The sequence below is a fragment of the Eublepharis macularius genome, chromosome 2 (genome assembly GCF_028583425.1).
Source record: "Eublepharis macularius isolate TG4126 chromosome 2, MPM_Emac_v1.0, whole genome shotgun sequence".
In the NCBI taxonomy this organism is placed as follows: domain Eukaryota; kingdom Metazoa; phylum Chordata; class Lepidosauria; order Squamata; family Eublepharidae; genus Eublepharis; species Eublepharis macularius.
Genome location: NC_072791.1, coordinates 82,138,849 through 82,427,206, shown reverse-complemented (window position 1 = coordinate 82,427,206; position 288,358 = coordinate 82,138,849). Strand labels below are relative to the sequence as shown.

At 43.7% G+C, this 288,358-nt stretch overlaps 2 protein-coding genes across 6 annotated transcripts; one reads left to right on the top strand and one right to left on the bottom strand.

Annotated features, from left to right (window-relative positions):
* The first annotated feature begins 93,675 nt into the window (after positions 1 to 93,675).
* Positions 93,676 to 177,967, top strand: PRDM11 (PR/SET domain 11). 3 transcript variants are annotated; one of them, XM_054970793.1, is made up of 8 exons: positions 93,676 to 93,881; positions 124,918 to 125,033; positions 135,098 to 135,201; positions 136,545 to 136,807; positions 138,744 to 138,811; positions 160,493 to 160,680; positions 166,378 to 167,025; positions 167,781 to 177,967. In XM_054970793.1, exons 2-8 carry the CDS (start codon positions 124,921 to 124,923, stop codon positions 169,934 to 169,936), a joined length of 3,540 nt encoding a protein of 1,179 aa, XP_054826768.1. In that variant the 5' UTR covers positions 93,676 to 93,881; positions 124,918 to 124,920; the 3' UTR covers positions 169,937 to 177,967. The 3 variants fall into 3 exon arrangements, with proteins under 3 accessions (XP_054826768.1, XP_054826769.1, XP_054826770.1); XM_054970794.1 differs by having other exon boundaries at positions 124,899 to 125,033; XM_054970795.1 differs by lacking the exon at positions 166,378 to 167,025.
* A 24,324-nt stretch (positions 177,968 to 202,291) lies between these two features.
* Positions 202,292 to 250,736, bottom strand: SYT13 (synaptotagmin 13). 3 transcript variants are annotated; one of them, XM_054972756.1, is made up of 6 exons: positions 250,549 to 250,736; positions 222,394 to 222,608; positions 218,441 to 218,575; positions 216,189 to 216,502; positions 206,208 to 206,337; positions 202,292 to 202,596 (listed from the first exon to the last, which is right to left on the bottom strand). In XM_054972756.1, the coding sequence occupies exons 1-6, from the start codon at positions 250,734 to 250,736 to the stop codon at positions 202,292 to 202,294; spliced, it is 1,287 nt and encodes a 428-aa protein (XP_054828731.1). The 3 variants fall into 3 exon arrangements, with proteins under 3 accessions (XP_054828731.1, XP_054828732.1, XP_054828733.1); XM_054972757.1 differs by having other exon boundaries at positions 222,394 to 222,613; positions 250,554 to 250,736; XM_054972758.1 differs by having other exon boundaries at positions 216,189 to 216,484; positions 222,394 to 222,613; positions 250,554 to 250,736.
* Between the last annotated feature and the right edge of the window lie 37,622 nt (positions 250,737 to 288,358).

The following is a 288,358-nucleotide window of genomic DNA, read 5'->3' as shown; positions in this document are numbered from 1 at the left end:
TTTGCCTCTTTTCTCCCTGAAGAACTCGAGCCCATCTAGAGATCATAGTAGACATGACAGGATACCTGGGTGGCTACTTGACATTGACAGAGAGGTTGTGGAGAGGCACCTGGCTGCACTGGATGAATACAAATCCCCTGGGCTGGATAGTGTGCACCCAAGAGTGCTCAAAGAACTTTCTAGAGAACTTGCAGAACCTCTGTCCATCATCTTCAAGGCCTCCTGGAGGACTGGGGATGTACCACAAGATTGGAGAAGAGCTAATGTTATCCCAATCTTTAAGAAAGGGGAGAAGGATGACCCAGGAAACTACAGGCCAGTCAGTCTGACTTCTGTTGCTGGGGATATTAGAGCAGATTTTAAAGGGATCGATCTGTAAGCATCTGAAGGACCGCTTAGTGATCCAGGGAAGTCAACATGGTTTTGTCCTTAACAGATCTTGCCGCCAAACCAACCTGGTTTCCTTCTTTGATCGACTGACAAGCTTACTGGATTGGGGGAACTCTATCGACGTGATTTACCTGGATTTCAGTAAAGCTTTTGATAAGGTTCCCCATGACATTCTAATGGGTAAACTGGAAGACTGCAAACTGGACTATAGGACATTTCGGTGGATAGGGAACTGGTTAGAGGACTGCACCCAAAGAGTGGTGGTCAATGACATTTCATCAGATTGGAGAGAGGTGTCCAGTGGGGCACTGCAGGGCTCGGTTTTAGACCTGGTACTTTTCAATATTTTTACTCTTCAATATTTTTATCTGGATGAAGGGGTAAATGTGCTACTCATTAAATTTGCTGATGATACCAAATTGGGAGGAGTGGCAAACATCCAAGAAGACAGAGTTAAAATTCAACAAGACCTGAATACTCTGGAGAAGTGGGCAGTTATGAATAGGATACAATTCAACATAGATAAGTGCACAGTATTACATCTGGGCCACAAAAATGTGAAGCACAAATACAGAATGGGGGATACACTTCTGGGTAGTAGTGTATGCAAAAGAGATCTTGGAGTAAGAGTGGACTGTAAACTGAGCAGTCATTGTGATGCGGTGGCAAAAAAGGCAAACTCAGACTTGGGTTGTATCAAAAAGGACATTGCATTGAAATTGCAGGAGGTCATAGTCCCTCTCTATACTGCCTTGATCAGGTCGCATCTGGAGTACTGTGTGCAGTTCTGGAGGCCTCACTTCAAAAAGGATGTGGACAAAATTGAGAGAGTACAGAAGAGAGCGACGAGAAAGAGCAAGATTTAAGTCCAGTAACACCTTAAATACTCTTGAACACTTATGCCCTGAAACTTTGTTGGTCTTTCTTTTCCTTTCCTGCCTCTGACCTCAGGGTACGGGAGGGTTCACCTCTTGAATCCACCTCCACCTGCTGCATCATCATTCTGGTTTGGAGTTCTCTTGTTTGAAGGATCTTACTCTAGACAGATAACTCAACACAAAATTTACATTTCCCCCTGCCGATACTGAATGTCTATTCTGCATTTCCAACCCTCTATTTCTAAAAATACACCTCAAACAGATTAGATTAACCAGCCGAACTATGGACCATGGGATTTTTCTCATTGATGAAGGGTTGTCCCTCACTGCCCCAGTTGCACATAACCCCCTTTGGGTTCCTGCCCTGAAACTATTTTTTCACAGGTTTGTAAACCTAGGAAAGTCCACTTCAGCTCCCTCACCACCACCACCCAGTCCCTTTTAGCCCCTGGACTTTCCTTAACAGCATGAACTACCATTTCCAATGTAGTAGTGTTTGAACATTGAAATCTTTTACATGTGCAAAAGCTTTAATCAGTTTAAATACTGATTAAAATGAGGGCCAGAGCCCCTCCGCCGGTGTCTGACTGTTATTATTGAAGTTGGACCATGAGAGAATACCTGGAGGTGAAACTGCCCTGACATGGGAGAGTTTACAGTTCCTTTTGGAGAACAGTTCTCTGCTATAGGCTTGGCATTTTTTAGTATTTGCTCTATTAAAAATATTTATGCCCCTCCCTTCAGATGTGAGGCAGGTGAAACAGGGTTTTTTTTAATGCCCAGAATAAATGCAAGAACAAATGGAACAGGATTTGCAACAATTAGTCTTCACTTCAGACATTCAAAGGCGTCTTGTAAGCCAGCACTATGCTTTTAGACAGCATTGTTTCAGGTAGGTAGCTGGACTGGTCTGCAATGGAAGAGCAAGATTCAAATTCAGTAGCACCTTAAAGACCAAGGATTTCCAGGGCATGAGCCACCTGTCACAATTCTCAACACCGGCAAAACATGTAGAAGAATCACATTTTCTTTAGGTTGAAAACACAGTTTTATGTAATGCTAAGAAAATGCAGTCTCTCCCTGATAACAAGCTCTAGTTCAAGCCTGGGAGTCTGGATAGCATCAAAATTGGAAATGGCACATTTATTGTGTAAGAATCTGATTATGCGGAAAGGTCATTAATAGTTCATTTATGAACAGTTAGAATGTGCCTACCCAGTTCGCCCATATCTTGTATTATTTTATTTTACTTGCCATAATTTGTTCCCATTTGTCCTTGCTGAGTCTCATTATATTGTATTCAATTTTTATTGCTACTATTATTTTCAGTCAATTTTCCAGAATTCTGTCACCTTCCTTAATTAAGAAAGATCTCTTCTGGTTCATGTTTAGGCTGTTAGGCAACTGAGCAAATCATAATGATGTGCTGCTATGTATGATCTTGTCTTGTTTAATCTTGCCTTGTTGTTCAAGTGGGACAGATGCTGGAGAGGCTGTTTTTTGCCAAACAAAAAGGTGAGCCAGCCACATTCTGGTACAGATAGCTATACACAAAGAGGATGAAGTAAATGAAGATCAGTATGTTATTATGGGTTTACAATGTAATCCTATGCAGAATTACTACTATCCAAAATAGAATAATTCTATAGAAGATTGTTCTTTTGAAGCAAAAAGAAGACTTTTCTAGGCCTTTGGGGATAAAACAATATGAATTCTCGCTATCCCAGCTTACTGTCTACTTTCTGTTATAATATAAAAAGCTTGGATTTTACTAGTAAGTGATGACTGGCCCTCATGAATGGATATCAGGAATGTAAAATCTGGAATAATAATATCTAAACAGATCATTTTTGCCTGCAACTACATTTGTTTTTTCTAAGTTTCTGCATATTTTCCTCTTGACCTTGCCCACTGCTAACCTTTTCTGTTAATAGTTTTAGGTGGGTAGCCATGTTGCAGAACAGCAGGATTTGAGTCCAGTGGCACCTTAGAGACCAACATGATTTTCAGAGTGTAAGCATTTGAGAGTCAGAGGTTCCTTTCTTCAGACACAAGTAGGAATGGAGATCCCTGAGCCTTTATATCCCAGTTAAGGTTGGGTGGAGTGTTACAAGGAAGGGCATCAGAATGTAAAGATACAACACAGTTTGATTAGATGGGAATAGTGTAGCAAAAAGAAGATGCCAGGATGTACTAGTTCTCTGCAACTTGATTAGAGCATAAATTAGTGACTGTAGTAAGATAAGAATCCTAAATTCAGACCCCCTCTGGGTGGGGAGGTCCATTGTTCTGAATTTGAGAATGAACTCAGTTTCAGCAATCTCACACTGTAATCTCCCCTTTAAGTTTCTCTGTCTGAGGACAGCCACTTTTTGGTCAGCAATGGAATATCCTGGAAGATTACAATGCTCTGCTACTAATTTTTCAGTATTGTGATTTCCATTGTCAGATTTATGTCCATTCTTTTGGACAGTAACTGAATTGTTTGTTTAATGTAGAGAGTAGATGGGCATTGCTGACACTTGATAGCATATATGACATTGGAAGATGAACAAGTAAATGAGCCTGAGATGGTATAACTGGTGTTGTTAGGTCCAGTGAGCATGGTGTCGGAAGAAATATGTGGACAGAGTTAGTACCTTGGTCTATTGCAGGCTCTGGTCCCAGAGTCTGTGTCAGACAAGAAACTGTCTAACCTCATGCTGAAGGCCATAAGTACAACTCCTCCAGCAATATTGTAAACAATGTATAGCACATTCTTAACCCATAGAGGAATCTGTTCTTTCACTCATTTTTCTGTCCCCTGGAACCTACGTTACCTAACTAACCTTATTAAAAAGATAAATCACCAAACCACTCAAAGCACCTAGCCAAAACTGAGACTTTCTTTTGAAACCTCCCAACCAACCAACTCTGAAAGCCTTTTTTTCATGGGTCTAAACCTTGAGGTGGACACACAAATCTCTTTTTAAAAGGCCCTGTTTAGGTATGTGGTGGTACTACACTAGCAAGCAGCAGAATTCCTCTTCAGGAATCAAGCTACCTCTGGCCTGAACTTCAATCTACAGGTAAGCCTATAACAAAAAATGTACTTCTAATGTACCTGCCCTGGCTCCATGGGAGCCAGAGGTGGACAGGGAAAACCTAGTTAAATGTTACAAATCGATGACCTATTTATCTATAGAATTTAACTAGAACCTGAACTCTTCTTAATTCCTACACACACTTATCAAGGAGGGGGGCTCTCTTTGATCCCTAAAAGCTACCATTTAAATTTTGCTTTACAAGACCTACAACTAGTCTATCTTTACTTTAATTCTACTGTTAAAAGCCACATGGACTAAAACAGAAAAAAATACACTCTATATAGGGTTGCAAAAAGCTTCATCATACAGAAGGTACCTTTACAATCAGAATTTGAAAGAAGCCAACTAATCTTAGATTCAGTACTAGACTCAGGGATTAGAGAAAAATAAAGGCAAATGAAACTTCTTCTTAGCTTCAGCTCTCAGTGTGTAGTCAAATACAGTATGTTCTATCGTCTCAGTTCTTCTCAGGGCATACGCAAGTCCTTTCATAATAGGGAATCCTTGAATAACATCCAGTTAGCACCGTTGATGGTAAAGTGTCCATTCAGTCTATCATAAAGACTTGTCATCACTTAGGGACCATCAATGTGTATAAAATGTTGGTATATGTGCTGAAAAGGTAGTCCTAGTGCAATAGGAGAACAAACCCATCAGGCATGAAAACATGTACTATTATAGTCCAGTTTTAAAATATAGTCCTTGATTATTTTACAAAGCCCATTAGTGGATAAATTGGCATTGCCATTGGCAAATTTAAGGTAGATAATTTAGAATCCATAAGATTTTCCCACAATGATGTAAATGGATCTTTACAAATAAATGGCAACAACTAAACATAGTCATCAACCAAAAACATGGAAACATATTAGGAAACAGAATAAAATAATCAACAACACTTGTCCTTGAGAATTTATGAAGTTGTAATTGCCCTTCCTATTGAAAAGGACTAAGGAGGCATCCGTTAGCAATACCTAACCTCCATTTCAAGACAAAGTTCTTCAGATAATGACCAGCTTTGTTTATTACCACATCTAGAGAGTTTCACACCATATAAGGATTATCCAAGCTTCCAAAGGGATTCCCATCTTTTACAGATAGTCTAAAATAGTCTTTGCTGGAGCTCTCAATCCGAGCATTATAATTGCCCGCAATCATAATTGATGCTTTAGGATATGGGTAAACTAGTTGTTGTATTAATCAGTTCTTGCCAATTCCTGTTTAAATTATCCCCAATTTCAGGACGGAGATAAAGATTATCTAAAACAAATTTCTGTACAGCAAACTCCAAAAGAAGGACCATAAATAAATAATATTTAGAAGGTATTTCAGTAACTCTGACTTGTAGTAATGAAGAAATTAGAGTGGCCAAACCTGTGGATGGATGACCTATCTTATTAATTCTAACCACCTGTTTGAAGTAGGCACTAAAGCCTGGAAGAAAAAAAATCCAGAGGTCCACCAGGTCTCTTGTAATAATATTATATCAAAACTCCTGAAGTAGTCTATTATATTTGCCTCTTCAATCTTGTTAATCCATCCTGCCATATTCCATGATAATATTTTAACATAATTTCCTTTTTAGATGTAGTATCGAGTCATTTTGGCTGTGAGAGTAAGTCAGAAATATTGTCTGGGGGATATTGTTGTGGCACCCGTTCCTCAAACTCCATCCTAATTGGTTCCCTAACCTCATCTCCCCTCTCCTGTCAATCAGTTGGGGATATAATCTCTGGGGTGGCACATCTTAATCTAAAAGATCTACTGATATCACAGTCACAGGCTTGATATTTAATCCTTTGACTGGTGTTGTCCATGGTGGAACTTTAATATCAGAAGCCCTCCTGGCTGGTAACTCTGTTTCTCATTGGAAAAGATGGATCAGTGTTACATTCAAGGGTGTCACACAGTCCCCGTAGCCATGTAACAAGATGCTCTTGCTCAAACTGCAGAAGATATCTAAATAGTTCATTCTCTGCTTTTTCTACTTGCTGATGAATTTCAAGAAAACCCTTTATTTTATCTTCTCATATAGAGAGTAACTGATCTGTTTCTCTGTTCTTGTAGTCCACTTTACATTTTCACTCTTTTACCCCCTCTGGATAATTTCCTTAGTGTATATCTGATATTTGAGGTGCTTGAATGCTGAGCAGACTTCTTCAGATGCAAGCGAGGCAAAATCATGGTTTGCTTGTAGGATCTAGCAGGGAATATTGCAAAATTATTCAAATAGGATGCGTGTGACATAATCCATTGAGGAATTTTTAGTGAATAAAATTGAAGCAAATGACAATCATTACCATGAGGATTTGGAAATTTATCAATAAATTTCAAATCAACTGAGTTATAATGTAAATTGAGTAAAAAAGTCAAATGATTTTTTGCCAATGACATCGGAAATTAGCGAATCCTCCTAGAATTGAAAGGAGAGATTGTTACTACAACTCTATATGGATTCCAGGAATATTGATGTTTGTCACATATGTCTACCAGCTCATTGCCCTCAGTTAATAGATTCGTCTTTGTGTGACCCTTGTGAATCCCATCCTCTCTGTTAAGGATCAAAATTTGATTTGGGAATTAAGTTCATCCAATTTACAGTGCATCTTATTTATTATGCCAGCAATTAATACAGTCTGACTGGCCAATAAAGTTAACTCTCCTGATCATTCTCTTATGCATTTTAGATTTTCTACATTTCAACTAATAATCTTTTCTAGTTTTACAATATCAGTATTGGTGTCAATATCAATATCAATATCAAATACAAAATTTGAGGAATTTAAGGGCAAATCATCTTGTTTTACTTCAGTATCAGGTGCTGATATGCCCCTTTTCAGTTCGGCAACCCTATTCATTATTAATGAGGAAACATGAACAAAATAGTCATCTAATTTCCTCATCTAATTTCTTCTGCAATTAAAAGTTGTTACAATTAATCAAACCTATCTCTTAAAAGGATAAAAAAAAGGTCACAGCAACATGAGGAATAACTTCCTCATCACAATTCCCCATTCTCAATTTCCCAAGTCACACAGCTCAGCAGCAAGCTTATTTAGCATTCTTACTAATTTATATAAAATATAAACGATAGAAACCAGGAAGTAGAACAATTTCAGCAAGTCCAAATAAACCCTACATTCTGCTACCAAAATCAATTAGTTATTCAGTTACTAACTATTCCTTCAGACATAATGCTGAACAGATGTAGCAATTAACCAAAAGATCAGCTTTAGCTTTATCTATGTAACAAGATAAAGGAGTGTAAATACCAATGGTATAAACACTAACTGCCTCTTATGACTCTCATGCTCCAGGAACTAATGGGAACTGATAGATAAATACTAAATAGTTACATAAAATAGCAGAAACACTCTGCAAGGCACAGACAAAGCACAATCCAAGAAATCCCTTCATTTTCCCCTCCCTTCCATGTCTAAATAAAAATCTAGTTAAAATAAAAAATTAGAAAGATAAGCTGCCAGCATAGAGAGCCAGAAAAGAGAGAAAAAAATTAAGATAATGAAATAAATAAAACTCTGTAACAGAATACAGCAATGTCTTACTTCCCAATTAGCCTATCTTAATAACACTTTTAAAAAGGTTCATGCAACCCTCTCTGAATACCCAAAGTACAATCAAACACTACTATGTAAAAGTGAATCAAGAAGTACCCCTACAAACCCCCCACAGAAGAAGAACAACCAATCAACACTACCCCGATTAAGAAAAATGGCATTCTGGGCAGGCACTGAGTATGTGTGAAAGAGTGAGATATGGCATTGCCACCTCAGTCGGAATGAAATGCAGACACAGTATTTGGGATTTAAAATGGGCTGCTTTATTAAATGATAACATACAAACATCAACTACGGCAAGGGCCTAACTAGCAGTACAGGTTAGGCCCTGGGGTCACTCCTAGACCCCGTCCCAACCTGTCTGGGCGAGTCACCTGCTGCCCCAGGTGCATGCCATCCATCAAATGGCTGGGACCTGGCCTGGCCAGGTGAAGTGGTTCACACCTGTAAAGCTCCCCCACCCAGCCATACAGCACCGGGGGGAGACTGGCTTGTCCAGGGGTTCCCCACCCAGGGTGTCTGTCCTCACAGCTGGGCTGTACAGCAGCCAGCTGCTCCGGGCTGCTGTACTCCAATTCGTCACCAATGGGGAGGTGCCAAGGGTGCTCACCAGCCTGCTCAAATGTTCCCCTAACTTAAATCCTGCCACTGCAGAGGCCAAGCCTCTGCTTAGACCTCTGTGCCCCACAAATGGCTTAAGGTTAACCTAAGCCCTTGCCGCAGGTCATTCAGAAATATGCTATTACCTCTTGTAGAGAGGTGCACACCATCCCCTCGGTAGAGGTCAGTAAACTGGGCCCGAATTTGTGGATGGGGCAGATAAATCTCCAACCCCCTGTCATAGACTTGAATAGGACTCTGTTGTCCTTTTGCCTAGCCTATTCTAAAGCATTGTGGTCCAGTTCATCCCACCACACCGGCACGGAAGCATTGCAGACCAAAAAATCAGAACTCTGGGCCATCGCTTGCTAATCTCCCACAAGTCATCCCAGGCCTGCTATGACAGGGCCATGCCCTTCAACATACCAAGGTCATTATCACCCAGGTGCACAACCAAAATGTGCAGCAGAGAAGCACTCCTCTCAAACAACAGCGGCAGCAGCCCAGACCAGCGCAGGCCTCTTCTGCTCTGCCATTCGACAATGGCCCACTGGCTGAGTCGAGGCTGGGACCCGATCAGCATCCTCTTTGCTTGGTGCACTGCCCAAAAGACCATGTCTTGTCCACAGATGAGGATCCGCCGCCTCTCCTGTCGAACCACAGCACATAAAAAGAAACAATGTCAAAACGATTGACCGCTGTCCAAAGGCCGCACATATGTCTTATAAGCTGAAGAACCCCATCAGCCCAACCTCTGAATCTCAGGCCCAGAGAAGCCCATCGCTGCTGCCATAGATGCAGCGCCTATCCTAAAAGAATGGGTCCCAAATTTGACACACGCCCCAGGCCAAGCTTCATGAGCGCCCTACCCGTGACCATCCAAAACTGGTATTTAGTCAACAGGGCACCATCAACATGACAGAACAGAACACCTGGTACATCTCCCTGGGCCTTGAAATATCCCTTAAGGGCCGCCACGGGGCACAAATCGGTGAGGACACATGGGCCAAGCACCACCTCTGCCCCCTTATGCTGCTGGTCCGTTTTGGAGTGCTGTATTCTTAGAACCAACTGTTTCCTTTTAAACTTAACATCAGCCACCCGAAGGGCTTGGCCCACGTTGTCCTTAAAGGACTGAGGAACAAGCTCGCTGACTCTGAGAGCACCGAAAAATGCAATCAGCGAAGCAGCGCGGAACACCAACTCCTCAAAATGGGAACTACAAACCTTGGACCAAGTTGCTTTCAGACCCTAAAGGATGCCTGAAGAAATGGGCTGTCTCAAATCCCTGAGGGTGGACACCTCACAAGACCAACCCTCCAGCATTTTCCGAATGCAGAAGTCCCCAGTGGTGTCCCCCAAGCCACGAACTTTGGAGGCGAAAGGTAATGCAGCCGCTGGCTCCGGATGTACTTTACCGCATGCCCCTTACCTTTCTGGGCCACACAGAAATGCATCAAGTGTTCCACAGGGATGGGCCATGACCGGTGGAGACCTACCTCCAGCCTGAAACCAATAAACTACTGGATAGCCCAATCATATGCCCTCCTGGTATTAGGGGCAAGGGCTAACTGGATTGCCCTAAAGGCCTCGGATTCCCAATCCTCCACAGCTCCTGGGGCACCTGTGCTGGCACCAAATCAGCCTCGGGAGCAAGCTGCCGAAACCGGTCCATCTGCAGATGAGATAGGGCATCTGCAACCTCATTGCTCACCCCAGGAATGTGCCTGGCCGAAAACAATATATTAAGGTGCAAGCACCTCAAGGTAAAGGCTCGGACCAACCTCATGACCCTGGGTGATTTAGAAGAGAGGGAGTTCACTATCTGAACCACCACCATATTATCGCACCAAAAGTGCACTGAGTGGTTAGCTAGCTCATTCCCCCACAAGTGAACCGCCACTAAGATTGGGAAAAATTCAAGGAAAGTCAAGTCTGTACTCAGACCCCCCTCCACCCAATCAGCAGGCCAGCGTGCAGCACACCAGTGCCCCCTGAAATAAACCCCGAATCCACTGGAACTGGATGCATCAGAGCCAACTTGTAAGTCCCCCTCCAACAACAGCTCCTGTCTCCAAAAGGAGACACCATTAAAGGCCTCCAAAAACTGGAACCAAACAGCCAGATCTTCCCTCATACCCGGAGAGATATGCAACAGATGATGTGGGAGCCTAAAGGTCCCCATTGCATCACAGAGACGCCTCAAAAATGCTCTGCCAGGCAACACCATCCTGCAGGCAAAATTAAGGTGGCCAACCACCTGTTGCAGCTCCAGAAGGGATACTTTATGGCTCCCCATCAGGGCCAGCAGGCATGCCCTCAAGTCTTGGAGCTTGTCAGCAGGCAGTCTGGAGGTTTGCTGCATTGTGTCCAGCTCAATACCCAAGAAGGTCAGGACTGTTGCTGAGCCCTCCATTTTTTCATGTGCAAGGGGGACCCCAAGCTCGTCCGCAAGGCGGATAAAGTCACCCAAAAGGTGAGCACATTGTCCAGACTGTGGGGGCCCAACCAGGAGAAAATCATCTAAATAGTCAGCGGTGTCATGGCAGAGCTGCCTCCGACGCAATGCCCAGTACTAAAATGTTCAAAAACTGCACATGAGATGGAACACCACATTGGGAGGGCCCTGTCCATATAAAATTGAACCTCAAAGGCAAACCCCAGGAGCTCAAAGTCCTCCAGGTGAACTGGGAGGAGAAGAAACGCTGACTTAATGTCACGTTTTGCCATCTCTGCTCCCCGGCCAAAATGCCTCACTACATTGACCGCTTGGTCAAAGGATGTATAACACACAGAACACAAGTGCTCAGGTATTGCGTCATTAACTGAACCGCCCCGAGGGTAAGACAAATGGTGAATAAGCCTAAATTCACCAGGTGCCTTCATAGGCACTACCCCCAAAGGGGAAACCCTCAAGCGAGGAATGGGAGGGGAGGAGAAAGGGCCCAAAACCCTACCCTCAGCACATTCCTTAGCTACCTTGGCCCTAACAACTTCCTCCATACCAACCACTGAATATAAGTTGGGTGACATGAAGGCATTTCTGGGACCTGAAATGGGATCCGAAAACCCAACAGAAAACCTTGTAACAAAAACTGGGCATCTGTCTGCCTAGGGTAATCAGCCAACATGGCTTCAAGTACCCTCACTTTTACTGGGCTGGGGCCCCTTTCCAGGACCCTGCTGCCCACCTGGGCCACCCCCTTTCTTTCCAAATGACTTTTGTCACAGGCATCTAGGGGGTGCGGACCCCTGCAGATTGGGCACTCATGGCCAAATCTGCAGTTCTTCCGGCTGCAAACACCTCGTGAGGTAAACTCAAAACAAAGCAGCTGGGGCTGAGCCAACTGCCCCGCAAAGGCGTGGGAGCCAGAAGCACCTGAGAAGGATCCCGAAGTACCTGACAAGGATTGCTGCACGATCCCCAGTGCTGGATTTTGCCGGGGTCATCAGCTTTAACCATAAGTGCTGATGCACTTGGTCCCACAGCAATGATGGATTAAGGGCAGCCCACATCTTGAATTCTTCATCGTATTGCAGCCAAGCTGCCCCAGCGAAGTCAGTATGGCCCCTGTATATGATGTCCATATACTGAAAGGGGGGGGCCGCCCTCCAAGGTTGTGCACGCACAATAACACCAGCATAGATTAGGAAACCTGGCAGCCAGTTGACCCAGGTCCTGTCTATCTTACCACGCTTAAGATGCTCCTTATCCCTATCCTCTAGGTCATCTTTATCTTTCTTCTCCAGCTCCCTGAAGAGAAGGGTAAAGACATCAACGTACTCACCCCACAAAACCTTTCCCCTTGTCACTGGGGTAAGGTGATGGTCAAGAGGCATGGCCGTATCACCAAATGTGAGAGCCCTAAAAGGCATCGCCCCATAATTAGACCACAGAACTCCGTAATAAGTTCCCCAAGGTGGAACAAGCCCCATCCCTACTTGAGACTGAGCAGATGAGGGATGCCAACTTGGAGACCCAGGCATCTGCCATGCCAATGGGGGTTGACCCCATTGAGACCAGTCTGCAACCACTCCAGTGCCTGTAGTCCCTTCAGAAGAGCCCACCTGCATGTAAGTAGGGTGTTGCGTAGATGAGGGTGTAGGGCCCGCAACCTGACTCGCTTGCACCCAAGGCCAGGCACCCCCTTGCTGGGACCAAGAGGACTTACCATCGGTCTCAGGTGGTTGGACTACTACAGCAACTTGACCCGCATCAGCTGTCCAGTTCCCTTCCATCACAGATGATCCTGCTTCTTCAGCCTCCTCTTCGGTGGTGTGACCACCGACCAAAGCCGACGGAGCCAAAGCTCCACCGATGGAAGTCCCCTCAAAAGCAGCCAAACGAGAAAGAATAACATTAATTGAAGCAGACTTGGAAGCAGCCCGCACAGGCCTTTTATTTGCAGCCCCCGCCACAGGGGCAGATGTCACCCGAGTTTGCTCTAAAGCGGCAATCCTGGCCAAAATATTCTGCCTTGTGGAGCTCCCTTCCTCATCATCAGAAGACAAAACTACTGCAGGCTGCTTGGGAGGACATGTAGCAGGCTGCTTGCCCTTAGAAGTGCCAACACCCTTCTTAGGACCCATCATGCACCAACTATGGCTAATGAGGCATAAGCTTAAGTAACTTGGGGGAAGAACTTCCCCTCAAATAAGCCCCAATCAAAATTACTGCCCAAATGCCCAGTGATGGTACAAAATGGCTGCCACTATCTAACCACACAAGATGGCCGTCAATGCTTTAAAATTGCAGAATATTACAAATGGCTGCCCAGTCAAATGAAAGAGGGCAATAAAACCCCAGTAAAAGGTCACCCCCACAGGCCCCTAGAAACCCCACCACAGACTAGATGGGGGGGGTTATGGGGGGAATCAAGGCCAAAAGTGGGGCAGCAGGCTGCCATGGAAACAGCCTAACAGGCGCGGCACAGGGAATCAGCCTGAAAGCCTTCCTAAGCCACGTCCCCGGGCAAGCTGCAGATGGGCCCCGCAACAGGCGCCACTGCAGATAACTCAGCAACTGATGCCACACCTGAAAGCACCGCACCACAACAGCGCCATGCACCACCAAGTACCGCCGCCCTCCCTGCCGAGCAGCGCACAAGAACATGGCCCTGTGCCACACCCACAGACAGGGCACGGCAAAAACGGAGAAGAACCCCAGCCTGGCTAATAAGCCCGGGGCGCCTCAGTAAGCTGCCTGTGCAGCTACATGTCACCCCAGCAAAGAATGGTGTGGCAAAGTCTGCGTCAGGATGCCCTGCACCGTGCCCGCAAACATGGTGCAGCAAAACCGGAGGAGAACACCGTCCCGGCTAATAAGCCCACGACGCCTCAGTAAGCTGCAATGCGCAGCTACACACCATCCAGCAAAGAACAGCGCAGCAAAGGCTGCGTCAGGATGTGCTGCCACACCGCCTCTCGACCCCACACGCACACTGGCCCTACAAACCAGCCTCACTCTCTCTCAGGCCGAACTGGCTCCAAAAGCCTCGCCCATTGGGTCCTCCTGTCCCTCGTGCCAGGGAAGCAAGCAAAAACGTCTTTCTTCAACCGAGCACAAGGAGCAACTGAGAACAACGGGGGCGGAGAAGCCTAGTAAGGCTACAAACTCTGCCCCCAGTGCCAGCCCCGTATGTAGGGTGCCCCTTCCTGCCTTCCTCCTTCCGAGGAGGCAAAGAACATCCACCATCCTAAGTGGCTATCACCACTGGATAGTATGGCCACATTGCAGCTATGGTTGGAGAACAGTTAACCCATAATAGTCACTTTTGTCAAGAGGATAAGCTTTGTAAATTAAAAGAGAATTGTTGAGTACAATAATACCTACTGTGCCACAGCAGATACATTCCTGGAAAGAGTGCTGTGTGAAACAGCTATATAGCAGCCATTTATAACACTGTTCTATAGAGATGTGTTCACAGTATCACCATTTCTTACATATGAGTTACATACAAGGATCTTATTGCAGTATCAGCAACAGCGCTATACATTAGTGAAGAGTTATTTGTTAATGATAACATGTTTATTTTTAAAAATATGCAGTAGTAAGCACACACCAGTGCATTAGGTTGGAGCCTGCTGCCAGCTGACTACTGCTGCCTTCACTCCACCTACATAGCAATGGTGGAAAATGATGGGAGAAGTTACTTCGAAGGGATGAGACAAGCAACATAGGACAGCACTGACTGACTGGCCCTGCATTAGCCAGGATATGCAATTCTCATAGACTGAAAGCAATGAAACAGCTGTACTCTACCATGCAGAACTCTTAGTATTACTTGTTTTATAGTAACAGTTTCACCCAGGATGAAGTGCAGTTAACAAAACAGCTTTATAAGATGCAGTGCTATACTCTTTTTTACCATAGTAAAAATTAATCCAAGAACATGATGAAATTCAATGGAGCAGATGTGGCCAGGGTTGGTCTAGAAGAGCTTTGTGTTATAAATTGTATTGTAAGTCCTGAAAAACCATTTTTTTTCTCTCAAGCTGCAGTGCATGAGAGGGCAAGACAGCCTATTTTTTTAAAAAAATTAGAAGCAGTACTTCCCCCCCCTTTTTTTTAAAAAAGAGGTACCAATACTCACGATGCTCAGCACCTTGGGGCCCAAGCCTACTGGCCGAAAGAGTTACTGGTACTGTAGAAAGAGGTGCTCCTAGGGGAAAAAAAACCCCTGATTTGAAGTATATCTTCTGCCTTGATTCCTGCCCTTTCCTTTTACTTTTTCCATGGTTAAGGGGAGAGGGATACTAGAGAATCTGTGTTTTCTGATTGGCTCAATTATAACTGCCCATTAAGAACAACTCCTTATTTTTTATTTGGATTCAACTTCAATTTATTGGTCAGCCCATTTCCACCATCAAACAGTGATTCAGGGCCAGAACCATTGATGCCTTTGTGAAACTGAATTATATGTTGAGAATTATGCTACACTTGAACCATGGAATTACCTTTGGCACCATAATACCAAAGGTATCCCACTCTGCTTTTTAAAAAACAAAAAAAACCCCAGCACATTCCTTTCCCAAGGGAAATTTTAAGTCAGTAAATGGTTCTCATTAATCCTTCAAAGACTGGCTCTGCATGAGAGAAGATGATATCCTAAAGGAATATTTCAGTTGTGAAAGAGATAAGAGCATTGCATAAGAAAAACTTCCACTAAATTGGAAGTTTTAACCATGTGGGAAGTGAGTGCCTCAGCAGATTTCCTCCCACAATAATGAACGCACGAAGCTGCTTTATACTGAGTCAGACCATTGGTCGATCAGCGTCAGCATTGGTGTCTCTTAAGCCCATGCTTTGGGCTTGTTCGGTTATCCAGTTTTGGGGGCAGAAAATTATCGCCCATATTAATTTTGTATTAGAATACTCATTAATTTTTGAGGATGTTTATGTACTTTTAAACTATTTGCCTGTCTCCTGGAGCCTCACTAATTGTCCATGAAAACTGACCCTCTGTGCTCTTACTGTAGCTAAAAGACTCCTATTACAGTACTGGAGAGACAAATGCTCACCTCCCATAAATCAATGAATTGAGGATGAGGACCTTGCAATATTATCAGTATTTGAACTTATGGCATATAGACAATTGCACATGAAGTGTACCTAAAGAAGTGGTCATGTTTAGCTTGCTGTTGCCAGGTTGCTCTCTTTACAAGGAATAACAAAGGTGGAGGGATCAAAATGAAGTAATCACCAGAAGATAAGGACTGTGCTAAGCTGTTGGAAACCCTTTGTGGAACATAATTCTACACGCAAGCAAGTCTAGAGAGCTACTCTACTTAGGCACCAGGATCCTTATTTCTTTAAAGGAAATTTTCAGAATGTTTTCCTAAAACAGTCCACACAGTAGTAAATGTACATAATCAGTTTTATCTCTAAATCAATGGGGCAACTGATGCTGTAACTTAACATCAAAAATACTTACTAAGAAACCAATAAATCATACAGCCCAGTCTCTCTGCATGGAGGAATCATTCCCATAGTGATTTTAGAATGCATTATAATAAACATGAAGTATGCCTAAGGAAGTTTTGTGTAGCATGTACTAGGGCCCGAAATGTAAAGGAAGATGTTTATGATGGTTCTGTCTAAAAACATGCCTTGTTTTCTTGATACCAAAAACAGCATCCATAGAATCTTACTGGGTGACATGTTTTTGATCCACTGGAAATAACTAACTCCCATTGCCTTTAGGGTTACTAATTGTTCTTCTGGATAAGGCAGGCAGTCACATCAGACATTCCAATTGACAGTCCTTAAAAAAACAAAACCTTCATAAAATGCAATGGCACTGAATCACTGGCAAAAACCCAGGATGTAGAATGCACATGCATCATGAAACAGGATCAGGTTTCATAATCACTTCTCTCTCCCACCATATGCACACAACATCTCATCTGAACTCAAGTTTACACACGAACTCCTATTGGAATAGGTTCCAGTTCCACAGCCCATCTGACTTGAAAAAGTATTGGATAGATATGTGAATGAGGCCTACTCATATATGCATTGGCGTTCACAGACACCAGTTCCAGTAAAGGTGCCAGTATAGAAGGGGCAGCTGCATATGAGCCAAGGCTTTTTCCTGTGTCCATCCTCTAGTTTGATTGATGTATCTGAATGAGCCGCAGTTATGTGCCCCTGGTTACAATATACCCAAATGCATCACTTCAGAATGCTAACCATTATAGGCCACGTATTTGCTCAAATACTAAATCCTATCTTGAAAGATTCTTGCAAATTCAGCTCTTCCTGAATGATTTGGATTATGACCAAGACCATGTGGTTTAGTGAGTGAAGGCAGCATACAGACAGGAAATTCCTAAAGCAAAATTATGGCAAGCAGTTAAGGAGCATTCAGCAGCCTGCAATATGTTCACATGAAAAATGATCAAATATTCCCTAAACAATGGACATGTGTTGATAAATCTGTTTATGGATAATTCCAAAATAGAAGAAAAGAGAATATCTAGTATACGAGCTTAGCTGCAATAACTTGAGCAAGGCTGATGAATTTTTACACAGTCCAGAACCTGTTCAATGCACTAAAGGTGTATATATTTAACTTTCCGCAGATTGTGCCCTTTTTCTCCATCCCTGAATAGTCAACGTGAATGGAACCATACAGTGGGCCAGCATCTGAAATCTATGACCGCTTAAAATTTTCAAATTGGTACCCAAAAATGAAAGCAATCAAAACATGATTCTCTGGAGTACAATGTTTACCTGTTCATCTTTCTTCTCCACTTTCCTGTTATGATCCCTGACTATGTTCAGTGACCAGACAAAAGTAGAACTATGGTTGTAGTGGGTTTTCCGGGCTGTATTGCCGTGGTCTTGGCATTGTAGTTCCTGACATTTCGCCAGCAGCTGTGGCTGGCATCTTCAGAGGTGTAGCACCAAAAGACCAAAATGTTCCATGTAGAAGTTGGTTCACCGACATATGTAGAAGCCATTGGTTCACCGACATATGAATTAGCTAGACATCTGGCAGATCTCCTGCAGGACCACATCGGGAAAACCTCGTCTTACATCAAAGATTCAGCAGATTTCATCAACAAAATCAGTTCTCTGAAACTCAATCCACAAGACATACTTGTCAGTTTTGATGTTGTATCCCTGTTTACCAAGGTTCCAGTAAAAGACACTATTGCACTTATTAATCAGATTTTCCCAGAGGATGTAACAGCCTTATTCCACCATTGTCTGACAACCAGTTACTTCCAATGGGACAACGAATTCTATGAACAGATGGATGGGGTGGCCATGGGGAGCCCACTCAGCCCAGTTATAACTTCTACATGGAACATTTTGAAAAAACAGCTCTAGAATCAGCACCCCACAAACCTAGTGTATGGTTCCGGTTTGTGGATGATACATTTATCATTTGGAGCCATGGGGAGGAAGAATTGATGGGGTTTTTGAATCATCTCAACAACATCCACCTGAACATACAATTCACAATGGAGAAAGAAATGGAGGGAAAACTCCCATTCCTGGATACCTTGGTCATCCGCAAAGCAAACTTTCAGTTAGGTCACAAGGTCTACAGGAAACCAACTCACACTGATCGGTACTTACACAAAAACTCCAATCACCACCCCCGACAGAAAAGAGGCATAATGAAAACATTAGTGGATCTTGCAAGACGGATATGTGAGCCGCACTTTCTCAGTGAGGAAATTAACCATCTAAACCACGCACTTCAGGCAAATGGCTACTCCAGAAATGAAATCCGAAGAGCAATCAAACCCAGGATGAATCAAACAACCAAGGAAAAACAGTCTCCTACAGGAAAAGTGTTTTTGCCATATATCAAAGGAATTACTGATCAGATGGGAAAGCTTATGAAAAAGCATAACCTTCAAGCAGTATTCAGACCCACCCGAAAAATACAACAGATGCTACGATCAGCAAAAGACAGTAGAGACCCCCTCACCTCTGCAGGAGTATACCGTATACCCTGCAGCTGTGGACAAGTTTACATCGGGACCACAAAGCGTAGCATCCAGACAAGAATAAAAGAACATGAAAGACACTGCAGACTTGGACAACCTGAAAAATCAGCAGTGGCTGAACATAGCCTAACTCAAACAGGGCACAGTATCTTATTCCAGGACACCAAAATACTGGACAACACTTCCAACTACTTTGTCAGACTGCACAGGGAAGCCATTGAAATTCACAAGCATAAGCAAAACTTCAACAGGAAAGAAGAAACCTTAAGAATGAACAGAGCATGGTTTCCAGTTCTGAAAAACACCAGGCCAACAAAACATTCTATCCCCGACAATAGCCCTGCAGAGAAGATTAGCACATCAAGTACCAATCCATATGCAAAAGAACCTCCTCAGGATACAGTGAAGCCTCCCGCCATTAGCGTTCCACACCCTGGGAAACTCTCACAGGATGACTCAGCTCAACCCCACCCCTCCTGAGTAGATACAAATGACCTACATCTTTTCCACACTGTGACACTGAGAGATCTCTGTCTTTTGGTGCTACACCTCTGAAGATGCCAGCCACAGCTGCTGGCGAAACGTCAGGAACTACAATGCCAAGACCACGGCAATACAGCCCGGAAAACCCACAACAACCATCGTTCTCCGGCCGTGAAAGCCTTCGACAATACAAAAGTAGAACTTCTCCACTTGCACCCATCCAATTTTGCAAAATGAATTATAGCCTTCTCTACTAGTAAACTGGAGTAATCTTATATAATAGGAGCTCAGAATTGATTAGTGGAAAGGCTATACTTCCATTAAAATGCTCAAGATATTTTCCCCTCCTCTCTCAGGGCAAAGCTACAAGTGACGAATAACACTTGAACGGCAAGTGTATTTCTCCCTGTTCACTTGCAGGGCCAGCACGCCCATGGAGGCCAGGTAGGCGGTGGCCTCGGGCGCACAGACTTTGGAGGGGCGCCGGAGGGGGTGTTGGGGGTGGAGGCACACGCAGCGAAACTGGCATGACTGGGATGCAGCTACTGCTGCAGCCAGCCAGCCAGCTCCGTGCTGCTGCCACCGCCGCCGCCACCACACACCCCAGCTGGGCGCAGCCTCCGGGCGCCACCCCAGCAGCGGCTCGCGGCTTGTGCGCCCAGCTGGGGTGCATGGCAGTGGCAGCACGGAGCTGGCTGGCTGGCTGCAGCAGCAGCTGCAGCCAGCCACACCAGCTCCGCTGCGTGCTCCTCCATCCCAGCTGGTCGCAGAAGCTGTGAGCTGTTGCTGGGGTGGCGCACGGAGCAGCCTCCGTGCGCCACCCCAGCAGTGGCTCGCAGCTTCTGTGCTCGGCTGGGGCATGTGGCGGCGGCGGCACGGGGCTGGCTGGCTGGCTGCAGCTGCTGCTGCAGCCAGCCACGCCCGCTCTGCTGCATGCTCCTCCACCCCAGCCAGGCGCAGAAGCCGTGAGCTGTTGCTGGGGTGGCGCACGGAGCAGCCTCCGTGCGCCGCCCCAGCAGCAGCTTGAAGCTTCTGTGCTCGGGGCTCCGCGAGTTGCCCAGCCCCCCTGCGGTGCGTGATGACATCTGCGATGATGTCATCACGCAGTCCGTGGCGCGCACATGCCACCTCGGGCGCCAGAACCTCTGGCACCGGCCCTGTTCACTTGCGCTCCACTCAATTCACTTGCCGTTCAAGTGTCATTCCTCACTTGTAGCTTGGCCTTCAGTCAATTTTCAAGTCATTTGCCATTAGCAGTATTGGCAAACAACACCAACATTCAGTTGAGTATAAAGTATAAAGAAGAAGTAATGCTACTGTGGACTTCAGTTTGCACATAGGATTTCCATGAGGCCATATGGGAAAATAAATGCTGTTCAGCTTTATTCATATTAAAATTCAAGATAACATTTCTAGGTGTTCAGCTATTCAGTGGTATGCTGTTACCATGAATATCCAACCTTAGGTGAATGTCAGCATTCACACATGTGTATGTGTGTGCTGACAATTTGTTTGTGAATGGCAAAAGAGGTTATATATTTCACCATTTTTCAAAGATTCACATAATACATCCTGATTTGTCAACTTTACATATGAAGACTGACGTTCACAACATTCTGGTCACCTGCGAGTGTCCATTGGCACTTCTGTTGGCAGAGGGGTGGGGTGATTTTTGCCAGTGTCCAACTGCATATCCCCACTTTGCCCCTTGTTTCTAAGAGGCTCTTAGAAGCAGGACTTCAATGAGGCTGCATGAGCTACAAGGGGAAGAAAAGGAGAGAAATTCTAAGAGCCCCATTCTAAGAACTTCATTCCACTCATAGTACTTGGGATCCAATTTTATGAAATTGTGCTAAAGTGGAGACATTTTATAGGGCACAAACTCTTTTAAAAATATTTAAGGTTTATTTTTTAAAACCAGTGGTCTTTGGACATTATCCAAAGGAATATGAAAGCTCAGCATGTGCTGATCATGGCTGCATCTTTAGCTAAGCAATAGTTAAATTACTAAAAGCTAAAGGAAGGCAAGAGGGTAACTCTGTGCCCTGCCCTTTCTTTTGTAGGTAATTGGCATCTAGCTCATTCCAGGGAAATGTGCATCTTCCAATTATCCTTCCTTCTTGCTCTGTTTCTCATTCTGTAATGGAAAACCCCATAACTAACAACTTTACCTTTCTGTTTTGAAGGCTCTAAAAAGGAAAAGCTAATGCATTCCAGCTCCCTTTGGGCATATGATTAAGAGATATTTAAATTCTGGAAGATATTTGCACTTTACTAGTGAGATTATTTTTAAAGCTTGTTGTTGCAATACTCCCTGTACAGCATTAAGGATGGCAAAATGTCTTCTCTCCATCACAAGTTTACCTGATTATTGTCAGGATCTGTTTGTATAGTGCCTGAAAGGAAGCAACCTGAGTAACGCCATGTTTAATTCTGTAGTTGTTTAGTCTTCTTTTCCCTCTAGGCCCCACCACCTGCGAAGAGCCGATTCCATGGGAGAGGATACTGTCTTATCTTTTCTTCGAGCTGATTCGACCTTGGCTAGTGTTCCCACAGAGAACTTTCCTGCTATGTGAACTCTGGGGGGAGGCTGAGCTCTGTGAGCGTGAAATGTAACAACTTTAGTTCTGTGCCTCATTCCTAACAGTGCCTTGTTCAGCCAGGATCTCAAATCCTGGAATATGGACGTCTGGGCCTGAATGCTGTCTTTCAAAATAAAACCTTTTGAAATCAAAAGACCTTGTCTTCTTGCAGAAGGGAGTAAGACAGACGCTCGTGTCTGGAATGCCATAGTCTGACAATTATCAGCTGTATTCTCCCTTGCCTTTCAAGGAAAGAAAGGGAGGTAAGATGGTTGTTGTGGGTTTTCCGGGCTGTATTGCCGTGGTCTTGGCATTGTAGTTCCTGACGTTTCGCCAGCAGCTGTGGCTGGCATCTTCAGAGGTGTAGCACCAAAAGACAGAGATCTCTCAGTGTCACAGTGTGGAAAGATGTAGGTCAATGATCTACATCTTTCCACACTGTGACACTGAGAGATCTCTGTCTTTTGGTGCTACACCTCTGAAGATGCCAGCCACAGCTGCTGGCGAAACGTCAGGAACTACAATGCCAAGACCACGGCAATACAGCCCGGAAAACCCACAACAACCATCGTTCTCCGGCCGTGAAAGCCTTCGACAATACAAAGGGAGGTAAGGATTGATTGATTGATTGATTGATTTCTCTTCTGCCCTCCCTATGAGCGGGCTCAGAGCAGATCACAGCCCATTAAAATACAATGAAATTCCACTTCCATAAAGCATTTAAAAGCATCACTAAAATAAAACATATTTCCAATTATATAGTCAGCCTTACAAACTAAAACAGGATGGTGGACAGCCTTTGCAGGGAGGTTTAGATTTTATACACCACTTGCTGTTTCAGGCTGGTGGAGGCCCAGACCTCAGCCATGTGCCTGGTGGAACAGCTCTGTCTTACAGACCCAGCGAAAAGATAGTAGGTCTTGCAGGGCCCTGGTCTCAGTAGACAGAGCGTTCCACCAGGTGGGAGCCAGGACCAAGAAGGCCCTGGCTCTGGTCGAGGCTAAGTGGGCCTCCATGGAGCCAGGGACCACCAACAGCTGTTTGTCCCCTGATCGGAGCATCCTCTGGGGAATTTATGGGGAGAGACGGTCCCACAGATATGCTGGTCCCAGTCCACATAGGGCCTTATAGGCCAGTACCAAAACCTTGAATCTGATCTGGTGCTGCACAGGCAACCAATGCAGCACGTAATATCGGTGTTATATGTGCCCCATTTGGCACTCTCATAATCATGCATGCCACTGCATTTTGTATCAGCTGTCATCTCCAGGTCAGGCTCAAGGGCAGCCCTGTGTAGAGCAAGTTGCAGTAATCTAGTCTAGAGATGACCGTTGCCTGGATCATTGTAGTTAAGTCACGGGTTGACAGGTATGGGACAAGTTGACTGGTCTGGTGCAGATGGAAAAAAGAGGACCTGACAACCACTGTGACCTGTGCCTCCATTTTCAGGGAGGCATCCAAAATCACCCCTAGACTCCTAACCATCAGAATTGGCACCAGCTTTGCTCCATCGAGGGCTAGGAGCCAGAGTCCCGAACCTAACTGCCTGTGGCTCAAGTACAGGACCTCCGTCTTTGTCGGGTTCAGTTTCAGCCGACTGTCTTTCAGCCAGGCTGTCACGGCTGCAAAAGCACATTCCAGGATATCTGGGGCCGAGTCAGGCCAGCTGTCCATCATCAGATATCTCTATACTTTTCCTATTCAGAATGAAAATATTACTTCTCTTTCACAGTTGTGCATTTTTTAAAGCCAATTTGAGGTCAAGGATCCAGTTGATTCTAAGAAACAGTGAATATATTATGCACAATATACTGTCTGGTAGATGTTGTCAAGACATGGATTTGTGCAATTAATCATAACAGAGCCTGTTCCATTTTAAATTTTGCTTTGCTTTGTTTTTCCCCTCTGAATAATGATAGAATAAGCAACTGTGGTGCTAGTTGCAGCCCAGCACTGATGGCAGAGTTGGGGAGGAGGTCACAGCGACAAAAACACGCTCACACCAATGATTGGAATAAAATTGGCCACAACTTTTATTAAATTACAGCTCATAGGAGCATTGGCAATGCACGGGGGTCAGCCGATGATCCCCCGCCCCTGCCAGCCAATGATCCCCTGCCCCTTCAGACTGCTGCTGAGGGGGGGGGGAATCCAGGAGTGACAGCAAAAGGGAGATCAGGTGGGTGTTCTCCCCCACCACCTGGGAGTGAGTATGCCCTGGCAGCCCCTGAGCTGGGCATGCACCATCCTCCCTCCCAAGATTCCTTATGGGAATCTCCTTAATGAGGAGACTGGGCACACAGACCCTGCCTCCCCCAAAGGGATCTGATCCCAATGACAAACGTCCAGACAAAGTTGTGACAAATGAAAGATTACAGAAAAGCCACAAAAATAACCCACATGCAGAGCCAATCCAAATCCCAAGTTTAGGGAGGACCAGGTGGACTTCGCCAGCAGAAAGCAAAGTGCAGGGAAGCGGGGTCAGCAGCAACTTAAATACCCAGCAGCCATACCGGAGGGAAAACTGTGCCATTCCAGTCTGACACCAGGCCCCAGCCCAGCTGCAACTCACCTGCAATTACTGACTGTGGGTCCGCCCCAGGAAGCTGGGCAAGCCCGCTAACATGGCAGCCACCATGCCTTATTTCCCTCCACTGCCCACCAGCCAGAACCCAGGCCCCCAGGTGAATCTGGGGGAATGTAGTTTGTTTAAAGAGTTCTTTCAAGAGAACCATATAAGTTGTAAGAAGCCACTTTAACCATCTGGTTCAAAAGAGCACTAGAGTCTGTGCAGAGACATTCTGACTTTGAAATTATTGTATAGTGTATCTATGATGTAGAGATCACATGGACATGATAGCTTATGGATTTTGTCAGATAAAGTACCATGCAAAATTACAAGAGTACTCAGTGATTTTTCTACCTAGGGCCAGCTTCCAATTATCACAATAGCCATCGCAGATGTCGGCCAACTCCAAAGTAACTTTAGTTTTCTGTAACTATATTATATAATAGTGTATATAATATGTATCTATTTGTTTAGAGTATTTATAACATAACTTGTGAAGATAGCTGCCCAGGTCAGAGCATTCTTCATAACATCTCCTGTTTGGGGAACGGCCTGCTAGAGATGGTTAAAAAGGCCCACACTCTATTAGGCTTTAATAAACAATGTAAAGTCAAACTGCTTAGTTGCACCTTATCTGAAAGGATGAGGCATTTGATGTCTAATACTAATGCTGTGTACAGAGTAATCTCTATATCTTGTTATGAGGTTACTTGTGTTTCACCATTTAAATTAGCAAAACTTTGAATGTCTATGGTCTTTTAATGACTTGTAATCTATCTTTAGTTCCCAGATGGGAAGAAACATAGAATATTAATGCAATCAATTAGTCAAGCAACGGCATACAATCTTTAAAGCTGTATGAGGAAAAATAAAGATATGAGGGAAAAATAAAAACAATAAAAGAGCAATTAAAACATCTAATCTACAATAAAGCCAGCAACAATAGGATTAAATCATAATAAAATACAGCAGTGAAACCATATAAGATGCCCTTAAATACTGTTAAATGCATAAAGAGGATGGACTTCACTTAGTACCTAAATGTTAAGAGTTGATGCCAGCATACCTGATGATGCCAGGTAAATTTGCCTAGGGAGAGAGTTCCAAAGTCTCGGTGCTGCCACAGAAAAGACCTTCTCTCCAGTAATTAATTACCTGCCTAACTTTGAAAGGTACAGCAATATAGAGAAGGACCTCTTATGAATACTTTAATTTAGAGTGTATATTTACTGTGAGATTATGAAAAGCTACCTTCCCATCTCTTATGGAATGCCATAGTAACAATACTGTTTGTGTATTTCTTCTAGGAATTTTCAAGCAGTCTTCACTTCTGAGCTTCCTTTTATATTTGGGTACCAATTTTCTTTCTCTTTTTACTACTACAGTCTAATTATATGCTGCCATCATAAATATAACATACATAAATGTGTTAGAAATAACAATGTCTGGTGTACTGCAGCAGCAAGAAGTAAGAAGAGCCTACCACGCAGGGGGCAGCAAGGATCACTTAGTTAGGACAGTGAGAGTAGCACCTCTCTTGTTTCCTGGGGGTCATTTCCTTGTCTTGTCTCCTATTGGGCTAAACAGGGCAATATCCTGCTTCTTCTCTCTCCTGCCACACTTTCTTCTCCGTCTCTGCAAGATGTAGTCAGATAGCTAGGATCTATCTCTCCCCCTTTCCCTCAAGTATGTAACTTCCTCAAATAAAGCTTTTGCCTCTCTGACCAGCTCGGCGTTTAATTCCGCAGCGTAGTTTAACACTCGCTCTAACAGGGTAATGGGCCACAGAGGCAATTAACGCAAGCTGAAGTTAAGAGAGAGCAATAAAAGTTCTGCCGTAGCCGCAGGCTAAAGCACAGAGGGCAGACAATAGAGGAAAGATGGTGGACTCCTGGGGAGCACAGCAGGGGTTCCAGATCGACCGACTAGGCGACGGGAGGAACTATGATCTTTGGGCAGAAAGAATAAAAGCCCATCTTATTCAACTGGACGTCTGGTCTGCAATAACAGATGAAAAACCGACTGGAGATCCTCAGAAGGAAGTCAAATGGGTCAAGCACGACAATAAGGCAAGATCTATTATCATTAATGCTTTAAGTGATAAACAATTGATAAGAGTTATTCATGAGCCCACTTCTAGACAAATGTGGACGTCTCTTCTAGAAATAAACCGTCAAGAATCAATTAAAACTAAAATTTTGCTAATGAGGCAATTGTATCGGATTGAGATGAAGCCTCAGGAAAAATTGAAAGATCATATTGCAAATTTCATGGAATTAACACAGAAATTAAGATCCCTTGGAAAGGAGATCCAGGATGAGGATCTAGCTATAATTTTGCTGTCTAGTCTTCCTCAATCTTATACAAACATAGTACATGTTTTGGAAATGAGAGAAAATTTAAGCTTAAACTATGTACTTGCAAGACTGCAAGAGGAAAGTTTTAGCAAAATGGATCATATAAGTGAGCCAAGAGAGCTAGTTTTAAGAGTCAGTTCAAGAAGGGATTTCTCCTGCAGCGTCTGCAGAAAGAAAGGACATTTAAAGGAAGACTGTTGGTTTCGTGATTCACAGAGAGTTAGCAAGCAACCGCCACGATGGATGGGAACAAAGGGCTTTAGGAATGCTAATGCAGCCATTAAGTCACCTAATGCCGATGGTCAAAAGAAAAGCAGATCTGATAAGAATTGTTTAAATGTTGGTAAAAATGATCAAAGCATATGCAAATGGGCAATTGACAGTGCATGTACTAACCATCTTTGCAATCAAGAGAAGTTTTTTAATGAGATGAATGAAAGCCACGACAAATTGTATACAGCAAATGGAGAGGCTTTAACGGCTCAGGGACAAGGGACCGTATCTGCATGTTGTGCACTACCCAGTGGCCAAACTAGAGAAGTGCAGATCACTGATTGTCTATACGTACCTGAACTTAAATCTAATTTAATATCGGTTTCTGCTATGGCCAAGAAAGGAATCGAGACTGTATTCAAAGGAGAGAAATGTTTTATTAGCAATGAAGGTGAATTAATTGCACAAGGCACATTAGAGGATGGCCTGTATATGCTGGATTGCTCTGAAGGCGCAGTGAATTTAATTGAAAAGTGCACTCACAAGAATTGTACTAGTCTTATCCATAGAAGGCTTGGACATGCTAATATGGATTATATATATCAGCTTGAAAGGCAGAATCTGACTAATGATTTGCAAATGAAAAAATGTCCTGATGCAGAGAAATGTGTTTGCTGTATTCAAGCCAAAGGCACAAGACCTTCTTTCACCAAACAGAGTGAGAAGCAGACGACAAGACCACTGGAGCTGATTCACAGTGATGTCTGTGGACCCATGGGAACAGAAACACCCAGTGGAAGTAAGTACTTTCTGACTTTTACTGATGATTTTTCAAGATTTACTGTGATTTACCTGCTCAAGGAAAAGAGCCAAGTACTGGAAAAATTCAAGATGTACCTAGCAATGGTGCAGAACAGATTCCAGAGAAAACCAATGGCTATCCGCACAGACAATGGAGGCGAGTACGCGGGGAAGGAGATGACAAGCTTCCTAGCAGCTGAAGGAATAGAGCATCACCTGACCGTGCCATACACCCCCGAACTCAACGGGATAGCAGAGAGGAAAAATCGTTCTCTCACAGAAATGTGCAGGAGCATGCTGCAAGAAGCACAGCTACCTCAAAAATATTGGGGAGAAGCTATCAACACTGCTGCCTATCTGCAGAACATGCTACCTACAAAGGGTGCAAGCAGCACACCATTTGAACTGTGGTACAACCGCAAGCCCAATGTAAGGCATCTGAGAGTGTTTGGATCAAAAGCCTACACTTATGTTCCGAAGGAAAAGAGGTCTAAGATGGATCTCAGAACAGAAGCAGGCATATTTGTTGGATATGCACTGGGATGCAAGGGATATCGAATCCTCAACCCAGAGACAGACACGGTGAAGATCCGCCATGTGGTGTACATTGATGAAGAAGAGAAGGCAAGCAAGCCTGACACCAGAGAGTCTACACCAAAGGAAGCTGATGCAGCACAGCAGCCAGAAATTGTGCAACTCTGGGACCTGACTGAGACGCAAGAGACACCTGCAGAGCCCACAGAAAGAGAAGGGGAAGCAGAGCCAAGTGTCAGACGCTCAGACAGGACAAACAAAGGAGTTCCACCACTGAAATTCTCTTACCTGGCAAAAACAGAAGCTGTACCAGAACCTTCTAGCTGGGAAGACATAGAAGGAATGCCAGCAAGAGAAGCAGAGAAATGGAGAAAAGCTGCAAAAGAAGAAATTGATTCTCTGATCCAGAACAAGACATGGATTCTCACAGAACTACCACCTGGAAAAAGGACAGTAGGATGCAAATGGATTTTCAAAACCAAACTTGATGCAGATGGAGAAGTACAAAAGTACAAAGCAAGACTAGTTGCAAAGGGATATTCCCAGAAGTATGGAGAAGACTATGATGAAACCTTTGCACCAGTAGTGAAACACACTTCAGTAAGAACACTACTGAGCATAGCAGCCGCAAGGAAGATGCATGTGGAGCATCTGGATGTGAAAACTGCTTTTCTTCATGGAGAGCTGGAAGAAGACGTGTATATGACACAGCCTCCTGGATTTGAACAGTCCAAAGACAGAGGACTTGTATGCAAACTGCAGAAGAGCATTTATGGACTAAAACAGGCTGCAAGAGCCTGGAATCAGAAACTGAACCAAATGCTCATCAAAGAAGGATTCAAGCAAGGCGGGGCAGAACGCTGCCTGTACTCAAGAAAGAAAGACAACAAATGGACTTTTATCCTGATTTATGTAGATGATATTCTTCTTTGTTATGAGGATCAACAAGATTGTGATGAAATAATTCAGCACCTGAACCAAGAGGTTGAAGTAAAGCGTCTTGGAAATGTCAGCTTTTACCTTGGAGTTCAAATAGAGCGAGAGGAAGATGGAAGCTATCTTCTCAATCAAAAGCAAAAGATCATGGATTTCCTAGACTACATGGATATGAAAGATGGAAAACCAACATGTACTCCAATGGAAACAGATTTCCTGAAACAAAGTGGAAACAATGAACCTCTGAGAAACATCAAAGTGTACAGAGAAGCAATTGGAAAACTGCTCTACATAAGTACAGTGACCAGACCTGACATAGCAGCAGCAGTTGGAATACTGTGCAGGAAAAGTGCATCACCAAGTGTGAATGACTGGCAAGCAGTCAAAAGACTGGCAAGATACCTGAGAGGTACTGCACAACTGAAGCTCAAGCTACCAGCAAGCGACAATCCCAGACTAGTGGGATTCATGGATGCTGACTGGGCAGAAGACATCACAGACAGAAAGTCTACCAGTGGACGAGTATTCTTTTATGGTGGAGGAGCAATCAGTTGGACAAGCAGAAAGCAAGACCTAGTAGCAGCATCAACTACAGAAGCTGAATACATATCAGCAGCAGAAGCATGCCAAGAACTCAAGTGGATTCTACAACTATTAAAAGACTTTGGGATAAATGAACCCAAACCTATACAACTCTTTGAAGATAATCAATCTTGCATAAAGCTTGCAAATACAGAAAGAATTGGATCAAGAACCAAGCACATTGACATAAAGAATCACATTGTGAGAAATATGCAAGAAGAAGGGCTTGTTGAGCTACAGTACTGCCCTACAGAAGAAATGACAGCAGACATCCTCACCAAGCCACTTGCCAAAGAGAAATTTCAAAGTCTACGAGAAAGACTGAACTTTGTGGACTTTGTACACTAGACATTGAGAAGGGGTGTTAGAAATAACAATGTCTGGTGTACTGCAGCAGCAAGAAGTAAGAAGAGCCTACCACGCAGGGGGCAGCAAGGATCACTTAGTTAGGACAGTGAGAGTAGCACCTCTCTTGTTTCCTGGGGGTCATTTCCTTGTCTTGTCTCCTATTGGGCTAAACAGGGCAATATCCTGCTTCTTCTCTCTCCTGCCACACTTTCTTCTCCGTCTCTGCAAGATGTAGTCAGATAGCTAGGATCTATCTCTCCCCCTTTCCCTCAAGTATGTAACTTCCTCAAATAAAGCTTTTGCCTCTCTGACCAGCTCGGCGTTTAATTCCGCAGCGTAGTTTAACACTCGCTCTAACAAAATGTTAGCCTACATAGCTGGTTAAGATAGCTGGTTATTTAATGAATAATCTTTAGCAGCTCTTATTCTCACAGTAAATTATTCCTTCGATAAAAGTCCATGGTGCTGAATGAACAGCTCCAATACATTGAAATAAATTTTATTGAAATGAGAAAGGGATCCTTGATCTTCATCTCTACTGGATCTTTTTCTTTTTTTTTTTTAGTAAGGGGTTAAAAACTATTGAGTAGCAAAAGAATCTTGGATCATAGATAGGGGCTTCTTGGTATTACTGGCCAGTTGTTCATGTCACTATTTTGCCATTGATAGCCTCTTCCTAGGTCATCCTGCCATCATATCTGCTTGATTAGTTCATGCCTATGTGAGATTAAAACAAAGCTGCAATGCTTGAGTAGAGGAAACTGAAGAAACCACTTCAGAACCAGACTTCCCACTGTTTATTAAAAATGAATTTTAGCATAAGAAAACTGATGGATCGTGTTGCAACGTTGCCTGTGACGATCAGAGACCTTGAGGGCAGCAGATTGTCTGGCACAAAGTAGGCACAGAATTAGTGCAGAGATTAAAAATTGCTTGGCACTGGAAAAAAGAAACATGGACAGATGGGGTTCGGAGCGAGATGTTTCATCAAGGGAGAACATAGCTCTCATCTAAAGGGAAACTAGTGATGAGGGGCCCAGCAAGGAAAGCAGCATGGCTTCTCAAGTTGAAAATTTGCTACATTTCTTTTGACGGGAAGCTTCTATAAGATAAAAACATTTCAGATTACTCCATAGCCAATTTATAGCAGCCCAGGAAAGGTGCATCTTAAGGCTTGGTGAAATTTCCTTCCTTACCAACATGCTCATTTTATCAAGCTTGCTCCAACTGCAGAGCATCCAGTTCTGTTTTGGCTGCTTGCCTGATGCAAAAGAGCCACAAATTAAGTATGACGATTCCTCTTCCTCACCAAGCAAGTCACTTTTTAGGGCAAAATCTTAAGCCAACACTGTCTGTACAATCATGTAGTCTTACAGAACAATTCTAAACAGAGTTACACCCTCCAAAATCCATTGTCATCAAAGTTAACCAAGCAATAGCATATCATACTCATGTAATCTAATATGACAACCAACAAAGAATTGCATACTGTTGTGATAAGCCAAAAAGCAATTGGCTATGAACAAATGATAGGATGTCATATTTGGATAAATATTTGTCATGCGTCCAGACACTCAATATCTGACTTCTTGTGCCTTATCCTAATGGAAAATGTATGCAACAACTTCAAAGGGTAAAAAACTTCAAATGTGAATCTTCAGAGGAAATACAAAAGATTATTAGTTGCTGAGGGGTCTGGTCATCACAAAAGCCCATGGGCTATTAAAGATTATTGCCACATACATGTCTGATGGTATATCAGAAAATGTGCTGTAACAGCCTTTCATAAAAGCACTCACATGCCTCCAGCAAAGATGTTTTTCATCTAACCCAGAATGGTCTACTTTGACTGGAAGTGGATTACAGATCATTCAGATTCCCAAAATCCATTTACCAAAAGATATCACAGTGAAGATCTTTTGCAAACAAAACATGGTCTGCCATTAAGCTTGAAGATCTTTTGCAAACAAAACATGGTCTGCCATTAAGCTATCTCCTACTCCGTCCTGATCTGTAGAAAACGTACCTGAAAAGATTTATGAACACATGCACCAAAATTGTTTTAGTCTTTAAAGTGCTACAGAACTTGTCAGTCCTCTTCTATTTTATAATAAATTCTTAAGGACTTAAGGACTTAAACTAAGCATCATACTGGCCCTTTTAACACAAGATGTATAATGTTCTTAACAAGCTCAAACACTATGCAGCATGTATATTTTGTACAAATTAAGTCTAATTTCTTCACATTTTGTGAAAAAAGTTCTTCCTGAAAAAATGTGTATGCTATATTATATTTAAGCTTGTTGTGGACATTGTGTATTTTCTGAGGGAATAAACAGAATTAAAATTGGAAAAGCCAGAATTTTCAAAAAAAAGTTTCACAATTAAACACAGCTTTAAAGTAACAAGTATTTCATATGTTTGGCTGTTGTGGGTGTTCCGGGCTGTATTGCCGTGGTCTTGGCACTGTAGTTCCTGACGTTTCGCCAGCAGCTGTGGCTGGCATCTTCAGAGGTGTAGCACCAAAAGACAGAGATCTCTCAGAGAGAGATCTCCAGCCATGAAAGCCTTTGACAATACATTTCATATGTTTACTTAATAAGATTGAAAACAGTGAGCACAGAAGATAGCAAACAGTGCAAAATTTCAAAACAGAGCACTATAACTTCTTTTTCATACACATGCCCCTCCAAAAAAATAGCTGAGGAAAGAAATGTTGCAAATTTATCTAGCTCTATAAATAGATGATTATGACTTCACTTGAGCTTAAATATGTGTGGCACAACCTCTTCTAGAAGTAATACTTCTAGGGGTGTTTCTTAAGCAAGCTAACATTGCTTAAGAACTCATAGCTAGCCTAGAGCTGTTTTCATGTGAAGGTTTTTCTCTGTCTTAGTTTCCAAACTGGAGCTTCCACACAATTTAATATGGGAATTGTACCCTTTCAAGGTTTCTCCTGTCCTCACTACCCTTTTTCCCAAACTCGTTTTGCTTCATGTTTGTTGGAATGAATGAAACCTAAACATGTTATTGTGCTATCAGGAAAGAAAAGTGCACATTTTCCTGCCATGCAAAGGTCCTCCCACATCAGCACCATTTTCCCACTATCAATCCATAGGAGCCATTTCCCCACAGTTTTTTCTTCCTGTACCCACTCTGGATTTTTTTTTGCAGGCTTTTTAAAAAGAAACGGTAAAGGCTATTGAGCTGTAATACAATAGTATTATAGTGATCTATTGTCATTTTTCTATTTCCATGTCAAATTTCAGTTGCTCTAAATTCAAAGTTTTTAATTTTTAAAAAGGAAAGGAAGCTAAAAAACAACAGGAACAGGGTATGAAGTCACTGATCAACCAATTGTTTCAAACTCTATTGCACAGCAATTTCTGTACCAAGTTAAGGAAATGAAGGTGTGTGAAGGAAATGCAAAAAAGGGAGTGATGACTTGGCCACAGTGGCTATTATAATCACACCAGAAACAGCCAATTCATAGTTGCTGTGGACCACATACGGAAAGGAAAAGTAAAGAACAAGACTGAGGAAAGTGTATGGAGCTTCCATTGCCAACACAAATTTGCAGTGATGATGAAAGCAAAGCAGAGAATCTTCACTGCATGGAAACAGGTGAGATGCCTTTCAGTGTTCGACGTATTGCTTCAAGTCCAGAATGCAAAATGTGATGCGTGTTTCATGTGTTTAGATTTGTAACAATACACCAAAACTTTGCCATGTTGGACCATTCAAACATGAAAGACTCAAGTATCACTGTAAATCACTTAGCCACAGAAAATGCAGTGGTGCTATTAAGGCCCGATCAAGTCCTATGTATTCTCTTATTCGAATAGAACATAAAGAGAATGGATCAAAAAATGTTCAGACTATAGGAAACTCTCTTCAGTGCATCCAACTGTATTGCTAAAATAACATACTACTTACAGAGCTGAAGGAACTAATTGTAAGGCTGAACTGATCTGAAAAAGAATTAAGAATTAATACGCAGGGGAATGTATCAACCACATAGCAACTATATTGAGAAAGTCTAGCTCCCAGCATTAAGGTGAAGCACCCTTTGTGCCTGGGGGGAGAGGTGGGGAAGCAGGATGATTCCGAGCATTTGGGCCCAAGACTGAGCTGTCCTATCAACCAGGTGGCCCTCAAGGGGCTTCCTGCAGCCCTGCCCCCATGGGCAGATGCATTACTAGGAGGGTGGGGTCACCAAACCTAAGGGCTGCATGTTTTCAATCTGGTCTATGACATGTTGAAAAGGAAGGGGCTGCATATACAGTGGGCATTCAAGAGCTCTCTTCCAGTAAACACCTACCCTCCCACCTCATGTTGGGAATTTTATTTCTGTTGTGGCTACCCATCCTTTGCTATATCCCCCAGGGTTTACTGGTTAACAGGGCCAGGAAAGAATTTTACTGAAGACTCTGAATAGCTAATAGGACCTCAGGTTTTCACTTTCCACATAGCAAAGAGTATATATATTGTGTGTGTGACTGTATTGTTAATAAGAGCTTAACCATCATAACTGGCTGCTGGTATCTAGGGTACCCCGTACAGGGTACATCATACAGGTTGTACAGGATGGGTTCCCTGCATCGCCATAAAGGTGTGGTCCTGCATGCAGCTAACCTTGGGGATGACACATTGACCACACCCCCAGTAGAATAGTGATGGATAGGAATAGCAATTTCTGACACTTCCAGCCCTAATAACAGTCTTCTTCACTCAGTTACACAAACAGGCAGGTTGGGAAAGGTGCTGACAACTGCACCCTTTGCTGTATCAAGCGCTAAGAACCTACAGTCAATACAGGTATTACCTGATTTTCCCTAGCACAGTGTGTTTGCATTGTCCTGTACTTCTCCCCTGCCCTTGGGCTGGTCCCCACTCCAGGCACAGTGAGCTGCTCTTGGAAATCAAAGAACGTAGTCATACAAGCATCCTCTCAAATGGTTCCACAGGCAAGGCGATAAGTGGAACTTATTATTTATATAAGATATATAAAGGTGAGGAAAGTAAAGAAATCTATATACAAGATTTTGCGAAAATTGTACAAGTTGCTCACCTAAAAGTTTCAAAGAATCAGGGACATGAAGCATTTGAACTGAGAAATTTCAGTATTTGTATCAGACTAGGCACTAGAATGGTTACAGTGAACTAGGAAACTGTTGCTTTACAGGCAACCCAGATGCAGATGTTACAGGTATAGACAAAACTTCTGAAGTACATCCTTTAAATTTTAAAAACAAGTTCTTTAATTTTTCACAAGTCAAATCCAATGCCGGGTCAAATTGAAGTACACAGTTCAGGTGCTTTACAATTATTGTAAGGTCTGAGGTCAGCTTCATATTCAATGGAAAAAGCCTTACTGGACAAGCTAATTATCTACCAAATCTTAAAACTGACAGATAAAGGATGATTAGCAATGGAATATAATTTTTTCATGTAAGATTTATGGACAATCTCTTTAGTACTGCTTTGTCAGTGTCTTAACACCTTTTCTTTGCCCAAGAGAGAAGCTCTTCATAAATATGGAAACGAACACTAACACTGTAGTCCTGAGCAGAGTTGCACACTTCTAAATCCATTGAATTCAATGGGTTTAAAAGGCTGTAGTTGTCTTAAAATTGCATTTTTAGAAATCTTAATTACATGCTTTCAGAAGCACATTCCAGAAAACCTTTCAAATATGTGAACTTTTATTGACAATAGAAATTGTGGTATGAATCTGAAGTTTTAGACTAAAGAAAACATTTATAGGATTTGCTTGTAAAGGTTCCACAATGAAAATTACCCTTTTTTGAGTAAGCTGCTTTCTATAGTGACTGTCAGGCCTGTTCCAAGAGTGATACGGGATTAGATAGAATGCAACAGTTTGAAAGACTTAATGATGATTTTTCTAAATGCTGTTAGTAAGTCTTTGGGCAATGAAAGTCAATCCAGTAAGACAAACTGTTTACATATTTTGGTCTTCTCACTCAGGGCTGGATCTAGGGTTGCCAGCGCCCAGGGCAACCCAAGTCTGGCCTCTCGCACATGTGCATAGCGTGCACTCCCGGTGCTGCATGATGATGTCACTTCCATGATGTCATCATGCAGGGCAGAGTGTGCCGCCCCACGTGGCAAGCTGGGTGCCCTGGCGTGCCGTGAGTTGGTGGAGGCAGCATGGGGCTGTGCTTGGAAGCCGCCTGTGCCATTCACCTGCCCTGCAGGACAGGGGGTGGCCAGCCGCCCCCTGTCTTGTGGGGCTGGCAAATGGCATGGGTGGCCTCCCAGCCCCCCGCACTGCCTTTTGCCTGCCCCGCAGGATAGGGGGTGCATGGCAAGCCGGCTGCCCCCTGTCCTGCAGGGCAGGCGAAAGGCAGCGTGGGGGGCTTGGAGGCCGCCTGTGCGCTCCTGGCAGCTGGCAGCTGTGCCTGGTGCCCCCTCCTTGGCAGTGCTGGGGGCAGACAACCCCCCTACCCCCTCGATCCGGCCCTGTTCTCTGGTTGTTCACAGAAAGGTTGTCTTGCTGAGATACTGTATATTAAAGCATAGTTGGAGACTATGGGAGTACATGCCTAAAGGGACTTCCATGGTTCTTTTACAGAAAATTATACTTGCAGGCTGAGGTGACAATGTTTCTAATGGACACCATATGGACCTTTGACAGGAAAAGGTAGTTTCTGCTCAAACCTATATTCCTGCAGCTGGGTGAAGTCTGAAAGCATCTGCCTAAGGGATACATCCTAATCCCTAGGTGGAAGGATGTCATGTTCCTTCAGCACACAGCAAAGAAACAGACATTGCAGGAGCTGTGTTTCTATAGATGAGAAAGTGGTAGAAGGAAAATATCAGGTACATATATTCCACACAGCCAACACATTGTATTCCCCAGAGTGACTGATTCATAGGCCACATGGTTTATAAATAAATCCCCTTGGGAGCTTATATTTAATTGTTCAGTGTTCTGAAACACTTGCCGGCTTCTGCATTATCCACTTGCACAGCTCTGAAGCTGACACCATCCCTGAGCAATCATTTCATTAACTGAGTTTCCTTTATTTGATGATGTGTCTTTATGCATTTACTATTTTCCCAGAAAACTAGACATACTACCGCCATCTTAATGTGCAATTGATAAGCCCACCTAGCAACTGTTGCAGGGTGAATTTTCTTTGCTAATTGCAGTAGATCGTGAAAGGAACTGGAAAGGAGCATTATGGTTTGGGCTTCAAAACTTCATACAAATCTCAGATTAGGGGACATATGGTATAAATATCTTCCAGTTTTCCTTTTCTTCCAAATGCTCATCTTCTAAGCACCAGGCCAAGCTACATGTAGTCGTAAATGCTCACTCCAAGATGACATCCTGTTCCCCCCTCCCAAATACTCATGACTACCATATTTACCAGAACTAGAAGCACCTCTATCATAGGGTTGCCAGGTCCCCTTATCCTCCTAATGGAGGAGGGACTGGCGCTTACCTTTTTCTTGCTCTCACTTCCAGGAAGTGATATCATTGTAGGTTTGTGGGGTGCTGATTTGAAAGCTGTTTTTCCAAAATATTCAATGTAGAAGTTTGCTATAACCGGGCTGAGAGGGCTTCCCTTGGCCACCCCATCCATCTGTTCGTAGAATTCGTTATCCCATTGGAAGTAACTGGTTGTTAGACAATGGCGGAATACGGCTGTTACATCCTCTGGAAAAATCTGATTAATAAGTGCAATTGTGTCTTTTACCGGAACCTTAGTAAAAAGGGATACAGCATCAAAACTGACGAGTATGTCCTGTGGACTGAGTTTCAGAGAGCTGATTTTGTTGATGAAATGTGCTGAATCTTTGATGTAAGACATGGTTTTTCCGATGTGGTCCTGTAGAAGATTGGCCAGATGTTTAGCTAATTCATATGTTGGTGAACCAATGGCACTCACAATGGGTCAGAGTGGGACTGAATACTTATGAATTTTAGGGATTCCTTATAGTCATGGTGGCTGTGCTTCTGTCTTGCATAGTTTTCTGTGCATGTCGGGATGAAGTGAGGAATTCCTGATCAGCGTGGTTGTTAGCCTGGTGATTTTGCGGATTGGATGTCATTTTCGTTTTTTGTATGTGGAAGGGTCCAGAAGTTCCTTAATATTCCTTTTATTTTATTTTGTTTATATTATATTTGTTATATTAACATTTGCCTTTATGTGTGCTTTCTCTGTGGAGGCCCTCACTTTATGGAATGGTCTACCTGAAGAGGTTAGGAAAACTCCCACTTTCCTGACTTTCTGCAAAGTACGCAAAACTGAATTATTCAAGAGTAGGCTTTTTTACTCAGCTAGGAGAGCTGTAGTATAAGGAAGTAATCTCAAAGAGATCCATCAGTAAAGGGGCAAGGAAGGACCATAAACTTTACTACTATTGCTGTAGGTATGATCGACCATAGACTCTACTACTATTACTATAAGTATGATCCTACTGTGTAGTGCTTATTTTGTTTTAATATGATGGTCTTCAAATTGATTCTGCTCTGTTTCAGTATTTCTTCAGCTCCATATTGGATTTCTGCTAGTTTTAAATCTTTGCAAATTTTCATGTCTATACCTCATTACATTTTTATTGAAATGTCTTTGAATAGACCGTATTGACTCACACTATGTAATCTGTCTTGACTCTCATTGAGAAAGGCAGACTATAAATAATGTAAATAAATAAGTTTCTATAAGTGTGTGTGTATTTTACATTGCTTATAATCTGCCTTTCTCATTGGGATTCAAGGTGGATTACACAGAATAAATCAATACAATCAACAGGATGGGACATCCAATAAACTGGGTAATAAGATTTGACTTGAAGAAATCTGGAACCAACGATAAATCTGAAACAGAGGTGAAGCAAAGCATCAGTAAACATGAAACATTAAACATTGCAAAATTATATAGAAGAAACCTACTTACAGCAACAGATAGTACATACTATATACAGTGGTATACCATCCCTAACCCTTTACTCCAATTTTCTTTCTGCACCGTTTTGTTACAATACAGCCCTGTTTCCTATGTAAAAAGCTCCTTTGAATAATTAAGTTTTGTAATGAAAAGTGCTGGAAATATCAGAACACATCTGTACTTGCAAACAAACAAGAAAATACGGGCTAAAGATGCATGAAGGCATGCAAAATATATTAAAAGTTAAGTTTGCAATGGATTAAAAAAACATGTTATTAAATACCTTACCAAGCAATATTACAGTGAATTATTTAAGTATATCGTGACGGCAACAAAAGTAATATTCACAGCAATTTGGAAGGCAGTGAAATGTCCAGATATCTATGTTTGTAATGAATTTTTTTTAAAAGAATAATTAAGTTTTGTAAAGTTTGCAGAAAGCCAGGAGAGCAGGAGCCCTGGGTTCTGCTTGGCTTCTGTGTTTTGACATTGATTCTGTTGGGCTTGCAGCAGTGTCCCTTGCTTTATTTGCCTCTTCTGGAGTACTCTAGTTTGACATTGGATGTATTGGCCTTTGGAGTCCTGTTTGAATTCAGTGGTTGCTCTTGTGGGTTTGGCTATTGGCTTCTTTGCCCTGGAGAAAGCATACACAGGAAAACCCTGGAAACAAGTGGGATAGCTCGGGGCACCTTGTTCATGCTGGCTGAGTGCCAAAAATACAGTGGTAGCTATGCAGTACTAGTTTTAAAGCATAAAAAAGAGCTTATTTAGGAACTACATTATTGATAGTAAAAAGGAGAGATATAGTATCAAGTTATCTGGCTGTCTAGGAGAGTGTGTTCTCAGAAAGTGGAGAGAAAAGGAGGATATTGCCCTTGTTAAGCCCAATTGGAGACAAGACAAGGAAGTGACACTTCACAGAATAGAGAGATGCTGTCCTCACATTCCTATCTGACTAATCCTTGCTGCCACCTGTAGGGTCTTTCTCTTCATCTTTGTACACCAGACCTTGCTATTTCCAACAATTCAGGGGCCTGTAGAATTGGACACTTTGATCCAATTTGCTTGAAATCTTTAGTGGACAGGCAGGACAAATGTGATTTGCTTGAAAAATAGCAGTTCCAGGCCCCTGGAAACAATCCCTCAAAGAAAATAACAAACCCCAAAATTTCAGATTTCTGGAAAAATGAACCCGAATCCAGATTCTGAAAAGGTATTGGGTACATGAATAATTTGTAATAGTGGTATAAATACCCTTTCCAAAATCCAAATCTATAAACTTCCAACTTTTTTCAAGTGCACATCTGGACCCATTACTGTGCAGGCTGGACTGGTGTTGGTTGTTGGTGCTGTGGCTGATGCTGTCACTGCTGCAAGCCCAGCCAGGCACTCTGAGACTACATTTCTCAGAATGCACACCATGGTATATTGGAGTGGACATGTCAAAAAGAGTATCCAAGGCATCATGGGAGATGATGGGGTGGAAAGATTTTCAGCTGACACTGATCCACTCTGGCCTTACCTGGCTCTAGCCTGTGTGGCAGTTCTAGCCCTGGCTCCAGCATCAACTCCATCCAGGCTTATTCAATAAGAAAGTGAGGAGGAGGAGGGAAAGTAAAAGAAGAAATAATGACAAATAGCTTTAATAACAAAAAAAGAATTAAAATGAAAACAAAGTGCATACATTGTTCTACTTTTTTTTAAAAAAGTTGCATTATATTATCTCCTTTCCTCCCTAGAAAACAGTGCTTATAAAATTAAGAAAGCGGTTTAGCATGATCTCATGACTTGTGCTTTGGAGGGTTCTCCGGAAAAAGCTGGGCTATCTGGGGATGCAACAAGAGCTGCTTTTTAAAAGCTTTAGTCTGTCTCTCAACTCCCTGCTCAACTGATCTAGCTGTGTTCAGAGATGTTGCATTGATTTAAAGCCCCACTGAGGTCTCACTCTCAATCGATACGTTGTTTGCTGAATGCAGCATGATGCCTCACCAGCCCAACGTAATCCTGAGCACTATATCAGAATGCAGACTTTTTTGCTTTCCTAAATTACTTGAAAGAACAGCCTCCCCCCTTAGGGTACATTAAAAGATATCACCTCACAGTTTTGATGCCAGGTTGCCTGCAGGAGCTGCTAAAGAAGTAAGCTGTGATTGATGGCCTCTAAAACATCCAGGCAATGCTAAAGAGTGACAGTTGGTTCCTACACTTCATGGAGAGAAGTGAGGCAAGAAAATACATGCCCTGAAACACTGTTGAGAGCAAATTTGTTCTGTGGCTGAAGGGCCAATCATAGCTTGGTAATCGAATCATGTGAGAGATGAGCAAAACAACAACATATACATGGAGCTATAGAATTTTGCTCATTATGAAAAATACAGAGGATCAACAGGCTCTCTCAATAGAGAAACAAGGTTTTGAATATTTGTTGACATGGCTGAACAAGAGGTTTGGGGGTTTCTTTGCAGCAGGGGAAGGATACGATAAAAGACAGTGACTGTGGCTTAGTGACACAGCATTTAGTGAGAGTACACTTTGTGTACAGAAAGCCCCAGGTTCATTGCCTAGCATCTCCAGCTGAAATCTCAGGTAGCTGGTGTCAACATAAACATATTACTTGGTTCTTTGGAAAGTTGCAGTTGCAGTGAACAGTACTAGGCTTGGTATAGACCAGACTTGGTATATGGCAGATTCATGTGTTCATTAAATAACTGGAAATCCCCTGTTTGTATTTACAGAATATGGAAAGCACTGAAGTTTCACAATGACTTCCAAACACAGGCTGATGCCAGTGTCTCCAAGGATCCTCCAGCCTCTTGAAGAAACCATTCTTCCCTTTCCATAAATGAGTTTTTACAGGGAAGGTGGGCAATTTCTTTCTCACCATTCCTGTCAACTGTATAACAAGTGCAAAGCATAAGCATGAAACTGGTGTAAAGGGTGTGAATGCTGGTCTTGAATGAAGAAGTACACTTCACTCAAAAGGGGAATCTCCTAATACAATTGATAGAAAAAAGCAAAGCACTAAGGCTCGAGGAGATCAAAAAGAAAGGGTTACAATGAAACCCTATGCAACATATAGAATGTTAATTTCAATTTTCTATTTTTCACGTCTTCATTAATCAATTTTATACATACATTTAGTCACACCATCCCATTTCCAATAAATATATTTTGTGCATAAGTCCAAAGTGAGTCCTGTTATTTGTCTTTATTTCTTTCTTATTCCTTAAGTCTCTTTCCAAGAACGCTCAACAAGGCTGACACTCAACAAGGCTGACGCGAAGTCTATGCAAGCCGCTTGTGCTCCCTGCTGGGTGGAATGGAAAATAGCATTGCGGTGCTGCAAGATGCTGGCTATGTTGGCTACGAGCTCTGCCAGCTTATTTCTTACAAGCTCGTTTCAAGTTCATCCTCTTCTGGCCAATCATTCTATAAAACCAATAATAATATTTTTTACTCAAACGTTCTTTAAACCAGAGAACTAGGGGTGTGCAGTTCGGGGATCCGAATCCTGAAAAAATCCCGAATCAGCATGCCCCGAATCAATTCGGGGCGATTCGGGAAAGCTTTTTCAATGGGAAAAAGCCTCCCCCAGGCTTCTCTGAAGCCTGGGGGAGGCATTTTCCCACCGAATCAAGCCAAAATGGGTGCGGGCCTTCCTCTAACTCCCCTCTAACGACCCCCCAAGTTTCAGACCGATTGGACACTTGGGGGCCATATTATGGCCCCCCAAACCAGGTCCCCCTATCCTCGCCTATGAAAGGCCATAGCTTTAGGTTGCTGCTGCTAATCTCCTATTTTGTGCTTGCTGCTGCTGATCTCCATTATTTCCTATGGGGAAAAAATGAAGAGGCAGGCTTCCTTTGCCAGGGGTGGCATTTTGCATGCAAAATGGCCCCCAACCCTCAGGGGCCCTTCTCCCACCTTTCCTCCCACCCCCCACCAAGGCTCAGCCTGCTCCCACCTGGGGGGGCATTTCATGGCCTCCCTAAGTAGGTGCTCTTTTCTCTACTACTTACAGCTGGGGGAGGCTTGTCTTGCCAGGGGTGGCATTTTGCATGCAAAATGCCCCCCAACCCTCAGGGGCCCTTCTCCCACCTTTCCTCCCACCCCCACCAAGGCTCAGCCAGCTCCCACTTGGGGGGGGCATTTCATGGCCTCCCCAAGTAGGTGCTCTCAGCCCCCAAAGTCCACCCCCTACAGCCCCACACAAACCCAATTCCCCCCCAGCTGCCACACACAGACCCAAATCCCCACATTAGCCCCTCACAGACCTAAATCCACCCCCAGCAGCCCTACACCCATAACCCCAGGAACAGGCTGGCCAGCCCTCTCCCTTTGTTCCCTATGCTGGGAACTTCTAAACTCTCTTTCCCAGGGCAATTCCGCACAGCCCAGGGGTGCCACAATGGTGGGCAAACTTCTGAGTGCCAACTTGTCCCTGGGAAAGAGCACCTGACCTGACACACAGACAACCACCCCCTGACACCCCCACCACTTACAGAGATGGCTGGCCAGCCAGCCCCATTGTTCCCTATGATGGGAACCAACTGCACAACAAAGAATAAAACACGAACAACACAAAATACAGTTTTAAAAAATTATTTTCTCCCTTTCAAGGTACAAGTAGGCAAAGCATTATGACACATTACACCAGCAGTCCCCCACACAGAAAAATAACACAACTCTCACTTAACATCAGAGAATCACAAAAACACAATTCCTGTCCAAAACACTTTATTTCTTTAACTGCTTTAGGTTACACAGTAGGAGGGCATAACAGGGCATGATAGCAGTGTACTACACAAAATAATACAACCCACTTCACCGTTTTTGACAGCAATTGTGTTTGAGTGATTCTCTGATGTGAAGTGAGTTGTTATTTTTGTGTAGTACACTGCTTTCATGCCCTGTTGTGCCTTCCTACTGTGTAACCTAAAGCAGTTAAAGAAATAAAGTGCTTTTGACAGCAATTTTTGGGGTGACTCTTTAATGTGAAGTGAGTTGTGTTATTTTTGTGTAAGATACTGCTGCCATGCCCTTTGGTGTACCCCCCTGCTGTGTAACCTAAAGCTGTTCAATAAATAAAGTGTTTTTGACAGGAATTGTGTTTTTGTGATTCTCTGATGTTAAGTGAGTTGTGTTAATTTTTCTGTGTGGGGGACTGCTGGTGTAATGTGTCATAATGCTTTGCCTACTTGTACTTTGAAAGGGAGAAAATAATTTTTTAAAAAACTTTATTCTGTGTTGTTCGTGTTTTATTCTTTGTTGTGCAGTTGGTTCCCATCATAGGGAACAATGGGGCTGGCTGGCCAGCCATCTCTGTAGGTGGTTGGGGAATTTGAGGGAGGATGTCTGTGGTTCAGGTGCTCTTTCCCAGGGACAAGCTGACACTCAGAAGTGTGCCCACCATTGTGGCACCCCTGGGCTGTGCAGAATTGCCCTGGGAAAGAGAGTTTAGAAGTTCCCAGCATAGGGAACAAAGGGAGAGGGCTGGCCAGCCTGTTCCTGGGGTTATGGGTGTAGGGCTAATGGGGGTGGATTTGGGTCTGTGAGGAGCTAATGTGGGAATTTGGGTCTGTGTGGCAGCTGGGGGGTATTGGGTATGTGTGGGGCTGTAGGGGGTGGACTTTGGGGGATGAGAGCACCTACTTGGGGAGGCTCCCAAGTGGGAGCTGGCTGCGCCTTGGTGGGGTGTGGGAGGAAAGGTGGGAGAAGGGCCCCCGAGGGTTGGGGGCATTTTGCATGCAAAATGCCACCCCTGGCAAGACAAGCCTCCCCCAGCTGTAGGTTGTAGAGAAAAGGTCACCTACTTGGGGAGGCCATGAAATGCCCCCCCCAAGTGGGAGCAGGCTGAGCCTTGGTGGGGGTGGGAGGAAAGGTGGGAGAATGGCCCCTTAGGGTTGGGGGGCATTTTGCATGCAAAATGCCACCCCTGGCAAGACAAGCCTCCCCCAGCTGTAGGTTGTAGAGAAAAGGTCACCTACTTGGGGAGGCAACAAAATGCCCTCCCAAGTGGAAGCAGGCTGAGCCTTGGTGGAGGGTGGGAGGAAAGGTGGGAGAAGGGCCCCTGAGGGTTGGGGGCCATTTTGCATGCAGGTATACCCGAATCGGCTTCTCGATTCAGGTATACCTGAATCGGGAAAGCTGAACCTAGGTGCCTTTGCACACCCCTACAGAGAACCAATACAACGGAAAATTATGGACTTACAATTTCTCTTGACAGTTATTTCTCCAATCAAAGTTACCGGATAGTCATTTCGGATTGGGTGGGGTCCCTAATTCATTCTACAGTATTTAAACAGCTGCTCATTTGACCTGTATTCGTCTCTTAAAGTAACCCCAACTCTTAGTGGTACATCCCTATAAATTCATTAACTACACAATGTTAGGTTACAAGGAGTAACATAATCATGATTATTACAATCAGAATTATTATAATCGGATATTTCAATTTAACACCATAAATTCCTTCTATATTACAATCAATTACTATTATAAATACCAAATTCAATAAATAATTAAATATTCATTTCATATAGAAAAATATTTTCACATACAAAAATATTACTTAAAAATATTTCTTATCATTTACTTATAAGTATCAATTTCATAGAAAAGGTAAAAAGTCAATTTCATTGTTTAGCCCATTTGGAGTAAGAGTGTTCATTCTAAAAATCCATCTAGCCTCAGATTGTAATAAAACCCGGTGTACGTCCTGATCTTTTGTAGGTTGGATAACTTCCAACACAGAAAATTGTAATTCTCTTTCATGATTATGTGCTGACTCAAAATGCTGTGATAATGGCGCCTCCTTATTCCTAGTTCTTATTTTGGATAGGTGTTCCTGTATCCGTACGTGAATAGAGTGTGTCGTACTCCCAATATACACGAGATTACATGTACATACAATAATGTAAACTACGCAAGACGTAGTTTATGAAGAAGACCCAAATTCTTCTGCCTGTTTGTCTACAAACAGGAATGATTGAACTTATACCTAACCTACCTTAAAAGGTAGTTGTGATGATGAGATGGTCCCATGTGTGCTACACTGAGCTGTTGGGAACAAGGCCAGCATATAAATGTGATAACCTATTAGGAGAGGAAGTGTCTTGTATTTTGTCCTTCAGTGGGTTGCCAACCTCCAGCAGGAGCCTGGCATTCTCCTGGAATAACAGCTATCTCCAAATCATTTCCTCTGGATGAAATGGCAGCTTTGGAGGACAGGTTCTATGGTATACCATAGAAATTACATCCCTCCATTTCCCAAACTCTGCCCTATCCAGGGACCACACCCATATATCCAGGATTTTCCAAAGCTACATTTGGTAACCCTAGTCCTGCAGGAGCTATTGTAACTGATTGCCTCTTGCTGAAGAGGTAAGATTGATTTTAATTCAGTCTAATTGTGCTGAAATTACTATAAGAATAGTCTGCACTACAGATGGACACAAACCGGAAAAAACGAACTGTGCAGTTCGTGGTTCATCGCCTTTCATGAACCACAAACTTTCACGAACTTGCCGTGGTTCGTGAACCGGTTTGTTTGGTTCATGAAAACATCACATCCAGGTCAGCAAATTACCACTTCTGGGTCAACAGAAGGCCACTTCCGGGCCAGTAGAAGATCTGCAGGAAGTCCACCCCCTGTTGCCTAGGAAACTGATTGATCAGCGCCAGGCTGTCTGCAGTGATGAACCAAAAAACAAACCAAAGAACCAGCCTAAAGATTGTGGCGGTTTGTCAGAAATGGGCTCTGATGAACCACCAGTTCGCAAACCACGAAGTGGCCCAGTTCGTCACAAACTTTGGTTCATATTTCAGTTCATGCCCATCTCTAATCTGCACTGGAGAAGTGCCTCCCTATTCCAAACATTCTCATTTTGCCACTACAATACATTGCTTGCCTTCTATAATTCTCACAGAGTCATTGATGCAGATGAGGTAGTACTATGCTTGTTGATGAATACAGAGTGGAGAGGGAACAATGAGCAAGGAATCCTTAGATGTTGAGGTAGCCATCAAATTTTGCTCAAATGGATATGTAATCTCAGGCCCAGCAGGGCTTGTCTTACATTGATTAGCAGTCTGATATTTGCTTTTTTCAAATTCTTCCTAAAATTGTTCATTATTCTTCTTTTGAAACAGCAATCTGACTGACACTCACATGTACACGTATATGTACACACGCACACACAAAGAATGAATGGCTTTAAAATATGAAACTGCCTGCTTACTAATAGTTTTCATTGACATTTGCAAACAAAGCCTTTGTTTTGTAATTAGGTGGAGTATTTTATGTGGTGGAGGCATACAACTCTCAAGTTATTTTTACAACCAACACAACTTTAGAGGGAAATGCTTGTCCTATGAAAATAAAAATATCAAAAATCATCTTGATGCTCTTTTAGGGATTTCATCCATTCAACACTCAAGAGGGGAAAGGAGGCAATTTTCGGTTTTGTTGTTGTAGTAGTTTCAGTCTATGTCAAAGGCAGAATTGTGGTTTTCATTGATTAAAATAAGATCAGGTCACAATGGGTGATGTAATGAGTCACTAATTCAAACTGACCCATACTAGACTTACATTATAATTTGCTCAAAAGTAAAGACATGTAATGCCTTGTTATTTTAAGTGTTTTTATTCATGATTACTATAATACAATTTTAAGATTGACAATTCCATCCAATCAAATATTATACCTATAATACAATACAAATACCAAAACTGCCTATAATTCTGTTTCACATAAACTCCTAGAATTTATATATTTTGAACCAAAGCAACTACCCGAACCTGTTTCTATTGTGTTATTATCATTTTCCAAGATCTTAAACAGATGAAAGGAACTGAGAAAGTTGCAAGTGGGAGACCTCAAAAGAGTTTGCAGGGGATACCTCACTTTCCCCTGTATCCCTTCTCCACTCTATTTCTTCTTTACACTTCTCTTGGCATCCCCCATCTCCTCACCTTTCCCTGCTTCCTTCTCTTCTTCCCAATGACCAACCTATCATATATCACACCTGTCTTCAGCTGTATTTATTATTTTCATTTTTACTCTCTCTTTCTCCACAATGGGACACAAAGCAGCTTACATAATTCTCCTCCAATTTATCTTCGCAGCAGTCCTATGAAGTAGGTTAGGCCAAAAGTGTGTTATTGGCCCAAGATCACCTAGTGAGTTTCTATGGCAAAGGAGAGATTTGAACCTGAGTTTCCCAGATCCTAGTCCAAAGCTCTAACCACTATACACCCTGCCTTTTGTGGCATGTCTGCTGTTGAACAGTAGCAAACAGCTGGGCCTGAGTGAGTTATGCAAATCAGATGGTTGCAAGTTGCTGGTGGTTGCTGCCAGGCCTGACCTAATGAGTTCTCCTTCAAAAGCCCAAACAGCCCTGGAAAGGGCCCTGCCCCTTTTCCTGACAGAAATCAAAGCCTGAATGCTGGAGCTACTGTTATAGTTGCCTAGCAATGGCCATTGAGGGCATCCATTTCCTAAAACTCTAGATGCTCCTTTTATCATTTGGAGGGGCATTTCACTCCCTAATTTTTTATTTTCTTTTGATTTCAGATTTTTCTGCAAATCTGAGACTTTTCTCAGGTTTATAGAAATATCTATTTTGTCTGTCTTTGGCTCCAATCTCTGGATTTAAGTATCCACAAATGAGGTCATGTTGAGAATTAAATATATTGATGTACACGGAAAAAAAATTCATGTAAATATATATCACATCTTATTTCATTTCCTCATATTTAATTAAAGGAAACCCTTCAACATCTCTTTTTACTTTGTCTACCTTTGCTTGTATTCAAGTTACCTTTATGATTTCAGTGATATTTTAGCATTAAATACAATCCTTCATATACATTTATATTTTGGCAGCTGATAAAAGATTAGGTCATTGTTAATCATTGTGCCAGTTAAAAAAGACCAACTAATACCTTGAAGGCATCCAGTGAAATAAAGTTTTTAATTACTGATTACATTTTTCATAGATTTCTCCAGAAGGATTATTTTAAAAAGTTGAATTTTTAAGATTTTCTGTTCAATGAAAGGTGATTTTTAATATGAAGATGAGGGGAATGTTATTGTTATTTTGTATATCCCTATGACACACCTTTTCTTCCAATTAAGGGAACCCATACAACCTCCTATAATTTTGGGGAACTAAGGTTTTTTTGTAATGTAAGTTGCTAGATGTTCTTATGGTAATAAATATAAAGGCTTAGGGTTCGCTGTTGTGAGGTAATTTTTTGTATTGTGCCTGAAGAGTACAGAGATCACTGAAGCAGGAGGTTCAACAAAACAACAAAGAAGATTTATTTATGTACAAGTGGTTTTGAAAGAATACAACAGCAGCTCAGGTCTCCAGACAGTCACAGGAGGCATGACAGCCTCCTGTCTGTCACAATCCCATATGTATTCTCTTCCAGTTATTTCCCTAATTGGCTGGGAAGGGCAAGAAGTTTAGCAAGAGTTTGAAGGATGTTTCTTCCTTGATCTAATAAACAGCACAAAAGGGTTACAGCATCAGCCTCACATTCAAATAATTAAATGCAGTTGTCTTTCTGTTCACAAACCCTAGGTCTTTCCTTATCAGCCTTTCTTCAATGTTCAGAGTTGCTGAGCAGAGAATCACACTTTGATTCATTTCTGGAGGATAATACATATAGTTTTAGATTGCAAATGATTCTTTAACTGTGTGTTGATGAAGCTCATAAACTTTTCTAATTATCCCATTTCTCCCATTATCATGGTCCTACTTAGTCATCATTTAGATACATTCATTCTTGTTCACCTCCTTCATAGAAGTTGTGACTTGCACTACACTTGCCAACATTTTTCAGTAATAAGGAACCCTAATGTAAACAATATAACAACAAACTGCTTTTTAAAATGTCATTATTTTTATTCCATTGACATTAATGCTGTTATTCCTACCAGTAAAAGCAGATTTGCAAGTGATTTAATTTAACAACTCTATCAGATATTTTGCAGTTGAATAACCATTCTCACATTGGTAGAAAAATGTTACTGGCCTGCTGTCAGTTGTTTGGTTGATAGTACAGAAAGCCTTCTTTGTTTAAAAGATTAGAATAAGCAGGGCTCATTTTGAGGGGGAACGCGCAGGAACGCAGTTCCGGTAGTTCCCCAAAGAGGTCATATGTCAGGTGGCCCCGCCCACCCGACTCGGCCATTTAGGCCTGTTTTGGCCTGGATTGGGGTTGAAACGGCCCATATTTGGCCTCTGATGGGTGGTGGATCACTCTCCTGCTCAACAGTGTTCTGATCCTGACCATTTTTTGCCCCTTTTCGGCCATTTTCAGCCCTTTTTTGCCATTTTGGGTCCAATTTTGGTCCTGAATGGCCAGGATTGGGTCCAAAACAGCCAGGATAGGTGATGTCAGGGGGTGTGGCATATGCAAAATCAGTTATGCTAATGACACACTTCTGGTGATGTCAAGGGGTGTGGCATATGCTAATGAGTTATGCTAATGAGTCCCTCCAGCTCTTTTTCTATGAAATGACCCCTGAGAATAAGAATAAGAGAAAGCCATTGTTTCTATTTCAGATGCACATTTGGGGCTTATGCAGGGCTCATTTCGAGGGGGAACGTGCAGGAACGCAATTCCGGCAGTTTCCCAAAGAGGTTGCATGTCAGGTGTAGACATGGACACGATCTGAATTACGATTTCAAAAAGTCCCCGATTTTGGCGTTTGCTCCATCGTGACTCAGCTAATCGGTTCTGTCCACGGCAACCGATCCAGCAGTCGGGAGTTTGCTTGTTCGGGACTTGATCGGATATATCGGTTTCTGTTCGGAATTGCAGACACTCAGGCACCAGTAATTAATTCCCGGGGCAATGGAGTCAGGGGGGGAATGAGCTGTTTTTGCCCTCCTTCTGTCACCTTCAAAATACGAATGGAAGCCCAGCTTTCCTTGATTAGCAGGCTTCCTTCCAACCATGAAGCAGCAACCCAGGGGAGGGAGGGGGAAGGGGGTGGGCACAAAGGAAAGGCAAAAGGCAGCGCAGGAGGCTGGGAGGCTGCCTACGCCATTCGCCTTTCCCCAGGACAAGGGGTGTGTGGGCAAGCCAGCCACCCCTTGTCCGGGGGAAAGGCAAAAGGCAGCGTGGGAGGCCACCCGCGCCATTCGTCTTTCCCCAGGACAAGGGGGGGATGTACTAAAACGAATGACAGGATTGCCCATTGAAAATAATGGGAGAGGCTTGAATGCCCATTGGAAATAATGGGAACCTGGAATGCCTATTGACTTGCATGGGCTCCATTGAAACACATTAGAGCAAAAAAAAGGTGCAAAGAAAATGTGGAATGGATTTTGAAGGAAACTCTCTGGGCCCAGATAGACTGTTTTGGGACTGGATTGACAGGCCCCTGAGTGCAATGACAGCCCCTGGGTGTGACAGAAGGGGTCTGGGACTGGAATGACAGGCCCCATGCTGGAATGACGGCCCCTGGGTCTGTCAGAAGGGCTCTGAGACTGGAATGATGGTCCCTGGGTGACAGTCAGGGGCCTGTCATTCCAGTCCCAGAGCCCTTCTGGCAGACCCAGGGGCCGTCATTCCAGGTAGGGGCCAGTCATTCCAGTCCCAGACCCCTTCTGTCACACTTAGGGGTCGTCATTCCTGTCAGGGCCTGTCATTCCAGTCCCAGACCCTTTCTGTCACTCTTAGGGGTCGTCATTCTAGTCAGCGGCCTGTCATTCCAGTCCCAGAGCCCTTCTGAGACACCCAAGGGCCCTCATTCCAGGTAGGGGCCTGTCATTCCAGTCCCAGAGCACTTCTGAGATTGGGGCCAAAATGGCCCGGATCAGGCCTCTGACGGGTGGTGGATCACTCTCCTGTTCAGCAGTGGCCTGATCCTGACCATTTGGGGCCCCCTTTCAGCCATTTTCAGTCCCTTTTGCCATTTGGGGCCCAATTTTGGTCCTGAATGGCCAGGATTGGGTCCAAAACAGCCAGGATAGGTGATGTCAGGGGGTGCGACATATGCAAATCAGTTATACTAATGACACATTTCTGGTGATGTTAAGGTTCGTGGCATATGCTAATGAGTTATGCTAATGAGTTCCACCAGCTCTTTTTCTACGAAATGACCCCTGGGCTTATGTAAGTTCACTAACAGAAGCTAGGCAGTGGTAGTAATCTATAGCAATTGTGCATTGTTCCCCATAAGTGTACTGTCATTGTAACATGAATGTGTGGAACCCATGGGATAAATGTGATTTCCAGACACTAGATTTCCAAACATATTATCCCTGGCAATTCAAAAACTAATTGAATTCCATGTGCAGTTGCATCATTCATTGTTTTACAATGTTTCAATTTCTTCTATGCTTTTGAAGTTATGTGTTTGCATTTATAATTTTACTTTGTCAAGGCTAAAGCTGCATAAATAATACTACTCACATATAAATTCATGTTGAAATCACTAACACACTGGGCTGTATCCAATGAACCATGAATGGAGAGTCTCTCTCCCTCAGTACTGCCCACAGCATTCATGTGAACCACAGGAACAGCACTGGGCATGGGTCTTCAGTGGGAAGGGAGAATCAGTTAAAATTTTCTCCACTTCCCTGAATTTTCACTAGTGAAAAACATGCCGGATACAACTTGCTAAAAATAACCTGAATTAGATACAATGTGTTCAGCAAAAAATTTGCTGATTTTGATAATGGCTTCCTAAATTTTCAAAACTATATTCCAAGTTAGCAAAGTTGCAGAATTTAACCCATTTTTTCCCTAGTCACAAATTTCAGTGGTAACTATATCACATGGTGAGAGACATCCAGAAATTCAGGCACACTTCATATAGCATATGATTCCAGGGGATTATGTCTCAAATCAATGCCTGCAGCAAGCAGCCAGACTCCACCCCTGTCCATGAATGAGTATAATTAGCTGCCTCCAGGAACCAATCACTGTCCACTGGGCCCTCTACACCCTCTTCCTCAGAGCTTACTGGAAAAGATTTTGTCCAGCTATGCTTTCTGCCTGCAATGCCTTTTGGCGCTTGAAATCCTTCCTGCCATGATTCCATTACATGTTCAGTTTCTTCTAAGTTTTGGTTGCTGCCTGTAGGGTCTGACCTTCTATCTGTCCATGGCCCTTTTGATCCTCAGTTGAGACTTTTGAAACTTGACCCTTCTCAATGCTACTTTCCTCAGGACCTATCAGGCTGACAGCTAGTTCCCTGTGTCCCCTGCCTGCTTGGGGTCTTAAAAACATAACTATACTTGCGACTTTGGACAAAAAGAGATAAATGCCTTGGAGGTAAATGGCTTCCTTATTGCATCAATAAGGTGCACTGTAGATTACTTCTTACAGGATGCTGCTCATTAGCTACTTTTGTGTATTGTTGGTTAAGTCCCACAGATATGTGTATTCAAGAAGCTGATCAGCATTCTAGAATGCAATGGCAAACTTTCTGCTAACAAACTCTATGAAGTTAATTTTGCTAGGGGGGAAATGTATTTCCATCAGAAAGGGTTAGAATGAAATAGCAACACAAATGACTCAGGAAAATTATGACCAGAACAAAGCAATCATGTGTGAATTACTCCAATTTAATCACATTCATTTCAATGAGCTTAGACTGGAATAATTCTGCATCAGATTGTGCTGTTAGTTTATCAGAATGGTTAGAAACACAGCACAGGAAAATTCCCGAAAGAAGGAGAAACCAATAAGTGAGAGAAGTTGAAGTAAAAGGGTCAAGAAAAGGGTTTCAGAGCATCCACAAAATGGATTTAGAGGAATTACAGGTAAGTGGGAAGTGTTTCAAAGGAAGCCAATGGTGAAAGACTGGAGTCTTGATGTGAAGTTCTATGGACCAACTGTTGATACTATCAATATCTTCCCACTCACATTTACTTACACAGAGAGAGCCAGTGCTCGATACCAACACAGGAAACCCTCACAGGGATTTACAGAGCAATCCTAAACAGAGTTACACCCTTCTAAGTCAAGTGAAGTCAATGGGCTTAGAAAAGTATAATTCTGTTTAAGCCTGTACTGTCAGTCACGATATAGTGTGCTTTTTACAGATGAGGCTAATCTGTGGCTTGGGTTTGTCCATGCATAAATGCTGACTGGTTGTTTCAACCTTGTTCCTACCTCACATATTATTTATGAAAGTAAAATACTAGTGGGAACTCCCATGAGCTGGTGGGGGTAGGGGGTAAGACTGGGGGCCTTTCTTCTCAGTGAGCTGTACATCACAGACAGCCTCTCTTACCATTAGCATCTCAGAGTGACATACATGGCTATTCTGATTAACATGGAAAATAAGTACATCCCCAGTGTTGCCATCTGGATTCATTTCCATTTCAACAGGAACGGGCTCCTCCAACCTGCCACTCTTCTCTGAGATGAGGCCCAGGCTCACAAGGACATGTCGCCAGCTGCCTGTCTAACAAAAGACAACGATGCTGCCATTTTCATGTGTATATGATTTCTTATGCCAGCTGTCAACTCACAGACAGTACTTGTCTCTAGTTAATAATGATGGCTAATAATGCCTGCTAGTTATAGAAATGTCATAATGGCCTTGGCAACATAACAGAGCAGGCCTGATATTATCCTTGGACAGGTGACACTCCCCAGAAATTAGATGGAGTAGAAAAAGGGTTTGTGATTATGTAAGTAGCCTTTTCTTTCTACTGAACTAATCCTCTGCAGGGTGCTCTGCCATGTGATATTTCATCTTAGAGATGAACTGTAAAAAAATAAACGCTGTAGATTATAATGATCCATTTGCAATAGGTTTAAAGGGAAGATGCATGGTGAAATCTCCCAATATTGCTGAGAAAAATCTATTGAAATACTTTTATTATTCTGTCATCAAAGAATAGCTACATCTTTTTCTTATTTTTTCCAATCTGCACACAAGAATTCTGTCTGAAATTCAAATCATGGAATTGCAATACATTATTCAGTTTTTGGATTTATGAAACTTTTTTTGTTGTTGCATGCCACGAAATGTTGGATACATATGGTGAGTGCTCAGTACAGCCACAAGGAAGTTTGCTTTGATTAAAATGCCGCCCGGTTCTTTTCATCTTTACTTGAAAATAAGTTCCACTGAATTAAATATAGTGTACACTAATGTAATTATGCACAGAACAGAAGCTTTTGTAGATCTACTAAAAGGTCTGGTTTATTTAAGAAGGTTGCATTACTCAGGAGATGTACTTTAATAGTGTGTTTGGGTCATATGCGTGTGGGGTATCTTCATTTAATTAGCAAGAATAGAGCACAGTGAAGAATATTTGATTGGAAAAGGTCTACTTCTTTTTTAAAAGTTACTTTTAAGTTGATTTAATTATAGAAGACATAGGTGCAACAACTGGAAATGGCTGGAATATCCAGACTGCGGAATAAATTCCTTTCAGTGGGCAGGGCCAATGGTACAAGCCAAAGAGTGGAAAGAATATAATGATGTAAGCAGCCCTAAGTTTTAGCATTCTAGCATGGTGTTGCCAGAATCTGTATTACCATAGAGTATTTTAAATCCTATTGCCACAAAAAAATTCATGATAATCATGGTTTGGACATCTCTTTATAGAAGACTGGTGTGGCACAGTATTCCCCCTTGAAATATGATGCAGAAATGGTCACAATGCCAAGTTATTAAAGTTGTTTCACTTTGGTCTACTCAGTGAATTAGATTTATTTATTTATTTTATTCAATTTGTATTCCACCCTCCCTGCCTTCAAAAGAAGGGACATACATGAAGGATATAGCCACACAAAATCCACTGAGGGATAATCTGTGTACAGATACAGGATTCTACATGCAAAATATTCCTCATTATTATTCTCAATACTCTGTCCATATGAATATTGTTGTGGAAGGGGAGGAATGTGAGAACTTTGGGCTGAGTGTTGCCTGCCACAACCCAAATATTCACAAACATAGCAATCTGTTTGGCTCCTCCCCTGTTCCCAGAAAATTCAAACCACACACATCTCCACTGATTCATTTAGAAGCAAGTGCGTCTCTGGGTCAAAACAGACACCTTAATGTTTTTGCTCCTGTGGTTATTTTTTCCTTATTAGCATGATACATGTCATTCAGTGCCATTCTTGCATTTAGCACCATGGACAGCATAAATTACCATTCTCAGGGTTGTATAAATGCCATGATGAAAACTTAACCATGCAGGATTCCCAGGACTCATTGTACCAAGTCCAACTCAATTAAGGTGGCTTCCCACTACAGTAATAAGTATGTTCCATGCATGTTAATAACTTGTGCCCATCATGTAATCCTACAAAATGTCAGCACAATGTCTAAACCTAGGTTAGGACAGGACTAGAGAACAATAATCCACATTAGGAGGGAGATGAACATCAATGAAATAGCTCACACACCTATCTAAAATCATGTTAGAGTAACTGAAAAAATTTAATTACCTCCTTTCTGTTACAAAGTATACTAAATGCATATTAAAATCATTAGAGATGGTTAAAAGTAGTAATAGGAGCATTACTTTCAAATGTAATGTTCAGTTCTATTTGGTCTAAGCTATGGTTATACTTCCGGGTTAGGTCTCTCAGGATCAAAATAAATGTGTTAATCCTATACAAACCAGAATTTAGATCTTGCCAACTCCCAACATTTTCTTCATAAATAAATACATTTCCACACTTTTAAAGGTCTTTCGCATAGACCAAATAGAACTGAACATTACATTTGAAAGTAATGCTCCTATTACTACTTTTAACCATCTCTAATGATTTTAATATGCATTTAGTATACTTTGTAACAGAAAGGAGGTAATTAAATTTTTTCAGTTACTCTAACATGATTTTAGATAGGTGTGTGAGCTATTTCATTGATGTTAATCTCCCTCCAAATGTGGATTATTGTTCTCTAGTCCTGTCCTAGCCTAGGTTTTATCATTCTAACCACACTCCAGCTATACACAAACAACTCTTGAAGACTAATCAAGTGTATTAGATTCTTTCCCCAAAACTCAGATTATAAAAAACACAATGTATGACTGCAATAAATTGTGTAAACCAGGTTAAGTAATAGATCCAGAGGAGTTAGCCATGTTAGTCTACGGTAATTTAATTTAATTTAATTTAATTTATTATATTTATATTCCGCCCTCCCCGCTTTCGCAGGCTCAGGGCGGGGTAGCAAAATAGCAAAGAGTCCAATAACACCTTTAAGACTAATCAACTTTATTGTAGCATAAGCTTTTGAAAACCACAGCTCTTGTCGTCAGATGCAGGTTAAGTAATGTGATCAGTTTAACTTATAGTAGTAAAGGTACGGTAAAGGGAGGGAGAAAGCAAGTTAGATTGTACATAACATTAACTAGTAGACCTGCCTTCTAATTTATTGAGCTATGAGAAAGGGTACTGAGCTATGCTTAATGATGATTATGGTAGACAGACAGACAAACAGACAGACAGGTCTTTCCAATTAGTGAGTCAGGTTTAAAATGCTTATAGAATGTCAGACACTCTGTGCCTTTTCTCTAGACCCTTTGACTTCTAATCTCTGCCTCTCTTTTACTTACCATTTCTCTTTCCTTTAATGTTTCTTCCCCTTTCCTAGAGATCTTGAGAACTACAAACCTAATACATTAAATATATATTAGTGCAAAACATTCAGGATTCTATAAGAGAGTTCAGGATCTGCTGATCTCATCCTCAGGGTCAAACCACACGAGAAAAAATACACTTGAATTACACTCAAATTACACTCAAATACACTCGAATTACAAAATACACTCAAATTACCTCTGTAATTCGAGTGTATTTTGTTTCATGTGGTGAGACCCTCAGTTTATTTCCTGATCTCATTTTTTTAAAAAAATCACTTTGCACTCTTCACTTCCAATTCTAAACATGCTTACTAGAGATTAAGCTCTGTTGACCTCAATGGGACTTTCTTCTATTTGCTTGGGACTGCCTTGTTAAATGTAATAGACTGGCTTACATAGGAGAAGACTGTCCTTCAGGTACCTGGTTCTAGACCACTTGGGAGATTAAAGGTAAAAAAAAATGAATAGTTTAACAAACAGAAATATAGCTGGATACCATCACCATATAAATGACACCTCATTCAAAACTTCTGGATGATCTCTTTTAGTGATTTAATTTAGATGTTAAGCAACATAGGGGACAGAATATGGCACAAATTCCCAAAAGTCCTGCAGCTATCCTACACCACCACTTTCTGAAACTGGTTGGCCAGATAGGATTTGAGCCCCTCCTCAACAAATCAGTCAAGAATGATGCTGTGGTCATTGGAATCTAAACATGCTGAGTCATCCTGATCATCCTGAGTCATAGGGTCACAGTACCCTCGTTTTTCTCCTTGTGAAGGTCATCCATCAGATCTACTAAGGTTTTTGATTTCCAAACTATTTAGAAATGGGATTGAAATGGGTCCAGATACTCCATTTTATCCTAGAAAGCCTTAAGTTTCACAGTAATGACCTGCTCAGGCAAATATCCCCCAAATGGGAATATTTACTACCAGGTAAGAGTTAGTTTTCATGTTTAGGGATGACTTCATCAGGATGAGTTTTACAATCTCCTTTTGAAGGAAATTGACACAATTCCTTTATAAGCTTTCCCTGTTTCCTGGACCCAACCAGGCAATACACTTTGGCAAGATAACTCCAGCCAAGATGTGCAAAGGTGAAGCAGAAATGTGGTTAGCTGTGTACTTCGAAGCAATTTGTCCACATGTTCAGACCTCTGTAACTGAAATTCATCTAACTATCTGTGACAACAAATGTGCTCTGATAACAGTCAGAAATTGAACCAGCAACTCATATTCTATTCATGATGAATTCAAGTGTTTTTTTAATCTGCAAAATTTTTTGCAAACAAATTACAGTGAGCGTCAAGATTTTCCAGTTGTACATAATCTGTGGCCTGATGTAAAAGCCTCCTCACTGCTTGAAGCATTCAGTTGGATGGTATTGTGAAGATATAATGGCAGCAAAGATCCAGGTGCACTTTACTGCCATCATTACCATGTGGGAGGCATAAAAAAGTACTTTAACTTGAATGTGAGGCAGAGGTTTAGTGGGGGATCCCTCCTGTGTTTGACGGTGCCCTCCAGCACCGTAATATGCAAAATTCAGGGACCTCTATTTGGAAGGGGAAGCGGATTTTGTGCAGCCATTATCTGTTCCCCTGCCTCTTCTCAGACAGCAGAAGAAGAGCCAACCTTTATAATGCTATTGTCGAAGTGGCACAGGCCCAGTGGGATCATTCAACTCTTTCTGAGAAAATCCCCTTGCTCAAGAGCCAGGGGAGGGCAGAACCAGGTCACCATTGACAGCCAGTCCACTACTGAGGCCGTGCCCCTGAGGCATGCCTACCCATCCTTCAGTGGTGAAGCAAAGCCCTGCTGGAAGTCAGGGAAGTGTGGGGCTCTGGGCACAGGTACAGCCCATCATGTCCTGGTCTGACAAGACAGAAGCTGTGTTTCCCCCTGAGATTTGTCTTGCTCTCTGTGGGTCCCACCCCAAAGGGCAAGGCAGTAAGAAGGGATGGGAACAGGTGGCAACATCCACCACACTCCCCAGATCCTCCACCTTAGTAAGTCCATGAGTGAGGCAGCTGGTCTGAGAATATGCTTCAAGTTCTCTCCCTCAGAACTACATACTTATTTCAATACCTTAAGCTCTTTGGTAAACCAGGAACAGGTTCTGTGGAGAGAAGCTACCAAATACCATATATGCTGACTCTGTCATCACAGCATTCCATAGATTGACTAGGGTTGCGATGAGAGATGCTTGAACACTCTCCAGTTTGATTCAGATCAAACTGCTCACAACTGTTCACAACTAGTGAACAGAAAGATAATTTTTCCACAGGCTGTTTATCTGTTTGTTAATCCGTTTACGGCTGTTTGGCAGGTCGCTTCACTAAATGTCATTCTCACAGTACAATACAGCACAATCAGCTTTTCAAGCAAGCACGTTTTCAAACAGCCAGACTGAGTTTTTCTCTTCTGCCCCTTGCTGCACTGGTGCTCTGGTCAACAGGCAGTTGTTGAAACAGACCGTTAAATCAGTTACAAATCATATAAATCAACCATAAACAAATGCTGTGCTTTAAAAAATCCTACCATTTAGCATTGGTCCAAATTGTCCTTAATGACTTGTTTGGTGCCAAACTGATGAGAAGGACTGAATGGCTCACATCTGAAGTTAAGTTTAATTGCTGAACACATTCGATGTAAAGTTCAGTTGTGCAAATGTCAGCCATATCAGCAGGCAACTCCTTTAGGACCTGCAAGTACACCCTTCACCCATCATCTTTGGATCAAATCATCCTAAATGCTTCTTTCCCTTAGAAAGAAATGGTGGATTTTTTAAAAATCCCTTCCAATGCTAACAATAGGTGGTAGAATGGCATAATGTATTTCCTGATCTTGTCAGATCTCAGAAGCAAAGCAGCATTGGCCCTTGAATGGGAGATCACCATGGAAGACTGGGGCTGCTCTTCAGAGGAAGGCAATGGCAAACCACCTCTGGACATCTTTTGCCTTGAAAGATCTTTGCTGGTGTCAAGTTGATAACGCACATACACACAACACAATGCTAACATCAGCTGGTGAAGCAGTAATTGGCAAAACAATGACTATGATCTGAACTGAAGCCCTGAATGGTCCTATTTCCATATTTATCATTCTATTCAGATCCAGCAACTAGTCTTGATCTTCAATTTCCCCTCTAAACCTTCATTTTCTGTCCACCTTGTCGCTTGCCCCTTTCTACTTTTCTTCAGTTTTTCTTATTTTACTTTATTTGCCATCATTTTCAGTCATCCAGGTTCCATTGACCATAAAAAGAACATTATCTTCAGCTGAAAGACCAAGATATTGCTGAAACAAAGTATTAACTTCCATCTGGTCTGCTTTCTAAAGGTAAGAATCCAAGTATATTTAGAAATAGAGCTAGAACTGAATAATTGTGTATGATAGGACAAGACCCCTCACAAGTCTTTCACACCAGCCATCTAGGCAGGTAAAGGCCAGGAGTCCCGTTCCATCCCCCACCCCCTGACACATGCCTCCTGTCTAGCCTCCACTACAGCAGGCAGAGAGCCCTGACCCAAATCCTCACAGGACCCTCTCTCTCCTCTTCCAGAGGCTCCACCAGACAGGCAGCCAGTTCCCTGTGTTTGCCTCCCCTCACCCAGCTGCAGCCCAGGGCTACTGGGGAAAAGGGAGCTCAGAAGTTACTTTCCCTCAATATATGCTGCCAATGTTTAATGCACTAGGCCCTTTCCACATGACCAGAGCATCTCTCTGTGTGTGTGTCTTATTTCCCCCTCAGCTAACAACTTCAGGCCATCCAGGGTTAAACCCCCCCCCAAGCCCCTTTATTTATAAGAAGGAATATAGGCATGAATGGATTTTAAACTAAAACACATATAAGAAAATAGATAAGAAAAGTTTCAAAATAAAAGAACAAATTAACAGCTAGCTAACTTTCTGCTGCCTCTCTGAGCAGCATGTTAAACCCTTCTTCCTCTCAGTCCCCCCCCCCCAAGCCTCCCTTTCCCTGTCAATAGACTCTGACTCTCATTTCACCTGCTTCCATTGGCTGTCCCTCAGGAGAGGTAGAGTTGGAGCCAGTTCTGTCCGTCACATTATGTAATTTCAGAAACTGTGAATAGCTAAACATCATAGGGCAATTAAACAATTATTAATACCATTTCATTCTTCTAACAACTGAATTCATGTTAGGAATAAGTATAAAATTGGCTTTTTAAGGGTTTGTTTCCATATGCAGAGCAATCAGAGATTACAGCAAAAGGTTTGTACTGTGTAGCACATGAGCACAGACCCTGGGCAAAGAATGGAATAGTGAACAAACAGGACCCACTTCTGCTGACACAGAATCAAGACAGCCCTCTACAAAACAGTGAAGACTGTGAAAAGATTGGTCGGGGAAAGTGAAACTGCTGTCTATGAAAATGTCTATCAAGATGATTCTTTTCGATGGTAACATCTGCTAACTTTTCTAGTTGGAGATGCCCCTGTCCAATGATCTGCCAAGTCACTTTCTCCCCTTGTTGCTCCTCTCACTGCCCTCAGCTCATGCAGTTGTGATGAGCAACCACTAGGCACCAGCATCACAGTCATTTCCAAAACCTTCTGGAGATTATCAACTGTCATTATTTTTAGCAGGCAGAACAGACACACAAAGTATAGAGGAGAATCAATTTTGATTTTAATTAATTAGTTCTATTCATATTTATCTTGAACTTCCTAACTGAAAGACCTTTGGCCAACTATCACCACCCAGCCAAACTTAAGTGTCGCTGTGAGAATAGAATGGGAAAGAAGGAAATCAGTAATGCTGCTCTGAGCATTTGGGAGAAAAGATAGGATTAAACATGTGATAGTTTCCATCATGATAGCACTAGAAACAGCTATGTTGATTTTTATTCATTGCTATCCATGATGGAATCTGTGATACATGATTCTGTTCACTAAAAGGCAGTTATTTACAGTTTTGCAGCATATCAGAAAACGTAGTAAGAGCATTTCATCAAGACTCAAAAGTATCAACTGTCACTCTTTTCCTTCAAAACCTACATAAATTTGAGAGATGGAAAACAAAAGAACACAACACTCTGCTGTCAGACAACTAGGTGCTACCATTTAATCTGACTTCAGCAGGGCCATCTGCTGTGCTTACCAACTTAAACGTTGGCCGCTCTGAGGATAGCAACTATTTTTCTTTAGTTTGTCTGCCTCCCAAAGGGACTGGAACTCTCTTATTTTGGAGTGTTGTATTCCCAATGGTAACAAGTTTTTCCAGCTTTTGAAGAGTTCAGATCGCATGAATCCTCCCACCCCACTTTATAAGACCAGCTTGTACATTTATTAACTTTGTTACAAAATCCAGAGGAAGGGCAGAGTTGGTTTGTTAATGCAATAGCATACATTTTTATTAAAAATCTTGTGGAACTTTAAAGACTTAGAGCATTATTGTGGCATAAGCGTTCAAGGATGATGACTGGAGCCAACTTTATCACATCTATCTAGATCTCTAGATCTAGATCTAGATCTGTGTGTGTACACAAACACACACACACAGAGGGAGAAAAGATATTATAAACTGTCAGTAAATGCAAAAGAATGGTACTTTGTTGTTAATCTGATATTTGTCATTATATGATGCGAGGGACAGTCCAATTGAAATTACTAATAACTGAATTTATCAGGAAATTTTATTGTATTCATCCATATTTTAATCTAGAGGTTCATCAATCCCTGGGGGTCTTAGATTAAAAATAGAAATATTTTGTTATCACAAATTAGTGTTGTAAACAATGGACACTGTATATATTTTCCTACATTTTATTTTTGCTTTTAAATACCCCAGGTTATAGCCTTTCACTCTGCTTTTCTTCTCTACACCTTTTTGTGTATGTATATCTGCCAGTTGTGAACACACTTCATGAAAGTTTATGTTATACTAACACATTCATGGGAGTTAACCCCATTGAACTGATCTGAGTAGGAATGCTCTCTGCATCTGTAATCCTAAGGACACTTTACTGAGAGGAAATCTCATTTAATACAATGGGACTTACTTCTGAGTAGACTTGCATAATAGTCCTCTCTCAATCTATTAATTTTTAAGAAACTACAAGACTTTTTTTTCAATTAAGTTTCTTCTTAGTTCTTATTATTTAATTGTAGAAACCAGAAAACATCATTCGGGCCGTGGACAATTCATTTATATATCTGCTAGCCTTGAGCAGCCTTCTGTGTAACCAGAAACGTTGTTTCCTTATGTTAAATCTTATGTTAAATATGAATTTGTCTAATTAAAATAATAGTTCTACTTGCGCTGTGTTTGTGAGCCCAGTGCCCTACTTTGACCAAGTTAACAGCTGCATGCCTTTTTTCCTGCTGAATAATAAGTATAACTATTCTTCTGGAACATGGAACTGATACTGTTTTAATATTTCTATCAATGCAATCCTATGAAAAATTATTCCAGACTAAGTTCAGTGAAATCAATAGGATTAGACTAGATTAACTCTGCGTAAGATTTACACTGACAGTGTAATTTCAAGAACACTTTCATGGTACTAAGACCCACTGAACAGACCTGAGCAGGATTCTGAGAAGACCTGCTTGGGATTGCTGGCTCAAACATGCAAGTCAGAAGCAGCCATCTAGACATATAGAACATCTACCTTCCATCTAAACTTGTATAACTTCACTGCCCCTGTCTGGGCATTTTTAGCAACTACAGCAAACTAAAAAGAGTCTAGCCGCACCTTAATTGCTTCAATCAATTATTTATTGTAAACTGATGTAAAAATCAGGAAGTATATATTTTAAATAAAATAACCAACTGAAGAAAGTAAACTGAAATCTTGTTACCTAATCTTGTTACTAATAAAATGTTATTCCAGCATAAGCAAGAAAGTAGCACTATAGCTAAAATATCTGCCATGTGATGCGTGTTGACAGTGCAAAGCTGCTGATCACCTGTGACTGTATGCCGGAGAAAAAGCCAAGCAAGACAAACGAGATAACCTGAGCATACCTTCTGTAAATCCTCCAGTCCATGCAGCTGGTACAGCCGCCCACATGGTTGAAGGCTTACAGAGAATGTAAAGTTAATGTGTAAAGCAGGCATGAAGGAGAATACATCTGTGCTCATTCACAACTGAAGAAGGAATGAGGGTGCTTGATTGTTTGCTTTCTACAAAAGATGGAATGTACAGGCGAGGGCACATAAAACCTGCCCCTCATCCTCCTTACTTCTCTGCTCTTCCTTTTTGAAGCATTTCTTCATCACTTCTGTATTAGTCCACATGCCTCTCCATATTAGCAACAATCTCTATTGGCAATTCCCTCCTACTACTGAGCCAAATATTTGATAGTGAGAAACGACGTATTTTCAGTGATTGCACTTGCTTAATGGAATCTGCTTCCCTTAGAGATTAAGGAAGCAATTTCACTATCTAGTAGTTCATAAAGATAAGGTCTTTCTTTTTAAGTGACTTTTTAACCTATGAATGGGTTGGTAATATTATGTCAGGTCCTTTTGAACTGTGGATGTTTAGTTTTGTAAACATGAATGTATTTTTTCTGCTTAATTCATCTGACGAAGAGAACTTGATTCTCGAAGGCTTATGCTACAATAAAATTGGTTAGTCTTAAAGGTGCTACTGGACTCTTTTTGAGTTTATATTAAAGTGTTTCTCTTTTTATGATATGATGATAAAAGCTTCCTTGACTATAACAAAAGTAGGATATAAATTCTCAAATCGATAAATAAACCCTGGTTCCAATACTAGAAGTATATTGGACTGGAATAAAAATGTTTTTAAGCAATGAAATGAAGTCAGGTAAGGATGGAGCAGGGAGAGCATTTAGCAGGGGCAGGGCTCATTTCGAGGGGGAACGTGCAGGAATGCAGTTCCCCAAAGAGGTCACGTGTCAGGTGGCCCTGCCCACCTGACTTGGCCATTTGGGGCCCATTTCGTCCTGAATTGGGCCTCTGACGGGTGGTGAATCACTCTCTTGTTCAGCAGCAGCCTGATCCTGACCATTTTGGGCCTATTTTGGGCCCCTTTTCAGCCATTTTCAGCCCCTTTTTGCCCTTTTGGGCCCAATTTCGGCCCTGAATGGCCAGGATTGGGTTCAAAACAGCCAGGATAGGTGATGGCAGGGGGTGTGGCATATGCAAATCAGTTACGCTAATAACACATTTCTGGTGATGTCAAGGGGCGTGGCATATGCTAATGAGTTTTTCCAGCTCTTTTTCTATGAAATGATCCCTGAGCAGGGGTATGTATAACTGAAAAAATGAACCAAAATTAAACATGAAATGGTTCAGCCCATTAAAGCAGCTTCTGGAAAGCTGAACTGAATCAAGGAATGAGTCCCTCCCACCAAAAAATTATATTTCATTTTGGTTGATATCTTACAGCAGCAGGCAGGCACTGGGCTCACCTCACAGGGCAGCAACTTGTTTTCCTGAACAGTGCCAATCAGATCCCAAGGGGAGAGAGACCTTACGTTATCAATTAACTGTGGGGAAGGAAGGGAGAATGAGACCAATGTGTATGAGTGCATCCCTCTACCCTATAGTTACCTGTAAAGTGGCATTCTCTCCCTCCCTGCCAATCAGGTCATCACAAGGAGAGGCCACCTCCCCTCAGCTTTGGAAACGTTTGGAAGGGAGCCTTCAGTTGTTTGGAAAGGAGCCCAATTCCCTGCGAGGGACTTAAATCTGAGTAGACCTGTTTAGGATTGCTTCTATAGTCTTCTACAGCTCTTTTTGTGAGTCAAATAGCAAACATGTACCTACATGCCTGTTTCAAAAACAATCCTGCTTGCTCCCACAGCAAAAGGAAAATGTATGGGGAAAACATATGTCTATGGGGGGGGGGGCGGAATTCAGCTAATCATCCTGCTTGCCTGCACTTGGGCGATGGAGAAGATTGACAGAGAGAATGCCTCGTTTTGCAGCAGAGTGCTGAGCATCAAAAGGAAGGATTTGGATTTGTCCTTCATTGTGGGAACAAAACTTCAAAGCACAAGTAAACAGCAACAATAAGCAACAGCAGAATGTGAAGCTAATGTTATTGGCACTACAGAAAAAGAAAAAAAAAGAACACAAAGCAAGATTGTTTTTAATGTTGCTGCTCTGCATTGGTTGGAGCACTCTCCTGTTTGAGAAGATCCTGCTGCTGCTGCTGCTGCTTCATTCGTAACACTTACCTTCTATGGGTCCATTGCTGCTGTTGTTGTGTGTGTGTTATTGTGCTTGAGGAAAAACTCAGTGGATCAATGGTTTAGGCTAGAAGGGAGAATGATGGTTAATGCCCCAATTGGTTAACCACCCAAACAGCTGCCCCAGAGCCTCATTTCCCCACCCCCTCCCCTTGAAAAGAACAGCATGTATTTGTGCATGTGCAGCCATTGTGTGGGCAATAGATTGAAATTCATGAAAATGAAAAAACCCAAATGAATCAGTTCCAAGCTGACGCCAGCTGCCCCTAAACTAATAATGAAACAGAATTATTCCAGAATCCCTCAGAACTGAAATGGAAATTCCTTGGTCACATTCCCAGAATTTAGTGCTTTTCATCTGCATGCTGAGCTTTCTGTAAAATACAGACGTGCACACACACACACACACAGCTTTACATGTGATGGACAAAAACATTAATAAATTTTTATTCTTCCTCCCCAGCCCATTTCATGTCTAGTTTGGTTCTATGTCTAAACTTTAGTGTATGTGAGTCTCTCTACAGGAGATGCTTCAGCGCATGTTCATCAATTGTAGGGAGCCGCAAGGTTAACTGGAAAGCGTAGTTTTAAAAGATGGAGCTGGTGAAGATCGCTGCTCAGAGAGTATGTTAATTTCATATTTGCCTCCCGAAGTCTCTGTCAATTTCACCTCTCCAGTCTAAAACAGATCTCAATGAGAAGGCATCAAGGAATGGAAATGGGCTGGAGCTGCCTTCCAGAGCTAGGCTTGGACCTGAAGAGGTTACAAAATAAAATGAAAACATTAACATTTTGATACAAAAGAGCTCTCAAAAATTTGGCTCAGCTCTAAACCTTAACCTCACCATCAGTATCATCAAAGGTAAGACGGGTGTGTGTGTGAGGGGTGTTGCCAAGTAGGCCCCCTCCCCTGCTTTAAAGCCTGCTATGAACTGTGTCAAAGTTTCCTGCATTACTGTTTCACTGCTGCACCAAAGACTGCTTTGCACGTGTGTGTTCTGATACACGTGTCAGTTTCCTGCCTGCGTGTCGATTACCCTTGCTGCTGCTATAGACTGTGTAGTTTACTGACTCCATGTTTGGTTAACTGCACAAAGGACTCTCTTTCTGGGCAGCCCGGCCCTGACCTGTATCTGGAATTCCCAGTGTGTGTTTGGACTCTGTTACAAGTGTGCCCCGTGCCTGCATTGCCATCTGCCACGGACCGTGCCTGTTCCCTGTTCTGGACTGTGTTTTAAGGTGTTGTTCCCCTGCCTCCATGGAAGCCTGCCTCATATGGGCCCAAGCCGCTGCTAGCAGCCGGGCGCCTGCCGGGGAAACCTCCAGCGAGCCTGGCTAGGCGCTCCCTGGTCAGTTCCCGCCTGGAGCCTCCCGCGGGTAGGTCGCCGAGCTTGCCCTCGCTACCGGGCAGCCTGCTATCCAGCCCCAGCTATGCCCAGCCGGCATCCATGTTCTCAGGCCGCCAGAAGACCCTGGGAAGAAGACTGCTTTGAGAAGCCATTTCGGCGAAGCGGGCACACCACGTCCGCAGCGAGAGCCCCTCGCCCCGCTCTGCATATCTTAGGAGCCGCCCCGGAGAAGGAACTAAGTGCCGACCATCCCAAGCACTTAAAGAATGCATCTCAAAGAAACCTCCGCATTCCAAAGCTGATGACATCAGGACAAGCCCTGTCCGCTGGAACATCCTTTCAGCCCACTTGGATTTCCCCCTCCCTCTTTTGTCCCCTCTTCCTGAGGTGTCACTTATCACAATCTGATTACCAAAGTGGCCCATCCAAGCCATTCAGTAGCCCATTAGACCCTTTGTTTTAAACTGTGAGAACCACCAAGTACAGCACCAGCCCCAGGGTACATTTTGGGGTATTTAAGCTGGTCTCCCAGACCACTCGGTGCTCAGGCCATTCCCTATCCAGACCTCCTTGCTGTCCGTCTGTGGTCCCAGTGCTGGCATTGGGCCACCCTCGCTGCTGCGTCTCTGCTTCGCTCCAGGATAAGTGAGTATTCCCCCTATCATCGTTGGGAACCAGCTAATGCGAACGTCTCTGTATTTCCTACTCTGTATTTCTTAGACCTTGTATGTTCCTTGTATGATTGTGCAAGCTAGGCTTACGCTACACTCAATACACGTGTTTGGACCTTACTCCTTGTCTGCCTCTTTTTCACTAGGGTGTCTGGGATCGGGACCTCCGTAAACATAGGTTATGATCCTCGCTTAATATTAAAGTTACAGACTGCTATAGCTGATTCCCCATTATAATAAAGAGCGGTTCTGGTAACAGTTTACTGGTGGAGGATGCGGGCATAACCCAGTTCGTGTGAATACACGTGAGTCGACACGCGTGTCTTCGGCGAACTGACTTAGAGGAAAATTTTCCAGACCTCAGTGTAAAGAGCGCAATTTAGCTCAGGGAATTAAAAGTGTGAGTGTGTGTGGCTCTAGCGAGCATTTCTATCTTGTGGGTTGGCTTTTCCCCATTTCCTCCTTCAGCCAGCTTTGGACTACTTGCCTTTTGTGGTGCACCGCGAGGCCCTCCAGCCGTTATAACCGGTGTACTGTGGGTAAGGACCTCTGAACTGGTGAAGTTCCTGGCCACCTTCCGGGCCGCCTAAACGCGTCTATGTGGGTGGGATCCCAGAAGTAGGCTCTATAGATATATATACATCCTGAAGCAGCACATATAAAATTCTCTTCCGCCCTCCCCCGTCTCTCCTAAGCCCGTCCAAACCCCGTTCCTGCCAGCACTTAGGCTTCAATCCCCGCTCCGGAGGAAACGTGAAGGGATCGATAGTCCATTTGGTTAGTTAGCTTTGGGAATCTAAAGCCAGGTTCCTGAAGCCCCGCGGCAGCCGGCCGCACCGTGCTTAAGAGTTTTAAGGTAGACTCTTGGGCGCCTTTCCGCTTGCGAGTTTTAAGTCAGACTCGTGGGCACCCCCTTGCTTGGGAGTCAGTGGGACTCTTGGGCACACTTTTGCTTGGGAGTTGTTAGAACTCTTGAGCGCACCTCGCTTGGGAGTACAGTAAGCTTTACTCCTGAGCACTTTTGCTTGGGGACTTGCAGAGGCAGTCCTTGAGCGCTTTTAGTCTTTTGGTCTTGGCTTGGAGACAGTTTAACCGTTTGTCTCTGAGCACGAGGCCTGGGGACACTTTGAGTTTAGTTCTTGGGCAGAGAGCTTGAGAGCATTTGTAGCTTCCGAGCAGAGGCTTGGGAGCATTTCTGGTTGCTTGAGCAGAGGCTTGGGAGACCCCTTAGTTGCAGTTTCCGAGCAGAGGCTTGGGAACACTTTTTGGTTTTCTGAGCACATAGGCTTGGGAGACCCCTGAGCTTTGGCTTCTGAGCAGAGGCTTGGAAGCACCGAGCGTTTTTGGTTCTTGGGCTTAGAGAGCTTGAGAGCACCGTCTGAGCCAGTAAACTTTTCCTGGTCCCGTGGCTTGTAGGCAAGCTTGAAACGGGAATAGGAATTTTCCTTCTCCCCCGGTGGAGAAGAACAGAGTGTAGGACCCTTAAAAATCCCCTTGTGAACCTAAAAGTAGAACCTTAAAACCCCCTGGTAAAAACCCTTGAGGACCTGAGGGAAGGATAAACCTCCCAAAAGGAACATAGAGAGGAAGAAGTTGTTAAAACCCTTGAGCAGCTTTAATCGCCCCACCCCTGGTGTCGCTGATCCACTCTTTAACCTCCCCCGTGATCAGCCTTAAACGAAAGCAAGATGTACCGGGCAAACCCCACCGTGCCCCGCCTGGAGAAGTGGCTAGTTAAGAAGGGAGATTGCCCTTGGGAAGCCGGTTCCTTCAAGGGACCCGACCCACTCCAGATAGTTAGAAGCGCCTTCCAGGACTTCTGTGACAAGGAGAAACCTAGGTCTAGCAAGAAGGACAGATATGGAGCCTGGGCACTTTTCACTGCCCTGCAGGACAGCGTGTCCCTAATTAGTAAGTTACAAACTACGCAGGAGGAGCTAGAGGAGAGGTCCAAACGAGAGCAGGACGCCTTGCGCCTAGAAATCCAGACTCTCAGGACCAAGCTAACCGAACAGGAGAAAGAACATGAGGAAAAGGCAGTTGAGTGGCGCGCCGAACGCGTCAATTTCATACTAGAAAAGCAAGGATTAACTACCGCCCTCCAGGACGCCCAGCACAAGGCTGAAGCGGCCACCGCTCGTGCCGATATGGCTGAGCACGCATTAACTGAGGGACAAGAGGAGATTACTAAGCTCACCCATGCCGCCCGGTTCATGGCGGACCACAACCAGTCTAAAACCGCAGCCGCGGACCATTCCGCTTGTAAGAGGGAGCTAGAGGCCCTGAAGCGACACTTGGGGATGCAACAGGCCGTAATTTCCGCCGTGCACCCCTCAGCCCTCTTGGCCCTCCCCGAAGGTAGTACCGACAGTTGGTCACCCCAGTCGTCCCAACCCGAGGAAGCTCCACAGCCCCTCCATCCGATAGCTACCAAAGAAATTGTCTCCACAGACGAGGATGGCAGGAAAACAGACCGAATAGTTAAGGAGACCCGCAATTGGAGGCCCGATGAGCTCCAAACCATAGCGGACCGCATGGGACCCTTGAACCGAGACTCAGCTATACAATGGTTTGCACACGTGACCATGTCCCAGCCCTCCGCCAGTGGCTCCGATGTAGCTCAGCTGGCCCGCCATTGTGCCAGCCCCGAAATAGTCACCTCTCTTAACGCATATATTTCTAACCGGAGACTAGCCACTCGCAGTCAGTACGGTGCCATGAAAGAGTTGTGCGCCTTCCTGTGGCCCACCAAGAGTTTAAAAGCCCTGTATATTGCAGAGTCTCAAAAACCCGGAGAGGATCCAGAGGCATATTTAGCCAGGAAACAGCTCCTAGCCGAACTAGCAGACGAGGTGGATTTAGACTTGAGCGACATGCCGGACTTCGACGACTTAGAATTTAGGAGGGCAGTCATAGATGGACTCAACAGCACCACCCGCCTGGCCCTAGCAGGAGTAGAGCCCGGGAGCATTACATGGGGAGAGCTGGAGTCTCGCATCAGGAGCATTGCTGGCCTGTTGCGAGAGACCGGCGCCATCCGCCATGTGAAGTCCCCGGCCTCTCGTAGAAAGGAGAGCGAGCTGATAAGTGCAGTCACCTATGCCAATCATGGCCCCCACTCTCAATACCGACCGCAGGGACGCAGCCCGTACCCGGAGGCAAGGGGAGGGATCCTGAGGGGAAGGAGCAGTAGCTTTAACCGGGGAAGAGGACCAAGGGACTACCGCCCGGGAGTTTCCTTTGCGCCCACCCCGAGTTACGGCTCTTCCTCCCAGCAGGGACCCCACGAGCCCCGATTACAGGAGGCGCCCCTAGCCCCTTCTCACTCGCGAGCATCACACCCGTACAATCATCAGGTCTACCCGCCTCCAGATCAGTCTAACGCTTGGGGAGCATCGCAGGGCGACCACGAGGGCTACCGGGACCGCGGCAGCACGCCCCAGTCCAGGGACTCCCTCCGTTGGGAACTGTGGATGCGCCTCAAAAACATTGGAGCGAACATGGAGCTATTCGATGGGAAGCCCACGTCCGTTCTAATGAAGGCGATCATGGAGTGGGAAGACCAGCAACAGCCCCCAGTACCTCCGTCAGCGCCCCCTTTACCGCCAGACCCTCCCTTCTCGAGTCCCCCGATAGCTGCGGTCCGGGAACGACCGAGCCCCAACAACCCCTTTAGAGGAAGCGCCGCTTCCACCGACCAGTGTGCAGGATCAGAATAGGGTTGCCCCGAGTCCCAGTCTCCTTCCGTGGGCATAGTTGCCAAACTAAAGCCGGACACATGGGGGAGACCGACAGTAAAGGCAGGGATCGGGACTCCCGGGGAAAAGAAGAAGCCTGCCACTCTCCTCATAGATACCGGAGCTTCACTTAATATACTCCGGCCCACCTTAGTCACTAAGGGAACTCAGACCCCCACCACCATGCAGCTCGCCGGTTTTGGAGGCGGCATGCAGGAATCCCAGGTCTGGCAGGATATCCCCCTCTCCGTTGGGAACCTGGCCACCCGGATTTCAGCATGCGCAAACCGGGGAGAAGATGATGGACTTTTGGGCATGCCATTTTTCCGTGCCGAGGGACTGACCATTGACCTAGCAAATGGGCTCCTGTGGCGCATCCCAGGAGGCCCAGACTTCGTCAATGCAATCCATCGGTGCGCAGCCCTTAAGGCCCCCCTTCCTCTCGCCCCCATCACAGGAGACCCCTGGGTTCAGGACTTTCCCGAAGTGTGGGTGACAGACAAGGCCGAGTGTGGGATAGTGAAGGGCGCCTGCGTCCTGATTGAAGGAAAGGACCCCCCTCCCCAACGACAGTACAAGTACCCAGCGGAAGCTGAGGCAGGGATAGCCAAAACTATAGAAGGACTCCTTGAGTGGGACGTCATACTCCCGATGCAGTCCATCTGCAACGCCCCATTGTGGCCAGTTCTAAAAGCAGATGGAGTGACCTGGAGAATGACGGTCGACTTCCGTGCCCTGAATGCCACCACCCCTCCAGTTGCCCCGGTTGTGGCCAAGTACAATGAGATCCTAACGGCCATTGCCGCTGGGTCCCGGTTCTACTCAGTCATAGACCTGGCCAACGCTTTCCACTCCATCCGGTTGCATGAGTCTTGCTGGTACAAGTTCGCGTTCACTTTCCGCGGCCAGCAATACGCATTCAAACGGACACCCCAGGGATTCCACTCCAGCCCCAGTATTTGTCATGCCCATGTGGTTCAGATGTGGGAACACCTCCAACCCTCCTCGAGGCCCCACGTACTGAGCTACGTGGATGACATTTTGGTCCACGCCCCCACGGAAGAATTAGCCCGCCAAATCACCAGGGAAGTCCTGGAACTCCTCCGCGAAACTGGGTTCAAGGCAAGCAGGGAAAAGGCCCAATTGGTTCAGACCAGCGTCAAGTACCTGGGTCTGACCCTGGGACCCGAGGGTCGCACCCCGGACGCCCAGCGAATGGAGGTCATTTCCAAGCTGCCTGCACCCACCGATGTCCCCTCCCTCAGAGCCCTTCTAGGAACTTTTAACTTTTCCCGAGACTTCATCGAGTCCTTTGCAGACAAGGCTCGCCCCCTTTATGCTCTCCTCAAGAAGAACACCCCCTGGGAGTGGGGACCGGAGCAACAGACAGCCTTAGCCGAGCTAAAGCGCAGTCTGGCCGCAGCCCCGGCCCTAGCCCATCCAGATGTCACCCAGCCATTCTTTATTCAGTTAGCAGTATCAGACAAGAGCATAGGAGCCACGCTCACCCAGCAGCAAGCGGGAACCGCTAGAGTAGTAGCCTATGCCTCTCGCAATCTAACTTCAGTAGAGACCAAGTTTAGCCCATGCGAAAAGACTTGCCTCGCTCTAGTTTGGAGTCTGACCCATTGGGAATTTATCATAGGAGGGTCACGCACAATAGTTCAAACCACTCACACGCCTCTCAAATATATCCTGTCGGGAAAAATACAAGATGGACAAGTCTCAAACGCCCGCATAGCGCAGTGGACCCTGGCCCTAGTCAACCGCGGAGTGGAATTTAAAAAGGAAGCCACCGAGCCACCAGCCCCCTATGGCCTGTTAGTAACTGGAACCGAGCACGAGTGCCCCCTGGACCCGCCACCGCAGGTTGTTTGGCCAGTCACTTGGGGAGTCCCGCTAGAGGAAGCCCGACAGAACGGCTTCACATGCTGGTTCTGTGACGGCTCCTCCTTCCACGTTGGAGGCTCCCCCCGGACAGGCTACGGCGCCGTGCGAGTGAGCGACGCCCATACTCTCAAAGGTCCAGCCCGCCCCCATTCCAGCCAAGCGGCTGAGGTGCAAGCGCTTCTGGCAGTGCTTGAGTTTGAGCCCCCAGAAAGCCCACTTGCCATTTACACAGACTCGGATTGGACGGCCAAAGCCGCCACGGTCTGGCTCCCGGTATGGCAGAATCAGGGGTGGAGAGCTAGTGATGGGAAACCCGTAGCCCACCTACAGCTATGGCAACAAGTAGCAGCACTCCTTCAGTCCCGCTCAGGCCCAACGCAGGTTACCCATGTCAAGGGACACCAGAAGACAAACTCAGAGACCGCTTATTGGAATGACCAGGCAGACCTCGCAGCCAAGGCAGCCGCCACTGAAAATGCTCCCCTACCGGAACCAGCTACCGATTGCCCCTTACACCCTGTCACCACTCGAGCACAAGCCCGCAGCCAGGCTCAGGGAAATACGGGAACACTAGACCTAGCGCAACTACAGCTATCTGACCCAGAAATAACTGACCTCCTAACCGCAGGAAGAGATCAGACAGGAAGACTAATGATCCGAGAAGAGGAAGGCATAGTTTGGGCAGTAGATGCAACCGGCGAACGCCACTGGGTAGTGCCACTGGAAGTCAGGGCCGACCTGATTCAGTTTGTCCACGAGCAGGAACACCGAGGCAAGGACCTGACTCTGGAAAGGGTAAAAGAGGTTGGATGGTGGCCTGGCATGCGCACCGAAGTAGCGCAATGGGTAGACAACTGTCTGTCCTGCGCTATGGTCAATGCAGACCCCACCGGACCTAGAGCTCCCCTCCAGCATCAGAGAATTGACGGACCATGGGCTCGCATACAAATTGACTTTATCGGCCCCCTTCCCCCCACTCCTCGCGGCAATCGCTACTGTCTCACTGTCATAGACCCCTTTAGCAAATGGGTCGAAGCGTTTCCGTGCAAGCGCAACAATGCAGCCACCACAGCCAAACTATTGTTCAACAATGTCTTTTCGCGATGGGGCATTGTGAGGGTCATGGCCTCCGATTTAGGCTCACACTTCATCGGAGAAGTCACCCAGGAGCTTTGCAAGGCGCTAGGCATCCAGCAGCGCTTCCACATAGCCGGCCACCCTCAAGCCTCGGGCGCCATAGAAAGAACCAACCGGACCCTCAAGGAGGCTCTCCGCAAAATGGTTCGCTCCTCCGGGAGAGACTGGGATGAAAAACTCCCCATAATCCTAATGGCCATCAGAGGCACCACCGCAGTTCACGGGCTCACACCCCATATGGTAATGACAGGGCGAAGAATGCAGCTCCCGGAAGCCTTCTGGCTAGATACGCAGCTCCCTTCTGATATGCAGCCCGTAGTGATTAATGACGCTTGGGTCCAGGATCTGCTCTCATCCATACACGCTGTCCACATGCAAGTGGCCCAGAAGTTGGGCACCGCTCAGAAAGATATGGACCGCAAATTAGGATGGGTCAGGAACCCCAGGCAGTGGGAGGAAGGACAGCTCGTTCTGTACAGAAAGTTTTCGCAAAAGGCGCATTCACTAGCAGCCAAATGGCAAGGCCCAGTCCCCATCACGAAAAGAGTCTCTCCAGCCGTCTACCAGGTAGCTATCCAGAGAAAGACAGGAGGCACTTGGTTAAAATACTTTCACGCCTCTCAGTTAAAAGAATGGAAAGGGAAGCCGCTGCAAACTGCCCCTCCTGTGTATGACCCTGGGGGAGCCGCCGCCAGCCTAGCCCCCCTCTGCCCAGTGATTCGCCAGATATCCCTTCACCCTGGGCCAGAGATACCCTGCATCCCCTTAGACCAGACCTTTGTAGCCTTAGTATAAAAGAAACAGTAGAATATGTAGATGTAAGTGTGAGTGTCAAAAGTTTTTCCAGTTCTATTCTTTAACTTCATTAGGCGGGCCCCACAGTTGGGACCCTTGGGGAAGACACGGCAACCAAAGCCAAATAGGACCACCACCGAGAGTGATTCGTAATTGGATTGTAAGCCGCATGTTCGGAAAAAATTGCACAGGCAAAAGAGATTTGCTGTGTGTGAAAGTGTTTGGAGAGGCTTTAGCCCAAGAGTGAATGCATTTCCAATATTGGAGACACACCAATGAAGGTGATCTCTGTATTTGAAAACATTTCACCCGCCGTGCTGGTGAAGATCCCGCATCTACGTAGATTCGGGGTCTCACCTGCCAGACCCACGCTTTCGCATGATGGTCGGCTTTGGCTTTGAGGGCCGTGCCTCCCCTGGAAAAGGACCCCCAGATAGCCCAACACCTCTCTTTTACTAATGTTCATATCCGTCATGGTGAGTTGCTATACGGCGCCACCATCTAGTACGCTTTAGTGCAAAGGTAAAAGACCCGCCAGTATTTTGTAAATATGTGACCCCTGGAATATGTTATTGGGGTGCGTTCGCCACGCACAAGGGGCAACGTGCCTCATTTACATAGCCAGGATCCCCTGCGCCAAGATGACCCCCGAACAACCCAGACCCAGTGGCGCCGGCAGATCTCGGCCGTCTCCGCCGCTTTTCGATAAACGCCGCCGAGCGCCCTCGGCTCCACTTCGGCCCTTTCCGCCAGCAGCCGCCCGCCCCACGTAATCTTTTCCCTTGCCCGTACCGTATAAGGGAAAAGAAGGGGGGGAGGCATATTGAAGTTTTAGTGAAGCCCTGCCAGGCCTTCCAAGTGAGGGCAACCTGAAAATAACCCACACCCGTATGCTTCTTGCTCCGTGTGTTTTTCTTTTTTTGCTTTTTTTTGCTCAGTGCATTTTTCTTTTGCTCAGTGTATTTTTCTTTTTGCCCGGTGTACCTTTTTTTTAAACCAGAAAACAGGGCCTCCCGAGGGAGTCCCTCCAAAAATTGGTTGTCCTGCAAACATATGACGAAAGCCCATTTTTGAAAATTAAAGCGAGGGCCCCCGTCTGCAGCAACCCTTATAGTTAATGGAAGCCGCTCTTTAGTTTTTTCGTTTTGAAGCGGCAAGGCCAGGCCGAGCCGGACCGATAGCTCTCAGCCCGCAAAATAAAAGTAGCCCGCCGCCAAGCAAGGGGCACCTGAAGGCCACATAGTCTAGGCACCCAGGGACCCCTGGGGCGAGTTTGCATAATCCCGCCTAACGCACAGCCGACCCTCTCGACGCAAAGACGTTACCCTCAAATATACATGCTTTAGGAAGAAGCCCCCGTACAGGAGTTCCCCAGAGCAACAAGCTGGAAGGCTCGCTTAGTGCTCCGGGACTTCTCGTTCGAACCCCGCCTAATAAACAGTGCTGGCAGAAAAACGCCCTCCCTTTTTCCCCACTTCACTTCATTCGTTTATTATGCTGCAACAAATTCAGGGAACCTGTACTTATATCCGCAGGTCTCCCCAGGATATTTTCACTACAAAAGGAAAAAGGAAGGCCAGGAGATGAGGCACCTGGCTACTCTGTGTTTGCTCGTGCTGGCAGGCACCCTAATAGAGGGACGCCCGTCCAAATTAATGCCCTACCCCCACTGGAGATGCATCAATACATTGGCAGGAAACGAAATGATGGTCTGCAAGGTTGTGCAGAAGGTTAATATGACCACCCCCACGGATCGCACAAACTTCCGCAGTTGCGAAGAGCAGTGGATCCGACCCCCAGAGCTTGTTATTTTATGTGTGGGAGTGAAAACCATGTCCCAAGAATTAGTATGCTATTCAACTACTGATACGGTTTCACCACTTGCTCCGATTCCATGTATGTTTCTTCCCCGTATCAGGCCAGCCCCCACCGCAGTCCCGGTGGTAGACAAATATACCACCCCTGCCAATTTCGAAACCTCGCCATTTGTCACTGAGGCTTTCGGACCATACTGTGAAGTTATTTTAGTGTCGGCCGCAGTATGGAAGGCAGGAGACCCCTTTAGAATGACCATCCTACTAGGCACTACTACCATTGAACCTGCATCAGTCACTATCACGCCCCCTTCAGGCGCAGTTCTCTCCTTTGCTATAGAACGCTGGGAGAACTTGACCTGGATTGTAAAAGAGGAAGACCTAGCCAAACATGGCCCACCCGATTGGATACTGGTTCAACAGACGCCCGAATGCCAAACCAAGCCCCTAGTAGAGAAATTTCACCGGCTTGGGCTGCTCTTTGTAAATTTGACTCACGAACCAGGCAATTATTCCCTGCTGATCCGGACCCAGGAGACCCACACCATCCAAATTGACCCTTTGATTGTTAGCAATAAGCAATTAAGCCAAGGCGGCACGCATATAGTGGGCTCCCATGTTTTGAAGACTGACATTCGAGAGAGAGTTCTAGTCCGCCCGCAAATGTCTTTAAAAGAGATCCGCATAGACTTAGCTGAGCTAAATATAACCCAGAGGCTGCCGCAGTGCGCTCCCTATCTGGAGGCCGGTAGCAAGGGTTGGAATGCATGGCTACAACTGTGGATCGATCCCTCCCCCTCTCTCTCGCGTGCCAGACGAAGCATTGCCGACTGGACTGCTCCTGCAGCCGGAGGCTTAGCAATCATGGATTCGGTCAATATTGAGACTCTCGCTAATAAGTTTGCCCATGTTACGACTAGCATCTCTGACTTAGGTAAACCGGTGGTGCAGTCCCTAAATTCCATTTCGAATGGGCAACACGAGATCAGCTCCATTTTAGTTAACTGGGAGAGTCAAATTGAAAGAGATTTTTCTCTGCTGCTCAAAGGAACACAGTCTTTGGAACGCAACATGTCAATAGCCATGGCATGTATGCAAGCCCAACAATTAAATCAGGCTGTGGCCATGGGGCTAATTCGGCAAGCCACGGACGGGCGTTTGCCCCTGGAAATTAAAAGATTGATTACGCCCAAATTGTCACCCATAGAACTGGAGCTTGAATCCTGGTGGTCTCTTGTAAATTCCTCATTCTCACCGACCACCCAGGAGCTTAAATTATTTTTACTAACGGCCAGTGCGCACGAGTCATTCCACGTGTATCCAGTCGTGCCTCTGGGACTCCAAGTCAGCGACACCGAAGTCCTCTACGCCCGCCACCCCGACCATTGGGCCCGCTTCACCCCGACCGGATGGCAGCTCGTCAGCCTCCAAGGGTGCCAGCATCGAGACCAGACCGGCTTCATTTGCCAGGACCAAGCCTTTGCACCTCATCACCCCTGTGTAGCCCCGCAAGTCGACGCCCTCAATGAGTGCTCCTTCGAGGTCGTCCGGGAGAACAGCTCCGCTGTGGTCTACCTTGGGAAAGGATGTGCCTGCGTGCGAACGGCCTGCGACTTTGTGGTCCTGAATGCGTTCCAGCTTAAGCCCGTGATCCCGGGAGTCAATCGCTGCTTTTGCAACCTGTCTTCGATGGCAGCCTGCGACTTCACCTACACGGTACCGGTCTGGACCCAAGAAGAGATCCTGGTGGCACCCTCCATCTATCGACATGTGAAGCCCATCTCCCTCGGCATCGGTCTGGAGCTAATCCACGAGCTCCTGGCCCACCCGCAGCTCCACCGCACCCTCCAGAGCATCCAGAGGGACGGGGATACCACTGCTTTGGTTGTGTCCCACAACGGAAAGGAGATTTTGGATCTTGTCCAGCGGATTAAGACCACCGGCGAGCATTCCTGGTGGGAGACCCTCTTTGGTTGGAGCCCCACTGCCACTGGAATTTACAATTTGGCTCTGCACCCAATCATCGTTATTTTGGCCTTTCAAGTTTTGTTGTGTGCCTCACTGCTTTATTTGGGCTGCTGGAGCCGCCGACAGCTCCAGCAACTCCAGCTGTCCTACCGCTTGGATCATTACAATCCCGACCTCCTCTTGCCTTAATGGTTGTTCTTGGCGCCCCGTTTTTAGCCCTTGTTTATTTTGTTGCTTGTGTGATTATGAACTATGCTTGTGCCTTTATATGTATGGATCCTGAACCAGCCCCATGGACGCTTTGCTGCCGGACACCGCTCCGAGGCCCTCTTGTGGACTAGGGGGGGACATATTACTCTGCCTCCCGGCCCACAGCCCGTCTCCAAACGACCGCCAGCAGCGCCACCTCCATGAGGACTAGAACTGTGTGTCTGAAGCCCTTCTCGCCGCCTGCCGACCCTGCCCTGCGGATTGACGCAGACAGCAAGGGGGGGTGGAAGTGTGTTTTGGAGCACATGAACTAAGCTTGCTTGTTCCTGTATATATGCAACCCAGTCCAGCAGCTGTACTGCGGACTGAGCCGTCTGTGATCTTTGTAGCTCTATTGTTTTATGAATTTCTTTGCATTGCTTTCATGAATTTCACTCCCATGAATTTAGCCCCGAACTAGTCCCTCCCTCTATCTACCGCAAGTGCGCCCATGAACTCTATCCCGATGAATTTGATTTTAACCTTATGAATTGCCTTTTAACCTGACTCCCTCCGCCGAGGTAATTCTAGCATATCTATTATTTTATGAATTTGGTTTTAACCGGGACCCCTACTGAACGGTCTCTTTTAAAGGTTATTTTATTTCTGATTTTAAGCTCGATGAATTTGGTTTTAATCTGACTATATGAGTTGGTCTTTTAATTGCGAAGTTTATTTTTCTGCCCCCATGAGCCCCTCCGCCGCTTACCCTCATGAATTATTTCCTCGCACTTGCTTTTATCATTGCTGCTTTTATCTATGAGTTGGTTTTAACTTCCTGGTTTATTGCTTTTAATCATATATATATCTATGTATTTATGATTTTAACCATCTATGAATTGTTCCACCCTCTATGAATTGATCTATGCCTGACTTGCACCTTCTTATATGAATTATTCCCTCACCTATGAGCTTTGTTTTAACTTCCTATGAAATAGCCTGCTTTTATTCTTACATTCATGAATTGTATCCATGAATTGCCTTTGCTTTTAATCCTATGCCTATGAATTAATCCATGTATATGAATTGCTCCTGGTTTTTAGTGCTTTTAACCCATCATGAATTACGTATGAATTACCTCCATCCATGAATTGATCAATGTACAAGAATATGAATTATTGCTATTTATATGCATGAATTGCTCATTGCTGCCTATATCACTATGAATTGCTATTACCTATGAATTATTACTATTTATTCTGACAATTGCACTTAGCACACCCCCTGGTGTGAACCCAGAGACCTGCAGCCCATTGGCTGATCTAAATTGCACTTATTCGGTCAGGTGGTTCTCCAAACTAAATTTTTGAGTGACGCCTCCTCCCCCTTCCCTTCCCACTCCTTCTTCGCTCGAAGCTCGACCACCGGACATTGCCGACCACCTCGCCTTTGAAGTCAAGTTCGGAGACCCGCGCGCCTGACGCCACGGGGTCTCCGAGGGGGGGAATTGTTGCCAAGTAGGCCCCCTCCCCTGCTTTAAAGCCTGCTATGAACTGTGTCAAAGTTTCCTGCATTACTGTTTCACTGCTGCACCAAAGACTGCTTTGCACGTGTGTGTTCTGATACACGTGTCAGTTTCCTGCCTGCGTGTCGATTACCCTTGCTGCTGCTATAGACTGTGTAGTTTACTGACTCCATGTTTGGTTAACTGCACAAAGGACTCTCTTTCTGGGCAGCCCGGCCCTGACCTGTATCTGGAATTCCCAGTGTGTGTTTGGACTCTGTTACAAGTGTGCCCCGTGCCTGCATTGCCATCTGCCACGGACCGTGCCTGTTCCCTGTTCTGGACTGTGTTTTAAGGTGTTGTTCCCCTGCCTCCATGGAAGCCTGCCTCATATGGGCCCAAGCCGCTGCTAGCAGCCGGGCGCCTGCCGGGGAAACCTCCAGCGAGCCTGGCTAGGCGCTCCCTGGTCAGTTCCCGCCTGGAGCCTCCCGCGGGTAGGTCGCCGAGCTTGCCCTCGCTACCGGGCAGCCTGCTATCCAGCCCCAGCTATGCCCAGCCGGCATCCATGTTCTCAGGCCGCCAGAAGACCCTGGGAAGAAGACTGCTTTGAGAAGCCATTTCGGCGAAGCGGGCACACCACGTCCGCAGCGAGAGCCCCTCGCCCCGCTCTGCATATCTTAGGAGCCGCCCCGGAGAAGGAACTAAGTGCCGACCATCCCAAGCACTTAAAGAATGCATCTCAAAGAAACCTCCGCATTCCAAAGCTGATGACATCAGGACAAGCCCTGTCCGCTGGAACATCCTTTCAGCCCACTTGGATTTCCCCCTCCCTCTTTTGTCCCCTCTTCCTGAGGTGTCACTTATCACAATCTGATTACCAAAGTGGCCCATCCAAGCCATTCAGTAGCCCATTAGACCCTTTGTTTTAAACTGTGAGAACCACCAAGTACAGCACCAGCCCCAGGGTACATTTTGGGGTATTTAAGCTGGTCTCCCAGACCACTCGGTGCTCAGGCCATTCCCTATCCAGACCTCCTTGCTGTCCGTCTGTGGTCCCAGTGCTGGCATTGGGCCACCCTCGCTGCTGCGTCTCTGCTTCGCTCCAGGATAAGTGAGTATTCCCCCTATCATCGTTGGGAACCAGCTAATGCGAACGTCTCTGTATTTCCTACTCTGTATTTCTTAGACCTTGTATGTTCCTTGTATGATTGTGCAAGCTAGGCTTACGCTACACTCAATACACGTGTTTGGACCTTACTCCTTGTCTGCCTCTTTTTCACTAGGGTGTCTGGGATCGGGACCTCCGTAAACATAGGTTATGATCCTCGCTTAATATTAAAGTTACAGACTGCTATAGCTGATTCCCCATTATAATAAAGAGCGGTTCTGGTAACAGGGGAAGGCCATACCATCAGTTTGTGCATGAAAAAGAGTAATTTAGCAAGAAATGTAATTGAAAGACAGTACATAAACTCATTTAACTAATTTGATGTTTGTGATACAGTTACTAGACTGCTGAAGCGATTTTAAAATGGATTCATGTAATTTGTGGAGTGCAAGGGACATTTTAAGAAAGAGCATTGAGGGTTTTGTGCTTTAATGTTATATTGTAAAATACAGACTATTGCAGATTCATCTATAAATTATTCCCAGGGCCATTTCCCTGACATCTGAATGTTCCCTACATCAAAATCTCCCTGTCTATGGAAAATTAGCATTTCATGAAGAATGATACATCCCACCCCTCCTAACATGCCAGTTTTCTGTGTACTGAGAATCCTGTAATAACTCATATATATAAGTGGTTCTTGTCTGGAAGCAGTTTTGGAACATGAAATTAAACCAGGGTATCCTTATATGGAGACCTGTTCACTCTATTTCCATTTCTGGCACTACTGTTCCTGAAACATGATTTTAGAATTATTGTTAGACAAATGTTCACTGTGAGGGCCATTTCAAATATTATGTGACAGCAAACTTGATGTTGCCACAGAGTGTATACTTAAGAGGAAGCCACAAACCTAGTCCCCTGATAAGTGCATCTGTATGACACATCTGCCATGGAAGCTTGATGTATTACCTTGGGCCAGTCACGAACTCTGAACCTAACATGCTCACAGATTTGTTGTAAGGGTAAAATGGTAAAGAGGAGAATGATGCAAACTGCTTTGGGTCCCCATTGGGGAGAAAGGTGGAGTATAAATGAAATTTTTAAAAAATACGCTTCCAAATATATTTGTTGCATTCATGTTTTTCCATTGTAGGTGTATACCTTTACAAATGTAATGTCCAGAGTCTGCCCTTGATACTGGCTTTGCACTGGATTGAATCACTTCAAGTGATTCCAGTGTCCTTAAGAGCATAAAAGGGACTAAAGATCTCAAAGAAAGGGGGAAAGTTTCCAGCTATGCTTCTTCTGTGCCCCCAGTGGAAAATATTAAAATAACACTTTCAGCATAACCTATCTCACAGGGTTATTGAGAGGATAAAATGGAGGAGTGGAGAACAATGTAAGCGGCTTTGAGTCCCCATTGGGGGTGAGACATACATACATAAATGCATGTTTGCACTCACTACTGAAGTCCCCCCATATCCCACTACCTTATCCTTCCTTCATGGGCTGTCTTATATTCCTGAGTTCCATCAGTGGATACCTTAAGTCAAACCCCCTCCAGTGAGGCCAGTTCTGTCATTTCTGGTAGGTAAAGACTACAAGAACGAAGAAAGGCTTAAAACAACTTTAATAGCAAGAGAGACTAAAACATCTTCTGCAGCAATCTTCAAGCCTTGTTCTAGATCTAAGGTCATATGATCTTAAAGCAAGTCCTCCAACTATCAGTTACCTTATACTATTAAATATATGGGAATGCCTCTAAATTACTGAAACCATCTTAAGTATTAGTCAAAGTAGTAAACAAGTGCCACCAGGAGAACCCCAAATTACAACAGCACTACCACATTCACTGGAAATCCTGGGAATCAAACAAATGAATCTGTATTTTATTAGAGCCTATAAAATGGTGCACAATTATTTAAGCAGGTTATGTTGGTTGTGTCTGTATGTGGGTGGTACAAGTTCTGCCCCATTAGCACCTCTTAATATATCCAAGTTGTAATTATGTTATGATAAATCCTTAAGATCAGTTCACTTCAGATAGCAATTAACAGGAACGCCATACCACTAATAAAAATGGAACATGAATTTGGGCACTTGCAGCTCATTAGCCAGAGCTCAGAGCACACTCCAAGGGGGGAAATTCCTCTGATTGCCATCTTGCTCTCCCCTTGTGAGAACGGTTTGGATTTTTTCAAAGCTCCAAGAGTCTGCTGGAGGTACCAGGTTTGCTCCCTGCCTTCTCTTACCATTAAAGCGGAGGCGGGGGAAAATGTGGTATTTTTGCCTGTGCAGTTGTTAGGTAGAGGATCCTGGAGATCAGTAGTGAAGGTAAGTGCAAAGTTTGATACATGGGGCGGGGGTACTACTGACTACATAGCTGCTTCCCATTTTAAATTTTAAGCCTTTGTTGTGCTTTGAAGTACTCTAGTTGTATGAAAGCTGTTTTTCCATGAACAGCTCCTATCTGGCTAGGGAAAAGAGTAAATGACCTGGGAGCTGATCATGGAGTGGCACTTCACTCATGGAAAAGAAGCTCCAAGACACTTAGGGCAATGCTTAAAGGGATATTTAAACTGGAGGCAGGGTGAGGGGGGAGAAGATTGAGTTACACAGAAGGGGAGCTTTTGATGTGAGTGAGATGCGAGAAAAATATATATATATATTTGCTCAGTGGCAGGCAGACGTATTTCCCTGCCCAGGAGTTAAGATTACTGGGAGAGGTCCTCCTGACTGTTTCATAAGCTAAAGAAGCTTGGTTGGTGGGTACATGAGAGAGGGCTTTTCGATGGTAGTCCCACAATTATGGTACAGCATCCCCTGGGAGGTGTGCCTGGCCCCCTCACTGCTAATCTTCAGGAGGCAGCTGAAGACTTTATTTAGGATTGCTTTTATTTAACTTTGTTTTTATATTTGTGTCCTAAGCTGTACTTTTATACTTGGTTATAGTGATTTTATTATTGTTAGTTTATTTATATTGTAAGCCTCTTTGAGTTCCTGCAAGGTAGCTAATAAATGTTTTAAATATTTGAAATGAATTCAGTGAAGGAAAAACTACCTGGAGGGTTTGGATGAGAAATTAGTGGTTGGGAGTTAAAACGAAAGGATTTAATGTTTAGTACTCAGACATCTCTTCTCTCCTCTGCCGTGTTTGTGGGCTTGGGTCAGCCATGTGTCTCTCAGTCTTTTTAGTTTGCTGCCTTTAAAATGGATGCTGCAAAAGCAAATGTGGGAATCAAAGAAGTGGCTTCATGCTGAGAACATTGTTTTGCGGTCATGGAAAAGTTGCTAATGTGCTCTAGAAAACATATAAGTAGGACAGGAGGATTTAAGCATCCCTCTTATATCTCTCCACAGCATCTGGTATTTACAGACATACTGCACCTGATTATGCAAAAAGGTCCACTTTCTTAACCAATCCTTTGCCCAAAAAAGTGGCATTACTGTCCTAAAATTTATTGGACCTTGTAGATTTAGAATTGTGACCCGCTTTTCAGTAGGTGCACACAGTATGACACAAGCAATGGGCATTGGGCAACAAAATTTAAGCACTAAGGATTTATAAAACAAAGGATTATTTTTATTTACATTATTTATTTACACTATTTATAGTCTACCTTTCTCATCAAGACTCAAGGCAGATTACATAGTATAAGTCAGTACAAACACTGAATGGGACATTCAATAAACAATACAATAGGGTAGGATCGAAATTTGAAAAAACAAAACAAAATTCCAATACAAAACTGAAGAACAACAACAAAAAAGCTAAAACAAAACAGAAAACAGAATGGAGCATATTTACAGCAACAGACAGTACACAGTAGCATAGTCTATGGTCAACAACACATCTTGCCTTGAAAACCCTAGCAGTAGTCACCATAAATTGGCGGTGACTTGACGGCACTTTCCACTACCACTCTAGTGATTACTTACCAGGAAAACATACAAACCCACCAAATCCTCTAGGCAGAAACATATATTTGCACTTAACTAGTATTCTACTTTGTCCCACTCTCTCCTCAGCTGGGCCTTAAAAATAGCCCATTCATCAAAAGAATCCACTCTTGCAACATTACTACAAGTATATCTCCTTGTCAAAAGATGCCTAGTTCACTGGGGCTGTTCCACTAAAGAAGATTGAGCAGACCATCCCAAAGCTTTAGGGTTGCCAGCTGCCAGGAGCAAAAAACGTCCCGACCCATTAATACAGATTTAATGGGATGTTATTTACCAGGTACCTTCCTGCCATGAAGACCTTAAGTTGCTTATTTCTACACATTAAGCCTCTGTTAAAGGGGCAGGACATTTTTTCCAGGCCTGTTTGCAACCCTTATATCCTCTTATTCAAGTATTCACATGAAGAGGCATTTAACTTTTCATGTGTCAACAATGTATAGGTAGGCAACATAATTCATCAAATACTTGGTCTGCTTTTAAATTAGCTAGAAAAATGTGTTAAGAAAATACTGTGCCAAGTTCTTTTAGGGAAGAATGTGATACAAAATCTAATTAAATAGATGCAATATCTACACTATTGGTATGAAAAGTGTTTGTTTAGCAAGTCTTTCATATTTGTAAATGTGCTTCTTTTAGATCTGTCTCAGAGTATACAGAAATGAAATTTGACTTCTAATCATTTGTTTTGAGTGCTGAACCATAATCACTAATACTTTGAACTTGTGGCATAGAATTGTGCAGAGGGAATTGTTAGCGAAATTCAGCTAACACTACATCTGTTTTTTAAAAATCTTTTAAAGTTAAATCTTCAATAAGACTTGCATAATTATTTGAAGATTTTTTAAATCATATATTTATTGTATGGTAGGGTTATTAAAGAGACACTCTTACTTAGATAATCATGCAGCAACTGGGTCAAGTTCAGAGTCCATGTTAATGCCAAAAACTAATTGGTGTCATAGTTATATACAGTGAAGAACCTCCCAAGGACTTGAGGGGGACATTTCATTTTTCCCTCCCCTTTTGCTCTCTCTATAACCTCTCCCCTTTTCCTGCCTCCTTCTCTCCTTCCCACCCACCAGCCAACCTACCCTTATCTCCCCCCAATGAGGGGTCATCATTTTTGCCTTCTTCCCTCCCCTCCCTCACAGCCTCTACCTGGTAAAAAATTTGAGCAAGTTATGCAGTGACAGCTACCAGACCAGGTTCAGTTGCACAGAGGGGAACCTGCAAGGACTTTTGAGGGGCACTTCAGTTTTCGCTGGATCCCTTTCCCCACTTTATTTCCTCTTTTCCTCCTTCTGGCAGCCTCCATACGATCACCTTTCCCAGCTTGTCACCCACCAACCATCTACATTTCATCTGCCCCCCACCCCCATCTTCAGCTGTATGTATTATTTATCAGATTTATATCCCACATTTCTCCACGTGGAACCAAAATGGTTTACATCCTTCTCTTCTAGTTTATCTTCACAACAACCCTTTGAGATAGGTTAGGCTGAGAGTATGTGACTGGCATAAAGTCACCGAGCAAGCTTCATGGCAAATTGAGGATCCAAACTGGATCTGAATCTGAAATTCTAACCACTGCACCACACTGACTTTCAGTGTGGAGGCCACTATTGAACAGTAGTGAGCAGCTGGGCCTGGTGGTTATTGGCTGCCCTGGCCGAGTCCTCCTTTAAAAACCCTAACAGACCTGGAAAGGGCCCTGCCCCCTGCTTTCGTACTGACAGAAATCCAAGCCTCAACTGGCCATGCTGTTTAGAAGGTTGCCAGATCTATACTTTCCCGAGCAGGATGGGGGGGGGCACTTACCAGGTGTTCTTTTCCCATGCACACACAAAGCATTCACATGCTCCTGGCGCCAACATGATGACATCACTTCTGGGAAGTGACACCATCATGCTGGCAACAGGAGTGCTCCTGCACTTTGTGTGGGGCCAATTTAGCCCGTTGGAGGCCACTGTTGGCCCATCGCCGGGCACAATGACACTACTTATGGAAGTAATATTGTCGCACCTGCTGGGAGTGCGCCTGTTGCATGCTTGCCCATAGAGGTTCCTTGCCTCCTGGGCCCATTCCCTGTGCCTTTCCCCCTCACCAGTCAGGTAAGCAGTGGCAGGAGGCAGAGACTGGGAATAAGGGACTGGCAGCCTTATGCTGCGGTTGCCTAGTAATAGACACAGAAGGCAGTTGTTTCCTAAAGCTACAGACACTGCTTCTATTATGGGGAAGGGGGTTCCTAATCCCCTAGTTGTCCTCTTTAGATTTGTGGGAGGGGGGGTTGTTTGTTTTTTTGCAAAGCTGGAGCTTTTATTGGGTTTATAGAAAGATCTGCCTTGTATGTTTATGGCTCCAATTTCTGGATTTGAGTATCCAGAAACTTGACCACATTCAGAATTAGATATATTGGTAAGTGGGGACCCACAAAGAACTTGTGGTGATGAAGCATCCTATCCCCCCTGCCTTTGCTTCCTCCCCTCTCCCCTACCTTTTCTCAGTCACCCTTCCCATCTTTCTTCCTCCCACCCTCTCTCGAATGGTGGGTTCTGCACTTCATCCCCTGCCTCTTATTTCACCACCTCACTGGATGATGGGGCAGAGCTGTGACTTCTGCTCCCCCCCCCCCTCCTCTTTGCATGCCCTCTGCCTCTGAAGAACAGTTGTGTGCACTAGCACAAATGGCTCCGTTTTTTTTTTTTTTTTGTAATCCTCTTTTTTCTCTTTCAGGATTTTTCTGCAAACCTGCGTGTCCCCCCAGGCTTGTTGAAAAATCTCTCTCCCCATAGCCCCGATCAGCAATTTTAAGAAGCCACAGATGGGGCCATGTTGAGATTCTGCAAACATATCATGAAAACTTTCAACATGATGAGAAAATTGTAGATGCATAAAATCTGATCTAAAAGACTCTTTCTGCATTTACTCAAAAAAGGTCCCCTAAAATTTTATACAGAAAATGTTTTACATACAGAAAGTACATAAATGTAACTTGTATGCAAACTTAAGCCCCCCCCTTTTTTTTTCTTGATGGCAGAAATGGAAAACAGAGCAGTCTTCCTTTTAGGTAAACCCAGTATTTATTTTGGTGAGTGAAAAAAAAGCAAAATTGAAGGGCACTGGGAGGGGGCCTTCACTAAGATAAGCTTAAAAGTTTAATGGATTAAAAGGCTATTGCAGAGTTTATGAAATATGGTTTAACACCATGTTTCCTCTGAGGAAAGACTAAACCCCATAAATATTAGAAGTTGCTATCCCTCACTCCACGCTTTAAGCCACAAGGCCGGTCAGCCATCGTTATTTAAATCCTGCAAGGACTTGCTTTCAGTTGGATTGTATGCGGTCTGGCTACAGAAGTGAGGCGAGTCTACATCTGCAGAAGAGTAAACTGGGGTGAGATAGTACAGTCCCAAGGTTGGAGATGGACTGAACCACTCCAATAGCCTCAGGACATGGCCACCTGATTCTGCTGCATGCAGCCCAGTTCCAGAAGATAGTGTATGGGTGGTGTCCAAATCTCTGCATGACCTTATCAAGCAGCCTTATATGCTGGCAAGATGAGAGCACAATGAAGCACACAGAAGTCCAACAGAGGCAGACAGAAATCATTTATCCATCCCCTCACGACCTGTCTGTGAGGGATGTACTGAAATATAGTCCCATGAACCTGTTCCTATATGCAGCAAGCTTTATACGCAGAAAGTCTAGTAAAAAACATGGCCCCAACACACAACATAAGGTGGTATAGTCCAAAATTCTTCTAGCTCAGCCTGCATAATATTTAGGAAAGCTTACTTCCAAGGAAACAATATTTTGGATGCTGCTGCACATTGACTGTCAATAGGATCATCATAGGAAATATTTTACACATTGCAATTCAATAAGATATGAGGATATTCATTTATTCAGATGGTCTGTAAAAGGTCAGATCATGCTGCATAGGCAAAAATAGCATCTGAGTCCTAGATATTGGGGCTACTAGAAAGAGATTTACATTTTCAACAAGTCTTACTTAGAAAGGGATAAATCCATTTCAAATTCAGGTCTCTGTTTTATTTTCAATCCAAGAAATATCTATGTGGCTGTGCCTTTCTCCATACCACCACAAATCCACTGAACTCATGATAGTTGGTCAGTAGTACTACCTATTCCTAATTTATCCTGTTAGTAGATCGACAATTAGCAAGAAAATGTCTTTCTCCCAAGTCATTTGCAATGCAATGGTATAGTCTCCATTTAACAATTATTAAGAAATACATGATGCTGCCTTATACTGAGTCAGATCATTGGTCTATCATGGTCAGCATGGTCTGCTCTGACTGGCAATAGCTCTCCAAGATCTTAGGCAGAGATCTTTATTTATTTAATAAACTTATTTATTAAATTTATAGTCCACTCTCCCTGCAAGCAGGCTCAGAACAGATCACATCAGTTTAAAAACATCAAATAAAACAGATAGCATAAAAGAACCCAGATACAATTTACAGATTCACCCTCAGCAGTGCATATTTCACAGTCCCGTATATGCCATTCTGGGTCCGCAGGGTCCACTAATAATCATATGAAAATAACAACTGGGGAGGGGGACATGCTTATCCTCTGGTAGGAGGCCAAGTTGTAGGCCTGCTTACATCAACCACCAAAGGCCTGGTGGAACATCTCCATCTTGCCGGCCCGGCAGAATGATAGTAAATCCCACTGGGCCTGAGTTGTTGCAGACAGTGAGTTTTACCAGGCTGGGACCAGGGCCAAAAAGGCCCGGGCCCTGGTCGAAGCAAGGCTGAGCTCCTTGGGGCCAGGGACCAACCAGTAGATATTTGTTTGTTGAATGGAGCAGCCGCCAGGCAATACAGGGTGAAAGATGGTTCTGTAGGTATGCTGGTCCTAGTCTGCTAAGGGCTTTAAAGGTCAAAACCAAAACTTTGAACTTGATCCGGAATTCCATTGGGAATTCATATCACCTACTACCTTGTTGTTGCTTTATAAACAAAAGATGCCAGGGATTAAACCTGGGACCTTCTGATGGCAAAGATGATGATATACCATAGAATCATGGCCCCATGATGAGAACCAGTGAAAAATCACCAAAGATGAGTAAGTAGCTGAGAATTCTCACCCAATAGCATGAGTTTGCTATACTCTGGAACAGATTAGTAGCTTCCTGCTCCCCTAATCTTGGAACTGCAGTGATCTAGTGCTATAGCGCTAACTGCTAAGGTTTGGGGTCCGGCCCCGAACCTGAGAGATACAGCTTAATAGTATTTTTACTTCCCCTTCCTATGCTGCATGGTCTGTGTAACACACATCATACTACTATAATCATACAGGGGTTTTAAAAGGCCACTTTCCCCATCTCAAGATTCCCCCCCCCCCCACTTCCTTTGACTTTCAGCATTCTGTATCTCCTGGAACATGCTCAATCCTCCATCGGTTAATATACAGTCATATTTTTTATGCATGCTTGAAGTGTTTCCCAAATATGTTCCAGATGCGTAACAGCCTTACTTCCATTTTAATAGTGCAGCCACCTTTCAAGTCACTTGAAGTCAATGAGTTTACAACTGTCTAGGTTTATACTTGTAAGTCCTGCAGACTTCAGTGAGATTTACTTGTGAGGAAACATGTTTAGAATCAAGCTACTATCACTATTTTGAGCACATCACAGCGCACTTATAAAGGCTATAGCTGATCTTCCACAGGGTGCCAGACACACAGCAGAAAATTCACCACCAAGGAATTAAAAGAAACATGGGACAGGTGGATACCTAGGGCTGTAAAAAGGAAAACAGGAAAAATAGCCAAGCAGCGGCTGACATGGGGCAGCCCCCTTATACTCAATGGGAGTTAGCTCTGCCTAAACAAGTATGTCTAGGATCAGGCTGCAATTCTATGCAGCCATCCGTTGAACTGAACTGACTTCCATGTAAATGTGCCTTGGATCAGCAATCCTAGACACACTTCAGTGGAAGTAAGTCCCAATGAACTGAACAGCATTTCCCCCAGCACACACACCTAGGGTAGAGGCGTGCCACGCGCCTCCGGAGAGTGGATTTGGCACAAATGAGGCAGTCCACTTTGCTCGGGGCAAAGGACGCAGCAAAGCCGGGGAGGGGAGAAATTAAAGAGGTCCGAGCGCGGACTGCGTCCGCGGGACAGTCTAACTCTGCAGCGGCAGGAATCGCCGGGGAGAGAAGCAGGGGCGCTTGGCCGCCAAGGGTGGCTGGCTGGCGAGCGAAGGGAGGGTGAGCCACGGGACCGAGCCGGGCGTCCGAGGGGGAAACGCTCCCCCAGCGGCGAGGCCAGCCTGGCAGCCCGCGTCGCTTCCCTCCTCCTCCTCCCGGTTCGGGGGGTCCCCGGGCTCGGCCCCCGAACGCCCCTCTCTTCCGTTCGCCATGTCATTTCCTGTGCTAATAAGATGGTGGTCACGGCCGGGAGGGAGGGAGCCGCCGCAGCTGCCGCCGCCGCTTCCACCCAGCCCAGCCCGGCCCCGGGACTCGTCCTCGCCTGGGACTAGCCCGCCAGGCTGGGCTGGCCGGGCCGGCGCTCGAGAAGGAGAGGGGCGACAGCGGCGGCGAAGCGGGCAGCCGCGGGAAAAGCTGGGCTGCCCCCAGACGCCGAGCCAGGGCCCCGCAGCGCCGAGGTGAGTCAGCCCTTCGGTAGCCAAGGTGGCCACAAAAATGGCCGCGCGACGCGGGAGGACGGACGGACAGACGGGGAGCAAGCCAGCGCGGGCCGGGAGGAGGCAGCTGCACGGGGGGGGGGGACGGCTCTCGGGCGGGGGGGGGGCGGAGGAGGGGACTCCCCCTGCAGCGCTCGGCGAGCAGCGGCGGCGGGAGAGGGCGCGGCCAGGCAGGTAAGTGGCCGCCTGGCGCTCCCGCCTTCTCCTCCCCCGCTGGGGCGAGCGCTGGGCTGGGCTGGGCCCGGCCTCTTCCTCCTACCCTCCCTTCTCCCGCTCCGCTGCTGCGTTTTTTCCTTTCCTCCCCGCCTCTCCGCTTATGACACTATATCCGGAGAGTGACGCGGCCGCGGCCCAATAGGCGGCCGAGGAGGGCGGGAAGCGTTCGGGGACAACGCGAAACAACCGAGTGACTTTGGGAAGTGCAGCCGCGGGGGCTGGGCTGGGCTTGTGGCAGGGCTTGAAGTAGTCGGAGAATTTAGTCGGCCTTGCTGGGGAGGCGCTGGTGGGTCTTGCTTACGAGTAAATGTGGTTATTATGGTTGAGCTACAGCGGTGATCTAGAGGGTGGAACTAAAGAATGCTTTGGACAAGGTTATATGTGGGGCCCTTGGGTTCTTTGTAGGTGAGGACTACATCTCTCCGGAGGCGTGTCGCTAGAGTGTGGAGGTAAAGTTTTTAAAAATAACGCATCTGCTCGGGTAGCCTGTATGCCCTACAAGGATCCTCATGACTTTTGCGGATTACCCAACCAATAAAAAAGCGCATCTTGTATTCGTTTAGCTTCTGTTGCTTTATTAGAAGAAACTACATATCTGACTGAGGCAGACCTTCCCGGCCTGTCAAAGAGCTTCTCTTTTTAAGTGGCAGTCATATGAAGGCATAGCAGCAATTGCTGTGACCTGCAGTTTAAACAACTAAACTGGTTAATGGACTAGCCAGGAACAAGCTTCTTCGAAATCAATGGGAGGGACTCCTGTATGTATTCTGGATTGCAGCCTGAAAGAATTAGATTTCATTCCAAACTGAGAATCAGTGGGGTGTAGTGAGAGTGCCGTTCTATGAACAGGGAGACCTGTGCTCAAATCCCCCCCCCCCGGAAAGTTCCTGGGAGATCCTGGGCCAGTTTCCCTCCCTCAGCCCAACCAAAGCTTGGTTTATTCATAATAGAGAATCAGCTGATAGCTGAATGGGTTTGCACCACCTTGGGCTGCAGGTGGTGGATTTCAGCTTCAGATGCCTCTTCACATAGAAAACGAATGCAAGAGCAGAAAGCCCCCCCCCCCCCATTTGCTACACTGTTTTTCTATTTGTTTTGAACTTTTTTACAATGGAGAACATTCCAAAATATGAAAATGATTTTCCACCTGCAATCTGAGTTAATACAGTCTATTCTACCAGCTCACCAATCTACCATCTTTTCCCACCTCATGCTCCTGTGAGTGTAAATCAGACCCAACTTACAGAGTTGTGGAGTATGAAATAGAAAAGAGGAGAACCCTGTATACTTTGAGCTCCTTGGAGAAAGTATGGGATTAAAGTGAAGTAACTAATACAGCAAAAAAAATTATTGCGGACTTCCTACTTGCATTTTAGGTAAACTTAGTTTTAAGCAGAATCAGAACAGAATTGTAGACACTGAGTCTATATAGTAATTCTAGGGCCCTGGGTAATAGTCAAGGATGTGGCCCCCACTCCCTCTATTCTCCTCTAGCCCACAGAACTAGAATAGAGGAAATAATTTACCCAGGGCCATACCAACCCATGCTGGGGGAAGGGGGCAGCTGGCCAGGACAGCACAGCTTGCCTTACCAGCTCTTTTGGTCCACTGTCCTTCACCTGAAGAGACAAGAGTAGGATATGCATCAGTGCCCCTTCACTCCGGCTTGGTGCATGGATTTGTAGACATCAGCCAGCCATTTTTAAAATTTACTTATGTTTTTTTATAGTCCACCTTTCTCACTGAGACTGAAGATGGATTGTACAGTGTACATCAATACAATCCATTGCTGAGACTTTCAGTAAACAATACAATAGTGTATGACTTGCAGAAATTTGAAAATAAGCATAAATTCAAGTACAGGACTACAGAAATGAAACTTTGCTGAAACATAGCATATGTAATTTGACCAAACACATTAAACAATGGGGAACAACACATCTACATCAACAGACGGTATCTAGTGGTATAGTCTGTAATTCCTGTCCTTTTACCAGAGGTTCTCACTGAGCCATTTCCTTATACTATAGCCATATTGCCTGAGTAGAAAGCCCTCCTGAATAATTCAGTTTTGCATAGTTTATAGACCATCAAGAGAGAGGAAGCTTTCCTGATCTCTTCAGGCAGGCTTTTCAATAAAGTGGAGGCTACTACAGAGGAAACACATGTACGGGCAGCTGTTGCTTTTGCCTATTTGCAGGGTAGTATCTCAGAAGGCCCTGTTCAGGTGAGCGAAGCTCCCATGATGGAGCATAGGGAGAGAGGCAGACCTGCAGATTGAGAGGCCAAGGTCATAAAGGGCTTTCCATGTGGTAGCCAAAACCTTGAATTGAGTCTGGTTGCTGATGGGTAGCCAACAGAGTGACTGCAGAATGGGATTAATATGCATGCTTTGCCTAGATCCTGATAATAATTGAGTTGCAGCATTCTGTACCAGCTGGAGTCTCTGAAATGACTTAGAAAGGAAACCTATGTAGAGTGCATTATAGTAGTCTAGCATTGATGCTACCATGGCATAAATCCAGGTGGCCAGATTGGCTGTCAAGGTAGGGCACCATCTTTCAGGCTTCTCTAGCAGTATAACTCCTAGTATAACTCCTAGGCTCTTAATTGAGTTCGCAAGGGTCACCTGAACCTCATTAAAAGTGGGGAGTACAATGTCCTTCAAGATCTCCACCTTCCCAACCAGCATCACTTCCATCTTGTCTGGGTTCAGTTTCAATTTGTTTACTTTCAGCCACTTGACCACAGCTGTCAGGCAGCAACTTAGTATCTCTACTGCATCACCCGGGGTTTTGGAAAGAGAGACATAGAGCTGGGTATCATCTGCATATTGATGACATTCAATTCCATAGCTATGAATGCCTTTTCCTAAAGGCTTTACATGAAGGTTGAATAACATGAGGAATAAGATTGTGCCTTGTGGAACCCAGCAAGATAATTCCCACATTGAAAATAGCTATTCATCAATAACAATCCTTTGATTCTGTTCCATGAGGAACACTGTTCGCAGCACATCTCCTGAAACCTACTTCTGCCTCTTAAGTGCCTCAACAAGATGGAATGGGCTCTTGTATCAAACGCTGCCAGTAGACCCAGGCGCAGCAACAAAAATGCATATTAATAACAACAACATTCGATTTATATACCGCCCTTCAGGATGACTTAACACTCAGAGCGGTTTACAAAATATGTTATCTCCACAACAACAATCACCCTGTGAGGTGGGTGGGTCTGAGAGAGCTAGAAGCTGTGACTGACCCAAGGCCACCCAGCTGGCTTCAAGTGAAGGAGTGGGGAATCAAACTTGGTTCTCCAGAGTCCTGCGCTTTTAACCACTACACCAAACTGGCTGTCCAGATATTCAGATAGAGGTCATCAACTAAAGCCACTACAGCTGTCTCCATCCCATAGCCTAGGTGAAACTAGAATGAAAAGGGTTTAGAGCACAATTATCTAAGAAGACCTGGAGTTAGTCAGTTCCTGCTCTCTCAATCACTTTGCCCAGAAACAGCAAATTAGAGCTTGAGAATTAATTGGTCACATCATTTTTGTCCAGGGATAGTTTAAGTAGCAGGCGGATGACTACCTTGTTGAGTGGCCGAGGGATGGTGCCTTTATAGACATCAAACAATGAGAAGATAACAGCAGCCATGCAATGTGGCTCTTGTTCAACTACTTGAGTTGGAACTAGTTGAGTGAGGCAAGCTGGCAAGTGAATTGGCAGGTGCTTTATCCTTCTGTCACTCCTGCTCTCTTTCCTGCATGGTAATTGCCAGCCATGAGAGTGGGTGGCTGTGCAGCACAGTCTAGTTATTTTGCCACCCTTCTCTACTGTTGCTCCCCATTGCCTCTGTCCCTCACAGTCAACTCTTGAGTTGCTGCAGCAGCAACATTAGGCAGGGCAGTTGCACAGTGCTCCCCCCTCCCCACAGGACGTGGGGCAGCGTCCTCAGTTGCCCCATAGCTAAGATCACCAGTGCGTTGTACACATACGTTGCTATTGCTCTGACTTGCACAGACTCTATGGAAGCTTTGCAGATAAACACAAATCTATATCAGGCTGTGTGCCCAGATAGTATAGCCTTGCAAACTGTTTGCCTTTGGGAATGGTTCGACCCAAACCAATCGTAAACTGAATTGTAGCCTTAACCTATAAAACAGAAATTCAACAGAATTCAGTCTCAAGTTAGTATAGGATTGAAGTGTCTTCATCACAACAGTTTACTATATTAGTATATAAACATTCATACAAAAATACCATGTAAATACAGAGCCCAAACATAATTACTTGTAACTTAGAGCTACATGTGTGACATGTTTGAATTAGTCATTAGCTTTGCTTCGTCTAAGCCATAACTGGGAAGGGAACATAATTTTTATGGTGGAAGAATTAATTATATGTTGGTATTTCCAGGATCTTGAAAGTGATTTAATTTATCTAAGGTTGCAGAGAATATGATTGGAGTATCTAGATTCAGAATTTTGTAGGATATCCTGTTCTTGTTTTGAATGCATTTTTCCTTTAACCTCATAATTTTTAGAATACAATTATACAATAAAAATAAACCATCCAAACTCTAAAGAAGTGTTTAATATCTTTGAATATTGTTCAAACTGAATTCTATAATTAAGATGGTTATTTTCTGGTCAGGCAAATGGTTTTGCTCTATTTAATTATATGCTATTCCAAACAACTGTATCTCAGACTTATGGGCAATTTCAGTGTCCACCTTGAGTCTCAACAAGAAAGGTGGACCATTAATGAAGTAAATATCACTAAATTACTTTTTCTTGCAAATGCTACTTATTTTTAAGATCATTTTTTACATATTTGCAGGTGAGGTTTCTCCCATCTCTAAGAATTCTGTTATTAAGAATGTTTATAATGGAACACTGGAAAAATAACAAGATCTTTATATTTCTCCATGACTTGGTAAATAATCAATTACAGATGGGCTTTTATTCACTGTTATTCATTGTGATCCAATACACACAAGAGAGCCCTGTTGAACACAATGGAATTAACTTCCAAGTAAATACATATGGTCACCCTCTATAGCTTCAAAAATCAATGGCTTTGGTCTATTTTGAACATACAAACCACCCCTTTCAAATTAATTGTTACTACTTTTTGGCTGTATGTGTTACAACTGTTTTTGTTCTAGTTGTATACTTACTTTATGTTGTGTATGTGTGGAAACAGAAATAAATTACTTAAAACCAAGAGTGTTAAAATCATTATTGACTTCCTTTTGAATAACCTAAAGAAAAGACACCTTCTCAAGGGAAACAGGTATGTTTAGTTGCCAGGGTGTTCTTGACAAGGAAGTAAAACAATTCTGGCAATTTTGAGATAAACCAAAATGATTCAGGTAATGGTTTTCAACCTGTCTGGCCTTGGAACCTGCCTTTAATCGCTATGTAAAGAATTTAGGAGAACTCATTCAGCAATGGAATTGAATGCCATCAATTTGCAGATGACATCCAGCTCTATATCTCATTATCCAAATACCCTGGTGATGCAGTAGAAGTACTGAGTCGCTGCTTGACAACTGTTGTCAACTGGTGGAATGCAAACAAATTGAAATGGAAATGATGCTGGTTGGACAAGCAGAGATCTTGAAGGACATACTTTGATGAGGTTCAGTTGATACTGGCTGACTCAGTTAAGAGCCTAGAGGTTATACTCGATCCAGCACTGCTGCTAGAGAAGTAAGTAAATGAAGCTGCAAATAAGGCCTTCTCACAACTTAGACTAACCTGGAATACCCCCTTACCTTGACATGGCCGATTTGGCCATTTGGCCACTTGGATTGCAGTCACTCCATTGGCTTCCCATCAGTTACTGAGCTCAATTCAATGTCCTGACTATTACATTCAAAGCCCTTCATGGCCTCAGCCTCTCCCTCTATGTTCCACCATAGCAGCTTCGCTCCCATGAGCAGGGCCTTCTGCAGATACCACCCTGCTGTTGGGCAAAATCAACAGCTGTCTACAAACATGCTTTCTCGGTGGCAGCTCCCATCTTATGGAATGGCCTGTCTGTGCAGGTCAGGAAGGCTCCCACTCACCTGGCTTTCCACAAATGATGCAAAACAATTGTTCAGGAGGGCTTTCTACCCAGATTATAGGATTCTGTCACAAGAAGTAGCTCAAAGTGATGCATTGGGGCAGCGACTATACACTACTCTGTTGGGTACTGTCTGCTGATGTAGACATGTGCCTACTGGGAAGTTTCCACATTGCTAAACATACCATGTAAATTAGTTATGCCTTATTTCAGAAAGAGTTCATCTCTGCTCAGTTTTATGCTTGTTTTAAACTTTTCTGCTATCATACCCTATTGTATCTCTTTTCACTGAATGTCCTAACTATTGGTTATGTTGTATTTTCACTTGCATTATGTAATCTGCCTTGGATCTCTGTGAGAAAGGTGGACTATAAATAATAATGATAGTAATAATAGGACTTGCTAATCTGCAACCATGTGGTGGCATCACAGATATATGGCATGAAAAAAGGTAGGCAGAGTTATGACTGTCTTTGGGTCAAGGGCAGGACAGTGGAAAGAAGACTACCATTGCAATCAGAATGGTATAACTCTGTTTAGGATTGCACTATAAAAACATTAGAGTCTGGAAACACAGTGTCCTCCAAGGTTTAACATGGGTAGGAAAAATTCAAAGGTTAGAGATATGGAAGAATTACGTTGCCGTCCTGTTGTTCTTGGCTTATTTTTAATTTAATTTTATGTTACTTTTATATGTCATCTTTGTCTCCACTTAGGGACTCAAAGTGGCTTATAACCGTCTGTTCTCTTCCATTTTATCCTCACAACAAGCCTCAGATATAGGTTAGGCTGAGAGTGTGTGACTGGCCCAAGGTCTCCCAGTTAAGTTCCGTAGCAGAGCAGAGAACTGAATCTTTAGCTATTACACTACACTGGCTCTTGCATGCAAAGAAGAGCTGGAGGTGTGGCACCCTTGCTGTCTATGCAGGCACACTAGCTGTCGGTACACTAGCTACACGACCACCCCAAATGTCTCTAAAGGCGTCCCGGAAGACTTAACCTAGAGGGAAAAAATTTAAGAAAAAGATACTGAAGTTTTATTGGCTCTTTTGTTGTTTCCTCAATGGGGATCTCAAGCCTGGGATGTGACCAGGTTCTGTTTCACAGTGAGCAAGCTGTGACCTACATTAGGTCTACAAATACCAATTGATTGGAACTGCAGGATTTGAGTGGTGTTACTGGACTCAAATCCTGCTGTTCTTCTGCAAACCAACACAGCTGCCTACTTCCAACTAATTGGAACTCTCTCCTGTTCCTTTCTTGTTACCATCGGGATAGATTCTATGTGGAACCTAGTGGATGTCATCACTATGATTCCAGATACTATACATTCTGATGCCATTGTGTCGTACATTTTATTTATTTATTTCAGCCATTTCTTATCCTACTTTTCTCCCCAGAAAGGACCCAAATCTGATTACAAAAAATACCAATATAATTTAAATAAAATACAGTATAAATAGGACTCCCCCTCCCCAACGTACATAAATCATCCTGGGCAGGACTGGTGTCCACTGAGTTGTCCATCAAAGCCACAGGGTACAAGTCATGTGCTGAAGGTCCTTTGGCTGTTGTTCTGGCGACACTGAAGTTTCAAACACTTGCAATGAGAGAGAAATGAAAGCTCAGCCAAGCTCGTGAACAGCTTGCAGCCATTTTCTTGCAATCTTTCTTCTCTTGCTGAAGGAGGCTCTGGCCTTGCCCAAGTTCTAAGAACCTGTAACATACATTTATGAACTGTGGTTTTTGTACACTGTATACATGGGAGTTTTTAACTATTTATTTGTAGCCCACCTTTCTCACTGAGATTTCAGAGTAAATGTCGTAGTCAAAGTTTGGGTCCTAGCACCCCTGGAAATGGCAAATGTATGGGGCAAGTCTTGACCTTTGGGTGACAATGGCAGGCCTACACAACAGTTTGAATAATGCTGTGAAATGACATTGGATCATTATAGTTATTTCATTAAATAATGATCACTTCTGCTAACTGTAGTTCCACACAGACCCCCTCCAAACATTGCAGCAAGTTTAGATCCTATGCTTAAAAGGGAGAATTTGTTGGAGATTTGATTCAGTTTCTTTAGTATGAATTAAAAGCTATGTTTTAATCAGGTTTTGGTAGTCCACTTGACAAATAAATGATGTTTATTTGTACTTGAACTCAAACACTTTTAAAACAAAATAAAAACTATTGTTTTGTTTGCTTTGTGTTTCTTGATTTCTGGGATTTAACATGGCTTGACTTCAAATTAATTACCTTACTCAGATCTTCAGAGAGCATAATTTTGAAAAGAATATGCTGTGGCACCTCTGAAGATTTTTTTCTGCTGCAGTTATATGTATCAAAAGTAAAGCACCAAAGCTTTTAGGAGCAGTGAATGGAAAGGGATGCCAGGTGGTAGCTGTGTCCCCAAGAGCTTTGGGACAGGGCAAATGGTAGAAATGATGTTGGGCTATGTACTGACATCACATCCGGGCAAAGGCCGAGACATGACATCAATGCATTGACCAACTGAGTGTAGGCAGATGTCCAGCAAAAACCCTGATGTGTTGATGGCATGTAGCCCAATGTCATTTCTGCCCCCAGTTTCTCCCACCGGCCCAAGAAGGAAAGGTGGGTGGAAAGGCCTCCTGGTGGGAGACTGCCTTCCTAAAGTGGGCCCTTATCATTATTATGAGTGGAACATTTCCACTTACAACACTTGGGAATCTAACAGTACAGTCCTATGCAGAGTTATTCCAGTCTAAGCCAGTTGAAACCAATCAGCTTAAACTGGAATATTTGTTTCTTTGTTTAGGGAATTTTTATGCCGCCTCTTCTGGGAAACCTGCCCAAGACAGCTTCCAAAATAATATAAATTAAAGCCCAGCATTAAAAAAGCACAGCCAGAGAATGAAAAAACAGCTGGGCAGCTTAAAATAAATTTAACAATTTGCAGACTAACTACACAACAAAACCATCTCAAATAACTTGTTTAGTAAAAGCCTGGGTAAACAAAAATGTTTTGGTCTAGAGCCTAAACCAACGTAATGTGCTCTAGGTGAACAACAAGGGGAAAGGCATTCCACAGATGAGGTGCCACTATTGAAAAAGCCCTGTCAGTGGTTGCTACCTGCCTTATCACTGATGTCAAAGGCACAGAAAGCAGAACTTGGCTGGGCAATGTGGAGGAAGGTGTTTCTTCAAGTACCCTTGTCCTAACTCATTTAGGGATTTAAAGGTAAGAACCCACACTTTAAATTGTCCCTGGAAACAAATGGAAGCTCGTGCAAATCTTTCAACACTAAAGTGATATGATCACTGTGTCCTGCCCATGACAGTAGCCTGGCTGCCACATTTTGGATCAGCTGAAGTTTCAGGACCATTTTCAAAGGCAGCCCCTCGTGGAGCACATTACAGTAATCTAACCTGAAATAACTGTGCCTAGGATTGCACTGTAAGATAGTTTTTGCCCCTTGGTGTATTTGGTCTTGGTCAATATGGAGGATGTGTGTAGGGTTTTAATTAGCAGAGTAGATTATTGCACATTAGAATATAATGAGAATAGACTCCAGAGTTTAGCTCTAGAAAAATACTTCACTCCATATTAGGGTAAAAGGTTACATCAGTGAGAAAACAAAGAATAGCTAACTGGCTAATTCATCTTGATGGTCAGAAAAAACGACACTTCACAACTGAACAAAGAGCAATTAACCCTCAGTGTAAGTTGCTAATTAATTGCCCCCCCCCCCCATAAACTGGTTACCCAATAGTGAATCCCAGATATTCTTCGTTAAGCATAAAGACTCCCCTTTCTATGGAGGGAAGCTTAACTGGACAGCTAAGTGGTCCTATGTAAACTAGTTGACTGACTAAATAGCAGAACAACAATTTAGCTCTTTCATGACTGAATGTGAGACACTTGCTAAAATCCCAACAGTTTGGCTATATGAATTGAATTGTTTTCATGTTGCTCATGCCCTTCCTAATGTGTACAGTCTGTTTCTAACAATCCTGATCCTTTGCTGGCTGAGATTGTTAATTCTTTGTTTGTGGAGGAGAGAATGTTAGGTAGTCTTAAATCTACAGCTGTTTGGCACCTAGGAGAAAAAAAATCCAGTCTACCTATGGTTTATCCTGGCAGGTACTGCCTACCTCCAATGTTGCTTTCGGTAAAAAGGTGGTTGTGTGAGTGGTTTAGGGCATTGTTGTCTGCCTTCAGTTTTCACTACCAGCATTTTATTTGTTTGTTTGTTTGTTTGTTTGTTTGTTTGTTTGTTTGTTTGTTTGTTTATAGTCCACTTTTCTCACTGAGACTCAAGGCGAATTACACAGTATGAGATCAGTACAATCAGTATTGAGTACATTTCAATACAGTATCAAGGACATTCCCATAAACAATGTCATAGGGTAAGTAGATACAACTTTTAAAGACATAGTATTAACAAGAATCCAATAAAGAGTAGAAAAAATACTGAAGAAGAACATAATCAGTTTCAGGACTAATATTAGACAATGTGGAGCACAGGTGGTACATAGGAGTAAATATTTAAAGCAACGGATAATATGTAAGGCAATATAGTGATGAAGTCTATGGTCCCTAACTCATTAGCGAAGCATCTTGAGATCCCATCCCTACAATACAGCCCTCCCATTTGAGTAAAAAAGCCATTTCAAATAGTTTGGTTTTGCATTGTTTATGAAAACCCAGGAGAGTGGGGGCTCTTCTGACTTCCTCGAGCAGGTCATTCCTCAGGATAGGGACAACCACAGAGAAAGCTCGTGTATGGGCTGCTGCTGACTGCACCTGTGTGCAGTCTGGCACCTGCAGGAGACTCTGTTCAGATTAATGAAGCTACCGTGGAGGAACATAGGGAGGGAGGCAGTCCCGTAATTATGCTGGGACAAAGCCATGAAGACCTTTGTATGTGAAAACGAATACCTTGAACTGAGCATGGTAACTGATGGGTAGCCAATGAAGCAACTGTAGGATGGGAGTGGTGTTCATGTTCCTGCTCTCTTTTGATAACAGTCGAGCTGCAGCATTTTGCACTAATTGGAGCCTCCTAGTTAACTTAGATGGGAGACCTACATATAGAGCATTACAATAGTCAAGCCTTGATGTTACCATAGCATGGATCCAAATGGCCAGGTCAGCCGTGTCAAGATAAGAAGCCATCTTCCAGGCTAGAGTGAAGTTGTAGAAAGCATTTTTTGCCACTGCCTTAACTTTTTTTTCTAGTAATAATGCTGGATCCAGTATAACCCTTAAGTTCTTAACTGAGTCTGCAAGGGTCAGACAAACTCCATTGAAAATGGAGAGTACAATGTCCTTCAAGATCTCTGGCTTCCCAACAAGCATCACTTCAGTCTGTTGTTTTTCAACTATTTCACCACAGCTGTCAGGCAGAGATCGAAGATTTCTACTACATTCTGTGGGGACCTGGATAGCGAGATACAGAGTTGAGTGTCATCTGCATATTGATGACATCCAACTCCATAGTTGCAAATGAAGGCCTTACTTAGAGTTGAATAACATGGGAGATATGATTGTGCCCTGTGGAACCCCGCAAGATAGTTCCCATTCTGGAGATAGCTGATCTCCAAAGGCAACACTTTGAGTCTGCTCCAAGAGAAACAATTTAAACCAGTCCAGAGCACATCCTTTGATGCCCACTTCTGTTTCTAAACACCTCAACAGAATGGCATAGTCTACTGTATCAAAGGCCGCAGATAGCTCTAATAGAAGCAATAAGGAGAAATAGCCTTTGTCTTTATTCAGAGGGAGATCATCCACTAATGCTACTAGTGCTGTCTCTGTCCCATGCCCTGGTCTGAAACCCGACTGGAAAGGGTCCAGAGTGCTTCAGTTATCCAAGAAGGTCTGGATAACTTTGTCCAGAAAGGGCAGGTTAGAGGCTGGGTGATAATTGGCCACCTTATTTTGTCTAGGGATGATTTTTTAAGTAGCGGACTGATAATTGCCTGTTTGAGCTGCCAGGAAAAGCTGCCCTGAGTTAGTGATTGTTGACCTTTCAAGCAGAACACCTCACTGAAGCTGACCTGGTAGTTTTGGTCAGAAATTTTGACTGGAAATGGCACCCTACTGATTCTATTAATCTTTCAGTAATCCTTGATAACATTGATAATGAGGTTCTTGGTGCTCTGACTCAGATATCGTATGTGTTCAAGAAATGGTAAGAGCCTTGATGTATGCTGTATAAGTTAAAAGACCACATCTGACCAACTCATGGAGGTTACGTTTTGTTGAAGAATGGTGCCTGAAATAGGAAAAATTGCCTGTGACTCAATAAATTGATGTGTCCAGCTTCCAAGAAGCTGAATGGGAGAATACAGTGTCTCTGGTGAGACTTTGTTGGGTTGGCTAATCGTATACAGGGCTATGCTCTTGTGCATTTTAGAATTGTACAGATGTTGACTTTACTTAAATGTTAAGCTTTGTTGTCATTCTAGCTTATGAAGAGTGACTTTATTCAGCAGTTTTCAAGTAACATCTGCAGCTGTGTTCTGTTTGAATAGGTTTTTTCCCTATATCAACCATTCTGATCCATGCTGCAAAATGAATTTGAAGAGGAAATGTAGGGGACCTGTTGATGATAGCCTACAGGTCTAAGCTGGAAAGCAGAGCATGAAGTGGGAAAACAGAGTAGAGCAGCTTTTAAAAACATGCAGAGCAGGTCTGAGCTTGAAATCACAGGCATGTTTTAATGTACAACTCTCGGGGTGAGGAATAGAAAAAGCATGCAGTATTTGTCTATAATATGCACCTGGCCAATTTTAAACTAGTCTGGCTGCTTTCTTTGCCATTTTAACACTAATGCATATTTAAGAGAAAGCATACATTCAAAGTGGAGGGTTTTTTAAAATATATGTAAAATCCTATATTTTCCCTAAACTCTGAGAATGAGACTTGGGCAAAATCTGATGCACAATTTACCAGGAATGTGTACAAAAATCTTACTTGGTTTATAAAGTTGTTACTTTATTTATTATAATTATAGCATCTGCTCAAATTCTTTATATTCTTTTTTCTGTGGCTTTCAATGGAAAACATGTTTTCTCCCTTCCGTCCAGTTGGGATGAAATGACAAAGGATTGTGCTCCTGTCTGACAATTTTTTGGCAGATAGGAGAAAGGGTCTCTACTTCATAGGCAATTAAAACTCCCACTTGCAAGGTAGGCACAGGGAGATACGACATTGGATGATGAGTGAGCTTTACATTTCTTAGAATCCTTGTGGATTCTGCATGGCCTACTTTTAAACAAAAATAAATGTGTCCAGTCAGGGGTAGAGATGGGTATGAACCAAAATATGAACCAAAATCCATGACGAACTAGGCCGGTTCATGGTTCATGAACCAGCGGTTCATCAGATCTCATTTCTGACGAACCACCACAAACTTTAGGCTGGTTTATTTGGTCCTTTTTTCAGTTCATCACTGCAGACAGCCTGGTGTCGATCAATCAGTTTCCTAGGCAACAGGGGATGGATATCCTGCAGACCTTCTGCTGACCCGGAAATGATCTTCTGCTGACCCAGAAGTGGTGATTTGCTGGCCTGGAAGTGACATTTTCACGAACCAAAATGACCCGATTCGTGAACCGGGGCAGATTCATGAAAGTTAATGGTTCATGGTTTGTGAAACATCACGAACCACTTGGTTCATTTTTTTTCTCGTTCATGCCCATCTCTAGTCAGGGGTTACCCTGTTGGTTTAATTCAAGCATTTTTCTTCTATCTCAATTCTAGTACCTGAGCCAGGCTGATAGAAAAATATTTCAAGCACTGCAGAAAGGACTGTGTGTTTGTGTGTGTGTGTGGGGGGGGGGGTAAATTCTCCTTGCTTTCATGATCAAGGTCCCCCACATACACACATTGCGGTTAACAGAACCCAGGGAGGAGAAAATTAAATCCAGGAAATACGAAGCTGAAGACACTGAGAGACCCTCACATCTCATTCTTACTGATCTCTCAGAGTTCACAGATCTCATATCTCAATTAGTTTTATCCTTTGTTTGATACATGTGTGGGAGGAATATTTGTCCCCTCCCTCCGGTGTATTCTGCTTCGGCCATCTCACCTGCCTTCTAGGGAATACAGGCAGCACATTTGCTTTTCCCTGAAGGAGGAGTGTAGTCTCTATTTCTTGTTCCTCCTCACTAGTCTTCAGGGCCTGCATTCAGATGTGTCCAGCAAAAAACTTGTCCCACAAGCAGGCATGGCACAGATCAGAAAATGGAATAGCAGGCAAACAGGACCCATGCTTATCAATTACAGAATCATGAATGCCCTCAGTGCAAAACCTGGTAGAAGGTGGAAATGCCATATTTAAAACCAGCTGTGGTATGATTCTGTTTAGTGAGAATGACCCAGTAAACAGAAGACCTCAAAAGGGGGTGGGATATTAATATCTCTGTATATAAAGACAAGTTTCCTGACTGACTTATCAATGCCCAGCCAAAACTCCTGGACCTAGTAACATGAAATTTGGGGAGAACATTCCTTTCATGAGGTAAACACCCACTAAGAAGGGATTTCAAGAAATTCACCCCCTAAGAGGTTAAAAAGGGGTCAAATGTGTTTTCCCAAAGGGATACAGCTTCCCAGCTTTCCCAAAGGGATATAGCTGCCTGCTTGCGCCCCCACCCACTGGCAGCTCGACCACTCTTCCCTGATTGGGCCAGCCTTTCAAGGTCATTTGCGTATAAGGCTTGATTGATCCTCACCCCCAACATTCTATACGATATGCAGTTGCTATTGGGAGTCATTGAATGTGTCCTGAGGTAAAATTTACCTCCCAGTCTTCCCCTAAAAGTTCACTCTGGTTGCCAATCTCCCTGTGGGGCCTGGCTTTCTTGTGTGGCTGGCAGGCTTCTGCCAGCTTGCACTCCCCTCTCTCTGATTGGCCAGCTGTGGAGCTCTGTGTTCTGAGGTAAAAATCAGGTCAAGGAAACTGCAGACAGTTAAAGAAAGGCAGTAACTGAATTTAAAGTAGTAAAATACCACAGTGAAGCACAAGTATCAAGCTAGGTTAAAATATTTATATCCCACCTTTCCACAATGCCCAAGTTGTCTGAGGTGCTCCCTTTCTACTGACTTCATCTCACACTGCTGTGAAAACAAGACAGCAAGGCTCTGCAATAATGAGTTTACAAGGAAAGATGGTTTCCTGAGATTTTTGACCATTTTTGGTTAACATAATTAGCTTAGTCGTATCATATATCATATATCATATATCATATATCATATATCATATATCATATATCATATATCATATCATATAGTTGTATTAAAGAACAAAAGGGGGTGGGATTAATTTCTGAATGCATATTGCTGCACTTTCAATGCTATTTCAAAGCATTTAATAGTGCAATTAAGGATTGAGAGGATCTATGGACAAAATAGATAATATCATCATGAGGTTTTACCTGCACAATCATTCTCTGACCATAGTTGTTATGCTGGTGGCAGGCCATTTATTTATAACAGTAAATGTACCATCCAATATTACGATAGCATTTAAAAGTAGTAAAGGAGTTGCTGGCAGTAAAGGAATAAATAGCACCATATACACCTTGTATGCCAGTGCTGATGTACAGTTTCTGGTATAAAGTTCTCCAGCATTTATTATTTCCAGTTAGTGCATAGGAATCTTGCTACTGTGGATCAGTAGAATGCATAGCAGCTAGAATTCCTTCCAGTCCTCTAGAAGTTCAGATGTAACCCATACAACATCAACATCCACTGTATACTCCCCCACCCCCATACCTCTAGTGATTTTCTCCCCACACCTCTAGTGATTTTCTCCCCGCTTTAGAACTTGTAGAAGCCATCTGCTGAAATCTTAAAAAAATACGGGAAAAATATTTTTACCCATTGGAATTTTAAAAAAACTTCAAATAAGATCATTTTCAAGGCAACGCTATTTCACATAATACTTTTTAAATTACTAGAGATGATATGTGAAAAGAGATTCCCAACTTCTGGTCTTAAAGAGCCCCTATGTGGGAAAGTATAGGTGAGGTAAGATAATTTTACAAGTTGTTAATTTTGGGTGGAGTTAATGTAGGGAGGCATAATTGTTGTCTTTTTACCCTACTGCAGACGTTATTGATGGAACTGAACACCGGGAGTTTTCTCCTAGTGACTCTTAGTTTTGTGAATATTCTTTATAACAAATCTTATAAGAATGTAAGAAAAGCTCTGCTAGATCAGACCAGTGATCCATCCAGTCAAGCATCCTGTCTCACAGAGAGGGCAACCAATCACACTGGAGGGTCAACAACGGGACACAGAGACTGAGGCCTTACTCTCATTTTGCCTCCTGGCACTGGTATTCAGAGGTTACTGCCTCTTAATGTGAGGTTCCCTGTAGTCACCGTGACTAGTAGCCACTGATAAACCTGTCCAACTTGAATCTGTCTTACCTCCTTTCAAAGTTGTCCATGCATGATATGATATGATATGATATGATATGATATGATATGATATGATATGATATGATATGATACAACTAAAAATTGAAGCTGTTCTATGGCTACTTTGTTAACAAGCTATAGTGGGTTTTGTGATCTGGTGATATTTCTTTATACAGAATGAACAATAGTTGCCTGGGCATTTTTGCATAATGTAGCTGCAAGAGAATTTCATTGTGTATAAATGATAAAACTAAAAAGCTTTGTGTGTGAATTTATAAACAGCATATGCAAACATACTCTTAAGCTGGCATAATGTTTACTTTCCAGAATTGGATATTGCATGAGGCAATGTAAAAATCTTGATTAAAAGCTGTGTAATAAGACTTGGAGGTCCACATGAAGATACTCATGCAAATCAAGATGTGAAAGAATTAACATATCACTGAGACTTTTAAGAATACCCTCTGTCCTGCCAACTCTATAGTCCCAGAAGTCAAATAAGATGTGGCTTTGCATATTCACAAAATCAGTATTTTAAATTACATCTAGAAATTTACGCACAGCAGTGACTCCCTGATGAGTGCATGGCAGAACTCCAGGCAAGATGCTTAGTTAAGCCAGTGAGCTCAGGTGGGAATTGCCAAATGGATTAGCACGAGTAGCTGCAAAATCTGTATACCTGGGTCAAATCTACTATGATCCAGGTGTGGGCTGCTGCTTAGTCAGGTTTGAACACTGGCAAAAATTTTAAGGATGTAGACTGATATTAATCAGTCTTTGCACATGTTAGCTGTTGACATCATACAAAGAAATGGCCAAGAGTGCCTTCTATTTGGTTCGTTTATTCTCTCCTTTCTTAAGAGTCTGCCAGTCTGGCCATGCTTATCCATGCTTCTGCAACCTTGCTGCTGAATTATTGCAACTCATTACGTATTGGGCTGCCCTTGAAAATAACCTGGAAACTGCATTTGCCTTAGTATGTGCCAACCCAATTATTGTCAGGGGCTAGCCTATGGGAACATATCTCACCTATCTTAAAACAGCTACATCAGCTGGTTTGTTTGTTTCAGAGTCCAATTAAAGGTGCCGGTTATGATTTTCAAAGCCTCCCCTCCCCCATGGCTTAGGAGGACCCACATCTGTGAAGGACCATCTCTTCCTAAACGTCTCCATAACCACTTGTGGATCTCAGGCTGTATGTTTCTCAATAGTGGTTTTTAAGCTTCCTTGATGGAAAGTGTGATGTATAAATATTTCAATAAATAAAAGCATCATGCATCAAAGTCACCATTTGGTTTAACACTTCATTTGCTTTCTGTGATCTATAGAAGCAGAAATATAGATAACTAGTAATTTCCCTGCAAATGTCAACAAAGTTACTAGCCTATGAGACATTAAAAATTAGCCAGATAATTTGAATTTAGCTATCGAATTGAGCACAAGCAGTGGTGGCTAAAGGCGTTTTGCTGCCTGAGGCTGCTTCTCCACAAAGCCTCTCAAAAATCATTGTGGCCAAACTCTCATGAGATAATGGAATCTGTAATAAGTGAAACAGCCCTATGAGTTAGATCAGAAATACTATTCTCATATTGCATATTTCCAACATTCCATAATGTTTGGATAATAAAACTAAAAATCAGCCCCTTCTACACTGGTATCAAATATTTTAAAATGCTGAAATGAAGAAGGATCTTATGAGTCTCACCTTTACGAGAGTTATTTCTTCATTTGTGGGTGTGGACCTTTTTACTAAAAGCTGTTGTGATGTTAGCATGGTTACTAGACTGTGGCTTAGATAGTACAGTTTTCTTTGTTTGTGTTATGGATGTTTTTAGTTAGTTCACATCCTAACTTCATCTGCTGTTGGACATGCTTTTGTTGTACAAAAATGAATTTTATCCCTTAAGCCAGAAATACGTAACTGGGAGTGGACATTCTAAAAAGCAAACACTTACAGCTGTTAGAAGTGTGGCATCATGGATGCAGATATTTTCCATGTCTGGTGGAGTTGTCCAAAAATACTTAGGTTCTCAAGTATGGTTATAAAGGTGACATAAAGGGTCTATAGATATTTTGTTGGGTGATACTGAAGAATTTAAGAAATATACCTCTTCTAATGGATCTGTTAGTGGCCATTAAAATCGTTGATGCTAAATTGAGTTGGTCTTGAGTTATCACATAATAGTTGCATACTTTTAAAGGACTGATTTGTTTTAAATCAACAAAGATACATTAATCACCAACAGGTTTGGTAAGATATGCTTCCATTTATTTTTTTTAACAGGTAAAAATCTATACATGTAATTGGTTCACTGAACAGTTCTTCCCTTTGATTTTTATCCTGGAATATCAGAGTAAGCCAACAATTGCCCACTGCTTACTGGAAAAAAAAGAGGACACAAAAATAGAAATGAACAGCAGCTATTAAAAAAGAGTCTGTTAGAAAATGTCTGCAGTCACAGTAAATGGCAAGTAGGAGAAGTTTTGACACGCTACTACATATGCCCTGATTGCTGTGATATTCAACAAGCTTGTTAGAAAAGGAAACAGTTGTTTTGAAATGCTTTTTTGAACAGTGGATACATTTTCTGAGAAATTGGATGAAGGTGCGTGCCATCTATACTGTACAAAAGCAGACCTTTGGAATTTTTGGAACACTATTTACTTTTGCTTCAGCTTAGTGAAGATTTGTTTTGAATATCTTTTGCACAATTTCTACTTTAAAAAGCATCAGCAGATTTGAAATAGATGAGAATGGAGTTAATGGAGAATGGAGTTAGCAAGAGAGGTGGGGTGGGTAAAATGGTTTTAGCTGGTCTGTAGATTTTTGTGGGAGGGGTGGTAGTATGGAAATCTTGTGTGTGAAAATCTCATATATTCTGAATATTTCAAAATTCCCATTTTGGAAGAAGTGTAGCCTGTCCTACCTTGGACAAGCTTGTGCCAGTATTTATATCTTGCTTCTTGGAGAAGAAAAGCCCAAAGAAGCCATACATTACAGGGGTGGGGGTTTTTTTTTGGTCTAATAGAAATAAATTTAAGCATGAATTCCATAGATTTTTGTCTTCATGTTGAGGTAAAAAAATTTTTTTCAGATAACAAGTGAAGACATTTTTGTGTTTAATTACCTTGGAGCCTTACTGTACATATCTATTTATTCACAGGGCTTAGTACTTCTGGAGGATAAGAATTTGTCCCCATCCAACTCTTACCACCTTAAGCTGCCCATTTATATATGATGGCATTGATGCAGGAAGGGCAGCATTGATGAACTTTCAGTCCTTTATAGGCAAAGGTACTACATTATGACAAAAAGGCTGCTTGACCAAATAATGCACGTGCATTATACATGCAAAGATGCATATGCCTGATTGTTTTTATAAACCTCCCCATGGTTGATTCAAATGTTTGAAGGTGCAAGGAAAATCCCATAAGCTCACATTTCAACCCTTGTATAGCTAGATTTGTTCTGTATAAGAGTTCTACCCAAGTGATCTGTTATTAGAGTAAATGTTTATGTTCTGTCTTTTGCATGTTTAAAATGTTTTTTTACAAACTTTTCCAGTACTCTGGAAATTTTAGCCTCTGTGTACCAAATTTCAGCTTTAAAGCTGGTATGGAAGAACTGTAAGCATTTTGGGGAGTTCTGGAGTAGAGTGTTCTGAGATAGATGTACAAATGCCTCCTTTTCAGACTTTTGTAATAATCAGTTCTGTATGCAGAATTCAGGTTTATGGTGAGTAAGACTTTAAACATCTTGACACTTGAATAAATTGGTTAGTTTCAAATGTCTTTTTATATATTATATGGCATACTTTATTACTGTATATTGTTCCCAGTGGGACATAGAACTATCACGAGGTAAATCTCATGCTGCTATCTGCTAGCCAGATTTATTTGCTAGGGTCTGTTTTTTTAGATAGAATGTGTCTATACCAGTTGTTTTTCACAAGATATGTCCTGAACGTATTGCAAATGATTTGGTTCATTCTTTAATCTCAAGTGCTATCTCTAATTAGTGTTCTACTTTGTGCAAGTGTTACATGCCATAAAGTTGCTTCAGACTGATGGTGACCCTGTGAATTAAAGACCTCCAAAATGTCCTATCATTAAGTGCCTTGATCAGGTCTTGCAAACTGAGCGCTATGGTTTCCCTTATTGAATCAATCTATCTTATATTGGGTCTTCCTCTTTTTCTACTGCGTTTAGTTTTTCCTAGCATTATTGCCTTTTCTAGTGAATCTTGTCTTCTCGTGATGAGATCCAAGTAGGATTGCCTCAGTTTAATCATTTTAGCTTCTAGGGAGAATTCAAGTCTGATTGACTGTGTTCCACTTTGGGCTTCTTTATGTTTAAGTCAAGACCTCAGAGCCAAGCTACAAGTGACGCCTGACACAGGTTGGACACTTGTCAGCTTCCTTCAAGTTTTGATGGGAAATGTAGGCATCCTGGTCTTGCAGCTGTAATGGGAGAGCCAAGCTGTAAAACCGGGACACCTACATTTCCCATCAAAACTTGAGGTAAATTGACAAGTGTCCAACCTGTATAAGGTGTCACTTGTAGCTTGGCTCTCAGTCAGTTGTGCTTATAGGCTTGGATGGCTACTTATCCACATCTGGTCTAAGAAATTTCCCCATTTTTAACAGCTTTGGTAGGGTTCACATTTGTCCGTGAACGTTCTGTTCAGCCCACAATTTGAACAGGAGAAAGTATGTATGTAAAGGAAATGTAAAGATAGCATGCACCGGTATATATCTTATATAGTAATAGCAAAGAGGCCCTGATCTGTGGATACTTAAATCTGGAGGCTGGAGCCATGAATGTACAAGACAGATCTTCCTACACACCTGAAAAATGCCCCAGGTTTCCATAAAAATCTGAAATCTTAAAAAAAAAAAACAACCCAAAAAACATTGTGGGTTCTCTGACAGGAAAAGGCAGGGAGGAAGGGGCAGGGCCCTTCCTGCCAGGGTTGTTTTGGCTTTTGAGGGAGGACTCATTGGGGCCAGGCTCAGAAACAACTATCACATGACTCGCATGACTCACCCAGGCCTGGCTGCTTGCTGCTGTTCAACAGCAGCTTCCCCCAACAAAAGCCAATGTAGTAGTAGTAGTAGTAGTAGTAATAACAACATTCGATTTATATACCGCCCTTCAGGACAACTTAATGCCCACTCAGCGGTTTACAAAGTATGCTATTATTATCCCCACGACAAAACACCCTGTGAGGTGGGTGGGGCTGAGAGAGCTCCAGAGAACTATGACTAGCCCAAGGTCACCCAGCTGGCTTCAAGTGGAGGAGTGGGGAATCAAACCCGGCTCTCCAGATTAGAGTCCCATGCTCTTAACCACTATACCAAACTGGTGGTTAGAGTTTACAGTAGGATCTGGGAGACCCAGGTTTGAATCACCTTGCCTACCTCTCAGGGTTGTTTTGGGTCCACATTACAGAGAAAGGCAGTATATAAGTAAAGTAAATTAATAAATGTAGATGAAGATGGGGGGCAGATAAAAAGTTAGTTGTTTAGTGGATTTGAAGGAGAAAATGATGAAGGGAAAGATAAGCATATGGAGGCTGCCAGGAGGAGAAAAAGAAGAACTAGTGTGGAGAAAGGGATATAGGGAAAAATGAAGTACCTCACAGAAGTCCTTGCAAGTTCCTCACCATGCATCTGGGCCCAACTCAGCCAGCACCACACAATTGGGCCATAGGGGGAGAGGCTGCCTGGGACGGAAAGTGAAAGGTGAAGATGGGGGCAGACAAAGGAGATGGGAAGGAAGCAGGAAAAGGGGAAGAGACTATGAGGGGGCAGGTAAGGGAAAAGAGGACATGGTGAGGAAGGGGAAAATGAGATGCTCCCTATTTGTCAATATTTCCCTCTCAAGCTGATTTGTTACTCATTAATATGTTTCTTTTTACAGTATCTGTCAGTTTCTTTGCATGGGCTGTATGCAATGCATCCTTTTGTGAAGGAATTGCTGATTTTCTTGCTTAGGCTATTTTTTGGTGAGAATAAATAGAATTTTCAAAACCACCTTATCTTTTAATAGTATGTGTGTGTACTTCAAATGTATTCTTAGAGAACGAGGGACATCTGGTCCGAGGGACACCCGTCTGGTCTCCCCCAGGGCCAGGGATTTTTCTGCCCTGGCCCCAGCCTGGTGGAATGCTCTCCCGCTGGAGATCCAGGCCTATTACAGTTCTGCAGGGCCTGTAAAACGGAGATGTTCCGCCAGGCCTTAGGTTGAGGACCAGCAAGTGTCCCCCCCTTATCCCATCTAAGATCACCACCTCTTCTATGACTTCCCTCGGCCATGCGTTCTGCCCACATGCTATGACCTATGCAGGTTTTTGATCAGTATCTAAAATAGTCTATGTATAATGGCACTTGAAGTATTTTAGTGACAGTTTTAAGTGTGTTTTTAAAGTTGATTATTAACTTATTGTATTTTATTGATGATGTGAGCTACCCTGAGCCCATCCATGGGGAGGGCGGGATATCAAATAAATAAATAAATAAATAAATAAATAAATAACTTATGCCAATACTTCCCTTCCTGTGTATGGAAGGGAATGAGCACCAAGAACTGGCTTTAGAAAATCCAAACTATGTATATGATTTCTTCGTTGAATTGATGCTGGAAGTTTTTAGACTAAGAAAGAAGAATCTACATTTTTGCTGAAGCAAAAATATAGGCAAATTTACAAGCCTTGAATAATTTTTTTAACTTTTGTTTTTTTTATAGAAATGAGATACTTTGCTTCTGTTGTGATTTTAAAATGGGCATGTTCTTGAATTGAGTTAATTTTTTAGAAGTCTGCCATCCTTGTTTATAAAGTGCCCAAGGGCCCTACTTAAAATTACATATAGGAGTTGGGGAACCTTTGCAGCATAGTTCCTTCCCATGATAACATATCCCCTTCCAGAAACAGGCACTACACTGCAATGATAGCAAAAATTCATAGTGGTACATATCCCAAATACAGATGAGTGAATTTCTCTGCTGAACTATAGACACTTTCCTCATTGAAACTGAAAGCTGGTTTTCTGAGCTACTGTGCTGCACTGCATATTATAGAAACAAAGAAATACTGTTAAATTTGAATGTATGATCCTTGGTCAAACGCGCTAATTTAAGTATTTAATGTCTGACACAAAGCTTTATAAATATGATGTAATGGATATTTTTATGACAAGTATTTATGACTGTTCTCAGCCAAACAGAGTGGACATGTGCATTACCACTCATGTGGAAACACTACTAGACTTCAGTCAAACATACCTAACTCAACTCTATTGGATTGTGAGCCTAGTAAGTGCTCTGGCTCAGTATGCTTGCATATGTATAAGTATCAAACATAAATCCATTTATTTCACAGTCTCTCCCAAACTACCCTTATCTCCAAGCAGATATAATTATATACAGCAAAAGATTTGAGAGCTGTATGATCAGAGGTTTGGAATAAAGCTTCTAAATAAAGGTTTTATTTAGTAACAGACAAATATTGTTATAGTAACCAAATAGTATGAACTATTTGTCAGGAAAGAGGGAAGGCAGCATGGTATAGTTCGATCTCGTCAGATCTTGGAAGCTAAGCAGGGTTTGTACTTGGATGGGAGACCACCAAGGAAGACTCTGCAGAGGAAGGCAATGACAAACAACCTCTGCTTCTCATTTGCCTTGAAAGCCCCTTGCTGGGGTCGTTATAAGTCAATTGTGACTTGACAGCACTTTACACACATTTGTCAGGAAACAAATTATTTACTAAATGAGAAACTTAATTTGAGGGGTTTTTAAATTTCCTTAAAATCATTCCACTCTGATCTGAAAGAACAGTATTGTTATGCTTCTGATAGCACCTTAAAGAATCTTGTTGAATGCCTTTCTCAGAGTCAATATGAAATACATGTTCCTTCTCATAACATTCTGGAGTTCATCAAACCTGGTTCTTCCAGGATTGCAAAATACTTCCCTTGCTTACCTCAGTTTTGGGTGAGTCTGTTATGTAGAGGGTTTGTTTGTTTGGTGGGGCCACTATGAAAATTAAAATAGCAAAAAGTCCAGTAGCACCTTTAAGAGCTGCTACTGGACTCTTTACTATTTTGCTACTACAGACTAACCTGGCTAACTTCTCTGGACCTATGAAAATTAAACATATGATGTTAGGAAAAACATTTTCAAGAGTTTTGCTTCAATCCATGCAATCTAAATCCTCTGTTGATAAAATATATTTTAAAGTGTCACCTGTTTTGGATGGGATTGCACTACCCTTGAAGGAGAAGGTCCATAGTATGGGGGTGCTCTTGGACCCAGGTCTACTGATGGATAAGGTGGCAGCTGTGACCAGGGGTGCCTTTTGCCAGCTTTGACTGGTTAGCCAGCAGTAGCCTTTCCTGGGCAGAAAAGATCTGGCCACTGTGGTGCCTGCTGTGGTTACAGCTAGATTAGATTACTGCCATACACTCTATGTGAGGCTGTCCTCGAAAAGTGTTAGGAAACTTCAATTCGTGCAGAATGCAACAGTCAGGATGTTGATTGGAATGGTTCCTAGGGAACATATCACTGTAGTCCTGGGCCTGGCTCATGTACATTGGTTTGCAGTTTGTTTTCGGGCACAGTTCAAGGCATTAGTGCTGACATTTAAATCCGTGTATGGTTTTGGATCAACATACCTGAAGGACCACTTAACTCTATTACGAACCTACCCGCCCACGGTGGTGACTACATTGAAGCTCTGCTCCAGGGCCCCACTTTCTGAGATTAGGCACGTGGCAGCCCAGGAGAGGGCCTCTTTGGTTGTGGCACCAAAACTCTGGAACTCTCCCCAGGGAGATTCCCCTGTCCCCTTCTGTTGCCATCTTGCACCAGCCAATGAAGACACTTTGGCTGTGCTTGGCATTCCATCAATGATATTTCTTCCCTCCCTGATGTTTTACCTGTTGTTTTTATCTTTTGTATTTATTTTAAGCTCTGGTTATGCATTGTTTGTTTTTTTAAAAAAATTTTTATTGGTGAGTACATACAATGTTATTCAATACACAAATTCCCCATCTTATCTAAATTATATCAGCCCCCATCCTTCCCCCCTCCTTACTGACTTCCAACAGCTTTCCAACCCCAAACCCCTCTTATTACTCAAATTACTCTTAACCATAATTTTTCTAAATCCTATATATATTATACCACTTATTCTAAGCATGTTCAAATTCTTCTATGTCTCCAATTTTCTAATATATCAATCTACATTTCACTGTTTAAACTATCTATTTTTAATACAATCTCCTTATTACTAATATTGGCTTAGATTAATTAATAACTAAGTTTCCCCATTAATGGTAAAGTAACTTCTCTCTCCCCTTTATAAAGTCACATATTAATAGTTCTCAAACTGCCACAATCCTCCTTTCACATCCCATTTTTTTTTCTAGATACTGTTTCAATTTCTCCCAGTCTGCAATATATTCTCCTGGATCAAGATCTTTGAGTTTTCTTGTCATTTTGTCCATCTCAGCCATGTACAGCAATTTGAAAATCCAATCTTCTATAGTTGGTATTTCTTGCACTTTCCATTTCTGCGCATACAAAAGTCTTGCTGCTGTAGTCATGTAAAATAGCAATGTTCTATACTGCCTTGGAACTTCTTCCATTCCCAAGTTCAGTAGCAGCAACTCTGGGTTCTTATTTATTTGGGTTTGCAAAACCTCATTAATTATTTCTATTATATCTCCCCAGTATTGCTTAGCTACCTCACAAGTCCACCACATGTGATAAAATGATCCTTCATTCTTTTTACATTTCCAGCATTTATCTGACATATTTGCATTTCCATGCGCAATCTTCTTGGGCGTTAAATACCACCTATACATCATTTTGTACACATTCTCTTTAATGTTGGTACAAATTGAAATCTTCAAAGTATTTTTCCACAAGTATTCCCATGATTCCATTGTTATTTCTTTATGAAGGTTTATTGCCCATTTCACCATCTGGACTTTGACTGTCTCGTCTTCCATATACCATTTTAAAAGTATTTTGTATATTTTCGAAATATCTTTTTTGCTTTCTTGTAGAATCACTTCTTCTAACTCCGAGTTTTTTAGTCTTATTCCTCCCTTTAGACAGTCCGAGTTGTAAAGATCCCTAATTTGCTTATATTGAAACCATTCATAGTGAGGAGATAACTCTTCTTGTGTCTTTATTTTTGGTATTCTGTGTTCTATCGACATTATCTCCTTATAAGTTAAACATTGTTGTTCATTATAAACAGTTCTCGGATCTATTACTTCATATGGTACCACCCATGAAGGGATACCACTTTCCATGTAATTCTTATATTTCTTCCAGATTGTGAAAAGGCTTCTTCTGATATAGTGATGCAAAAACATAGAGTCCGCTTTAACTTTATCATACCACAAATAGGCATGCCATCCAAACAACTTTTTGTATCCCTCCAAAGTCAGCAGTTTACGGTCTTTTAACGTTATCCAATCTTTTAACCATGTCAGACAAATTGCTTCGTAATATAATCTTATGTTTGGCAGTTGCAGCCCCCCTCTTTCTTTCGAGTCTTGTAATACCTTCATTTTCACTCGGGGTTTCCTGCCTGCCCATACAAAGTCTGAAATTTTTCTTTGCCATTTGTCAAATTGTTTGAAGTCTCGGATAATTGGAATAGTTTGCAGCAAAAACATCACACGTGGTAGCACATTCATCTTCACTGCTGCTATTCTTCCCAACCATGACAAATTTAATTTATTCCATTTTATCAAATCTCTTTCTATTTGTTGCCACAGTTTCTCATAATTATTTTTAAATACATCTATATTTGCAGTCAACTCAATTCCTAAATATTTCACTTTATTAGCTACCTCACAGTCCGTTATATCCATTAATTCTTGCTGTTTTTGCTTCGTCATGTTGTTACACAATATCTTCGACTTCTTTTTGTTCACATAAAATCCCGCCAAATCACCAAATTCCTTTATTTTATCCATTATTTTTGGCATATTGTCTATTGGATCTTCCACTATCAACATTACATCATCCGCAAATGCCCTGACTTTGTAGGAAAATTCCTTTATTTTTATGCCACGGATTGTATCGTCCTCTCGAATTTGAAGCAGCAAAAATTTCCAAAATCAAAATGAACAACAATGGAGATAATGGGCAACCTTGTCTTGTGCCTTTACCTATTTTCAATTTTTTAGTCAAATCATCATTAACTACAATTGCTGCACACTGGTCTTTGTAAATTCCTTTAACTGCCTGTGTGAACTTTTCTCCCATTTGCAGCTTTTCCATAGTGGCAAACATAAAATCCCAGTTCAAATTGTCAAATGCTTTTTCCGTGTCTACAAAAAAGAAACCAACTTCCCTATCACAGTGCTCATCATAATATTCAATAGCGTTTGTTGCTGTCCTTAAATTGTCCTTAATTTGTCTATTGGGTAGGAATCCAGCTTGTTCTTCTGCAATAAATTCCGACATCCATCCCTTTAATCTTTCCGCCATAATTTTCGCAAATATTTTATAGTCATTATTCAGCAGCAAAATTGGCCGATAGTTCATAACGTTGATCTTTCGGGATCAATGATATATTAGCTTCATTCCATGAATCAGGAATCTTTTGGCCTTGTAATATTCCATTAATTACCTCACTTAGAAACAGTGTCAGCTCATTGGCCATCATTCTATAGAACTTTGCTGTTATTCCATCTGGTCCCGGTGCTTTCCCTAATTTTGTTGATTGTATAGCTTCTTTTATTTCTTCCTCTGTCACTTCCCTATTTAACTTCTCTTTCCATTCCTCTGAAATTACTGGAAGCTTCACTTTCTCCAAATATTCCGCTATTGAATCTTTGTTCACCTCTTTCTTTTGGTACAGCTTTGCACAAAATTTAAAAAAGGCTCTACTAATGGCTGATTGATCTGTCAATGTTTTATCTTCCTCTCGAATCTTAGTTATGGTTTTCTTCACCCCTTTTTTTTTAATTGCCACGCTAAATATTTCCCAGGCTTATTTGCATCTTCAAACGACTTCTGTTTCATTTTTTTAAAATTCCACTCCAATTCTCTATTGTTCATTGCCGTCAGTTGTTCCTGCAAGATTTTCATATCCTGAAATATTTTCTTTTTTCCTGGTCTTTTTTTAAGTTGTATCTCTTTGGCTTTAATTTTTTCCATAATTTCAAGTCTCTTTTCTTCCCTACTCCTCCTAGCTCTTGCATTCAAATCCATTAGCGTTCCTCTAATAACAGCTTTATATGTGTCCCATACCTTGTTAGTTGGTACATCCTTATTCAAATTGCACTGTATAAAAATTTTGGTCTCTCTTCGTAACAACGCCATATTTTCTTCCATTTGCAGCAAGTCTTCATTTATCCTCCATCCTCCAACCTCTTTTCTTTTTATTTTTTCCAAATCTTCACATAACTGGATTGTGATCTGAGCCTACCTTGGGCATTATCTCCACTGGTTATGCATTGTTTTAATGATGTATTTGTGTGCTGGTTTAAATGGTTTTTAAAATGAGATTTTAATCTGTATGTTTTAATTTGTTAGTCACCTTGGTGACCCTGTTGGAGCAGAAAGGCGGGGTAAAAATCTTGTTAATAAATAAATAAAATACATTAGAAATAATTCATTGTAAAAGGATAACCAGCAAGAGGAGGGAGTGAAGTTCTGACAAGATTTTTTGGTGTCACTCATTCATGTAGGCCAATAAAGTGTGATGGAAAAAGCTTTATTTGCTTTATTTCTCCATCTTTAGTTAAGGCAGCCCCTATGCCAGGCTTTAGTTACTTGCATTGGCTGCCTCTGCAGGTGTTGACATACCAACATTATAAAGCTTGTCTCCAAGTGAGTTGTGCTTCATGGTCCATTGCCAATCTGCTGAAAATTTCATTGCATTATTTAAAACTGGACCTCTTGATAATGTAATAATATCTTGCATGTTGTACTCCAGTAGTTCATCTTTTTGATACTGTGTACCACACAGTCTCTTATCTTTCTCGTAGTTGGATTAATTGTGTTGCTAGTAAAATACAACTTTTGATTCCAAAGAAACCAAGTTCTGTTTACTAGATCTTTGGAGAGGGGGAACCTTGGCCTGGTGTCTGGACTAGATTTATTTTCTACAATTTCCAAGCTTCAGTAATCACTACAAATTCAAATGTAAATAGTAGTGTCCTGCTTAGTGAGAACAGAGTGGCCTTATCAGTTTGGTGAGAGCAGAAAGAAATCTGTGAATTTCCAAGAAGTGCAAGAGGAAAAGACTCATTAGAGTTCCAATTGCCCACTTATGGAGAGAGGAAAATCAAAAAGAGTCCAGTAGCACCTTTTAGACTAACCAATTTTATTGTAGCATAAGCTTTCGAGAATCAAGTTCTCTTCGTCAGATGTCTGATACAGAGACTGGTCAAATACAGAAGAGGAGGAGAGAGAAGAGGCAATTTGGGGGAGGAAGGGGGAGGGAGCAATCAAAACATTCATTTGCTAGTATGGAGAGAGGGCATCCACTGGTGAGCCTAGCCTCCTGTCCTTGCTTACCAGACCAATGAGAGAAGGGTTTGGGGCTGGAAATAACATCGTGCAATGTGTGACGTCATGTCCAGCCAAAAACCTGGATGTGATGCAAGTTTATCAAGCAGCATTCTGAGCATCCCCTCAAACTCCCAAGTTTTTGTGGACAGCCAGAACATCACCCAACATGCTTAAATCTCCTCCAGGATTTCAGCTGAGGATGATGTCATTTCTACCCATGGCTCCATACCTAAAGCTCCCTGGGATGCAACCAATGGTTGGCATCCCTACCTATCATGGTTCAGCATCATGCTAGCAAGTCCTCTTAATCCATTGCTGAATTTAGTAGCCAGAGGAGTTATAAGTTACCCTCCAATGTCTTGCCTTTTGAGCCTTGGAGCAGGGAGTGATGCTGAATCTGGGCATCAAAAAGTATGTGCATTTTAAATACCAGATAACATTGTGTTTTCTTGCTTCTCTCATCAGGTGGAGAATCAAGGAGTTTTTCTAAATGGCTCTTTGGGGAACTGTTTTGAAGTGACAGTTAATGGGGTGGATCCCATGAAGTATTTCTTTCTCACCTGTCCCCTGAAATTCTGCTTGGGAATGGGGACCCCCAGCATTGGGGGGGGGTCATTGGAGGACTACCACTGAAGGAGGGAATCAGCAAAAATGTCTTCCCCTCTGCTTGTAGAAATCCTCCATGGGATCTAAGCCAGTGTTCCCCAAACTATTTATTTTTCAGTTGCTTTGGTTCCTTGCAGAACATGAGTGAAAAACTGAATGACTGCTTGATCCAGAACCAAGCTTCCTTGGGGGAGATGGTTACCATCAAGACTGAGCCCTGCTCTCCAGGCCAGGAAGAATATGGGCAACTTTGGTAAGAAGACACACTAAGCTAGCAGATTTAAACCTTCTTTCCTGTTTCACAGTGAGTTGTCTGTCAAGGAACTTCTAGCATGTTGCCAGAGTATCCTTGGTCATATTCTAGGCTATGCTTTTGATTTATGCAAAGTACCAGATAATGCTGATGAGCCTGTCTGTCACTTTTCTGTACTAGTGTGTAGAGGTGTGCATTAAAAAGAAATCTAGGAAATCCAGATCCAGATTTCAGGGATCCCCAAAAAATCCAGGATTCCTGAAATCTGGAAAGCTTCTCTAATCTGTTTAAGACAGATCAAAGAATCCCAGATTTATTTGGCCATTATTGTGTATGAGGAAGACTATCTGGGGGCTACCTGTGGGGCTGGTTGATATTTTTTCAAGCAAACCATATTTGCAGGAAATCTACTCCCGATTGTCCTCAAAAGACCACCCAAGTTTCAGGAAGATTGGACCCCTGAAGAAGATGTCCCCAGGCACCATTGTTTCCTATGGGGGAATCATTTCCAAGCAGCTTCACAGGCAGAAACACACAGAGGCAAGGCTGCTAGTGGCCAAAGGTACATTCCCAAATGCAGGGCTTTTTTTTCTGGGAAAAGAGGTGGTGGAACTCAGTGGGTTGACCTTGGAGAAAATGGTCACATGGCTGGTGGCTCCACCCCCTGATCTCCAGACAGAGGGGAGTTTAGATTGCCCTCTGCGCCGCTTGGGGGCATGGAGGGCAATCTAAACTCCCCTCTGTCTGGAGATAGAATCATAGAATCATAGAGTTGGAAGGGGCCATACAGACCATCTAGTCCAACCCCCTGCCCAGTGCAGGATCAGCCTAAAGCATCTCTGACAAGTATTCATCCAGTCTCTTCTTGAAAACTGCCAGTGAAGGGGAGCTCACCACCTCCCTAGGCAGCTGATTCCACTTTTGAACTACTCTGACCGTGAAAAAGTTTTTCCTAATATCCAGCCGGTACCTTTGTGCATGTAATTTAAGCCCATTGCTTCGGGTCCTACCCTCTGCTGCCAACTAGAACAGCTCCTTGCCCTCCTCCAAATGACAGCCTTTCAAATATTTAAAGAGAGCAATCATGTCCCCCCTCAACCTCCTCTTCTCCAAACTAAACATTCCCAAGGCCCTCAGCCTTTCCTCGTAGGGCTCAGTCTCCAGACCCCTGATCATTCTTGTCGCTCTCCTCTGCACCCTCTCGATTTTGTCCACATCCTTTTTGAAGTGAGGCCTCCAGAACTGCACACAATACTCCAGGTGTGGCCTGACCAAGGCAGTATAGAGAGGGGCTATGACCTCCTACGATTTCGATACTATGGCCCCTTTGATACAACCCAGGATTGAATTAGCCTTTTTTGCCACTACGTCACACTGACTGCTCATATTCAGTTTACAGTCCACTCTTACCCCAAGATCCCTTTCACATATACTAATGCCCAGAAGTGTATCCCCCATCCAGTATTTGTGCTTCCCATTTTTGTGGCCCAGATGTACTACTGTGCACTTGTCTTTGTTGAATTGCATCCTATTCACAGCTGCCCACTTCTCCAGAGTATTCAGGTCTTGTTGAATTTTAATTCTATCTTCTTGGGTGTTTGCTACCCCTCCCAATTTGGTATCATCAGCAAATTTAATGAGCAGCACTTCCACTCCTTCATCCAGATCATTGATAAAAATATTGAAAAGTACCGGGCCCAAGACCGAGCCCTGCGGCACCCCACTGGACACCTCCCTCCAATCTGATGAAACGCCGTTGACCACCACTCTTTGAGTGCGGTCCTCCAACCAGTTCCCTATCCACCGAACTGTCCTATAGTCTACTCCACAGTCTTCCAGTTTGCCCATCAGAATGACATGGGGGACCTTATCAAAAGCTTTACTGAAATCCATATAAATCACGTCAACAGAGTTCCCCCGATCCAGTAAGCTGGTCACTCGATCAAAGAAGGAAACCAGGTTGGTCTGGCAAGATCTGTTAGGAACAAAACCATGCTGACTTCCCCGGATCACTGAGTGGTCCTTCAGATGCTTACCGATTGATCCCTTTAAAATCTGTTCTAATATCTTCCCAGCAACAAAAGTCAGACTGACCGGCCTGTAGTTTCCCGGGTCATCCTTCCTCCCTTTCTTAAAGATTGGGATAACATTCGCTCTTCTCCAATCTTGTGGCACATCCCCAGTCCTCCAGGAGGCCTTGAAGATGATGGACAGGGGTTCTGCAAGTTCTCTGGAAAGTTCTTTCAGCACTCTTGGGTGCACCCCATCCAGTCCAGGGGATTTGTATTCATCCAGTGCAGCCAGATGCCTCTCCACTACCTCTCTGTCAATGTCAATTAGCCACTCAGGTGTCCTGCCACATTTTCTACTATCTCTAGATGTGCCTGAGTTCTTCAGGGAGAAAACAGAGGCAAAAAAGTCATTAAGCCTGTCTGCTTTTTCTCTGTCCTGCATCAGAGTTTCTCCATCTATTCCCAACAGTGGTCCAATTGCCTCTTTTACCTTGCGTTTGCTTCTCACATATCTGTAGAAGTTTTTCTTATTGTAGCGAGCCCTCCTGGCCAGACTGAGCTCGTACTGAGCTTTGGCCTCTCTGATGGCTGATCTGCAGTGCCTAGTAACCCTCATATACTCCTCTTTAGAGGTCTGTCCTTTGCTCCATTTCCTGAACCTTTCCTTTTTCTCCCTTAGCTTATTCTGGAGCTCTCTGTACATCCACATCGGTTTCTTGGAGCCCTTACCATGTTTCCGTCTTGCTGGGATAGTGAGGGCTTGAGCTTGCAAAAGCTCGTGTTTGAGAATGGCCCACCCTTCACTCGCTCCTTTCCCTTCCAGCACACTCCCCCATGGAATGACTCTCATCAAGCCTCTGAGTTCATCGAAGTTGGCCCTACAAATATCTAACCTACGAGTCTGGCTATGAACTTCCTTGGCTCCCCACAGCAACTGGAATTCAAGAAGGACATGGTCACTTCCCCCTAAGGTCCCCACCACCTTCATCTCATCTACCAATTCTTCCCTGTTGGTTAATATCAAGTCTAGTATGGCCGAACCCCTTGTAGCTTCCTCCACCTTTTGAAAAAGGAAGTTATCGGCCAGGCAGGTCAGGAAATTGCGTGATTCATGATGCTTGGCTGAGCTTTTCTCCCAGCACACATCGGGGAAGTTGAAGTCACCCATAATTACAAGGTTCTGATGTCTGGATACTCTGCCAATCTGTTCAAAGAGGGCAGCATCCATTTCTTCTCGCTGGTCAGGTGGTCTGTAGCAGACTCCAACAATAATACCCTTTGTCCTTCCTCCTCTTATTTCTACCCATATACTTTCCACCGGGCTGTCCGCCCCATTCTTCATAACTTCTTGACAATCAAGCCCTCTCCTCACATACAACGCCACTCCACCTCCTCTTCTACACTTTCGGTTTTTCTTGAACAACTCATACCCATCCACTAGCACATTCTAGTCATGGGAATCATCCCACCAAGTCTCAGTAATTCCTACTATATCATAGCCCTCTGTTTGCAATAGAAGCTCAAGCTCTTCTTTCTTATTGCCCATACTTTGGGCATTGTTATATAGACACTTGTAGCCTTGTACCTTTGTTTGACCTTTCCTACCCAGGTGGGGGCAGATCAGATCAGATCAGGGGGCAGGGCCACCAGCCATGTGATCATTTTCAAGAGGTTCCAGAACTCCGTTTCACTGCATTTCAGCTGAAAAATTGCCCTGCCCAAATGTAAGAGGAAACCCAACAAAGCCAAACTGAAGCAAGGGACTGAATGGAATCTCACAGAACCAAAGGGGACCAACTACAGAATCATATCAAAACAAAATTCCACTCAGACCAAAATGAAGCAAGGAGAAGCAAAATGAATCAATGGAACCAACATCAAGATACATAATCATGTCAAAATAGAGAATTCCACTCAAACCAAATGGACACAAGGGACACTGTTGCAACTTAGCCCAACTGTACCAGTGTCACTTACTGAAACCAGGCAAGACAAGGAGAGCTCCTGCACAGATTGGTCACTTACTCCCCCCTCTCCTCCCCCTCCTCTCTTGGAAAAAAAGCAGGAGAAGCTCAAGATGAAGCCAGCCAGTGACTGAATTGTGTTCCCGTATTCATCTAGATTTACCCGGGGGTCTGGATCTGCGTTCCTGGATCAGATCTGGGAATCTCTGATTTGATTTGGGAAAACTAGATTTAGCCAGATTAGCAAAAATCCAGCTTTTCATCCGAATCCCAGATCCACATTGCACACCTCTACTTAAGTGTTTCTGGAGAATAATAATAACAGTAGATTGATCCATTACTGATCTCACCACAGATTATCTAATATGCTAATGGATTCCAGGTTTATTAGGAACACAGTTTGAAAACCCATTTAAAGTAAGTGCCTAGTGCTCCCCATAAAGGTTATAAGCTTTCACATAGGTTTGTACTATGGCATAACTGAGATCACAGGTGGACTTTGGGCTGTGTAACTGTTGGATTGCAGATGATGGCTGGATTCCAGATCCCATCTAAGGAATACTAGTACATCTTTACAACTTGGGTTAAGACTATAAGAGTAAAAGAACTATTATGATCTTGTTTAGTCATACAAGAATTTTAGAAAGCATGTACTTACAACTAGACATGGGCACGAACAGCATTACAAACAAAAAAACAACAAACAGGCTGCTCGGCTGCTTGCAAACGGGCCGTTCGTGAGGTGCCACTCCAGCCGAACAGGTGGTCGTAGCAAGCCTCGTTCGTTGCACTCGGCTGCTGTTCGGGAAACCAGACACTCAGGCGCCTTCAATCAGTTGCCTCGGCAACGGAGGGAGGGACTGCCTGAACTCTCTCTGCACTCCCTCTGTCACCCCGGACGCCCCAATCAAAGCCCAACTTAGCTGGATGGGCAGGTCTTCCTTCCAAGTGTAGAGCTGCAAATTGGTTACAATCGGTAACGTGGGAGCAGACACCGGAGGGAGGGAAGGGTGTGTGTTTTGTGGCCATGGGAACTTGAATCTCATCCCTGCAAACCCTGTTAGGCAGTTCTGACTGCCAACCACAGACCTCTTGCGTTTCTCAATGAGACCTCTGCTTATAAAAGGGCACTGTGCTCCCGGTTCTGGCTTTCACTCTCAGCAAGTAGTGGAGTGGAAGAGAGCTGGTGCTAGCCTTTTGGGAGAGAGACAGGGAGAGTCCATTGGAGCTGGGCTTTTTTCTGTGTGCGGTGGGTGGGATAGGGAGCTATCCCCTCTGGTTCCAGGGCTGTTGCCAGGCCCTGGGGCCAAGCTCAGTGGGCACCTCGGCTGAGGGTTCACCCTGATTATTACTGCCTGATCTGATCAGGTATCTGGGAGTGCTGGGCTAGGGCTCTAGCCTCAGCCTCTGGTTCCAGGGCTGCTGCCAGGCTCTGGGGCCAAGTTCAGTGGGCACCTCGGCTGAGGGCTCACCCTGACTATTACTATTATTAGTATCAGTGCCTGATCTGGTGGTCAGGCTTCTGGGTGTGCCAGGCTAGGACTCTAGCCCCCTCCTCCGGTTCAAGGGCTGCTGCCAGGCTCTGGGGCAAACTCTGTGGGCACCTCGGCTGAGGGCTAACATTATTACCAGTGCCTGATCCGGTCAGGCTTCTGGGAGTGCTGGGCTAGGGCTCTAGCCTCAGCCTCTGGTTCCAGGGCTGCTGCCAGGCCCTAGGGCCAAGCTAAGTGGGCACCTCGGCTTAGGGCTCACCCTGACTAGTATTATTACCAGTATCAGTGCCTTATCTGGTCAGGCTTCTGGGTGTGGTGGGCTAGGGCTCTAGCCCCAGCCTATGTTTCCAGGGCTGTTGCCAGGCTCTGGGGCCAAGCTCTGTGGGCACCTCGGCTGAGGGCTCACAGTGTTCTCTCCTTTTCATTTCTCCTTAATTCTAGTTTGGTGGCACAATGAGTCTTCATGTTGTGGTGGCCACCATGGGTGGTCGTGGGGTGAAGTGCAAAGGCAGTCCTGCTGGTTTACTTGTGGAAAGCAGTACTGGGTGTGGCTTGGGAACAGCAGAGAGTACTCCCGCTCCCCCAGATTCAACTGTGGGGGCTGTGGAGGTGACCAAAGAGGTATTTCTGCTGGGGGGAGAGGATCTCTCTCAACATTTTGAGGAGGAGGCGGGTGACGGATCCCTGGAGGAATGTTTTGTGTTTTATGAAACATCCCTCCTGCCCCCATCCCAAACTCTCGGTGGTGTCCCTTCCTGCAGTCCACCCCTCACTCTGTTGTTTGTGGCCAGTTCTGCAGCGCAGCCTGTAACTGTTCGTCCTCCTTCCCCTGAGACAGTTGGTGGTTCACGTTTCAACACCTCCGTATGGAGGCACTTTCGGGCCCTTCTTAATGACCCCCGTGTGGTGCGGTGCCATGCCTGTGATGTCCTGGCGCACAGGGACAAAACCCCGAAGCACCTGTCGTCGATGGCCGTGACTAGGCACCTGAAGATGCACCATCTGAGCCTGTGGTCTCCGTCCGCACCCAGCAAAACATTCATTGAGGGGAGAAAGGGGGCAACCAGCTCTTTTGAGCAGGGATCAGTGGGAGAGTCACCGGAATCCACCTCAAGCAAGAATCCTTGCCCTGAGGGTGACGCTGGTGGGAGCGGAGTGCTCAGGCAGGCCGCGCTCGTGGAGATTGTTCCCTCGGGGTCTGGGACAGCGCAGCTTAGAACGGTGAGGTTGAGGGCTCAAGAGGCGGGCCTTCTCATCTTGGCAGAGACAATTGCCCTACATGGCTTGCCCCTATCCATCATGGAGTGTATGGGCTTCCGCAAACTACTAAAACATCTTGCCTCTTGGTTCTCCATGCCGTCGCTGCACACCCTTGCCCGTTGAGTCCGGTGGGTATCTTGAATGAGGGCTGGCATGTTTGGGTTAGGTTTAGGCAGGCCTACTCCCACTGCTAACAGGCTTCTGAGGCCTTGCTAGGCCTTCCTGGCACATCCAGAGCATCATGACACCTCCTTTCTGCGAAGGCAGGAAAGTGGGTGATGCTGGCGGCAGCCTCCTTTGGGCACTTGTGCAACATCTCAGGAGCTGTTGCACATGTATTTGAGCTGCACGGTGGCCCGATCCATTGCAACCGCTGTGCCCTCTGAGCAGAGGGGAATGGGTCCCTCAACTTCTGTCCTTTCCCCCTTGACAGTTTCATGGTCCCTGTTTCTCCCTCTCCCTCTGTGGAACCACACTGACCCTCAGGGGACTTCTCTTATCTGTCCTGTCCATCCCGTCCTTTCTGCGAATGCAGGAACCTGTTTGGTTTGTGCCGGTGCTGCCTGAGCAACAAGGCCAGCTCAGCTGCTGTTGTGCATATGGTAGTGCAACACAGTGCCCCCTGTCCATGGCACTGGGTCTCTCCTCTGACCAGGGGGAATTGGTCTCGCCATGGCCCACGACTCACATCCTTTCCGTGAAGGCAGGATGGTGGGTCATCTTGGAGGCAGCCTCTGCTTCGACACTGGAGGGGTGTCCAGTGCTCCATGCATGTCCACCTGGTGTGCTTTGCCCGGACTGTACACCATGCGAGGTGCGGACAACACTATTGGCCCCGATGCCATTAAGTACCCCATCTGGTGAATGTGCATTGGTGTCCGACCCTCCAGGTAGTGTGTTCGTGTGTACGCGGCCTCCACAGGTGCCAACTTGTCTTGCTGGAGGATTTTCTTAGCAGACTGTGACTGGGTCATTTTGGTCTTCGGTGGCCAACAACATCACCTTTCCGCAAATTCAGGAACATGTTTGGTTTGTGCTGGTGCTGCCTGAGCAACAGGGCCAGCTCAGCTGCTGTTGTGCATATGGTTTTCTTAGCAGACTGTGGCTGGGTCATTTTGGTCTTCGGTGGCCAACGACATCACCCACCTTCTATACCTTCCGGAAGGTACCCTCTGGGAGGCCTGGTGAGCAGGCACATGGGGGGTGCTGCCAGCAAGCAGCTAGACCCCCTGCCCCCGAGAGGGGAAGTGGCCTGCTATCGCCTTCCTGGGTCCGCCAGGCCCGGCAGCCGCAGTCCTCAACCACCTTGCTGCATAAGCAGATAATTTGTTGGCTTCTGACCTGGAGGCCTGGCGAGCGGGCACATGGGGGGTGCTGCCGGTGAGCGGCCAGACCCCCCACCCCTGAGAGGGGAAGCAGCCCACCACCGCCTCTCCAAGCCTGCAAGGCTCAGTGGCCACAGTCATCAACCACCTTGCTGCATGAACAGATAACTTGTCAGCCTCCAATCCGGAGGCCTGGTGGGCGGGCACATGGGGGGTGCCACCAGCAAGTGGCCAGACCCCCCGCCTCCCCCAGCCTGCTAGGCCTGGCGGCCACAGGCATCACCCCCCTTGCTGCATGAGCGGATAAGTGTCAACCCACCTGGAGGCCTGGCGGGCAGGCACATGGGAGGTGCCGCCGGCCAGCAGCCAAACCCCCCACCCCTAAGATGGGAGGTGGCCCACTACTGCCTCCCCGAGCCTGCCAGGCCCGGCGACCACAGGCCTCTCCCACTTTTCTGCATGAGCAGATAAGTGTCTGTCCACCTGGAGGCCTGGCGTGCGGGCACATGGGAGATGCCACCGGCAAGCAGCCAGACCCCCCCATCCCCGAGAGGGGAGGCAGCCCACCACTACCTCCCCGAGCCCGCGAGGCCCGGCGGCCGCAGTCATCAACCACCTTGCTGCATGAGTGGATAAGTGTCCTCCAGCCTGGAGGCCTGGCGAGCGGGCACATGGGGGGTGCCACTGGCCTGCAACCAGACCCCCTGCCTATGAGAGGGGAGGCGGCCCGCTTTCACTTCCACCGCACAGGCCAAAATGAACTGGAGAGGGTGGCTCCATTTGTATTGAATGGGAGTTTCCTGGGGTGTCCAATTTGGGAATGTATAACTCTGAGATCCATACTGCAATCTTGACCAATCTTGGGTGCGGGCTGGAGGAGAGTCTGCTGCACATTCCCTGTGAATATGGGCTCTCTAAGTGCTAATGGGGCTGCTCTGGCGCCAACAAACACCAAACACTGAACATGTTCATTAACGGGACATGTTCAGTTCCGTTCATCTGTTCGTGTTCATCGTCAGGAACGAACACCGAACAGCCTGTTCGGGTTTTTTTTCCTGTTTGTGCCCTTGTCTACTTACAACAAGTTTTTAAATGCAGCAATGAAAGTTCTAAAAACTTCTGCTTTAAGAACCCAATGTATTCTTTCTCAAAAACTCAGTGCATTCCAACTATGTTTGCTATGGTCAGAATTAGGAGTTTGCAAGAAAAAAAAATCAGGTTTCCTGTTTCGGAATTTACGAATTTGGGGGTTTAAATGCCCATTTCCGTACCGCTGCACAGCAGCACGGAAAGGGACATTTCAGCTCCTTGACCAGAAGCTTCCCAAAGCTATAGAAATCGCTTCGGGAATCTTTGATTTGGGGTTTCCGAAACAGTCCCAGTACACTGGGGCCATTTTGGGAATCCCAAATCTTTACAAATCAGGTCCGATTCGGGTATTTTTCCCAAATCGGAAACCCGAATCACACACCCCTAGTCTGAACTCTGGACCATGACTGTCTTCTCTCCAGTTCAATTAAAGAGGATAACATATTTTCTTTCAGAGTAGAATAATCTTTACACAGGAAATATGGTGGGATGTGTAAAAGGCAGGAGAGTAGAGATGTTTAGTTTATCTGTAAAAGAGGAGAGTTTAATTAGGAAAATGGTCATTTTAAGTGGTCAGTTGAATGTCTGCCCACAGTCAAGTAGTAATGGCTTTCTGGTTAACAATGTAGCAAAATTCTCTCTGGCCATTCAGAGTAGACTGCAAGCACCTCCAATAGAGGAACACCCAGACTCAATCCAGTGACATGGCTCACAGTTGTTCATACCCTCTTATCAAAGTTGTGACTCATGTGATGATAATGATATGATGTGATGGTTCAGTTGCCTGAAGAGTTCTAAATTATTTCAAAAGTAAGCCAAGATATAACACTAAATTTAAAGACAGTGAGAGAAAAGCCATATAATTTGAAAAATAAGCTTGTTTTTTAAGTAATTGTCTATCCTTCCCTTCTTTCTCTTCAGCTCAGGAAAGGTTGAGTCCCAGTCCGTGGACATGGAGCCTAAAAAAATGAAAGGAAAGCAGGATTTGATAATGTCCAAGAGCTTTCAGCAAGTGGATTTCTGGTGTAAGTGTCTCATTACTGAATGTAATACTGATCTATTTGAAATGGTTTCCTTTCAGTCTTTAGAAAGGAGAAAACAGTTGGAACTAAGGTTGTTTGGGGCTGAGAAATTTCATTTTTCTAAATTCACCTTTTTTAGATATAGCCATTGATCCTTATTCTCTTTTTTCTCTTTCAAAAGCAGGATTTTGCTTTCATTTTTCCTTCATCTCACTTTAAAGAGAAATCAAGGTGCTCTTTTGTAATTTTAGCCCTTGCAGTTGTTTTATGTTATATATTCAGGGTGGTGCTCTAGTAGGAGAATAGGAAGACTTGGGAAGTCATTGCCTGCCTCTGAGCATATAGAGTGAAATTCTGAAATTTTGCAGAACCTCCCTTCCTGCTCCTCTTCAAATTTCTCTTTGATCAGAAAGGAATTGGTTAGAAACAGTCCAAATTCCTAAAAAGAGGGTTATTGGATTTCAGTGAGAAACTGCGCAAAAAAAGAATTAAGAGAATTTCTCTTACCAACCCTAATTGGAACTCTATTGCTGTCACCTGGTGGGGCAAACAAGTTTCCCTCTTTTTAAGTATTAGAGTGGAACTGCAGGCAATTTTTGGCATATGAAAATACATGTTTTGAACAAAGAATTGATTCACAGCATTGGCTACAATGGTGAATCTAGAGTGCAGAGACTCCAGAATAAAGATTTATTGGAACAATTAAAAAAGACACATGTTGTGTCTTGATATGGATTTAAATATCTGAAAAAAACCTGTCTGTTTTGCTCCCTGGTTTGTATGGTGCATTTGTCTTTTAATTTAAAGCATATAACGGAGGAATATTTTCCATATTCCTTCCTATACATGCTAACTGACATCAGCAGAAATATGCACTAATTTTTCCAGAAAATAAAGCTGGCCTGGGTTACCTAACTAATCTGAGGGGTAGAATGATTGGTACCAGGTTTTGCTTTCTGGCAGTGGTTTAATTAGCTGACATTTGATTCTCTTTAGTTCTGTGATTCATTTTATGAATCCTACTTTTATTCTATAAACTACTCTTTGCATTTCTATATTTATGCTAACACTGACTTGACATCCCTTTGCCAGCTTTTTGGGGGCTGCATCGCTATTTCTTTGTCAGATCCTGAGGCTGGAAATCCACTTTCATAAAACTCTACAATACCTGAGCACAGACCTTGCCTACTAGTTTGATGGGAAATTCATTTTAGTCAAAAGAACAAGTGTTAATCTAATAGCCCTCTCCTCCAATTGCCTGTCTTCTAGTGGACATCTGTTTCATTATTAAATTCCTCAGATTAATTCCTGATTTGGTTTGGTATTGTTGCCTCTTCTTCCTTCAGTCTGCGAGTCCTGCCAGGAATATTTTGTAGATGAATGTCCAAACCATGGTCCACCCGTGTTTGTGTCAGATGCTCCAGTACCTATTGGCATCCCTGACAGAGCTGCAATGACCGTCCCACATGGCATGGAGGTGGTGAAAGAACCCAATGGGGAACGGGATGTGCGCTGTGTGAATGAGGTTATCCCCAAAGGTCATATCTTTGGACCATATGAAGGAAAACTCTCCAGTCAGGACAAATCAGCAGGATTCTTCTCTTGGCTGGTAAGTATCTTAACTGTGAAACTCAGTGTGGCGCCTCTGCAGACTTGGGGGTCCACTTCCTGTTTCTCCTGCCAAGGGCTTCCCCAGGCCTCAGAGAGTGTTGGCTGGGGTTCCATTACCTAAGGCCCTAACAGCTTCCTCAGAGGCTTGCTGCCACCCTTGCTCCCTATCTCTGGCCTTTGGTCAGCACCTCCTGTCTCCTTCCTCCCTGGCCTGACCTCACAGCCCTCCTTATATTCCCCCGCCCCACCCTCCTATCCCAGTCCCAATATGTGAGCCAATCCCAGGGCTAGGAGCTGGAGCACCGCCCAAGTGAAGCTCCACCCCCTGCTCAATTCACCTCTACCCATCTGATTTGGTGGGTGCGGCTAGGAGCAGTTAGGACACACTCCCTGCCAGTCACATGCAGGCCTTGTGCTGGAGTCACGAGGCAGCCTTGTGATCAAGCAACATGGCTTCCTTGTACTGGAACTGTGTCCCCGCTAGCTGGCCCAGCAGTGCCATTTCTTCTTTGCTGCTAGTGGCTTTCTCGTCCCAGGCAGCCCTCGGTTGGATGTTGCTGTTCCGTGCTCATCAGCTGCCTTGCCTAATGTCTGGATGTGAGCCAGGGGTCTCATGGCTGGTGGCCTGGAGGGATGGGAGGCTGCTGGTGGGGGCAATGGGGTGGTTGTCACTCTGTGAGGCAGGCTGTGTGGTGAGGGGACCAGGTCCAGGGCAGTCAGAGAGGCCATCTCTGGACACTCAGGAGGGTTTAAGGTTTTGAATCTTTGATTAGGAAAATGACTACCTGTAGCTGAGGCACAAGTGGAGCTCTTCTTGTTTACAGCAAGGAAGAGTTTAAACTGCTGAATGGAAAAAAATATAGCTGGAGAAAGGTTGTTGCGCTGCAGAGACACAATCATATAGGTAGCTAGATGTAACACTTCTGTAAACTCTTTTTCAGCGTTCTTCTGAACTGCTATCCATGTCCTCAAAGTGAAAAGTCTTAAGGAATATATTTTGCCATCCTTATAGGATCCAGATTGGCTATCATTTGCTTCCAAGGACAACTTGGAGTTCTAGTTATTTATTACCTTTAAAGTTCAAAATTGTCTGGGGCCCCAGAGTAATTAAGGATTGCTTGATACTATGTGAACCTGCATCTTAGTGAAGACCTTCTTTGAAAGCTCTGCTCCACATGCCCCTATTTTGTGATTGCTGGCCATTAAGGGCAGGATCTTCTGTTGTGTTCCTTGGTCTTGGAATTTATTTATTTTACTTCATTAATTTATTTAGTTCATTTATACCCCGTCTTTCTCCCCAGCGGGGACCCAAAGCAGCTTGCATCATTCTCACCTCCATTTTATCCTCACAGCAACCCTGTGAGGTATGTTAGGCTGAGAGTGTGTGATTGGCCCAACGTCACCCAGCAATCTTCCATGGCAGAGCAGGTATTTTGAACCTGGGTCTTCCAGATCCTAATCTGACACTCTAACCACTACATGACACTGACTCTTACTATGTCTTTACTACAGCTATCTATCTACCTGGCACAAACCTTCTTAATTTTTGGTGCCAGGTAAATACATAAGCCACCTTTCCTCGGTTTTTACTTACCTTCTTTTCCCTTCCACAAAGTGACTTTTTGTATTTTTCTTGTGGCTTTGATAGTACTGATTTTAGACCTAATCTAAATTTTACTAGTCAAAACTTTCTTTCAGCTACCTGTTTGTATTTTTTGCCTTTATGATGATGATGATTTTCAAAATGAGATTGGTTGCTTTAATTATAAGTTGGAAGCCAACAGTGGAGGCTCTATTGCGAAGAGCAGTGTGTGCGCGTGTGTATGCGCAATGTGTATACATTTCTTAATGAATAAAAGTTCATTATTCCAGTTCCTCATTCTGGCTCAGCCTGTCCTCCTGCTAGACTGTTTTTTCCCCCATTTTTGTTTTAGATTGTTGATAAGAACAACCGCTATAAATCCATAGATGGGACAGATGAAACTACTTCAAACTGGATGAGGTGAGTCTAGTTCTTACCTATTTTTTTCTTCTTCAAAAGATGTATGCTTAGACGAGGAACAAAACTATTGCTTCTCTCTTTTGGTGATAGTTGAGGAAATGACTATTGTCAAATTTTTTAGACAGATTTTTAACTGTATCATAAAACAGTCTTCCTTCCCCCCACCCCTCTATTTCTGAATTAGCAGGGTTTCACAGCAGGTGTGGGAGAAAGATTCAGAAAATTTAGACACACAGATAAGCCTGTTTGAAGTGGTTATCGCTCTCAACTTTTTAAAAACTTCCTAGGCTTATTTTTTAAGAACGTTTGCTTTTTTTCTATACTAATTTTATCAGCCTTGTTGAACCACAGAAATTAATGGTTTCTATGTATATCTAAAAGGGCTTTCGTTGGGGGTTTGTTTGTCTTTTCTGACCTGAGTGGGTGACTGGATTATTTGTTTTAGTTGTACAGCTGAAGAAATTGAATCAATTTATTCTGCAAAGAAGCTAGCATTCCACATTTTTAAAGTTCTCTTATTGTATCTTGCTGAATCCACAAAGTCCAAAATTCCTCTTGGCTTAAATCCCTCTGCCTCTTGTGAAGAACAAAACGAATTGGCTAAAAAAGTTATGTTGATGCTTTGCCTGAAGCAGAATTTTAAATAAAGGAACCTCCCAGTGTATAACATGGATATATAACAGTAGAAGTCCAAAACATCTTTAAAAAGCTGGTAGTGGTGGTAGATTTTTCCATTTAATGCTACTGTTGAGAAGTAGTTTGGTATCCATATGGTATATTCTGATAAATCATTAATGCCTCCTCTGCAGCTCACATATCTCAAGCAGTTGGCAAATTTTTTTATTTTAAACACTGATACAGTAGCATGGTTTAAGAGTTGGCATCTAAGACTCAGACCCAAGCTACAAAAGACGAATTACATGAGGAAGAGCGTGTGAAGGGAGTCACAATGTTAGCTGGGAAGCTGAATTTTAAAAGAGATTGGAAGGCTTTGTTAATTTCCCCTCTCTACAGAGCCAGGGAGATTGCTGCTCAGAGGGTTTGTTAATTTCCTCTTTGCCTCCAGATAGCTGTCAGTTTCACCTCCTCTTCTAAGAGGCGAAGAGGAAATAAACCTTCTGAGCAAAGATCTCCCTGGCTCTGTAGAGAGAGGAAATTGACAAAGCCTCCCAATCTCTTTTAAAACTCAGCTTCCTGGCTAACATTGTGACTCCCTTCACGTGCAGTCTTCGGGTAATTCATCTCTTGCAGCTTAGCTCATAGAAAAATTATGAAAGATCAAACAGTACGATGATAGTAGACTTCCTAAAAGGAGGCTGTCTTCACCTCAGTCAAAAAACCCACCTTCAATGGCCACTTCTTATGTCTACGGGTTCAGTCGTATATGCATTTACTTGGGAACCCATTGAACATGTGTAGGGTTTGGGTGTAAGGGCTGTTGATAACTGTTCGGTACTGATACTGCTCCATAACTTATTTAAATCCATACAGATGTTTTTTGTGTTTTGTAGTCTATGATCTCATTGTTTTATAAAAGAATGACAAAGGAATCTTTGGAGGTGTTTTTATATGTATATGAAACAATTCTGCTGACTAATTGCAGATAAATGTAGGACAAATCATCTTGATGTTTGTGGGCAATAAAAACATCTGTATCTGACTGTATCATACCATGTCCTCCCAGTCCTGTTTCTCAGCCTGATGACTCTGGATGCTTCTGAGCAGGTCATGAAGATGGTGTTTTTTGTTTCCTCTAGTACAGATATTCAGATTAATACTTCTATATATGGAGGCTCTGTATAATAACATTGATAAACTTATCTCATGATATAAAATCAAACCGTGTTGGAGACGACTCACTTTTTATCCTCATGCAGGTGCACTCATGGGAATAAATAGTGTGAGTCATTGCAAACACGGCTTGCCTTCCCGCCACCACAGTGGCCTCCTTGGGGCCTCTGGAGGCCCAGGAAGGCCTGGCATGCTGGCACAGCCCTCTGGAGGCCTGAGAAGGCCCAGCACAGCAGCGACAAGGACTGGCAGTACACCATGGTTCTCTAGAGGCCCTGAGGAGGCCACAGCATTGGTAGGAAGGTCCAGTGCAGTTGCCCAGCCCTCTGGAGGCACAGCACAGCAGCAGGAAGGCCTGGTAAGGCAGCGTGCTCCTCCAGAGTCCTGGGAAGGCCTGGTGCGGTGGTGGAAAGGCCTGGTGCATTGGTACAGCTCTCTGGAGGCCTAGGAAGGCCTGGCACAGTGATGGGAAGAATCCAACCAAAAACAAGTGGGAGGGTTCCACCCAAAACCAAACCAAATGAAGCCTTGGAACCGAAGGATCACACTACAAGGTGTACAAATTAATGTCTCTATATTCAGTGCATTCAAATTCAATATATATACAGTGTACTCAATAAATATATAATAAGAACTATGCAGTTTTCAGTCCATTTGTTCATACAGACGCATTATACACGCAAACACAGTCCTTCCATTAAATAGTCCAGTAACTTTGTGAGGAATGTATTTTTCAGACCCCAACAATCTCAAAATTGATTCCAAAAGCTCAATGGCTGATGTGGCAAAAGGTCAGAAGGCAGATATTTCGCTGCTTCCTCCTGACGACACATTCATCCAAGGCACAATGGCTCAAAAGGCTGGAAATCACCACAAGATTGACCAGGAGATTGGCCGGGAGATTGGCAACGAGCCTGCCAGCTTCTTACTTTGCTCGTTTCGGTACTTCTTCTTCACAGCCAGTATTGCATTCCGCCAAAATATCGACTGCAATAACACAAGTGTCAAAAGCCACAATACATCATACTCTTCAATGTTGTGACGTTACACCAATTTACATAAGAAAAATATACTCACATATTCTAATCCATGTTTCCAATAATCTCAGGACTGTATCTCCTGCTAATCGCAAGTGAAAAAGGCACGGGTACTACCTGTTGGAGCCATATTCCTTAAATACATTAAGGTGGATATTAATTCTGTTAAGCCTTAAAGAAAAGCTGCCCAATTAATTTCACCATTAAGAACATTAGGAAATAAACTGTCCATCCTATGTATCCATTGGGCTTCTGCCCTTAATAAATCAATTTTGTTGCTATTGCTGGGTCCCTTTTGAAATTGACCAATGACAGGGAAACTGGAAGATTGGGGATTACGTGGGCTCTCGATTATTCTCAATACTCGGGAGGCATAGTGAACATTATTAAAAAGAATTGGCACATTTTAAATGATGTGCCTAGCTGCGATATACCTTTAAAAATAGGTTATAGGCGCACAAATAATGTAAGGGACCTCCTGGTCTATTCCGATTATAGGAGGAAAGAAACACAGCAAAGTTTACCAAAAGGACACTTTGCATGCGGTCATTGCAACATCTGTGACTTGTGTGTGCCTATTACATCATTTGCTCACCCAATAACTAAACGACCATTGTACCCTAAAAGTTATTCGACATGTTCTTCTGCAAATGTGGTCTATATTATAAAATGTGCATGTGCTTTAATTTACGTAGGTAGCACCACACGGCCGATCAGGATACGTATACAGGAACATCTTTCAAAAATTAGAACCAAAAACATGACAGCCCCATTGGTTGAACATTTTTGCAATTGCCATGACAGTGAACTGGAATTCTGTACTATCAAGTACAGAATTCTGTACTGGAAGTTATAAAACCCAGCAATAGCAACAAAATTGATTTATTAAGGGCAGAACCCCAATGGATACATAGGATGGACAGTTTATTTCCTAATGTTCTTAATGGTGAAATTAATTGGGCAGCTTTTCTTTAAGGCTTAACAGAATTAATATCCACCTTAATGTATTTAAGGAATATGGCTCCAACAGGTAGTACCCGTGCCTTTTTCACTTGCGATTAGCAGGAGATACAGTCCTGAGATTATTGGAAACATGGATTAGAATATGTGAGTATATTTTTCTTATGTAAATTGGTGTAACGTCACAACATTGAAGAGTATGATGTATTGTGGCTTTTGACACTTGTGTTATTGCAGTCGATATTTTGGCGGAATGCAATACTGGCTGTGAAGAAGAAGTACCGAAACGAGCAAAGTAAGAAGCTGGCAGGCTCGTTGCCAATCTCCCGGCCAATCTCCTGGTCAATCTTGTGGTGATTTCCAGCCTTTTGAGCCATTGTGCCTTGGATGAATGTGTCGTCAGGAGGAAGCAGCGAAATATCTGCCTTCTGACCTTTTGCCACATCAGCCATTGAGCTTTTGGAATCAATTTTGAGATTGTTGGGGTCTGAAAAATACATTCCTCACAAAGTTACTGGACTATTTAATGGAAGGACTGTGTTTGCGTGTATAATGCGTCTGTATGAACAAATGGACTGAAAACTGCATAGTTCTTATTATATATTTATTGAGTACACTGTATATATATTGAATTTGAATGCACTGAATATAGAGACATTAATTTGTACACCTTGTACAGTGATGGGAAGGCCTGGTGCAGTGACTACAAGGTCTTCTAAGGCAGTGCAACCCTCCAGAGGCCTGGTGCAGTGGCAAGAAGACCTGGCATACTGGCTCGACCCTCTGGGGGCCCAGGAAGGCCCAGCGCACCTCCAGAAGCCATTTTCTAGAGCCCATTGTTTTTACAATGGGTTCAGTTGCTAGTTATCTATATATTTGTTTAAGCCTTTGGGGAAACAAAAATCTAAGTTAGTGGTTTATGACACTAAGTTCACTGTTGTGTGTCAAAGTATTTTCTTTTGTCTGTTCTAACACCTTTCCTGACTTAGGCCTGTCTCTCTCAAATTCCTTGCTTTTGAATTAAAGAAGGGTGAAACCAGAAAAAGAACATTGGCATGTAAAACAGAATCCTCTGTTGTGAACTTTCTGAGGAAGTTTATTTCTATAGAATTCTGCTTATTCAATTTGCAGATGACCCAGAAAGAGAAGCACTCATGGACAGGAAAGGATTCTAAAACATTTTTGAATAAACTAGAAAACTGAGACAAGTGTTAGCCAGTGAAGAGGGTTGAGTATATTACTCTCTGATATTCATTCCAACCCTTTTGAGTCTAGATTTATTTTGCCTGTCCCTTCCCAAAGTAGCCTGGGATTTCTAATGCTTATTTAGACCATTCAGAAACTTCTTGAAAAGCTGTAGTATTAAGAGCTACATTGTCTGGGCTTCATTTTAGCCTAAAGGCAATTTAACCACCTACTTGGAGCTATACAATATGTTATGAAGGGGACTTGTTATTGGATTTCCAAACATTATCTTCAGTTTGAAAAACAGATGCTGTGGGAGGGAGAAGAAGAACACCATCTCTGCATGTGCTCACTCACATATACCTTGGTTCCCCCAGTTGGCATTGCTCCTTGGGGCTGTTATTAGCTGTGGAGGAGGGCAGGGCAGGTACAATACATGTATCTTATCTCTTTCTATATTGCGGCTAATAGCTCTGGAGGGGAGAATTCTTTTTGAGAAACAACTCAAAGAATAGGAAAGAGTAATCCTGTTCTCCCCCTTGCCTCTCAGTGCTCCTCCTGTCTAAATCAAAGGCCCCATGGCTGCTTTTTAATGTTAACATTTACTTGTAATGTAAACATGGCCTGAGTCTGCTGCCTCATTGCTTTCCTATCTCTCAAACATTCCCTCTTCAGAGTTTGGGTCATTCTGCGGGGGGGGGGGGGGGGGATTCCTGTATTGCCTTCTTTTTCATAGAGAAGTTTTTACCATTTCAGTTATAACCATTTCATAACTAATGGTTATGCAAGTTTAGATTTTTTGGGTGTGCTATGTTCTGCTTCTGTATATATGTATGTAGTATGACTTTTTGAACAAATGTTTTCCCATATTGAATGCTAAGACTTTTTCACACATTCTGTTGAATTAATAATATGTAAGATCTTTTAAAATCATTAAAACCAATAAAACACATCCTTAAAACAATTAAAACCAGAGCTAAAATACATATAAAAACATAAAAACAATTAAAACATTGGGCAAGAAGGAGGGATAACTGAGGGAATGCCAAACATGGCAAAAAAGTCTTCATCTGCTGGTGGAAGATGGCAGCAGAAGGGGACAGGCATATCATGTATATTTCATGCGTATATAAAACGTGGAATAGCTTAGGTTTGATATACTGAACGTTTAACCTTTAGACTATATATATGTTTATGGAAAGTTACAAAAGCTGATGCAGATGTAAACTACTGATCATACAACTATGTGGTATTTGTCTTATGATAGATTTATCTTATGCGAGCCTTCATGTCCATTTTTAAGAGATTCTTATATGTAAATGAAAATGTTCTGTTTGAGTTAGTATGTTTTAGATTTAATAGAAAACACTACAGTGTTCCCCCTGTAAGTTTTGGGTTAGGATAGGAGAATTAAGTGTTTTCCTTAACTACATGCATTGTAAAGTCTAAGTTGGCTCCAAAGAGAAAACCTGTCTCGACTGTACCTCACAGGGCACATCACAAATGCTAGGGGTCCCTGTACAACATGAAGTAGCCTGGAAATAGCTGAAACAGAGCTGAAGTGTCAAGCATAAAGCCTCTAATGTGAAAGTTTTATAAAATCTTGTGAAACCACATGGCTGGTGTGGGAGTGCTTGGTGGTTTTTGAAGATGCTTTCTCCTCAAGCTGATCGGTCAGTTTTGAAATAAAACCATGTGGCTTTCTGGCATGTCATGTTCTCTTTTCTCAATCTCCTTTCATGTCTGGCAGCAATACTAGGTCAGTTTTAATCAAACTCAGAAAGAGATGATATTCATAATCATCCTTTATTAAAAATATAATAATTGGGAAACATAACTCACTGTAAAGTTCCCAAATGTAGGAAGTCCACAATAGTTCAGTGACGTGAGCTGAAATCTGAATTACAATTTCCTAGAAGAAAGCCCCACTGAATAATGTGAGAGTTGCTGCTGAGTAGACATGCTTACTATCACTCCCTGTATGGACTATTTCCCATAGTTGGTTTTAACTAATTAAATCCCATTTTCACGTCTAGATACTAAAAGATTTAATGCCCCAGTTTTTTTAAAAAAAGTCCATGTTATTGTAGGTAAAGGTAAAAGTAGTCGCCTTGTGCAAGCACTGAGTCATTACTGACCCATGGGGGAGGTTGCATCACGTTTTCTTGGCAGACTTTTGTTACGGGGTGGTTTGCCATTGCCTTCCCCAGTCATCTATACTTTAAACCCAGGAAACTGGGTACTCATTTTACCGACCTTGGAAGGATGGAAGGCTGAGTCAATCTTGAGCCGGCTACCTGAACCTGGCATCCACCATGATCGAACTCAGGTCGTGAGCAGAGCTTGGGCCGCAGTACTGCAACTTACCACTATGCACCACAGGGCTCTTCCATGTCATTGTAGGTCCGCAGAATTTATTCTGTATTCAAAGTGTACGTGGTGTAATTTTATTAAGAAATAATGACTGAGGCTGTAATCCTAAACATGCTTACTAGGAAGTAATCCCCTAGAACGAATGAAAGATACTACTGCGTATATGTGTTAAGTACCTTACACATCTCTCAGTGTGAGGCAACCCTGCCAAATACCTGTTTTAGGTGACAATGGTATAATTGCTACAAACAGTACAGGATGTGTGTTGTTTTTTTCTATTACTGTTATTCTTAGAATAAAGTACTTGCCACTTTCTGGAAAAGCTGAAAGCTTTTGTATGGGTTGAGTATAAGGTGAGCATGAATACCCAACTGGCCATGTTTCTTGCCTGTAGTACTGGGGTTGCTTCACATTGATTTCATTTTACCCGTTTATGCTTTGTGGAATATTGGACTCAAGGAACATGACTGAAAGAAAGAGGAAGCCCAAGTTCTCCAAGGAAGAGCTGGACATTCTAGTCACTGAAGTGACTCAAAACGAAGCCAGGCTGTTTGGAAGGGAGACAATACGTCTATCCCATGCCGACAGGGACAAGATCTGGGAAGGTATAGCCAGAAAAATCACATCGGTGAGCCAGGTCCCTAGATCTATTAAAGATATTAAGCACAGATGGGACGACATGAAGAGAAGGACCAAAGACAAACTGGCATTCATGCAGAGGTCACTCTCCAGTCCCGGCAGCACGGGGAGGCCCTCGGCCATTGTCCTGACCGCCCACGAGAGAGCCATCGAGTCGACGCTGCATTCGTCATGCCAGATGCACGGCTTCCGGAGAGCGGATCTGGACGTGGTTGACAGCCCATCAACTAGCTGTAAGTATTACCTTTCCTGTGCTGTCACCTGCTGCTCGTATCAGCTCAGACAAAGAAGTGTTTTATTTAAAAGGTCAAATTGCCCTGCTAGAGAAACCATGCTCTCAGGTTTAGTGTTTCCTGTTGTTCTTTGGTCTTCCTACCCTGTTGCCTTCCTCAGCCCTAGCTAATGATAGATATACATTAAATGAGATGGTAAAAAGGTAAAGGTAGTCCCCTGTGCAAGCACTGAGTCATTACTGACCCATGGGGGGATTTCGCATCATGACATTTTCCTGGCAGACTTTTTACGGTGTGGTTTGCCAATGCCTTCCCCAGTCATCTACACTTTACCCCCAGGAAACCGGGTACTAATTTTACCGACCTTGGAAGGCTGAATCAACCTTGAGCCGGCTATGTGAAACCAGCTTCTGCCAGGATCGAACTCAGTGAGCAGAGCTTGGGCTGCAGTACTGCACCTTACCACTCTGCGCCATGGGGCTCCTCCTACCTAAATGAGATGGTATAAGCTAGAATACTTTTTTGCTAATTTGGTTAAAGGTAGGTGTTGTGTGACTGCTCTCAGCCTATGGAGATGCTTGGAGTTTTATATCCAGGGTGGGGACACAAAAAGTCTGAACCAAGTTTCCATCACTAATGAATCCAGGATATATTTGGTATTGTTTCACACAGAGATGAAAATGAAGAAGGGAGTAGGCATGCATTGTATGTAAGACAAGCTGTATAAATTGGCCATATCCAACACAGTGAATAGATAGTAACCTTAGTAATTATGATATTACTTCTGTTCTGCTGAGACCAAAAGGTTGCATATTGGGATATAAAATGTCTGTGCATTCATTTAATTCATGTGGTACTTGTGCCCATGCTGGAATTCCTGTCAAGTTTCCCTCTTCCTTCCTCAGATTGCTCATTAGTGAAACCCAATCCATGCAATTTCTGATAGATAATTGAGGGTGAAATGTGTTTTCATAGAATCATAGGGTAAGAAGGTACTTCTAGGGTCATCTAGTCCAACCCCCTGCACAATGCAGGAAATTCACAACTTACCCACCGCCCCGACTGTCCCAGTGATCCCTGCTCCATGCCCAGAAGATGGCAAAACACCTCCAAACTGGCCTGTGGAAAATTGCTACCTGACCCCAAGGCGGCAATCACCAATACCCTGGCCATGTAAGAAGGGACCATGAGAACTAAACACTGATGTAACCCACTCTGCTCTCCCCCTCATGATCTGTCCTGGTTCACAGAATCAGAATTGTTAGATGGCCATCTAGCCTTCACTTTAAAACCTCCCAAGGAAGCCTGTTCCACTGAGGGACTGCACTGTCAGGAAGTTCTTCCTAATGCTTAGCCGAAAAATCTTTTGATTTAATTTCAAGCCGTTGGTTCTGGAGCAGCAGAAAACAACTCTGTGCCATCCTCTATATGACAGCCCTTCAAGTACTTGAAGATGGTTATCATATCACCTCTCAGTCCTCCTCCTCTCCAGGCTAAACATTCTGAACTCCTTCAACCTTTCCTGATAGGACTTGGTCTCCAGACCCCTCACCATCTTCGTTGCCCTCCTCTGGACGCATTCCAGCTTGTCTATATCCTTAAATTATGGTGCCCCAAACTGAACACAGTACTCTAGGTGAGGGCTAACCAGAGCAGAGTAGAGCAATACCATCACTTCTCATGATCTAGACACCATGCTTCTGTTGATACAGCCCAAAACTTCATTTGCCTTTTTAGCTACCAGATCACATTGCTGACTTATGTTCAGTGTATGGTCTACTAAGACCCCTAGATCCTTTTCGCACATACTACCACCAAGACAAATCTTCCCCATCCTTTAATTATGCATTTGATTTTTCCTTCCTAAATGCAGAACTTTGCATTTATCTCCGTTGAAATTCATTTTATTTGTTTTGGCCCAGTTTTCCAGCCTGTCAAGATTTGCTACTCCTCCCAATTTAGTATCCTCTGCAAATTTAATAAGCACTCCCTCTATTCCTTCATCCAAATCATTTATAAAAATGTTGAACAGAACAGGTCCCAGGACTGATCCCTGAGGAACTCCACTTGTCACTCTTCTCCAAGAAGATGAGGAACCATTAACTAGTACTCTTGGGGTGCGATCTGTCAGCCAGTTACAGATCCACCTAATAGTAACAGGATCCAAACCACAATTTACCAATTTGTCAACAAGGATATTATTTGGAAACTTATCAAAAGCCTTACTGAAATCGAGATAAACTATGTCTACAGCATTCCCCTGATCCAGCAAGGTAGTAACTTTCTCAAAAAAAGAGATAAGGGAAGGGTTACCTGTTGTCACTGCAGACTTGGGTGGGGGCATAGTTATACCGTTCCACAATACCAAGGTTTAGAGAACATAGTAAAAATATATCTATGTCTTTGCTAAGGTTCTCCCGTGTCTGGCAAGTGTTAGTATTTCATGAGAGAAGCTTACATATTTGACTATTTGTGAAAGGGGCATTTGATCCCTTTAGAGAATAATTTAATTTGCATTAAAGAATCTTACTGAATTCTCAGGAGTGCGTTTCCAAGTGCATCTTAATCTCAGTAACGCATATCCAGGGCCCTTGGTAGTAGGGGGAGGGGTATTCTCCATTGTCCTTGATGGAAACCAGAGAACCTTATCAAAGCCACAAGGGCACTTTAAGTTATGGGTACGGCACTTAAACGTTTTCTTATGCCTGTGGTTGCAGCAGCTGCTAGGGAGGGAAAGTTTAAGGAAGGACCATTATCTTTACTCTGGGGTCCTCCTCCTCAGAGTTAGGAACTTGGCAAGACCCTCAAAACAAACCCCCAGAAATGGGAAAGCATCAAATCCTAAATGGAGTTGAACTGCAGGGATCCAGTCCTCTCTAGTATGAATCATCCCTTGCTCTAACCTCTTCATGATGAACATTTAATGATATTATTTTATTCAGTAGGCTTTCAATTGTGGTTTTGTTATATTTATGATGATATAATTACTGTGTTTAAATCTGTTGGAAGCCAACTCAGGAGCATTCTGTTGATAATATGAAATGCTCATTTTTTAAAAAAATAAATACATAAAACTGGTGTTTGAGGATTGGCCTCTTAAAGCATTTTATCTGGTATTCATAAAATTCAGGGCAAGTGTCACAATATATAGGTATTATCTTTTATTGCTTTTACGGGAAAAATCATGGCTCTGTGCATAAGGTATACTTCTTTAGCAATAGTTTGCAACTCTCACAATAGTGGTTTAAGCCTGAGGAGGATTCCAGAAGCCCATCATTTTCCTTCAGGTGATGTTTTGGTGTATGGATTCTAGTTTCACTTGGCGGTGGGCAGAATGGCATCAAAAACAGTTAAGCAAGGGAGGAGTTGTGGCCCATCATCTCATGCTCAACTCTGAACTGGACCACTAAGCCATTCTAGATGGTCATCTCCATAACTCTTCCAATGAAGCATGGCCAAACTCCTTTTATTGGCATTCTTTGCACTCATGTTGAATTTGCTCCTTTTAGATGAAGTATGGTAGAAATAAATGGGTTGCTTCTCTATTGAACTGTACTACTATCTTGCAGTGGTGAACACTTTTTGCCTTGATGGAGAGGCTCTGATGTATATGTTGCAGATTTGTGGATGTGGCCATGTTACTTTTGAGTTCCTTCACCTACAGCAACTTGTGCCAACATTAACCTGCCTTATGTTGAGTTAGAGTAATGTACTATAATTTAGTACTGGCTGTCACAACTCGAGGAAGTTCCCAAGTCATTTAGAGAGTTTATATAGTGTCACTCTAGAGGCCTTTGATGCAGCTTACAAGTAAACAATAAAATCATTTTTAAAAACTTAAAATATCAATAGTCAAAACAATCTAGAGGCCTAAAAACAGTGTTAAACAAATATGGAGCAGCATTTTAAAAATCCACAAAGCTGTCCTGGGTTAAAAGCAGACCATAAAAGGTCCCAGCCTCAATCCCTGTCATCTCTTATTAAAAGGATGAGGCAGTAGGTGATATGAAAAACCTGGACCCGAGACACTGCAAAACTGCTGCTAGTTAAGAGTAGACAATGCTGACATTGATAGACCAATGGTCTGACTCAGTATATAGCAGCTTCATGTGTTCAAAACAAATGAAAAAAATTAAACTCATTTGTGACGAACTCAGCTTTACACGCTGAGATTCCTAGTCAGAGGGTTATGATTGACAGGTTTCCTCCCCCCTTGTGGCTGGCCTGGAATGGCAGTTAGGGATGGAATGTTGGGGGAAGCTGTCAATTGGGAGAGTGAGGGAAAAACTGCTGAGTGAGAAGAGAGTTGGAGCCTGGCTTTTGACCAGTGAGGTTCAGCCAGAGAGTTCTCTGTGATTCTGAAGCATTTTCAGTCCTAGGACTAAAGTGGGGAAAACCAGCAGAAACCCCCTACGTAGACTCAATAGATCTGGGAAGTATAGAGGGCCAAGGAAGGAGGAAGAAAGGAGTCTCCCCTTCAGTGCCAGGAACAGCATTATAGTTCACTGCTATAACACCTGCCCAGGATCTGGGAAGGGTCTGTCTCTGTGGAGCGCCCTTAAGTCTAGAGAGGAGGGAAAGTCGTGCTGTGTTTGTGTTGAATGATATAAAGTGAAACACCTGTGAAGCAGTGTGTGCCTCTAAAAGCAGCCAGTAACCGAATGTGTTGTGCCTCACACCAGTGAAGTTGTTGTACATAAACCTTTCTGTCATTACGCTTAAACACCTGCCTACCTGCCTTTTAAGTTCAACTTCTGTTAATAAACCTTCAGTTATATTTTTGGAATCTCCCCAAGCCTTGTGTGCAAGTTGCTGATAAAGGGAAGCGCAAACCTCTGATCTCTCCCCTATAAAGACTTTGCTGGGTAACCAATAGTAATATTCATAAAGGTGGGACAAAGAATGTTGAAGCTCAATATCAACCACATTACCAGAGGCTTCCCAGCCCAGTATACAGCTTCATAAGCTTACAGAGGAGGAGGTTTTACCTCGGGTAGGGGAAGGTCAGTCCCAGCCTGAGTTGCATGTGGGTTTGTGGCAGCATTAGTTAAAAGACTGGGTTAAAAATGTTTTGACTTGATGCCTAAAAAACTGTGGTAGGTGCCACACATGCCTCAGAGGGGTTGCTGTTCCAAAGTTGAGGTGCCACCACTGAAAAAGTGCTGTCTCTAGTTGCTACTTGCCTCACCTCTGCAGGCCAAGGGTACAGAGAGCAGGTTTCAGAGGCAGATCTTAACTGTTGAGCTGGTCAATGCAGAAAGATGCAGTCCTTCAAGTACCCTAGCCCCAAACCATTTCCAGCTTTAAAGGTAGGAATCAGCACTTTGAATTGTGCCCAGAAATAGATGGGCAGCCAGTGGAAATCTTTTGTCATAGGAGTCATATGATCGTTGTAGCCCATCAATTGAATTTTTCAGACAATTTTCAGGCAGCTCCACATAGAGCACATTAGAGTATCTAACTTGGATGTGATCAGAGCATGGATCAACATGGCCTAATCACACTTTCTGAGCAACAGCTGTAGCGCTGAGAATTTGCAAAAACATATACAAGATGCCTTGTGCCTTGGAAGAGACTTGAGCCTCCAACCCTAGGCCAGGATCTTGCAGCACCCCCAAGTTATGAACCTGCTCCTTCAGGGGAAATGCAACCATAATTCTTAAGCAGGTTTGTCATTGACCAACAGAACCTGGATGGAGCTTCAATGTATTGTTCTCATCCACCCCATTACCTTCTCTGGGCAGCTGTTCAGGACCTCCATAGACCCACCCGACTGATTTGATAGGGCAAAATAGTGTTTGATGACATCTGTACATTAGCAGCATATCTCTCCAACCTCTGAATTACCTCTCCCAGTGGTTTCATGTAGATGTTAAACAGAGATAGGACAAGATGGACCTTTGAGGGAGCCCATAATATAAATGTCATGGGCCTGAGGAGCAAGCCCACAGCATCCTTTCTAGGACTGGCCAGTCAAATAAGAGCAGAACCACCAAAGTGCCCCCCTTCCCAACCCAGCCATCCTCTCCAGAAGAATATTATGGTTGATGATTAGATGCTGTCAAGAGGTCCAGGAGAACCAATAGGGATGCACTCACATAATCAATCTTCTGGGAAAGATCATCAGTTAAGGTGATAAAGGCCATTTCCAGCTGAAACCCAGGCCTGAATCCAGATTGAAATGGGTGTTGGCCAGGCTGGATATCCTTTAACTGGAGAAGCTGAGATTGAATTTGGGACCTTCAGCGTGCTAAGCATGTTCCCTTCCACTGAGCTACGACCTCCTTCTATTGCGCTATGGCTGCCTTAGATACAGATTACCAGATTCCATTAAAGTAATGGCAGAAATTCATTAAGGATTGAAGATTTCTTACAAGAAGAGGAATAGAATGATTCCCTGTAGCTAACTCAATGCACAATGGATTCCTCATGTCTGGATATCTAGTGTATGTTTAGAACAAGCAAGATATTAGCTGTTGCAGTGTTGTGTTTTAAGAAAAATGTTTCAGCATTTGTTAGTTTGTGTTTTACATCCAAGTAGATGCTTTCCATTTAGCTGAGATCTCTGGCTTAAAAGCAGTAGCACCCAGACATATAATTTAGTGGATACTAAGCAGAATACATAGTGAAAACTTTAAAATAATAATACTCTGTAATACTCTGGGTATAAAGCCTGCTGTGTGCACGTTGCTTGTTAGAAACAGATCAGTGTCCATCTTGTCTTAGCTTTTGATAACATGGCTCTGGTATTTCCCATTATGATGTCATATTTATTCTGGCTGGTTGGCTGTCCCATGTATTTCTTAAATGGACATTCCATTTCACAAGAAGTGATGGTTAAGTGAATCCTTCACATTTTCTAGAAAAGCCAAAATTCCATGAATATGTTGACTTTATTTGAAGTAGATAGTTGAAACAAATTCTTCTTGCAAATAATCTATATTTCTTTTTTTCATTTTCAAGCTGATGAAGGTGAGGAGGTTCCAGGCTGCTCACAGAAACATCGTTTTTCATCTCTGCAGAGGGATTCAGCAGAAGCTGACCACCTGTCTGTGCCACCTTTCCTTCATTCTTCATCTTTGTCAGATCACATGGATATGATTAGCCAAAGACGGGACATAAAGCACTCAAACCTATGTCCCCAGTCTTCCTGCAGGCCCTCTCAGCCACGTGCTCAAAATTCCTCTATCTCTGGTTTTGATCATCAGTTCTTCAAATCTCATATACAACAGACAGAGCTTTTTAGGCAGTTCTGTCAAGAGCTGGTGACAATCCACAGAGACATGGCAAATAACATGCTTGTGATCAGCCAGAGGATGGCTGATCTGACTGGACAGGTTAGTCATATGTGCCAGACACTGACCAAAATCAGGGATGAGCTCCAAACTTTGAATAAAGGCCAGGTCTCCAATGTGAGTCAGGTGATTAATTTGCAGGCCTCTGTATCAAAGATCCCCTCTGAATCCAAGGCAGATATTAACCAGAGTCATCCCAAGCAGACCCCTCCTTCTCGTACTACTCGGTCACGGAAGAGAAAGCACAATTTTTAGCTTTCTTTTTAGTAAATAGTGGGGGGAGAGTGGTTGATGCTGACATGGCACACTGCTTAAGCATCATTATGGGAGAAGGTCAGTACTGTATTCCCCTCTTTAGACTAATATAAATTATGGCAGCTTGTCAGTAAGCCTTTCTCTTTACATTTTGAATCATGGCACCTGAGCATGCAATGTAGTTATGACACATTAATCAAGAATAAGAGATATTTAAGACTATAGGGGTTTCCCTGCTCTAGAGTCAAGGTATACAGGGGTTTGTTTCCTTGACTGGTTGTGCTCAGGAAATATTATTATTTAAGTTTCTTATTTAACAGGATACCTTTTAAAATTAAAACAATCTACAAAAATATCTTTGTTTCTTCTTCTTTGCTTCTGCAAATGCCACTATGTGCACTATTATTTTTTATTGTATTATGGATTTGATGTGACCCACCCTGAGCCTGTTTGTGGGACGGGTGTGCAAAAATAATAAATCAAATAATGTAGAGGGGAAACTTAGAATCCTGTTAGAACACTTTTCTTAGAGTAAGCCCCATTACAGAGCCCTGAGTTGGATTCCGAATAGATCTGTTCAGTTCTGCTGGAAAACTTTCACAGCAGTCAAAGGCTCATGCAAGCAGCCTATCTTATTTGCCTTGGACATGGGCTACTGAGACTTTAATTTATATCTTAAAACTAGTTAAGTGTTGGCAAGGTGGAAAAAAGGGGGAAGTGTGAGGGGGGCTTTTCTAAAAAAGGGGGGAGAAAATTCCAGAGCTTGCCTACAACCATCACTAGATTATTTTCTCAACCATCTTGTTCTGAAATTAGAGGCTAAAGTGATTCTGGCAGTGTTAACGCAAGCCCTTTAAGAAATTGGGTGTCACTTATACAGAATCCTAGAATGCTACAGCACATAAAGTTGCATTTTAGAAGTATTCTTGCTTGAAGCCAGTACTTGCCTTCCAAACAAACATATTTTGAATGGGAATAGCAATTAACTCACCTATTGATTTTTCTTCATTATCTCTCTCCATTGCAGTACTTCAGAATATTATTTGTGTATGCGATATGATTAATCAGCAGACTGCTATTTTTTTCAAGTTTTTTTTTTCAACGCTTGCAAGGAGGGCGGAAGAACAGGTAGTTTTGCAGAATCAAGCAAAAATGGACACCAGCGTGTATACTGGTGTATAGACCAGTATAGTCCTTCCTGCAACTGAATAATGTATTATGTTATAAATTCCTGAAAACAAGCTGTCTTTTATCTTGCTCCTTATCTGTCAAAGACTTGCTTGCATTTGTTTTCCTATGCCAGCTTATTATTTAACATTGTGAATGGCAAGTGGAGACTTATATCTATCACATATTGCTTGAATTGTGACATTACCTTACTTTATATAGCTTGGCCAGGCTCAGCTATTAAGATTTTTAACTGTCTCACATCTTTTTTATAGCACAGATGGTTAAACTGCATGCACATTGCAACTTTTCACACCTGCACTTGCTTCCCTGATTTTATGTAGAACTGCATGCTGCAGCCGCTTGTAACGAGAGAATCCCTTAAGACACAGCTGCATTAAACCACTTTTGACGTGGCCTGTTCTTTAGTGAACTTTATAAGATAAACTTGGCAACGTTCTGATCAGACTGATTGAAAGGAAGTCTGTTTCAGAGGAGCCTACCTTTCTTATAGTATTGTTGCCTAGTTACCGGAGAGAAAAAGCCATATGACATCCTGTAAAGAAAAACTTATGGATATGAATTGACCAGAGTAAATATATGTATATTTTGCTCCTGCTATCACATCAGTTAATTTACTTGAAAGACATAGTGTACAGACTATGGAAGCATTCCACCACTGAAATGCAGGTGTTACTCCCTGCAAATAAATTTAGATTGTAAGTCCCTTGGGACAGATATGCACATCTTTTGTGTTAATTCTGTCAAGTACTTTGTTTGTTAATGGTGCTGTATATTGGAATGGCAGTGATGATGAATAGAGATGATGAAGTATCTTGTGTCGGTCCCCAGGTCATTAGGATGAACGAGATTGCTGTGATTTATCCTTGTAAGAGGTAATGATGGGTGGTATAATTTCAAAAGCAGTCTCTAGGATTTCGACCTGGAAGAATGGATGCTCATGTATAAGCTTTACATGTTGTTGCCACTCTCAGCTTCTGCTGAAATTTTCTCATAAAACTAGATGTTCTGGGTTTCAGGAACTTTTATTTGGTAACATTTACATGGATGACCTGAGCTGGTTTCCTTTGAGGGAGAATATGAAGATTTAACTTAAGAAAAGTAGGACATTAATATATATGTATATATATATACATATATATATTTAAAAACCTTATCTGTGCATATGAAGATACATCCCACACTATCTTTTTTGGTGTGAAGAATTAGCAAGAAGGGATGAATTCTCTTCTCTTTTAAGTGCTTAAATGTGATTATTTCAACATGGCATGTTTTAAGTGCCCCTTTGGATTTTAATGCTCTGCTTATCCAATATTTTATTTCATATATTACTATTTTTGTTAACAATAAATATATTTAAACTCAGATTTTTGGTTGGGTCATTCTTCTGTCTGTAGCTGAAGTCCTGAGAGATCTTATTCCAAGTGAAGCATAGTTTTGATATTCATGTATCTCTTTTGTCTCCATGATTCCTACAAGAGACACTCTGGTGCAATGTTGATTTTATTGCTATTTTTCTTGAATCTTTTCTTTCTTTTGATTTGGCCAGAGGTATTATCTCCCACTCACCTGGAAAACTTCTCAGTGCAGTTGTTTGTACTGATTACTGGCCAGTGATTTGCAAAATACTCCCACCCCATCCCCCAAAAGCACTAGTGCCTTCAGTTACCTGTTGAATCTTACTTGCTTTTGTAGGTGTGGATCAGGGAGTTCCTTCTTGAGGAGGTCTAGGAAAGTGAAGTTGATGGGAAAGGATTTGACTGTTTCTAGTAAAAAAACAACATATTTTCAAGAGGAAATGATTGGAAGTGCCTGGTTGCAAGCAAGCAACAATCCATATATCACATGGTTAACAGTATTTTAATATATGTGAAAAGGATTTTTAATTATTATTTATTTTTATTTATTTTTATTTTATTGTTTGAGATGGTAGTTTCCTGGGAAGCAGGTATTACTGATATATTTATTATGGTCTTTTATTGTAAGATACCTTGACCAGCTTGTTAGGAAGATAAGATTAAAACTTTTAAGCAAAAAGCAAGTAATAATCAAACCATATCACAGACATTTTAAAATTATAGACCATAACGATTAATGAGTACAGATCAATGCCTTATTCTGGTGGGCTACAGGGCACTGGGAGCAGCCCTGAAAAACTAGGCCAGGAACAAATGATACAGCAAATGTCAAACAGTAGAAGTCCATCGTTGAGTACTGGTTTGGAGAGCAGGTATCTCATCACTCGGGCAATTAGAATGCCGAGCAGCAAGAAACCAAAACAGAGGACTGTTTCTCACAGAGGTGGTAAACCTGAGTTTTCTCACTGCAGGCTGCATTCAGGGTCTCACAGGATTAAAGATTCCATCCACATGAAAAGCTAGAAGCCAGAGAGAAGCGTTCTAGCCCAGCCTTCTCCTTGATGTGCAAACTTGATATGTGCAGATTTCTTTTTTTTTTAAGGGAAATTTAGAGCTTTTGGGGTGGAAATGAATGTTTTAAATACATATGAGATCATACCTGCAGTCTAGAATGGTGGAGGTGTGAGAGAGGCTCACCAAATCTGTGAGAGGAGGCAGCGTGAGTCAGAAGCCGTATCTATCGAACCAGGGGCAGTTCAAAGGCGGCAGAGTAGTTGCTCTGACTACAGAAAAAAATCAACTGGTGCTTTTAACGTCTGCTGAAGTCCTTGATGACCATTCAGCCTTTTCCTCACTGAAACATTGCTCTGGCTTGGAGTCTTCCATTCCTAATACTAGTCGGTAGCCTGTATGTGTGTCTTTTGAGATTTGGGGTGGAGGTTCAAAGAGGGGGGTGGACCTTTAACATCATAATGTATTGGGTGGTTTAGACAATCCCCACGGTCAGTCACTGGTATTTGTTTCTCATTTGTTTTAACCACAAGTGGGTTGTGTTGTTCCCTTTCAGAGTATTGACTGAACTTTGAACATGTGTTACCTGTGGGCCTGTTTCAATATAGGCCTCTGTGTCACTACTAGGAAGCAAGTTCATGATAATAAGTTTTGTGCATGCTGGGGACCTGCAAGAAATCATGGAGATCCAGTTACAAAATCCTCCCTACATACAGCACACACATATCCCACAGGATTTCCTAAGCTCTCATGACTGGAACAGTCTGACTTCTTCCACATTCCCTCTTTTTTTCCTTTTAACTGATACGTGATCTCAGCTTTCCATCCCTTCTGGAACATTTTCAGACCTCATAAGACTATTTCTTTATATTATTTTTTTCTTTATTTCAGTTAAATTATAAAGTCATTTTTCTGCTTATCTGGAGATTGCCCCCAAGTAAGCAGGGACCACTTCCTTTATTGTGGTGGCTTTGTTTTGTGGGTTTCATTATCTGCATGGGGCCAGCCAGTTTACATTTACATACAACAATTATTGCGAAATTAAAGGCTACAAGCGCTCTATTTTCCTTCACTCAACATATATTTTGATATTGTGTTAGTATGAAAGTGCGTACTTTCATGTTCCTGAAAGTGTTTTCATGTTTCTGAAGAAACATTTTTTATACAAAAACACAATTTTTCACATAACTATTAAAGCTATACAGAAAGCAATGATGTACCACATTATGTGATCACATAACTGTGCTCTGTTGTCCTGGAAGATCAGTTCCATGGACAGGAGGAATAGTAGATGGGTATGCTCCATTAGAAACTAACACAGGCTGAGATCGAAAGTTGCAAGGGTTTCCTACAGATTTTTGTATTGCATACGTGTTTGGAATAATTCATTGCTTAAAACTGTGATGTTAATTTTTTTAAAAATAAAAGCAGCAGAGGAGAGAGATTTGGTCAAGGGTAACATGACCTCTAAAACTAAAAGGTTGATCCAGTTCAGTGGCAGCAAGCATATGCCTAATCGGTTCCTGAAAAATGACTGTCTTGAGAGATCATTTAGCTAAAATGGCAGAATCTTCCTCTGCTACTCTTTAGTCTAGCAGTCCTAAGTGATAAGGTTAGATGGGACTTGGTTTACTGTGCAATCCAGACCCCTTTTCCTAAGTGTGTAAGGCTTCATATTTGGGGTCTGCAGTTACTAGCTACGTGTATGCAGCTACAGTGACAGCAGCATGGCTGCTTAACAAAAACACGACTTCTTGTACAGCAAGGTTTTATGCCTCAAAAATAATGATCCAGAAATCTGATCATTGCTTACCACAGTTATCCATTCCCTTTTGTCTCACTGAACTGAAGTATCCAAAGAAAAAGAATGCAATGATGCTTTCAGATGGATGGAAGAAATGCTTTGAAAAATACAATTGCCGCATAGAGGGCTGCTCTGAATTGCTTTCTCGTGGCAGGTGTTCCATGTAGGGGCCAATTGTGAGCATCTGCAGCTCTTGTTTCTAGGTGTATAAAGAAACAATATAGTCCAAGAACCATGAATTGTATTTCAGTCCAGTAAGCACTTTGCGAACATGCTCAAGCTCTTGAGTGGGGAAGAAGCACTCTTCAGAACAATTAGATCTCTTCCCAGGCAGAAATGGCACACCAGTCTTGAGAAATCCTTAAACATTCCTTAGATGTGCTTGTTATTTTCTTACTGCCCTGTCAGTTTATATGTCTTTATTCATGCCATCCAGGACTCCTATTTCTGTGGCTGTCTTTCAAGAGCACCCTCTGACATGATTGTGACAAAGGTTTTTTTTAATTTCAATTATGTCTTCTTGTGAGTCAAAATCTGTCCTGCTGTCCTCAGGTATGTGGCCATATCCCGAGAGGAAAGGGAACAGAACCTGATGGCGTTCCAGCACAGTGAGAAGATTTACTTTCGAACTTGTCGGGACATCCGGCCAGGAGAAAGGCTGAGAGTTTGGTACAGTGAAGATTACATGAAGAGGTTGCACAGCATGTCTCAGGAGACCATCAATAGAAACTTCACTAGAGGTGGGTGATTTCCCTTCTTGCTCTCAGGCATTTGTTCACTAATTCTTTCTGAATGTTTAGCACACCTAAGCAAACAAAAGTTCTCAAAGCAATGACAAACCTAGTAACATTTGATATATGGAAAAGCTTACAAACAAATGCAGTGTCTCGAGACTGAAATGAACAGAAAACCCAGTTGAAATAAATTAATAGAGCATCACTGGTTGGGCATTTTAGATGTGTTGATACTTTCCTTTTAGATAATTCTGCTTTCTAGGCATATATTATCATGTCAAGAGTAGGATCTTGTACTTGATTATCAGTGCACTTCATTCTCTTCCTCCTCCTTCCTCCCATTGCAAAAACCCTAAGATTGCCTCCATGTAATTTAGGGGGCAAATAAATTATTGTTACTAGAGGGGCAGCAAGGAGCTACAACTATAGATGACATTTATGGTCACCTTGTTATTTTGTGTGTGTGTGTATTTCTGCAACTCCAGATTTGCAGTAACATATAGTTTAGCCTTAGGTGTCTCCTCCCTTTGCTGATATTTTTATGCAGATTTTTTTAATCTAGGCAGCTCTTTTTATCTCTCCAGGGGGAGGAATCATAATATGTTATTAGATACATGCTATATGTATACATATAAAATGAATGTAGATACATTTGCTAAGTAAACTCAAGGGTTTGTGTGTGAGAGAGAGGGAGTGTGTAAATCTCAGAGGTGGTAATGGATTTTGCTCACCCACCCTAGTACCCAAGGTTCACATGTACACTAAAGCTGCTTAGTGGCATCCTGCCACTGAGGTTAGCACACCTGGGCCGTTTCCACACTGCTTACCTTCCCTCGGAATGACCCGGAATGTCGCACAAAAAATGCGGAAGATTGCGTTTTCTTGCGCGAGATTTACGTGACGTCGCGCAAATCTCACACAAGAAAATGCAATCTTTTGCGTTTTTTGCGTGACGTTCTGGGTTATTCCAAGGGAAGGTAAGCAGTGTGGAAACAGCCCTGCACTACCTGATGAATCAGTCTCTATCCTCTGGTTAAAATGGCTGATTTGAAGCTGCTCCTATAAAAAGGGAGGAAAGAACCAAGGTCCTTTCAGATCCTCCCAAATTTAGTAATGGTAAAAGAGGTGGGGAGAACCAAGAGGATGATGAGAAAAGCAGAGAATGAAGAAATTAAGGGGTGAGGTTCCTTTTTCCCCTCTGCCTACCTTTTCCGTTCCCCACTTGCCATGAAGATTCATGGTGTCTCAGTTTCTGTAAACTCCTTTTTCATGTAGCTATTTATGATGAACCCCCCCGCCTTTCACTCCCCCACTGTGAGGGGAGATTTTCAGTTTCCTAGCGTTGACTGAGCAGCCCCAAGTAGTGTGTTAATATCTGAAGTTTTGAAAGTCTGTTTCTCCCACCCTGACAGGCTGATACGATTTTGGCTTGATGGGGAAAAGCAGGAGCCTTCTTCCTTCTTGTTGGAAATGGCACAAAAGACTGTATAATGTTCAAAAAGAAATAACAACTTTATTTAACAGGTAGGGATTGAGTGGGTGTAGTTCAGGGGATGGAAGTGCTGAGGTAAAATTTGCTTGGTATTACAGAATAATTTGAGTAACAGACAAGATAGTATCCTTGAAGCTTAGTTTCATATATTCTTGCTTCTTAACAGTGAGAGGTTTTACTTATTACTTTAGTTACAGCAATAATGTTTCTTCATAAAGCTCCCTATGACAGTTCAGGTTTCCTGGAGTTAATTTAAAACCATTTAAAACTGTTTTCCCTTCAGAACAGACCTGGGGTTCTCCTCAGAGCCAAACCTCCTTTAGAAACTGGGCAGGAATTAATCTTCTTCTCAGAAGATATAACCCTTCTTCTTTTGGCTTGAAAGGGAATCTCAACCCACTACTGTATCACTTTTGCCAAAACACACTCCCAGTTCTCTTGTATCTGTGTAAAACAGATACTTTTCTTGGGATCCCTGAATGTCAGTGTTGCAAAAGTACACATCCATGGGTCTTTTTAACTAGAGAATTTTTTTAGTCTCCACAGACACTGGAAGAAGAAAATTTGGAGGAGGGACACACAAAAAGCATCCCTAGCTGCTTGCCACAGGATCGGTTTTTGAGCCCAAAAAATAGTCTAAAGGGAAGAGGGACATCAACACTCTTTTGCAAAATCCACTGTCATAGGAGTTCCTGATCCTCCCAAATTTTTAAAAGTACGTTTGGGAGTTACTAGATGGAGTCATACACGGAAGTCCAGAAGTTCCCCTCTTGTGTTCTTGTACTCTGTTCATAGGATCACAATGTCATTTTGCCAGACCTAACTAAGCAGACAGATACAAAAGTGCCATGGTAGTGGCTTTGGTAGATCTGTGTTCCTGGTTTTCACCACAACAGACCAGAATTTAGGTTTTCCATGTGTTTGTATATTGTGATCACACAGGGTTTAGGTTCCTACACTTCTCTTTTCTCTATACTTGTGAAATGGCACTTTCATTGACTTACATCAGACATTTCAAATATGTTTACTGTACCATCTGTGACGAGTCTCTGGGGTGTGTCCTTTGGTTATGTTTGCATTTGTAGGTGAGCTTAAATTCATGTATACAGATCTCATACCCAATAAATTAAAGCTGCAGTTCTGTTGTGCACAAAGGAATACACACAATGGACCAGATCCAGTGCCCAGTATTGTCCATATATTTAGTTTAAAAACAATTTCAGATAGTTCTAAATTGGATCTGATCAGCCATGTAATGCTGTGACCAAAGGCTATATGAAGGGCTGTTGTACCTAAACACAAGCAGATATGACCTGCAAGAGGCAGATTCCCTAACTTTGCCACTCGAATTAATACTAGCATCATAATGTTTAGCTGCTGCTTTGATACTTTGACTTGGTAAAAGACATTCCTTTGTAAAATGTGACACACACACACACACACACACACACCCCGGAAAGTGGAGGAGTTGTTCTTAGGCCCACTGTTGTATGACAGTCCATAAAACATGTTATTAAGGTGCTATGTTGGTTCTCGAAATAAGATTGAAACCCCCCTGACATGAAACTTTAAGCGCTTTGAATTTCAAAAGCTTATTTAAAAATATGAGGAGAATGGAGTCCAGGGGGTTAAAATGTATCAGCTGCTAATGAAGGGAATGCCAAATACTGGACCATCTCTGTAAGATAATGAAGCCCTCTCTTTTCCCCACAAACTTCAGGGTTGGGGGCTATAGTTTTTACTTGAGAGAGCATTAAGAATATGCAATACCCTCTGTTCATTTTACTGCCTCAAATCTCTATCACCAAATTCTGCTAGATGTAGGCCCTTCCCAGCAGCCATCTGGAGACAAGGACAAAGCTTGCTTCAGTCATGGATTTCCTGGGTATTCATTAGAGACTGAAGGGTCTTGAGTTGTGAGTTTCCATAAACACAAAATGGAGCTTGTGCTCTGTGCTTCTTTCCTGGTCTCTCATCTTGAGTGTGGAACAGGGACCTACAAGCTTGTGACTGGTTGCTATCAGACTCTGGTATTGTTGAGCTCAAACCCCACCCACCCCTTTCCTCTCATTAGCAGAATATTCCTTCATATTCTATTTATGACCTATCTCTGTTTAAGTTTCTCACGTATACGCCTTATTCTAATTGTATATACAAATACAGATTTAAATTGTGGTCCTGTGTAATTTTCTCCTTGATAATAGTTGCAGTAGAAGAGGGAGATTTTACTTACTTACTTACTTACTTACTTACTTAACCTTATTTATACCCCTCCCAAAGCTCATCTCAGTAGACTACATGGTTTGGGTGTCACCGTCTGACATACCCATGATCTTTAAGGCTAGCTATTTATATAAGAGCTTTCCATTCTTTGAGGTAAGCCTTTCTCATTATCAAATGAAAATAATTGATGAAGGCATTGAGACATGCCCATACACACCTAATTTCTTAGGAGACAGTTTTATTGGGGTGCAAGGTACCAAGAACCATAGTCAGTGAAACTAAAGTAAGGTCAGGTAAATTTCCAGCACATATTTCTCACACAAGTGTTTCTGCCCTTGTGCTTGAATTTTTCCTGATTTTAATACCTTTTTTTTATAAGGATTTCTTACATTGTTTTTCATGTTCAGTTGCCTTTAAATTTTCATTATTTTAAAAGGGAATTCTTTGCTTTATTTCTGGCCAGTCCTCTTTTAAAGGAAAAATAATGAAAAGCTATTCATGCTCAGGGATGTGTATACATTGTTGTTTTTTTTAAAAAAAAAGACTAAAAGCCCAAATCTGTAGAAAACATACAAGTTATCAATGTTTGTATTCATTTGCTTAATTTATTCAGTGCCTGTTAATCGTAAGAGGCTTAAGGAACTCTCTCAGGCTCTGAAGCTCTCTTGTTAGCAATTTGACTGTATCAAGTTTCTGGGATATCATCAAACAGTGCCCATCATACATTATCAGTTTTCATATGTGTGAGGGCTAGAAATGTGTTCTTTATTTAAAAAGAAATTTAATATCCTTGGTAGGATGAATTCTGCACTGAACACCAAATAACATGGTGACATGGAATCACAGAATAAACATAGCACTGTCCATGTTTAGGAACAATTCACAACCGATTTGCAAAATAATGTCCTGTGTAACTATTAAATTGTAATGTGTACAGCTTAAAGAGTCCTCCATATCCAGTCTGCCCCTCCCCCCATTAAGTTGAGTCTTGCATACATTCTACATTCCTGCCACCTCATCCTAAGACCTACAATACTAACAAATAGCATTTCTGTATAATATTGGAGAAGGGGACTGCTTAGTTGCATCAATTGCAGTGTCACAAAATCCAGGATTACACTGGCATTCTGGCAGTTTTACATTAGCATTACAGAGAACACAAGATCCTGTGGTATCAACATTTGAAATTCCACACTTAACTGATAGTTGTTACAAAACCATAAATATACTTTCAAAATGGAAAAAAATCAGCATAAAACAGCATCTTGTTTGGAAAGCAACCATGAGTCTTGATGCTTGGAGTTATTTACAAGATAGAAGAAAGATGGATATTGAACCAAACTCAACATCTTTTGAATTTCAAGGTAAGGATATCTGGCTATTCCCTTTGTTATAACTGCTGATATGCATAATGTTTCAGCTTTTTTGATAAACTTTGAACAGTGATCATACACTTAGCAGCCTTTGGGAACTAGCACATGTTCCAGTCTCGGATGTCCTTTGCTGTATTCTAAATCAGTTTGGTATTAAGCAAATAGAAACTCATATTTAATTCCCTTGTGCTTTCGTGTTTTAAGTCAAGTTAAATAAAATGGAAACAGTCCATAAATTTTTCTGGTTTCCTTTGGAAATAAGTGTATTTCAAGCTTCATGATTTTCTAAAGACCTTTTACCAAGTCAAAGCTGTCAATACATTTTCAAGAAGTCAATATTATAGTCTCATTTTGATACAGTTTGGCAAGCTGTCTGTTGTGCTAAGCCAGCTATTTTAAATTCATCTTCTCTTAGAAGTGTCTGAGGCTTACCTCTGCATGGCAATCTTACTTTGCTTTAAAAAAAATCTGAACCTTTTTTTTTATTAAGTTTCAGTATTGAGTAATATAACGTTTAAAATGCAGAAATTTGTCTTTCTTTGTTTTAGCTTTGGGGTGAGGAATGTTGCACAGTTCCCACTGATATTTCCAACTCCTGACTTTTTTTCTTTTTAGGAGATAAAAAATTACTAAGGGAAAGATCAGACAGAAATACTGAAAATCAAGAAGATGTGAGCTATCCACTTGAGCTTACCATGACAAAGCAAGGAAAGAGCTCTTATAAACGCAGCTTTGAAGATGGGGTACCTCCCTCCCAGATAAAGAAAAAGAAAATAGATCTCATCTTCAAAGATGTCCTAGAGGCTTCTCTGGAGTCAACAAAGCCAGAAGAGCACAAGTTTACAAAGAATTCTACTCCTTCCACTAGGAAGTCCTCCAGATTCCAAGTTCAAGATGTCTCAGAAAGTTGTGGACCTGGTATTCGACAGAGCTCTCCAAATCTCAGAAGCAAAAATGAGGGTGAGTGGAAGGTCCCCCAAGGCTCTTCTTTCACCATGTCCAAAGAAATTGGCCTGCTAGAAGATGATGGTGAAGAACCCTTGTCATTTAAAGTGAACAGCCCCACTGATCTCTCTCTGGTGTCAACTCAAGAAGATGCTCTTGATATCCCAACAACTTCATTGTGTCCCAATTGCATACGACTGAAGAAGAAGATTCGTGAGTTGCAGGCTGAACTAAATATGCTAAGATCTGGCAAGTTAGCTGAGCCACCTCTACTACCTCCTCAGGTACCAGAGTACCAAGCATTTTCATACCCCACAGGTAAGTCACACAGCATAAAAGTGTTCTTCAAACACTGTGCAAGAAGAAATCTTTTTGCCATTCATATCCAGCCTTGAATATTCTTGAAAAGCATCTGATCTCATTGAAGTCTTAAGCTTGGGTTTTATAAAGCAGTGCCTAGTCCTGTGTGAAAAAAGCCTTGTGATTGTGTCTGTATATGATAGAATATCTTATTTCTTTTTACTGTAATTCATTTGCTTTCAATAAAAAAGTCAATTACAGCGAATTTGTTTGCTGTATTCTTGATGCATTCTATTGCAGAAAAAATGGCATGTTGTTGTGTTGAGTTCTGACTAGAAAGTACAACTGGCTTTCAATGTTAAGCATGAAACATACTGGCTTGTGGCACATGTATGAAGTATGAAATGAATCTTTTCCTTCTTTCTCACCTCCAAAGGAACATTGTTTACTTTGTCGTGTGTTTCTTTTTAAGAGTTCTTTAATTTCCTTTCAGGTCATACTGTCTCAATAATACCTTTTTGTAAATGCAAAAGCACACAGAATAACAGAGTAGGCACTTGCAGCTCAAAGTTCTTTGGATTATTAGAAATGGTAATTTAACAATTAGGGGAAACCCCAAATATTTTATATCGAATTTCACTGTAGTAATGTTTGATCAGTTTTGCTATTTAAAAAAAGTATGTAGCCAAAAATGGAATGTGGGGTAGTTGTTCCGCTCATGATTTTATGTCCTTTTATAAGCCTCTGTTAAATTTTCTCTACTATTTTTGCAGCTTCAGAAAGCATCATGTCTGTTCCCATGGAGGATGATGACCAGGAGGTAGATTCTGCAGATGAATCGGTCTCAAATGAAATGATAACAGCTACGGACGAGCCCTCCAAGATGTCTGCTGTCACTAGGAGGATTCGCCGCTTCAAGCAAGAATGGCTAAAGAAGTTTTGGTTTCTACGGTACTCCCCTACACTGAATGAAATGTGGTGCCACGTCTGCCGGCAGTATACGGTGCAATCCTCTCGGACTTCAGCCTTCATTATTGGCTCTAAGCAATTTAAGATACATACTATAAAACTTCACAGCCAGAGCAACCTCCACAAAAAGTGCCTGCAGCTCTACAGGCTCAGGATGCACCCAGAAAAGACAGAAGAGATGTGCCGAAATATGACTTTGCTCTTCAATACAGCCTACCATTTAGCTATGGAAGGTCGGCCTTACTGTGATTTTAGGCCTCTTGCAGAACTACTGAGAAAATGTGAACTCAAAGTAGTGGATCAGTATATGAATGAGGGAGACTGTCAAATCTTAATTCATCACATTGCTCGGGCTCTTAGGGAAGATCTAGTTGAGCGAATCCGGCAGTCTCCCTTCCTCAGTATCATTTTGGATGGGCAGAGTGATGACTTACTTTCTGACACAGTTGCGATATATGTACAGTATCTCAGCAGTGATGGCCCTCCAGCCACTGAATTTCTCTCTCTCCAAGAGCTAGGCTTTTCTACAACAGATAGTTACATCCAGGCATTAGACAGGGCTTTTTCCTCCCTTGGAATAAGGCTGCAGGATGAAAAGCCGTCTGTTGGTCTGGGAGTAGATGGTGCTAACATTACTGCCAGCCTTAGAGCCAACATGTATATGACAATCAGAAAGACTCTGCCTTGGTTGCTCTGTCTACCCCTTATGGTACACAAGCCACATTTGGAAATATTGGATGCAATCAGTGGAAAAGAGCTTCCTTGCCTGGAGGAATTAGAGAACAACTTAAAACAGTTACTCAGCTTTTATCGTTATTCCCCCAGGCTGATGTGTGAACTGAGGGTCACTGCTGCTACCCTCTGTGAAGAGACTGAGTTCTTGGGTGATATTAGAGCAGTCAAATGGATTATTGGGGAGCAAAATGTCCTCAATGCTCTGATTAAGGATTACCTGGAAGTGGTAGCCCATCTCAAAGATGTCAGTGGCCAAACCCAAAGGGCAGATGCATCTGCCATTGCCTTGGCACTCCTGCAGTTTCTTATGGACTACCAGTCAATTAAGCTGATATATTTTTTGCTGGATGTAATTGCTGTGCTTTCACGACTTGCCTTTGTCTTCCAAGGTGAGTACCTTCTTGTCTCTCAAGTGGATGACAAAATAGAGGAGGCCATCCAAGAGATCAGCAGGCTGTCAGATTCTCCTGGTGAATATCTACAGGAATTTGAGGAAAACTTCCGTGAAAGCTTTAATGGTGTTGCTGTGAAAAACCTACGGGTGGCTGAAGCCAAATTCCAGTCAATTCGAGAAAAAATATGCCAGAAGACACAGGTGATTCTAGCCCAAAGGTTTGAGCCCCGCAGCCGGGCATTTGTGAAAGCTTGCCAGGTATTTGACCTTGCAGCTTGGCCAAGAAGTGCAGAGGAACTCATGAGCTACGGCAGGGAGGACATGGTGCAAATATTTGAACATCTGGAATCAGTGCCGTCCTTTTCCACAGAAGTCAGCAGAGAGGGCATGGACACCAGAGGGAGTTTGCTCATGGAATGGAGAGAACTCAAGGTGGATTATTATACCAAAAATGGTTTTAAAGATTTAATCAGTCACATTTGTAAATATAGGCAGAGATTTCCACTTTTAAATAAAATAATCCAGATCCTCAAAGTCCTCCCCACTTCCACAGCCTGTTGTGAAAAGGGCCGCAACGCCCTTCAGAGAGTACGCAAAAATAACCGTTCTCGGCTCACTCTGGAACAGCTCAGTGATCTTTTGACAATTGCTGTTAATGGACCACCTATTGCCAATTTTGAGGCTAAAAGGGCGCTAGATAGTTGGTTTGAGGAGAAATCTAGCAATAGTTATGCACTGTCTGCAGAAATGTTGAGCAGGATGTCCTCCTTGGATCAGAAGCCTGTGCTGCAGAGCACGGACCATGGATCGGAATTTTACCCTGATATTTAGCAAGGAACGTCTCTTGTTTAGGAAGCTGTTGAATCTTTTTTTAATCGATACTCTAAGCTTTGATATATTATATGAAAATATATATTATATATAAATATATGTATGTATGTAAACCCCACACTGAAATTTTAAACTTAACTGATGGAAGCTACAAGGAATTTTTAAGAATGAAACAAACACTTAACCTTTACTGACATCTTCAACTGTGGCAGCTGCGGTATAGGTGGCAACATTTCATTCTTTAGAAACGTGTTGAGGCCATAGTCTACATTTTTCAATTCAACTCAAGTCATAAGCTAGATGAGGTGGGCCGATGTCATCCTACTTCTCACTATGCTTTTGTGTGTGTATATTTTATCTCTGCTATTTTTTCTTTGTTAGTCAGCTAATGAGCCATTTCAGACCTTTACTAATGATCATCAGGGCCCTGTGGGTCTATCTGGGGAGTTCTTGCCTAATTTCATCTAGTTTAGAGTAGATTTTTAAGAATCCTGTTAACTTTTTCTTTCTGACCCTTTCTTGATCTTGCACACCATGGGCATTTTGAGTGCAAAGCAATCTTTTTGCCACTCCTGTGAAAATTCTACTAACAATTCATATATCTTACAATATGATATAGCATGTGCAAACAAAAATAGCAGAAGGTGGGCTTTTTGTGGTTGTTTTTGCATTTATATTTTTATATTGTAGGGAATAAGAAAAAAAATACAACTGTTGACTGAAAACCCAGGCTGCTGTGGAAGCTAAATGGCCAATGAGTCGAATCCCATAGTATGGTGGACACTCCAGGGCTTAAACTATATGTATGCTAATTTTGTGTTATTTATACTCTGTCTTTGTAATCATAAATGGGTTGTGTCTTCTGTTTGTATGGGTTTTTAGTAAGTGTAAGAAAAGCCTGCTCTAATTCTATAGCAGGAGATATCAATGCAAGATCAGTCTTTGGTTGTTATCATGTGGCTGTTGTCCTTTATAGGCTCACATATCTTCCTCAAGTGCAAAATTTTGTCATGGGACAAAAAGCAAAAATGGAATATTGTACTTATTCCTGTAAACTCTTTCTTTTGAAGGGTGTGCAGTCTGCTAGAAGTTTAGAGATTGGTCTTGGAACTGAAACAGTAATATTTGAGAAGATCTCTCTCCCTTTTTTTTTTTTACCCCGGTGGTTAAGGTTAAATAAGCCAAAACAAGCCCGGAATCTTCACTCATGCTTGTGCCTTGTTTTGCTCAGATGGCACAAGACAGCGCTGTGATAATATTGGATGATCACAGGAATAAAAGGAAACCCTGTTCCCGCCCCCCAACAACAACAAAACCCTAGTAGGGTGGCATGTTTCCCAGAGGGACAGATTTCATGCTAATCTTCATCATTTTGGAAGTGCAGTTATGATGTCAGTTACACTGAACTTTTCCTTATTCCTCCTACCCTCTATTTTATCCCAATCTTTCTCCATTGGTTATGGTGCTAAGGTATCTCTGGAACCGTTGCTGCTAGGTGATAGCTTTTCATTTGTATAAATAATTTCAATCAGTATGTTTTCAGTGGTAATGTAGCATGTTGTTAAAGAAATTTCTCTTCAGGTACATCTGCACTGGCACCCTTGTTGGTATTTTTTTAAATTTCAGTTTGTCCTGCATTTTCCCATGTAGAGTCTTCGCATTTTATCTCATACAGCATTATTTTTACTCCCCTGGGTTATATTTCTTTTCCTGACAATAACTTAGTGTGGCTGGAGGTGGGACATCTTGATGCATATCTGTGGGGTTGTGAAGTGGCTAGAATGATCAAAGATAAGAAACAACAAGCACATATTCCCTTCTCTACCTATAGACAAAGTGGAGATGGGGGGGATTCGCTGAAGAAAGTAGCAAGTTGCCCATTACAAGTGCATAAAATTAACATATTTTTTTGTAAATGAAAAAAATATGACGTAAAGTAAGAGGAATGCAGGGAAAAATTGAGAGGAGAGATATCACAAAACAGTTGTATACCTCCATTGTAGGAAACTTAGTACCTATAGAATGCAGTACTAACTTTCATGTGGCAAACAAAAACAGGAAGAACAGGACTAATCTGGGGTAAGAAACATGTGTGCAGATCTTACTAATTCCCTATCTGAAAAAGGACTGATGCAGATACACCTTTTAGTCACTTCCACTGCCAATTTTCATACACTGCCTTCTTACTCTTTCCCACCTCTGGCTGAAAAAGAAGCACACAAAAAAAGGCAGAGCTGTGGTTTGTCTTCTTTTCAGTAGTTTCTATGTCATATCCTCACAAGCAACATTTTATTTACTGGATATTAAGAATTCATTTTCTCTATATGTATATTATTCCCTGTGAGTCTGAAGAGTGATTGTGTGAGAGCATGGATGAGTAAAGGAGAGAGAAAGGGAATTATAAGGAAAAGACTGAGATGTTTTAGGCAACATTAAAGCAAATAGTTTTAAATCATATTTTTCACAGTAATCACCATTAGTATTAACACAACTATAGTTAGTTACTAATGTAGAATAGTTTACAGGATAATATACCACAGCACTTTTTCTTAAACATAGCAACAGCATTGAGATTCAAAAAAGTTTTATATGCTCAATATCAACTGTATATCATAGGTAGTAGGTAAATAACACTGCAAATAACAGTTTACACAACTATACTCATGTTTACCAGTCAGTGAAACTAATTTCAGAATCGCTGTTATCGCTCATTAAATACGACAGTTTACTGCTTAAACAACCAACACCAAAATCAATCACTACCAGTATTCTCTTCCTGCCTATTGATTTTGGTCACTTCTGTGTGCTCTTGAAATTATCTTAGACCCAACTTCCTTCACCCTGTGTAATGCCTGAACTTTTAATGGGTTACAGAAGATGCAAAATTAAATCTGTATAGAAATCAAATGTACAATGAAATGAAAAACTTTCATGTGATGCTAAGAGTAGAAAAGGCACTTGGCTTTACCTTCTATTAAAGCTTTTTCTCCCATTTTTGGATGATCAGAGCAATCCAGCTTTGTGTCTTAAAAATATCATACCATCTATAGCAAACATACGGCAGAATCCAATCACAATTAAGCAAATTTAAGTGCCTTTGGTTTCAGTGGGGATAATAAGCATGCATGCCCTTGCAATTCCTATTAAAATCAATGGGATTTTAAAGTGTTTAATTTTGGCTGGGTTTCAAGTTTTCCAGTACTTGGAATTTTTCAAAGTGTTATCAGCTTATCTATAAATATTTAAACCTCCTTGGTCAAAACCAAACTGAAGTACTTTAGAAATCAGTTTAGTCTTACCTCTTCTTTTATAAAAAAATGCTTTTCTGTTAGCAATATAACTATTTTCTACAGCTTGGCTCCAGAAGTGTAAAACTGCTTGCTGCTGTTGGGGTCCATATATGATCTAACATTCAAAATTCAATTTTTTGGCATTTGGAGGAGATGTATGCAGCATTCCATGGCTTAAGAACAGTCATTCTATTTCTTCCAAAATTTGCCCATTAATATATCTTTTTAGGATATATAGAAAAACATGTTATACATCATAAGTGAGATTTTTTTTCTTTAAATAAGCAGGCAAAGAAATCCTAAGTCCACCAAAACAATTCCAAGTCTGTGAAACCATACTTTTCAAACCTAGCTTTTTTTTTTAAAAAGAAACACTGTTTCTATATGGCTTGTGGGCAGTAAGACTGACTGATTGACCTACATAAAATTCAGTAGTGCAATTAGTAGTTGGGCCAGTTGCCAAGAAGCCAAACCTGTAACAGTAAAAAGTAACAGCCTGTACTGCAAAACAGTGGATGATTCCGTACACGTTGGATAATGCACTTCCAATCCTCTTTATAGATCATTTGGAATGGATTTTTTCATGTGCGGAACAAAAAATCCACCTCAAATGATAAAGTGCATTGAAAGTGCATTATCCAACATGTGCGTAATCAGCCAATATTAATTTGTTGTTGGGGGAGGGGGGCTGAAAGCTAAATTTGAAAAAAAAATGTTTTAAAGGTCAAAGATAACCTAAGAACATGATGAGTGTATGGTGAAACCTGTCCCAGTTCAAAGATCTCGTACCTTTCTTCTTGTAAAGAGTTCTAAAGATTTGAATGTTTCTAGTCAGTCATATAATGATTGCAGGATGAGGACTGCAAGTTGCATTGGTAGGTAACCAACTTGCATTGATTGGTAAAACAGCTTTTAATTGCTATTGCGTATCACTTTTCTTTTATAATGGGCAGTCATATTGAATAGGATATTTGTCTAAGAGCACCAGTTATGTTTTAGCTAGCTGTTGATCATAATCTCAGTCAGGTAAAAATCTAAAGAGAAGCAGAAAACTGCTGTGAATGTAGTGAAAAATAAAGGACACTAGAGGGCATCAGCTGTTAAATGTTTGCGGTTGTCCAAAGTACAGAGAAGTGCTAGTTAGCTCATCTTGGATGGTAAGGAACACCTGAAGCAGGATTCTCCTGGAGTGGGAGGAGATAAAGGATGCCTACTTCAAAGGTAGCCCCTCCAATTTGGTTTTCCAGGATCAGGCAACCTGTTCATGTTAAATGAGGTAGTTACTGTAATGGATGTGTTTGTTATCAGATAGAATACAGAAATCTCTGAAAAACAAACTTTGTAACCAAATGTTTTCTTCTTGTTTCACATCCAATTGTGATTAATTAGTGCGTTTTCCCATAACTTTTAGTAGTAGCATTCTAAAACTAAGGGTGTCTGATGGCAGATTTCCCAGCCACCGTAACTCAGGCTGTTCTACAGGTATATATGGTTGGCAAACATTAATATCACATTTTGTACAACCTGCCAGCAGTGAATAATCTCAGATTTTTACAGCCTTCGGGCTAATCACAACAGGGATAATGGTAGTAAATCAGGAAACCAAAGCTCTTCCTACATTAGCAAAAGCACAGTGAGAACACACACATGGATAGTGAAAGTATGTATTCTTACAGCCAGCTGGTCCAGACATGCCCTCTGCATTACCCTGAAGGTTGATCTTTGCTTTGAATGTGCCTGTTTGCACTTTTGCTGGAATGGAGTCCCAAATATACCTATCCAGGCATTTTGATCCCACAGCACAAACCCAATGACTAGGAAGACTTTCAGGTTTTCTTCTCCTAATAAGATGGGGAAGACGTGTACAACAAACACCCAGATGCTCAGTACTGCTCCCCCACCCCCACCCTAGCATTAGAAACCTCCAAGTCAAAATGCACTCCACTGAACTCTCACTCCAGTAATATCTATGCAATTCCTGTCTCCCTTGGAGACAAGTAAAATATGTATACATGTAACCTGGTCTATGTATACAACGTATACTCATAAAAAGTGCAATCCACAGAAGTCAGCCTTGAAAACGCCATTGCCTTCAGCTGGACTTCTGCACACCCAACTTCCTCTGGATTGCACTCTTCGGTCATGATCTAATTAAAGTTAAGCACTTTGATGTCCTGTTTTATCACACTGAGAAAGAGTTAAATATGCTTATTTTCCCCCTTGAAATCAGTGGGACAAAAGTGTTTTTTAAGTTTTGCTAGGTCATACTCTATGTATGGTGAGACCATATGTACCAATACATACTCAAAACATACTATGTGTAAGAAATGAATTCACTTATCTATGTGTCACTATATAAAGAAAGTGCTATATATTTATAATATGTTTTCAGTAGATACATATATGGAATTTAGAGGTAGACCTGACTACCATAGTTGTAAAGGCAGACTCTTCTGTAATTATGAGGGGTATGAAGGGCCAAACTAAATGTTATGGCGAACTCATGGCTGCCACAGGTTTGCTGTTGTCATTTTAAGGTGACGTCTCATGGGCACAATCCTGATCAGGCACATGGTACAGAGCTCTCTCCCCTCGCATGTGACTTTTCAAGGGCTGAAACATCCATAGGGGGACCCACATATTCTTGTTCGCCATCATGTTTAGTTTGGCCCTAAAAGACTGAAAAAAGAGGACTTACAGTGTAACTTTTCAGCCCAATTTTGATATCTGCCTATGTATAGAAAGTTACCCAGTGAGAAAAGATGTCGCTATGGCTAGGAAAAGGAATTTTACTGGCATGGAAGACAAGTGCTATGAATAAAGCAGTGTTGGGCATCATCTTGTCAGAGATGAAAGTGAACACTTAACTGTTGGTATCACATATACTTCCTGATACCTATATTCTCACTTAGGCTACTTCATATCCCCCTCACTTCTCTTGGCTGCTTACATAGACTTCATGAGTGGAGATCCCAGCATACTGAAAAATAGTTTCTCTTCCAGCCCACTGCTTTTTGCTATTGCTTGGTGACTAGCAAAGTAAAATGGATGGGCAAATTAGCATCAATTGTTTAATCCTAGCATCAATTTGTGAGAGACTGCATTGACTGCAGTGGCATTTCTGCCTAAGCAGCAAGATGTAGGACTACAGCATGTCTGTTATGTCTAGGAGCACTGGATAGAGCAATGTTGAAAGGCAATAATGGCATAAGGAAAGGGAGAAGAGCATAAGAAGAGAACTCTGAGTACAATAGGGACATTTATTGTACAGGGTAGTCGTTCCATAGTGGTTCTTGTACATGTAGTTGCACTGTTGTTCCTCAGTTACTTCTGCCCTTTCTGGTCACATTTCAAAGAGCAGCTGCCTTTGAGTTGTTAACTGCACAAACTGGCTGACACTCTGGCTGAGCTTTGAATTGACAATGGAGTTAACGTGCTTGGACTGAGAACACTGTAGTCTGAAAGCTTGAATTGCTTGGCTTGAGGCATTATGACTGAACCACTCCTACTAAATAATTTCAATGTGATTATTATTATTTTATATGTATGACAGATTTCATGCGTCAATTGTAGATTTAAACCAGCATTTTCACAGATCACCCTTTTACAAAAACATGCTGAAAAGCCTTTGAGATGGACAACCCATTTTGTTTCTTTTCTATCATGCAGAAACTCTGATGTGGACAAAGCCATTTGTCTTATGTAGTTGAACATTCTTTTCTGTTATGTGTTAAGGCAAGTACCGAAGCATTAATATAGCGTATTCATTCATGCTGTTGATTTTCACAGTTACTTCATTCCAGGTGGGTGAAGAAAGTAAGATTTGAACTTCCAGTGCCAGACATCCAGGCACCATGTGCAATGCCTTATACAAGTTATGTTTAAAAAATGGGGGTGGGGGTGATAAGGCAAAGGCAGTAATCTTTTTCCTCAGCCAAGTGACTACTTGCACTGGTGTTGTGCAGTTTGTTGAGCAAGCTTGTGCCACGCACCTCTAATAATGTAGTTTGTTACCCTCTGTGATATGTCAGGGCTTTGCCACCACACAACTCTGGAAACCCACCTCAGTTACTTACCTGGCCTACCTGAAACCCACAAGCTGCTGGACTTTAGGGTATAAGCCCAGACAAGAACAGCTACCTAGAAAACAAACTCCTCAGGACTGAACTTCATGGACCTATCCTCTCATGGCTACTGGACTATTTTCCAGCCCGCATGCTGCCAACAAAGCATCCTTGCTCTGTACAGAAATCCCTCAATCACTGCACCTCATGTATAGAAATCCGAAGCCAATGCAGGGGAGGAACATCATGTACGCTGTAATTATCTAACTACAAAAGGAGGGCTGTTGGATTTTTCCTATTCAGGCAACCCCATAAACTCACTTAACAAGAATCAAAGAGGGGAAATATCTCCTCATGTTTGCCTTTTTCCCCTTTCTCTCACGAGTCCTGGTCCCCAAACTGTTAGTTTAACCATGCACACACACAAGAGGGAAGGGGAGAAACAATCTAGAAATTTATTATTACATATGTATTAATATGTTAATATCACAATCTTTCTGACAATGTTAAAATGTTATTTGCGGACTATGCTTTATAGTACCTGTGTGAAAGGGCCTAGGACACTGGATACGAATAGAGCTATGTTGATATATCATAGTATGTACACGAGAACTTTCCTTTTGTCATACATTATACTTGTAATGTAAGATGATTATTAATAAAAACACTTTGATTTATCAAGTGTGGTAAGGTGTATCTTTATAATGTACATTAGCAATTAGCATATTTGTTTTCATGTTGCTCAAGGGAGCAACAAAGTGTGTATGGACCTGGCTTCCATTCCAAGGGCAGGAGAGGTCAATGAGGAGCAATCTTGTTAATGGCATCAAGAAGCTTCACGTTCTGATCTTCTACTGCAACTCAACATAGAATCTGAGGAAGGGAGCTATTACAGACCCCCATTTCACTCTCCCACTGTGAGGCAGCTTTTCCTACCAAAATTCAGTTTGCCTGCTTTGGCTGAGCAGCCGCAAGTAGTATATTAATCTTTGTGGTTTGAAAGTCTATTTGTCCTACCTTGACAGTCACATAATTTTGTCTTTTTAACCCAGCCCATGAACTTGATGAGGAGAAACAGGAGCCCTCTTCCTTTTTGTGAGAAATGGCACTGGAGACTGTATAACATTCAAAAAGAACATTACTGCTATATTGAACAGGCATGGATTTCATAAGTATAGTGAGGCAATGAAAGTGCTGAGGTAAAATTTTGCTGGTAGTACAGAATAGACTTTGAGTAATAGCCAACATAGTTTCCTTGAAGCTTAGTTTCTTACATTCTTTGTTCTTAACAGGGAGAGGTGTTTTAATTAATACTTTAGTTACAGGAACAATGTTTCTTCACAGAGTGTCCTATGACAACTCAGGTTTCCTGGAGTTAGTTTAAAACAGACCCACAACAGTGGAGTTAGTTCACAACAGACCCAGGGTCCTCCTCAGAGCCAACTCCCTTTAGAAACTAAGCAGGAATTAATCTTCTCCTAAGAAGACATAACCCTTCTTCTTTTGTCTTGAAAGGGAGTCTCCACCTTAACAAAACACATTCCCAGTTCTATGATGTCTGTGTCAAATGGGCTTCAATTTATGCTGACACTTATACAAAGAATTTTAAAATAGAAGTCTTCAGGACAGTGATGCCACAGTTTAGGCAAAAGATTCCTCTTCCCTCTCTTCAGACAGAAACCTGTCTGATCTTCCATGTCAGACTCACTCATTAATTCTCTCTGAACAATCCTGTCAGAAACCAACTGTCGGCTCTCCAGCCAAGTCCTAATTGACCAGTCAGAGAGGAGGGAGCAGGCTTTCACTCAAGCTCTCCATTCTAAGCAAGACTTAACTCTTTCCCTCGCTGCTCTCTGATTCCTGCACATAGGAAACCTGCTTTCAAGCGCAGTCCATCTCAGGAGCTCTGATTCTCAAAAGCTCATACCCTGGAAATCTAGTTGGTCTTTTTAATTTTTTTAAAAAAATATTATTGCAAAAACATTTTCAAAATTAAATAAAAATGAAAAAGCAACAAGAGAAGGGGGAAAAGAAAGAATACAATCTAAAGATTTCCAAATATCTAAATATAACTCCATGAGCAGTTGTCTTCTATGTTTGATATGTTCAAATGTTGATAAGTTTATAAGGTCTTCAATCCAGTGATTTATAGGAAGTGGGCTTTTGTCTTTCCAATGTTGAAGTATAAGGCCTTCAGCAACTGTAAGGGCAAGGAGGGTCCATTTCTATTGTCCATCAGTTAGATTCCAAGAAACAGGCAAGTAGTTTAACAGTAAATGAATTTAAAAGTAAATGAGTTTTCTAACATATAATAATAATAACAACTGAGCTTATATACCACTCTTCTAGACAGACTAGTGCCCCACCCAAAGCAGTGAACAAGTTAGTGTTATTATTATCCCCACAATACAGCTGGGGCTGAGAGGAGTGGCTCATCCAAGGCCTCCTACTGAGCTCATGGCAGTACTGGGATTCAAACCAGTAGAGTGCTGATTCACAGCTGAACCACTTAACTACTGTGCTGCAGCAGCTCTCTAATATAACTAATAACTTCCTTTCAAAAGGGCCAAATGAGTAAACATGGCCAAAGTAGATGCTTAAGCAATACATTTTGTGAATTACATTGCTAACACTTAGATACTGTGCTTAAAGCTTTAGTAAAAAGACGCTGTTGTGTCCAATATATCCTAAACATAATTTTTGCTGAGTAAGTTACAACTTAAGATCTATAGTAGCAACAGGTTTATGGCTTAAAGCCTTATCCCATTGCATTAACAAAATTGGACACTCCAGATCATTATTCCATTCATCTCTAAGATTCTGTGTATCATATTTATTAACCGACCTCAAATATTTATTTATAAATATTGTAGATTTTGTTTTCTGTATTGATTCAATAATAATCTCCAAACGCGAGGGAGATTTTGAAGCACTCTATGCTGCCAGACTGTATATGGACACCAATAAATGTTTCAATTCTAAATATTGCCATTCAGCAGAAGATGGTAGATCATATTTAACTCATAATCATTACCTATCAATTTATCTTAAGTAAAAATTCCCTTATCTGTCAAAGTCTTCCATAAGAAAGATTTCTTCCCAATTTTTAAATTGGATTCGACCATAATGTTAATTTAGCATGTAAGAAAGGGTCAAAGTGATATTGTTGTGATATTATGTGCCACACTGACATTATGTGCTGCAGAAATTGTTGGAGGAACAAAACTCATTTTAATTTTTAACACTGGTAGCCCGGAATTTATTCCACTTAAATAGTGGTTCCAAAAAAGGCCTCCGAAAGAGCCCAAGATGGATACTCCGAGTGGAGGGATCCCAATAATTTGTACATGCTAACACATATCTGACCAAAAATTCTCCCACCCAAAGATTCACACAACTAATTCAACAATAACGTCATTAATTATTCAATTCATTAAAGTGCAAAAGTGCATGAAAGTGTCATACATCTGTAAATACCAATAATAATCAGTTCATAAAATCTTGCTCTGTGCTCTCCTCAAACTCCTTCATAAATAACATTTCATAAATAACAATAATCAACAATTCAGAAATATCCATAAATATCCAATAAATAGTGCATATTAACTTCTCACAATATTCACACTGAAAGGTACATCAAGAATTATTGTCCATGTAATCAAAGACTTGATATCATTTCTCTGCAGGTTCAGATAGACAATCCAATGTGAAGTTTCAACAGGATTCAAGATCTTTTATCCTTTTGGCAGGCCTGCAAGACTGAGTTGTTTCACCAGGCCTATGATTGAGGCCAGTCTTGTATCCATCTGGAGCCTCCCTACTGGTCCTTTACTTGAGAGGTGGTACAAACTGTAGTGGGAGCAGAAGGATGACTCCCCCCAGGTGCACTGTTAGTAGTGGTGGGCTGCACTAAATACTGTCGGAACTATGTTTTATAAAAACTGATGTTGTTGCTGTTTTATTATAATTTTAAAGTCTATTGAAACTGTTTGTAACCCACCCTGAGCCTGCTTGCAGGAAGGGCAGGTGAAGTTGAATGAATGAATGAATGAATGAATGAATGAATGAATGAATGAATGAATGAATGAATGTTGTGGCAGTGAGTTCCACAAGCAAATTGTGCATTATGTGAAGTAGTACATTCTTTTTAGTGTCCTGATTAGACATGGGCACGAACCGCCCAAAATTAATGAACCCGCGGTTCATGGTTCGGTGCCGCCAACAAACCCAAAGTCACGAACCACAATGAAATTTCCTGCTGATGAACCAGTTCGTGGTTCGTGGGGGTCAGAAAGGCCCCCATTGGACTTAAAGAGCCCATATTCCCAGGGAGTGTTTAGCAGGCTCTCCTCCAGCCAGCACCCTAGTTTGGTCAAGATTGCAATAGGGATCTTGGAGTTATACCCTCTCCAATCCGAGGCCCCCAGGAAACCCCCACTCGATACAATTAGAGCCACCAGTTGACGTTGGCTCAGTGTACAAGGGGTGTACTTGAAGGTGGGCTGCCTCTGACGGAATAGCCGTCTGTAATTAGTGCTGCCAAGCGACCCGCTTTGCCCAACAACAAAAACACTGGAGCCAAGACGTTGTGATAAAGTGCAGATGGTGTATTTTACAAGTCCATATATTACAGGTGCAAAAAAGTGCTCAGCATACATACAGACAGAGAGCAAAAACCAGAGTCCAGTCCTTAGGTCAGTATCCAGAGATATCCGAGTTCGTAGAGAGCGACAAAGGTTTGCACCAGGCACCAAGCTGAGCAGATCAGCGCAGTACAAACCTTTGGCTGGACCTTTAAGGGTCCACTAGCCTATAGGGTGCAGTGGAGTCAGCCAACCAGCACAAGGCTGATGCAACCTCGCTGCAACACCAGCTTAATTGATCAGGTGTGAGCCTGTCAGAAAAACTGCTGACTCACCCTATGTTAAAGGGCACAACAGCCTTTACACATGTGCAAGTGAGTTTATATTCTGACACTCCTGCTAAACTCCTTGTCACATGTCCCATATCATTTATACACAATACACAGTTCAAGCTGACCTTACACATTTACACCATTAAACAACTGTTCAGTGAATATGTTATATTTTACCACATCCAATCCTTTGGTAAATATGTCAGCTATATTTTGTTCAGTGTTGCTGTATTGCAGGTCCACCAACCCTTTATCAACAGCTGCTTTTACGTTTTGGTACCTGATCCCTATGTGCTTGGAGCGATTTTTGAAGTTCTGCTCCTTAGCTAACTGAATAGCTGCCGTGTTGTCACAGTGTACAATTACCTTGTTTTGGGCTATATCAAAATCATGGCATAGCGAGGTAAACCACTCCAATTCTGTGACACAGGAACTTAAAGCACCAAATTCTGCTTCTGCAGAACTTAGGGATACAAACGTTTGTTTTACTGCTTTCCACTGAACCAGGGCGCCACCCAGATAAATAGCTATACCGGTGGTGGATTTTCTTTGTTCCCTGTCTCCCCAACTGGAGTCTGAAAAAGCAAACAGGTTTGTATGGCTGGCTGCCAGAGTTAGTTTCCTGTTGCTTGTGCCCTTGAGAAACCTCAAGACTCGCTTGGCTGCCACCCAGTCAGATTGCCTGGGACTGGCATTCCTCTGGCAAAGACGGTGTACAGCATATGCGATGTCAGGCCGAACCCAGGAGGACAGATATAGGAGAGATCCCACCAATGATTGATATAGTGTTTTGTGAGGAAAAAGCTCACCTTCTTCATCACTGTTATTTATGATTATGGGAGTGTTTACTGGCTTGGCTTCTGCCATGCCAAATTTGTCCAGGAGCTGCAGGATTTTTCCTTCTTGGGACAAAACATAGGTTCCGTTTGAGTGCCTGGTCACTTCCACCCCTAGGTAGTGTCTTAAGGGGCCCAGGTATTTTAGTTGGAACCTTTCTTGCAGCTTACCCTGGAACCAAGTTAGGTGCTGCTCATGCTCTGTTATGAGACACAGGTCATCTACATAAACCAGTAAATGCACCCATTTATCTGCCCTTTGTAAAGTATACAGACATGAGTCAGCGTTGCTCTGCTTGAAACCCAGAGCTTTTAGTGCCTGATCCAGGCATTGGTTCCATTGCCGGGCACTCTGTTTCAGCCCATACAAAGCCTTGTGCAGTTTTAAATGCATACCTTTTTCTCCCATGGGGAAACCTGGGATTTGATCCAAGTATAGACTTTCTTCAAGATCTGCATTGAGGTAGGCAGTTTTTACATCAAAGTGGAAAGCTTTCCACCCTTTGAAACCTGCTACAGCCAATGCAGTTCTGAAAGTCTCGGTTTTGACTGTTGGGGAAAAGACTTGGTCATAGTGTATCTGATTTACTTGTGAGAATCCCCTAGCTACCAGTCTTGCTTTGTATTTAACAGAACCATCCTCCAGAGGTTTCTTTTTAAAAATCCACCGGCACCCAATTACCTTTTCACCCTTGGGTAGCCACATTGGTGACACAACCTTGTGGGTAATGAGTGACTGGTATTCTTCTTGCATGGCAGCCTTCCAGCCCTCTTGCTCTTTTTGTGGCAGTTGTTGAACCTGCCAAAAATCCTCTGGCTCAGAGGTGTAAACATAATTTACGGCCTGTGAATAGCCCAGCCGGTCTGGCGGCACACCTTTGTTTTCCCTCTGTGACCTCCTCGGCACAGCCTGCATTTGAGCAGGGCTGGAGGAGGGAGAGGAACTGTTTGTTTCTGCAGGAGGGGGAGATCGGCTGACAGCCGACTCACCCTCCTCTTGCTTCACAGCATGCCGTTTCTTCGGGCTGGGAGTTTTTGGAGTGATGACGTTCTCCTCCTGCTGTGGAGGGGCCAGCGGCAATAGCAATTGTGAGTGGTTGCTATCACCTAGCCTCTCCCAGCGAGAATTCTCCTTAAACCCCGCGGAACGGCTAAAGATCACCTCATTTCTATCACCCAGGAACCTGTAGGCTTTTGAACCTGACTGATAGCCAAGAAAAACCAGCTCCCTGGCTTTCTTGGACAGGGTCCGTCTCTTTCCCAAAGGGACGTTTACAAAGGCTTTACTCCCAAAGACCCTGAGGTGATTTATGTTGGGGTACTTCTTATACAGGGCATGGTATGGAATGTCCTGTATTGAAGAAGTCCAAGTCCTGTTGGCCAAATAGCTGGCAACCTTCATAGCTTCAGCCCAGAAGTGTTTCTTCAGACCGCTATCAGCCAAAAGGGCTTCCATTATAGTTTTGAGAGTTTGTATCCACCTCTCAGCCACACCATTCTCCTGAGGAGACATAGTGTTGGCAAGCCTCTGTTCAACCCCTTGCTTCTGCAACCATGCTTTTAATTGGTTTGAACAGAACTCACCCCCCCTATCCGACTGGATTGATACCACAGCAGTGTCCAGCTGTCTCTGAACTCTGCTCATCCAGTACTTGAGTGTACTAAAAACCTCAGACTTATGTTTCATGGGATACACCCAACAAAACCTTGTACAGTCATCTACTATTACAAGCACATATTGGTTCTTAGAAACACTTTGAGGAAAGGGGCCAGCCACATCCATATGAACCAGCTGAAGAGGCTTGGCTGACTGCCTCTGGCTGTGTTTGGCTACTGGGGCTGCCTTGCTTTTTACTTCCTTGCAGATATTGCAGTCTAGGAAAACATTGCAAGGCTTTACCTTTACCCCTAGCAGTCCCAAAGTTTTCTCCAAAGCCCCAAAAGAAGCATGCCCAAACCTACGATGGAGAAAGTGTATACACCCATCGTGGTAAGGGCGGTTACTCACATGGCTAATGGTGGGAGAGTTCTTAACCATGTAAACATTGTTAGTTCGTGGTCCCGACAGCAGCTCCACTCCGTCCCTGGAAATTGTACACTCTCCGTTAGCAAAACAAACAGCAAAGCCTGCTTTGTCAAAGTCAGCCACAGAGAGTAAGTTATTTTGCAGGGATGGGACACAAAGCACCCCCTCCAGGGAGTGCTTCAATGCAGGAAAACAAATCTCCCCTTGACAGACCGTTGAAGCAGCTTTGCCGTCTGCAAGGGAGACATGGCTGAGCCGGGGCTCCGTTTCAGTGACCAACAAGTCACGCTCACAACAAAAAGATTGCGTTGCGCCGGAATCGACTAGCCAGATACTCCCACCAGACACAGAGGGTCCAGCAGACACCAGTGCTGTTTGAGTACGCTGGGTCACACCACTGCTTGCAACTCCTGCTGACTTCTGCTGCTTTTTCTTCCTCCGGCTGGATGGGCAGGCATTCTTTAGATGCTGTGTAGAACCGCAGGCAAAGCAATGACGGACACGCAGTGCAGTTTCCTCGCTGGAAGCTTTCTCCGGCAGGTGCTGGGACACTCCTCCGCATTGTTTGTTGATTCCACAGCTCTTTAAGGTCGTAGCAGTTTTCGCTTCTTGCTGCCTTGATTCCTCCTCAAGCAGCAACCCAGAGATGAGGCCCATCGTTAAACTGTCCACGTCTCTTGCCTCCAAGGCTGTAATGAGGCTATCAAACCTGGCATCCAGAGAGCTGAGCAGGGCAAACACTTTGTCCTGTTCAGGCAGGATTTTTCCTCTCTGAGCCAGCTGTTGGAAAAAGCCCTCCATCCGAGTCAAGTGAAAAGACATCGACTCCCCCGGCTGTAGATAGCACCAGTAAAGCTTTCTTGTTAGAGTAATGAGTGAGCGCGCTCCTTGCCTCACATGTAGCCTTTTCAAAGCGTCCCATGCAGCTTTGGCAGAAGCAGCACCCATCACATGGACAAGCTGAGTCTTATCCACACTCAAAACGATGGTGGCCAGGGCTTTTTCAATGTTAGTCTGATCTGCAGGCGTGGGAGCAGCGGGAGGGTTGCTTACAGCAGTCCACAGCCCTTCCCTTTTTAGATAATGTTCCATCCATACTGCCCACGTAAAATAGTTATCGGCTCCCAGCCTTTCAGCCGGCATGAGAGCCATTTGTGCCATGGTTGTTATCTTGCACTCTGCAGGACTCACACTCACTCACCGCACTCACAGCTGCCTTAACGGGTCCAGGCACCGGCTTGTAACCAGTCAGCGTCTGTTCCAACCCTTGAGCTGCCACACAACAATCCAAATGACGCTCCAGCAAACCAACAGGTTCAGTTGCAGGCGGCGGGTACACTGGCGCAGCGGAAGCGTGCTGGGCCCATAACCCTGACGGAATAGCCGTCTGTAATTAGTGCTGCCAAGCAACCCGCTTTGCCCAACAACAAAAACACTGGAGCCAAGACGTTGTGATAAAGTGCAGATGGTGTATTTTACAAGTCCATATATTACAGGTGCAAAAAAGTGCTCAGCATACATACAGACAGAGAGAGCAAAAACCAGAGTCCAGTCCTTAGGTCAGTATCCAGAGATATCCGAGTTCGTAGAGAGCGACAAAGGTTTGCACCAGGCACCAAGCTGAGCAGATCAGCGCAGTACAAACCTTTGGCTGGACCTTTAAGGGTCCACTAGCCTATAGGGTGCAGTGGAGTCAGCCAACCAGCACAAGGCTGATGCAACCTCGCTGCAACACCAGCTTAATTGATCAGGTGTGAGCCTGTCAGAAAAACTGCTGACTCACCCTATGTTAAAGGGCACAACAGCCTTTACACACGTGCAAGTGAGTTTATATTCTGACAGCCTCCCCTCTAGGGGGCAGGGGTATGGCCACTTGCTGGTGGCACCCCTCATGTGCCTGCCTGCCAGGCCTCAGAGGAGAGTGTGTTTATTCCTGGCACAGGCAGGAAGGTGGGTGATGATGGCAGCCATCAGGCCTGGCAGGCACGAGGAGGCAGCGATGAGCCACCTCCCCTTTAGGGGGCAGGGGGTCTGGCCACTTGCCGGAGGCACGCCCCATGTACCCACCCGCCAGGTCTCAGAGGAGTGCGATCTTATTCTCGACGCAGGCCGGAAGGTGGGTGATGACAGCGCCCGCCATGCCTGGTGGGCACGGGGAGGCGGTGGCGTGCCGCCTCCCCTCGGGGTGGGGGGTCTGGCTGCTCGCCGGCAGCACCCACCCATGCCCCCCCCACCAGGCCTCAGAGGAGCGCGCGTTTATTCTTGGCGCAGGCCAGAAGGTGGGTGATGATGGCGGCCATCGGGCCTGGCGGGCATGGTGAGATGGCCGCGTGCTGCCCCCCTTGGGACAGGGGGTCTGGCTGCTTGCCAGCGGCACCCTTCATGTGCCTGCCCGCCGGGCCTCAGAGGAGCGCATGCTTATTCCCGGCGCAGGCCGGATGGTGGGTTATGACAGCAGATGCCAGGCCTGGTGGGCATGGGGAGGCGGGGGCATGTCACCTTCCCTTAGGGGGCGGAGGGTCTGGTCGCTCACCAGCGGTACCGCCCATGTGCCCACCCACCAGGCCTCAGAGGAGTGCATGCTTATTCCCGGTGCAGGCCGGACGGTGGGTCATGACGGAGGCTGCTGGGACTGGCAGGCACGGGGAGGTGAGGGCGTGCTGCACACCCACAAGCCTGACCACCAGATCAGACACTGATAATAAAGTGATCCCTCAGCCAAGGTGCCCACTGAGCTTGGCCCCAGGGCCTGGCAGCAGCCCTGGAACTGGAGGCTGAGGCTAGATCCCTAGCCCAGCACACCCACAAGCCTGACCACCAGATCAGGCATTAGTACTAATAATAGTGAGCCCTCAGCCGAGGTGCCCACTGAACTTGGCCCCAGGGCCTGGCAGCAGCCCTGGAACCAGAGGAGATAGATTCCTATCCCCAAAATCCCAGCTCAATTATACTTTCTCTGTCTCCCCAAAGGCTAGCAAGTAGCAAGCAACAGCTCTGTCACACTCCACTGCTCACTAAAAGTGAAACCCACCCTGGGAGCCCACTGCTATTTATAAGCACAGGTCCCATAGACCAACACAGTAGGTCTGTGGCTGGCCATCAGAGCTGCCTATCAGGGTTTGCAAGGATGAGATTGGACTGCCCATGGCTACAGAACACCCCCTCCCCCCTCCCTCTCCCAGGTGTCTTCTCCCAAGTTGTAACCACTTTGCAGCTCCATGGCTGGAAGGAAGACCTGCCAATCAAGGTAAGCTGGGCTTCCATTTGGGTTTCCAGGGTGACAGAAGGAGTGCAGACAGAGTTCAGGCATTCCTCTGGCTCCGTTTCCAATGGAATTGATTGATGGTGCCTGACTGGCTTCACGAACCGCAGAAGAACGCACCGAACCAGGCCTCTTATGAATGCTGGTTCGTTGGCCATGGACACTCACAAACTGCCGGATCGTGAACGGACGATTGGGTGGTTCATGGGTTTTTTACGTTCGTAATGTGGTTTGTGCCCATGTCTAGTCCTGATCTTCAGCTCATTAGCTTCATTGAGTGCTCCCAAGTAATTTGACAATATGAAAAAAGTTCTCTCTCTTCCCTCTCTCAACATCATGCATACTTTTATAAATTGATGTTTTCACACAAGAGGATCAGTATTCCTGCTAAGAGCTCTCAGCTTTTCCATATGTGGTATTATGCAAAAGTGATGAAGGAAAAACACAGAATGGTACTTACTTGCAAGTAATATTGTTGAGTAACTTTCTCTGTTGTCAGACAACCCAGTGCTAAAGACTTCAAGTGCCATGCTTGCCGAGAGCTATACTCTTCCAAGTCCATTGACTTCAGTGAATTTAGAAGGGTGCTGACTCTGCTTAAGATGATACTGTTATTTGCTCAGTATGTTGGAAACTAACTGAGCAGGTGAGGTATCAGCTGACAGCTGAGAGATTGCTGCCAAAAAATTTGTGGTGGCAAAGAGTATCTCAGAAACTTTTGAACTTCTCTGAGAAGGGACAAGCACATGGATAAGGATGATCTGGTAGACGTTATGTACTTGGACTTCCAAAAGGTTTTAGACAAGGTTCCTTGCAAAAGACTCCTGAGTAAGCAGTTATGGGATAAAACAACAGGTCTTCTTTTGATTATTATTGTTTTGCATGCTACCTTCCTTTCATGATGCTGTTCTGAGCCCATTTGAGCCCACTTTTTTTAAAAAAAGAAGCAGTGCCCCACAGCTGCATGTGACTGCACAGACCACATTAAAATGAGTGCATGCCTGTGTGGAAACGTATTGTCTCCAGCCTCCCTAAGTGGAACCTCCACATTCAGATGCAGTAAACCAGTGCTAGAAGGCAACTAGAGGTGGGTATGAATCGCAATATGAAGCAAAAAAACCTGCACGAACCAGGCCGATACATGGTTTGTGAAAACGCGGTTTGTGGGACCACGTTTTCCACAAACTCTACAACTTTTTGGGCCCGGTTCATCCGATTCGTAAGCAGTCAGTCAATCTTTATTACGGTCATAGACCACACATTAATAGCATACAACCTACAGTCAGGGTAAGTCATATTATTTACAAATCTATTCACTAAAATTTCAGGGTACATATTCTTAAATATTTAAAACCTTAAAGCCTGAGTGCCTAAGACCAAATTATTAAATATTTAAATCCTTAACATTATAAAATATTTAAATATTCCCTCCTGTAAAATACTTCCTAATCCGTATGGCTTGCACAGCAAAATTTGCCACCTTTAATGTAATTTCATGGTCCTTATCGGCTAAAAGCTTATCTAGATAGAATCTATCATTTCTACCTGGGAACTGATTACAAATTGGAGTTATGAAGATTGCCCTAATATTTTGATAAAGCTCACACTCGAAGAGTACGTGTCCCCTAGTTTCTATCTTTACATACTCTTTTCTCGAGTGGTTGTTTTGCATATCTGCCCTCCATGACCGCTGATGGTAACGTGTCCATTCTAAGGAGGGTAACTGCTCTTCTATAATCTGCTTTATCCAAGTTTTGTAAGTAAGGCATCATTATCACTTGGTTTAGGCTATCTATTCCCGGGAAATACCCTTTGACTTGACTCAACTCATTCTGCCTTTCAATATCCAGGATTCTTTGTTTCACAAAGGGTTTGACCAAGTCATGTTCCATATTCATCAAAAACTGTTTGGAAAGACCATAATAACCCAACTTGCGCTCCCTTTCTTTGATCCAATGTGGTACTCTAGAATCCCATGCTATTAAACCGGTTAAACCGGAGGGATTAGTTATTAGCTTAAACCAATAGACAATGGTAGCAATCCACAAGCGTGCTTTTACAGTAACCATACCGGATTCCAAACGAATATGTGCCTTAGAGACACACAAGGGAACCTGCAAAATGTGCCTTAAAAACTTGGATTGCACTTTTTCCAGTGACTGCCAATAAGACTGATGTGTTGTTATGCTCAAGGGCACCGTAAGCAGTTTGTGAAGCCAGGCAGGGTGGCAGTGCCGCCCACATGGTGTGTGTGAAACTGACAGCCCCGTTCTGCCACCCACAAGCAGCAGGAGAAGGGGGATGTCTGTTTTAAACGCTCTGCGCTGGGTTCAGCCAATTAGGGCGTGTGAAAGTGACAGCCCCCTTCTCCTGCCATCCAATTGGATGAAGCCAGCGTGGAGTGTTTTGAAATTGACCGCCTTCTGCTGCTTCTGGGCAACAGGAGAAAGGGGCTGTCAGTTTCAAACACCCTGAACCAACTTCAGCAGCCAGCAGAGGGTGTTTGAAATGCCATGAACCACGAACCGATTCGTGAGCTAGGAAAAGGTCATGGAAGTTCGTGGTTTGTGAAACGCGATGAACCAGAAATCATGTGGTTCATTTTTTTCGGTCATGCCCATGTCTACAGGCAACATTAAGCTTTGGTCTCTATGCCCTGTTGTTGTCCCTCCAGAGTACCTAGCTGGCCTCCATTTGATACAGGAAACTGAACTGGTCTGATCCAGCAGGCAGTTCTTAGGTGCTTATGCTCACATTTGTGTTATTTATCAGGTTTCTCCCTTTCTCAGGTTTCAAAGGGAGACAAACCAGAAAGTTAGAAAGATAGAGAGGCCAGGGATATGTTTACTCTTTGCTCTTTACTGCCCTGACACTATCCTTTGATATGTAGATTGCTATTCTCAGGACTTCCTCCTTGTGATACCTCTATCTTCCTTTATTTTTCACAATCTTTTCCTTTCCTCGTCATCTTGCACAATTGATGCAGGACTCATCTTGCAATCCAGTCCCATCCTTAGCCTAGATAGATAGATAGATAGATAGATAGATAGATAGATAGATAGATAGATAGATAGATAGATAGATAGATAGATAGATAGATAGATAGATAGATAGATAGATAGATATCTTTCCTCTTTCCTATCAAATATGGAGTTCCTACAATAAATAACTCATTTCTTTTCTAAATCTTAACTAAGGCTCTGTTTGTTTTCTCTCTTACACACACCCAGCCACACAAGCTCCTGTACCCAACATTTCCTTGCAAATAACGCAACTTTTAATAATCAGAATAGGTACAACCTTACATATGCACGTGCCACCTGTATATTCTTTGCCTTTCAAATAAGGAAATACAAATTTTTAGCACCGAGAGTTTCTGAGCAGCACTCTCAATTCTCTGTACAATTGCTCACCAGCAGAGGACCTGTTGCCCTTGCTCATCAGTTCTGCCCATGACCCTCCTGACTGGATGTTGTTGATCCTGCTAGTGGTAAGACAAGCAGAACATCATTTACCATCTCTCTTTCTTGTCTCAATTGTTTGGTCTACAAATGCATTTATTTCATTGCCTTGAAAGTGTGGCAAAGCCTTCTGTTAGAAAGTTCTTTTTGATTGCTAGGTACACTGTCTTCTCACATCCCTTAATTATTAGCAGACAGCTTGGTTTTGAAATTGTCTTGAAAGACCATGATCTATTGATGGGAAAAAATAGACTTTTTTATTCAAGGCATTCATTGTATCTGGCTGAAGTGTCTAGGCACAACAGGGGGGAAAGCTTGTACTTGAGTGTATCTGTTAAGACAGCCGCTTTCCACCTGATCTGTCTGTCTCAGTGCTAACAGGCTCCAGCTGTGAAAAGAAGCAGATGCATGTACAAATTAGGCTTTGGATTTTTCTCATCAGTGCTTTTTTTGAGATCCTTGATTACCTAACTTTGGCACCTTTTGATAAAACACTTGCAAGGAATCTCACAACAATCCCTAGCAGGGATATGATGATGAGTTTTCAATTAATCTTTCTAGGGAGAGTGGTAGAGAAATGATTCCATGGTGTGAATTTTCTCTTAATGAAGCTCACTGGTTTCTATGGCAATATTTGCTTTTCTATCCATCTCGGTTTCCTCTCCTCCTCCTCTGTAGCCTAAATCTCAAATGGATCAGTGAGGCAATAATTAAAATGAAATGAATAAGTACACATACAGAGAGCACACTGAACTACATGTTCACTAAACACACTGATCTTTCTCTCAGGGCATTGTCAGTCTGGAAATATCAGCTGGCTTTCACCGCCTGTGCTGTGTTCTCCCTCTTTCCCCTCCTCCTATGCAAGTGGTGGGCATGAACAAACATTGCCAATTTTGTAAGCAGAGGGGCTCTTGTACAAAGAATGTGCCATTCTATTTGCATAGGCCTCTAAAAATAGCAAAGATTTAAGGAAATGGAGGTTGTAGCAGAACTTAGATGAGAAATTAAAAACAAGCTAACCATTACTGGAATAAAAGTTGGGAGCAGGAAAAGTGCTGAACACTAATTCTGACCCGTATAAACATTTATTTGATGAAAAGAAGCTTCTGGAGGCAGCAAAAACAACAACATGTGCATTTTTTAAAAAACTAGAAAGGCTAATTTTTTCCAAAGGAGAATACAGTGCTGTTTCAGCATGCAAAGTATTTCCATGTACTTTCTTTGAAATCCTTACAGCAGCCCTTGAAGCACGCAAGTAGTGCTGGGCCCTTCTTGCAGAAGGGAGCTGTGGCTTGTCTATGGTCACCCAGTGAGCTCACTAGGAAGCCCCTCCCCCATTTGAGTTGGAAACTTGCCTGCTGGCATACTCTTAGTTACCGCACTATGGCAGCTCTCATAATGATTATTATTGTTTTGCATGCCAGGCCCCTCTGAAAACTGAAATTCTTGTCTAGCGCTATTAGGTACTCTACTGCTCATCATGGCCCATTTACCTGTTTCTCAGTTAATAATGGAAATAGTTCTCTTTATTATTACAGCACTTAGCCAGTACGTTAACCATAAAATTTAAGTGCACATTTTACAACCATTTGAAATGGAAATAGTTAAAACTAAGATGTTTTGGGATCTGATATTGGGGTCTGAGTCCAATTCTTTAATCATCCTACGATCTCTTTAATTATCCTACGGTCTCTATTGGATAAATTGTGTCAGACTCTTTTCTTTTGAAGGTTCTCAAGATTGGAAATATCCTTGTGGATCAAAAGATTGAAAGTTTCGATCCTATGATCGATAACATTTAGAATGAAAGAAGATTTGGCTTTAATACTCTGGTTCAAAGACATATCAGTCGGATGGTCCGCAAAAAAAGATTTTAACTTGACTGATCTCAGGAGTTTGAACAAATCTATTCTTGTTTGGAAAGAGCGATAAGAGGGGGTGGGAACATAGCTCAAGCCTTTGTTCAAAATCAACAAGTGGAATTTCCCCTCCCACCATAACACAGCTGTTATTAGGAGCAGGCTACCAAAAGAGGGGGGCAAATCCGGTGGACCAAAGGAGCAGAGCAGGTGGCAATGCCACCCCGACCTTAACCCAGCTGGGATCAGAAACAGAGCAGGTAGCTTTGCCCACCCACTGCCTTAATGCAGCAGGTATTAGGAGCAGAGCAGGTGACAATGCCCACCCCCACCTTAACCCAGCTGGGATCAGGAGCAAAGCAGGTGACAATACCCACCCCCCTTCACCCAGCTGGGAACAGGAGCAGATCAGATGGCAATGCCTGCCCTCTTTCATCCAACTGGGATCAGGAGTGGAGCAGGTGACAATGCCCCCCTGCCTTAACCCAGCTGGTATTAGGAGAGGAGAAGGTGACAATGCCCACCCCCACCTTAACCCAGCTGGGATCAGGAGCAGAGCAGGTGACAATACCCACCCCCTTCACCCAGCTGGGAACAGGAGCAGATCAGATGGCAATGCCTGCCCTCTTTCATCCAACTGGGATCAGGAGTGGAGCAGGTGGCAATGCCACCATGACCTTAACCCAGCTGGTATTAGGACCGGAGCACTTGGCAATGCCTACCCCTCCTTCACCCAGCTGGGATCAGAAACAGAGCAGGTAGCTTTGCCCACCCACTGCCTTAACACAGCAGGTATTAGGAGCAGAGCAGGTGGCAATGCCCATCTCGCACCTTCACCTGGCTGGGATCAGGCACAGAGCAGGAGGCAATGCCCTTCTTCCCTTCACCCAGCCGGAATAAAGAGCAGTCTGTATTGTGCAAAATGCAAAGTGCAGTATTAATTATAAATATTTCATGCAATAAATAAATCCAATAAATATATTCAAGACATGCAATACATATTCCGTCTCCAGTGTCTGTCTATTTCATTTCCAAAATTCAAAGGCTCTTATGGAAATGAAATAGACAGACACTGGAGACGGAATATGTATTGCATGTCTTGAATATATTTATTGGATTTATTTATTGCATGAAATATTTATAATTAATACTGCACTTTGCATTTTGCACAATATAGACTGATTATTCATTATTTCTAACTGCATTCCCCGGTTCTTTAGTTCTTTAGTTTGTGCTTCCTGGTTAACCAGGGGAACTCCCTGTTGTTGTTTTTGGAATAAGGAGCAGAGCAGGTGGCAATGCCTGCCCTCTTCAACCTACCAGAATAAGCCACTGAGCAGGTGGCAATGAACACCCTGTCTTCACCCTGCTGGAGTCAGGAGCCAAGCATGCAGCAATGCCTGCCTCCCCTTCAACCTGCCAGAATCAGGAGCAGAGCAGGTGGCAATGCCCGTACCCTGTTCACCCAGCTGGGATCAGGAGCAGAGCAGGTAGTAAAGCCTGCAGCCCTCCTTCACCTGTCAGAATCAGGCATGGAGCAGGAGGCAATGCCTGTTCCCCCCTTCACCCCTCGGGGAGCAGGTGGCAATGCCCACTCCCCTTCATCCAGCTGGGATCAGGCTCGGAGCAGGCAGCAATGCCCACCACTCCTTCACATGGCCAAGATCAGGCAGATCAGGCGTGGAGCAGATTACAATGCCCACCCCCCTCCTTCACCAGCTCGAATCAGTGATGGAGAAGAAATGAATGCCAGCCTGCCCACCCTCCCCTTTCTAGAGCCCGTTGTATTTTTTCCCCCACAATGGGCTTTGTTGCTAGTCAGGAATATTTTTTCCTCTCTGGTAAGGGTATGGTACTTTTCTGCTGAAACATAACTTATTGGGCCTCTTGTCATTCACAGAATTGTTACTCAGAAGGCCTTTTTTCACAGCAGTTTCTGGTCACCTGCCACGTGATTATAATTGTGAGGGTGTTTGCTCATTTTAGTACTATTATATGAATTCTTTTACAGACTGATTATATGGATGTTTTATTATGATCATTTGAGTATAGAGCAAACTAATGGATGATGTCCAACCTCTCATTAAAATATAGTCCTTCTGATTTACTGGTGTGATATATTGTGGTGAGAGGGAAGGTTACACAAATAAATAAGGCAATTTGTTGATACAATAGTATAATTTATTCATGACTGATTTTTTTCATTCATGCTGTGAAGTTAGATATCAAGTCTCAAGCTTTCACAAGGAGGACAACCAATATTTGATCTTGTACAATAAATACACCATTTAGATGGATTAATATTGCTGAATTTCACTCCATGTCCCACCCACTGCACTTTACTTTCCTTAAGAGATCTAGTAAGTACAGATGTGCATTATTTACAGTTCTTTACAATGTGAAGAACGCATTTTGAAGCAGATGGTGTAAACCTCCAGAATTCTGAATCTAGCTGTATTCAGACATTTCCCAGACTATTCCAACTGTTTAGAAATGCATGGATACTAAGGTAAAGTGATATCACTTTGTTGCTCTTGCAAAGGTGAGCTGGGATGGTAAATATAACCAAGATGGCCTTTCCGACTTTTCTACTTCTGTCAGCTGTTCCCCATCTCTCCCTTTCTATTGGTTTATAATCTGCAGCATGTGCTTACCTGTACAGATGACAAACACACTTTGTTGCATAGGACACCTAACCAACAAGTCATTACATTACAAAGCAAATGGACTCACTTGTACATGTTGATCTTTTTAGCTAGACCTAATGGGAACAATGTCATAATGCTGGTTATAATTCTAACAACTATCATTCTGTGAAACATTCAGCTAATACAGAAATGAGAGTTCTGCCGGCCCAGTACTAAGACACTAAGTGATGGGCTTGTCTAATAGAACAGATGAAGACTTCAGTTCATACTTATTCAAGAATGGCTGCAGCAGACTCCAAGTGCACAGCTAAATGACGAAAAACAAGCATTTTGTTGATGATCATGAGTCAGTGTGCTCATAGCATCTGCCATAAGAGATGTAGATGAAGAAAACTTAGTGCTTGAATCAGAAGCCAACCTTAGTGCCACTGTATCTTTTCCCTCATCCTCTCTACTTTGCATAATTGTGCTATGGAAGGTTTTTGTGCAGTTACAGAGGGTGCAGGATACATCTTCCCTCCAAGGAGGGAAAGTTTGTCATTTTATTTATTTATTTAAAACATTTATTAGCTGTCTTTGTACCTTACGGCACTTGATGTGTCATATATATTAAAAACTCAATTTAAAATCACTATCTAAAACTATCTACCAAATGCAGTTCTTCAGCTACCTCCTAAGACTGAAAGGGAGGGAGCCAGGCACATCTCCCTGGAGAGAGAGTTCCATAATTGTGAGGCTACCACAAAAAAAGCCCTCATGCACCCACCAAACAAGCTTCTTCGGTCCATGATACAGTCGGGGTGGGTGGGGGCTCTGCTTTGTGATCTTATCTTCTGTGATCTTATCTTCTGGACAGGAATGTATGGAAGAAGAAAGTCCTTCTGTTCCTCATCTCTCCCTTTCTATGGCATCATAATCTTGCATGAGCTGCAAGACCCCATAATTTAAACTGATCTGCAGGCCTGGCAATTGAGTTCTCCTTATACTCTTCACATTTTAGATCAGTTTTTCTTTCCTAGTGCAATCATTCCTCTGTAGGGTTGCCAACACTCTTGGGAAATTCATGGAGATTTGGAAGTGCTGCCTGGAGAGGGTAGAGTTTATGGAGGGGTGGAAACACCACAGGGATGTGACGTCATAGAGTCTGGCCTCCAAAGCTGCAATTTCCTCCAAGGGAACTGATTTCTGTGGTCTGGAGATCAATTGTAATTGTGGCCCCACCTGGAGGTTGGTAACCCTATGCCTTGTTCTTAATGCTGTTCAATTCTAAAAAAAACTGCAACAATTCACCAATGCTACAAAGACAAAAATGTACTAGATTGCTCTGTATGTCCTTGAAATGCAAGTACCAAGAAGGGATAACTCTCAGCTATGTTTGGCAAAGTTCCATCTGCTATCCTAGTAAAAGCAAAATAGATCAGAGAAGCATGTGCCAGATCAAGAGTTTGTGCACCCTTTACTAGCTGGGACAAAATCCTGTGGTTCCTTTCTGTTAAGTTGGAGTCTATAATTCTCTTCTAAGCTTCCCTTCAAGGAGAAAGGCTTCCAGAAGAGAATGGCTTTTTCTGATGGAGAAAGGCTTCCTTTGTTGAAAAAAGTCTTTTTCTGTTTTAGGAACACTTAGTGGAATGGTGTCATAGGATCCAACTCATAGTCTTTATGGGGGGCTTTTGAGGATAATAGTTACCTGTCTGAGGGAGTTGGCTAGATCGAACTGCAATCTCTCCTTTCCTTCCCTGAGTCTCCCAATAAGTGATCATCAAAGGAAACCACATTAATGTCTGCAAAGCAGATGCTTATATATTCTCATCTACCAGCATGGGCTTGTCCTCTTTTTGTGAATGATGAACTGTAGATTAGCGCTAACATCTCATAACAAGTAGGGTAAAAAGTCAGTGAGACTTTCATAGCATGAGCCAGTTGCAAAAGATTAAGTTCTCATCCCCCCCCCCCACACCCGTGCCTTCTTTAACTAGGATTCTTGGTACATCCACCTCACTAATCTAGATTCTGTGCACAGTGAATAGGAACAAGGTGCCCATACATTTTTGTTTAAATTATACCATTAGTTTAATTGGTGTTAAAATTGGGGTAGTGGCAGATTATTATTTTGTGCCTTTGGAAATGAAGCCTGTACAACAAATTAACACTGGGATACACTCGCAGATACAGATATTTTATTAGATGAGTATCCAGCCCTTCCTTCCCAGAGTTCAATGCAGCATGCAAGAGGGTGTCCCAGTTCTTACCTCAACCACCTTGTGAAATAGATTAGTAAGGATGCATTGGCAAAGCCATCTATTTCTATGAACCTCTTGGTTAAGTGCTGAACTGAGTTTTCTCAGTCAAAGTCTAACACTCCATCTAGACCATGCTGGCCCATTTAACATATGTGGCTGTAAAATTGTTCATCAATGAAACTAAAACACACACACAAAAGCTGTGGTTCAATTTTCTGCCTGACTTTTTCATAGAATAACTCTTGACAATTTTATTTAAAAAGTAATAGTGTAGTGGAGGTTTTTTAAGTTTTGTTTTTTTAAGAAAAAAAGCTAGAAAAACAACTGCAATTAGTCTGACTTTTTAGAGCTCCCAGGTAAACCAACATAAAAGAGATGATTGATATTACCATGCATATGTTTATATGGAGAGGAATGAATGAAGAAGGTCTCAGCGGAGCAGCTCATAAACAAGCCAGTATGCTAAACAACAACTTCTGACAGCTCAAGATTTGTAATAATTCAGATATCTGAAGATCATTGCCCGGATAATTTCTCTTCTCACAGCTATAATCCAGGCCTCAATAAAAGCTGTAGCTGTTTTCATTCATCTTCAGTGGACATTTCCCTCTTTTTCAAGATCACATGACAAATGTTCTTTCTCCAAAAATAGTTCTACTCTGACTCTTTCTGCTCACTACTTTAATTGTATGTACTGTCTTTTATACAGAAAACTAATGACTTTATTTAAAAATTGGGTTTAGGAGAAGAAAAACAGCACAGACATACCTCCTTTGTTACTAATTGGGGGTTGAGGGGAGTAACTGAAGCACTTCTCTAAAATTATTTCACCTAAAATTATTTTTGGTGGATGAAACTGGTTTTAATTTAGAAAAGTTTGGAATGTTGTAGGAGAGATTTAGTTGTTGTACAAAACATCATATGTCAAGCCTCCTCTCTAAGAGGCTACCTAATAGTTATAGAAAAAGGCTTATCAATCTCTTTGGAGACCAATGTAGAAGTGAAGAAAATGGCCATGCCTACAGTCTGGGAAACAAATGAAGAACCATCTAAATATGCTGCACCAGTTAATAGTACCTAAAGAGATTGTCCATACAAGGACAGCCATTCGCAGATACAGAACACTATAAACAATGGTGCAGAATGTGGTTCAGAAAGATCATGCTCATCACGTGACTTTTAAAACAAATATTCAGGAAGATTAAAATGCCATTATAATGCCACCTTCCGCCATGGTCATCAATCTAGTTAAGAATCTGATCTGATATTCATTCATTAAAATATTTACTCCCTGCTATTTCCACGGTTCAATGGGGTATATGCCATTTCTGATGTAAATGGAAGTGGCTTCAATTTTGTACCTTTCCCATTCTGTTTGCTAAGCTTGCATAGGAGAGCTTCCCTATGTATCATGCTCATTGGTAGCAAGCAAATCGTCCCTTGAGTTAGAACTGTGTGAACTGAAGTATGATACTCTAAAGTCATTGTACTTACCATTCAATCCTAAACATATTTATTCAAAAGTAGTTCTCACTGATTTCAATATTGTTTTATTTTTAAGAGAATATGTTTAGGATTGCGATCTTAAGATACATTCAGATAATAACTTCCTGTTTTCTTGGTTCCATACTGTTAACTCAAAAAGGAAATAGGGAAGATGTAGAAATAAAACTGGCACCTTTCAAAAGCACACACCTTTGGTACTGGAAAATCATAACAAGTCTCCTACCGTGTATACAACCAGTTCATACAATGCTCCAGTCTAAGTAGAAGTGATAGTATCTACTTATTAGAAGTTAGCTTTGACTGCATTGATGGTTCGTTCTCACTGTCAAATCTGTCTTTGGCATTTTTAGGCAATCATATAGAAGAAAGACAGAATAGTGCAACAATGGGTAGGTCCTGCCTATGAGTTATTTTTCATTGTTGCCCAGCTTTATTGTAAGTCAGTATTGGCTAAAGTAAGAGAGAGAGAGTAAGCAACATAACTGGGAGTAAACATGTAAACAAGTCCTTCACATCGCTTGTACCATTGCCATCTCCCTCCATCTGGGGCAGGGATATCCTATGTACCTGTGCAGGACAGGTAAGAACAGTGAGTTTAGTGTAGTATTTGGGAACACCTTATTCTAATTGTCAAAGCTAAACGAATATGGACCTGGTTAGTGCAAGAAGTAGGTGGGAGTCCACTTGGAGTCTTGTGCTCACTGCTCTAAGTTCTCGAAGGAAGAGCTGAAGAGACCAGCCCATCTGTTAATTGCAGTCAGGACATTCAGCTTTAATTGCATCAGATGAGAATGACAAAAGAGCCTGTACTCCTGTAACCTCCAGGCTTAAGATCCTCTGCCTGCTAATATGAGAAGGCATCCTTTCCTCATCTTTTGTAAGGCCGGAAGCTTTAAAAATTTCAAGAGCTCTGGAAATGTTTTAAATCAATGTTTCCCAACCAGTGAGTTTCTTTGGCACCCATTTGCTTCTTCCCCATAGCCAGTCCTGACTTTTGTCCACCTAACTATAGTACCTAACTATAGGAGGGATCACCTTTGTGTCTTCAGAGAGCACCCATTCAGAAACACCCCCTTCCATAATTGGAGGTTACTTAGCTTACAATTTCCCAATGTTTTTGTAGCTGTGTCCAGACCAGCACCCATGGAAACATTTTGTGATGGTACCCACTAACCATTTTCAAAATTCCAGAAGTGACTAGTTTCTAAATGATCATGGATCACTGATTTGAATAAACAAACTTGGCCCTGTTTTTAAAAAGGCTGGGCTGTGGATGCTGCAGGAACACCTGTCTTGGTCCCCCTTCTAGCTTTATTAATGTAACCACTTAAGCTAGACAGAATATTTAAGCTAGCCATACATACAACATTCATATCACAGCCCCATGGTAAAGCAATCAATGCAAAAGAAGCCAAGCACAAGGACTCCTTGTTTCTCTACCATCCCTCAACACCCTATATGTTAACCCATCTTCTGCCATTTTTCTCAGTCCCTTGTGAATGACATAAAAGAAACATTTTATGAACAACTTTGTGGTTATTGCAGGATTTGCATGTACATGAAAGCTGACAAGGTAAATGAAACAGAAATAAGAAGCTGTTTCTGTTTTCTAATTTTAGCCAATGCTGCAGTGTCGAGCCTGCTTTTTGTCTTGCCAAGGCCTGCTGTGAAAAAAGAAATCCATGTAGAGAACTTGGTTTGACCTGAAATGTCTTGTGACATTCACGCTTCAGTAAAAACACTTGCTTCCTAACTGTTTCTTTGGGTATTTAAATCTCAAGTGTGTTCATAAACACTAAAAAGTCTTAAACAATAACTAAGGCCCTCATCAGAATCTTCCATCAACTTATTTTTAACTTCATGCAACCATAGAAGAACTAGATGAATTTGTGGTGTAATCCAGCAAGGCAATTCTTGTGCTGTAATGTCCACAAGCTTCTGCATTCCTTTTTATCTCCCCTGTCACAAACAACAACTTGTTAATTAATCAAAATCCCTGGCGTGCAAAGGCCTAATGAAGAGGGTAAACAAACTGCTAACCACTCCTTACCATAGATCACTCAATGAAGGACTTGGCCCCTTTGCTCAACATGTTCCTAGAATGTTTTTACAGCAGGAAACAATAAAAAACAACACCAATAAAACAAACATTGTGCTCGATCATGTTGTGGATGGACCCATTCCTCCAGGATTCCACGAAGCCAGTCCACTGGACATGGGTTGAGCTGCATTTCTATCTCCATTGCTACATATGAAGTTGGTGCCACATAGCTATTTGCCTTCTGGGGTTCCTCAGCATCTCTTCCCAGTGGTTCTTCTCTGTGCCAGTGGCATGCAAGCCAAGGCAACACTTGCCTAATAAGTGGCTCTGGCCATCACCATCCTGGCTTAGCATCTCCAGCTCCACGCTGGAGGCACAGAGCAGATCGTGGGGCACCTCAAACATAATCATCTCATTCCATACTGGGTTGATCTTGTGTTTGGCTCGCTTGGTTTGCTTCTTTTTCAGCTTCAGGGACTGGTGCTTTAGAATCACTTTCACAGATATATCTGCAGGAACAGGGATGGCATTTAGACATTGACTGGAGGTTGGCTTTGTTAGCATTGCCTGTCATTTCTGCCTGGCTGCTGAAAATCTATTGATAAATCTTCTTAATATATAATTGAGTAAGCGTATTTCAGACAACTCACTTTATACCTTGGTGCACCACCAGAGGGCGCTGCCACAGAGGGAAACCTAGGCAAGGCACCATGTCCCTCCAGAAAACATGCCATAATGGGAACCCCAGACCAGGAGCAAGATGGGAGCAGGTGGCAATGCCCGCCCAGCCTTTATCCAGCTGGTATTAGGAGTGAGGTAGGTGGCAATGCCTACCAGGCTACCACCCAACTTAAGCCAGCTGATATTAGGAGTGGAGGAGGTGGCAATGCTCACCCCTTGCCTTCACCCAGCTGGGAACAGGAGCAGATTAGATGGCAATGCCTGCCCTCCTTCACCCAACTGGGATCAGGAGTGGAGCAGGTGACAATGCCCCCTTGCCTTCACCCAGCTGGTATTAGGAGCAGATAAAATAAAGGGGGGGGAATCCCGCGAGGGGTTGAAACGAGCAATGCTCCAAGACAACAAAGCTTATGAAATTAACTCACATGGAATGATTTTTTTCAATGTTCCAAAAATTTTTTAAAGTAAGCAAAATAAACTTACAATAGGCAACGCCTTACTTTTCAATGCTCCAAAAAATTTTAAATAAGCAAAATAAACTTACAATAGGTATTAGGAGCAGAGCAGGCAGCAATGTCCACCTCTACCTTAACGCGGCTGGTATTAGGAGTGGAGCAGGTGGCAATGCCCTCTCATTGCCTTAACCCAGCTGGTATTAGGAGCAGAGCAGGTGGCAATAACCACCGTTTGCCTTAAACCAGTTTGTATTAGGAGTGGAGCAGGTGGCAATTCCCTCTCCCCACCTTAACCCAGCTGGTAATGGAAGCAGAGCAGATGGCAATGCCTACCCCCTGTCTTAACCCAGCTGGTATTAGGAGGGGTGCAGGTCGCAATGTCCACCCCCTGCCTTAACCCAGCTGTATTAGGAGTGGAGTAGGTGGCAATGCCCACCCCTGTTCAGCCAGCTGGGATCAGAAGCGGAGAAGGTGGCAATGCCTGCCCCCCTCCTTAACCTAGCTAGTATTAGGAGCAGAGCAGGTGGAACTGCCCACCCCCTGCCTTCACCCAGCTGGCATTAGGAACAGAGCAGGTGGCAATGCCCTCACCCTGCCTTAACCCAGCTGATATTATGAGCAGAACAGATGGCAATGCCCACCCCATGTCTTAAACCAATTGGTATTAAGAGTGGAGGAGGTGGCAATGCCCACCCCCATTCAGCCAGCTGGGATCAGGAGCAGAGCAGTTGGCAATGCCCGCCCCCCACCTTAACCCAGCTGGTATTAGGAGCAGAGTAGATGGCAATGCCCTTCCTCCACCTTAAGCCAGCCAGTATTAGTGGTGGAGTAGGTGGCAATCCCCACCCCCTACCTTAACCCAACCTGGTATTAGGAGCGGAGTAGGTGACAATGCCCTCACCCTGCCTTAACCCAGCTGGTATTATGAGTGGAACAGATGGCAAAGCCCATCCCCTGTCTTAACCCAGCTGGTATTAGGAGCGGAACAGATGGCAATGCCCATCCCCTGTCTTAACCCAGCTGGTATTAGGAGCTGAGCAGGTGGAATTTCCCCTCCCACCACAACACAGCTGTTATTAGGAGCACTGGCAATGCCACCCCAACCTTAACCCAACTAGTATTAGGAGCCAAGCAGTTGGCAATGCCCACCCCTCCTTCACCCATCTGGGATCAGAAACAGAGCAGGTAGCTTTGCCCACCCACTTCCTTAAAGCAGCAGGTATTAGGAGCAGAGCAGGTGACAATGCCCACCCCCACCTTAACCCAGCTCGGATCAGGAGCAGAGCAGGTGACAATACCCACCCCCCTTCACCCAGCTGGGAACAGGAACAGATCAGATGGCAATGCCTGCCCTCCTTCACCCAACTGGGATCAGGAGTGGAGCCCATCCCCCACCTTAACCCAGCTGGTATTAGGAGTGGAGCAGTGGCAATGCCCTCCCCTGCCTTAACCCAGCTGGTATTAATGGCAGAGCAGGTAGCAATGCCCACCCCCCACCATCACCCATTTGGGATGAGGAGTGGAGCAGGTGGCAATGGCCACCTCGCGCCTTCACTTGGCTGGGATCAGTCACAGAGCAGGAGGCAATGCCTTTCCTCCCTTCACCCAGCCAGAATAAGGAGCAGAGCAGGTAGCAGTGCCAGCCCTCATCAACCTACTGGAATAAGCCACTGAGCAGGTGGCAATGCCCACCTTGTCTTCACCCTGCCAGAGTCAGGAGCCAAGCATGCAGCAATGCCTGCCCTCCCTTGAGCCTGCCAGAATCAGGAGCAGAGCAGGTGGAATGCCCATACCCCTTCACCCAGTTGGGATCAGGAGCAGAGCAGGTAGTAAAGCCTGCAACCCTCCTTCACCTGTCAGAATCAGGCACGGAGCAGGAGGCAATGCCTCTTCCCCCCTTCACCATGCAGGGAGCAGGCGGCAATGCCCACCACCTCTTCACATGGCCGAGATCAGGCAGATCAGGCATGGAGCAGATGACAATGCCCACCCCCCTCTTTCACCAGCTGGAATCAGTGACGGAGGAGAAGTGAATGCCAGCCTGCCTGCCCTTCCCTTTCTAGAGCCCGTTGTATTTTTTTCCCCACAACAGGCTTTGTTTCTGGTAGTAACATACTCGAGCACAGTAGCTCTCAACTGGTAGTATGCATACCACCACAGGTTTTTCATAACAATTACTAGGAATTCCCCATGGTCACCGGCAAAGAGGCCATGCCATCTTCTACCAACCCTACCTGTCACGGATTATCCATCTGTGACCTGATGGCATGCAAGTAGTAACCTTGGGCATTTGGTGTTTTTCCTAATCACCCATTCCCCCTGCCTACCACCACTGTCTTGGATGTGCTGCTTCCTGTAGAACCTACTTATGAGGGATTATCTATTAAAATCAGAGCAATAAAATTTACTCTTAACAATATTACTGCATGTTTATGTCCTTAAATCTTTTTATGTACTGTAAATACTAAATATTATTTATTTACTGAAGACATTTATTTACGACCTTTCCACCCAGAGGTGGCTTACAATATAGAACAAACATGAACATAATATTATATTAAAAACACAGTTAAAAACTACATACATTAAAAAGTGATTAAACAAAAGCCACGGGGAGATTGTTTGTTCTATAATTGTGGGGCTGCTACCAAAAAGGCCAGTTATATCAACATCTTCCTTTAATTTCCTTAAATCAACTCTTGGAAGCACCCTGCTGTGCTCACAGTCATAACAGGATTTTTTTTTTTCAGGAGAACTTGAAATATAAGGGTGATAATGACTGGGAGACTCTTATGTGGGTTAAATAGGTCTTTGAAATGGGGGCATCAGCTGATCAAGAAATCAGTAACAGGACGTTTTCCTATTCTAAAAAATATGTTCTAATTCTTTAATGGAAACATCATTATCTTTGAAGATGGTACAAGAAACATTTTGGCTTATACGACTCTGCATCAAACGATGCCCATGTTCTATTTTTCACTCACCCTTCCCAAGAAGCTCTTTCAGCTGTTTGGAATGAAGATTCTTAGCTTTTATGAGTACCACAAGCAGCCGGTTTGCTGCAGGCAAGTAGCTGACAGAAAGGAGAACTTCCCCGTAGCCTGTATCAGGCTCCTAAGGCAAATAAAAAAATAATTGAAGGTGTATTTTTGTAGCTTTATCTATGCAAAGGAGACAACTGAACGACTGTGGCAGTCTCGGGCAGGAGAGGGTAGATCTAGAGGAATCTGTCTATAAAGTATAACTAGTTTCTCCTGCCCTCCCCACCACTGCCCACTTTATTTCCATGCTTTCCTTTAAGCTCCTGGCAATGTCTCTGATCAATTTCTTTAACTTCTCTGAGCTGCCACTTCTTTAAGGCAGACTTTCTGAATGAACACATTTCCCCCTCATGATGCTATTGATTTTTCCAACATTCCCTATCACCTCTTAATAACTGACCTTACAAACCTGACCTCTCTAGCATGGTGCTTCTCTTATTCATTTTATCATGACCTTCTGCATGTATCCCAGAACAATCACTCTGATGAGAGACACTTCCCCCCCCCCTTTGAAAGAAATATTGTGTCCTTAGAGGAATAGGAATTAGCTGGTGGAAGGAGAGGAAGGATGGCTAGAATGGGTAAGAAAGAGTATGTATATGTTTAAAAGGAACAGAAAGGGGCAGGGAAAGAAAAGGAAACAAAAGGAAATACAATTATATGGTCAAGTAACTTAATCTTGTTGCGGAAATCCAGCTTTACTATGAACTGAACCAGAAAGGTCACTGTGAGCTGATGTTCAAGGAAGGGGCTTTTACTTGAACTGATCAGTTGACTGGGTAAGGAAATGGTACCCCCGTGTAGCTGGCTCAGGCAAGGTTACGGTGATTTAACTTCCTTAGAGCTTCACATTCTCTTAACTGCTCCTCCTGAAGTCTCAGGTAACTAGCATTGTTGAACACTTTAATAGCAATTAGTTCTCCTAGTCAGCCCATCAGCTGAAATCTGGCAGCTCTCTTGAGCATGACTTGCCTCTCTAGGTTCTAACCCCCCCCCCCCCCTGGACTGTTTATTTATTGAAACTATTTTTTTGCTGACCACCCACTCACTGGCCATGAAAACTATACTGAACCATCTCTGGGATACAGAGGATGTGCTGGGTCAAGGTGCCACTGCCAGTCTATACAAAGCCTATAACAAGAATTCAGGAGAACTAGTTGCTGTTAAAATGTTCAACAATGCTAGTTACCTGAGATCTCAGGAGGAGCAGGTAAGAGAATTTGAAGTCCTAAGGAAGTTAAATCACCATAACATTGTCAAACTTTGCTGTGGAAGAAATTGAAAGCAGCAAACAGAAAGTGCCAGTAATGGGGTATTGCTCAGGTGGGAGCCTGCTGGCCCTGCTTGAAGAACCAGAAAATGCCTTTGGTTTGTCAGAATCTGTGTCCTCATAGTGTTACGCTGTGTGGTGTCTGGCATGAATCATCTTAATGAGAATGGGATTGTCCACAGGGATATCACACCAGGAAGCATCATGCATCTCATTGGAGAAGACAGGCAGATTATTTACAAGCTGACTGATTAAGAAAGATAAATATAAATCTAATTCTGGATCTGGAACACAGAGTTAGTGACATGAACTGATTTTATTTGTTACTACAGAAAGCAAAAGACTTAAACTAGCGTTTATATATTATATAGTATGTAAAACAAGCAAACAGTCCTCTTCTCATAAGATGAATTCCAGATATTTTATCTTAAGGGTCACTCAGCAGGACTGTGCAGACAAAGTCAAGGAGGTTTTTTTCCAACTGAGGTACAGAAGTGCATTTCCTATAAATTATCAGTTGCCAGTAATAACCATATCTGCCTGGAATACCTCAAAAACCATATATTTTTAAAAAGCCTAGCTGAAGAAATATCTCTAGGGAAACTCAAAATGAACAAATCAAAGAGCAGCTAGCTAGAGATAGGCACCAACAGCAATACGAACAACAACAACAAAAAGCCACGAACAGCCTGATCAACTGTTCACGAGCAAGCTGTTCGTGAGGCCCCGTTCCAACGAACATGTGTTCATTCCAAGCCCTGTTCGTGGTGTTCATCAGCCGTTCGTCAAGCCAGACAGTCTGACACCTTTCAATCAATTCCCTTGGCAACAGTACGCATGGACTTTCTGAACTCTGTCTGAACTCCTGTTGCCCTGGAAACCCCAATCTAAGCCCAGGGGCACTTCACCTGTGACTCAGCTGCTTGTCAGGGAAAAGCCTGACAAGGGCTGATCACAGCCTGCTGGGGTTTAAATTTCCCTCTCCCTGCTGCCGCACAGCACAGAAAGAGAGACATTTAAATCCCCCACTCAGCTGCTTATCAGGGAAACTCTGACAAGTGGCTGAGTGTAGCCTGCCAGGGTGGAATGCCCTTCTCCCTGCTGCTGCATAGCAACAGGGAGAGGGGCGCTTCACCCCCAACTCAGATGCTTGTCAGGGGTTTCCCTGACAAGCAGCTGAGTGCAGCCTGCTGCGGTTTACATTTCCCTCTCTCTGCTGCTGCGCAGCGCAGGAAGAGGGACATTTAAATCCCCCACACATCTGCTTAAATCCCCCACTCAGCAGAGCAGCAGAACAGCAGGGAGAGGGGCACTTCACCCCTGACTCAGCCGCTTGTCAGGGGTTTCCTGACAAAGTCTCCCCCCCTCCCTCCAGCAGGCTGGAAGGAGGGAGACTTTGAAGGGAAGGAGGTTCCCCACAGTGTTTGCAAATGGCATGGGGAACCTTCTTCCCTTCAGTCTCCCCTCCCTCCCTCCAGCTGGCTGGAAGGAGGGGTACTTTGAAGGGAAGGAGGTTCCCCATGCCATTTGCAAATGGCGTAGGGAACTGTCTTCATTTCCAAGTCTCCCCCCTCCTTCCCACAAACAGCCAACCACGAATATGTTTTTGAACAGGGTCATGTTTGTGGTTGTTCTTGATTCTCTGTTCGTGGATGGCAACGAACAACGAACATCGTGTTTGTTTTTTCCTCTTTGTGTCTACCTCTACAGCTAGCTGGCACAAAAATCCTCCACCTCCTCCTCCTCCTCCTCCTCCTCATTATTATTTATATCCCACCCTCCCTGCAAGCGGGCTCAGGGCGGGTCACAACAGTAGCAAAATATACAGAGATAAAATCACAATCATTTCACACAGCCATCTCACCGTATAAAAAACCATATAGCATCTAATGGAGGTGGAGGTGCAGCTTAACCATGCATGGTCACTCATATATGGGGGGTAGATGGTCAATAACCCCCTACAAACATAGGGGAGACCAGGAGAGAGGCACGTTTTGATGGAATCCCTGATGGCCTGGCAGAACATCTCCGTTTTATAGGCCCGCCTGAAGGAGACAAGATCTTGGCGGGCCAAGGTGTTCTCAGACAGAGGACATATAAATAAAAATAAATAAATTCCCTAAACATCCCATCAAACAAATCACAGGATATTGGATAGGTCCAGGTCCAGAAGCTTTAGGATATGGCAAGGGTGGGACAGTGATGTGCTCATATCCCCCAGGGATAACTTGCCTAAGTCAAATGCAGAGAGATGGATTTGCCACCCAGTCTATTCTATGCTTCACCTTTCCACCAATGTTAAGGGGTCCAGTTGCATTAAACTCTGAAGAGGATATTACATATCCTAATGGCTTGATGCCAAGGCGAACCTATTTAGTACCTGATGTGGAAAGTCCAAATGGCACCTTCTCTTGGCCATCACTACTGGAGCACCAGCCACTAGAACATATTTCTGCACAAGCATCATTGAAATAATATTTCAGAAGCTCCCATTACTTCCAATGGAGCATGTGCAGGTGAACTTTACAATGGATTGTGCCATGTGGGTCAGATCATTCTTCCTCGCCCTCCCTCCCATTCTGCCCTCCCTCCCATTCTGCACCATTCCATGAACCAAAATATGCTGGCTGAGACAGCTACTTGTTGTATGGTTGAGCCATCTCTGCACAACTCCAGTTCAACTAATGAGCCTGCATCAGATCACAGAGTCAAAGGCACTTGAATATAATGGCACAGCACTACACTTCTATTATTAATCAGTCAGCAGGAATAAATGTGGGAGTACTTGTGCTCTGTGATGTTTACAGTTTAGAAGGTATGGCAACCATTGTTCTGAATCTGCACCAGAAACGAATGGCTTTCTTAAGTTAATTGGGAGCTCATCTCAAAGGACATACAGGCAAACTACAAAGACAAGACTGACCCCCCTCCCTTTACTCCACACTCTTGTAGGCAAGCTTTAAACCAGTCCAAACAACCTGATTTTTGGAAATATAATGAAAGCAACTCTCCTCTCTGATCATTGGCTCATTCTGTCCTAGTCTAGCTCTTGATGAATGATTTAGGACTTGTGTTGAAGCTCTCTGACTAATGGCTGACTCTTCCATGTCCCTGATGACGCAGACCCAGCTTTCTCTGCATATCTTCCTCAGCAAAAACTGGGGCACTACTCTGAGCCTGTTATCCTGCTCCTTTCAGAGCAGATTTTTTTTTTTTTTAGCCTTGCCACATCTATGTGGGTGGCTGTGAGGAAGGCCGAGTGTATTGCAGAACAACATTGCTGTCAGCCTCTCCATATAATTGGATATTATCTGCTGTAGTTACTATGCTCAGGCAGTTTCTTGGCATTCTTGGTATTTTATGTTCCCAAAGACCATCTGCTAAACTGACAGATGCCATCTGTTTCTAGGGGTGCAACTGGCCACCTGCTAATTCTCAGTCCTGGGATGAATAGCAATTTGCCTGGGGTGGGTGGGCAATCTTGTCCTGGCCATCACAGGCATCTCTTTCAGATTTGGACAGATCACCCTGAAAATCTTCTAACTACATTCAGCTGCTGCCACAGGCCTTTATGGCTCAGAGAGGCAGCACATGCAGCCCATGACAATGTGACGTGCTGTTCCCTAGGACTGGCCCTAGAAAAAAATGGCAACAAAGGGAGAAGCAACTTAGGCACCTTTACACCGTCCATTTGTTGAACTTATGCATGCTTGATTTTTAAATTCTATTTGTAGCCTACTTACTGACTTTGATGCACTACTTTCATATATAATTCATTATTGTCAAATAAGATAAGTTTGTGTACTGTGAATTATAAAGCTGGATTTATTCATGTCATACAAGCAAAGAAAAACAAATTTTCACTCACTAAGCTTATAGAAACTTTTGAATGTGTGTTGGGCAAAAACTTCACAAACCTAATAAGGAGGGCTTTAAACTAAATTCTGTGGGGAAGGGAACCAAAATCCCCAAAGCTGGTATAATGCAAATTACTGGAGATAAGAACACTAATGATGAGCAGGGAGGGGCACATATGCAGGGACCCATTAATTTGCAGTAAGGACAAAAATGAAACACTCAGGACACAGATCATGGATGTCTCTACACTAATGCACATAGCATGGGAGATAAACAGGAGGAACCTGAAGTTTTAATACAGGAAGGGAGCTATGACTTAATAAGCATTGCTGAAACTTGGTGGGATAACACTCAAAATAAGAATATTAGGAGCAAAGGGTGCAACTTGTTTAAAAGGAATAGACCAATAAAGAAGGGGGGAGGAGTAGCATTATATGTCAAGCATGTGAGGAAATACATGAAGTAAATACATGCTCTCTGAGCATGGAGAACCTCCTGAGTAAAAATAAAAGGAGAAAGGAATAACAGTGTCATTATGGTAGGGGTTTGCTTATAGACCAACAAGCCAGACAGAGGACTTGGATCATATACTCATAGGCCAGATTACAAAATTTTCAAATAGATAGGACATAGTGAACATGGGCGATTTGGGTTACTCTGATCAAACTCTGGAAATCAGTTGGAAATCAAACTCTTCTAAAAGTGTAAGCTCTAATAAATTCCAGGCTTGCTGACAACTTCTTCTTCCAGAAGATGGAGAAGGAAACAAGGGAGTCTGCTATCTTGGACCTAGTTCTCACCAACAGGGAAGAACTGGTTGATGAAGTGGAAGTAGTGATCATGTAATTTGGAACGTAAGATCTTTGGGAAGGGGAAAACTGAACAAAGTCAGACGTGTCGGTTGGATTTTAGAAAAGTTAATTTTAACAAGCTCAAAGTTATGCTGGGTAGAATAAATGATCATAAATACTTAAGGAGAAGGGAGTTCAAGAGGGGTGGGAGTTTCTTAAAAGTGAGATGATGAAGGCACAATTACAAATGATTCCAATGAGATGGATAAATGGGAGGAACATAAAGAAGCCAGGGTGGCTCCACGAACAGCTTTCTAAAGATCTGAAAATTAAAGAATAATAATAGTAACATTTTATTTACATACTGCCCTTCAGGACAACTTAATGCCCATTCAGAGCCGTTTACAAAGCATGTTATTATCATCCTCACAACAACAAATACCCTGGGAGGTGGGTGGGGCTGAAAGAGCTCCTAAAGCTCTGACTGACCCAAGGTCACCCAGCTGGCTTCAAGTGGAGGAGTGGGGAATCAAATCTGGTTCTCCAGATTAGAGTCCTGCCACTCTTAATCAATACACCAAACTGGCCATGTTTAGGAAACGGAAGGAGGGTCACTAGGATTGCCAGAAGGTTCTCTGCTGGGGGTGGAGGATCCGCTCCCATCCCCACTTACCTGTTTACCAGTTTGGCCTTCCTCTGGGTCATTAGGGGAATGATGGGAGGTAGCTGTGAATTTCCTGCAGGAGGTTGGACTAGATGACCCTTGGCACTCCTCCAGTTCTATTTTTTCTGTTTTCAATTTCATTATGGAATAGTGGTTCAGAGGGTGACAGGCTTATAAATACATGAACACATGAAGCTTCCTTATACTGAATCAGACCATCAGTCCATCAAGTTCAGTATTGTATACCCAGACTGGCAGCACCTCTGCAGAGTCTGCAGTGGAGGTCTTTTGTATCACCTGCCACATGATCTGTTCAGCTGGAGATGCTGGGGATTGAACCTGAGACTGTCTGCATGACAAACAGATGCTCTACCCTGGAGCCATAGCCCCCCTCCATGTGGATGAAGAAGTGAGCTCCTGACTCATGAAAGTTTATGGTGGAATGAAACTTGTTTGTCTTTAAGGTGCCACTTGCCTTCTGTTTCATGTAGCCTCGAGCTCTGGCCCTTTAGTTTGTTGTTTTTGGTTTAGGTGATGGTGGTTAAATGGATGGTTGACAACCATCCCAAGCACTGATTAAACCTGGTGCTCCAAGCTGTTGGCTGGGCTTTTGACTTTAAATCCCCCCCGCCCAAGGCTGGGAAGAAAGAACAGTGACACTATCCTGGCTGTCTGTGTAAGACTTCATTCTCTGCTGAGGAAAAGCCCCATGGCAGGAAAGGACGGAAAGAGGTCTGGGCAAGCAAACACTCTCACTGGAGCTGAAGAGCAATTTAGCATTTCAGCAAGCAAGCAGACTTAAAAGAATGGTTTGCACAACTGATCAACACATTGCAACAATAAAAGGGTGGGTTGGGAAAGAATAGATTTTCTACACTTTTAAAAAGAACTAAAAGGATGGAGGGAATGGAAATGAAATTAGTCGAAAACTTGTCATAATGAATTACTAAGAGCCAATGAATGAATAATAATTCATTATTCAAGCCTCTGATACCTGATGTATTAGAAGCGCCTGTTTGTCCATTCACTAATTATGGATTGTCTCAAATTGATCCTGCCTATGGATGCTGACAGGATCCTTGGGATTATCAGAGCCACCACTCATTCTCTGGGTGCATGTCCATCCTGACTTCTAAAATCTTGCTAGGAAAAGATATTTGGAGCCTTTGGTGAAAATTGTCAATTTCTCCCCGATTGAGGGTCCTCCCACTAAACCTTTGAAGAAGGAAGTTGAGAGACCTTTGATCAAAAAACCTTCATGGATTAGGGACGAAGTGGCCAATTATAGGCCAGTCTCCAATTCACCTTTTCTAGGAAAGGTGATAGAGTGTGTGGTGGCAGAGCAACTCCAGGGCTTCCTAGCTGACACATCTGCCATTGATCCCTTCCAATCTGGTTTCAGTCCTGGATTTGGAACAAAGGCCTTAGCTGCATGATCTTTGCCTAAAGTTGGACAGGGGACAATCTTGCCTGTTGTTACTGCTAGTTCTTTCATGAGCCTTTGACACAGTTGACCACTCAGTTCTTATCCACTGGCTTAAATATGGAGTTGATGTTAAGGGTGTATCCCTTCAGTGGATTCACTCTTTTCTGCCTGACTGGACATAAAAAGTCTCCACTGGAAGTGCAGAATTAGCTAGGTGGAGTTGCTGTAGCATAGTGGTTATGTGGTTGGGTTGCAAATCTGCACTCTGCTGGTTTGAATCCCAGTACTACCATGAGCTCAGCATGTGGCCTTGGGTAAGCCACTCCCCTCAGCCTCAGATATATATATGAGGTTGCTGAATGAAATTGTCCAGCACTTTGGGGCTGGGTGTTATCAATATGCAGATGACACACAACTCCACATTTCATTATTAAAACATCCAGATGCATCCATCTGGGTTCTGTTTTGAGGCTGTGGTCATGTGGCTAAGGCAGAACAAGCTGAAACTTAATTCAGACAAGACAGAGGTAATGCTGGTGAGGAAAGCTGATATTCTAGAGGGACTGAATCCACTTGCCCTAGAAGGAGTGCAGTTGGCTTTTTCAGAGCAGGTTAAGTGCCTGGGGTGCTCATGGACTCTGTTTTATTATTTGAAAAGCAGGTTGGCATGGTGACCAGGAGAGCCTTCTATCAGCAGCATCTGGTCTACCAACTCTCTCATTACCTAGACTCAGCTGATCTGGCCATGCTGATCTATGCTTCTGTAACCTCACAGATGGATCACTGCAATATGCTGTACTTGGGGCTGTCCTTGAAAACAACCTGGAAACTAAAACTGGTCCAGAATGCAGTAGCCTGATTATTGCCAGGGGCTAGCTGCTGGGAATGTGTGTTGAAACAACTACACTAGTTGCTAGTCTGTTTCTAAGCTCAATTTAAGGTCCTGGTTATGATCTTTGAACACCTTCATGACCTGGAACCTACATTTGTGAAGTCTCATCTTCTTCCATATGTCCTTCTGCATAAACTAGTCTCCAGACAGCCATCTGTCGGTGATCCCATCTTTTAGGGTGGCCCACTTGGCATCGACCAGACCTTGGGCTTTTTCCATTGTGGCCCCAGCTCTGTGGAATAGGCTCCCTGAAGAGGTAGGGAAGCCTACATCTTGGAGATCTTTAGGAGGCACTGCAAGGTCTGTCCATGTGCCAGGGCTTTTGAGGGGATTTGATGACAGACTTCTTTTAAGGGGAAGGAAGGAAAGGATTTTGGGGGTGCTGTTTTATTGTGGTTTTATCTCTAAAGGTTTTTAACTTGGTAAACTGCCTACAAGGAAAGGCACAGTAAAAATGCTTTAATAAAGGTAAGATAAATAAATGTGTGAGTATCCATTGAAGTCCCTTCCATCTGTTAACACTCCTTTTTCACAATAATAAGAACACTCATACTAATTATTGTGAATTTCCTGCATTGTGCAGAGGGTTGGACTAGATGACCCTGGAGATACCTTCCAACTATATGATTCTAATTATGTCCTTTCAAAGGAATGCCTAACTTAGGAATGCAAGGTTAATATTGCAGTTAGGCTAAGGACTCAAAGGTCTGGATCCAGACTATTTTTTCCATTCAACAAACACTGCCATCAGTAGGATGGACTTTTTTTCTGCCTGTCTTTTTTCACTGCAGTTTGATCTCCCCACCAATGCTGCATAAGGAACTTTGGGGGGGGGGGCAGTGGGCTGCAGAAGGATAGCAGAAGCAGGAAAAACCTGTTCCATTGAAGGAAGACCCTTCCATTAACAAAAAGCAAATAGTGTCCCACTGACCCAATCTGGTTCAGTATCTTCTATATCCAGCATATTCTCCTCTCCTATCCTAAGAATATAATTTGTGTCAATAAATTATACTGATAGAGTACCTTGTCAGGTGTTTTCAGCTTCTCCCACTGCACTGTTCCGTAGGGCTCCCCAACATTAGCCAGACTTGGTTTCATTTCCCCAATAATGCTGTGCCTGGAGAACTTGTCACAGTTTCTCAAGGTGAGTGTTAGCATGCCTTCAGATAGCTCCTCCTTCTTTAATGGAAACAGCAGAGGTTCCTCCCAGAAGATGTGGGACTGCTTCTTTTTCAGTACAGTCTGGGCCTCCCTAGTGCCAGACCCACTCACCAAAGTGCCCAAGATATAGTAGTCACAGCCATTGTTTTGGTCTCCTGCTGTGGTTTCATACATAACTATAAGATCAGGAAAAGAATGAAATGGTAAGACCGGGAAAAGATGCAATGGCAAACAAACCCAAAATGGCATTCCATTCTGAATTAAATATTCTGATTTAAATTTTAAAAGATATTACAAAAGATGTAGATGTAGACTGTATAGTGATCATTTTTGAAACTGCTCATTGCAATTGCTACAACTTGGTGGTGTTCACATTACTGGGGGTTTTCAGTATCTTAGAGACCTCACTGCCTGTAGGGAACCAATAGTACTGGGGTAAACTTGAATCTTGAAGACTTAGACTGAAATCCCAGATGACCTTCAGATTCACTGAGTATCTCACAGCACCATTCTAAGCAGACCATTGAAGTTAGTAGGGGATAATAATAACACTGATTTTGTTCACAGCTCTGAGTGGAGCACTGATCTGTCTAAAAGAGTGGTATATAAGTGTAGTTATCATCAACGGCTTTTTTTCCTGCTGGAATGTGGTGGAATGTAGTTCTGGGACCTCTCAAAAGTAATCATGTGGTGTCTGGGGAGGGGCTGCCTCTACCGCTACTTCCTCAAGCGCTCCCCCCTGCCCCCCAGCCAGAGGCAGAAGGGAACCTCCCTGCCCATGAGGGTGCACCAGGCAGTGAAGCAGCAGGCGCTTGACAGTCAGCACAGGAGATCTCCTGTCCTGGGTGCAGACACCAGAAGCAGGTGCTTCCCCTTCCCAGTGCTCCTCCACTCTAGCCCTGCACCCAGGCAACCCGAGCTCATGGGCTTGCTCAGGCCAGAATGCAATTGACATTGTGGATGCTGTCCCTGGCCAGCCAGATGGTAACTCCACTTGTCACTTCCTTGCTCCCTGTGCTCCCTGCAGGTCTCATGTGGAGGTGTCACTCTGGCCGTAGCTTGCCTTCCTTCCTTCCTGCTTGCCCGCCCTGTGCTTTGTGGTCCCTCGTGGCTGCACTGGGCTTTCCATTGTGTGTGGTCCTGCCCTGGAGTCAAACGGGGTATTTCCGTGGGGCTTTGGCTGGAATCTCCCTGCACAGCGTTGCACTTTTTGTGCTTTTGGGAACTTCCAAAGGGAAGGAAACACACACACACACACCCCGGGTAACCTAGCACGGGTGGAAATAGAACCGCTCCAAAGCAATTTTTTTTTAAAAAAGCAGACAGCTTTTTTAAAAAACTGGGGAGGTGAGGGTTTTCATCAATGTATAATGCCATAGAGTTAAGGTTGCAAGCTCCAGGTTGGGAAGTTCCTGGAGATTTGAGGGGTGGAGCATAGAAAGGACAGGGTTTGGGAAAGGGAGGGACCACAGCAGGGTATAATGCCATGGAGTCCATCCTCCAAAGTAGCCATTTTCTCCAGGGGAACTGATCTCTATGGCCTGGAGATTAGTTGTAATTCCAGGAGATCTCCAGCTGCCACCTGGAGGCTGGCAACCCTATGAGGAGAGCCTGAGGTGCATCCATTTGTGCCACTTGCCATGCCAATGGGGCAGCTAGCTCATTGGCACCAAGCTGGCCCTCCTGCAGTGGCTGCTGGCCAAGGAGTGTGCCAAGCTGGCAGCGGTGGCACTGACAGATGTGCTGGAGGGCTGCCAGGTAAGGGGTGAGGAGGCAAGTGGGCCCGAATCGCAGGAACACTGCTGGGGGCGGCCGTGCCCTGCGCGATGATATCACTTCCCAAAAGTGATGTCATTACGTGGTCCCGGGAGCGTGTGCACATGTGGTGCCAGGGGTGCCACCTCCTGCCAGGAGTTGCCCCAGGTGCTGGCAACCCCATGCTACACTCCTGAGTTCCACCACCTCTTTTCCCAGAAAAAAAGCCCTGACACCACCACCAGCACAACTCTTTCTTAGCTTCTGTCAGCCTTTTCTAATAGTGAACTTGGGTTGGTAATAGTTAGTGCCTTTCATATGAAAAGTTACCAAGACCCAAAACAGTAGGGCCTCCTTACCTTCAAGGAAAGCCACACTGAGCATATCTTTCTGTTGGTCATAGCCAAGAGAATAGCGAAGTTCTGGGACCTGGTTGCAGGCAGCAGCTGTCTCAGGACTCAGATGTTCAGTGACACATACATCCTTCATTCCGCCTACAATTCACACAATTGTGTTAATAAGAAAGTAGGTCATACTTGAGCTAAATGCATTTTTGACATTATTGTTTTATTCTCCCTCTTCACTATGATTAAATACAGTTCCATCTTCAATTTAATAGTGAAACTAGTGTCTGGAGCAACCTTGCTGCTAATGGTACTAAGATCTCTGCCTTGGCTTTGTCTAAGACATTGTGTTAAATAGAATTTCTTTTAAAAAGGAAATTTATAATACTTACAGTGCAACCCTAAGCAGAGTTACTCCAGTCTAAGACCACTGATTTAGGATTGCATTGTTAGTGTACTTACCAAAATTTGACAATCCATCAAAACTGGTTTAGCACACCATTCTTGCAACAAAACTGCAACTATCATGTTCTCAGTTCTCTCTCCACTGCTTTTACATATTTCTAAACAATTCCATGGCTGCATCCAATGCTTCTTGGGTCCTGGCTACAGAGTTTTGGGGAAAGAAAAGTAACATTGTGGATTTCCCCCTGCATTTATGTTACTTATTTATAGTCCACCTTTCTCTCTGAGACTCAAGCCAGATTACGTAGTATAAATCAATATGAACACTGGCTGGGATATTCAATACAATACGGTAAGGGTAGCAGAAATTTGAAATCAAGCAAAAATCCAGTACAGAGCTGCAGGGAAGTTGAAACAAAACTTCAGACAGCATGGAACTATCCAAAAGGAGCATACTTACAGCAACATATATTATGCAGAAGTATAGCTTACCATCACCAACGTCTCTCTCTGAATCATTTCCTTATAACAAAACCCTATTACCTGTGTAAGAAAGCCCTGCTGAATAATTCAGTTGTGCACAGTTTGCATAAAGTCAGGAGACTGGGAACTTTCCTGACTATTCCATAAAGTGGGGGCCACCACAGAGAATGTGTATATATGGGCAGCTGTTGATTTTGCCCTTTGCTTCTGATAAGCAAAGCTGCTGCGTTGGGGAATAAGGAGAGAGATGGTTCTACAGATGATGAGGGACCAGGCCATGAAGGGCTTTTTATGTGATAGCCAAACATTGAATTCAGCCTGGTAATGGATTGGTAGCTAATAGAGTGAGTGCAGAATGGCAGTAATATGCTACTATGTTCTACACCAACTGGACTCTCCTTTGAAGGGAGACTAGTGTAGAGTGCATTGCAGTAGTCAAGTCTTGACATCACCATGACATGGATCCAGGTGACCATATCAGCTTTATCTTTGAACATCTAGTTTGGCAGCTTTTATGAGCTGCTGTTTGAGAAATGCAAGTCTAAACCTTCTTATGTTCATGGAAATAAGTTTCATGACCCACATTTCATGTTCTACCGCTCTTAATGGATATGCCATCCCAAAATCATAATCACTGAGATTCCTCCATGTTATGTATTCATGCCTATGTGTATTTCATTGAAGAGCCCTGTGGCGCAGCATGGTAAGCTGCAGTACTGCAGCCCAAGCTCTGCTCATGACCTGAGTTCAATCCTGGTGGAAGCCAAGTTCAAGTAGCCAGCTCAAGGTTGACTCAGCCTTCCATCCTTCTGAAGCCAGTAAAATGAGTACCCAGTTTCCTGGGGGTAAAGTGTAGATGACTGGGGAAGGCAATGGCAAACCACCCCATAAAAAATCTGCCAAGAAAACATCGTGATGTGACGTCCCCCCATGGGTCAGTAATGACCTGGTGCTTGCACAGGGGACTACCTTTACCTTTACCTTATGTGTATTTCATCATCCACAAGCTCAGCAAACAAGGACAGAATATGACATCCAGTATACAGTTTCATATATTGCTGAAGCCTTATTTGTATAGGCAACATCTTAGAAACCTGTGGGCATTCGCTTGGATCCAAAGTACCATAAATGAAACTGTACCTGTAGAATGGAACATCCCCCACCCCTTCCTGCTGCAGCCCAAACTACTACCTGGAATAGTGTCCCTGGAAAGCGGGGGGAGAGAGGCAGAAACAGAGTGGGTTTAATGTGGAGTCCACAGTGGGTGATCAAATAAGTGAAAATCCCTTCCCACACTCTTCAGCTGGTGCAAGTGCCCTTCCTTCAGTGGAAGACAAGCTCTGGATCCAACCCATTGTACCGCAGAGGTTCAAAAACCCAGGTGGACCTATTGAAGCCCTCCAGAGATCAAGGTGTTTGGTCACACCTCCCTACCAGCACTGCAACCACAGGCACCTTCCCCCAGGCCCTGCACCAGCATCTCTGTTGGCTCAGCTGCAGGTGCCTCCATGGAGCCCCAAGCCACTTTCATCATCACAGTGGCAGCTGCCAATGCCCATACTCAACCCTGGGCAGCAAACCCCAGCTGACTCACCTCCTGCAGCTGCACAGGCAGCCCAGCTTCAACCAGACCCACAGGAGTGCTTTGGCAGCCAGGGCAGGCTGCTGAGGAAGCTTTAGCAGCAGATTGGGGTGAGCCAGGCAGAGGCATGAGCAAATGTCCCACCCTAGACTGAGATGGGATGGGAGGGACTAGGGGACCACTGGGAGAAGGGCTGTTCAGGGTGGCTGGGTGGGGATTGGGAGGGAGGTGGGAAAGAAGAGTCCTTTAAAGGAAGGTTCCTGTGAGGACTGAGAAAGAGGGCAAGGGAAGAGGCAGCTGGAGTATGCTGTTGTTCAGTGGATAGGAGAGAGAACAAGATGGTGCAACCCCTTCCCTGCGTGTCTGAGGCCAGAGGAAACCTGCCTTTGACAGCTAGCTGGCTGGTAGACAGCCAGACAAGGGTTAGTGAGGGAAGAGCCTCGCACAAGGACACAGTCCTTCAGCATCTACCACAATTCATGCCTGATGCTGTTCCCAAAGCTCTTCATTCTATTGGCCACCTAATTCTAGTATCAATGTTCTTAAGTACTCTGTGTACTCTATCATCATAAAAATGTATTTCATGATAACAGAAGTTCTTGATAACATGATAAATTGTTTGGAGAAAGCAAATAAATACAGATATGCAAAAGCAAATGTTGACTAGGAAAGAATATCCACAGTGCTATACTAACCAGTCTACAGCTCCATACAACTTCATCTTACTGCTTTCCTTAGATCACTATACAATCTTTCCCCGTACTTCCTGAAATACTTTACTACTTTTTTAGAATCATAGAGTTGGATGGCATCTCCAGGGTCATCTAGTCCAACCCCCTGCACAAGGCAGAAGATCCACAACTACTCCCCCCCCCCACACACACACGGAGACCCCTGCTCCATGCCCAGAAGATGGCAAAAAACCTTCCCGGTTTCTTGGCCAAACTGGCCTAGAGAAAATTGCTTCCTGACTCCAAAGTGGCAATCAGCATTTTTCACTGATTCCACACCAAGTAGCTGGAGTAGTGGCAGCGTACCATGAAGAAGCTGGAAAAATTTAATGCCAAATTATTTTTCAGGTTAAAATTAAATTCATATATAAACAATGCAGAAGCCTGTTGGAAAACCCCCAAGACAATGGAACAGTTGATATTGCCACTAGAATAGAGCGTGCTGTTAAAAAGATGGCTGGGGTGGGGGAGGAAGAAATCAATAAGGGCAATGAGTCATCAGAAGGAAATGTGTCCTGATGTGACCAGTTACACAGAGAATTTGCTTGAGGCTGCAAGTATACAGTAGATACTTTCAAAAGGCTTGACAGGTCACATATTTGTGGTGAGGTTCTATATCGATATTGTGTTAAGTCCACACCTAAATTTAAACAATAGTAAGGTTTGCCAGTTGAACACATTTATTCTAGGATTAGTTAAAAAGGAAATTCAATGCAGTCACTAATTTTAAAAGGAAGCAATGTTATATGAATTGGCAAGTTGCCTACCATTTTGAGGGAGAACTAACTCTTCATTGACTCTTATGTTTATCCTTTTCTCATCCAGAGCTGCAGGTTTCTCCTTGGTTAGCTCTTCTGTTGTTTTCAAAGTGTAGTCTGTGTAGTTAACAATTTCTGAAGAAGTCACTACTGGCTTTGGGCCATAGATGTAGGGAAACTTTAGGAGTGCTCTTGGCTGTACAGGTTCTGCTGTCTTCTCAACACTGAACTGAAACAAAAAAAAACATTGCATTATGATTATTGTGTTAAACTAGAATTTCCCATAAGGATAAATGTGTGTTTCTTCAGTACAGAATATATTCCATAAGACTAACACATCACTGGCAACATACTTTAGCATTCAAAGAAGTCCATCTAGCTCAGTAGAGTTTTCTTTGTCCAGCAGTGGCTTTCCATGATTTCCAGCACAGAAAGGTGTGTTCCAACAGCTCAGCTATTACCTGAGATTTTTTATTTGCCAATGTTTGACCCCAGGGCTATCTTCAAGGAAAGTGTATACTCTACCACTGATCCATAACTCATAATTCAGGCAGAGGCAGAGGCAGACAGAGAAAGCAACTTGCCTAAGGTAACTAAAGGTGTTTGAGGTTGATGAGACATTTAAATCAGTGACTCATAATTTAGTCTCAGCCTCTATGCTGCACCAGCTCTCTTCCCATTGTATCCTTTTGTCTGTTGCCTGGATTGCAAGCCATTTTGTATCTCAGGCTCTTAGTAATCACTGCCATCCTTTCCAAATGTTCAAGGACTGATAATTTGATGATTTGTTCTAAAACTTTTCCAGGTATACAAGTCAAGCTAATGGGTTGGTAGTTACCTGGATCCTCCTTTTTCTCCTTCTAACAACAACAACAACATTTGATTTATATACTGCCCTTCAGGATGACTTAACACCCACTCAGAGTGGTTTACAAACTAGGTTATCATTATCCCCAGAACAAAAAACACCCTGTGAGGTGGATGGGGCTGAGAGAGCTCCTAGAAGCTGTAACTGACCCAAGGTCACCCAGCTGACTTCAAGTGGAGGAGTGGGGAATCAAACCCGGTTCTCCAGATTAGAGTCCTGTGTTCTTAACCACTACACCAAACTAACTCTCTTCTTGAAGATGGGGACAACATTTGCCCGCCTCTAATCTTCTGGCATCTCACCTGTTCTCCAAGAATTCTCAAAAATAATGGACAGATGCTCAGAAATTACATCTGAGAGTTCTTTAGTACTCTTGGATGCAATTCATCTGGCCCTGAGGACTTAGTTTCATTTAAAGACACTAGGTGTTTATGTACTACCCTTATGTTGATCCTAGGCTGTAACTCCCTTCCCCCTTCATATGTTCTGTTTTCCATGTTGAGCACCATTTCCCTCACAGGAGAAGACTGAGGAAAAATAGGAATGGAGCAGTTCTGGCCTCTCTTCATCAGCTGTTACAATTTCATTTTCATGTCTCTGCAATGGGCCTACCATGTCTTTGCTCTTTTTCTTACTTTGAACATAAGCAAAGAATGCGGCCATCCACGGCAGCCACGTGTGGCTTTGGCCGTAGGGCAGGACTTTGCCTCCTCGGATGGAGGAGGAGCCAGTTTTTCCCGGCCATCTGGGTCTCTCAAGGGGGGTGGGGCGGAGATAGAGCCGTTCGGCATCTCCGCCCTCCCTCTACGCAGTTGCTCCGAGCGATCGGTCGGAGCAGGACGTCGTTTCAGGAGCCTGCTATGCCGTCGCTCGGAGGACGCGTCTGGAGCCGCTTTGAGCAGCAGCTGGCTCCGCTTGGTGTCCCGGCGCTGTGGGACTGCACTATTTTGCAGTCCAGTCGGGGCGGCTCCGTTTTCGCGGGACGCTTTCCCCTTTTTTGTCCCGGCGCGGGGCAGAGCGTGTGCTCCCGGCTGCCTCGCAGCGTCGCGGCGGCAACTGAATGGTTTGGGCGCTTCGCGCTGATTTTTCTTGGCGGGGTGTGCGGGGTGGTGAAAGGGGAGGCATTTCCCACCCCCTTCTTTACAGGTTTCCCTGCTGCGGCCACCATTTGTGGGCCCTGTGACCAGGGGGGGAAGGGTGGCCAGCCTTCCTGGCCTTATAGCGATCCCCTATTGCCTCGCATTTCGGCCGCCATTTTGGAAATTGCGTGCGCCATTTTGCTACTGGGTACTGCGTAGTTATTGGGCCACGGGATTCTGTAGCTATTTCAATCGCTGTTTGGGTACTGTCCCCCTCTACCCTTGTTACAGTTTATGCTGAATTGCGCATTGTTCCTGTGGTTGTGGGGTTGAGTGCTTTATCTCCACTAAGGGCCTGCCAGGTATTCTGCAGGCAGTTCTTGATCTCAGGCTTATCTGTATTAACCATCTTGTAGTGTGGGGAGTAGGATGGCTTCCAGGAAAGGGAAGGGGCCAGCTAAAGGCAAGCAGCCTGCTAAGAAACAGCCTGCTAAATGCCCTCCCCCTGCAGTGTCGTCCTCAGATGATGATGAGGATGTTAGTTTTCATGCTGCAATATTGAGACGCTTGGAAGCTCTGGAAAAGGTCAAGGGGGCGCCCGCCACGGCTGGTTCCTCCGCTGAACGCAGTAGACCAGTTAGAGTGGCTTCTAAAGCTGCATTTAGGAGGGAGATCTTGACTCGTTTGTCTGCTCTTGAGTCCACTGCAGGATCGGCGGAAGCTGGGCCAGCGACTGCAAGAGAACTCCCTGCGGAGGAGGACGTCGTAGCTTGCGACCCTGAACCTGAAGGACAGGCGGAAGGCGGTCAAGTGGCTGTGGCGGTGGAGCCTAGTGGTCCTGAGGGTAAGTCCACCTTGCCACATCAGGCATGCACTTGGCCATGGGGACCCTGGGGTCAGGCCGCTGCCTCCGGGTCCTCTGGCCCCACTACTACACCCACCACACTGAACACAGCTTGGCAGTTTCCTGGGCTTGTGGGTACGGCTACTATGCCCCCAGGAGCACCTAGTGCTCCGTCGGCTGTGGGGTCTGCTTCAGGTCCTTTACCGGGTTCTGATAGCCTGGCTCACGGTGTTCCTCCCTTAGGTTGGCAGTACAGCGGTTGCCCGCCTTGGGGATTTACCCCTTATGGAGTGTATGGTCAGGTCCCTTATAGGGTGCTGCCATTTGGGGATACAGCTCTTCCCCTTGGCGATCATCTTACCCAGGCTACAAGGGATAAGATAGTGAGGGGGGAGTATGTGGACGTGTTCACCCTTCTTTTCCGTGAGCTGGAAAAGAAGGACAAGGAGGACTTGGACGAACGCGACAAGGAAAAGATCAAGCGTCGCAAGGTTGACCACACATGGCATAACTGGCTCCCAGGGTTCTTGATATACGCGGGGGTGCTGGCGAGGGCACAGCCTTTACGGGCCATGTCTCTGTTTCAGTACCTCAATATAATTTATAGGGGGTATACTGACTTCGTTGGTGCTGCATGGTTGCAGTACGACGAAGAGTTTAGAATGAGGGCAGCTTTGAACCCTCAGATCCCCTGGGATCAGATTTACCTGCAGCTGTGGCTGCATGTTATGTCCCCTTCGAAACCCAATTCTGGTGACAGGGCAGATAGTGGCCATTTGATCCACTGCCCACAGGCAGCTGGCTCCACCCACTCCCAGGCGGGGCAGCAGGTTCAACCCCGGCTGCTCTGTTGGGACTTTACCTCAAAGGGTTTCTGTAACAGGAGGGCCTGCAAATATAAACACGAATGCCCGGCTTGTTCCGGACAGCATGCTTATTCCTCCTGCCCCAGGGCCAAATCTGGAGGGGGTGGCAGGCGCTCAGGTGGGGGTGGGGGTCAGCAGTCGGCTGGAAAAGGGCCCCAGCCCGGTAAATCTGAGAGCGCTTGAGCGATTACTGCCTTATTATCCCAGGCGTAATGATGCGTTGTTCCTGTTGAACGGTTTTAAGTACGGTTTTAGGATACCATTTCAGGGCCCGCGGGTTCCTTTCATGTCTAAAAATTTACGTTCGGTTTTGGGCATGGAAGCTGTTGTGTGGGATAAAATTTCAAAGGAGTGTGCAGAAGGCAGGGTATTGGGTCCGTTTCCTACGCCTCCGGTCCCGTGCCTGCGTGTTTCTCCCTTGGGGGTAGTCCCTAACAAGGCCCCTGGTGAATTTCGTTTGATTCACCACCTTTCTTTTCCGAAGGGGGCTTCGGTCAACGATGCCATCCCGGAGGAGCTCTGTTCTGTGCGCTATACTTCCTTTGACCAGGCGGTCAAGGTAGTGCGCAGGTGCGGGGTGGGAGCTTTGATGGCTAAGTGTGACATTAAGTCAGCCTTTCGCCTGCTCCCGGTACACCCTGACGATGTTGATCTGCTGGGCTTCTCTTTTGAGGGTCAGTATTATGTAGACAGGGCCCTTCCCATGGGGTGCTCAATCTCATGCGCTGCCTTTGAGCGCTTTAGCTCCTTTTTGGAGTGGGAGCTGCGGAGAAGGTTTAAATGCCGGGATACCTGTCATTACCTTGATGATTTTATGTTCGTTGGGCCCGCTGGCACGGCACAATGTGCCAGCCTGCTAGCGGGCTTTGTATCCCTGGCTGGAGAATTAGGGGTACCCCTGGCACAGGAGAAGACGGAGGGTCCCTCTCAGGTTATGACGTTTTTGGGCATTGAACTCGATACGGTTCACCAATCTTTGCGTCTCCCGGCGGATAAGGTATGCAAGCTCAGGGAGATATTGTCTGCGTTCAAGGGTAAGCGGATGGCATCTCTCCTTGAACTGCAGCAGCTAGTGGGCTCTTTGAATTTTGCATGCAAGGCGGTTGCACCTAGCAGGCCGTTCTTACGCCGGTTGTGTGATGCCATGGCGGCTCTTCGTGCCCCTCACCATAAAATTCGCATCAATGTGGGTATGTGTGCAGACATTGAGGTGTGGGAAGAGTTTTTGGGTTCTTTCAATGGGATTACCTTTTGGCGCGAAGAATTGTTAGTGGGCGCCCAGTTGCAAGTAGCTTCTGATGCTTCAGGGTCCACGGGCTTTGGGGTGTTTTTCCGTGGGCACTGGTGTGCGGAACAGTGGCCTAAGGAATGGGCTGAGAGCGAGATGGTTAGGGATTTAACCTTCTTGGAGTTTTTTCCCATTCTGGTGGCGGTTTTTCTTTGGGGTCATGAGCTTGCCAACCACGTTGTGCACTTTTGGTGCGACAACATGGCCGTGGTGCAGGTAGTTAATTCCCTCACATCTAAGTCAGTCAGGGTTATGTCGTTGGTTCGGGCGTTCACATTGAAGTGCCTGCAGCTTAATATACTGTTTAGGGCCAGACACGTGCCGGGTATCGACAATGGGGTGGCGGACGCTTTGTCTCACCAACAGATGGATCGCTTCAGGCATCTTTCTCCCAGGGCCGACAGCTTTCCATCCAGAATGCCGCTGGACCTGTGGCGCCTTGGCAAATGGAAGTGAACAGGGCTATTCAGATGGCTATTGCTCCCAGCACTCGTTGAGCCTATGAACGAGCAGTAGGAATGTTCCAGGAATTTAGGGAGGGGGTTGGGCTGAAGCAGTTGTGGCCCATCCCCGCCGTGCACCTCCTGCAGTTTTGTGTAGCTCAGAGGGCTCGTGGTTTGGCTGTGAAGACTATTAGGGGCCAATTGGCTGCGCTGGCATTCACCAGCAAAGCACGTGGCTTGCCGGACTCCACGGACGATTTTCGAATCTGAAAGATGCTCGAGGGTTGGTCCAGGGAGTCTGGGGTTGTTAGGGATTTAAGGCAGCCTATTTCCCCAGCTATTCTGAGAGGCCTTGGGTCACGTTGGGGGGAGATATGTAGTTCTGGTTATGAGTGCCAGCTGTTCCATGCCGCCTCCCTTACTGCATTCTTTGGTGCCCTTAGGGTGAGTGAACTGGTGGTTCAGTCACAGCGGGATGCTTCTGGGCGGGCTTTATCGGCTTGTGATATTCAGTTCGTGGGCAGTAAAGTCCTGATTAGGATTAGGAAATCTAAGACGGATCAGAGGCAAGCTGGTTCCGTGTTGACTTTGGGTCCTTGTGAGGATAAGGCATTATGGCCTGTCCGGGCACTTCGTTCCTATGTGAAGGTTAGAGGCGAGGATGAAGGAGTGTTGTTTCGGCACGATGATCGCTCTCCATTAACTCGCTACCAATTTTGGGCGGTGACGGATAGAGCGTTACGCCAGCTGGGATTGGTGGGTGTCAAATTTGGCACTCATTCATTTCGACTACTGCGGCGGCCATGGGGTATGCTGACAGGACCATCCAGAAAGTGGGCAGGTGGAAGTCATCTGCTTATCGGTCTTATATCCGTCCTTTACCATTATTCTAGTCTCATGCAGTTTGATCTTTTCCAGGTGCGGTGAGCAACCTTGAGAGGAAGCGGATTCTTATAGCTGGCCACAGTATGGTGTTCTGGGCTGCAGTGCAAGCCAGGCGGACACAGATTGGAGCTCAGCTCGGGTTGAGCGAAGATGCCTCCATTGAATGGTTGGGTCGGCGTGGCCTTCGGTGGTCGGGGTTGCTACCGCTTTTGTTTGGAGGAAGGACGGGTCCTCCTCCCCCTATCTTGATCTTACATGTAGGGGGTAATGACCTGGGTTTACTGAAAGGGAGAGCCCTGTCACTGCAAGTGATTGCTGATCTGCGGGCGATCAAGAGCCGTTGGCCTAGAGTTTACATATTTTGGTCTGAGATGCTCCCCCGTCGTAAATGGAGGGAGTCTCTTGACCCTAGGGGTATGGCTCGGGCTAGGCGCAGGGCTAATAGGGCCATTCAGAAGGCTTTAGCTACGGGACTAGGCATTTATCTTCCTCACCCTCGCATTAAGGCTGCTAATGCTGCCCTTTATAGGGCTGACGGGGTTCATTTGTCCCTGTCTGGCAATGACATCTTCTTAGACAACCTGCGGCTCGGGCTCAGGTTGGCTCTAGACCACCTGTGGGGCGCGAGGGCCTAAGCTGAGGCTTGGCCTTTCGCGTTGGCAGGAGAAGTTGGGAAATAGGGAGCGGGCTGGTGAGCACCCCTTTGGCAATTCCCCATCGGTGGGGAAAGGGGTCTCTCAGGAGGGATGGTATGCTTCATGGCTACCACCACCTGTGCAGACTGCCTCCAGGGAACCCCAGGTGCAAGTCCTTCCCTCATGCTGTATGGCTGAGGCTTTAGGAGCTTGAGGGGGGAACCATTTGCCTGGCCGGCCGGGCCGAGGCCATTCCATGAATGGATTACACCCGGGGCAATGGGGGCTCGCCCATGCAGGCAAGGCGGTGGTCAGAGGTGACCCCGTGGCTTGTCCTGTACCGCATAGTTTGCCCTTGCCGCAGTTTAGTGTTGATGTTATGTTTAATAAAGCGGCTATTTATACCAATAACCTGTGTCTGTCTCATTCTTCCAACTGAGGTGGCAATGCGGCCATCCACGGCAGCCACATGTGGCTTTGGCCGTAGGGCAGGACTTTGCCTCCTCGGATGGAGGAGGAGCCAGTTTTTCCCGGCCATCCGGGTCTCTCAAGGGGGGTGGGGCGGAGATAGAGCCGTTCGGCATCTCTGCCCTCCCTCTACGCAGTTGCTCCGAGCGATCGGCCCACCCTCCTCTCCCTGTTTCAATGCAGGATTAGCCGGTTGCTTTTTAGAGCCAGGTAGGAATTTTTTCCTGCTCCCCCTGATTGGCATATTTGGGGGGCAGGTTTTTCGCCTACCTTGTATTGAAGCAGAGGTTGAGATGTTGTTTAGGGGTGGTGCTTTGTAGGCCTCCCCTGGCAGGAGAAGTTGGGAAATAGGGAGCGGGCTGGTGAGCACCCCTTTGGCAATTCCCCATCGGTGGGGAAAGGGGTCTCTCAGGAGGGATGGTATGCTTCATGGCTACCACCACCTGTGCGGACTGCCTCCAGGGAACCCCAGGTGCAAGTCCTTCCCTCATGCTGTATGGCTGAGGCTTTAGGAGCTTGAGGGGGGAACCATTTGCCTGGCCGGCCGGGCCGAGGCCATTCCATGAATGGATTACACCCGGGGCAATGGGGGCTCGCCCATGCAGGCAAGGCGGTGGTCAGAGGTGACCCCGTGGCTTGTCCTGTACCGCATAGTTTGCCCTTGCCGCAGTTTAGTGTTGATGTTATGTTTAATAAAGCGGCTATTTATACCAATAACCTGTGTCTGTCTCATTCTTCCAACTGAGGTGGCAATGCTTTTTTGTTGTTTTTAGCATCTCTTGCTAGCCTAAGCTCATACTGAGGTTTAGCTTCTCTAATACTCTCCCTACAAGCATTGGCTATTTGTTTATATTCATCCTTGGTTATACGGCCCTCCTTCCATTTCCTAAATGAGTCTTTTTTATTTCTCAATTCATTAGAAAGCTGTTTATAGAGCTACCTTGGCTTCTTTAGGCCTCTCTCATTTTTCCTTCTCATAGGAATAATTTGCGATTGTGCCTTCAATATTTCGCCTTTAAGAAGCTCCCATCCCTCTTGAACTCCCTTCTCCTTAAATATTTCTGACCATGGGATTCTGCCCAGCATAACTTTCAGTTTGTTGAAATTTGCTTTCCTGAAGTCCAACCTATATGTCTGACTACGTACAGCATTTCTCTTCCCCAAGACTATAAATTCCAAAATTACATGGTCACTGTTACCCAGGGTGCCCACTATTTTCACTCTGTCAACCATTTCTTCCCTGTTGGTGAGAATCAGGTCCAATATAGCAGAAGCCATTTTTCCCTCTCCACTTTCTGAAAAATGAAGTTGTCGCAAGACAAGTCAGGAATTTATTTGACCTTTCATTTTCAGCAGAGTTTGACTTCCAACAGATATTCAGGTAATTGAAATCTCCCATGACCACTGTGACCCATCTCTTTTTGAACTGTGTAATTTGTTCTAGTAGTTTCTCATCCAAGTCCTCTGCCTGGCAGACGACTTATAATCCCATCCTTCTTCTAAAGAACTTGGTGTGGTATATATAATTTACCCATTTATCTTCACAACAACACTGTGAGGTAGGTTAGGCAGTGTCGCAGTCTGCTTACAGTACACTGGCCTCAGTGGCAGGTTCAAGAGAAGACACGACACACCAAGCTTTAGTACAAATGGTGTATTATACCATTTACAGGTGGATACATTACAGACTTATTACGTTAACTGACAAAGTGCTTCGTCAGCAACCCACAGAGCTGGAGGTCTTTAAAGTAAAAGACTCTGCATCCTTATATATTGCTTATTAGCCTATCACAACACAGTGCTGACTCACTGTGCCAGCCCAAATGACCTTGACATATACAGAGAAGTATATCACCTGGCTGGTATCACATTATAGCTACCTGTCATCACTCTGTAACTACTGATGACACAGATCAGTCACTGCTAGCTGCCTCATCTCTTTGTTTATTTACCTTGACAGGCAGAAAGAATGACTAGCCCAAATTCATCCAGTGCTTTATGGTTGCACAGGTATGTGAACTTGCATGTTTTCAGGCCTAGACCTACACTATAATTGCTACATTACATTGGTTCTTATCTTTTCCTCTGTGGTCAATAATCATATATTGTCATGCTTAGCTATGAATGTTCAAGCCTCTCCAGAATACATTTTTCACACGAACATTAACATCAGCAGATATTTTAAAAAATGGATATCAGCACATTTCATTTCAATGTTCCCGATATGTGCCTCACTAGTGATAATTTTTGAAGATTTGGGGGATACATTATATATATTTCTAAAATGCCTTAGTTTTATTTTGTCTAACACAAACCATAGATACAAACTGCATATTTAAAAAAAATCATTTGATTATCCCCCCCAAATGACCAGACCTGCATACAAGTTCTTTAAAAAGAGATGAAGTAGTCATTTTGTATCCTTTCTAAAATCTCAAAGCAGACGACTTCCTCACTTCCACAGGCCAGTTACCCAAAGCCTGCTGGCTACTGCAATAAAAGTCCTACCTACACCTTGCTGCCATGGTAAGTAAGGCCAGCTGTCCAGCTTCTGTTGATGCTCAAGCTGATATGATGAGAGGCCATCCTATATGTATCTGAGATGAAAACCAGTATCTTGACTTGACCCCACAAGTACATAGGTAACCAGTGCAACAATAAGCATCAGATTAGGCCCCTGAAGACTGCCACGGTGTAGTGATTAAGACTGTCAGGAGGACTCTAATCTGGAGACCTGGATTTAATTCCTCACTCCTCCACTTGAAGCCAGCTGGGTGACCTTGGGTCAGTCACTCTTCCAGAGCTTTCTCAGCCCCACCCACCTCACAGGGTAATTGTCATGAGGATAATAATAATAATTATAATACACATTGTAAACCATTCTGAGTGCAGCATTAAGTTTTCCTGAAGGGCAGTATATAAATTGAATGTTTTAAAGAATGTTATCTTGTTGCTTAACCCAACCCATCAGGTTGTTGTTGTGAGGATAAAATTAGGATGGAGGAAGCAAGAATGCCATCCCGAGATCTTGGAGAAAGAATGGAACTACAATCTAATAATAAACAAACGGATGCACAATGGATTGCATATAGTGCTGGAAATATCTTGTGTACAGAGAAGGCAGAAAACACAGAATACCTGTAGGGGGCAGCAAATCTGACAGTTAGATAGCAAAATAAGATCTTTCTGCCTCTCCTCTGTCCTTCTGGCATGTCTCCAGATTGGTATTCTTAGGCTACTTCCTGCTTCTTCCTAGAAGTCCCTCTCTCCCAGTTTAGTAAGGTAGTTAGCATCTGATGACACCCAGTTATATCTGCTGATGGACGGCCGGCCTGGCTCGGCCATAGATGTCCTGGAGTGTGCTTTTGAAGCTGTGACTGGATTGTTGAAACAAAGTTGGCTGAAACTAAACCCTATGAAGACGGAGATCCTGTACTTGAGTCGTTGGAGTGTGGATTCAGGGCTCTGGCTCCTGGCCCTTGATGGGGCGTTGCTTACGCCAGTTCCGAAGGTCAGGAGCCTGGGGGTGATCCCAGTTGCCTCCTTGAAAATGGAGGCTCAGGTCGCAGTGGTTACCAGGTCTGCTTTTTTCCATTTTCAACAGACCAGGCAGCTTGCCCCTTATCTTTCTGCCCATGACGTTAATGACAGTGATCCAGGCAATGGTCACCTCTAGGATAGACTACTGTAACGCATTCTATTCCCTTGAGTCTGATCCGGTGGTTGCAGCTGGTTCGAAATGCAGTGGTGCGTGTCATCACTGGGGTGCCTAGTAGTGCACATATAACACCAGTATTGCACCAGCTGCATTGGCTGCCCATGGAGTACTGAATCAGATTCAAGGTTTTGGTACTTACCTATAAAGCCCTATGCAGACAGGGAACAACGTATCTGTGGGGCCACCTCTCCCTATATGTGCCTCAGAGGATGCTTCGATCAAGTGACAAACAGCTGCTAGTGGTCCCTGGCCCCAAGGAGGCCTGCTTAGCCTCGACCAGGACCAGGGCCTTTTCAGTCCTGGCTCCAACCTGGTGGAATGCTCTGTCCAATGAGACCAGGGCCTGGCAGGATTTGTTATCCTTCCGTTGGACCTGTAAGACAGAGCTGTTCAGCCAGGCGTATGGTGGAGGCTGAGCTGGGCCCCTACTGGCCAAATAGAGGTGAACTCCCTCCCGGCGAGAGGCTTCCACCACCGACTTTTCTTTTAACCAACTACGCAAGGAATGTTAATATGGTGGACTGGTGGCTGACTGAAATTAATAAACTGATCACTCCTGCGCTGCCTTCCTTGTACTTTTAAATACTTCTACTGTACTGTTTTTATATTGTTGTTTAATTTTAAAAATTTTAAATTGTTGTTATTAATGTGCTGTTTTATAGAATGTAATCCACCCTGAGCCTGTCAATTTGGGGAGGGTAGAATAGAAATTGAAGGTAAATAAAATAAAATAAATAAAAAATATTCTGTTCCTCTGCTTTCTGTCAAAGTTGTAGTTCCTGAATGAGCTCTCTTCATTCACTTCTTAATCAGACTCAAGATCATTCTTAAGATATACCAGAGCCTACATATAGAAGCTTACCTCTCAACGCCAATCAAAAGACACAATGTTATATTGTATCCCCACTATCTTTCCCATCTGCTCAGGACCTAGTACAAGGTATTTCTTTTGGATACGATTTCAATACCAAGTTAGATGAAACTATGTGAACCTCCTGTTGTAATTCAGTGGCTTCATATGTTGTTAAGCTAAAAGTTATATCAAATAACTATGTATGGTTGCAGTTGTTGCACTATTGCTTGTGCAAGTAAAAATTTACTAAGCATATTTGCCTTTCCTCTCATGCATTGCACTGTCTCCAAGATGAAGAAGATAAAATCCCTTTGCTTACTATGGGATACTTTCCCTGCCATCTGTTATAATCTTCATTTTGACAATATAAAATATTACATGGTGATGTTCTGTCTTAGTGCAACCAAGTATGACAAAGCTCATTTCCCCTTCTTAAGCCCTTCAGGTTCTCTATCCAGTTTTTTAATAAAAAAAATTCAGACAGCTTGCAGGGTTGCTCAGGTAGATATTTGTGGAATTTGTTTAGCTCCTTTAAAATGATTAATTTCATGATTGGCTTGTCCTTGTGACAATGAGCACTGTACACAGAGCCTCTGGCTTGGAAACCAAAAGCTTTCTCAAGCTCAGTACTTCAGAGTCAGTTGTCCTAAAATGGGGAGAGTGCAAATCAACCACAGGTTTACTCAAGTTGTGCACATTTGGATGCACTCTAACATAGACAGACAATACACATCTTTAATGTTCCCAGGTAGGGAGAGGGAGACCTGCACAGAAACAAAAAAATTAAGTGATGCACCATTAGTCACAAGCACTGACCATCACCACAATGAGCACAGTTCAGAAGTACCTGAATCTTGCTGAGTCCCTTTTTAAAAGATGACAAAAGAAAATTATAATGAAGCAGACACAAATGCTGGAAATAAAATAGCCCAAGCAAATTATTATATTAAAAGGCAGTATAAATAATGCTCAAGAGCCTAATGGAGCATAGGGGCACCTAAGAACCTTGATGTTGCTATAGTCAGTGAATGAGGAAACTGTCTTCTCATCTCCACTGTGTTGAATGTATGAATATATGTGTGTTGTGGAAGACACATCTGGCACTCTGTCTCCACACAGAGAAAGGTTAGAAAGATGGGACAAGAAAACAAGCCCTGCTGGATCAAAGCACTGGTCCATCTAGTCCACTGTTCTGTTTCACACAGTGGCCATCAAAGAGGGCATAGAGGCCAAGGCTTTCCCTAATGTTGCCTGCCAGCGTTCAGAGATTCACTGTCTCTGAATATGGATGGTCATGCTTCCACTGGATTATCAACCTCAAACTGTGACAGCCTTTAACAAAATTGATCAAACCAATTAAAGCAGGAGCTCCGACTTTTTCTCCCATGCTTTCAAAGCACTTAACATGACAAGCTCTGGAAATGTGGACTCTGCTCTTTTATTACAGTCACAGTAACAGCTAGACAATTTTGTTTCAAGCTTAAAGGGAGAGAATGAGAACATCTTCCTAACTATAATGAATTGATTTCATTAGGCTTTTCTGTCTTGTTAATAATACATGTAGGCAGTGCCATGGAGGAAGCATTCTTTGGAGCTAGGCCATTTGGATGCCCATCTACATGATTCCCAAGATATGGCATAAAGGCATGCCAGAACAATTCTTTCAAGCCTCAGACTGAGAATATCAGGGCTGAAAATGGAAATGAACTAAGCAGCCTTGGATGTCCTGTCAGACAGAAAGTCAAGGTGCAAATATTTTCAATAAAATATAGAAGCAAATATATTAGGCTATTGTCTAGACCTTCTCAAAAGACCAATCATATGTTTGTACAATAGTACTCCATCTTTTATCCATTATCTTGTAGCCCAGCCCTGTAAGCAATTGCCCCGAGGCATCATATTGCAGGCTTGCATGTCCTAATCCCAGTGCACAGTATGCTCTATCATGCTAGTGCAGAAAACAAGGCATGATGCAAAAATGTATTTACATTGTTACGTTCAAGTGGTGTAAAATTAACAGATATCTCAGCAGTTAAAAAAATCACTTGACTGTAATAATAGCCAGGATTTAGAAGAGAAATTGGTCTAGAAAAGGGGTCCCCAACCCTATTGAGGCTGTGAGGACTTTAGGAATTTTGAAAAAAGATAGAGAGCCAGCATTAATTGCTTGCCGTCAGGCAGTGGTGATAAGTTATAAAGTGTTAGTAGGATCCAAATCCTGCATCCTTCTATGACAGTGGCAGATATTTCTGTATGGGCACTCTCTGCTGACCCTCTTGGGATCTTCTGAAGCACTTTGCGCTCAAATGAGGTGGAGGAAAGCCAGAATTGACCTTTGTTTTGAGGAAGAAGTAGAATCATAGAATTATAGAGTTGAAAGGGACCTCCAGGGTCATTTAGTCCAACTCCCTGCACAATGCAGGAAATTCACAACTACTCCCACCCCCCACCTCCAGTCACCACTGCTCCCTGCCCAGAAGATAGCAAAAACCCTCCAGGATCCCTCCAGGATTGGACCACCTTCGAACAATTGGAATTGAAAAGATGCCGCCTTTCATTAAATGCATCATCCTTGACTGATTATTCATTTCACAAGTTTATACCAAGGGGCTTGCGAGTGCACAAGCCCCCAGGTATGTTCAAGGAGGACGAGGAATTTAAACAGTGTTGGGCTGTGATACTTAACAAGTGCTCATTCGATTTAATACTCCTGCTCATTAAAATATCTAACGCAGAAGCAGAGAAGACCACGCTGGAACTAATTAGAATAGAGGAGCAATTGAAGTTAAAACAAACTTTGGAAGAATTCGAGGCGAGGAAAGCTGAGCTAGATAGAACTATCAAAGAGAGTAAAGAGAAGTTAAAGGAAATAAAGCTTAAGAAATTCAAAAGGGACAGGAAAGATTACACCACGGGGAGGATATACACCTCGAAAGAAGAGAGTAGTTTCAAACCACGCAAGAGAGTCACCTGGGCGAAGAATCTCCATCCAGGGTCAGAATTTGAGACTACTGAACCCTCGGAAACAGATACCTCTGGAGATGAGGGGACTACCATGAGAAGCATGAGAAATCGTGATGTCTCATATTCCTCCAGGGGTCGTTTTTTAGGGAAAGGTCCACCGCGCAACAAGAGACAATACAAGCCGAGGACTTAGTATTCAGTCTGCGAGACGGCTTAGTGCGGTGGAAAGATCAGTACTAAATAAAGGACTAGGGTTTGTCCCGACTCCAACTTATTATGCCTTTGATACAAGACTGGATATATATAAGTTGGTTAGACTGATTAAACTTAAAAAGCTTTTTGGGGGGAATTCAGATGTGCCAACTAACCTAGGTATCAGACAGCAATCTTCTTTTTGCCCGTCTCTCTCAGACCCCACGATAGATTGTTTTGAAAGAGTTGTGTTAAGAGACATAGAGCAGCTTGAACAAAGGGATAGATATAAGAGGTACAATCTGAGCAAGAGAGAATGGGATGCCCTAAAATCGCTCCGGGAGGATAAAAACATTGTTATTAAATCAGCAGACAAGGGCGGGGGGATAGTAATACAGGATGTGGCCCTCTATGTTCAGGAAGTAGAACGTCAGCTATCGATTACTACAGATTACAAAAGATTATCTGCAAATCCATTATTGCATGTCCAGAGAATCATCAAGATAGTTCTAGCTGAGGGCTTAATGAACAATGAAATAGACAAAAAGACTCACAATGCCTTAATTAATAGGAACCCGCGGACACCCGTTTTTTATACACTCCCAAAAATTCATAAGGGAGGGACTCCTCCTCCAGGGCACCCCATCATCTCGGGGAGTAATTCTGTTCTTGAACCCTTATCGAGATTCCTGGACTATTTCCTGCAACCCTTGGTCTTCCACACGGATGCCTATTTAAAGGACACGATGTAATTAATTGCTCTGATTTAATCATTAGAAATCCCGTGTTCAGCATACTTGATGACACTTGATGTCACCGCCCTTTACACCTCAATTCCCCATGAAGGGGTCAGAACAGTGGTGGAGGAAGAATGCATTGTTAACTAGATCTGATCAGCGTCCATCTACCCCATTCCTCCTCAATATAGTAGATGTTTTACTAGAGCACAATTATTTCAAATTCGATGATATATACTACTATCAAATAAAAGGGGTGGTGATGGGTTGTTCCGCCACCCCAAGTATTGCCAATCTTTTTATGGCCCAGTTGGAAAGTGAGTATATTCTGAACAATGATGTTAATCCTTTCCGAGGACATATTCTTTTTTATAGGCGGTACATAGATGACGTGGTCGCGATTTTGGACAACATAGACGTAGCAGGGGAGTTTGGACAATGGATCAACACTATTAGTGCTGACATTAAATTTACCTGGCAGGGGAGCGTAGAATGTATAAATTATCTAGATGTTACCATCTACAGAAGAGGCGAGGGAAAACTAGGGGTGCGTCCCTTTAAAAAGCTCACTGATACATGTTCCTATCTCCATTTTACCTCTTTTCACCCTAGAAGACTAAAATACAATATCCCGGTGGGTCAGTTCCTTAGACTGAAACGCAACTCGTCTAGGGAGGAGGACTTCCATTATAACAGTAACCTCCTAAGCAGCGCCTTTATTCGCAGGGGTTATCCACAAACTGCCATCAATTCGGCGAGAAATAGGGCAGTAAGAACGCCACGGGAAGAATTATTGACACCGAGATGCCATGAGGCTACTAAACAAATTAAATGGGCCATAGATTATACGGCTCTGTCTACCCCCATTTGCAATACCATATGCAAACACTGGCATTTGATTAATCATATTGCTGGGTGCGAAGAGAGCCCTGCCATTGGCTTTCGCCGCACCCACTGTCTTAAAGAGATACTGACCAAGTCGGAATTTAAACACAATAAGCCGGCTAATATTACAGCCACAACCCCAACGGGTCACTTTTCCTGTGGGGACTGTAATACCTGCTCGTTTATGGTGAAATTAGAGGACATAGTACCTAGGAGTTTGGGACGCCCCATAGGTTTTTCTACCTGTAAAACACCATATATGATATATGTGGTTTGGTGTAGTTGTCCCCTATATTATGTAGGTAGCACTACCCGTGCTCTTAAAACCAGGATACAAGAGCACATATCCAGAATTAGGCATAGGGTTAGTGAGGCACCCATGGTTTCTCACTACTGGGAATGCCATCACCACATGAACGAATTAAAAATCTCTGTACTGGATATGCTCAGGGGACCCCCTACTGCCTATAGCCCAAAGAAATTACTACAACTAGAAATGAAATGGATTTTCAAGCTTGGAAGTTTAACCCCTAGGGGGCTAAATAATGAAATTGACTATTCTTGCTTTTTGGGTACTTAGGGGTGAGTTAACAACACTGACATCACAAACATTAGTAACATGTATTGTCATTGTATATTGTAATACAATTGTCTCCTTCTGTCTTTGTTTTTTGATGTAAAGCTCCATCTGTGTAACTGCTACTGAGAAATATGTGAGGTATACGGCCCTTTAAGGGAACTACGGGCTGCTCTCAGGGAATGTACTTATGTGGGCTTGTTAATTGGTTTGTGACTGTCCGTTTGCAAATTGCAAATTCCAACGCATATGGCTTGATGAAGAACATAAGGGAACTGTGATAGTGGTGACCAGTGAGTACTGTAATTGTAAGATGCTTTATTGTAATTTGTAATTTTAATTTTTATATGTTGAAAAATTATATTTTTATTCCAGTCCAAATAATTTGTGCCCAGGAAGAAGTATGAGATACGAAACGGGAATGTTTTAATATGCACACATAAGCCCGTTGGCACTCTCATATTCTATCTACTATTGGAGTGGAAGTCACCTCATTGTTCTCCATTCATATGCTCGAGAAGCTCCAATTGGAAGATAAATTCTTGCGAAATAAGACTCGGACTCGGACAGAGTTTTGACTATTTATTTATCTATTTATGAAATTGTATTTATTCTTCACATTGATTATATATTTGCACTTTGCACTTTGCATGAATATATAATTTTTTAAAAAAATTCTTGACATTAACATACTGGCTCGTATTGTATACGCATTCCCGGACTTGCATGGTGTTGTAACTTGGACTATCTGGGCGTTTCCCGTTGTTTCTGTTGTAGGTTCACAGAATCAGCATTGCTGTCAGATGGCTATCTAGCCTCTGCTTAAAAAGTAAATGGGCACCAGCAAACAAAGTGGTATTATTGTGGGGTCCATGGGTACCAGGCTGAGGGATCACTAGTCTAGAACATAGAGACTTGTAATACATGATGATCCAATCTGCAAGTCTGATTTCCAGAAGAATCAATTCTGCTTTCATTAGGCATTAAGTATATAGTGACATTTTACCTGTACAAAGTAAGGATATCATTTGAGCAATGGAAGATGTATTTTTGGAAAAGGTGCCACATATTATCCAGGCATACCACCAGCTCCCTTTGCCTAGGCCATAATGTAATACCCATGCTTTAGGTTGACCATCCTCTCTAAGTATATATCAAGGAATAAGGAATGACAGTAGCTATTAGATGGTTGTTGTGGGTTTTCCGGGCTGTATTGCCGTGGTCTTGGCATTGTAGTTCCTGACGTTTCGTCAGCAGCTGTGGCTGGCATCTTCAGAGGTGTAGCACCAAAAGACAAAGATCTCTCAATGTCATAGTGACACTGAGAGATCTTTGTCTTTTGGTGCTACACCTCTCAGTGTCATAGTGACACTGAGAGATCTTTGTCTTTTGGTGCTACACCTCTGAAGATGCCAGCCACAGCTGCTGACGAAACGTCAGGAACTACAATGCCAAGACCACGGCAATACAGCCCGGAAAACCCACAACAACCATCGTTCTCCGGCCGTGAAAGCCTTCGACAGTAGCTATTAGCTTACTAAGTGGTGCCCAGTTCATTTGACTGGAGGAAAGGGGACTGAATCCTTTGTTACTATTGTTTATTCAAGTCTTCTAATTTATTTAGTTACTTCATTTATACCTCACTTTTACCCACCAGTGTGGACCCTAAACAGCTTACATTCTTATTTCCACCATTTTACCCTCACAATAACCTTTTGAGATAGGTTAGGCTAAGAATGTGTGACTGGCCCAAGGTCATCCAGTGAGCTTCCAAGACAGAGTGAGAATTCAAACCTGGTTCTCTCAGATACTAGTCTGACACTCTAACCACTACATAGTACTGGCTCTCTACCAAAGCCATATGATGATGTGTCATATGTTTCTTTCTTGTCAATCCATGGTCAAACATAGTTTCTTTTCATCACTTTTTGGAAAGAAATCAGGTAAGATTTCTGATCAGTTAAGCCATTTTCAGAGCACCTTCAGACAATAAAATCTTCAAACAGGAAGCACTAGTCAGTCATTCCATTTCTACTTAGAAGTGGGCACGAATCCAATTACGACCTCAAAAAATGCACAAACCAGGCCAGTTTGTGGTTTGTGAACCACGGGCCATGGAAGCTCCTTTCTACGAACTTCCATGAACTAGTTACTAGTTCGGGTTCGTTTGGGTTGTATCGGGAAAGGGACAGTTTAAATGGCCATTTCCTTGAGGATTCACCCAAAAATGGGCACAGATCCTAAACAAATGTTCTTTTGATCTAATGCTGCTCTTAATTGAGCGCATAGCCTTGGACAAAGATGAAGTTGCCTTGGAGATTGAAAATATCGAAAAGTACCTTAAGACTAAACATCCTGAGGAGGAGTTTAGGGCTAGAACAAGTGAAATAGAAAAAATGATAAAAGATTGTGAAACGCGACTCAAAGATCTGAAGCTAAAAAAGCTGAACAGGGACAAAAGGGACTATGCTAGTGGTAACATATACAATTGGAGGGAACAACTTCCTAAGAAACGAGTAACCTGGGCACCCTCTACCACAGGGGGCCTAGACTTTGACACAACAGACCCTTTGGATACAGATCTGTCGGGTGATGAGGGGGCACGCACCCTTCGGAATCGTACCATCCCTAGTCAACCTCCTAAACGCTCTTTTTTAGCGAGGGGCCGCTTTTCCCGTCGGGGGAAGTACAGAACATAGTTTTTAACCTATCTACTAGGCACCTCTCTGACGTGGAATTACAAGTTTTGAATAAGGGATTAGGTTATGTGCCCTCCCCCAAATATAACCCTTTAAGTACCAGAATAGATCTGTACAAGCTGTTCCGTCAGTTGAAATTTTAAAAAAAAATTGGAAATACTCTTGCAGTCCCTCTTTGCAAAGGTTTAAAGTCCAGGTCTACCTTTATACCACCTGTTTCAGATATCCAATTGGAAACTTTTGAAAGATTAGTCCTTAAGGAGGTTGAGTTACTTGAAAATCAGCCTCGGCACATTAGGTCTAACTTAACCAGAATGGAAAGATTAGCACTGCTATCTCTACAGAAAGATGATGATCTGGTCATAAAACCAGCGGATAAAGGTGGGGGGATAGTAGTGATGAATAAAATCGACTATCGCCAGGAGGTGATCAGGCAGCTCTCGGATCGGGACTATTACTGCCCTATTGGTCATGATCCCACTATGGAGATCCAGAGGATCGTCAAAATAGTTGCAGATAATGCATTAGCAAATAATTATATCGACTCGTCCCTCCATAGAGCTTTAATTAATCAGAACCCACGGGTGCCTGTTTTCTATTGCCTCCCTAAAATTCATAAACCCACCCGTCCCCCCGTCCCCCCCGGTCAACCAATAATTTCTCCATGTAACTCTGTCTTACAACCGCTGGCAATCTATCTCGACCATTTGCTCCAACCATTTGTTGTGGGGGTAAAATCCTTTATTAAAGATACTACGGAGTTTATCAGACTTGTAGAAGATATGGACATCCCTCAGGGGGCTTATCTCCTTACTCTGGATGTCCACTCTCTTTACACCTCGATCCCCCACCAGGAGGCTAGAACAGTCATCGAACATTTTCTTAATTTAAGACAGCACTGTCTCCCTCCTACCAGTTTCCTTCTTGACCTCCTGGACTTGATCATGGAGAAAAATTACTTCAGATTTGAGAGCCAATTTTTCTTTCAAGTAAAGGGGGTTGTGATGGGGTGCCCAGCAGCCCCCAGCATTGCCATCCTATATCTGGCTTCACTGGAGGAAAAGTTTATATTTGATCCAAACACAACCCCTTTTTTTCAACAGCTAGTAGTCTTCAGGAGGTACATTGACGACATTTTTTGTATACTGCACAGCTCCGAGATAGTACATGATTTTGTAAACTGGCTTGATAGCATTGACCACAATATACAGTTTACATTTAAGGGCAGTTTGTCTAGTATTGATTTTCTGATGTGGTTGTCTTTAAATGCTCCACAACCTCCCTCGGTGTGAGACCTTTTCGTAAACCTACCGATAGGGCGGCTTATTTACAATATACATCTCATCACCTCCCTACTCTTAAAAAGAATATTCCGGTAGGTCAGTTTCTCCGCATAAGGAGGAATGCATCACTTAGGTATGACTATTATAAGGAGGCAGACAGAATGACCAGGGCCTTTATGGCACGTGGTTACCCGGAATGGACTTTTTCACGTGCACGGAAACGAGCAGAGACCACTGCCCGCTCCGAATTATTAGACTATAGGCAACGCGATGCAGCTTTTAGGGGAATCACGTGGGTGGTAGATTTCTCCCCTCTGTCTGGGCAAATTGTGAGCGTCATTAGAAAAAACTGGCACATCCTCTTAGACATACCCGGGTGCGAAACCCCATTGAGGGTTGGCTACCGTCGCATAAAAAATCTTTAAGACCTACTAGTTCACTCTGACTTTAAATCGACTGAAAAGAGATTGAACCTGCCACAGGGGCATTTTCAATGTGGGCACTGCAGTGTATGTGCGATTTGTGCAGATCTGAGTGCCATCAGATGCCCCTCTTTAAATTGACCACTAGTCTCACAATCTTTCTCTACCTGTAGCAGTAATAATGTGGTGTACCTTCTCCAATGTGATTGCCCTTTAATATACATTGGCTGTACCACCCGTCCTGTTTGCCTGAGAATACAGGAACATGTCTCGAGTCAGAACTCATAATGAGGATATGCACCTCTACCAACATCTTTGGGGGGGTGCATGGTGATAATAGGACTTTCAAATATTCAGTGTTGGAGGTGGTAAACAACCCGGGCTACAATAACTGCTTTCTGCTACAAGCGGAAATACGTTGGATATTCAGAGTAAAAACCATTGTTCCACAGGGTTTAAATAATGATGTGGATCTTTCTGTTTTCCTCTGAGCATACATAGATGTCATGGCCCAGCCTGGGCTCAGTGAGAGCGAGGACTCCTCCTCAGGAGGAGAGGGGCTTCGTGTAGCCAGCCAGGACTCCTCAGGAGAAGAGGAGCTCCATGCAGCCAGCCCTGACTCAGCAGAGGCTGGTAATCAGGAGCCACAGCTGTTGGCTAATCGGAGCCTACAGCCAGCAGCTGAAGCAGAGCCATCAGTACTCTCCAGCCCCAGCACCACAGGGGAAGTGCAGCCAGGGACTTCCACAGGGGAAGCTCAGTCAGGGACTGCCAGCACCACAGGGGAAGCCCCGCCAGAGGCTTCCACCCCCCCCCCAGGTTCACCCACACCCAGAGAATGCCGCAGACAGCGCCAGAAACTGGAGCTGCAGGAGAGACGGCGCAGTGCTCGTCTCCTGAGCCAACGCCAGCTGCTGGAGAGTGATGATGAGTAGCTTCAGGATGGAGCCCCAGCAGCTGGCTGAAAACCATGCCTGGCTATAAAAGCCAGTCAGGAGCAACAGCCAGGCGTGGAAGCAACGTCTCTACTGCCTGCAACCACTCCGTGCTCTGTGAACCTTGCCCGTGCCTACTGTTGGACCTGACACTACCGGTAACTGACCTTGGACTGTGCCTGACCTTGCTCTTGGACTCTGGACTCAACTCTGGCATTAGCTTGTGCTCTGACCACTGCTTTGACTTGGCTTTTGGCTCCTGAAACTCCCTCTGGACTTGGTATCAAGGTTTGGACCTGCACCACCCTGCTTGGGCTGGCCCAGCCCGTGACAATAGATTTCCCAGATGTATAATCAACCCCCTTTCCTTATGCTAGAGCCCATTAGCTTCCTCAGCACAATCCTAAATAGAGGTGTATTGGTTTTAAGTAAATAGAGGTATATATATTTCCTATAGATATATTTTCAGAAATGTAATTTTTTAGAGTTGAATTTTTCTAATGTTGTATTTTCCTAATGATGTATTTTATTTATTTATTGAATGGGATAAGTGCAATATAATTACTTGTAAATACACCTCTATTAATTATAGGTAGGTCTACATCCAAGGTCTGGGGTTTTGAATTTATTGGTGCATGGCCACTTTAAGATTTGTCAATTAGGAACCGTCTTGGTGCTGTTAAAAATAACTCCAATGAGCCCCACCCCTACCATGATGCTGAATTTGTGAAAAACAAAATTGCTGTTTGTGAAAAGCCACCCCGACGGTGTTGTATTTTGTATCAGATGTTGGAAGTGTAAATTGTAAGTAGTTGTTTTTAATATGCTTGTAATTGTTCATGAATTGTATGATATGCATGTGCTTACAAAAATTGATATTGTACCTGTAGAATGTGGGCCTGACGAAAGAGTACCTCTGAAACGAGCAAATTGGGATTGGACCGGTACTGCTCGTTGCCGCTGCTAAAGGTGCTTCCCCTCGTGACTACGCGATGTCGTGGTCAACATACAACCGTCTGAACTTTGATTATATAATCCCTGGGACTGTACTTTCTCACTTTAATTGGATTTAGCACTTTTTGTGGATATTTACTACATAGGGTATAACTCACTTGTTGAATTATTAAATTTATAGTCTCCTTAGAGAATTCAGTTATCCCCTTATTGTGTGGCATGTTTCCTTTTCCTTCCCCTTTAAACTATCAGCTGGCAGGTGGCGGGGGGGGATCCCTGCCGGAATCATCCCCCTCCTCCTGTGAGGGGCAGCAAGGCTGTTTTTGGCCTCCTCCACCCCTGCACAGGCCCGCAGGAGGCCTAACCCTTCCCCTGCAGTGCAGCATTCTCCCTCTCCTCTCGTGAGGGGCAGGAGAATATGCGACAGCCATTTGAGGGGCAGCAAGGCTGTTTTTGGCCTCCTCCATACCTCTGCAGGCCTGCGCAGGGGCAGAGGAGGACAAAAATGGCCTTCCTGCCCCTCGCTGGAGGAGAATGCTGCGCTGCAGGGAAAGGTAAGTGTGGGGTTGGCGCTGGGGCAGGGGTTGGGGCTGGGGGCTGGGGTTTGGGCAGTTTAAAGGGACCCGCTGCTTGCAAGGCAGGGAAGGGCCCTTTAAACTGTTAAATGCCCCTTTCCCTACTGCTGCTAAGTGGCTGGAAAGGGGTATTTAAACCACATGAACCACGAACCACAAACTGGTTTGTAACTGGCCCCAGTTCCATGCCAGTTTGTAGCTTTTGGTTTGTCAAAATCACGAACCACGAATCTCATAGTTCGGGGTTTTTTTTGTTCACGCCCATGTCTACTTCTAATGCAGTATCTGAATTAAGTGCTCGCCGTGCATCCATGGACAAATTCATGTAAGAAATCTGAATTATTTCTTTCGGAGTTGCCTTAGCAACCAGACTCCCTCCATCGAAGTCATCCTTGCTGCATGCTTACACTTTTCTGAGTTTGACTTGAAATTTTGATGTGACAGTTTTGAACTCTGTAATTTGTTGTGTCTAAATCTACTTTGGCAAAAGTGTTCTTTCAGAGTGATTGCTAATATTAGCATCTTTTATAAACTGTAAAAGAAGTCACAGATCCTCACAGACAATAAAATGTTCCACATGGACATAAGTTCATTTTAAAAAATAAATTCTTTTTTTAGGTCTGGTCACAATTCAGTTATGACCCATTTCTGGTCCAATTTTAATGGAACTAATGACCGTCTATTAATAACATAAACTCCGTCCAAAAAGTTAGTATGAATGGACTGTGACAAACAGCCATTGTTTCACCATTCAATACATCATTATTTGCAAACAAGGTTTCAAATTCTCAGATACATGCTTTTGGCCTTATTGGAAGTCAGTGTATTTCTGCATGTATGCATTGTATATCATGTATCTTGCAAGCAGCACTGGGATCATTTTGAACTGAAAACCAGTATACAAGTATGAACTATTATTATTGCCATAATTTCTTGCCAAATGTCAGACACTCCAGTAGGCAATCCATTACTGTTTAACAACTGACAACTCCCATGACAGCCATACATAAGCACCGTGGAGACCAACCCACCCCTTCTTTAGCTGCATCTGCTTCTGTTTACTGAGCGAACTGCAGACTTTGCTTCCCAAAATAGGGACAGCTGATGATTTTAAAAGAATACCTCCTTCTTTTGTGAATGGAAATGTATCTTAAATAAAAGATCTTTAGTTAAGGTATATAATATAAGGGAACCTACCAGGCTATCAGGCTTTAAGTAACACTTCTCTCTTTTCTGGGACTAGCAAAAATGAAGGAGATCTTATGCCAGGCTGAAAAAAATCACCTGACTGAATAAACGCTGCTCATTGTAAGTCAAACCTATTTCAAAGTAAAATTGCCAAAGATACAGACAAATTGTATTTATTTTCTTCAGAATATTTGGCATTTCTTTCAATATAAAAAGGCAATAATACAATCATGGATAAAATACATTATAGCTTATCCTTTATGGTACCATCATAGTTCCAAATACCAACAAGCCTGAGAATATGTGTTCCAAATAATGTTATTTTTCCACTGATGGAGGAAGCTAGAATGTATGTGATGGGTGGAGGTACTGATAAAAACAGAAATGGATGAGATGTACCTCCCACACAACGGGAGTTTCGGATTTGGAACATCAATACTCTTCTTCTAAAACAAACAGTTGGCAGGAAGGTTTGTTCCAGGCGAAAATGTTAAAGTCATGTAGGGAAGTTATCTAAGGACGTTTTCTGCCTTCAGCAAGATACTGAAAGACTGCAGATCTAACATCATGGACAGATCTCTTGTGCCCCTCGATGTCATCCCAAATGCAAGGTGGAAAAAATAAAATAAAGATTAAAGATGGGATGTAGTTAGACTACTGCAATGTGTACCATGCATACTATTGCCTGATCTAGAAATAAAGTTGCAACCTTATGCACACCTTTTGGGATTAAGCTCCCCAGAACTCAGTGGGCATTTGTCTGTAAAGCATACAAAAGATTGGAATGCACAACAGAATGGTTTGAAGACAGTAGGAAATAGAGATAATTCTGCTACTTGTTGGATTCTGTTTTAAAAGAAGAATGGTTCATGGGCTTTTTATGAGTTATCTTCATTATCGGTCTTTTGAGGATGTGAAATCAGGACTGTAAGGCACTTCGTACATGAAAAGTTCTGAATACGATGCTGACAAGCTGCTTAAGTCTTGCTGAAAATAATGGGATGGTGGACATAAAAAAGCTGCCACAGACTATTGAATTAGTATGTTCTACTGCAGCTACCAGGATCTCTCAAGAGTGAGATGGAGACTTTTCTAAGGCCTGCTGTTGTAAATCCCTTTATAACTGGTGATGCCAAGGAGTGAACCTGTGATCTTCAGCATAGAAACCACAGGCTTTATGACTGAATGATTCCCTTTCCTTTTATAAAGTCCCGTAAGGTACAGACCTTGCTTCTGCCATCCTTCAGGGTCACTGAATACTTGTGCAGACAAGAAGGCCAAGGTAATACATGGAACATTGCAGCTGTTAACAGTGGACTTCATAATGTGGCAGAATGGCTATAGCATAGGCATTTGGATATGGGTAATCCAGGTTCAACTCCTCCACTCAGCTGTGAACATCAAGGGGGTGATCTTTGCAAGTCATTTTTGCTGCACTTAACCTTACTCACAAAGGTTTTGTGGACCTAAAATGTCACTACGAATTCCTTTCAGGGGCATGGTATATGGATACTTGGTGAAGCCTTAGGACATGAAGAATGATCCCAGTATGAGCACATCTCATCAAGGCTAATCTTGTATGCTTATGTTGCTGTGGCTAGAATTGCAGAGCTTTGTGCCTAGTCTACATCATAGCCTTGTTCTATATTTGGGGACATCTGGCAAAAATAAGTTCTTGGAAAGTAGTAAAAGTGGTATCATGTGCTTATGAGCAAGGATATAACCAAGAGTAATTCCAACAAGGTCAATATATCACTACAACCACAAACATTACATCCCACAGTAGGAGGTTATAGCCAGCTTGAAGGAAGGTCCTGAAATTCTATTATTCAGGCAGAAATCCCTTTTGTATCTTATAAGTAACTAACAGCATGATCTTAAGCAAACTACACTATTCTAAGCCCTTAGAAGTCAATGGGCTTAGAAAGGTGTAAGAAGTATTATTTACTTTTAAACCGTTCTTCAGTGGCCTGTGAAATAGGCCATGAACATGAATATTTCTGATCAGCAACAAAGACTAAGAGAGAATGATTTGACCATACCTGTTTAACAAGTCAATGACCAGGATGAAATCTGAATTTGAATCTTTCAGGTCTGGCTCCCAGCATGAATAGGCTGTTCTCATTCTCTGTCGTGGTTTATATAATTATTTTGTTTATATTCACTATTCAAACACTGAGATTATTCAAGAAGACCTGGAAATAGCTGAACTTGTACTATGGGCATTAGAGACTGGATTCACATGATGGTGCAATAGCAGACTCGCCACCGTTGACAGCACGTTTGTCATTATTAGGCTTCTATTGATGCTGCTGCCTTATCTTGAAATCTCCTCAAACACATTTTGATATGTCTCACATATTTCCATCATTTACCATTTCATATATAATATGACAGTTTATTACATCTAATATGTTTTTTCCAGTGCAACAAAAGCATATATGCATGCAGGAAAGAGCACTGGGTATTATAAAATATTCAGATGCAATTACCGTAATTTGATTTTTTTTCTGCCTGAAGTTCAAGCTTTGATTGTATGCAAATGAAGCTGTTCTGACCATCCAGACAGATGGCTATTTCCCCCTATCTTCACCATCGTTGGCTTTATCTATAATAAAACAAAAGCTGGCTGTTGCTGTGAGAATCCCACAAGCCACCTGAGCCCCCTTCTTCTCTCTCTCTGTTTCGTTCCTGCCTTGAAGTCTTCTTTTACTCTGAAACCCTACAGACATAGCTATAAATCACATTATCACAGACTGAGCCTCTGGATCTAGGGAAGAACAGCAGAGTGAATTCAACAATGTGCTTTACCTGCTGGACTGTCTGCAGCACACTGGGTTTGGCATTTTCAGAGTCCAGGTCCTGTTCCTTGTCTGAGGGTCCTTTCCCAGGTCGCTTACATTTGCACAAGCAGGTCAGCCCGCATAAAGCAAGAATGCTGGTAGCAGTCCCCAAGGTAGCTCCCAGAGCAATCACTGGGACAGACAAAACCATTGTCTCTGATCAGAAGCCACAACTTTATTCAAGCAGCACGATTCTCATTCATCTCCTTACAGAATTCAGCCTGGTATCAGCCTCTTTGGAAGAGTGCAATAGATTCTCTCTTGCAGTTCCTAGAGATAAGTGATTCAAAAGAGACTAGTGGCTTGCTCTTGCTTTGTTAAGGTAATCATATAAACCCCCCATTCTTCCTGGTGATATTCCTAGTTAATACTCCAGGGAGAGCAAGCAGGAGGAGAGGAAGTAGCCGTTCTAGTGCCTGCAGTCCCTGCAAGCAAGCAGCTTTCATTGAAGCTCATTCCCCGACTCCACTGGGAAAAGTGTGATGTGCGATAGAAGACTCAGACGTCAGCAAGAAGGGGGTGGGTCATGCTGGCCAACTCACAGAAAGTGCATGCAGACCTGAAAGTGCCCTTTTGGAGGGGCTTGTTGCACGGTGTCTTCAATACACTCTAGCAGGGTTTTTTCCCCCCCAGTTCAACAATTCGTGCTAAAAATAATAACCATTTGCCTAGCTGACAACTAGATTCAGATGCACCCCCCACTTTTGTTAGAGAGAAGGTTGCGGCATGTGCTTTCTCATGCCTTCCTAACAAACCTGTCCAACCAACTCTGGGTAAAGTGAACATAACTCTGCTATGGGGAACAGAGTACATAAACATTTTGTTCTACTTTTGGTGCATGTGGGATATTTTTATATTCCATAGGATGTAACTGGCTGAGGGCATAATGTTCAGTTCAGAGACACATTACATCCACAGGTGATGCACTACCCATTCTTCCAAATCAGGCTGCACACAGGTTAGTGTGTGTGCATGTGCGTGTGCACCCACATGCACATGTGAACATCCATATGAACAGTGAAACAAGTTTTCCTTATGTCACCTAGTCCAGCATCCATCATATACCTGTAGTAGAATTATTGGGGTCACCATGTTCCATTCTGCCTTTTTTTTTACTTACAACACATGAAAGTATGTTCCATTAATCTTTTCTTTTCCCTCCCCTCACCAGCTGGATGGGAGAATCCTTTGGAGGATGGAGGGGCCAGGCATCTCTGCCGGCTCCATGCTCATCCCCACAAGTCCACACTCCCTAGAGGCACTCCAATATTGAGTGAATCCCTGACTCCCCACCACTCGGGGTGAGATGGGACAACACAGGTGAACTCTGAGCATGCTTTATATCATTCCTATTTTCAGCCATGGCAACACTGAGCCACTTCTTGGCCACCTCCTACCCATATCACGGGTCTATAAAAGAGCAGGTCTCAGTAGGGGCTGCAGGGCTGACAGAGGCTTCCCAGGAGGAAACCTTAACATGGCAACCCTTCTCTGGCGGCCTCACTGCTTCCATGCATAAGGTGGCCAAGAAGTGCTGCATTTTCCCACAGGCATATTGGCCACCTCCCACCCATGTCATGGGCCTATAAAAGACTCGAGCAGCTGAAGAACAAAACCTCAATAGGTGCTGAAGGACGAGCAGAGAAGGCTTCTGCAGCTCTCCCAAGAGAAAGCCTTGACATGGATGAAGGAAACCTGGGGAGTCTTTCTGGGTCATTCCGATGGTTGCCACTGGTTACCCCTCTGGTTAGCCCTCATGCGACACTATACCTAAAAAACAGAGATGCTGTGAACACATCTCCATTAGAACAGCGCATTCTATAGCACAGATTACATTCTATAGCACAGTTTCACATAGTACTCTAAACAACTAACTGGGGGACAAAAAAAAAAGAATGGTGAGGCATGCATTTGTGTCTATGAGTCACTACCAAACATCTCAGTGCCCCTTGAGAAACATTCTCTTCCTAACTTTAAGAGCAGTAAGTCTATTCTAGATGTCTGTAGGGCTATGAGTCATAGAACTTGGCTTACAGTGCAAAAAGTACAGGAATGTGCTGCCTCAAAACTGAGAGGTCTGGGATATGCTGCCACAAGACAATGATATGATTTCTGTATATCTCACAGTCCAGTTTCCTCAGCCAAAGTTCTTATTTCTCACATCCAGTTGCTACAGATACACCTGAAATGGTACATGCATTGAATCCCTTCTTCCAGTTTACTATCCTGAAGGAGCTGATTTGCAGCGTACAGTGTGAGTAGGAGAGCTCAGTAGGAAACCCTGAACCTTTTGCCTCAGCAACTGTGAGGAAGGAAGTGGAGAGCTGACTAAGTTGGACGGGGGACTAGGTGAGGGTGCCACAGAAGCTCCACAGATGAAGTGCCAATCCGGGCATGAGAGGTTGCTGAGGACCCATGACTAACTACAAAAAGGACTAATGCAGAAATTATCTTTTGCCTTGCAAAGATAAATAAAGCACTATTTGTCTATTTGATTGTTTATTACAACCTTTGTAACCTATCCCATGCAGCTCAAGGTGGCTTACACTCCATCCAAAACTACATCCATTCTTTCCAAAGCATCAGCCCTCCTAGCCAGCATTATCTCAATCCTGCCCAAATTCAGCTTCACCTTGTTCTGCCTTAGGCATCTGGCCATGGCCACAAAGCAGAAGGTTCGGGGAACTTCACAGGCATATCTAGGGGCTCAGATAATGAAATACAAAACTGGAAGTCAGAATATTGATGACATCTAGCGCAAAAAAACTCTGGACTATCTCATTCAGCAGCCTCATGTAATTATTTAAGAGCATGAATAACAAAATGGAACCCTGATGTATTCCACAAGATACATCCCAGCCCACTGACTGTGCTCTGCCAGAGAGAATTCTTTGCAAGTATTTTGACAGAAATGCCTGCAACCACTGAAGAACTACTCCTCTTGGATCCACTCTATACTACAGCTAATGAACAAGGGTGGAGTGGTCAACTGTATCAAAGGCTGCAGATGATTCCAAATGACCCAATAAAGGTTACTGTCCAGCTTTAAACAAAGATCACCAAACAATGCCATTAAAGCCATCTTCATTTTGAGCCCAGTCCTGAAACCAGATTGAAATTGGTCAAAGTTGTAGAGTCATCCTAGACGTATTATAGTGTTACCAGAACTTCTCTTATTAATGGGGGAAATTAGCTTTAGCAGTCTGTAACTAAAATTATTAGCGCGGATCTAACCTATGTTTACGGAGGTCCCGATTCTAGACACTCTAGTGACAAAGAGGCAGACTATAAATAGGTTCAAACACGTGTATTTTACTAATAATGTGGCGTAAGCCTGAACTTGCACATACACACAAGAAAGCATACAAGACCTAGGAAATACAGAGTATGAAATATAGAGACTTTCGCATTAGCAGGTTCCCAACGTTGGTGGGGAATACTCACAATCCTGAAGCGAAGCAGAGACACAACAGCGAGGTGGCCCAATGCCAGCACTGGGACCACGGACAGACAGCAAGGGGTTCTGGATAGGATGGCACGTGCACCATGCGGTTTGAGAGACCGGCTTAAATACCCCAAAACGTACCCTGGGGCTGGTGCTGTACTTGGTGGTTCCCACAGATTAAAACAAAGATTCTAATGGGTTACTGAATGGCTTGGATGGGCCACTTTAGTAATCTGATTGTGATAAGTGACACCTCAGGAAGAGGGGACAAAAGAGGGAGGGGGAAATCCGAGTGGGCTGAATGGATGTTCCAGCGGACAGGGCTTGCCCTGATGTCATCAGCTCTGGAATGCGGAGGTTTCTTTGAGATGCATTCTCTAAGTGCTTGGGATGGTCAGCACTTAGTTCCTTCTCCGGGGCGGCTCCTCAGATATGCAGAGCGGGGCGAGGTACTCTCACTGCGGACGTGGTGTGCCCGCTTCGCCGAAATGGCTTCTCAAAGCAGTCTTCTTCCCTGGGTCTTCTGGCTGCCTGGGAACATGGATGCCGGCTGGGCATAGCTGGGGCTGGATAGCAGGCTGCCCAGTAGCGAGGGCAAGCTCGGGGACCGACACGCGGGAGTCTCCAGGCGGGAACTGACCAGGGAGCGTCTAGCCAGGCTCGCTGGAGATTTCCCCGGCAGGCGCCCGGCTGCTAGCCGCGGCTTGGGCCCATATGAGGCAGGCTTCCATGGAGGCAGGGGGAACAGCACGTAAAACACAGTCCAAAGCAGAGAACAGGCACGGTCCGTGGTAGATGGTAATGCAGGCACGGGGCACACTTGTAACAAAGTCCAAACACACACTGGGAAGTCCAGATACAGGTCTGAGCAGGGCTGCCCAGGAAAAGAGTCCTTTGTGCAGTTAACCAAACATGGATGCAGGAAACTAACACAGTCTATTGCAGCAGCAAGGTAACTAACAAGCAGGCAGGAAACTGACACGTGTATTTAGAGCGCACACGTGCAGGGCAGTCTTTGGTGCAGCAGTAAAACAGCAATGCAGGAAACTTCAACACAGTTCATGGCAGGCCTTAAAGCAGGGGAGGGGGCCTACTTGGCAACAATTCCCCCCCTCGGGGACCACGTGACGTCAGGCGCGTGGATCCCCGAACTTGGCTTCAAAGGCAGGATGAGCGGCACATCGGGTGGTCAAGCTTCGAGCGAAGGAGTGGGAAGGGAAGGAGGGGGAGGCGTCACTCAAGAATTTAGTTTGGAGAACCACCTAACCGAATAAGTGAATTTGGATCAGCCAATGGGCTGCAGGTCTCTGGGTTCACACCAGGGGGTGTGCTAAGTGCAACCGTCAACATAAGCAGCAATAATTCATGGTTATATAAGCAGTAATGGGCAATTCATAAGCAGTAACAATTCATAGCAATGAGCAATTCATGTATATAAGCAGCAATAATTCATATTCGTATACATAGATCAATTCAGGGATGGAGGTAGTTCATACGTAATTCATGGTGGATTAAAAGCACTAAAAACCAGGAGCAGTTCATATACATGGATTAATTCATAAGCATGGGATTAAAAGCAAAGGCAATTCATGGGTCAATTCATGAATGCAGGAATAAAAACAGGCTAACTCATAGGAAGCTAAAAGCAAAATTCATAGGTGAGGGAACAATTCATATATGGTGGAAGGTGGAAAGTGCAAGTAGGGCATAGACCAATTCATGAAAAGTGACGCAATTCATAAGGGGTTAAAACCATAAATATATATATATATATATATATATATAGGATTAAAAGCAATAATTCAGGAAGTTAAAACCAATTCATAGATAAAAGCAGCAATAGTAAAAGCAAGTGCGAGGAAATAATTCATGAGGGGAGGCGGCGGAAGGGCTCATGGGGGCAGAAAAATAGAATTCGCAATTAAAAGACCAATTCATGCGGCCAGATTAAAAGCAACTTCATAAAGTTTAAAACCAATGCTTAAATAACCTTTAAAAGAGACCGTTCGGGAGGGGTCCCGGTTAAAACCAAATTCATAAAAGGATAAATAGGCTAAAATCACTTCGGCGGAGGGAGTCAGGTTAAAAGGCAATTCATAGAGCTTAAAAGAAAATTCATAGTAGTAAAATTGATAGGGGGTGATTAAAAGATCCCAGTTCATGGGAGGATCATAGGCGCACTTGCAATAGACAGGGGTTACTTCGGGGCTAAATTCATAGGGGTGAAATTCATGAAAGGCATGGAAAGAAATTCATAAAGAACTTAAAACAATGGAGCGGTAAAGGTCACAGACGGCTCAGTCCGCAGTACAGCTGCTAGACTGGGTTGCATATATACAGGAACAAGCAAGCTTAGTCCATGTGTTCCAAAACACACTTCCACCCCCCCTTGCTGTCTGCGTCAATTCGCAGAACAGGGCCGGCAGGCGGCGTGAAGGGCTTCAGGCACACAGTTCTAGTCCTCATGGAGGTAGTGCCGCTGGCGGTCGTTTGTAGGCGGGCCGTGTGCTGGAAGGCAGAGAAATACGTCCCCCCGTAGTCCACAAGAGGGCCTCGGAGCGGTGTCCGGCAGCAAAGCGTCCATGGGGCCGGTTCAGGATCCGTACACATAATAAAACCCAAGCATAGTTCATAACACCATAAGCAACAAAATAAGCAGGGGATAAAAATGGGGCGCCAAGAACAACCATTAAGGCAGAAGGAGGTCGGGATTATAGCGATCCAAGCGGTAAGACATCCGGAGTTGCTGGAGCTGTCGGCGGCTCCAACAGCCCAAATAAAGTAGTGAGGCACACAACAAAACTTGGAAGGCCAAAATGACAATGATCGGGTGCAAGGCCAAATTGTAAATTCCAGTGGCAGTGGGGCTCCAGCCAAAGAGGGTTTCCCACCACGAGTGCTCACCAGTGGTCTTGATCCGCTGGGCAAGATCCAAAATCTCCTTGCCGTTGTGGGACACAACCAAAGCAGTAGTAACCCCGTCCCTCTGGATGCTCTGGAGGGTACGGTGGAGCTGCGGGTGGGTCAGGAGCTCGTGGATTAGCTCCAGACCGATGCCAAGGGGGATGGGCTTCACATAACGATAGATGGAGGGTGCCACCAGGATCTCTTCTTGGGTCCAGACCGGTACCGTGTAGGTGAAGTCGCAGGCTGCCATCGAAGACAGGTTGCAGAAGCAGCGATTGACTCCCGGGATCACAGGCTTAAGCTAGAACGAGTTCAGGATCACGAAGTCGCAGGCCGTTCGCACGCAGGCACATCCTTTCCCAAGGTAGACCACAGCTGAGCTGTTCTCCCGGACGACCTCGAAGGAGCACTCGTTGAGGGCACCGACTTGCGGGGCTACACAGGGGTGATGCGGTGCAAAGGCTTGGTCCTGGCAAATGAAGCCGGTCTGATCTCTATGTTGGCACCCTTGGAGGCTGATGAGCTGCCATCCGGTCGGGGTGAAGCAGGCCCAATGGTCGGGGTGGCGGGCGTAGAGGACTTCGGTGTCACTGACTTGGAGTCCCAGAGGCACCACTGGATACATGTGGAATGACTCATGCGCACTGGCCGTTAATAAAAAATAATTTAAGTTCCTGGGTGGTCGGTGAGAATGAGGAATTTACGAGAGACCACCAGGATTCAAGCTCCAGTTCAATGGGTGACAATTTGGGCATAATCAATCTTTTAATTTCCAGGGGCAAGTGCCCGTCCGTGGCTTGCCGAATTAGCCCCATGGCCACAGCCTGGTTTAATTGTTGGGCTTGCATACATGCCATGGCTATTGACACGTTGCGTTCAAAGGACTGCGTTCCCTTGAGCAGCAGAGAAAAATCTCTTTCAATTTGACTCTCCCAGTTAACTAAAATGGAGCTGATCTCGTGTTGCCCATTTGCAATGGAATTTAGGGACTGCACCACCGGTTTACCTAAGTCGGAGATGCTAGTCGTGACATGGGCAAATTTATTAGCGAGAGTCTCAATATTGACCGAATCCATGATTGCTAAGCCTCCGGCTGCAGGAGCAGTCCAGTCGGCGATGCTTCGTCTGGCACGCGAGAGAGAGGGAGGGGGATCGATCCACAGTTGTAGCCATGCATTCCAACCCTTGCTACCGGCCTCCAGATAGGGAGCGCACTGCGGCAGCCTCTGGGTTACATTTAGCTCAGCTAAGTCTATGCGGATCTCTTTTAAAGACATTTGCGGGTGGACTAGAACTCTCTCTCCAATGTCAGTTTTCAAAACATGGGAGCCCACTATATGCGTGCCATCTTGGCTTAATTGTTCATTGCTAGCAATCAAAGGGTCAATTTGGATGGCATGGGTCTCCTGGGTCCGGATCAGCAGGGAATAATTGCCTGGTTCATGAGTCAAGTTTACAAAGAGCAGCCCAAGCTGGTGAAATTTCTCTACTAGGGGCTTGGTTTGGCATTCGGGCGCCTGTTGAACCAGTATCCAATCGGGTGGGCCGTGTTTGGCTAGGTCTTCCTCCTTTACAATCCAGGTCAGGTTCTCCCAGTGCTCTATAGCGAAGGAGAGAACTGCGCCTGAAGGGGGCGTGACAGTGACTGATGCAGATTCAGTGGTAGTAGTGCCTAGTAGGATGGTCATTCTGAAGGGGTCTCCTGCCTTCCATACTGCGGCCGACACTAGAATAACTTCACAGTATGGTCCGAAAGCCTCAGGGACAAACGGCGAGGTTTCGGGATTGGCAGGGGTGGTATATTTGTCTACCACCGGGACTGTGGTGGGGGCTTGCCTGATGCGGGGAAGGAACATACATGGAATCGGAGCAAGTGGTGAAAACCGTATCGGTGGGCGAGTAACACACTAGTTCTTGGGACAGGGTTTTAACTCCCACACAGTATAACAAGCTCTGGGGGTCGGATCCACTGGTCTTCACAACTGCGGAAGTTGGTGCGATCCGTAGGGGTGGTCATATTGCTCTGCTGCACAACTTTACAGACCATCATTTCATTTTCTGCTAGGGTATTGATACATCTCCAGTGGGGGTAGGGCATTAATTTGGACGGGCGTCCCTCTGTTAGGGTGCCTACCAGCACGAGCAAACACAGAGTAGCCAGGTGCCTCATCTCCCGGCCTTCTTTTCCTTTTTGTGGCGAAAATATCCTGGGGAGACCTGCGGGTATAAGTACAGGTTCCCTGAGTTTGTTGCAGCAAAATAACTGAAGCGAAGTGGGGAAAAAGGGAGGGCGTTTTTCTGCCAGCAGTGTCTATTAGGCGGGGCTCGAACGAGGAGTCCCAGGGCACTAAGCGGGCCTTCCAGCTTGTTGCGCTGGGGAACTCCTGTGCGAGGGCTCCTTCCTATAGCATGTATATTTCAGGGGGGACGTCTTTGCGTCGAGCGAGGGTCGGCTGTACATTAGGCTGGATTATGCAAACTCGCCCCAGGGGTCCCTGGGTGCCTAGACTATGTGGCCTTCAGGTGCCCCTTGCTTGGCGGCGGGCTGCTCTTATTTTGCGGGTTGAGGGTTATCTGTCCGGCTTGGCCTGGCCTTGCCATTCGTTTCACCTAATATGGGCTAGAGAGCGGTTTCCAGTAATCATAAGGGTTGCTGCTTAAGGAGACCTTTGTCTTATTTTTCTAAAATTATTTTTAAGTAGGGGTGGTTAGGGTTGAAGGTATGTTTTATGATGGTTTGCTTTTGCTTTGCCTTTTTCCCTCTGCTTTTTTGCAGGACCTCTTGTATGTATTTCGGCGGACCATTTTTTTCCTAGGATCAATTTTTGGAGGGACTCCCTCAGGAGGCCCCATTTTCTGGTTAAAAGAAAGAAAAACACACAAAGCAAAAGCACACGGGTGTGGGATACTTTCGGGTTGCCCTCACTTGGAAGGCCTGGCATGGCTTCATTATAACTTCAATATGTCTCCCCCCCTTCTTTTCCCTTATACGGCATGGGCAAGGGAAAAGATTACGTTAGACGGGGCGGGCAGCTGCTGGCGGAAAGGGCCGAAGTGGAGCCGAAGGCGCTCGGCGGCGTTTATCGAAGCGGCGAAGGCAGCCGAGATCTTTCGGCGCCGCTGGGTCTGGGTTATTCAGGGGTCATCTTGGCGCGGGGGATCCTGGCTATGTAAATGAGGGACGCTGCCCCTTGTGCGTAGCGAACGCACCTCAATAGCACATTCCAGGGGTAACATATTTACAAAATACTGGCGGGTCTTTTACCTTTGCACTAAAGCGTACTAGATGGTGGCGCCGTGTAGCAACTCACCATGACGAATAGGAACATTAGTAAAAGAGGGGGTTGACGGGCTGGACGGGGGTTTCCTCAAGGGGAGGCACGGCCCTCAAAGCCAAAGCCGACCATCATGCAAATGCGTGGGTTGGCAGGTGAGACCCCGAATCTACGTAGATGCGGGATCTTCACCAGCATGGCGGGTGAAACATTTTCAAACAAAGAGATCACCTTTTTTGGTGGTCCCAATGTTGGAAGAATGCATTCACTTCTGGGCTAAAGCCTCTCCAAACACTCGACACACAGCGCTCTCTTTTGCCTGTGTAATTTTTTTCCCGAACATGCGGCTTAAAATCCAATTAAGAATCACTTTTGCTGGTGGTCCTATTTGGCTTTGGTTGCCGTGTTTCCCCCAAGGGTCCCAACTGTGGGGCCCGCCTAAGAAGGTTAAAGAATAGAACTGAAACAAAAACTCTTAACATTTATATATACAGATTCTGCCTTTTCTTTATACTAAAGCTACAAAGGTTTGGTCTAAGGGGATGCAGGGTGTCTCAGGCCCAGGGTGAAGGGACACCTGGCGGATCACTGGGCAGAGGGGGACTGGACTAGTGGTTGCTCCCCCAGGGTCGTACACCGGCAGAGTTGGTTGGAGCGGCTTCCCTTTCCATTCCTTTAGTTGGGAAGTGTGAAAGTATTTGAGCCAGATTCCTCCAGTCTTTCTCTGAATAGACACCTGATAGACTGCTGGGGAGATTCTCTTTGTGATCGGGACAGGACCTTGCCATTTGGCTGCTAATGAGTGCGCCTTCTGTGAGAACTTTCTATATAGAACGAGCTGTCCTTCCTCCCACTGCCTCGGGTTCCTGACCCATCCTAGCTTGCGGTCCATATCCTTCTGGGCTGCTCCTAACTTTTGGGCCACTTGCATGTGGACGGCGTGTATTGACGAGATGAGGTCCCAAACCCAGGCATCATTGATTACTACGGGCTGCATATCGGAAGGGAGCTGCGTGTCTAGCCAGAAGGCTTATGGGAGCTGCATTTTTCGTCCTGTCATGACCATATGGGGTGTGAGCCCATGAACTGCGGTGGTGCCTCTGATGGCCATTAGAATTATGGGGAGTTTTTCATCCCAGTCTCTCCCGGAGGAGCGAACCATCTTGCAGAGAGCCTCCTTGAGGGTCTGGTTGGTTCTTTCTATGGCGCCGGAAGCCTGGGGATGGCCGGCTATGTGAAAGCGTTGTTGGATGCCTAATTCCTTGCAAAGCTCCTGGGTAACCTCTCCAATGAAATGTGAGCCCAAATCGGAATCCATGACTCTTACAGTGCCCCATCTTGAAAATACGTTATTGAAAAGCAGCTTGGCCGTGGTGGCCGCATTGTTATGCTTACACGGGAACGCTTCGACCCATTTGCTAAAGGGATCTATGACAGTGAGACAGTAGCAATTGCCGCGGGGAGTGGGAGGAAGGGGGCCGATAAAGTCAATTTGTATGCGAGCCCATCAATTCTCTGATGCTGGAGGGGCGCTGTAGGTCCGGAGGGGTCTGCATTGACCATGGCACAGGACAGACAGTTGTCCACCCATTGTGCTACTTCGGTGCGCATGCCAGGCCACCAACCAACCTCTCTTACTCTCTCCAGAGTCAGATCTTTGCCTCGGTGTCCCTGTTCGTGGACAAATTGTATCAGGTCGGCCCGGACTTCCAGCGGTACCACCCAATGGTGGTCACCGGCTGTATCTACTGCCCACACTATACCTTCCTCTTCTCGAATCACTAATCTCCCTGTCTGGTCTCTTCCTGCTGCTAGGAGGCCAGCTACTTCTGGGTCGGATGCCTGCAGTTGGGCTAGGTCTAGTGTACCTGCAGTTCCCTGGGCCTGGTTGCGGGCCTGTGCCCGAGTGGTGACAGGGTGGAGGGGATATCCTGAGGCTGGTTCTGGCAAGGGAGCATTTTCAGTAGCGGCTGCCTTGGTGGCAAGGTCTGCCTGGTCGTTCCAATAGGCGGTCTCTGAGTTTGTCTTTTGGTGCCCTTTAACATGTGCGACCTGCGTTGGGCCTGTGCGGGACTGAAGGAGCGTGGCCACGTGCTGCCACAGCTGTAGGTGGGCTACGGTTTTCCCATCGCTGGTCCTCCACCCCTGATTCTGCCACACCGGGAGCCAGACCGTGGCGGCTTTGGCCGTCCAATCCGAGTCTGTGTAAATGGCGAATGGGCTCTCTGGGGGCTCAAACTCAAGCACCGCCAGAAGCGCTCGCACCTCAGCCGCTTGGCTGGAATGGGGGCGGGCTGGACCCTTGAGGGTACATGCATCGGTCACTTGCACGGCGCCGTAGCCTGTCCGAGGGGAGCCACCAACGTGAAAGGAGGAGCCGTTGCAGAACCAGCACGTAAAACTGTTCAGCCGGGCTTCCTCTAGCGGGACTCCCCAAGTGACTGGCCAGACAACCTGCGGCGGCAGATCCAGGGGGCACTCGTGTTCGGTCCTGGTTACTAACAGGCCATATGGGGCGGGTGGCTCAGTGGCTTCCTTTTTAAATTCTACTCCGTGGTTGACCAGGGCCAGGGTCCACTGTGCTATGCGGGCGTTCAACACCTGCCCGTCCTGTATTTTGCCAGATAGGATGTATTTGAGGGGTGTGTGGGTGGTCTGGACTACCGTGTGCGAGCCTCCTATGATAAATTCCCAATGAGTCAGACTCCAAACTAGAGCAAGACAAGTCTTTTCACATGGGCTGAACTTGGTCTCTACCGGAGTTAGATTACGAGAGGCATAGGCTACTACTCTTGCGGTCCTGGCTTGTTGCTGGGTGAGAGTGGCTCCTATGCTTTTGTCCGAGACTGCTAACTGAATAAAGAACGGCTGGGTGACATCCGGATGGGCTAAAGCCGGGGCTGCGGCCAGACTACGTTTCAGCTCGGCTAAGGCTGTCTGCTGATCTGATCCCCATTCCCAGGGAGTGTTCTTTTTAAGGAGGGCGTAAAGAGGGCGAGCCTTGTCTGCAAAGGATTCGATGAAGTCTCGGGAGAAGTTGAAGGTTCCTAGAAGGGCTCTAAGGGAGGGGACATAGGTGGGTGCAGGCAACTTGGAAATGACCTCCATTCGCTGGGCGTCCGGGGTGCGACCCTCGGGTCCCAGGGTCAGACCCAGGTACTTGACACTGGTCTGAACCAATTGGGCCTTTACCCTGCTTGCCTTGAACCCGGTCTCGCGGAGGAGTTCTAGGACTTCCCTCGTGATTTGGTGAGCTAATTCTTCCGTGGGGACGTGGACCAGAATATCATCCACGTAGCTCAGAACATGGGGCCTCGAGGAAGGTTGGAGGCGTTCCCACATCTGGACTACATGGGCATGGCAAATACTGGGGCTGGAGTGGAATCCCTGGGGTGTCCACTTGAATGCGTATTGCTGGCTGCGGAAGGTGAACGCGAACTTGTACCAGCAAGACTCATGCAACCGAATGGAGTGGAAGGCGTTGGCCAGGTCTATGACCGAGTAGAATCGGGACCCAGCGGTGATGGCCGTCAGGATCTCGTTGTACTTAGCCACAACCGGGGCAACTGGAGGGGTGGTGGCATTCAGGGCACGGAAGTCGACCGTCATTCTCCAGGTCACTTCATCTGCTTTCAGAACCGGCCACAATGGGGCGTTGCAGATGGACTGCATCGGGAGTATGACGTCCCACTTAAGGAGTCCTTCTATGGTCTTGGCTATCCCTGCCTCAGCTTCGGCTGGGTACTTATACTGTCTCTGGGGAGGGGGGTCCTTTCCTTCAATTAGGACACAGGCGCCCTTCACTATCCCACACTCAGCCTTATCTGTTACCCAAACTTCGGGAAAGTCCTGAACCCAGGGGTCTCCTGTGATGAGGGCGAGAGGCACGGGGGCCTTAAGGGCCGCACACCGGTGGACTGCATTGACAAAGTCTGGGCCTCCCGGGATGCGCCACAGGAGTCCGTTTGCTAAGTCAATGGTCAGTCCCTCGGCTCGGAAAAACAGCATGCCCAAAAGTCCGTCGTCCTCTCCCCGGTTCGCGCATGCCGAAATCTGGGTGGCCAGGCTCCCAATGGTGAGGGGGATGTCCTGAAAGACCGAGGATTCCTGCATGCCGCCTCCAAAACCGGCGAGTTGCATGGTGGTAGGGGTCTGGGTTCCCTTTATAACTAGGGTGGGTCGGAGTATATTAAGTGAAGCTCCGGTATCTATGAGGAGGGTGGCAGGCTTCTTTTTTTCCCCGGGAGTCCCGATCCCTGCCTTCACTGTCGGTCTCCCCCATGTGTCCGGCTTTACTCTGGCAACTATGCCCACGGAGGGAGACTGGGACTCGGGGCGGCCCTATTCTGATCCTGTGCCCTGGTCGTTGGAAGCGGCGCCTCCTCTGAAGGGGTTGTTGTGGCTCGGGCGTTCCCGGACCGCAGCTATCGAGGGACCCAGAAAAGAAAGGTCAGGCGGTAAGGGGGGCACCGTCGGGGGCACCGGGGGCTGCTGCTGGTCTTCCCAGTCCATGATCACCTTCATCAGAATGGACGTGGGCTTTCCATCGAATAGCTCCATGTTCGCTCCGATGTTTTTGAAGCGCATCCGAAGTTCCCAACGGAGGGGGTCCCTGGACTGGGGTGTATTGCCGCGGTCCTGGTAGCCCTCGTGGTCGCCCTGCAGTGCTCCCCAAGCGTTAGACTGATCTGGAGGGGGGTAGACCTGGTGGTTGTACGGGTGCGATGCTCGAGAGTGAGAAGGGGCTAAGGGCGCATCCTGCGGCCGGGGCTCGTGGGGTCTCTGCTGGACAGAGGAATCGTAGCTCGGGGTGGGTGCAAAGGAAACTCCCGGGTGGTAGTCCCTTGGCCCTCTTCCCCGGTTGAAACTGCTGCTCCTTCCCCGCAGGATCCCTCCCCGTGCCTCCGGGTACGAGTTGCATCCTTGCGGTCAGTACTGGGAGTGGGGGCCATGGTTGGCATAGGTGACTGCACTTATCGGCTCGCTCTCCTTCCTACGGGGGGCCGGGGACTTCGCATGGCGGATCGCTCCGGTTTCTTGCAACAGACCAGCAATGCTCCTGATGCGAGCTTCCAGTTCTCCCCATGAGATGCTCCCTGGTTCGACTCCTGCCAGGGCCAGGGGGGTAGTACTATTGAGACCGTCTAAGACTGCCCTCCTGAATTCTAGCTCGTCGAAGTCGGGTACATCGCTTGCGTCTAAATCTACTTCATCTGCTAGCTCAGCGAGAAGCTGCTTCCTGGCTAGGTATGCTTCTGGGTCCTCTTTGGGTTTTTGGGACTCTGCAATGTATAGGGCTTTTAAGCTCTTGGTGGGCCATAGGAATGCGCACAACTCTTTGATGGACCCATACTGACTGCGGGTGGCTAGTCTTCGGTTAGAGATATAGGCATTGAGGGCCGAGACTATTTCAGGGGCGGCGCATTGGCGGGCCAGCTGGGCCATGTCAGAACCACTAGCGGAGGGCTGAGAGGTGGTTACGTGAGTGAACCATTGGATGGCCGTGTCTCGGTTAAGGGCCCCATACAATCTGCTATGGCTTGGAGCTCATCGGGCCTCCAATTGCGGGTCTCCTTAACGACCCGGTCTGTCTTTCTGCCGTCCTCGTCCATGGAGACGATTTCCTTAGTGGCTACCGGGTGGAGGGGTTGCGGGGCTTCTTTGGGCTGGGGCGAGTGAGATGCCCAGCTATCGATGCTATCTTCGGGGAGGGCCAACAGGGCTGTGGGATGCACGGCGGAGATTACGGCCTGCTGCATCCCCAGGTGCTGTTTTAGGGCCTCTAGTTCCCTCTTACAGGCGGAGTGGTCCGCTGCGGCTACCTTCGCAACTTTCTGCTCTGCCATGAACTGGGCAGCATGAGTTAACTTGGCAATTTTCTCCTGCCCTTCAATCACGGCATCCTCGGCCATTTCGGCACGAGCGGTGGCCACTTCGGCCTTGTGCTGAGCGTCTTGGAGAGCAGCGGCTAGTCCCTGCTTCTCCAGCATGAAATTAACATGCTCAGAACGCCACTCGGCTGCCTTTTCCTCATACTCTTTCTTCTCCTTCCTTAACTTCTCTATCTCCTGTTCCTGTTCTTCCTGAGCTGCCTGTAGCTTATTAATTAGGGACACGCTGTCCTGTAGGGTGGTGAAAAGTGCCCAAGTCCCATATCTGTCCTTCTTGCTAGACCTAGGTTTCTCCTTGTCACAGAAATCCTGGAAGGCGTTTCTAACTATCTGGAGCGGGTCGGGTCCCTTGAAGGAACCGGCTTCCCAATTGCAATCTCCCTTCTTAACTAGCCACTTCTCCAGACGGGGCACGGTGGGGGCTGCCCGATACATTTTTTCTTTCGTTTAAGGCTGACCTCGGGGGGGGGGGGTGTTAAAGAATGGATCAGCAACACCAGGGGTGGGGCGACTGGAGCTCCCTATAAGTTTTCCCGTCTAGGGGCCGTTCGGAGGTTATTTTTCTTCGGGTCCTCGGGGATTCTTAAACTGGCTTCATAGGGTTTTCAACAACTTTTCCTCTCTATGTTCCGTTGGGAGGTTTATCCTTCCCTCCGGTCCTCAAGGATTTTTACACTGGGTTCTACATAGGTGTTACCGGGGGGGGGGTTTAAAGGTCCTACTTTTAGGTTCACAAGGGTATTTTAAGGGTCCTACACTCGGTTCTTCTCCACCGGAGGAGAAGGAAAATTCCTATTCCCGTTTCAAGCTTGCCTACAAGCCACGGGGCCAGGAAAAGTTTACTGGCTCAGAAGGTGCTCCCAAGCTCTCTAAGCCCAAGAACAAAATGCTCAGTGCTTCCAAGCCTCTGCCTAGAAGCTAAAGCTCAAGGGTCTCCCAAGCCTATTGCTCAGAAAACCAGAAGGTGTTCCCAAGCCTCTGCCCAGAAACTGAAATGCTCCCAAGCCTCTGCTTAGAAGCAAAAATGCTCTCAAGCTCTCTGCCCAAGAACTAAACTCAAAGTGTCCCCAGGCCTCGCGCTCAGAGACAAATGGTTAAACTGTCTCCAAGCCTTGACCAAAAGACTAAAGCGCTCAAGGACTGCCTCTGCACGTCCCCAAGCAAAAGTGCCCAGGAGTAAAACTACGGTACTCCCAAGCGGAAAAGCGCTCAAGGGTTCAAACAACTCCCAAGCAAAAATGCCCAAGAGTCCTACTAACTCTCAAGCGAGGTGCGCCCAAGGGTCTTCTTAAAAACTCTCAAGCACGGTGCGCCCAAGAGTTCAAACAACTCCCAAGCAAAATGCGCCCAAGAGTCTAACTTAAAACTCTCAAGCACGGTGCACCCAGTTGCCGCGGGGCTTCAGGAACCTGGCTTTAGGTTCCCAAAGCTAAACTGACTGAACAAACGGACTATCGATCCCTTCATGTTTCCTCCGGAGCGGGGATTGAAGCCTAAGTGCTGGAACAGGGTTTGGACAGACTTAGGAGAGACGGGGGAGGGTGGAAGAGAGTTTTATATGTGCTGCTTCAGGATATATATATATAGAGAGAGCCTACTTCTGGGATCCCACCCACATAGACGCGTTTAGGCGGCCTGGAAGGTGGCCAGGAACTTCACCAGTTCAGAGGTCCTCACCCACAGATTATAACGGTTATAATGGCCGTAAAGCCTCGCAGTGCACAAAATAAGGCGAGTAGTCCAAAGCTGGCTGAAGGAGGAAATGGGGAAAAACCAACCCACAAGATAGAATTGCTCGCTAGAGCCACAGACACTCACACTTTTAATTCCCTGAGCTAAATTGCACTCTTTACACAGAAGTCTGGAAAATTTTCCTCTACGGCAGTTCGCTGAAAACACGTGTGTCGACTCACGTGGATTCACACGAACCGGGTTATGCCCGCATTCTCCACCAGTAAACTGTTACCAGAACTGCTCTTATTAATGGGGGAAATTAGCTTTAGCAGTCTGTAACTAAAATTATTAGCACAGATCTAACCTATGTTTACGGAGGTCCCCATTCCAGACACTCTAGTGACAAAGAGGCAGACTATAAATAGGTTCAAACACGTGTATTTTACTAATAATGTGGCGTAAGCCTGAACTTGCACATACACACAAGAAAGCATACAAGACCTAGGAAATACAGAGTATGAAATATAGAGACTTTCGCATTAGCAGGTTCCCAACGTTGGTGGGGAATACTCACAATCCTGAAGCGAAGCAGAGACACAACAGCGAGGTGGCCCAATGCCAGCACTGGGACCACGGACGGACAGCAAGGGGTTCTGGATAGGATGGCATGCGCACTTGGTGGTTCTCACAGATTAAAACAAAGGTTCTAATGGGTTACTGAATGGCTTGGATGGGCCACTTTGGTAATCTGATTGTGATAAGTGACACCTCAGGAAGAGGGGACAAAAGAGGGAGGGGGAAATCCGAGTGGGCTGAATGGATGTTCCAGTGGACAGGGCTTGCCCTGATGTCATCAGCTCTGGAATGCGGAGGTTTCTTTGAGATGCATTCTCTAAGTGCTTGGGATGGTCGGCACTTAGTTCCTTCTCCGGGGCGGCTCCTCAGATATGCAGAGCAGGGCGAGGTACTCTCGCTGCGGACGTGGTGTGCCCGCTTCGCCGAAATGGCTTCTCAAAGCAGTCTTCTTCCCTGGGTCTTCTGGCTGCCTGGGAACATGGATGCCGGCTGGGCATAGCTGGGGCTGGATAGCAGGCTGCCCGGTAGCGAGGGCAAGCTTGGGGACTGACCCGCGGGAGTCTCCAGGCGGGAACTGACCAGGGAGCGCCTAGCCAGACTTGCTGGAGATTTCCCCGGCAGGCGCCCGGCTGCTAGCTGCGGCTTGGGCCCATATGAGGCAGGCTTCCATGGAGGCAGGGGGAACAGCACGTAAAACACAGTCCAAAGCAGAGAACAGGCACGGTCCGTGGTAGATGGTAATGCAGGCATGGGGCACACTTGTAACAAAGTCCAAACACACACTGGGAAGTCCAGATACAGGTCTGAGCAGGGCTGCCCAGGAAAAGAGTCCTTTGTGCAGTTAACCAAACATGGATGCAGGAAACTAACACAGTCTATTGCAGCAGCAAGGTAACTAACAAGCAGGCAGGAAACTGACACGTGTATTTAGAGCGCACACGTGCAGGGCAGTCTTTGGTGCAGCAGTAAAACAGCAATGCAGGAAACTTCAACACAGTTCATGGCAGGCCTTAAAGCAGGGGAGGGGGCCTACTTGGCAACAATTGAAGATGACAGGAGTCTGGAGAAGTGATCCTTAACATGGTGCCCATGGGCACCATTTGAAACCCATCAGGCAAACAAGGAAAAAAAATCAAGTTCTGAAAAAAAGCCCACACCCAACAACTAATGTGCACACAAGGAGCAAATAGAATGCAATAGTTCAGGTTTTTATCTCAAGGTAATTTATCTCAAAGTAAAAGATGGGATTTTTTTCCAATTGCAGGTGGTTGGCTCCTTATATAAATCAAAGTCTGGAAATAATATGAACGAGATACTAGAAAACGCACAAGAGAATACTGGCCCATCTTGGCAGCGATCCTTCCACCCTGTCCGCAGGCAGCCACATGGCTTTTTTAAAACTAGAAATTCTCACTCATCTCTCTTGTCTTGAACTTCTGTCTTTGAAACACTGTCTCTCTGTCTCTTTCTGTCTCTCTCTCTCTCACACACACACACACTCAGACACACACACAATAAAGCACAGTACTAATCAGAGATTCTAACCCTATATGTTAAAAATTGCCCATTCAGATTCCAAGGCAGATATTAAAGCACAATAACATTTTATCATATCTCACTCACAGTGATTGAGCCTGCCAAACTCACAACAGTGAGTTGGGTATACATTAACCTCTGTTGGTGCAAAGACTTCTGCCCATAGTGCTCCATTTTCCCACCTCTTCCCACTCATGGCAGCCCAAAATGCCCTCTGAATCCTGTTCCTGTGCTTCCCTCTCTCCCCAGATCAGCATTTGGACAGGGGCATTTCAGGCTGCTGTGCGGGGGAGGGGGGAGCGGGATTATGGTCCATGGGCAGAAATCCTTGTGACTGCAGAGCTAGATTCAAGCCTGGAAATTTACCAAAGAATATTTTGTCAACTCACAGAACCCCCCCCAGATTAATTTCTGGGCACCTATGATGCTTACAAGGGCTGTGGAAATCACCATGTAAACCAAGGTGAACAGAAGGTTCTTGTTTTTCTCAAATGCAGCCTATTTTCTGTATGAACCACAGAACCCAAGCCCTGTTGACAAGTTACAGTGAACTCACGTACAATCCATATATGTCGTATATTGGGTTTTTAAAAATATGTGCATTGAATAATTTGTATGCCACATTCAACATATGTACACCTGAAAGTGAAATACAAATCACACATTTATCCACATAATGGTTCTTGGTTTCAAGTGCAGAATGAATAAGCATTGGCTCCTTCTTACAAACAGATTTTCATGCACATGCAGGATGTACTGGCATTCACTGTAACATGTGAACAGAGCTACAGCCTTCCAAGGATAGACCTTTTTTTTTGTATATAGGAATTTTATTTAAAAAGAAAAGATACAACAGTTGAAGGTGCATAAAAAAATTTATACAAGCACTACATTTAGAATTAGATTAAACTGATAGAAGAATGCAATCAGAATATATAACAACACAACTTAATTGTACAATAATTCTCCTTCCCTCTCCTTGGTTACACTTAAACTTTAATTTCAATTATTTTAATTAGTCATTTCCCTGTGTTTTATCTTCTTATCTTTGCATCGAGTTAAATTAATCTTAATTTTAACCTAAGTTGTCAAAGAATTCCTTCAATTTTCCCCAAAATTCAGCTATTGATCTATTATGTACATAAGTATAGTTAATTTGGCCATTGATGCATATTCATAGATCTTATCTATCCACTCTGACACATCAGGGAATGTATCTATTTTCCATTTTTCTGCATATAACACTTTTTCTACCCAAGGAGAAATTTTATTTTCAGTGTATGTTGGTTGGCCATCAGCATACAGTTTAGGTGCTATTGATGCCATGGCTTTATTCCAGTGGAGAGAACATATGAATGAGGTGTTATGAAATTGAATGTTGTTCCAAGCGTTCTTGATGTTCTTTAATCTATGCTGACTTCAGGTTTATTCTCAGCAATAATCTCTTGTGTTTTGTTTTCTCTTGAGCAATATATCACACAATTTACAAATAAGGATCAGCATTTTGAAGAATCTCTGCAGAGAACATGTCTACAAATGAGCCCCATGATTGCACAGAATGAGAACTTTATACACTATGCAATTAACAGTGAGGGGATGAGCTACAGAGCTTATTACCTTGTTATGTGATTGATTGCTCTATGGCTCTAAAACAATAAGAGGCAGCTTCCCTGAAAACACAGCACTTGAGTTCCAGTCACAAGTCTTTGCTTAGCAGCATTCATTCAAATACAAATCCACACTGTTCCAAGATTAAAATGGGCTTGGCAAATAATATAACAGATCTTCTTTCAGAATGACACTAACTCTTAATTGACATGAAGCTTTCTAACACAACCTGTCAGCATAAAAATGGTTATCAGGAATAACATGAATGGAACTTGTCCTTGGTATGTCATCAGATGTCCTAATCAATAGAAAATCCATCTGAGGCAAATAATTTTTAAAAACTTGCCAGTAGTAATGGTGGCTACTAACTTAGAAAATCAGAAAAAATGAAAAGCAGGTGCTGTACCATTGAGTCACCGCTCTTCACTATTTTGCTTGTTTTTTATGAACCCTAAGGAAAAATAATCCTCTAGCTCCACAATGCACGGGTTAGAGAAGGTTGAGAAAGATGTGTTTTTCTCCCTTTCTCACAATACAAGAACTCGTGGGCACTCTATGAAATTATTGAGCAGTCGGGTTAGAACAGATAGAAGAAAATACTACTTTACACAAAGGGTGATAAACACATGGAATTCGTTGCCACAGGAGGTGGTGGCAGCTACAAGCATTGCCAGCTTCAAGAGGGGACTGGACAAATATATGGAGCAGAGGTCCATCAGTGGCTATTAGCCACAGGAGATAGATGGTATTCTCTTTGTGGGGAGGTGGTGCTCTGTTGTCTTGGTGCTGGAAGGAAGGCAGTGGGAGGGCTTCTGGTGTCCTGGCCTCACTGACAGTCCTTTAGATGGCACTGGATTTCTAGCCACTGTGTGTGACAGAATGTTGGACTGGATGGGCCACTGGCCTGATCCAACATGGCTTTGCTTATGTTCTTATGTTCTTATGCTTATGTTGATGGTAGACCTTGACCAAATCACCAGGCCCAACTTCTCACCAACTTCAACATCTGGATTTGCTATACATTGAGTCAGACCATTGATCCATCTTAGCTCTGCACTATCTCTTTTGAATGACAGAAGTTCTCCAAATTCTCAAGCATGGGTCCTTAGTCTTACTACCTGAGGTCCTTCAGTTCTTTAAGTTGAGAGACCTTAGAACCTTCTGTGTACAAAGTATCTGTTCTGGCACTGAACTATGCACCCACATCTACTACAAGATCTCACATCACTTTTGTGGCTCAGGGTCTTCTCATATCATCTCTGCCATGCTATAGTAGCTGCAGCTCTGTAGGAGCAGCTGTAGTACAGTTGCAACTCCAAATTGAGAAATTACTGGAGATTGGGGGTGGCGCCTAGGGAGGGCAGAGTTTGGGGAGGGGAGAGAGCTCAGCAGGGAAGTGATTTAATAGTCAATCCTCTGAAGCTGCCATTGTCTACAGGGGAACTGATCTCTGTAGTTTGGAGATCAGTTGTAATTCTGGGAGAATTCTAGATCCCACCTGGAAGTTGGCAACCCTAAACTGTAGCTCACTGTTAAACCATGTGCTTTGTATGTAGGACCTAGGTTCAATCCTTGGAATCTCTGTTGTTGTTGCTGCTGCTGTTTAAGTGGACAGTGATAGTTGCAAAACATCTGTACATGACATCCTGGAGAGCTTTTGCCAAGGAAAATACAGACTTTGATATGGTATAAGGCAGCTTCTCTCCTTATTAAATAGTTGCTGCTGTTGCCCTTTTTACTAAGGTAATGTGCTGAAAGCATGCAATTTTTAAAATTTTGATTTTCATAATCTTTGCTTTTAGCATGTTTGTTAATATAAATTTCCTTTTTTATTTCTGTGAGTTTAATATTGCTATATTGATTTCTGATATGTTTCTGGATGTAACTTATTTGTTTTTGATGCCATTTGGATAAAAATTTTGAAGACTCTACTAAAAATTTTGGAGACTCTCTGCAAATAATGCAACACGCATCATCATCTGTGACAATTACTTGGAATTTGAATAAATGACTACTGTCTGTTTGTCTGTGTTACAGTTTGCCTTTCTCACTGGGATTTAAGGTGGATTACACAGAGTAAGTCAATACAATCAACGGGATGGGACATCCAATAAACAACACAAACATTTATGTATTGTACAAATCTAGAATCAACCAAAAATCTGAAAGCAGAACTGAAGCAAAACATAAATATTATGGTGTGTTAAATGATGCAGAATATTACATAGTAGTGTCCTATTTACAGCAACAGGTAGCATAAGCTATACCCAGTATTATAGAACACTGTCCCTAAGCTTTTACCAAGTAGCCTTCTAAGCCATTCTGTACTGTACAGCACTAGTACCTTTGCAGAAAAGCCCTCTTGCCCAGGAGGCCTGTTCCTGCACCCTTCTCTCCTGCCGTTTCAGGTGAGTAGTGATCCCCTGTTCCCACTGGGGAGTGGGATGCCTACTTCTGAGTCTGCCTTAAGATACAGAAAGGATCGTTAAAATGGAAGCCAGAAAGAAAAAAAAACCAGTTTCAGGGTTATTTTGTGTGTGTGTAGATGTTCATTGTATTTCTCAAGATGGGTAGCTGTGTTAGAGTCTCTCTACATGAGATGAATTACACAAGGATGCTCAAGTGAAGGAAGACACAATGTTAGCCAGGAAGCCGAGCTTTAAAAGATAGATTGGAAGGCTTTTTCAATTTCCCTCTCTACAGAGCCAGGAAAGATATTTCCTCAGGGGTTTATTTCTTCTTCACCTCCCAGAAGGGGAGGTGAAACTGACAGATCCTTTGGGGAGATGAAAAGGAAACAAACCCCTGAGGAACGATTTTTGCTGGCTCTGTAGAGAGGGAAAGCCTTCCGATCTGTCTTTTAGAACTCGGCTTCCTGGTGAACATTGCGTCTCCCTTCACTTGAGCATCCTCGTGTAACTCGTCTTGTGTAGAGAGACTCAGTCTCTACTACAAGCAAGAGTGCAGTAGAACCTGAAGAAGTGAGCTGTGACTCACGAAAGCTCATACCCTACCACAAATTTTGTTAGTCTTATAGGGACTACTGGACTCTTGCTCTTTTCTATTGTCTTTCTCAGTTTTACTTTCTCCTTGTACATTATAATTGAAAACACTTATTAGGAACACAGATCTTCCAGTTCTGATATAAATGAATAAAATTTACATTGTCACATTGGTATATTTTAGTTGATGGACACAAATCTCCTCCCTGTAAACACAACTTGTTTTCTGTGAAGTTTTTGTCAATGTTGCTGCTGTACTCTCCCACTTGTTAGTTCCTTTGAAGGGTGACTGCCATGATGGAATTGTTACAGTAGAATTACCATATGGGAATAAGAGGCACAGTGGTTTTTTCTTCTGCAGATACGATTTTTCTAATGCTTCTGGGAAAGCAGCCCCCTCCCCCCTCCCCCATGCATCTGTACCACTTGATCACAGAGAAGGACTGAACAATTTAGATATGGAAAAAACTCCAACAAATTCAGTGGCTGTAGTTAATGCTGCTAATGCTAGGTGGTTTACAGTGCCTTCCTAAACAGAGTTCCATTTTTAAGCCGGTTGACTTCAATAGACTTAGAAAGGTATTACTCTGCAGAGGATGGCATAGTCATTTTCCAGCTGATACAACAATTTTTTATAACATTTGAGAACAGTTACTGCTGTCTAAAATAGTAACTTAATTGGAATTTACATCTTCTCACCTCACCTCAACACATTTACCTTTTCAAATGGCTCACTTTAAATAATGTATTGTGCATTTAAATGGACATTCTGCCACCACCTTGACTGATCCCTTGGAAGTTAAGCAGGATCCAAAATGGCATCAATCATATATTTCATTACATAGCCTATGTCAGGAGAAGTTTCCAGTCTGAAATTCCAGATTTTTTGCAATTCAAACATGTGCCATCATAAAATAATAAAATGTTGTATTTTAACTATTTAGAATCTCTCTTGCCCATTTGAGTTGCAAGGATCTTTGTAACCACTCTGACCAACTGACATTTTGACAGGTTGGACAAGACAGTGCTATTCCCTAGACTTTCCCTCCCCAGCTCAGGTTGCTTCCCACACTTCAATTGGTATTCACTGGGGCTATCTTGCTAGTTACTGCTATAATTAATCAAAAGAAGGGAAGAATTTATATTTTTCTACTAGTTATTTTTTTCTGCATCCTTTTCCCAGATGGAGAATAGTTGTATCATTTTTACATATTCAGTGAGCTATGTAATAGCAGCTTTCCTCTGGTGCTATCCCATACAGTATGCGAATGGTATGGGTATGTGAATATGAGTATATGAATACCATAACAAGCACATGGATATTTCCCACCTAATTGGACATGCCTAAACAGAGGAGGTTGAGCGTTTGGGAATATATCATATAAAGCATTGTCTGGATTTGAGGGGAAAACACACACACATTACAAATTATGCTGTTAAAAAACATTCTGAGCCAGAAATAGAAATTTCATTGAAAAAAAACATGGTACATCTCTCTACAAAATACATGTAATCTGAAAGTTTCATCACTGAAAAGTTTTTGCTCCAGGAGTACTTTTAATAAAAAGACAGAAGTCAGCCCGCTGCACAAAATAGATAAGGAGAAGCAATACCAAAGAGAGAGCCCAGCAGCTTGCTGGGATATGAATTGAGCTTCTGTTGTATCTTGTGAAGTGGGGGGTTGTGAATCACAAAAATGAACATCAGAAGCAAGGAAACGGGAAAGCAAGTGATCCACTCTTCTGCAGATCCCCCAGACCCCTTTAAAAACTAGTACGTTCAACAACTACTCACTCACATACATTCTCTGTGGCAGCTCTCTCACATTTTAGAACAGACTGCCTGAAGACAGGGTTGCCAATCTCCAAGTGGGGCCTAGAGATCTTCCAGAATTACAACTGGTCTCTAGACAACAGAGATGCATTCCCCTGGAAAAAATGGCTACTTTGGAGGGTGGACACTATGGTATTCCTATTGAGGTTTCTCCCCTCCCCAAATGTCACCTTCTTCAGGTTCCCCTCCCCAAGTCTCCAGGAATTTCTCAATCCAGAGTTGGCAACCCTGCTCAAAGAAGTCAGGAAGAACTCATATACTACCATTCACCAAAATGTACAAAACACAAATGTCCAGGATGGCATTCCTGTAATGGCAGGTAGTGATGGAAGTGGGACAAAATGGTCCAAGAGGGTGCCTTCATATGGAAGTGGGGAGTGGATACTGTATTGCCTTGTACCTTTATTATCTCACACTCTGCACTGTTCATGCTATGCTGTCTTGGGCAGTTTGTTATTCACATTGTATTTTAATTTTGAATCCCTAGTCCTAGTGCATTGGCAATGAATTCTATTATGTATTGTTAGTTCTATTGTATTGTTCATTGTATATCTTATACTGTACGTTTACATTGTTCCTCACACTGTCATTCAGTTTTATACTCCTAGCCCTATTGCATTATTCATTTGACGTCCTGTACTGTACGATTACATTTTTTTTCTCTTTCTCTACTCAGTAATCAACCTTGAGTCTTAGTGAGAAAGGTGGCTTATAAATAATTTAAAAAAAAATTAAAAATGAACATGTTATTTGTTTCTTAATTTCGAAGGAGAATTGGCAAGGCATGAAGGAAAAACTACAAACAAGGCAATATGTGCATAAAGATGTATATAGATTTTTAAAAACAACATTGCATGCAAGCAAGGGGTTGGATTCTGTAGGTCTGTTCTGCTAAGGTCAAGGAGCCTTCCGCTGACACAAGAAGTGCAACCATTAGCAGAATGGATCCATGGGATCCAATCAAGATATTCAATACAGAGGAAAATAATATTATGCAGTATTCAGAGTCAGATCTCAGGTTGTATTGTTAATTTAGTGTGCTGGCATACCTGCTTTCTGAGAGCCAAGCTACAAGTGATGCCTGACACAGGTTGGACACTTGTCAGCTTCCCTCAAGTTTTGATGGGAAATGTAGGCGTCCTGGTTTTACAGCTTGGCTCTCCATTACAGCTGCAAGACCAGGATGCCTACATTTCCCATCAAAACTTGAAGGAAGCTGACAAGTGTCCAACCTGTGTCAGGTGTCACTTGTAGCTTGGCTCTAAGGCTGCAGTCTGAAGGACACTTTCCTGGGAGTAAGCTCAGTTGCATAACATGGAATTTACTTTTAAATGAACTTGCTTAGGCTAGCTCTGATAAAGAATACTTGCATTGTGATTCACATTTGTACTATACTTGTATAAAATTCTATATGGTTGTTAAGCCCTCTTTAACTTGAGATATCTTTTGTTATTCAAGGGTAAATATAATGCATGGAGGGAATTGTTAGCTTTCCACTGCAAGGAAAAGGAGTCTCTGTGTTGCAGAATTAAAGAAAAATATCTGGTATTTCTATGGCTTTAGATTAGATACAAATACAAGAAGGCGTGCCAGTGAGGCTGTCTTTGCTTTCACAACAAGTTGACTATAGTTTTGTTTAAAACTCTGCCTTGGATAAAATTTGTCAGTGATGAAGCCATCAGATGAATAAATACATGGGAAGAGAGGTACATGTCCTACACTTGCCTAAATAGAATATAGGACATGTTGGCTCAATTGCTAATTCTTCAGTTCAGTTCTTTTCTTGTATGGTAGGATTGCTATTGATTAACGATTTGGCTGATAGCAATTCAGGCATTTGTGGAGTTAGTTCTTTCAAGATTTTTGTTTTGTCCTAGACACAGAAAGATTTCCCCCCCAATTTCCATTACTTTAAAAAAAAACCGATAATGAAATTGCACATTATAGTACCAGATTTATTCACAAATGAGAAAGTAAACCAGTTAACTCTGGGAATTTCACAGAGTTCAATAAAACCTGGCTAGAAACAGACTAAATGAATCATTATCAATTTTACACATTTATCCAGCATTCATTTTGCTTCTTTCATTTAATTTCTCAGTTTGCGATACAATAGAGACTATTCCATCTAAGAGTTAATTTGTAAACCAAGTGCTCAGTTAATGACATGCACCTGGTCCAAGATGCTCTTGTTCCCTGTTATCTCCTCAAGGCCATCCAGTTAGGAGAATGGCACTAATTAATTTTAGAGTTGGCAGGAAGAAGAAAGGAGCAGTGATGTGACAATTCAGAAAGATTCCCTAAAGCAAGGCATTCTATTGGTTAACATTGGTCATATGGTAGAGCTGGTAGAAATCTATAACTCAGCAGGAGTCAGATGTAGAAAAAGCTCTTTGGCTTCTAGATCTTCTTAGGAGGCACCCCTTGTACCCCCTGTTGCTGGCAACAAAGGAAAAATCATTAACCTCAACATACAGGATGACTGCCACAAACACAAAAGCCAGCAGAAACAGTAAGAGACATTGTACCACAAGCTATTTTTTCCTTTACAAAGTTCAGCAGTTTTCTCCAAACTCCTTTTATTTCTACAACTTTACTCACTACTGTTGGCAACAGGCCATAAGTGCTTTTGGGCTGAAATTCTTGCATTCCTGCTGCTTACATATTGGTGTGCTGAATCATTCTAAATGCTGCTACAGCCATTTTAAAGCCTTTTCCCCCAGTAGCTTTCATTAGACCTACAGAATATCTGTTGACTGTCGTCTGGACATTTTGAGGTGGTAATTCTTTTCAAGTAGCAATTGTGTTTTCAATATGTTCTTCACATTTCCTGAATTTCCAGTCTATGAGTCTCACCAAACATTGGGGCCCAGATGGGAACACTGGCTTGAATGGTTAGAAATTTATTTCTTGCAATGGAAGAAGTTGACCTGATCACCAAGAAATGTTACTGCATTTTACTCACTGTGAAGTCTACCACAGTTTAAAGACATTACCTGGTTCCAGAGACAGTGATGATTATGAAAAAGAACAATTATTTCAAACCACAAAAAATATAGACTTTGAACAATATACTTTTCAACAAGCACACCCCAAAGGAGAAAGTACAGATGAGTATCATACCAGCTTACATCAACTTGTCCATTCATGTAAATTTGCAAACACTGACCATAAGATAAAGACACAAATAATATAATAACGTTCCTCAACCAAACTCTAGTGGCAAATTTTACAAGTACATCAGATAACTTGCAGCAAAGTACTGGACATTACTTGAGCAAACGAAATGTCTGAAACACATGCCCAGGGAATAGAGGAAGGAAAACGCATGGCATCAGTAGAAATTGCACATGCGCTGCAGAAACAGTCCAATAGCAACCAGCCAATACATATCCAAGATGGCAAGAAATCTCCTTAAGCACAACATTCATCTTTGAAGATAGCACAAATCTCCTGCTATAATTGTGGAGGCTCCTATCCACACAGAGTCGCTTGTTCTGCCAAAGGTGCTGTTTGTCACAACTGCAGAAAATGAAATCACTTTGCAAGAGTCTGCAAATCACAAAATATGCCTCCACTATGGCCCAAACCAAGCAAACGCCCTTCAGGCTGACCCTCCAGAAACAGACAAATCATATGTGTATACAGTACTTTCCACACAGGCCGCTGCTCCCCCAAATAATGATCTGCCACATCAGCATATCTTTATACAAGGGCACCGAATTCAAGTTCTTATTAACACTGGCACATCAGTCAGTGTGATGTCTCACAGTGTTTACAGTGAAATTGTTCAGAATCCTCGGCTGCAACACAGCAGTAAAAATATATACTCATGGAACTTCATAACCGTTATCAACATCTGGTATGTTCCAAGCTCACTTTGCTTTTAAGGTTTTATCTGTTACACACCCAGTGTACGTAGTGGCCAGAAGCACTGACCAGGGATTTTTTTCAGGCGGAAGGCTGTGGAACAGCATTGTGGCACCTCTTGAAAGTAATCACATGTCCATAGGCCCTGCCCCTTTTCTTCTCAATCAGCCCAAGTGTTGCTCTTTTCAAAGCCAGCAGTTTTTTCCACTGACAGGAGGGGGATTCCCCTCCCATCAGCTGAAAAAAGCTGTTTTAAAATGCCAGCAGCTTTTTCAGCTGAGGGGAAAGGGACCCCCTCCTTGTCCCCCCATCTGAAAAAAGCAGCGGGGCATTTGAAAGCAGCAATATTTTTCTTGCAAGAAAAGTGTTGCTGCTTTCAAAACAGGTAGTTTTTTCCATTGACAGGAGGGGGATTCCCCTTCCATCAGCTGAAAAAATGTTTTAAAATCTCTGCAGTTTTTTCAGCTGAGGGGAAAAGGAGGAGTGGCCCCCTCCTCCTCCACCCCTTAGCTGAAAAAAGTAGGGGCATTTGAAAGCAGCAACATTTTTCTTGCCACACAAGAAAACTGTTGTTGCTTTCAAAGCCTGCAGCTTTTTTCAGCTGACAGGAGGGGGATTCCCCTCCCATCAGCTGAAAAGCAGCTGCCTTTTGAAAGCAACACTTTTATTTCCATTTGCAAATGGCAAGAAGAGTGCTGCTTTGAGCTTTGGTGTGCTCTGTAAAGATTCCTGAATCATTAAGGAGCATACCAAAGCATTTAAATACCCGAATCCCAAAGCAGCTTGCCGCTTGCCACTTGAGAATTCCACCACCCAGAAAAAAAACCCTGGCACTGACACACTGATTAGCTATGAAACAGCTAATGCCTTTGGACTAATGATGGACTCTTTCAAAGCCTCCAAGTTCATGAAGACCTGTTTCAAGGAATTGGCAAGATTTGTGGCAAACAGGTAAAACTCCATATTGAAACTGTTCTGCTAATAGCTGTTCCACATAGACGTATTACCTTCTACATTAGAAAACTAGTCAAAGAACTTTTGTCCCTGGAACAATTTGACATAATTGAATGTGTAGAAGGCCCCACCTCTTGGGTCTCACCAATAGCAGTCACCCCAAAACCTAAACAACCTGGCAAAATACATCTTTTAACATTAACATTCAATTTATATACTGTCTTTCAGGACAGCTTAATACTCATGCAGAGCAGTTTACAAAGTATGTTATTATTATCCTCATAACAATCACCCTGTGAGGTGGGTGGGGATGAGAGAGCTCTGAAAGAGCTGTGACTGACCCAAGGTCACTCAACTGGCTTCAATTGAGTGATCAAACTTGGTACTCCAAATTAGAGTCTTGCCACACTTAACCACTACACTAAACAGGTGCAGATATGCACCTACCTAACCAGTCTATTAAACAGGAGAGGCACATTACTCTCACTGTGGATGATATCCTTGCCAATCCGAATGGTCACAATTTTTCTCAAAACTTGATCTCAATGCTGGTTACCATCAGTTGGAGCTTCATCATGAGTCCAGATATATCACTACTTTTTCAACATATGTGGGACTTCTCTGTTACAAGCAGTGTTCCAGCTAATGTGAGCACGTGAGCAATTGCTCACAGATTCTGACTCCTCCGCTCACAGATTCTCAGCTGTAGCTCACAGGTATTAACTCTCAGGTGGCCTCGCCCTCCCACTCAGCTGGTGCCAGCAGGCAGGCCCAATAGGGATGAAGCAGGGATGGAGCCTTGTCCTGCTTCTCTCCTTCCTTCCCAGCTGTGGCTGGCTTAGCTCTCAGGGTGGAGGCAGAGAGCAACTCCAGTTGCCATGAGATCTCTAGCTGGGGAGCAGAGCAAAGCCAAGTGATGGGGCCCAGCCTGACCCCTCTGGGATCACCTCAGCCCCAGAGAGCAGAGGAGAGGAGGTGGTACCACAGCCACTGCTGTGGTGAAGGTGTCGTTTAACTTGGCCTTGGTGCAATAGGAGGACGGAAAGAAGGAGGATGAGGAGGGGAAGGAGGGCAAAGAGCTGGGCCAGGTGGTCATCATGCCTGCTGATGTCCAGATGAGGAGGAAAAGACCATAGCGGTGTTGAAGGAGGCTGATTGGATTTTACTGTTGATGTGGCCTCCTTTTCGAGGGCTCTTCCAAAGTGGCTTTTACAGCCTGAAATGCGTACTCACCCAAGAACCAGATCTGGCTGCCCTGTCTTGGCAAGCCAAGCATCTCCATCTAAAATGAAATCAATGGACATAGACCAGAGTAACTCTGCATAGGATTGCACTGCTTGGGGGCTGGCTCCAGCTTGGCTCTCTCATTTACATTTTTAAGCGGCCTTCTTCTTTGCAGGATCATAGGTTCACAACCCTCCAAGGACAGCTGTGCCTGACTTGCCTTCTCTCCTACAGTAGAAGCTGAGGGAAGACTTCCTTGCTCACAGAGGAGGTGCAGGTGCAGAAATAAACAGGAAGCCTCAAACATTATGCAAGGTTTGAGTCCCGTGGCACCTTAGAGACCAACAAGATTTTCAGGATATGAGCTTTCCACACTCAAAGCTCTCTTCTTCAGATACAAAGAAGAAGGGAACTTTCATTCTGAGAAGCTTATACCCTGAAAATCTTGTCGGTCTCTGAAGTGCTACTGGACTCAGATCCTGCTGTTCTACTGCAGACCAAGACAGCTACCAAATTGAACCTTTTTTGGTGCCACAAAGTCTCCTCTTTCACTTTGTCCAAAACCAGGGGTTACTGGCCAATTCCAGAGGTTTAAGATTTGATCCTGTTCATGTTAACTGGCTTGCAACCTGCTGATGGGCTCAGTTTTAGACTATCCTAATGATGATAGATCAAAGCATTCTAGAAATGTTTGCTCTTGTCATCCTGACTTCTTGAAAATTGTTGTTTTCTGTTTGTGAGCCACCTGAAGCAGCTCTCTGTATAGGTGGTACATAAACATTCTAAACAAAAATCAAAGCTTGCAATTCTGTATTTGCATGTCTTATCCCTCTGAGCTGCAACACTGTGCAGATCTTGATTATTTGCTCCAAAAAACTGGCAAATGGACTTCAGGCTATTGAAATTGTATGCACAAAGTTAGTAAGGCACCAGGTTTGCTATTCCTCAGCTTCTGTCTGAAATGAAAGGGGTAAATGAGCCATACTTTCTTGTGACATGGAAAAGAGTAGAAGTATATGAGAAAGATACTGCATTTGGACAGCTTTTGTGTTTTGTAATTGTCTAACGCACAACTGTTACAAATGTTGTATGGTGTCAGATTTCTGCGTGCTTGTATAGAGTAATGGCTGATTGCCTGAACTGAGAAATTCACAGTCAGAATCACACCTGAACCACAAGAAAGCCCGTCAGCATGAATGTCCAGTGGTGCCTTAAAGACTAATTTTTATTACGGTGGCCGAATCAACATTTCCCTACCTTCCGCTTTTCATACGCAATAATTGCATTGGATTCTATCCCTCAATGTCCCAGTCTGTGTTCACATCCCCTCTTTTACTGAGCCAGCGTTGTGCCATACTCCGTTCACATCCCTGGGAGAATCGAGCAATACGGTGCGGATTTAGATCCACCGTCGCTGATGACGACATCACGTAGCCTTTTAAAAAAAAAATAATGCCTCTATGTTTTTACACCATTACATTCGGAGAAGCCTCTTCACAATATGGAAAAAGTACAGAGATTACCTACAAGAAGGAATTCCCTCCTGGGTGGTTCCTTATGAAGCGATAGATCCGAGAACTGTTGATAATGAACAACAGTGTTTAACGTATAAGGAGATAACACAAATAGAATTTTCTAAATTAAGAATAAAGACGCAAGAAGAGTTGTCTCCAAACTATGACTGGTTTCAATATAGACAGCTCAGAGACCTTTATAAATTGGATTGTGCCAAGGGAGGGATAAGAATGGAGAACTCGGACTTGGAGGAAGTAATTTTACAAGAAGACAAAAAGGAAATTTCAAAGGTCTATAAAGTGTTGTTAAAATGGTATACTGAAGAAGAGGTAGTTAAGGTGCAAATTGTGAAGTGGGCTATACATTTTAATAAAGAAATAACAATGGAGGCGTGGGAATACTTGTGGAAAAATACTTTGAAGATTACGACATGCACCAACATTAAAGAGAATGTCTATAAAATGGTCTATCGTTGGTACCTGACACCAAAGAAAATTGCGCTAGGGAATGTGAACACGTCTAATAAATGCTGGAAATGTAAAAAGCATGAAGGATCTTTGTACCATATGTGGTGGACTTGTGAGGTAGCTAGGCAGTACTGGGGGGAAATAATAAGAGTAATAAGCGAGATTTTACAATTTCAAATTAATAAGAACCCAGAACTCCTGCTACTGAACTTGGGAATGGAAGATATTCCAGCACAACATAGGACATTGCTTTTTTACATGACAGCAGCGGCTAGACTTTTGTATGCGCAAAAGTGGAAAGTACAAGAAGTGCCAACTATCGAGGACTGGATTCACAAATTGCTGTACATGGCGGAGATGGATAAACTGACAAGAAAACTAAGAGACCTTGATCCAGGACAGTTTAACACAGATTGGGAGAAGCTGAAACAATATTTGGTGAAAAAATGGGAGGTGGGAGGAGAACTGTGGCAGTTTGAAAATTATTGAAGAAAAACAAAAGAAGAGAGAAGTGACTATACCGGGGGGAGGAGAGTTAAAGAAGAATTACTAAGCAATTATTCTATTTGATTATTCTATACAGTATTAAGTAATAGTTATTATGTGATATATAAGAATAGAAATTAATTAATTAATTATGTTGCTGGCAGATAGGGGTGTAATTGAGAATTAACAGAATTAAAATTCATGAATACAAGAAGGGGGGGAATGAGAAGTAGCATATAGAATATAGGTTAAATTGATTGACTTATGCTGAAGGTATTTTTGGTTATAGCGATATTTAGAAATGTGTAGAACATGGGTCAAATTGATTGACTTATGTCGAATGTATATTGTGTTTATAGTTATATTTAGAAATGTGTAGAATATGAGTCAAATTGATTGACTTTATGTTATAAAGATAAGAGATATAAGAGGAAGTAAAGAGTAACATATAGAGTATAAGTTAAATTGGTTGACTTATAAATGTATTCATCACTTATGAGTACTCAAGTTATGTATAGGGAGGGATAAATTGTTTGTCCCATATTGATGACAGAATGAATAAGTTAGAGTACAGGATATTGAGAATATTACCAGTATTATTACTATCGAATAACATGCCAGGAATGTATTAGTTAGTTGATAAGTGAAGGGAAATTGACTTAGCACTGTGTTATAATAGACTAGCTTAGAAGAGTGTGAAAGTATATGTTTAATTGACAAAATAAGTTGAAATGAGTAGGGGAAGAGTAGACAAAGGGTTGGAAAACTGTTGGAAGTCAACAAATGGGGGGGGAAGGGAGGGGGTTAGAACTGGAATATCAAAGTAATTTGATTGTTATAAATGATAAAATATTTCTAATTCCAATAAAAATTTTAAAAAAAAATAATGCTAGATTTTCGCTATATCAATTTTCTGCTCAATTGCAATGGTGGGGCCACACCCCCATTGATACCTGCGATTGGTTAATGTTACCGCTCAAATATAATTATAGGATAGTGATTTTTCTCTATACCAATAATTTTAATTTTTTTAAAAAAATCTGGAGTCAACCTTTGCAGGCACAGACTGCTTATCAGAAATTACCTAGGCTCTCCTTCGTCAGTGAAACATTATTTACTGTAAAAAAATGGCACCCTTCCCCCCCGTGATGCCTCCATGGACTTTTTACAACACCACTTTCCAAACCACTTGTGGGTGATCATGAACAGGATTGCGCAATAGGGCTAGGAATGCCCCTCTTAAAAAAATAAACAGGACGAGGTTGCGGGCATGCCTCAGACAGAGTTGGGACCATAAGAATTGCTCGGCAAAGAGGGATGGTGTTCTGGAAAGGCAAGAAACAAGGAAGTGGGGGTGGTTAAGAGGGGGCGGTCTCTTTGGGAACCGCTTCTATTTGTTCACATCCATAGCGAGAACTGCACGAGAGAAGCGTTTGAAAGCGTGACAACCTCATCTGAGGCGCAGCACAAGAGATACGATAGAATGGCGGGATTGAGGTAAGAGTATGTGAACAGCTCTCTGAGAAGTGCATAAATAGTGGGAAAATAGCGGCAAACTTGAGCTGTATGGATTCAGCCATTATGATTTTTTGTGAGTCACTGCTCACTTCTTCAGATGTGGAAATAAAGCTTAGAATCCTTCTTATGGGGCAGGTTGGGCGGGGTGAGGATTAAGATCAAGGATGAATTTTGTCATGAGTCTTTCAAGTGCAGATTCATTATGTGGAAAAAGAAAACATGAGAATGATTCTCAGGTTGATTTCCATACATATCTGAAGAAGTCAGCACTGACTCACAAAATCTCATCTTGAAATAAATGTGCTAGTCTTTAAGGTGCCACTGGGTGTCTGCTTTATTTTGCAGCAATGGACTAACACAGCTACCCTTTTGCAATCAGCATGAACATAACCATTTCTATACAGAAGTATACACTGATTTTTGTGGCCCTTTCACCTAATAGGACTAGATGGTCTTGGACAACTGGTTTTTATTGTTAATTTGTTTTGATTGTAATCAAAATGTATTAATGGTTTTTGTTTTTGGATTCTACAGAGACTAGAAATCAATGAGTTTTAGACTGGAGTAACTTTGTACAGGATTATACTGTAAATCTCTCCACCTACCTGCTGCAATCTTGTTGGAATAGAGAAGGCTAATATGTGCCCAGGACGGAATGCCGACCCTAGCACATGTTCTCAGATATATTTATATTTGTATATCAAATAGTTGGGAAGGAAAAGTATTAATGACTTTACCTGCAGAGTAATTTAGTCTGATATTTAGAATCCATGTTTGAATGACTGCTTGAATTGTTGCTTCTAAGCGACAAACAATACAAATTAGTTTGTAGTTTATGTTTGTATATTTTGTATGTTTGTAGACTGAAATATTTTTTTTTAAAAAGGAAGTGCACTCAAAACTTTAATGCAAGTTGTTGTTTCGGCTCACAAAGTAGATGTTTAGCTCACAACACTGCACAGCTTAGAGGGAACATTGGACAAGTGCCTCAGTTTTGGTGTTTCCTCAGCAGCAGGAATACTTCAGAATGCCACTCATGAGGTTTTGGCTGGACTTCCAGGGGTTCTTACTGTAAGTGGTAATTTTTGGTATTTGGTACCACATCTAAAGAACATGTTGTCTGCCTGACTGCATGAGAACAATTTGGCTTTAAACTAAAAGAACATTTATTTTAAAACCTCCACCTTGGAGTTCTTTCGATACATCTTTTCTTACCTAGATTAGTCTTTTCGATACATCTTTTCATACCTAGATTAGTCACAATTTCACAGACTCTTTAGCTTCTCACAAAGGACCAACCATGGGAATGGTCACAACATCATCAATCTGCTTTTAATGGCTTAAAGCATTCCCTTGCCAATGATGTTATCATGCCCTACTTTGATCCCCGCAAAGCACCAAAACTTTTGGTCGATGCCAGCTCTGTTGGCCTGGGAGCTGCTCTCACACATATTGATCAGCAAGATCATATTTCCACCATTGTCTGTGCCAGCAAAGCTCTCTCAGCCATTGAACAATGATATTCTCAAACAGAGAGGGAAGCTCTTGCAGTGGTCTGGGCATGCTCTCATTTTCATTTGTACATATATGGGTGCCCATTCACAGTAATGGCTGATCACAAGTTTCTTGAACCCATGTTTAATAATTTGTCTTTCCCCCCACCAGTTTGCATGGATAGATGCTCAAATTACAAAGTCGTTTATTGACCTAGTAAAGACAATCTATCTTATTTTTCAAGATATATTTGCACCCATCATCAATCATGAGGTTACAAACATGGCACGTGTCAACATTCTTCTCTCCTATGCTGTTCCCAAAGCTCTGCAGGAAATAAAGACTGCTGCTCGTGCTGATTCATCCTTCTCCACTACCTCCATCACCATGATCTGAAGAAGCAGGAAGTAGCCTAAGAATACCAATCTGGAGACATGCAAGAAGGACAGAAGAGAGGAGGAAAGAAGGATCTTATTTTGCTATCTAACTGTCAGATTT

Bases quoted from the DNA above. Each gene is read 5' to 3' on its own strand.
- PRDM11 (XM_054970793.1), top strand. From the start codon at position 124,921: ATGAGTGAAAAACTGAATGACTGCTTGATCCAGAACCAAGCTTCCTTG. The intron at 135,202-136,544 runs GTAAGTGTCTCA...TTCTTCCTTCAG, and splicing joins TCAGCAAGTGGATTTCTGGT to TCTGCGAGTCCTGCCAGGAA. The intron at 160,681-166,377 runs GTGGGTGATTTC...TTTTCTTTTTAG, and splicing joins CAATAGAAACTTCACTAGAG to GAGATAAAAAATTACTAAGG.
- SYT13 (XM_054972756.1), bottom strand. From the start codon at position 250,736: ATGGTTTTGTCTGTCCCAGTGATTGCTCTGGGAGCTACCTTGGGGACT. The intron at 218,576-222,393 runs GTAGGCAACTTG...TGTGAATTGTAG, and splicing joins GTTAGTTCTCCCTCAAAATG to GCGGAATGAAGGATGTATGT. The intron at 206,338-216,188 runs GTACTCTATCAG...TATTTGCCTTAG, and splicing joins AGCTGAAAACACCTGACAAG to GAGCCTGATACAGGCTACGG.